General features: G+C 34.7%; 3 protein-coding genes and 1 non-coding gene across 4 annotated transcripts; 3 read left to right on the forward strand and 1 right to left on the reverse strand.

Annotated features, from left to right (window-relative positions):
* Positions 1–2,010: 2,010 nt before the first annotated feature.
* On the forward strand, positions 2,011–2,829 carry LOC124358340. Its single transcript, XM_046810641.1, has one exon. It carries the CDS (start codon positions 2,011–2,013, stop codon positions 2,827–2,829), a length of 819 nt encoding a protein of 272 aa, XP_046666597.1.
* Positions 2,830–8,300: 5,471 nt separating this feature from the next.
* LOC124357477 (transmembrane 7 superfamily member 3-like) lies at positions 8,301–26,635 on the reverse strand. The gene is made up of 8 exons (XM_046809312.1): positions 26,367–26,635; positions 15,594–15,941; positions 14,893–15,164; positions 14,544–14,721; positions 14,299–14,463; positions 13,046–13,198; positions 12,704–12,964; positions 8,301–11,696 (listed from the first exon to the last, which is right to left on the reverse strand). Exons 1-8 carry the CDS (start codon positions 26,464–26,466, stop codon positions 11,494–11,496), a joined length of 1,680 nt encoding a protein of 559 aa, XP_046665268.1. The 5' UTR covers positions 26,467–26,635; the 3' UTR covers positions 8,301–11,493.
* A 78-nt stretch (positions 26,636–26,713) lies between these two features.
* LOC124357475 (ankyrin repeat and sterile alpha motif domain-containing protein 1B) lies at positions 26,714–164,306 on the forward strand. The gene is made up of 20 exons (XM_046809311.1): positions 26,714–26,921; positions 47,638–47,718; positions 54,501–54,657; positions 61,270–61,415; positions 62,101–62,229; positions 88,884–89,110; positions 90,571–90,715; positions 91,844–92,066; positions 92,373–92,534; positions 93,329–93,571; positions 94,837–95,061; positions 112,535–112,736; positions 152,352–152,663; positions 152,763–152,896; positions 157,079–157,489; positions 157,662–157,931; positions 158,016–158,183; positions 158,300–158,437; positions 158,521–158,791; positions 159,932–164,306. The coding sequence occupies exons 1-20, from the start codon at positions 26,818–26,820 to the stop codon at positions 159,940–159,942; spliced, it is 3,759 nt and encodes a 1,252-aa protein (XP_046665267.1). The 5' UTR covers positions 26,714–26,817; the 3' UTR covers positions 159,943–164,306.
* Positions 80,598–80,716, forward strand: LOC124358796. Its single transcript, XR_006922079.1, has one exon. It is a non-coding gene; the product is annotated as a U4atac minor spliceosomal RNA (small nuclear RNA).
* Positions 164,307–288,358: the final 124,052 nt, after the last annotated feature.

Here is a 288,358-nt window from a genome sequence, read left to right on the forward strand (position 1 = left end):
GGCGTCGCCAGTCGATGGTCAGCGGGGGGGGGGGGGAAGCTGATATAGAGTATAAGAAAAGTATGATAGTGGCCGACAGATTCTTTTTTTGATTCGGTTAATTAAAACATAATTTTCGAGGGTTTCTTGTAACTTCTCGACCACTTCAAAGACCAGTCAACTCGAAGACTTAGGACTTTCATTGCTTTATATTTGATAACTTTTTTAGAATCTCTAGCGGGGAGGGACAGCCGCTCGTATCTGCCCCCTTGATCTTAGGTGCACAGTTGAGTTTCTGACACGATCTCTAAGCAACCAAGTTCTATACATGTAACGTGGCTATGGTGGGAAGGGTTGATTCAATTTGAATGTTGTTGAATTTAGCTCCAGTAAGTAACAGCGTCAGATTCCAAATGCTGCACTAAGAGGAAGAAGGTTAACTGGAGCTAAACTCAAAATTCATGGAAGACATTATGATTTCTAGCATAATTACTTATATATCTTTTTTTTAGTGTTTTATTTTAAACCAAAGTCTGAAGCTTTAAAGCAGAGCACGGCGGTGAGTGACTCCAGTAGATCCTAATGCTGTTAAAAAACTTCAATTAATTTACAGTGATTCTGAGTTTGCGCCTGGAAATCGTTACAGAGATCGTTTTAAAGCCAACAGAATTTAAACGTACTGCAGAATTTTATAAGCTGATATGCAAGCAAGGTAACAAAGTATAAAGAGAAACAGAAAAGGCTATTGAAAAGGCCCAGAGAAGAAAATTAAGAGAAATCTGCTTATGTAGTAAACATGATTTTTTTCCGGACATTTGTCATTGTTCAGTGAAACGAATAATCAGTAACACTACGTTTCGAGATCTGCAATCTGATCTCTTCTTCAGGTAAATAACTAACCTAACACATAAATTACAAACTAGGTTAAAATAAACGTAAGTCAGGAATTACAACCACCATAATTATTGTGTGTCAACTTCACTAACTCTAAAACATGCACTTAATAAAACAACTAAACACAACACCAATCATTAACACTAAACTACAGAATACAGGTCACAATACTTCTGCATTCGTTGACCATCCACCTGACTTAGGCGTGTCACAACGCTCTGGTATGATTTGTTTAATTGAACCTAGTTTGTAATTATTATGTGTTAGGTTAGTTATTTAACTCAAGAAGTTATCAGATTGCAGATCTCGAAACGTAATGTTACTGATTATTTGTTTCACTGAACGATGGCAAATGTCCGGCAAAATCCTGTTTCCTTCACTATCCTTCCGTCGTCAAAAATAAACTTCAAACACAAAATCTGGTTAGCTATACTATTAGTGTGGATTTTAAAATGTATGCCGGTGGTGAAAAGTTGGTAAATCTAATGAAACATTTTGAGGGGTGGGTCTTCAGTATTAGATAAGTCTCAGAATACATCTGTAAAAAGTATTTGAAATAGCAATTTAATGAACGTTTTCTCAAAAAAGTTTTATTGCATGAAATAATACATTGTGATCCAAATATTTGTTCTAACACAAAGTAAACAAGTCAAAAACGGCGTAACAGGTGAGCTGTAAACTGTACATGACTGAACCTTTATTCAAAAATTTAAACAACAGCAATGGAGACCGCTGATCTCTGCATCTTTGATGGCACTTGTGAGAAGTCCATGTCTCTGCACCTTGAAAACATAGAGGTTTCAACTAGATAGCCACTTTATATAAAAGGCAATAGTCTTATTTAATTTCACTAAATTTTGATTCGCAAAAGGTAAGTATATACTCAAAAATCCTAAGATACTAATACAACATTGGAGTGGGGAGTGGGGAGTGGGGATGAGTTGCACGTAAGACACGTAAACATCGGTTCCGTGATTTAGTTCGTTTTTAAGTGAGATATAGTGATCCATTGTTTATAATTTTTGTCAAGTGCGTGCACATTGTGTTAGTGATCACTGTGAGAGTAATTAATCAATCTACAATTGACGAACTGATAAGAAATTGCAAGTTTTTAAGTGATAGGAACCGGTCTGTGCAATGTCAGTGAGCGCCATGTCAGCTGACAACAAGGTCACGACGCGTAACTCGGCTAAGTCAGGAAAACCGGAGGCGCCCGAGCCTGCTTCACTACAGTCTATTGATGATAAGTTGAACTCCATAATAAATATTCTACGCAAACATACAGATGACATACAGGACATTAAAAAGGAACAGAAAGATTTAGCTGCTTCTATTGAGCTCTGCCATACTAACATCAGTGATGTGAAACAACTTGTAACCGAACAGGGCTCGAAAATAACTGCTTGTGAGGATGAACTGGTACGTGTAAATGAGGAGAATCAGAGGTTGTGGAAAGAGCTGAAAAGTACTAAGAAAGAACTTAGTGACTTGGAACAATATTCTCATAGAAACAACTTGATTATATATGGAATACCGGAAGATAAAAACGAAAACATTCAACATGTCATGAGAAGATTGGCTGTCACCCTGCAATTTGAAAACTGGTCATCAAGTCTGATGGATGCTGTACATCGGATGGGAAAAGCTACACAGACTCAGCCCAGACCCATCATCGTAAAGTTTGTGAGCCGACTCGATAAAGATGACTTCTGGAACAAGAGGAAGGTCAGACGAAACCTCAGAGCTACCGATCTCGGCTACAGCAGCGAGAACTCTATTTACATAAATGAATCGCTAACACCTGCCAACCGAGAGCTGCTGAAGATGACGAGGGAGGCTGCCAAGCAGAAGGGTTATAACCAAGTGTGGACGACCAACTGCTCCATCTTTGTACGACGAGAGAAGGGATCGCCGGCCATCAAGATCACGTCTTCCACGGATCTCCAACGCATGTAGAGACAATATTTGTAAGTTACCGTATTTCATACCTCTTAAGCGTTATTTATGTGTAATATCTATATATTTTTTTATTTATCTATGTGCTCTCTATATTTATTAATTATTATTTACTATAGTTCATTAATCCATAGTATCTTGTGCAAAAGCCCTAATATACATTTATTAGCTTTAATGGGTTACTTTTTCATATCTATTAAGGATTATTTATGTGTAATCTCTATATTTATTCTTATTTAATTAATGAGTTCTCTATATTAATATTAATTATTTATTATAGTTTATTAATCCATAGTCTCTCATGCATAGGCCCTAGCATATATTTATCAGCTTTAATACGTTACTATACTATTTATAATTTATTATTACTACATATACCCCCAAATAATTTTTTCTTAATTGACTTTTGGAAAACTAATGTTTCAGAATTGACTTTTTTGTTCACTTTCAATTTAAATGGTTAAAGAATCAATAGAATATTCCATTTATTATCAAAATGTAAGAGGGCTCAGAACTAAAACTAATACATTTTTTTGCAATTTATTGACAAGTACTTTCGAAATAATAGCCTTGACAGAAACTAATTTACAATCAAGTTTTAATTCATCAGAGCTCTTTTCTGATAACTTTAATGTATATAGGTGTGATAGAAATTTAGATATTACAGGGAGACAAGGAGGAGGGGGAGTTTTATTAGCTTTGTCTAAAGATCTACTGTCAAGTAAATTAGATAACTTTCAAGTAAATGTAAATGGTTGTGAATGTGTTTGGGTAAAAATCTCAAATAATAAGGGAAAAGTATTGTATATTAGTGTAGTTTATTTTAGACCTAGATCTCCATTAGGGGTTTACCAGGCTTTTTACGATTCTTTGCAGCAAATACAGTTTTCAGTTAATAGTAACGTAGTGATCATAGGTGATTTTAACTTGCCAATATATGGATCAGATTCTAGCTTAATCACTGGTGATAACCTATGCAAGGAATTGTCTCTATTTTTAGATTTACACGGTCTTAAATTAAAAAACAATATTTCCAATTTTCAAAACAAAACATTAGATTAGTTATTTCCAACATGGATAAGATAGAGGTAACCAGGTGTGAGGATCACTTAGTGACGGAGGACCCTTATCACCCGGCTATTGAGGCGAGGATTGTTGTTGATTCTCCGTTATCTTTTAGGTCAAGGTCAACCGGACCAGCGGGTTATTGTTTCAGTAAGGCCAATTTTCTTCAATTGTATCAGGACTTTTCTTCCGCTGACTGGTCTCAATTGTATTCCATCCCAAATGTAAATAGCGCAGTAAATTGCTTTTACAGTCAAGTGTATGAAATAATTGGAAAATCTTGTCCTCTGAAAAGAGAAAAAAGATCGAAGTATCCATTATGGTTCACCCCATCAATTATTTTTAATTTGAAACTAAAGGAAAAGTTGAGGAGAAAATATAAAAAATACAGTTCTTTAGAAAATTATAATAGATTTAAGAATCAAAGGTCTTTTTTGAAGCGTGAAATGAAGGTTGTGTACGATAATTACTTGCATAACATAGAAATTTTAATTAATAGAGACAGTACTAAATTTTGGAGTTTTTTTAAATAATAAGAGATCTGAAAATAGTAAGTTAATGGTTATGGAATATAATGGAGTCAAGCTAGATAGTGGAATAGCAATCGCCACTGCATTTGCAGAATATTTCAGTTCGGTTTATAACAGATATACAGCGGAGCCGAGTGTAGAGTCAGCGACGGCGGCGCCGTGTCTGGCGGGTGTGTCATGCCTTGCTCTCCCGCGCATTAGCGAACATGACGTGCTGGAAGCTATTAAAAGGTTAAAATCTAAAAACACCACTGGGCCTGATTTTCTGCCTCAATATTTATTTAAAGGGTGCGCGGACACTTTAGTAAAACCATTAACATTTTTGTACAATTTAAGTCTGACCTGTAACGTTTTCCCCGACAAATGGAAAATTACAAAAATTACTCCTATATTTAAGAGCGGAAGGAGATCGGAAATAGTTAATCACAGGCCAGTGGCAGTTTTGAATGTATCAGCTAAAATATTTGAAATAATTGTACATAAATCTCTATTTAATCACTTTAAAAAATACATTTCTCCAGCACAACATGGATTTGTTCCGGGGAGGTCGGTTAGCACAAATTTGTTAAATTTTACAGGATATATCTCCTCGGGGCTAGACTCTGGAGCTCAGACTGATTCTTTGTTTCTCGACCTGGCCAAGGCTTTTGATAAAGTCGATCATCAGATTTTATTGCAGAAGCTGCATTTTTATGGCATATCATTAAGTTTTTTAAAATTTTTCAAATCTTACATTGTTGATAGGAAACAATTTGTTTTTTATAATGGTTTCAGCTCATCAACCTTTAATGTTCAATCAGGAGTTCCTCAAGGTTCAAATTTAGGGCCTTGCCTGTTCACTATATTAATAAATGATATAAGTAATTGTATATTCTCTTCTAATACTCTTTTGTTCGCGGACGATTTAAAAATATTTAAGCAAATAAGGTCACATTCGGACGCTGACGAGCTGCAAGCCGATCTTAATAACGTTTTTAGATGGAGTATTGTAAACAAAATGTCTTTTAACGCATCAAAATGTCAGGTAATGACTTTCAGAAGATCTCGTAATTACATAGAAAATGATTATTTTTTGAATGGAGTACTAGTATCTAGAGTGAACGAGAAAATTAAAGATTTAGGTATTTATATAGACTTTACTTTATCTTTTAACTGTCATGTAGATGCGTGTGCTTCAGCAGCTAGTAGAATTATGGGGTTTGTTATTAGACAAAGTTTCAATTTTAAAAATGTTGAAACTCTGATATTGATGTATTGTTCATTGGTCAGGTCGAGGCTAGAAAACAATATCATTATTTGGAATCCTATTCACATTACATATCAAGATATGTTAGAAAAAATTCAAAAACGATTTTTAAGGTTTTTATTTTTCAAATGCTTTAACATTTTTACGTACGCAGTTCCATATGACGAGTTGTTGGGGCTGTTTGGGTTCGGGAGTCTTGAATTGAGGAGGAGGGTGGCTAGCCTGATGTTCCTATATAAGCTGGTGCGAGGCGTGGTAGACGATCCTGCTAGCCTGGCCGTCTTATCTTATCGCGTACCTTCATTCAACAGTAGGAGCAAACTTCTGTTCGCGGTTCCATTCTGCCGCACGACGGCTCACGCTTCCTCGCCGCTCTACCGGGTGATGAGGTTGTACAATTTTATACAGAGCTTAGGGTCTGATGCAGACATTTTTTTTGACTCACAAAATGTATTTAGAATTAAATGCCTCAGAAGTTTAAATTAATTAATCAGCTGTGTACATTGTAATTAATTTTTATTGTATCTATGTTTGTAACTGTTTGATATTCCACCCAATTAATTGTTTGTTCCTATTTATTTCATGTGCATATATTTATTACTCATTTTGTTGTTGTTATCATTGATATATTTATTATTATTGTTATGGATTGTTATAGATTTATTTATTCTCTTTCGTTAACTTATAAGTTAAAAGTTATAGATTATATAAGTTATAGGCAATAGGCTGTAAGTAAAATTTTTTTTATGTTATCACATAATTTAAAACCATATATAAAGTGAAGTGAGTGAAGAACATTCCCACCGTTAATTGTTTATATGTAATAACTGCTTTATTGTAAATGGCTAATACTGTTATAAAGCATGCAAATAAAATAAAATAAAATAAAAACATTAATACATTTAGCTCTGACATTGCTACTTTGCCTGCAATTATACAACGCTACCTGCATAGCACGTAAGTAGTGCTGTTAGCGTTCAACTAACGTAGGCGTTCCTTTTAATCGATCTGCTGTTTAGAATGTTCTGCTTTATAAAATTACAAATTGAGATTTATTTGATCTACTGATAAACTGCTGTATTCATTTACAAAATATTGGCGGTCGACTACTATACTGACATTGATGTTATTTATTACGTTTAAAAGATTGCACACATACATGCGTATTTGGGAGCAGAGGGAATGTTTTTCCCTTGTCGTTTTGTATAATAAAATAAAGTTAGGTATTCCCACCTTAGTAGTTACTTCACCAAACCCGGCATGTGTGTAAAAATATAAATGGGGGCTTGATGTTTGTTCTAGAATTTATAACTCAATAATATGGTGTATCCGTGGGCCAAAAACACAGAGAAAAACTAAATGTTTTTGGCCAATTTCTCTGGCCAAATTTTTGAATACTTGTCCATTATTAGTAAGTAATAATGTCATATTGGTTGATGATTAGAATTTGAAATGGCTTTAGTGTTTTTAAAGTGGTTACAAGGATGAACAAATGCAAATACACGGCCAGGATAAAAAAAAATTAATGACACTTCATTTCTTTCCACTTACTTGATCTCAAATTCACATTGGTTTCAAAAAAGCTAAAATATTATTGGTATTAATTATAACTCAAAAGTTCAACATTTTAAAACAGACACTTAAATAAGTTTGAAAATAAATATATAAATATAGATTTGAATAAAGTTTAGCCCAAGCACGAAAATGGAAAAACGTTTTTAATATTTTGAAAAATCTAATTAGTTTCAAAATATACCTAAATAAGGAATAGTTTCATTATACTATATCAATCCTTACACAATCAACACAATTGTTATAAATACCATCTTCGAGTTTTCAGAGCAAAGAATTTTAGGATTAGAAACCCTATTGAGGTCTTAAATAAACACTCTAGTGTGCTTGTTGACTTATAATAGGAGTCATTTTTAGATTACTGTATGTTATAATCTTTTTTTACATTAAGATCTACATCATTAAAGACTAAAACATTTAAAACCTGGTATATTATCTTCATTTAAATGGCGGAAAAGTAGTGGTTGCAACCCAGGTAGGTACGGATTTCAGTTACAGATAGATCATGAAGTGAAAAATGCCTTTAATTAACAGGCAGAGTTAGGGCTACATTTGTTCTCCAAAAAAACATGTTATTTTGATTAATAAAACCTTTAATTGCGTAACGTATTGTAAAAAAATTACTTTGTAATATAAATCAATGAAATAATTAGTTGGAATTCTGATTACAATAAGTTCTTACTAAAAGTTTCTTGGTAAGAGAAAATAAGATTTTTACCTAATTAGTTTTTAGTTCATAGTAAAACAGCACATTGATATAATGTTACTATTTTGCCTACTTAGATTATGCACAAAAAAAAAATTATTTTGCATGTAACCTAATATATACAAGTTATGAATTATTAATTTCTGCCAATAGCCCAATAACATTTAGTCAAATGTTTTAGATGCTATTTCTTGAAATATATTTAAAATGTTCAGTAAGAATTAGGAACAATTTGAGCGGAAGTAGGGCTGAAGGGAGGACAGTTACCAGAGCTGTAATGATGTGAGGGTACTCCCTCTGCCTCCCCTCGCTCAAGAGGGTGGCAATCATGGAGGGGAATAACAACACTTCATCCACAGAATAACACGTTTAATCCTGTCAAATATACTGAAGAATATCACATTTTGCAATACATTATAGATATATATAACATACACAAACCTAAAACGAACAAAGTATTTAGTAAAGCACAAAATAATATAATCTTACTCAAAACAAATCACCTTTTAATAATTTTTCCCTTGGGTTATGAAGATTGTTTGAAAGTTTAACTATATAAACCTGTTTTTTGTGCAATTCTCTATCAAAATATTTGTGCAAATCACAAGTTAAAAATTTTAAATCAAAATTAAAATTGAAGTTTGTTGAATAGAATATAAACAGCAAAATGAAACTTTTAAAGCCCACTTAAAGTTGATTTTTAATATTGTGATCATTATATCAATATATCACTACAATTAACAAAATGTTTTATGTAAGGGTACCCAAATTCGTATTATTCTAAATTTTAATAATTAAATTTCTGTGTTTAAAAAATTGTTCATATATAATAAGAATATCATTTTATATTCTGGAACTGGCAATTATTTTTTCCACAGGCAGATATATTTTAGTGTGTTATAAAAATAATCCCTAATAATTTGTTTTAAAAGTTACATGATTATATTTAGACACAAATATTGTTTGCAACGCAAAATTAAAAAGATAAATACAAATTGTGTACTTTAAAAAATAGATAAATGTCCAAAACAAGTTTATAGCACATTCCAAGATAATAGAAATTCTATTTAAGAAAAACTGGAATACAAAAAAGTGCTTTAATATATTCAAGGCCATTTTCACACCGGCTTAGACTAGCTTAAGCAACATTGTTGAAAGACTCACAGATACATCTGTTAATATAATCTAACGGTACATTTCGAACCTCTGTACCGTAGCTTCGCACCAACATTTACATATTACATGTCTCTCTTGTAGCATCACTCACACATCATTCAAGCTCAATTTGTGAGTGAGTAAAATGTGGCTAATAAAAGTATAGTTTATGAAAAGTTGTTTTCTGTCTGTACTGTCCGCATCTAGTGTATTAATATCGGGATACTTGCTACGTAATCAATGAATATTGATACGTAGGAAAATAGTTTAAAATATTCTATATTAGAAGTTTTAAAATCTATAAAAATGTCAATTTATAACTTTTTATGTAATTATGAATTTGGGTTTCATAGGAAAAAATTCAATATATTTAAAGGAAAAATACCCAAGAAAAATAAAACATGGTGGTTGTAACGTTTCATGTTTTTCCATAACTAGAAATTTGAGTTTATTTTACAAAACAATCAAAGTTGTAAAATAAGCCTGAAATTTATGAGGAAGTTTTTCTTTATCCAGAGAATGATTATTCTAAAATAAATATATTTAGGTTGAAAATATTTATTAAATTATAATTTTATCTTCATTATTTCTCGGTGAAGATAGCAAACATCATGAAATTAAAAATCCTACACAGGTACTCAAAATTTGACTAAATTATTATTACTGCCTCTTTGGACATTATTCTACTTTTTTATCTACTTTTCACTATTCACTGATGTCTCAAAATGTATACCAAAAATGTTAATGAAGTTATTGTTGCTGCATTTAGCAGTTTAAAATTGTACAAAACATAAAATTTTAATTTTTGTAATAATTTTGAAAAAAAAAAATCTTTCCTATAGCAATATTCACAAATTGTACACGAAAAAGGTTTTCAACAGGACATTTTTCAAATCATATACTAATTTTGCTTTTTAGGAAATTACTTTGTAAAACAGTGATCAGAAATTGTGAATATCTAATGAGAAATAAACAGTAATTATAGAATGTTTATATATGGATATAAAAAATTGGAGCTTAACTTTTCAATTGGCGTATTAGTTTGAAATAAAGCAAAAAATGCAATATACTGCAAGAGTTCATATTAAAACACGGTTTATGCACAATAAATAACTAGCCAAATTGAAAGTTAAGGAGTAGTTAGCAGTGTAAAATATAAAATGCTGAATGTTCCATACAGAGTATTTTGAATTTCTCTGTTCATTTCCAACACTCTTTGGGAAGTAATGAAAAGAACTACTTCGGACATAATGCTGGAGATTTATATACAAGCATTGCAATTGCACATTTTTCACAAAATATTTGAACACATATATAGAGCATAAAACAACTTATAAATTACAAAAACATCACAAACTTAACTAGGAATTGAATATGATGTATATTACTTTACTAGTGGTGAATCTCACTCTGAAGCAACTTGAAACACTATTGTTATTAGAGCCTGTCTTAAATGCACATAACTAATACTAAAAGTATGATATATCTAAAGGAGATGTTATCCTTTACTGTTTTCATTACAAAACAAATCTTGCATGCATACAAATAATACACATATTGTCATCAAAAACAGAAAATAATCATGTTCTAAAATAAAAATAATAATTTCTAAAAATTATTACTAATAATTAGCAAGCAAACAGCCTTAATTATGCTATTATTATATTATTGTGTTCAACATTTCAGTTTGATTAAAAAATGAAATGAGTCTGTAACGATAATCACTTGTACTCAAACCCTGTTTAATCCTTTACCTATCTATATGTGGTACAGTTACCTAAAGGACACAAGAACGCTAACTCTGCTACATCACCAAACACTACTGTTCCTGTCAGTCCAACCACTAGACTAGTATTAGTGGTACTGGTGATAAACTATCTATTGCTATCATCACCCGTAAGTAAAGTCCAAAAATTGCACTAATCATTGCAAATGTTTTTCTTAAAAATGGAGTAGGAGCTGTCAATAATAACGCATTAAACAATGTTACCAGCAGGACTGAGAAAGATTAATGCCAACATTATATAAATTCAAAAGTTTTTCTATGAATTTGGCCAGGAGTTAATATAATAGAACCCATCGACTGCAATTAAATACCTGAAATTTGGCGACAAATTTATGAAGACGATACATTTTCAAGAACTAAATATACATACAACTACAATTTGTTAAATATAATGTTTGACCAAGGATACATTTATGAATATATTTACATTATTTAGAAATACAGTTAAACAAATTTCAAATAGTTGATCAAATTATTTATAAATTTACCAACACTTATAATTGAAATGGTTATTATTATTATAAAAAACCAAAAACATTAAAAATAAAATATTAATTTTAAAACAACAACATTATAAGACTATTTTAATGCTATACTTGGGGAACTACGAGAAGACGTTGTTAGCACCAGGGGAGCCGTACAGCAGAGGGCGCTCCTCGGACACCAGGGAGGGTCGGCGGGGGGTGGGGGGTATTGAGCCCCAATGGTGGGGGGAGCGGGGGAACACTGGCTTGTCTCCGAACCTCTGAGACTGCATGACATAACCCACTACAGCCAGCACCACCCAAATGAGAACCAAAACACCATCTGTACACAAAATAAAGGTTTTTCATTACAGAACATTGGTCTGCCAAGCTAAAAAATCACTGAACTAACAGCTGATGCTTGGTGTCCTCCCTAATACAATTTTTTTGTTTATAGATGATAATTTTAAGTAACAGCTAATTTATTATTATTTTAAGTCATACTGAGATAAAATTGAAATGTGTTACATTTAATTTAAGTAGATTAAAAAATTGCATAACTGAACAAGAAATATATTTACAAAAACACTTGGAAAATTAACTTTTAATCATAGGCATTATTCTCTTAGTTGACTAGACTTGATCCTACTGGGAAAACAATGTTAAGAGAACAAGAATAACATCTGTATAGTTATGTATCTACCCTGTTTGTGCCGGTGTAAGGGTCAACTTATTGAAATTGCATGATATTTTCCATTCAGTTAGAAGCCACAACCCTCTTTTGTGTTCTACTGAGGGTGGTTAGTGGGGTGGGAGTGGGGGGAGGATTCCAGCTAGCTCAAGTATAGCCAGCCTTAGTGGGAGGGGGGACTTGTATGATAGCCTGAATTGTAAATATATATATATATAGCAGTTATCTAAAATTATTTCAGCATTATAAATAACATGCATTCATTGTGAGTTTTAAACTAATATAACAATTTGATTAACATGAAAACGTTTTTTTTTTTTTAATTTAAAACCTCACAATTATTGGGAAGTTAATACTTATTTAAGGAATTTATCTTTCTCAGAGGCTAAATTATAAATATTTCCCTTGATATGGCTTATTTCGTTTAGAAATAGTATTGTGAGCAATGTCTTATAATAAATATAACATTTAAAAATTAATAAAGCATTTTTATTTAAATACCATAATTGATAATATTGTAACATAACAGGCACACTATAAATAAATTCCAAAACTTTCAGTAGCAGTTTATCCTGAGCACAAACAAAAAGAAACTGCAATAAGAATAGTAATATATAGATTAATTTAAATGAATAATAAATAATGGTTGAACTGTTGACCTTTTGCCTGAAATGGGGGGTCAATGATAGCCTGGTTGAAGCCGGAGACAGTTGCTCTGCGCATGGTGTTGATGAAGATGAACTTGAGATTGGCGCCGATATAGTGGTCCACAGGCACGATGGCGGCGTACGAGCCGACAACGCTACAAGCCAGAATGTTCACTCTGTTGGTGTATGGAGCGAACACGACAGCGACGACCAGCATACAGCAGATGAACGCAAGCCAGTAGTTGACGTTGCTCACCATGTAAGGGTTGTCACCTGCAATCGACAACGATCACGGTTAGTAGCAATCCTCCCCATCTCTGGTAACATTAGCCTAGCATCTCAGATAGGACCTACCTAGAGGGGTGTAGAAGACGAGCGATGCACAGAGGAAGCCAAGGGACAGTGTTGCCATTATGAGGGAGAACAGGGGAGACCCAATAATCCACCACAGCAACAGCCAGAAGTTGGCAATCGTGATACCACCCACGGTAGCCAGCACCACATTAGCTGTAACAGTATGTTAATATTAATTATTTGTATAGTAATATAAAAATAACCTATACTTATACTGCTACGATTGTCAAATTTCTAGGTTGCTATTAATAATATGTAGATTTGTGTTAACATGCACATACCGATATGCTTGTTGTGAGCCATTGGTTTAAAAATCTTACTTAATTTATGGAAACATGAATTACTCAACATTCTTTTCTTTAATTTATGAAAGCATTCAGTAAAAGACTGTCTGGACTGACTTCATTTAATGTATGCATAAGTCAAGGTATGTACAGTATTACATTTCAAAATGATAGGAATTGTTTAAGAATCTTCTTTAGAGGAATATGTAAAAATTTGCATCATCATTGATATTTTGTTTTCAACAGATGTTTTTCATCTCCCTTGGTTATCTTTATTCATATGCATCACTGTTCTGTGGGCTCCAATTTTGTGTTACAATCCTGTAATTTTTAATCTTGAATGTGTTCCATATGGCAGTAGCCAATGACTTTCAACCTCTAGAACATTCTCAGTACTAGAAGACTTTAAAACCTGTTAACTCAGTTACAGTGCTACAGTAACTCAACTGCCTAGATAGTTACAGAGTAAATTAAAGAAGTGATAATAATAAGTGACACTATAAAAATATGTGTTCTGAATTATTACCTGATGAAAATCTTCAAAAGATTAATGGTTTTCAATTTTTTAGATAAAAAAAGTAACACCGTACATAAATGACAAAGCCACATGACTGGAAAAAATAAAAGTACTTTCAAAATCAAAATTTTAGTTTATTACTACAATGAAGATTTTAGCCAAGTATGATGATTGATTTGCTGTATTCACCAAGCATTGTAATAGCATAATACAGTACTTATATAAAAATCAATGTATATATTTGTATTATAAGAAATAATCTTCTATAAGTAATATTTTCTAAAAAAAATTATCTTAAAATAAATTTGTAATACCTTCTTTTAATATTTAATTTCATTTCAATAAATAAACAAAAAACAAATATAAATATATATATATATATATATATATATATATATATATATACACATATAATTAGTATAATATTGGAAAAGATTATAATGATAACTGACTTGAGTCTGTCATGCCGAGAGGTGCAACGACAATGTAGGTAATTATGGCTCCCATCAGTGTACTCATCAGGAACAGCTCTGTCTGGAAGAAGGAATGTCCGAAGAGGCAGACAAACAGCCCGATGAAGAGCACCAGCGCACAGAGTGATCTAGAGAAGGTTGATGCTGCAACAACGTGTTACATGTATTCTCTTCAAATCCACATCTAGTTACAGTGTGTCATGACCGAGTTTTAGGATACTTACTGAGCACCTGGCAGGTGTCAGTGTACTGCGCTGGGCTGCAGGTGTACGTGAGTGCAGGTACATACGCTGCATGCTGCTGAACGCTGACAGAACTGGTGGATACAATAGTCGCGTATACTGAACCTGTGCCGTGGTAGGCACTGTACTTGTGCATCATTTCTCCACTGAAGTCTGGTACCTGAGATCATTACAACTGATGATAGCTTCTAATTATTATATTTACAGTAATTTGAACAACCATATAACTGTTTTGACATTGTCATTAATATATATTGCACACAATGTATACAATTGTCATTTATATATACATTAAAAATTAAAAGTTATTGAGAAAAGAAACACTACTGACCAATCTTCCATTCTGTAATATCCTCTTCACTGTGATCATTCTCCGAATGTAGTCAAAATAAGTGTTGACCTGGAAGTCCTTTTCTGGTAAGAAGAGATGGTAGGACTGATAACGCAGAGTGGGCAGATTACATGAGTCCATAGCACCCCACGTGATAGGCCCCTGGGCAGGCTGGCTGCTCACTGATACCATGGCTCCGCTCACGTTCACTCGCAGCCACGGAGCTGTCTCAAACTCCTCAAACTCCATGTTGCATCCTCCTGGTAGTGGCGCTGAAGATAACACACAGTTTTTTTTTATGTTTTAAAATTATAGAATCTGTGTGTTTAATTAAACTGCATTTATTTTTTGTCGATTTTAATTGTAAAAGGGTGAAAACATTGATAAAGAAGTTATTAGTTTATATTTTAAGATCCACTTTTATAATAAATACTTGTAATAGATTAAATCACAAGATCTGCATAAAAATAAGAAACCACATTTTTCGTAATAATTTGTAAGATTATCAAATAAAAAAATAAGAGAAATACAAAAATTGTATTTACAATTTTATTTTTTCAGAGAAAGAATTCAGACCTGTAATGAAGATTTTGAAAGTATCGTAAGCTCAAGTTTCAATTTTATATTAAAGTATCTTATATTAATAAATAAACCAAATATTCATTAAATTAGGAGAAAACTAAAATAAAATGAAATCTTACCATTTTTGTTGTAAGCCACAACAGCAATCAAAACAGTTACATTGAAAGGGTTATCATTTTCCAGGAAAAACTGTGCAGTCCTCGATGAAGTAACATTTGCAGCAAGACCAATATTCTGCCCTGTCACAGACTTGTTGGATAACATCTCCATGCTATATCCCAGAGACACGTTGTGCAGATAAGCGTGGGTTTGTAAAATTATGAACTGTACCCAACTTGGGATGAACTGTACATGCAAATAATAGACGATATTGGGTTGTAGTTCACTTGTTTGTTCCAGAATGTCCTCATCATTTGGGAGAGTGGGTAACATATCTGTTTGTTTGAATGACAGAAATACATCCTGGGCTGAAAAATAATACAACAAATGTTTAAATCAAATATCACATTAAAGTGTTTGTATCACAGTACAAGTAGAAGTCTGGATACAGTAAAAGTGAACATTTAACTAGCCTGACCATGTTAGTAGACATTCGTCTGGCGACAGGTTTACTGTAGTTGATACTAATTAATTTATTTCAACTACTTCATCTTCAAACGCTATGATCTTTGACATATCGATATGGAATTTTATTTTTAGGTAATAATAATAATACATGATGGAAGTTTAAAAAGTCAACTATTCCAAAATAAAGTGCTTCTAGCGAAACAATAATATGGCGGTAATTGATGTTTGAAGAAATGCAAAAAGTACTAGGTTCGAAACTCATAATGTATTCGGCTTTTGAAAAGTCCAGTAATATTAACATAAAATCTGGTACAAGCAATTGCTGATCTGGTAGAGTTCATAGTAGAGAACATAGAGTCCGGCAACACCATCTCCAGCGTATACTTAGACCTGAGTAAGGCATTTGATTGCCTTGGTCACGATCTCATTTTGGTTAAATTAAAAAGCCTAGGCATTATAAAAACAGCCCTAAAATGGTTCGAAAGCTACCTGAAAGGACGGACCCAAGTAGTAGAGGTGAAGAAAAATGAACATGGGCAAACAAGTACTGTGCGATCAGATCCAATACCAACAAGAAGAGGCGTACCACAAGGATCAGTCTTAGGGCCAGTACTATTTATTTTATTTACAAATGACCTACCAAAGTACATGACACCATACAGTGAAACAATTATGTATGCTGATGACACTGTGCTCTTATTAGCCAGTAATAATAACGAACATTTGGAAATTGACACATACATATCTGTCAACATGGCACAACAATACTGCATGAGTAATGACCTTGTTTTTAATCAAAATAAAACTAAACAGATGTATTTTGGAAGAAATAGAAAGGACTCAACAGCACTCCCTGATCTTCAGAATGTAAACATGCTGAAACACCTAGGTGTAACACTTGATAGTGATTTATCATGGAAAAATCATGTAGACAATCTGTGCAAAAAACTAAGCTCTGCCATATTTGCCATAAAAAGAACCTCAGCAGTCAGTTCACCAGAAGCTTCAAAAATAGCATACCATGCCCTTTTCCAAAGCCACTTACAATATGGAATAGTTGTTTGGGGGGGAACTTCAAATGCCAACCTGCAGCGCCTACTGAAATTGCAAAAGAGGGCTCTCAGAATAATGACTGGTCAAGGCCCAAGAGAAAGTTGTAGAAATACATTCAAGGATTTGAAGATTCTTACAGTTATTTCCATTTACATATTGGAAACTGTTCTCTTTTGTGTTACTAGAGACCTAACAAGGCATAGAGATCTGCATGGACACAACACAAGACATGCAGGCAACTTCCACCTTCCGGCACACAGAACAGCCACCTATGCAAAAAAACCATCTTATGCTGGAATCAAGATATATAACACACTGCCTGAAGACTTGAAGACCAACAGCCCACAGAACCTGAAGAAGGAACTCCGGACCTGGCTCCAGGAAAGACCCTTCTACAGCATGGAAGAGTTCTTCAATTGGAGGGACAATGCATGAAGACCCAACTCATGAGGAAGAAGATATTTTTTGTCTTTAAACTTGACATGTATTCTAATCTTGATGATTATGAATAAAGAATTTCTGATTTCTGATTTCTGATTTCTAAAAAACAAATGTTCAAAATTATTCATTTGTTTGTTTAATTCTTATAAACTAAAGAATGGAATCATCAGGCTTTATCTTAAAAGGGATGCTGACATATACTAAACAACAATACTCTTTTTATAATTTGATTCAGATAAGATATTTGGTGAGCTATGTAAATTAGATTTTCGTATTTTTGAGATTACTAAAACTGTAACAAATTTATGGGTAAGAGCTATTAAAGTTGAGGAATATTCACTTGAGAGATTTATGCCAATGTTTTTATATAACTAACCTGTAACCTTTAACAACAGGATACATATAGTTCAATTCATTAGCTAACATTTTTTTTCTTGTAAGAAGAAAATTATGTTGAAAGAGAGAACTTTGTATTGATGGAACTTAACTTAACCTTAACATAACCTCAACCATAATTTGATAAAGCAATAAAAATGAACTGTATTGTGTGTTTAGTACGAGTATTGTATTTAATTTTACTTTGTTACACAATTTGTATACACAATTTTCTTGTACATCACAATTATAGTCATTATATTATACGTAAAGTAAAAATCGAATACTTTGGTGAGCTGGAAAAAGTCTGATTGAAAGTTACCATTGAGGTAAGTTCTTGTGTGCCTAATGTTATATTGTGTGTGTGTGTGTGTGTTTGACAGGTATTTGGTCTTTCAATCATATGTTAGTTTGGTTATTTAAACACATATGTGACAGATACTGCCAAATACAAAATAATTGAATTGTAAAAAGTGAGGGCTCTGTGGTGTAATATTCACGCGGCAAGTGAGAGATCCGGGTTCGAGTTCCGGCGGAGCAAGTACTTTTTGTGATTCAATATTTATTGAAATTATATATATCAAATATTATATTATATATAATAATAATACAACTCTGTGTGTGTGTGTGTGTTATATACATACACCATTATATTATTATTATTAATATTTTTTTACTCTTCTACTTCTTCTACTCTTCTCTACTACTTCTACTCTTTTAAATTATATTATGTGTCAAATGTTTTTAAAAGAGATAATGTTGATTATGTAGTACAGATTTAAATATAAACCTGGCAATTTGTTTGTGGTCACTCTCAGAACAAATACAATACACAGGATCTAGAATGTTTAGAGCTACTGCCAAGCTCTTACATGACCATGTGGTGCAATTTACTTAAGCACAGCTAGTAGAGTATTATAGTATTCTGCAACAAAAGTTGGATAGCTCGAGAACTAGAGTAATTTTTTTGCAAAAGCCTTGATTAATGATTTTGTATTATTCATAAAAGAAAATATTATAGATATACATAATCAAGTAAAGCAAGATGGGATAAAGTTGGACATTGTTCATATTATTAAATAATTTGTTAAAATAAAACTTCTAGTTGGTCCAAGTTTTATTTATAACATTGTATGATGTTCAATGTTATAGATAAGACATCTATTCACTGTTGGTGTCAATAACAGTCTTATTTACAAGGGGTCTGTAACATATCCATTGTAGACAAAGAAACCCTTTGGTGGGAAAAGATATCTACTCACAGGATCAAGCATCATGTATTTGATTCGCAGGCCTCTTCGACCACAGTGACACAGGCCGAGGATTGGCAATGGTAAACACAGCAGAATGCTGACCTTATTCCTCTCTGATCAAATCATAATAAACTGCCAGTGAAATTTTTCACCTTAGAGAGCAAAAAGAATTTAAATTTTATGAAGACATCACAAAGAAGGTAAACTCCATAAGCAATGAAAACAGTGAAACACTAGTAGCGTAACAGTGCCATGCATATCCCACATTAGGAAAAAATGTGTTACAAACAATTATGAAGGTCTTTAAGTCACAGATTTTATGTTTTTCAGTCGATTGTTTTAAACTGGCTCTTGTTTGATATGTACGAGTATGATGAGTATTATGTTGATTTTTTGGGTACACCTTTGGCTGTGTTGTAGACGATTACTAATGCTTTAAAAAAATATTTAAAATTAAATTTCACTGCCTTATTATAAGTGAAAGACACACTCCGTTTGGAGTTACCAATCTTGTCCAGTCAGGACTCAAAACTAGAAATGAAATGTTGTGGATTATTACCTAAATTTTATTTAGTCAAAGGATCACCTGCCTTACAATGTTGATTCATGTGACCACAACAACAAAAACATCTTGATTGAAGATTGTCTATTTTAGCAACAATTATTGGTAGATTCTGAAACTGAACTGGAATCTAAAAAGAGATGAAGGCAAATCAAATTACTTTTGGTATACCCTTGGAATGGATGATCCTGAAATATGATTTGTTCATGTGTGTCACAAATTAGAAGCACCTAAGACTGGCAGATTTCATTAGACCAGATTAAAATAGGCAATTTCTGACTGCAATATTGTGGTCATACACTGCCATATTTTGTAACAGAAATAGTCAAAATTTACAACACATTTTGAAAAGCATTAAAAATATCTTTACCATTGTAGTTCCTGTAACCATTCATTAGGAAGTGGCCAAAAATTATGTTTGACACCGTCTACCCTCTCTGAGAACAGGGTCCTACTGATGGAGAAACCAAGTAACCAGTATGAGCATCACTTTTACTATCTCATTATGGTATTCTCAAATCCTTTTTTCATCCATTGTTGCTAGCAACGAGGAAAAATTGTATGAGACCGGACTTTATGTGGATTTTTCCACTTTCATACAAACTTAAACCATTTTTTTACATTCAACAAAGCTGGGATAACATTTAGACTGATATAGACACATTTTAGACTATAACATTAGAATAAATTGAATTATATAAACATATATTATTGGGAGACCCAAGTAATAATATAATAAGGCTTAAACAAATTTATATTTAATGTTATAAATTAAAAGAATGTTGATTTTTTTATTTTAACCATTTGGACACAGTATTTCAAGGCAAAACAACTTTTGTCATGGTAAATTATAGTACTAATCACATCAGAATAAATTCTACAAGTTAGAGCAGATAAGCAGAATATAATAACTGACCCAAAAATTGACTGTTAAATACATCAAACTATATCAACCAACAAGAAAATTTATATGAAACTTATAAATCCATATCAATAGTCAATATTAATGGTAAATAATAGATAAATTATTTACATGACCTTATTATATTGTTTAATTTACAAATTCAATAATGTATTTAACAGGCTGCAGAATGTTAACAATGATGATAAAAGAAAACTGGCTAAACAAAAATGATATCAATGATTACAATATTGTATCCTCAGTCAAATATGTTGTTTTGATGAATTTGTGTACTTTTTTACAGATACAGGATTGCAGAGTTTAAATATATAATTTTTTATACAAAAAGTTATTTTTAGTGTCTTTAAAAAAATGTTTGTTATCTTTTAGATATTGCCCATTAAGTTATTTTCACTATCAATGTCCGTGTTATCATCACGCAAACGAAGTTTCTATTTGTACATGGTATATTTCCATGGTACAATAAACACTAGAAATAAAACCATAAAATACTCCAAGACGGATGACATGCAGCAACAACACACAGTGCACTGTGCGATTACAGTAAACTCACTTAGTCGCAAACCTTCATGACAAAAAAAAACAACAAAATTTGTAGAGCGATGGGCGGCTGTCATAGAAATGCTTCTTGCAAAATATTACAACAAACAAAACTATAAAACTGGAACAATATAACAATATTAGAACATAATATTACATCAAAAGTCAAGAAGGGTTGGAATATTTACTCGGTGTACAACATTACTGTACATATTAAATTTCAAGGATCCAAAACAAAATGTTGCATTGACTTGAGCCAGATTACAACATCCGGTCAGGCTAGATTTCCTTCTAATTAAAAAAAATTCATTTTAATAAAAAGAACTGATTTAAATATTCTAGTGAATTTTTGGACACCACAGATAATGGTCTGAAATCAATTTACAATATTCAAAACAATACAAATGGAACTTTAATTATACCCACAAGTTATAGGGCAGAATCTAATATAAAGTACCTGGAGGTAACGTATCAAAATTTCTGATGGTTTGATTACATTGGCGTTTGAACGCCTCTGGCCAACAATATGCTGTCCCAAACTGCTGGCGATGAACAAAAACATCCTTAGAGATAGTACCCTCCTTAAGAGGTGAAAATTCTAGAGCTTATGATCATAAATAATTAGGCATGAGAGGCATTTTAATTTTAATTTTAAAGAAAAACATTATAAGGACTATATTCTTCCTCTATTTGGACAATTTAATTTAATTTAGTTCTCATGATGCTGAAATTTGTGATGATAATTACAGTAAATAAAAAAATATATTGTAAATGTGGTTTTAGATCACTATTGGTTTTATCCAAAAACCCAATAAATACGTATATAGGAACAAATACAGTGACAACTTTACAGTGAATTACACTTTCCTGTACTGTACAGTACTATTTACTAGTGTATACATGTTTTAGTGAATAAATTAAAACAAACTGTAAAATTAATATATTGTTATCGATGGACAAGGACAAAATGCACTATGTGGACATAATTATCAATATTTAATACATTGAATACATAAGAGAACTAATATTTATCAATCAATACCAATGTATATTACTAATTTAATATACATTGTAAAATAAATTCATGAAGAATATAATGGAACCAACCAATTAAAGAAAAAAACATGAAACTATACGTTTTTGCTTTTTAGAAGCTGTTTCCTGGTTAACAATGCGCAACTGTTTTTAAAAATTGTCTCCAGACATCTGTACTTCTCTTCTATGATACTAGTTATTTTTTGCGTGATTCCAATATCTTGATGCCAGAAAAAACAGTTTCTTTAAAATAATTGTAGATAAAGATAATTTTTGGAAAAAACTTTTTTTACAGTTTCAAAGCGTATATACAAATTACACATAAGTTGATAGAGATTATATAAGTTGTTTTTACAATCAACCATCTTCAATTGATTATTTTACAAGATCCACTTCACATTTTTTTTAATAGCAATATTAATTAAATAAAAGTGAGAAACGAACTAAATACTAACAAGAATAAACATCTCCCTATGGGGAGAAAATTTTACTTGGGTAGAGTGGTAAGTCTTTAGATAGGGTGGTTAGCTCTTGGGTACAATGGTAAACCCTCATGTAGGGAATTTTTCCTCTTAAATAGGGTGATAGATCCTTGAGTAGAGTGGTAGACTCTTGGGTAAGGTGATTGACCCTCAGGTTGAGTTGTCAGCTCTTGGTTAGGGAAGGTAAGTTAGGTAAATTTTGTTGGTTTCATAAATCCTTTTAATTTCTTTTAATGTTAGTTTCCATATTGTTTCCATAATTTTGTGCTGAAATTTCAGTATATTAAATCTGTGGTAGGAAGTCAAAAAAAAGGTCGAGAGATTTACTCCCAAAAGCAGAATTTTTTTATCTTATCTTTCCTAATGTTTTCTTTAATAACGCTATCATTAACTCTTTATAAGTACTTTCCCCTTAAAAATCAACAAATCATACGAATTTGGACTGGTAAACATTTACCATAATTAAAAAAATATTGTTTGTAAATTTCGCTGTAAATAAACACTAAGTCAGCATTTATTGTAATACACCCATGGCGAGAACCATAAAGTTATTTCTAAGCATATTACAAGATTCAAAATTGGTATAAAAAATAGCTACAGTATATTAAGCGGCCACCACAACAATTGAACCAGTGAACCAAATTATCAATTAGATATAAGTTATGTATTGAATTATAAAAGAAACTAATTATAGCTATTTACAATAAGTTATTGCCTGCCAGCTTTTTTAATGTATTAAATAACATTAATGTTTAAAACTCATAAATAAAACAAAGTAAAATTATTTGTGTGGTATTTAAGGAATGGCCACAAGCACAATGGAGATGAACATGCATTATTTGTGTTTTAAGCTATTAGACATGTTTAAAAACAGTATAAAGAAAAATTTAATACTTATTTGTTTGTTACATTTAATAATACACATTATATAGTTTTTAATTAATCATAGGTTATTACTTTTTTAGGTATAAAAACATAACTGGACTATAATACTATAATAATTTGAAATACTTATAGCATAATTCAGTTTGACATTTGGATTTTTTATTGTTCAGTGGTTTAACGTTTTGGATGCCAGCGCCTGAGAGGCTATGAGTAATATGAGAGGTAATGACACAGAACCGCCAGACCTATTTGTATACTATTACAATGCTTTAAATTAACTCTGTTTTGCCCTTAGTTCTTACGTAAATTGAATGAATTTCTTAGCTACAGTATAATAAGCGGTTGCCACCACAATAAAATCATCAAAATTCAAGATTATATAAACTACAGAAAACCAAATTAAGAACTGAAATACGTTGCAGGTATTCACATTACAGTATAGTTCAACTGATTTTATATGTAAAAAAAGCAATAAATTAATTTAATGATAAATTAAAAACTATCTAGGCTATTTGTATTTATAAAATGGAACAAACATGTCAGTTAGTTATATTTTACTGTTTGAAGAATAAACATGTCTGCAGCTTGTGACACAAATAACACATATGTACGATGATGGACACAAGTCCTATAATTTTACTTTGAATAAAATTTAGGACAATATTGTTATTCAATACATAAAAAAGAGCTAGCAATAATTAATCGTAAATAACTATAGTTAGAACGTTTTCGTACTCAATAGTTTAGGTATTTCTTACTCAATAATTTGGCATTCTGATTCGATTGTGATGGTGGCAGCGGGTAGACTTTAATAAGCGACCTACACTCGTTCGGTTGTTTTTATTCCAAGGAACAATTTGATATAATAATTTATTTAACTTAGCATATGATTTCAACTTATTAGTTATAGTAATTGTAATGTAAACAATAAACAGCAAAAAGTACCTAATATTTTGAGACTGAAAATGGCGATGAATATGAGAAAAATATGTTAGATATTTCTTACAAGTGATGAGATTAGTTTAAGTGGCTTCTACATATGGTTTTGGCTCCTGGTAACCCAAGGGGAGAATTCTTTCCTCCATTTCACAAAAGCTGTTACTGATATCAATCTCGGCAAGTTATAAATATTGTAAGGTTTCTTTGATATTTAAGTCTAGGCAATAGTTGGATTTGTTTGTAATGTTAGTGTTAATTATGTTTTTAAAATTGTAATTTACAAGATTCTTCTTGTTACAGTAATTAATTATAACTCTTAATGTGTACAATTTTTATATATCAAAGTTGGATAATATATCATTCAATAATCGTTCAATAAATACAACCGAAAAACAAGTATAGGTATTTAAGTCTCCCCTTGGCAGCTTATTTCTTTTCATTTCCACAAATTGTAGGCTATCAAGTAGAATTAGTTAAGTGTATCACGAATGTAATTTATTTGGTAATTACATGGTAATTCCTATGGGAAAACTTTCATATAATAATGAATTTAAACCAAAAAATCGCCAAAAGGTAAAAACAAATATATTTTTTATTGATAAAGTGGTTACATCTTATATTTATTATGAAACTAGCTGTTTTCCGCGGCTTCGCACGCTTTTCTTAAACTTTGCCCGTGTAAGCACTACTGGTTCAAGTGAATTATATTTCCAACGCCGATGTAGAGTTTGCCTTGTTGCCACGATCAAGAAAATCTCTCAAAAGTGTATGTTTATAACCGCTGTAAACGTACATGTACTTTATTACAAAGCGGTCTAACACTCAAGCTTTAAGTTCAATCAGAAATTGATTTTAAAGATAAATATACATAATAAATTAGCGCCTTCAAATAGTGTTTGGCTATTTAGTATACGTAATTGTTTTGTAATTGCAGTTTTTTACGTGCAGACGCTTTAAAACTTGTATCTTTTGCAGTGCCGCCTGGTGGTGAGTTAGATCAATGGCCATAATATATAAACCTTCTCCGTGAAAAACTACATATACATACAAATTTTCATAATGATCGGACAAATAGTTTACGATACTATAAAGGACAAACACACAAACATTCATTTTTATATATATAGATTACAGAACATTAAAAAAGATTGACAAGAAATTCTTGAAATAAGTTATAACTGTGAATTATATGTAAAAGGAGAGTAAAATAGGTAACTGAAAACAAACAGCTGTGTCACGGTCTTTACACCAAACAGGTTATACTAATTTGAAAATTGATAAAGGTAGTCCTATTAGTAGAAAACAAAAGCAAACCATGCAAAACAAACTTCAAAAACTCCTAGATAAAGTAAAAAATAGTTTTTTTTCTAAGTGACTGCTCCATTGGACATGTGATTTTAGCCCTAACCTCAGCGGTCTGATCAATCGGACGGTTAAATAAACAGAAATATTGATAATTCGGTTGATGTGATGGTCGGTCCGCTTATTATCCTGCACCCTATCAGTGTCTGAATAATTATGGGTGCACTTAATAGGTTAGCCAATACACATCCCACGGATATTTTATACTTATGTTTACCAGTAAAACTTTAGTAAAGGTAGATATCATACTTAAATTAGCTTCAGATCTATACAGACAACAAGTTAATAATTCGGTATCTGTAAGAAGACAGCAACAACTGTGATAAAAAGAATAAATCTAGGCTAGACCTTACTCAAACAGATTATGTAATATCAATCATGTCCTAAATCATTGCTGTATAAAGGTATAAAATTAGTACGTTGTTATATGAAATTCAAATTAATTTACGAATAATTAGCCTATTTAAGTTACTTACAGATTTTTCTTTTCTTAGATGAAGTTGCATTTTCTCCATAAGTAATTGAGGTTAGGAAACACATAAACAATAAACAGCTGATTCCTAACTTGCACATCATGGTGTCTTTTATTTTACGATAAATTGATAATTAAAAATGGAAAATAACTTTTTATTAAATGCTATGGCAATCCAATATAAAACGAGTAATTCAAAGGCATTATCACTGAAGGCCGACCATACAAAGTACACATCACACCTACTCTCACTATACAGTATACACATACAACTTATTGATTACGACGAATTTAAGTGGGATTTCAGCTGATGAGTTGATTCCATTTCTTACCACTACGAGCGCTCAGTGACAAAAATGGTAGTGTTGGATCAATGAAATTGTGATAGTGTAGTAAAATCTAGAATGGTGATTTTAGTTTTGACATTTTGAATTAAATGTTATTAGTTAGATGCCATGGGGAAAGACCAAGAACTATTAGAAGCCGCTCGAAATGGGAATACACCAGTTGTGGAAAAAATTCTCAGTCAAAGAGCAAAAAGGAGTGGCCCACTTGCAAGGTAGGGCTGAATGTCCACACGTCAAAATAAGATTTATATACTGTATTTACATTATGTTACTGAATAATTTTAAAGAATTAGCAACATATTCTTGCTTTTATATATAGAGAATATTTAAGCAATAATATTTTTGAGCTGTAACCAGTCCAAGGAGTTGGTAAAACATTCTTTTAAATTAAAATGTAACATGATTAAAATAATTTGTGTTTTTATTTATTAATTTTTATGTAAACATTGCTATAAAGAAATTTGGAATTTACTGGAAAGTTTATTAAAGATAATATTTTTTTACATTTTTCATATAGCGTATACATTGTTATGAAAGTACATAGGTAACATATTGAAGGGATAATACTAACTTTATACATAATTTTAAGACAAAGTATTCAAGTTATGAATATGGCCTCATACTAACGATTATTTAATTATTGCAATAAGTTTTGTAATCAATTTAAGTTTGCATACGGTTTTGGCTAATGACAAGGATACACTTTTAATAACTGTACCTGTCTTGTAATTAATTTTCTGTAGCCTACTTTTACAACGATAATTTTTAGACTTTGAGAAACATGGATGAGTTTTTATCCTTATATACCTCAACGGAGTACATTTTATATGACTAAAGAGCCATTAAAGTCATTCCTTATATTGCTATTGTATAGTTACCAAACGCTACCGTTTCTAATGGAATATCTAGAGATCTGGTATATGCTAGACTCTAGATAGTTGATCAGATTATAATTCAGACAAAATACTCTCAGTGATATTTACTATATACTGTAATCAGTAAACTGAATAACATATTGACATAATATTGAATGAAGAAAAATGTTTAGGAAGTTCATAAAGTTGCCTATATAGTGCAGTATTTTCAAAGATTGCCCTATCAATATAAATATGCAGCCTTTCCTTCAGGCCTTAAAATTTATTAACATCATAAATAGGCTAAACGCTGGAGACTAAAATCAGAATTAAAAAATACAACAGCACATACTTTTCTATATATTTTCAGGTGGGCTTATGGTAGAACAATTAGATGTGGCTAATATTATAAATGTGACTGTATCATGTATGGGTTAGGACCTACATGATTTGTTGCCAAGATGAATCTTATCATGATAACTTACTCAGACAATTCACCTAGGTTCCTGTTAATTTAAAGTAAGTGAACTGTCTGTTTCTGTAATGATTGCTGTGCAATTGTGTTTTATCGTTTCCATTAGTCTCCCCTCTTTGTAGTGAACTGAAATGATACAGACACATTGATACATGTGAGATTACACCTTTGTAAAGTAACTTGCATTCTTCAAAAATAAATAAGGTACTGGTATTCCACATTACATGTCGCTTAACAAGCTTTGCTGAGGTTGCATGCAAAATTTAAAATGTATAGCACATTTAATTTTTAAGATTGCCTGTGAACAGGAAGACAGTCATACAGAAAATAAATGTTTACATCTCCTAAACAAACAAAAGAGGAAATTTGCTAGCCAACTGGTAATAGGCTTCAATGACACAACCAAATCCCATGTACAGACTTGCATCTGTGTAGAAATAAGGATTTATGCAAAATTTAAAGTCTATCAAGGTAGTCTTTCTCAAGATATCTGCCACACAATACATTCATGTTTTTTTCATTAATTTGGGTTTTATAGCAATGTTTAAATAATAAAGTTGAACTCACCATGTCACCAAGTGATGATAGTGTATGATTGTACTCAATTTGTTTAAAAAAAATGTATTCTAAGATTTGTCGTTGTCAACATGGTTAACCATAAGACCAATGTAAAAAAGTTTGCTAACGCTCAGCAAACTTAAGCACCTAGGCTAGGGTACTGATGGTCCCATGAGTTTCATGCACCATCATCGAACTCGGTGATGCTTATGTAAAATGAAGTTTCATGCAACATTTCAAGTCTATAGGTCAGTTCGCTCTCAAGATATCGTGTGGACATATAGATAGAAATAAATATTTCTGCATCTTGAGGCATATGCTTCATTGATGCTCAGCCAGTATTGTGAAGTTGTCTAGTGTTTGCTTCTATGATATTGTGTATGAAGGACAAAGGTTTGTTGTATTCAGTACCTAATCAGTAACTTTATTGTCACTAAAAGAACAGGCTGTAATGGACATTGTAAGGAAAATGTTTAATAATCACTTGTGTACATATACACACATAAATATACTACACGTTCATTTACAATTTATTAGTCTCTTGTTAAATCTCAGCGTACATTATATTAAATTTACTTGAAAACACATCAATAATTTAAATATAAAATCTGTCATATTAATGAAAAATATTGTCATATGAATATTATTAAGTTATACACTGTTACTGTTAGGTTTTGTACAGTTAGGCTTATACAATTTTTGTATTGTTAGTATTACTAAAAATACGAACATCTAGGTACAATTTCAAAATATAACTCAGTAATGTTTTTCTATACATACCGTACATTCTCACCTTTAAAAATAAAAATATAGCCTAGTAGTATCTTAAAAGTTCTATACTAAAACTTTACAAAATACCAAAATAACACCTAGGCTACAATAAAAAATTGTATTTTAACCGTAGTTAAGCTGTATACAAGTTAAACATTTATACAAGCCATACATAGTTATTACTTCTATAAGTACATTTAAAGATATAATTTAAAAATGTAAATAAGTCAATTTTTAAAGTAATTATCTATACAATATAAATATTTCACTTCAGCCAACTTTCCTGACTATTAAACTATGTAACACTATCTCTAGCATTTATTGGTAACTTAATAAAGAAATACTGACTAATATTTCTGAAACTATTTTGAGATTTATAGTCGAAGTACCAAGAGAGAGAGAGAGAGAAGTTTAGTTATACTTTCATGGTAAGAGTTATATTTTATTTTAGTGCTTTTAAATTGTGTGCAACAGTTTTATTTATTGTTAGGCACTATTATTTTCAAAGATATCAATAAAACCATATTTAACCTTTAAAAGGCACACATATTTTTGTCCTCCAACAGGCAAATAGAGGTCTGCTGTACCCTATTTGAAAAAATATAAATGAATTGCATTTACATAAGTTTTGTTTATTTCCTTAGACAATTAGTGCTTGCGAACTGCAATATATTAGTTAAAACAATATAACAATTATAAATTTGTTCTAGCAAAATGCTATAATTTTGATGAAAAAATGTAAACTCTTGGAAATAGCTATGTGTACAAGTTTTTTAAAAGTTTAGCATGCAGAACTATGTAGCAGCTAACACATTATTATATGCAGAAACATTGTATGATTTTACGCAAAATCACAAATTAGGCAAAATATGACCATTGAAATATAGAGTATGCAATTCAAAACACTGATTTTATAATATTGTATAATATTTTTGATTGGCTATTGATCAAAAATTATCTTCGGTCAATAAGGAAAATGATGTTATTTCACAAATAACTACAAAAATTAGATGACAACCAATTTAATTAAATATAGACAACGATGAGAAGCCACCTTAAACAGCACACAAGACAAATAAAGTTGTTTATTACTCAGCTGATAGCTGACAACTAAGAAACTAAGGCAGCAGTGGTGGGACTTGAAGCCTAGTGATGGCAAATAAAATTAAATGAGTACCAAAAATTCCCGCAATAAACAAACTGAGAAATATGAAAAAGAAATTTATGTGGGGTCCTTTGGACACCAGCGTACTCTCTGAAGATTAATTCTACAATACTTACCCCTAATTAAGTCAGTTGTCTCGATTTCGACTTAGTTATTTAAAAAAAATGGTTTTTCGATATTATGAAATTAAAATTTTAAAAATTATTCACTGTCAAATTATGTGTTGTAAAATCACGCATATGCCTTAACTAATGATTACAATCTTAGTTTTTAATTAATCATGAGGCTCATTTTTGTTATTGGTACCTATCAGAATACAAGTAGAGTATCTTATTAATCCTCAGTAATCAAGCTTATAGTACTCGTGGTGCGGCAATCAACAGAGAAATGCTATTATTTTATTACACTCACATAATGTGTGACAAGATACCTACGTCAATTATTCAGTTTATACTTTAACTGGTTTAGAGACTCATCCTTGATATGCTGGTCTGCAGTCATATCACATTGTTGTAAACCTCAGGGTAATATATTTTCAAACTATAACATTAAAGTTTCAATGTATAAATATGTAAGATCAGATGTGTATTGAATCAGTGACAACACTGTTAAGTATTTTTTTTCTACAAGTAATTTATAAAATATTGTACAACACATGTTGAACGCTTCAATTGATCTCTTTCTCTAAAGTAGTTTACTATAAACTACATACAAACCAAATTTAAAAAAGTTGTGACTTATTTTAAGGTGAAAGAAAGTAAAGGATGAGTACCTATACACAATTAGTGAGTGAACTTTGCCTTGTTATTACTAATGATTGTTCATTTCTTAATACAAAAATTATTTAATAATTCATATTTTTCCTGGAGATTTTGAGCTATGAAGATTTTGTTCATATGAGTATTTTAAAGCTGTTAGAATTTAGATTTCAGTGTTAATTTCTATCAGATTCATCAACCATGGGGTGACCTAGATTCTTTTGTGGTTAGACCCATATAATATAAAGTTTTTACACCATACAATGCCTTGGTCTGGCCATCATTAACCTAATGAACAGCCACAAACTACAAAATCCAACCTCCATTGTGTATAACCATGCCACAGTTCCAGTCAGAACCAATTAATTATATAACACCACTAAAAAAAAAAAAAAAAAAAAAAAAAAAAAAAACAACAGATGAAACGTTTTGGGACAAAAGAGCATGATATAGTGTATGAATAATCGTATATTCGTAGAAGGGTGATGGCTAACCATTTTTTTTATCTCCTTTAAGCCTCAGCGTAAGCTATGTTGTGCACTGGTTTTTTTTATTAAAGTACAAAGTACATGATGGACCTCCCCGGGATTTGAACCCGTGATCTCTCGGTTAGAGATCCGAGACTATAACCATAAGTCTACGGAGGAGGACGTGGCTATCCATATTCGGGAAACTTATGGTTCCTGTCGGTATGATAAGTATTATTTAATATGAAATAAACACAACCAAGATATATCATATTGACACGAAGACATTGGATTTTAAATAGAATTAAGTTGTAGTTTATTGATTTGATTTATATTTTAATTATCGCGTCTAGATGAAACATGTTTTTGCGATTGTTGATACGATAGTTATGTCAGACACAACTCGATGTCACGTGTTATTCACACCTGTGAAGTATCTAGGTCAGTAGTCAGTTGTGTTGAGCAACAACAATGCGATGTGAAGCGTTTCTTGTATGACCTAATGGACACCAAGGCCGATCGTCTCGTCTCCACCTTGTCTACCGTTTATAATTATTGTTTCCACAACCATTGTCTCTCTTCTATCCATGAAAGCCCATTTTAATAGCATTTTTAACTTTTGTATATACTCAATTTATAGTAGAGGAGGCGACTGCAAATACAATTTGCATTGCATTGCGTTGTATTAAAACATTGTATTCTTACTGTCGTTAAATGTATAGATAAATATACACTAAGAAGTGAATCGATCGATCTAAGTGAAAGGGTAGCAACAAATTTGGTAATGATAGGTTTTTCGTGGTTCACGTTTTTTTAGCGTGACACAAAATGTGTCTGCCACATAAATAACGGTTATATCAACTAAATCTAGTGAGAAAAGAAGAAAACGTCTCTATGAGACTCGGTATAACTTAGTTATGGTGGTGATTCATTGCATTATGTTGAGTTAGCTCTTTTTCATCTTCCGCTTAGTGCACCGTCTAAAATTTGACACAGTCACAGATTTAACTCCTGTAGTCCACATTGTGCACATTATGAGACAATGAGAACACATCTTCATCTAGACTACACTGAACAGCTGCTGGATAAACCAGACAGGCCTCTTTGTAGCCTAGGTGTCTTTGGTGTCAAAACTATGCAAGAATTTCCTTTTGAACGTCTTCGTCGCCGACCTTTCCCGATCTTTTCATACAAACGTGGACTCCAGATACCACGAATCAAGTCTGTGACATTGTCAGATTTACTAAAAGAATGTTTTCTTTTTAATCTGAAGGAGAGACCATAGTCATATGCCTCTAGATTCTACGGCGTATACTACAGGACTTGGAAGTCCATAATGAAATGCATATTCGTGTTAAAAGTAAAGGAAAAGAGAAATTGTGAAATATTCCTCATTTGAAAAATATGAAACTAAAAAATTGACAGAACCAAACAAACGATATCGATTAAAAATGACTTTATTTGCTATTTATGTAACAAACTGAACAAAACTCGACTTTTGTGGCTTGTATTTGCAAACTCATGCTCATTTTCGACGTTGATAATTAATTAATGCACTTCCGATTTTCAGTGCTAAGCCAATATGAATGTTGTTTTTGTGCAGCAATATAAAGGAGATGCTTTACGTTGTAGATTTCCTTTATCATTCCAGAAATTCGATCAGTTTTAAATTTAGATAGAGACTGATCACGGTTTCTTAGTTGGTATGTATGATATAGATTTTATATTAGTTTCGTCTTAAACAAAATATAAACTCACTTGAAAATGCCATTCCAGAAACTGATATTTAGTTTTTGAAAAGCGTAGTCAGAATGTACTGTAGTTTAGCATTCCCACCTTTATATATATATATATATATATATATATATATATATTTATTTATATATAGTATATATTTATATGTAGTATATATTTATTTATAGTGTATATTTTTTGGGTTTTAATCTTCACTTTCCTTTTTCTTTCATGCGTTTTGTAAATATTTATACAGTTTATAGTTTATATTTATCCTAAGAAATGTATACAGTAAATGTTTTAAACCATTATACAGAGATACTGGTACGTTGACTTTTATTTCGGGACGTCATAACCAACATTGTATATTTTGTTTTAATTTTACCAAGGATAACACTATGCTCAGATAACATTTCGACAGCTAAAAGTATTTGTGAACCTTGGTATACAGATTAATTATTCCTCAATATTGTAAAACAAAATAATTTCTAGAAGTGATTGCTCTCTTAAATACCCCCACGAGTGCAATCACGTTATTGTATTTGAACCCATGGTAGATCTTGTGAGGTGTATAATTGTGTGCCAATTCTGATTCCATCTAAAAACAAAATACTGCTTGTCGATGTATTCGTGAAGTGCCTAAGTACGAGATTCTTCTTGCCAAGAATTCACATCAACGAGGAAGGAGTAGGCGTGTAGGCGCACACAATGATGACAGATGATTTAAACTGTTATCTTTGTTATGGCTTGATAACACTTTTCTAGCGATGATGAATGTACAGTACTTCTGCATTACTAAAGTTAGCTTACTACAATCTGCGCATTTATTATTACCAGATACTGTACCACTGTGGAGAATACGGACACCTTTTGATTAAAAAGAAATGCTTTACTGTACTTTTTACTTTTGAATAAATAAATACTTATTTACTTAAAAAAAAAATCATTTAAATTTGTATGGTTTTCTGCCTATAAGTGCTTTGTATGTATTTATTTTTTAAGCGAGGAAAAGATTTACTAACTACAATAATAGGTAGTAACAAAATAAGTATTTGAAATATCAGTAGAGCTGTTCCAATTTTTCATATACTAGATAATAAACTAAGTAAAAGATGTTTGAGTCAAAGTAGTAAGTACTACATAACATTACTAAACATAGCGTAACAACTGTATCATTCCTTAAAATTATACTAATTAATAATATTATAGTTCACAAGTGGGGCTGGATCGAATCTCCCAAATGAGAAGAGTGTGGAGCATCTTAGTAGACAATTGATTATATCCTCAAAGAAAGACCTTTATACCCTTTATAGATACAACTCCGATTTCAGAGACTTAGAGTTTTTAAACAATGAAGTAGTAGGCTTTCTGGCAATTCTATCAAAATATAATTTATCTAAGCGTGCTCGGGCCAGTGCCATGCCATACGGTATGACTTTAAAATTATCGTAAATATTAAATTATTATTGATATATTTAGTTTGATTGGGGGAAGACGATAATATTCAGCACACATTTATAAAACTAAACAACATGTTATACATTTACATCATGATCCAAACATATTCATCAACGTTTTTATACTCCATCGTTCTACTGGTACTCTTGTACAAATTAGATTAAGCATTTTTGTAGGATTTTGGTTTGTTCTTTCCGAAATCCTGAAAACCAATAATTTCAAAGTTAACAAAATATTTAAAATGACTAGTAAGTGATTGAATGAAAATTAAAAAAAATTAAATGGGTTGTCTTGTTAACTTTTGTAAATAAAGAATAAACATATACGTACAATTCTTGTGCGTATTTATTCTACAATAACAAAGTTCTACATTTCACAACCTCACTGTCACAATACAGATTAATAGCCATGTATTACAGCATTTACAATAAAATAAGCAACATTATTTTTATAACTACTTTAATTTAATAAGCGTGTTTATGTTTTGACAAAAACAGCTGTTTAATTAATGAAAAATATACCTAAATAATTCAAAAAATTATATCAGGCATAATAGTGCTGTTAATGGGGGAGCTTTCTAAGCGCCCCCCTCCCCCCAGTAACCCAAAGTTATGCGTAGGCAGTGTCAAGTTCAGGTAGCGCAGCGTTGTCACATGTTTTGGTCCCCTTCACCCAGGTGACTCTGTTACAAGTTTTAAATATTTTACTTGTGTAACCTGTAAGAAAATAGTCCGCGGTGTTGCCATATCACGGTCGATCACCAGCTGTTCCCACTATGACGTGATTATGGTCATATTATACTGTCTGCTTAATTTGCATGTTGTCTGGAAACCAGATGAGTGAAATCAAATGTACGTATATCTGTGTACGGAAACAGTTGATGCTGTTTGTTTATTGCAACATAATGAGACATGCGTAACGCTGGCAAACAGTGTTAGAAGTGGAATGTAGAGGACAGATACAGACGCGTCAGCCATCACCGGACTGTTTTTGTGCGGGTTACTCTAGTATAAGTTCAGTTCTAGTTATACATATACTTATAGCGTTTATTGACACGATATTTTAGTTCGAAGATATTGGAATGGTTGGTTGGGGATCAAAAGCATATTCCTATTCTCCAGAGTCATTAATTTAGCTTGCACTAAGTGTAAAGTGTGGAGTGCGGCTATTTCAAGCGGAGTTACACTACCCATACATCAGTATCAGTAGTACATACGTATCTCTTTGAGGTTATATACCTCGTCACTATCTGTGCTTATACTCCGCCACACCAAATTAGCTTAAGAATTTAATTATACTTGCTTCCTAAGATTGAAGAATATATTTATATTTGTTGTACCTACGGTAGAAGTAGTGTGTCAGAGCACTTCACAATTCGACGGGCGGGGTTTCAACTGTATGTAACTGTATGGGTGATCTTTGCTTCTATTAAATACTGGCGAGATTATGATCAGTTTATCCGCGTTCAATCGAACTCCCCCCTCCCGAGAAGGACGTAGCCTCCACGAGATGATAAGAGGACAGTGACTTTGATGAGCTTGTGTACTAGAGGCTGCCGCTCACGTTTATAGAGTTGCTATCGAACCTACGATACAAATGACACTTGGTTTTGGCACAAGAGCAGTACTACATTAGGAGGGACACTCAGGTGGTAGATATACTCTGTCTGGAGAACCATGGTACCGGACGGACCCTCGCTCTCCTACTTAAGCGTTCTCTCGTACACACTTGCAAACGTCATGGTCAGGCTTTCAGTCTTCCCGATGTGCAATTACCAGTTTTGTTAGTTCGTACTTGGTTTAGTTAATTTTGTTAGAAATGAAATAAATTTAGAAATTTGAAAGAATAGCGTTTACCCATCCCTTGTAAAACACATGTGAAATTCAAATCTTAAAGAATTCAATTTAAGATTTATTATAACAAGATTTGTTATAAATAAAATTAATAGAGTAAAAATTAAATGTTTGGTTTTAGCGTGTCCTTGCGTTGTAACGTCCTTCCTACCTCATCGTAACTTTATTATTTAAACACTGTTATGTAACCTAACTAAATGAACAAAATGTGAATTTATGTTGTGGCAACATCGCCTGTAGATTTGAAATGTTGTATGAATCTGCATTTCTACATAGGCAAGAATGACTTCTGTGATGGTGCATGTCTATTCATGGGATTTAGCTTAGCTTGAGTCTATCACACTCAGTAGACTGTCACGATTTATCTTTTGTCTGTCGAGGGAAAGTAAACAGTTCCCCAGGACATATCGAGATTGATATGAGTGAGCTATAGACACTTGTGCTTGCAACTTCTGCGGAGCCGGTTATGCGACACGTAGGCATTTTTACTCATTGCTAAAAAACCTTCCTATCCGTGTTTATTTTAAAATTTGAACATTCGTACGTTGAATCACGTATAAATCACTTTTCAGATCATGTAAAGAACTCCAGTACTTTCAAACTAGTGCGTCGAAAGTTCACTTAAAACCTATCGGAAGTTGACCTGTTTATTAGATTTCCCTTACATAACGGGGCTGTAAAATTAGGCCAGTTAATCTAAACGAGGTCTCGAAGAAGCAGTATCTCTGTCGGAAACTTGGGCTATCTTATCAGAATGTTTGTCATCGTCCAAGAGTCGAGTACACACGGGCTATGGGTGGTGATGAGTAATCATCCGTCGTTTGCTTTTATCATTACAGTCGATACGTTGTTCTTTGTTTAAAATTTGAATTTTGGACTATTTGAAAGGATAATTGGATTTGGGGCATTTGCCGTCGTTATATGTTAAGACAATAAGCACTAAGTTTCGAGGATTAAAATCTGCACTCTTTTCAGGTATCGAAAAACTCTGGTACTCCACAGAAGACCTGATATTTTGTGTTGATGTGGTGCTCAGCTAGTATGAAACAAATTGAAATTGAAGATAAACTTCACTGAAAAACGAGTTGCACATTTAATTTATAGAATTATATTGGCGATTTTTCGAATTCCTTTTTAAATGGCTAAACTAGTTTTATACTTTAGGTGTTAGTTAAAAATAATTTAAAATTGTTATTTATTTTGTATAATACAAATAAAGTAGTAGTAGTTGATTTGTTCTCTTTTAGCGAACCAACGTTTTGCAGTAACTAGATGTTTTGGCTTGATTGAGCAAGGAACCTGTTGTGACAACCAATTAACAAAACAGCAAAAGTGTAAATGATTATATAGTTGAAGGTTTAGTTTAATTTAATGATTTATTCTTTTAATTTTCCATAAATTTGTGTCTTTTAATTTGTTATTAAATTTCTCTTTTATTCTCGCTATCAACTCCCAGGGCTAATGTAAACAATTGTATGTTTTAAAATTAATATTTTAAAATAGAGCAGAAAAAACAATAGTGTATACTACTGACTACAAACTACAGTTATTTCCTGAATCTTTGTTTACGTGATTCACTGTTTAGTTTTATGGGTTAGACCTTTCTTATTGGCCAAGCTACACTGATATGTAGACGTCGTGGCTGTGACAGGTGACATCATGAGGAAGTTACAATTGTACGCTAAGCCAGCCTTAGTGTCTTTGTGATAAATTCACAACAACGCAGTTCGGCCGAAAGGCGATAAACTCCAACAGAGCCTTAATGGAAACCTTTACTACTCGGCATAAAGCATTGGCGATCATTATGTATGAAACTAGTTTCTCCTTATTTTACCAAATTTGGCTTCGCAACATATTTAAGAAACAACTTTCACTGTGAAGCATGTACACGCTTTAAGAACTAGGGAAGAAATTCATGGCCACCTGATTGGTTACCGTTGGTAAACGTCGCTTTTATGCGGAAATCTACAGTCTAAGTACTCCCAAACTCTTACTACTCACTGATAATAATTCTCATTGCTGCAACCCTCTAGATACATCCAGCCATGTGATTTCCAACAGTGCCGCTACCCTTCCCGTACAGGGGTTCTGTAGGTTATGCATCTAGAGCCTGGTCTAAGATATCCTCAAGAATCCCTGAGTCTGTGATGCTCTTTAAGAAAAGTCGTTATCGTACTCAGTCTCGTAATGCTGCACAGATATAGAGAGGGGGATGATGTCGGGAACACATCACGTTGGTAATAATCGTCATTATGAAAATATCTCACTACTATACATATTAGCTACGTTAAATTCTAGTTTTACTAATAACATTTTGTGAGCGTTGAGCATCTCATTTGTGAGGTGATTGAATGTTACGGAGAAAACCTTTCATAACTGCATTCTTGCATTCAAAACAACGTTACCGCACACCACATAATGTCTTAGTCTCCAACAGGGGTGCTACCGGAGAAAACATTTTATGTGGGGCGAGAGTCTCTATAGAATGACTGCTTTCCTAAAAGTTCCAAAAGGTTAGTGATGAGCACTGTAAAAGTTCCATCAATACATCGCACCCGTTCTAGAACCAGAGCCTGAAGCTTGAAGCTTTTCGATATGACGGTACTTTTTCCCATCTCCGATGTCATTGATTGCAAGCAGAAGCGTTGCTTATCTTCGACTCTATACCTGTATGGTTGAATCGGATCCAGATATTTGAGTCTGGTCGTTATAATAATGTAAACATTGTTATGATTAATAAAATCGTCGAGGGAAGTCGCCTTAAGGTGAATCTCCTTGCATATTTGTACCCGCATTGCAAAATATGGTTCAGAATCCGAGCATTCTTTACAGGATTGTCGCCATCAGAATCTTCTACCTGGACCTCATGACCAAGAATTTGAGAGAAGTCACCATTCCTGGAAAATTTTTCAGGATCTATTGTATCTAAGAGTCTGTAATTATGTCGACATCGGGAATTCCTACTTGTATAACTGAGGTCCACGTGATCGCTGGGAGAAATACTCCTTTCTGCAACCTATTGAGTCTCTTTTTATACACCTTTGAACATCGTGGTTTCCAAAGATCATTTTACCTTAATTTTACTACCACATAGATATGCACAATAGACACGATAGATAGGCAGTAGTCATACTGTACACTTTACAAGAGTGAATATTTCATTCTGGTTGAGCAGTTTAGTGTCAATCTCGGCCCTCTTCCGTTAGTAACAACGCCCAAAGGTACAAGGCACAATTTATAATCAATAAACGGAGGAAAATTACCCATTGAGTCATCTTATTACTTAATGCACATTCGCCCGACCACCGCGTCATTCTTTGGTCGTTCTGCAGTAAACATCAGTACCACAAAAACAAAACTATATTTTATTGCAAGTCATAAAACAAGAGTTTTTGACTCTTGCTGTGTCATCCTGTACAGCACTTTTGTGACAAGATGACATTAATGTTCTTGTAACGGTAGGAAACCCCTTGCTATGATGTTTAATACAATTTTTAAAGTGCACAAAGATTAGCTCCGCTTCTTTTTAAAAATGTTAGAAATTTCCATTATCCAATTAAAATTTCAAGTTCAAGTTCCAGTTCAAAACTATTTATTCAAGTCAACATTTAAGTACCGGTACATAAATCTCACAGATCCCAATCAGGGCGCGAGCGGGAAAAGTAGTTGACAGTCACATGTTTACAAGTTTTGAAACATTTTGCAATCATCCATTTCTATTTTCCACCACCATCAATTTTTCACCCAATAGAAAAAAGAGAAAATTTAATTTCACAAGCATTACACTATTTTCAGCCTGTGCATTGTATACAAAAACTGAGCAGAAAGGTGACATTTTACAACAATAAATAAAAAACTATATGTTAGCAATGCCAAGTAATAACAATTCTAGGACTATGTACAAGTAATGGTTATATATAAAAGTTTGTCATTTTTCAAATTTTGAAGCAGAAAAGGCCAATAACAATAAAATGAACTATAAATAATTAACAATCAAAATAACAATACCATTTAAATAATAATGACAATTTCATTAATTCTATAAACCGTGAAGTGTGAAGTTTGGGTACTAGTAGTGCCATCAAAAGATATAGCAATGTTTGTTTCCTCCTAAATATTGGCGTGGCAACAAAACAATTATAGAAAGGGAAAGCACAATTTATTTTATACATATTAATACATTTTTTGAGTTGATATAGTGGTTTAAAACTGAATTATAGTTAAAAAAATAATGTTCCAGCTTTTCAAAATACGTTTTTGTTTTGAGAGAGCATTTTGTGTTTATTTGGAACCATCCATGTTGTGAAATTTTTACTTTACTCGCTCATGAAACCGTAATCGAAAGATGAGAAGAAATAAATTGTGTTTGGACAGGAAGACTGGGCCGGCTCATGTCAGGGTTTATTATGACGTAACCCCAGTTCCCGGAAACCGCCTGCAGTAGACACACGTCATCCTGTACCGCGAGATACTGCCCCCGTACTGCGACGGTCACGCGCGTCATCGTCTTGGCTGTGCTAACGCTCAGGTTACTGCAGTTACCACTTACACTCAATCGGTTTTAACTAAAAAAAACGTGTTTTCATAAAACCCATATATATATGTATATACATGTATATATATCGCCCACAGATACAAAACTATATTGGAGTAACACCAAGAAAGCATAGTACATATATGTATAAAATTAAAAGAATTAATCGTATTACAATCGTTGTATTAAATATTACACGTTATAATTAGCTCGCGTGAAAGTAGTTAAAAATTTCATTTTAATAACAGGCTAGTGTGACTCAGAGCACAATAAATAATATGTCTTCATTACACTGTCTTATGGATGAGCAGCATCACACTAATCCCAAAACAATAAAAACATTAAGGTGAAAAAAACCATAATAAAAATAGACACCATTAATTTGCGTTGTGGAAATTCCATAAGACACCTAGTTCCCGACACCAACCGCGCAAAACAAATTTGAAATTTAATACTACTTGATTCACCCAGAAACTAGTAATCTTACAGGCTTTTGTTTACTGACAAATTGTTCATTTGTACTCTATACTAAAATTATTTTTATTTATAAATTGAAAACCATATGGTTCACATTTTTTGTGTCATGTTTGTTGTTAAAGCTGCGAGCCTATGTTTTGCTCATGTGTCATGCAATAACAAGCATCAGTTACAAATTATATTGTATGGCAGCTAGTTAGATTGAACTAAATAATTGTAGAATTGGGACGTATGTATTAACCAAAATCAATGAAATTAGAATTTTTATATCAATATACATTGTTGCTCTTGAAATTCGCTCTCTAATTAAATATAAATTGTAAATATGTTTTAAATTAGGTCCAGTAATTTATGAATTTTTACTAATAAAAACAAGTAAACACGTTTCGTTGTGTCCTGCGGTTGGCGAAATAAACACGTTAAGCCCAGGACACTGGCCACTGACGTAACCGAGTGACCGGTGACATTGACAATGAGAGTTAATCAGCTGTTTGTCCTGGCGGCGTACAAATAAACTAACACATCAACTGTTTGCATTTTGCTTCACTAGGTGGAGATTTGTGCATTTGTTTAAAACTCACCATCTAATATAATGCGTACACGTTTTAAGTTCAGATTCATGAAATCGTCCCCACGTGCTGTCTAAAAGGGTGTTTAAATAATAAATAATGTATTTTTGTAACTATTTAATGTATTGTCTGAACAAACCGCGTGCTAAAAATATAAAGACGATAATGTGATTATGTTCAATTTTCACTGTGAGGTTAAGTATAGGTAAAACGATAGGTCGACGTTACATTTATCACAATTCGTCGACGCTTAGTATCAATTCAAGCCCAATTTAAATGTCAGTCTTACTAAACTGAGATTAGTTTCAGTTTGCGACAGTCACACTGTTAGGGTGCGAACAGTAGCGTAGTACATCATACAACATTGTTATATACGAAGATGGACAATACGGGTAAGTTGCGGTGGTGGTGCATCCTCCTCCGCCTTGATGTTTAGGCTATATGAATGCTCATCGCGAGTATAGCAGGCTGCTTCCTTGTGAGGGAAACTCGCTCATTGTACTGACTATTGTCAACTACAATACTGTCGGTGTCGTTTTATCAATGGTAGTTATGAATGTGGAACTCAGTCCTGTGAGATAAGAACCACAAGCTACACCACAACGACTCGTTAAAAAGGTGATGCTATTCTCTTAAACAATATTTTTGTTTTGTTTATTGGATGCACCAGGAGAATCGCCCCATACACCTGAATACCGCTGACATACGTCACTCAGCAGCAGTCTGAGGTTGTCATCCTCACTGTGTGATATCGACGTCGACCGCGACCTAACTAGTGCCATTTGTCCTGTTTGTTCCCTTAATAGGGGTAGGGCCAGGGCTATATGCGACATACTCAAGTAATGTGGGATGGCACGCTCTTTCCCGCAGCACCGCTCCCACACACCTGAACCTATAAGTCCAAGGTCGAATAAACACGGAGTTTGGATGAGGGTGAGTAATTATGAATATTTTGGTTTTACGTCTTCTGTTTATTGACTGTTATGTTACAATCCGGAATCCATTAAACGCTTTTTTGTCCACTAGGTCTACGTAACCGAGAAGTCGATTTATTTGAATTATTCCGAAATGTGATAAAATAATAAAACAGAACACCGAAGGTCAAAATCACGCTAACTTCTAGTCAGCTTGGGAGGCTTAGCGTTCGCCCTACATCGGCCTGAAGAGCGACGACTAATTGACCAATGGTTACCATTTTAAATTTCAATGAAGTTTCACGCCCAATTTTAACATCTAAGTAACTCGTCTAAAATGTTTCGTGTATAAAGTAGTATGTATATAGAAGTATGTCTTGGAACTTTTTTAGTGGATAATTCGTGACCGTGGGGAAGTTGAAGAGATAGTTTTTCCTGTTCAGCCGGAAGAAGTAGGTAGATTTTGTGACAACTGAAATGTTATTAATTTATTCTCACGGAATTTACATAATCTCATTATATCTCTAATAAGGTTCGGGATACAAAAAGATTTGTATAGCAAGAAGGTTATGAAATGTTCTAAGCATTCTTGCACATTTTTTGCTTTTTCTCTAGGTTTATAATTTACGGAGTTTTAAATTTAAAAACGTTTAAACGTCCGAAGATATGACGTATTAAGTTGGACAACGAACTAGTCAAATTATTTATAAGGTAAATATATGTTTACCAAGTTTTAACTTGTTTCAATATTCCTAAGGAAAATTAGTAGTGGAATTGATCTGGAATCGATATCTCGAATCCTGAGGTACCAAATTGCATATTTTTTTAATATTTAATTTTTAAACGACCGCCATATTAAAACGTAATGGCTAACGAACTTAACCGACACATTTATAAGATAAATGTTTGTACCAAGTTTCAGCTTGTTTGAACCTTTTTTGGTACAGTTAATGTTGGGCAGAGGCGCGTTATAGTATAAGAGGTTGGTTTTGGGCTCTGGGGGTCATGTTCATTGAAGTTATGCAGAAATCTTCGCCAAGTGCTACAAAGAGGGTGATTGCGAGAGGCTGATTTTGTACAGCAAATCTACCTAAATCAAGTCTGTCACATTTCGTCTGACTGGAAGAGGAGTATGATGATATACAGTCCACTTATACGCCAACCATGAAAGGAACGTCCTCTGTACGCCCAGCCTTCGCAGTTGGCCTCGGTCCAGTGAGGGACATTTGAGGCATATGGGATGCGTCTGTACGTAAATTCCTTACAAATCCGTAAAATTAATCTGAATTTGACGTAAAACCCTTTTTATATAAATAAATAATTAGAACAATATAAATTACCATTTCAGAGTTGTAATACCGGTTATAATTTTCGGTGCACTAAATCTGTCACCTCTCTATTGGCATCGATAATTAACATAGTGTTTCCAGTGGTGGAAAAATAGCCACAGACAGAAGCTAAAATTAGAAACAAGAGTTCAAACAGAGCAGAGTTTAACTGGGAGTTGCGATCGTGTGTTTATCTCGGCCGCGGCGGCTCTTTTGGCCACCTTTATACTCGTGAATGCTTCTAGTCCTGGCCTGAATGTGTGTTCGGTTTTCATCATAGTTATTTTTAAAGTTGTAATCATAACGATGCCAGTGAATTTACGATCACAGTATGTTAGGAGATATGCAATTGGTGGTTTTATTGCTTGAGCGGTGCCAGAAAGCTGGCTCATGAAAATGTAACACGACCATGAAAGAGAACTGCGTAGTTTTCTGGGTAATGAACCTGGTGATTTCAGTAGACTTACTCATAATTTGTATTGTTAATAATGTACGTGGTTTTTGTTCTTTTATGACAATAAGCTGAGAAACTTCACTTAGTCCTAAAGGACCTTTGCGCTGCTTCCGAAGGGACAGAATATTCTAGATGGGTAATGTTGGGGACATGGGCCGTCTCCTGTCAGGATCCACGAGGAAGGATTTTGGCAATTAATATGAGTAATGTCTCCTTGGAAAAAAGGGAGGCCAGATCTGTACCATCCTCTCCAGTGAAAACAGGCATGTGAAGCGTACCCGTATGTCTAGGCTAGCAACTGTAACATTAGGGAGCCCCACCAACTCGAGCAGTCATCCTCCGCAGTATATAAGACCTATCCCTATATCTCTGATGTGCTCCTCCTGGATATACATAGGGTTGCCCAGATTTAAGTGACACATCGGGTTGAGTTGTAACCCGTGCAGGTTCACCTAGAATGTACAAATCAGCCAGAAGTGAATCCTGCTGGGGGCTGTACATGATTAGCGATTGTAAAAACCATTATTGCGTGAACAAATGTAAAATCCCTTTCTTGGTTACCGACGAGTATAGTAACTTTTATCCTATTTAATGTTAAATGGAAGTTTACACTCGTTCTAGCGATGAAGTGAACAAGTCCCATCAGAACCTCGGCCACAAAAACCTTCCGAGAGGTTGCAACCGGAGGGTTCAAATTCCCCTTTTAAAGACAACCCCTTCACGTGTTTTTTACCTATCGCTGTCGTCTTTTTATCAGTGTTAAATAATTTAAATATTTTTGAGGGTGCAACATTTGGGGGTTCTCATCTATGTAGTTTTTATAGTAGAGAGCAAGTTGGAAAGGATTAATAAATCAAAGTCCTAGAAAAATACAGTTTGTGCTTACTCGCGTAAAGGGATGCAACACTTAAAATTTTGAAATGTTATTAATGTTAGTTAATGGTACTAACTAACCTTAATTTGTATACTTATCGCCACTAATGCCTATATTTATACTGTAGCACTTGTTTATCAGTTCATACAATTCGCTTAAGATTTAGAACCATCTGATTTGAATGATTATTCATTTTAAATTATGCTAAGACTTGTATTTCATGTGCTTTCCATTAATATTATTTATACCTAAAATCTGTAGAATAACATATCCGAATTTCAAGGAAATAAAACCCGCCCTTTCATAGACGTATTATTTCTTTGCTGTATTCCAAGGTAAAGAGGAAGAAACTACTAATTCAATTGTCAAAAAATGTTCATATAAAATCGCAAGATATTAATTAAATAATTATGCCGATTGTCCGCAATATAATTGGATGGTGTCTATCCATTTTGTAAAAAAATTGATTACTTTTACTTATAAATAATTTACTTATAAAAAATCTTTCCTTTACTGCCTAAAACCTTGTTATGTTTGAGAGAAGGTTTGATGGTGAAATGTTCAAATGCGAAATTATACTAAATAGAATTCACTTATTTTCCTTGAATTGAAAGGTTGTAACAGTTGCATAACTATTAGACGATATACTTATTACTCATAATTAGTTCTGTATTCAATACATAGAAGTTGTCAAAGTGGTCTCAGAACGTTTAATAATAATTTTTCACTTTATTTTTTTCAAAGCTACGGAAAAACCTCAGTGGTTCTTCGTGTATCGTTTGAAAGCTTTAAATAACAAAGAGAAACTTTTACTTTGGGCAAGTAAGCAGGCGGAATGTCTTACAAATTGTTGATATTCTTATTCTTATGTTGAAAAAAGTTATTGTTATGCTATATAGAATATTATTTTAGCTGAACTACGCTTGCGAGTTAATGTATGTGGATGTATATGTACATAAACCTATACAACCGAGTCCAGCAGAACGTAAAGAGTCTATACCGAACTAACTCTGACCTTCTCGCGGATTAGTGACTTGTCTGTTGCTATTTGACCTTTTGGCTTAGGATAATTAGTAGAGGTCTTCCTTGGACCCAGAGTAACCTATGTACGAAGCTTCAAGTCTCTAGGATCTGTCAAGAGTTATTACACGGAAGGACATACAGACAGGTAACGACATGATTTACGAAAGAACTGTTGGGCCCTTAATACAGAAATGAATAATTCAAATAACTTGCTTAAATATTTTTAGTAAACAGTTCAAATGTGAAATAGTGAAAATGAGCTAGCCAACCGATTTCACGTATTGGTTTTGTAGGGAAAACGTTATTTTATTGAAATAACCCTTTGAAGAATCATCGTAGTTCCTTCAGTTTTAATAAATCATCAACCAAATCAAATAATTGCAAGCCCTAGTCGGGCTGCCTTAACCAGACAATAATGCAAACAGTCTAAATGTATTGTATTAGGCATCTAATTGTTGTAGTGTCAAAGTTATTTCATGTGCATGCCAAACTGAAATCATCGATTAGATAGGAAAGTTGACTCAAGTTCTTTCTGCACCTGTGTCAAAATTCACTTTTACCGTATTGTTCTGTCGATCTCGCTATATGCAAGACAGCGTCTATCGCTTGTTGTATTGTGGCCTGGTATATACATTGATACATTGATCGTTGTTGTGTTGCAGCTTGCGGAGAGGACCCGGGGCCAATGTGCAGGACAGCAGCGGATACTCGGCACTGCACCATGCCGCTCTCAACGGCCACAAGTAAGGCACATTACACAGACATGCATAGTTGTGTTGTAATCAAGTGGACGATATAATGGCTGCTTTCTAGTCATCTAGTATTTTATCAGTTTATAGAAGTCAATTCTGTAGTGATACAAATAAATCATTGAGGATCACAGAGCAAAAGTGACTGTTTCCTAACTTTTTGGCTTTACTCGTGATAAGTATATTCCGAGAACTAATGAATAGAGGAATCCAGCGTAGCAATTTCCATACAACTGACAATAAATTTTTACCTCTTTTTCTTGTTACAACGTTATGTCGTTTGTGCTGTCAGTACTAAATAATTTCTATTTTAATTAATAGGCCGAAGTCCTTAGGGCTTCCGTAGTGTTGACAACAGAGCTCGCTTGCAACAGAGGTTCATCCTGAACAACATAAGTAAAACTGAATTTAAAAAGTCTCTTTTTCGTGTGCACTTTTCCATACGTAGCATTGATGATCATAGTGATTCTCCTAAGCCGAGAATTAAGTTATGTACATCCAAGAAAACGTGCACAACAGTCACTGGCATCCCTCCAACAGTTTTAAATATGGGTTATCAGCTGTAATTAAAATGTTATAATAATTATAAATTATTCAAGACCAGCAAGCACGATGTGTAGGGTTCGAGTCATGTTTGTTTCACTTACAACGATCCACTTTTTATTTAATTGACAGAAACTAAATTTATGAATATTATACATAAATACCATATATGTTATACTTTCCACGTAGTTTTCATCAAATAATTAATAAAAACCCGGTTTTTGTATGGTTGAGTGAAAGGAATTGTTTTCTACTATTCGGATAATTGGTAGACCTGACTGCACACAGAATTGGAATCAGCTGTTTAGTAAAATATGGAAATTAGCAGACAGGGCCACTCTAAAAATGACTGTTACTGACATTTTTGTAATTTATTAACAAAATTGCACGTTAGTTTCAAATAGTATCATAATTTAAAATTTTATAAAGTATAAAACTCATAATATAAAATAATTAAACAACCCAATTAAATTTCAACACAGCTTATTTTACTATAACAAATAACATTCCGCCTGCCTGCACGTTCACAAAACTTTGAATATTTTTATGTTGCAATAAATCACCAACAAGGTTTATACACGCAGATTAACACGCAGTGTTAAAATTATTGTAGGATGTGACTGTATTTTAGAAATCGGTAAAAAAACTAATTTCTTTTGATTAATTAAAAATGGGTTGTCTGCTTGCTGGTCTTGAACATTATTGACAATTATAATACTTAAAAATTAGAAAAATTTCATGCAGATTTCACATAAAAAACTATTTAAATATAGGTAAGCATATTAATAAGAGAGTTGTGACAGGTTGAAATTTTTGACCAAAATAATTTTTTTTGTGCAGCGAGTGAACGACGCAACTAATAATCATCTTGACCATATTATTTTGTCACACATGTTATTACGCACAACTTTATCCATTTAATATTTACTGTATCTCATATAGTTTCCAAGATCCTTCAGTGTCCATAAAATTTAAAACACACTGTATATCCTTAGTACAAAATTGGTTATTTTAAATAACCAAAAAAACTACAATATTGAAAGTACATTAAAATATTACTCGCTTGCCTACGTTTCTACAAATAAGAGTTATATTTTTGGTGTGAACAAATCTCGATTTTTATTATAGTACTCGTAGTAACAAGAAAGTTGCTACCTTTTTGACACTTTTATAACATGCCACACTACTTTGAAACTGCATTGTAGTAGAGTACATTGCCGCAAACCTGACCAAAAATGGACAGTTTACTTAGTAATTGCAAATTCAAGCAAAGGTTGCCATTTCCGGTTAGGTTGTCCGTTTTAGGTCAAGTTTGCCGCATTTTACTCTATCAATAAAGACCTTTAATATGATCTACATATCTTACATTTTGAAATTTTCTTCTGACTTTGTGGACAGTCCCCAGCGTGATGGAAACATTGATATTTGCTTAACAAAGTAGATTTTTAGTTGTAGTACTTATGTGTAAAGTTTCGATGCTTTATCTGCAACAGTTAAACAAATAAAATGCCGTTCCCGGACTTTTTGTTGACACTGTATCCGAAACCAAATCGGGCAGTGTGTAAAAATTGAATGCGCGGTATTAACCAGACATCATCGGATAAATGTATAGCTCTCGTGACCCATTCTCAAAGTGGAATTACATACAGAGCATTCCACATAGTAGTGACTCAGATAATAAAGCATATATGGCTTTCCTTTGGCAGTGCGTACTCTTTTCAGTGCTTTTCTTTGGTAGTGCATATTCTTGTTAGCGTTTTAGTTGTTAGTGCATACTATTGTTAGCGATTTGCATTAGTAGTGCTTACTGTTGTCAGGCCTTTTCTTTGTTACTGCATACTCATCTTAGCGCTTTAGTTGTTAGTGCTTACTCTTATTAGCGATTTTCTTAAGTAGTGCAAATTCTTGTCAGCGCTTTTCTTTAGTACTGCATCCTCTTGTTAGCGATTTCCTTTAGTAGCGCGTACTCTTGTCAGCGCTTTTCTTTGGTAATGCGTACTATTTGTTGTTAGAAAACCGGAGTTTGAGCTTTTTCATTTGAAGTTTATTGGTAAATCCATACTTGTTCGGCAGAGCCACCTATTTGCCCCGTCTCGTAATCCAACTGGTCAAACTGTAAAGTTGTAAATAAATACACTTTATACGCAGTTCTCCACAACTACAGATCAAAGTATTCTGATCCCCCAACGATGCTTCTCGATCTACTCAGAACCGTTAACTGCAGTTATACACAATTTGATTTGAGTACTGAATAACCAGTCATTATGACTCCATACTTCCACGTTATCAGGAAGGTGTTTAACTGTCGTCCACTATGTGTCAGGATATGTTTACCCTACGTTGATTCTAAGGCTGGTGAAGGTTGGATCCAATGTTCTGGATGCCAAGGATGGGCTCACGAAGCATGTTCTCATGCCGAAGAAGAGGACGACACCTTTTTATGCGACTTTTGTTCTGTTATAGACCTAAATAAATAGATCTTCTTTTCCATTTTGTAAATTAAACATAAAGAACTAATTTTAAGTCTTTGAGTGCTGAAGATATTGTTATTTTTCCAACTGTAAATTTTTAATTTACAGTTTTATGTCAGTTCATTATGCATTCCAGTTTGTTTTTCACATAAATTAAACATTATAATCCCTATCCCGTTTTGCCCAACCCAGGTATGCTAAAACGGGATATGTAAGAGTTTGGTAAATTATTTTTGTACTGTTGTACAGTCCTTAAAAATAGTCAAAAATATGTTTTTGTGTGCTTCAATAAATGTTATAGTTATAAAAAAGTAATATGTTGTTTTCATTAACATATTTTCCGAGGTAAAAAAAAAACAAGAATGGTATCCCGTTTTATCTAACTCTCCCCTACTAGTATGGCCTAACTTTTAAGATATAACATCCCCATTAAAACTTTTTCAAACATGAGGTTCAAAACTGACGTAACTGTATACAACATGCAGAGTGCGGTCGTCGCACTGTTGTGACAGTGGATGAAGAAACGGCGTTAGAACAAGTTGAATGTTCCAAGTATCTTGAGATACATCTTGATAGAGGGCTGACTTGGAATATCCCCTTTAACAGCGTCTACACAAAGGTTGACTTAGGCAACTTGTCAAGATTGATCATTGGATATGCTGAAGAAAAAAAGAGGTGTTAATTATGTCTAATTTCTTCCAAATTTAACTTACGATTTGAGATTATGGGGTAGCTGGTCGACATTTCAAAGAATATTCAAAACACACAAGAGAGTATGAATTCAGTCTAAAACTTTCAGTCTAATACTCTTGATGGCGCCTTGTGTTGTAGATCCGAACATGAGTCGGGTAAGGTGACTATGTGAAAGAAAGAGTAAGGAATAAAATGCAGGTATAACTTCGCTTTGGTAAACAGCTCATAAGTAACGCTTTCCATATGTACACATACGAATGGGTACCTAGTTAAACACAACGCTCTATGAAGAAGGCCGGCAAATATAACCCCAAAAGTTCAAACCTTGATTACGACACTGTCAGATGCCAAAAAACAGTTTATTAATTGAAGGAGGAACTCTTCTTATTGGAAAACAAAATAGTTCCTTTTAGAAAAACGCACAATTCTCCAATAAATTTTCATTGTTTACACATAAACTGTGCTTCTTTTAAAGAAAATAACAGTTTACTCTTTCCACAAGTTTATGAAGGCCCGCGGAGGTAACAATATATCGAAGTCATTAATTGTCAAAGTTTTGAAAAATGTGTGCATAGGAAAATTTAAAAAACAATGTTTTTGAACAAGTACAATTTTAATGTTCACATTTTTAATATTTTAATGATAATGGTGATCGTCTGTTCCGCCTGCTATAGTCGCTATAGTAGAACTTTACTCGTGACTGATCTTACCAGCCGAGAAGTGAGCCCTCTGGGCTCTACAAAGACCGCGCGAAGAGATTGTATATGACGAAAGACAACATAAACACTGTACTGTCGAGCCCGCTTTCATGCCTTGTTGAGACAGTCACTGTTGTGGCGAACATATACACAGAACTACTAATAGAAGAGATGTGTTCATAGGAAAGAGAAAACTTTGGCTGTGTCGTTGTTTTGGATATCGGATGATCCGCGCAGAACTTTGCCGTGGAGTACATATTGTTATAGCCGAGGGATACGTATGTGGCGCAAGAAACACTCGGTCTAGTGCACTAAGTATCAGTATTCCAATACACAGAACCACAACCTGTAACCGATCCTTCGTCACTGCCTGTAGATTATGGAACTCCTTACCCGGCTAACAAATGAGAGCCGGGAACGGTTTGTGGCGGAGCTGAGACAAAGATACCTGGACGCATGATCGTGGCGGGCGGCGGGGCTACTCTTTGAATCGTGGTTGTATAAATAGAATATTGTGTTAGTAAAGTCTAGTTAGGTAATATTATTTGTACTGTTAAGACTATTTTTTGTTTTAAGAGGTTAAATGTAAGAAAGAACCTTGTGGTCCTAATTTCGCATCAATAAATAAGTGTTTCTATTCTATATTCTATTCAATACATACCCAAACAAAAAATACAAATATTGATGATAAACATACATATAGACTTACTATACAGTAGTGCATTTTAACTATTAACCCTTTGATAAATGTAATTCCTTTGATTTGCAATTGTTTTATATGGGTTATATTGACTACAGTGCATGTACCATAAATTTAATACAGTACATATAATACATACATTGTTTTTAATACAATAGTCAATTGTATTGAATACGATTGATCTTTTATAATTATCTAACATTTCCTTACCGAGTCTAAAACTGTGAGAAGATAAGCAACAGTGTAGAGAGGAGCGAAAACCCAAAATAATTTTACTAAATAATGTAAAGCCCGGTGTAAAATACTCAGAATCTCGTATCTGTTGAACAAACACGAATTAATAACAAGCCCATGCGTTGATTTTTTCCGACTCACTTCGCCGGATTTACAGTTCGAATACTCAAACCAATCGAACAGCACACACGAGGGAAGAAGTCGGTTGAAAGATACCTGAGAGTCACATCCAGTGAAATTAGCTCATCTTTCACTGGTTATAAAGACACTGTCAGTTATCAAGCAAGAATATTCAATATCACGCTTTACATAGTTCCTCTCCTCCTGACAGTTTCACTCCTAATCTCATTGTCTGTAATGTTGCAGAAACATTGTCCAACTATTGTTGATACACGAGACCTCTAAGAACATTGTGGACGTGAAGGGCTCCAGTTGCGTTCCTCCCGACATGTTAACTCCTAATCTCATTGTCTGTAATGTTGCAGAAACATTGTCCAACTATTGTTGATACACGAGACCTCTAAGAACATTGTGGACGTGAAGGGCTCCAGTTGCGTTCCTCCCGACATGTTAACTCCTAATCTCATTGTCTGTAATGTTGCAGAAACATTGTCCAACTATTGTTGATACACGAGGCCTCCACGAACATCGTGTACGTGAAGGGCTCCAGTTGCGCTCCTCCCGACATGTTAACTCCTAATCCCATTGTCTGTAATGTTGCAGAAACATTGTCCAACTATTGTTGATACACGAGGCCTCCAAGAACATTGTGGACGTGAAGGGCTCCAGTTGCGCTCCTCCCGACATGTTAACTCCTAATCTCATTGTCTGTAATGTTGCAGAAACATTGTCCAACTATTGTTGATACACGAGGCCTCCAAGAACATTGTGGACGTGAAGGGCTCCAGTTGCGCTCCTCCCGACATGTTAACTCCTAATCTCATTGTTTGTCATGTTGCAGGAACATTGTCCAACTATTGTTGATACACGAGGCCTCCAAGAACATTATGGACGTGAAGGGCTCCAGTTGCGCTCCTCCCGACATGTTAACTCCTAATCTCATTGTCTGTAATGTTGCAGAAACATTGTCCAACTATTGTTGATACACGAGGCCTCCAAGAACATTGTGGACGTGAAGGGCTCCAGTTGCGCTCCTCCCGACATGTTAACTCCTAATCTCATTGTTTGTCATGTTGCAGGAACATTGTCCAACTATTGTTAATACACGAGGCCTCCAAGAACATTATGGACGTGAAGGGCTCCAGTTGCGCTCCTCCCGACATGTTAACTCCTAATCTCATTGTCTGTAATGTTGAAGAAACTTTGTCCAACTTTTACTAACACACGAGGCCTCCACGAACATCGTGGACGTGAAGGGCTCCAGTTGCGCTCCTCCCGACATGTTAACTCCTAATCTCATTGTTTGTCATGTTGCAGGAACATTGTACAACTATTGCTGACACACGAGGCCTCCACGAACATCGTGGACGTGAAGGGCTCCAGTCCTCTACACCTGGCAGCCTGGACCGGCAGTGTGGATATTGTCCGTCTGTTGCTCACCCATGGCCCTTCCGTTCCTAACGTAAATCTCACCGTAAGTACTCTTCCATGTTATTGTTGTTAAATATTCTTCATGCATTCGTGTTTAAAAGTAACCAATGCTACAATTTTGCAAGTAATGAGTTCATGTTTATATTGCGTTAGGATTTGTCAGATCATTTGATATTTGAAATAAAAAGGCAGAAATCCAATTAATTAAATTATTTATCGCAAACAGATAGTCAATTGTATATATGTAATTAGATGCTTTGATAGGTGATTGTGCTCAAATCACTATTAATAGAGTACACTTTTTAATGGACTAGCATTCTCTATATGTATGGTTCATGGTTCATGAAAATAAATTATCTGTAGTAAGTACATGTTGTTATGTAATGATATCAATGTAATTACGGCAGTCTTCATATGATGGATGGCAGGGCAGCTGTTAGCTGTGTTCGTCACAGTCGCATATGGTCCGCGGTTTTATGGAATGTAACAATAACTTGATTGAAAAGGTAAAGGTCTCGTCATAGTAAAAATGTGTTTCCTAAACACCAAAGTAGTCGTAAATTTTTAGTTCTGCAACGTGAACGTATGAAAAACGTAAAATCTATGCAGATTTGGGCTGGATAAAAAATAAGTAAACCAAAATGTTTATTTGTAGTAGTCTAAATGTTAAGTTCACTTTAACGTGCGTTTAGGGCCTCTATGTTAAAAGCCTTATACCCCAATCTCTCATTTATGGTTGGTGAAGTTCTGATAAATTTCAAAAACCCTGATTTTTCGTCTTATAAGGATCACTTCATGTATATGTTATTACACATTCTTCTATGAAGTGTGTATTGCTAGCCATATTGCCTAGAGTAGCGTTGCGACGTACGAAATACGACGGCGAAAATAGTCGTGAAATAAGATAATTCACATCTCATTACATTTTTCACGTTGTATGACCGTCCAAACCCGAGATTATTTATTGTTTTCCTTTTTACCGTGAGGTATTCACTTAGCATCGCTTGTACTACTGCTTTGTTAATCGTAATCTCAGCATTTCGATAGATTCATGTATATTTCTAAATTGACTATTTTTTTACTATACAAACCAGTTAATAAAGTAAAAGTAAAAAAGTAAAGAATGTCTTATTTTACCAGGCGAAGCTCCATGTTAATGGAGTTTCTTTAAGCTCATCAGTAGAAGCTTTCAACTGTTGTGTGAGGTGTTTTTGTTGTCTTCATTTAGCTATGAAATGATGACAAATTCTCGTACGATGCGTTATTATGGCCTCGATGTGTTGCCCATAAAACAATTTGATATGCCTAACTTAATTTTATTAATGTTCTTTTTTTTTTGTAAAACTTGAGTGTTGAGGCCAATGACTGCCGCAGATCTGTTGGCTCGCAGTGTCAGTGTATCTTGTGGCTTGCGGTGTATTCCAATCCTGCTGCTATAATGTGGATCATATAGGGTTACCGAAGAAGTAGGTGCTGCCATATATGATTCCAGCGAAACTATTGTAGTATAGCGTTTAGGCTGGCGATATATGATTTTAGAACAAATCGTGTCTCATTAAATAACTAATGCAACAAATTCAGTATGCTAAAAGTAACTCTCAAAAATAACCCATTAACTAAAAAAACATAAACAAAACAAATGACATGAAAAATGTGGATTTTAATGGCAACGTATTAATATCGCATTTGAATACAATATTCCAACTTAACAGTGAATGGATACTTTAGTTCTTTAAGATATTGTTGGATGCTGTTCTACAACGCCGAACCAAAATAGGAAAATCTTTTTCTTCCGTGTCGTTGTGAGAAAGTGTAACATCCGATCTGTAACATAGTTCTTTTCGGTATATGAGTCTCTCTTTCAAATACTTAAATTCTTTGGAGGATGGAACCCAATGGATCACTTTGTAAGCAACCTGCATACATTTTCCATCGGCAACTTATTGAGAGCATCTGGACCGTCCTGAGTATACTGAGTTCGAAAAGTAGGCTGACGTATGTCTATAAGTGGTTTATTGCTTGGAAAATAGTTGTATTAAAAACAAATATGGTTATAGTAGGAGTGACCAAAACCTATTCATGAGTTTTCTGTGATATTGCATAACAGATGTGGAATATTATGTGCCAGTCATGTGGTATTGTTTATTGTTTTCTTTAAACAATGCATTTATTTTCAAGCGATATTCAGCGTTTTAAAAATAACTTACTACATTGACTAAAATAATACTTAGCAACATGTAATTGAACTATTGGCCTCAACTTTCTTCTAACCAATTGATGAAGTGCATTTCGAAGTAAAAGTGTTTTGAGAAAAAGAAAATACGAATGTATACTGTTAGTTCCTTGATTAATAGTATCTCGACTTCAGATTATAACGAAACATTTGTCATAAATTACTCCACCTCCTTCATTATTTCTGCTAAAATAGAACCTACTTGTTCCTAACTTGGTGAGCCACACGTTCATTTGCTTGACATCCTGTAGTAACCACATCTCCTAACAATGGCATCTTCACACACACTGAAAAAGACACGTGGAGTGAGCTAGGCTTATTTCGTACAGTGATACATCGAACGTGGCTAATAGGCGGCGTACGAGAGTCCGATTGATTTCTTGTCACTCATAACGTACTGTTTCATTTGAGCCTGCCTGAGTGTTATATTAGCTCTCGAGACCGTGGTGAGATGTGGGGCGATTAGCGCCAAGTGACTGGAGTGTAGAGCGGGTCAATATGTCCCCAAATCTGATCTGCCGTGACAATATTAACACTCAGCTGTACCCACTTGGCACCCCGGCACACTCCCTTTGTGTCTCCAACCCTCTCCCTTCCCTTCTTGTGCGTGATTTTGTGCGTGTCATTTTCAGTCCTTCTATTGTAAAAGTTACAATTATTTAGTACAAGTTTTAAATTTACTAAATAATAAAGTACTGTTGACGTACAGTTTACGACAAATACGGGTCCGGTCCATTTTTGGCACCCACAAATAGTCCCTAATATGGACCATCTACGTCGTGTTAACAGTTGACCGAAAACGTCGTCTCTAGCCATAACAACAAATGTACTACTATTCGTCACTCCAATAAACAATATCTTGTCCATTGTTCGTCTCCGAGAAATTATAATCGTTGTCAATGTATTTTATGATAAAAAATCGAAACTTGAGATTTGGTTGTTCAAGAAATCCAACAATGTATGTTTTTATTGGAATAACATTTTAATATTACTCATAATCTTTAAAATTTGCTTCTTTTAGGAAAACTAAAGTGATCTTGTGAAATAGTGTATTATATCGACTGTCTTAAACTCAGTCATTCAATTACAGCATATAGTAGGGGTTTCCCAACTTTTTCGTTCCAGTTCCAAAATGAAAGATTTTAAGAAGCAGGCCTTCTTCTTGCATACTTTCAAATGTATTTTATTGGTTACATAAGTATGCTAATCCAATATCTTTTATAAGACAACTACCAAACAATTCCATACTAAAAAAACTTATTCTCTACAAAAAATTAAGATTCTCTACAGTTGATAAAACTTTTCTATTGAGCCACTCCTCGTCTCTCTTGTGTATGGTGTTGGGTTTGTGCAGTTTTTTTTACCAGCAAAGTCAGTACATCTTGGCTCGAACTTTGATAACTTTATCACCAAATTAGATTTTACGTGTTCATCAGAAAGGCTTGTTATATACACATACATACTTGGATTTGACAAAAGTCATTTTCGAGGTTTTGTTCAAATATTTTGATCAAAAAACTGAAAACATTCCTCTTGCAAAGTTTCTTGTTTTCTAGAAGTTATCACTCAAAGACCTGCAACGAAAAAACTAAAACGTGGATATGTAACAATTTGTTGAACGACCATTAATCAACACAATAATTAATAAACCATGTAGATTTTGTGGCACATTCCTTGTGGTACTATTTCAATATCTAATATTCAGTAATCAGTTAAAGTACAGGAGGCGCTTTTTCAATTTAAAGTTTTAATAAATTTTGAAAAAGCTTTATGTTTTCTGCTGTCAGTGCATCATCTATATATATATATATATATAAATGAAACTGTTCGTGTGTAACAGCATCACTCACAAACGGCTGGACGGATTCGCCTAATTTTTTTTTTAATTTGTTCGTCTTGATCTGTAGAAGGTTATAGGATACTTTTTATCCCTTTCCCGATTCAGGATTCCGCCCCACTGGTTACAGAAATACCCGTAAGAAATGCATTGCAGCAAACATATGTTATTAAGTGAAAGAGTCTTTTCAAATTTTTAATCAGCTGTTCTTTGTAAACATATATAATGCGACAAAAAATTGTTGTTATTTTTGACAGTAACTAAGTAAACATAAATATTTTTGACGTTTCTATGTAAACAAACATTTTTTGACATTTACAACGTGTCACAAATGTCAAATTTTTGATAAACGTGATTTGATATCTTTTTTACAATTTCCAAGAACAGTGTTATTTTCCGCGGAAACCCGAAGAACCTTTATATTTATGCTCCAAATAATACAACTAATAACGTTGTTTACCAAAACGCATTAAAATAAACAAAAAACTTTTATAATAGATTTTATGATATGCTACGATGTATTAGTAGAGCAATAAATTAATTGGAAAAACGTATAATAAAATTAGTATTTCTTTTCGATGCTTGATTGATGTAGCCCTCTCTACTGCCACGCGAGCGGAGCCGCGGGTTTAGGCTAGTTTAAGATAAAAGCAAGATCCCATTATTGAAATCCCGCCCTTTATTTCACAATGGTATCAACTATACTGTATAACGCGACGGGAAAGGCGCAGAAGTTTCATCAGAAAACTTAATGCTAATTTAAACCTGGTCCTATGTTTGCGAAGTCATTTTTCAAATAGCAAGTTTTCTTCTAAAAAATTCTAAATGTTAGGGCAAAATTTTCACAAACTATTTTTTGCTTTGTAGTTGTATATTCACAAAATCAGGTGAGTGGTAAGGAGTACTGCAGATGCACGCTGGCATGAACATGTAAATAGCTAAGCATTAACGTTCCGGTCAGTTATTTGCAGCATTACTTGTATGCTTAGCCATCGTACTTTACCATAACGTGGAACATCTGGATATTAACTCTTGATTTCTGAAAGAAACTTTGTAAACGTGCAGTTCAGATCATGAGATCTAATGTACGAAATGCATTGTCTTAACAACAACCTGCATTACATCACGTTTTTGCAACTTCATGGATTTTACCGCACAAAGCTTGGTTATGCATGGGTTCCTCACCTCCAACATTTTGAACTGAATTGCAAACATATCCAAACGCATTTTAAAGACACACATATTTTTACCTTAATTTGGAACTATCCCCTTGAGTTTTTTGAGGTCATGTTGGTGTTTAGAAATAATTTCATTTGGAAATTATTTTTACCTCGGTAAGGTTGCTTCTATGAATCAACATGACTTCTAAATCACAAATCACTCTAGCTGAATCGGACACATCCGTTGACCCATCAAAGGCAATAGAATACCATTCAAATTTACTGCAAGCATATTCAAACTGGTAACTAATGTCAGTGCGTACTAATTTACCACCTTAAGAATAATTGCAAACATTAACTATATCTACATATTTTTAAACATGACCAAACAGCAGTCTCGTTCTCATGTATATTATTAGCAAAATGATCACATTAAGATTGCATATATTTATTCAGAAATTACACATTTTCTTCTTGGAACTGATCTAAAAATTGAGTTTATTTGATTTAGCAATGTTATGTTAAATAATGTCTACGGATATTGTAATCTTTAGACACAAGTGTTTTAGTTGCAAATAAAAACACTTAAGGCGGTGTTGTTTTCAAGCACAAAGTAAGCCATATTCCACTTATCATTAAACACACTCACTATCATCTTTCCTCCTTATGGACTAAGCTGTACCTGAACTAAATGTTACAAACCACACGCTGAAGACTGCAGATGCAGCGTTTAGTCACAGTGAAAAAGTAAAGCTGGCTATTGGAGTTTGTGTTGCGCATTCTTGTAATAGACCTGCACTCTCGCCGAAACTTTCGGATGAGAGTCTCGTTGTCAAAGATGTCCGAGACAGCTCTGCGGACTGACCGAATCATTCTCGCCTCGTCTCGGTCCCTCGCCATTGGACCACTTAATAGTGTTGGGAATGGAGGCGGATTTAGCGGTTTCTGCTGTTGCTTGTTTTAAATATTTTTGTATTACTTTGAGTATGTCCATACCTTCTAAAATATAAAAATCCAAATTCCTGGGAACAAAAGAAGGTCGTAAAGATCATAATTCGGTGATCTATCGTAATGAAACCAGGTAAATACAATTGTAAACATTTCTTTATTAGATATTTGGATTCTCGGAGTTCCTCATTTCTGGATTTGGAAATATTTTAACATATGTGTATTGCGATCACTTTTAAATGTCCTATCTAGACTTCTCCTTGTAGACGTACCGATGTTCATAAATTAATTTCTCCTCGATCACTCTCCAATGCGGCATAAACTCTTGACTCCGATCGCGCGTGTCTTTTAGCCAATTCTTCTGCATTGCATTTGTATAGAAGTCTACGACGTTCTCGGCTTCTACGACGTATAAAGGGCTGAAGCGCTTCGGCCAAATCTTGCAGCTGCCCAACTGTAGGATATGTTGTGTTGCAGACGAAGGACCGAGAGACAGCACTACACTGTGCTGCCCAATATGGCCACACGGCCGTGGTGAGTCAGCTGCTGGAGCACTCCTGTGACCCTACCATCCGCAACAGTCGCCAGGAGACTGCTCTTGACCTCGCCGCTCAGTATGGCAGGTAACAATGTACAAATATCTCACATTTCCTAGCGATCAAGGGATAAGAACAAGGCTCATATTCCATGGGAACTGACCAGTCCTGGAGACTGGTTGCTACTTTTTACGGGGAGGACAGAAATTATTTTAATATAGGCTTTAAGAGTATTGAAAAATGTCAAATTCAGAAATTATCTGAATGATTTATTTATGAATTCTTGAATATTTAATGTATGTTTATACTGGAGTTTGTTTAGCTTATTGAAATTTTAAAATGTGTTTGTGGGGTAACCCTCGTATAAACTTTATTAGATGTGTGGAATCGATGCGAAAAGTAATCTACAAAATTTTAAAAATAAGTGTTTGTATCAATGATAAAATTAATTTAATATGGCTCGGAGATGGAGTGAATAGAACATTTAATTTAATAAATTGTTTATGTTCGATCCATTTAGTTTGCAAGACGAGATTCTGTAGTATTAGTTTTAACTATCCATAAATTGTTTTGGTGTTTTGTTAACACACTTTACAGTTTTGAGATATTTTAAAAGAATTCTTGTTAAATTCTGGTTTAGACACAAAATTTGTGATTTGGTAAAGGTTTGCAGGGTAAGAGCGTCTTAGGTTCATAGAAAGACGAAAAGACTTATGACTCATACTTTGGTATTGTTTTATGAAGTGTCACAGGAAAGTTGTCGATGTTGCAGGTTGGAGACTGTGGAGCTGCTCGTCAGGACACATCCAGAGCTGCTGCAGCCTTACCTCAACCAGGGGTCTAGTCCCCCCTTCACCTTCCCTCACACCCCCCTCCACCTCGCCTCCAGGAACGGGCACAAGTATGTATCATGGCCATCATTCAGCTCTTTCTCGTACAATTTAATTGACATCACTTTTCGGCGTGGTTTGTTTGTTTCCTTTGTACGAAGCACAAAATACATTGTTAAAGGTGGTCATGCACAAATGGTAAGTACAACCACTAGTCCGCATCGCTCTTGGTCTAAGATGACGAGCTATTACTACACATAACATAGGTATGGTTGGACGGGGTAATTCAATGCGATTGGTGAGTACCATTCCACCTTCCGCTTAGTGCAGCGTCTGTCTCCTGACATCCTTGACTCCTGTGATCCAGTGTAATCTGGTTGAAGTAGTCTGGTTGTTTCATCAGGTTCACAATTGAGTGCACTACGCCGTTTTAGACTCCATCCCAAAGCATGTTGGAGTACTAATGTTGTGTTTAGCTCCATTTATGAGCTATTATTTTGCTAAGAATTGTTAGCGGGTGGAACTAATGTTAATTATGTATTGAACAGATATGTTTTCTTCCTTTTCTTTAGTGGATAGAACCATTTCAGCGGATATGTCACGATAATAATATTTGTGAGCGTTCCTAATTGATAGAAATCGGAGTTGGTATCGTGCGTGTTGTGAAATTTGTATATCCTCTCAACGATGCAAATTTAACATTTGGTATTGCGTTCGAGATTATCAATAATAGCAATAAAGGACGGCTCGTGTACAACACTCACATTATGTTAAGTAGCTTTTAGACAAAGTGTTTAAGCTGATTGATTAATTAATACAAATTGAATACTAGATACGGTAGAGTGGAGCTAATAGTTATAATCGCCGGTCTGGCGGATCATCTCCTCTCATCGGCCGTCTATTGCGAACCGGCCAGTAAACGGTTCACCAGATGAACGGCTTATTGATAGCGGCTCGCCATGCAGCGTGCCCGTACATTTGTAGGCATCAAAGGGTAGGTAATAACCGCTCCCCACTAAATATCAGAGAAACAAACTCAATTCTCCACTTTCCTTCTTTTATTTAATACGTGTGCACGTAACGAACGCGTGTTTAGTGTTATGGTCTCGTAATTGTCCGGTCTCAAAGGCCTATTCAACTACTAGTCACTTTTGAAATTGTGCGATTTGATTGAGATTGCTTCAGTACCGTAATAAAAAAAACATGATATACTAAAATGACTACTATCGTTTTGGAAACATAAAACACACAATTTCAATACCTTTAGAAACTGTATACAGTTTCAATTAAATCAAATTTGATTTACTTTTGAGTAGGTGATTATTAATAACTTGTAAATGTGGACTCAGATTATATCGTTGTTAAGATGTCTCCAAACTTGTCAGTCAGGTCCTGCCTTGTCCTGGCGGGAGTCAAGTGAACTCAGTGTTTTATTACGTTTATAATTGTCATGCCCACAAGCAGAAACGTCACATTAAATATTTTAGTGGCAAAAAACACTTATTATTATGACGGTTCAAATTAAATTTTCATGTCATATAGCATAAGGATCTTATTGACGTGTGTACCATTAAAATAAATAATATCCCGTTTTTTAAATGTTCCAATTCGACCATACATTTTATGAACTTATAGCAAATTAATGTAGGAAATTAAATTTCTTTGCAACTTTGATTAGTTTTTTTAAACAAATAGATTAAACTGAGCTGCGCAGTAAAATTGAATGAAGACAGAACACTATTGTGGATTTGTATATACACAGTTGGTCTGTAGAAATCTTTGATGTATGTTTCGTTCGCAAGTTACCCGGGCGTTGACCGCCGACCTTTTCTTCTTGGATTAAACCTCATGTTATTTTATTGCTCCATCAAATGAAACAGTGTTAAAAATCTCTTGACTAGCTATGATACCACAAACTGTAGTGAACATGATATTTTCTACACCTCTGACAAATACTAGACTGACGAAAAACCAATGTATTAGCTTTACAGAATTCAAGTGCCTGCCTTCACAATGGAAGCTAGATATAAAAACCTGTCTAAAAAATGCAGGTCTGATGAATACAGAACGACATTAGTATAGTGTTCTGATCAAAATTCAGGCATCTGAGTTCACGATGGAAGCAAGAGAACACCTAACTGTATGGAATAGTATCAAAAGAGGACATAGCCAAACGCTCGCTACAACAAATGACACACCGCTTATTCATTGTGTCACTGACGTCACATGAGCCACAGCAGAGTGGCAGATTGTTGTGTGACTTTCAGGCTTTGTCGCTTGTTACACGTATTATCCTACTTCGCTTCAAACAGTGTTAATGCGGTTCTTAACATCCTTTAATACTCACTATATTAAGCCGTATTGCATTGTCGTGTGTAGTAAGTTTGTTTAATGTGTTCAGCAAACCTTTAAATATGGAGTTAAAACTTATAATTGTGTTTTAGTCTCGTGTTACGTTTAGGCTAACACGTTCTTTTTTGTGTAGGACATTTTTCTGACTTCGCTACGTTGTTTGGATGTGGTCTCGAAATAGGAGACAACTGTCAAATGATACAAGAAACTGCCAATATTCTCATCATGCAATTGATGTTCATAATGAGATTTGTGTAAAACGGGAAGAATTCGCGTTAAATTTCGACGTACTTGTATTTGTTGTCTAGCGAGTTACTTAGAGCGAGTTCACGTAAAGCTCGATAAAACTCGTTTAACTAGTTACTACGTGTTCCAGCATACTTTTTAAAGCCGTCTTAGCTCACTTTATAACCATCAAGAAATAATCCAAACGGACCATTACAGTGTAAAAGTAAATGTGACGCTATGATTATCTTGTATTGCTGCAAATTATTATTGAAATAAATTATAAACTCAACATTTTGTGACGATTTATGTCAAAGTAAAACATAAATGTGGCGAGGCAAATGTAAAAAAGGACTCACTCTGTGTTAGTATCAACCTTTCTTTCACTGACAAATAAACCATTCCGAAATTAATAAAAAGTCATGTTCAATAGCACTTGCTTTTAGGGGAAATTTTGCAACTCTCTTACGTGGAAAAAATCAGTTATAATTGTGTAGTCATATTTTAGAATTTGAGTTCGTGAACACTTTTACACACCTTCTTCACATCTCGTCTCAATTATTTCTCTTGAAATTTCACAAAAATATACAGTCAATTGTGAATTATATAATAATTTTTAATTTCTGTAGAAGTGTTTGTTTTGTGTTGACAACTCTGTTCCATCACAGCACCCTGTTAGCATAATTTAAAACTGAAATATGTCGTTCGATGTTAAGAAATATAAAAAATCCAATTGTAAAAAGTCGGTAAATGTTGACCCCAAGAGCGCGGATTTCCACCATAGTAGCCTACTTTGCAAGGGAACAACTGTGATCTGCGCAGTGGCGGTGCTAACAGTAGTTATGTTCCCAAACTTTTGTACAATGATGAAATGTTTAGTATCTAAATAAATATTTTTTAAAGGCAAGAATGTTAAAAATATTTTATACAACTCAGGAAAGAGTGTACTAGTTCAATTTAAATTAATATGAAGAAGAAAAATGGAGAAACTTAATTCGTTATTTGGCAATAACTAATTAGAATTGTAATTGTTGTATATAGTCTTTTATAATTTTATTATTTGTGTTAATTGTAATTTTGAGAATTAATATTTTATATGTTATGACTATGTTCGCAATATTGTAACATGTCAATAGACAATAAATGATTCTATTCAATTTTATTGTATAATGTCATAATTGTTTTTTTTTTTCGAAATTCCATAAAAAGAACCTAAGAGTTTGAATTTAATCAAGCCAAGAATTCGATCTGTGTGTACCATCCAGCATGTTTTGTAATAGATAACTTAGTCTTGCGTGGGAACCGGGTAGGAAACGTGAAATTAAAAGAATGTAGTAGAGGTCGGAGTTGTGGGTACCGCACAGCATGTTTTGTAATAGATAACTTTAGTCTTGCGTGGGAACCTGGTAGGAAACGTGAAGTTAAAAGAATGTAGTAAAGGTCGGAGTTGTGGGTACCGCACAGCATGTTTTATAATAGATAACTTTAGTCTTGCGTGGGAACCTGGTAGGAAACGTGAAATTAAAAGAATGTAGTAGAGGTCGGAGTTGTGGGTACCGCACAGCATGTTTTATAATAGATAACTTTAGTCTTGCGTGGGAACCTGGTAGGAAACGTGAAATTAAAAGAATGTAGTAGAGGTCGGAGTTGTGGGTACCGCACAGCATGTTTTATAATAGATAACTTTAGTCTTGCGTGGGAACCTGGTAGGAAACGTGAAATTAAAAGAATGTAGTAGAGGTCGGAGTTGTGGGTACCGCACAGGAAATGTTTACGCGAAGTTATAATGAAAACTGTCAGCAGTGTGGCGAGTGTCGGTGGTGGGTGGGGGGAGGGGGTGACAGGATATTGAAACTAACACTGAGCACAAAAACAGCAAGTGAAGTGAGTGAGCGCCAGTGTGAGTGCGGGTGATGTGCATAAATTACTGGGCCGGGGGCGACTCGGATATTAAACTCAAATATTGGAGGCCCGCGATGCGCATTACGCGATAGTGTTTTCGGCCGGTGATTTCAATCATCATAGCGGCCACTATCAAACATACATGACCTGGGCAGGTACGGTCCACCGGACACGACTACACCGCACAGAGTTGGACTTTTACATCGGGCAGTCCACATCAAGGACAGGATAGAACAAAAAATTGCCAACTGTACTTTGTTTCTTTAACTTTTTTTAATGTTTTAAATGTGTGGTTTAGGCAATTGAGCATTTATAAATAGCAATTCCAATATTAATTCCAATATAATAGACTAAAGTTATCTATTATAAAACGCGCTATAAACACAGATGGAATTCTTGGCATGATCAAATTCAGCGACCTCAAAAAAGCGACATTAAAAAAAATAATTATGACATTGTAAAATAAAATTAAATAGAATACTTTATTGTTAATTAACATCTTACAATGTTTCAAACATAGCCATAACGTATAAAAATACTAATCCTTAAATTACAATTAACACAAATATTAAAATTGGTACCTTTACTATTGGTACCAGGTCGGCCAACAAGTTTATAGTTTTACATTTTTGGTTGAACAATACAAACGTATTTTACAAACCATTATTATTGAAATGTAAAAGAAATACTTCTTGAAGTGGTTACCACTCAACGTAATTTGATATTAAAATATTCATAAAGGGTTGTAAACCTTTCTTAGGTGGGCCTTTTATTTTTTTAATTCAAAATTAAAATTTGTTTTAGGACAGTAAAGATATTTCCGTACAACATGTTGCATTCTGTTTCATTACATGATAATTTGTGTTACCCCTAACCTTACCCCCCCCCCTCTAACCATTTTAGGTGGAGGGACAAACGTATTTTAATAACTCTCAAATAATTTCGTGAGCATCTTCCAAACATTTTATTATTTTGTTGTCATTTAAATAGTTTGGCTCAGGTATGATTGGCCCAGAAGTAAGTTTTTTCAAAAATCTAATTCTAATTTCAGTATTGCTAAACAGTTATAAAATTCTAGGCCCCATTGAGAAAGATCACATCTTCTAATACAACTTACGTAAATTATGCTTGCTTCGCAGTACTTTATAATTTAGTATGAAATCAATTAGAAATATTACAAATTTGCACAGTGTAATCTAGTGATGCGTAGACTACGGCTTCTCACGTGATACCGGACGCAAAAACGTACAAGCCAATATAGTACTTAAAATAAAAAGGAATTTTCGGAAGCATTGGTAAAGGAAGAATAGCCTTCTATAATTATGGCAAGGGAGGAGGGGTTGGTGTTGTTGAAGCGACAAAAGAAGCTGGAGATCATTCTATTAACATTTCTCTCTGATATAAATATTTTAAGCTAAATGTTGTACAGATTCTAAAGCGTATTCAACTTTCAATAACATGTTCACTTCGATGAAAAGGTCGGGCTGGGTAAGACAAACATGTGGAATGGATTCTCTTCTAATTTCGTCATCGTAATGTGTTGGTTACGATGATTAGTACATACGGGGTGATCTTTCCCTAACAGTTTTGATGAAATTGTGGGAAATCGACAAACCCCAATTAGATGAAATTTGAAAGGACAAAGATGAGTGTGACCAAAATGAAAATTATAATTGGCAATGATTGTGTGGCCTTGCATTGTGCAGCGTGGCAATCATGTGGCCACTAATAAATAACAAAGTCGGTACTAACTGAAACTGATGCAATCAGAATAGAAACTGATGTCAACTAGTAGTAGTCATCGGCCACAATAAAACTACCCCAACCCTCTCACCCCCCCCCCACACCCCCGAGCCACCGCGGGCACGACCGCGTGCTTTATGTGCCTTTACTATTCAGAATTTTGTTTTTACTAAATCTACTTTGATTTTTACTTTCTCCTTTGATATAAACATGTTTTTAGAAGAAATGTTATGATACCGAATTTTAATTTTTAACTTAAAAATGGATAGGTGAAAAATTAATGACGTAAAATAGCTTTTGGAGTTTAAAGATCTAATTTTTATATGTTTATATGTTATTTTACGTGTTTGGATAAATGTTTTTTTTTAATTTGGACTCTAAATAAATTTTAGACAAAGAACTGACGCACGTTTTGTTACAAATGGCTTAGTTAAATATTTGACATTTATAACATATTAGATATAGAGGCTGTTTACACGAATTACACACTTCCCTGAATTAAAATGGAGAAATTATTTCGACCTAAATATATTTCTTTATTTTATTATAGCGTTACAATGTGACTTTAAAAGTTAAAAAGACTTCAAGTTTAAAAGTCCTCTCCTTGGCTCTCTAAATTAAAAACCACGTGGTCTGATTTGTTTGTTAAACACGTGGTTTTATTTTTGTTTAATTTTAACTAGCTGTGTTACTCTCTAATTAATCTAAAACAATGAAACCCGTGAGTATCGGTTTTACAAAGTACTCATTAATTATGTGAATCTTATGGATATATTTTTGAAGTCGGTCTAGAATGTCTAAAAAATTTACACGAACTCCATAAAGGTAAACCACTCGATTTAGAATATATAAAAAAAATTTACATTATTCTTCTTAATGAAACAAACATGACATTCATTCGAGAATTGTTATCTAGAACAAGGAATGAGTTTGAAACTTCTTTCTATCTTTTGCATTTGGTTAGAACTCATAAATGAAAGATTGTATAGATTTTAATTCTAATATGAGAATTCTAGCTAGCGTGAAGTTAAACAAACAAACTGTAAATGCCTTAAAATATTTGATGAACATTGTATAGCATCACACATTTACAAAAAACTTAAATTTAACAAACAAATATATTGGTTTATAAGTTTTTATATATAATTAATTAATTAATGTTATCCATATTTGAACCTTTGTTACAAAGGCAGTTAGTTTGTTGAAAATAAACATGATCCATATGAAATTATAAAAGAAAATGTAGGTGCGCGTGAGTATCAAAAATCATGTATCAGCAGTAAACATAAGAAAGTTATAGGAAAGTTCAAAGACGAATTGAATAGTGTTATTTTAACAAATTCTTGTGGATTGAGATCTAAAATGTATTCTTAACAAATTTTCAAGATACACCTTCTTGTATTTCCACACGTGCTTTGTATAACACATGGAATTGTATTTTTTGGATAATAAAGTTTTTGTGATCTGTGAACATGTGGATAATTCTAAGAGATGTTTATTTGAAGGTTAAAAAGAATATCTAAATGTGACTTCTATTAAAAGTTATAATTACCAACAGTAAAAATAAGTATGAAAAAATTAGCATTGTGTTAAAAAAAGACGATACAGGAATTATCTTAGAAAATAAAATTTAAACATTTTCATATTAATATAAAGAGTTAAATAAAATCTAATATTTTAGAAGATTCAATTCAAGTAGGTAGCTTTGATACGATTCAAAATAAGGAAAATTCTTATATTTTAGATTATTTAAATAAAATCGGTCGATTTGAATAATAAATTTAAATAATGCTGATATATATACACGATTTAATAAAACATTAACAAATTATTAAATAATAAATAGAAGATAATTAAGATAATACATTGTTACAATCTAGAGATATCTTTATAATTTATAGAATTAATAATACATAACTTGTAACTTAAAATATTTGAATAATGAGAAAATAACCGGACATTTATATAAATATGAGTTGAAAAACAAAACTTTTAAGATTGAATTCCATATATAGAGTAGAAAACATCATTTATATCTTATTGTAAAGTTTATTAAAATAAATATAAAAGAGAATTGTATGATGTTACATGTATAAAGAATATAGTTATTTCATAATTTTATTGCTAATATTATTATATTTATTGAGTTAATGTAGTTAATTAATTTAGTCTTGATAGTTCATAAATTATTTGAGATTCAAGCATTTTTATTTTAAAATGATACATATTATGTTTATTTGAAGATTCTTTAATTTAATTATAAACATGTATACTGTTTGGATCACAAAATCTTTAAAAATTCAAATTTGGGATAATCTGTTCTAAGTTCTCTTAATATTTTTCGTATTTCTCTTGTATGCTAAAATAACACAATATAGATATTCCTGCATGTGTTTCCTGTTTAATAAATTCATGTTGTTTTTCTTCGCCAAAGGCTTTACAAACCACATTTGATTTCATTAAACAATTATTCAATTTTAAAATTGTTTTAGTTTATAAAGTTTTTCTGCCATCTTGTAATTGTTTGTTTTCATTCTTGATCTTAAATTCTCCAAATTTCTTAATTGAGCGTAACACTTGTTTTATTACCCAGTTTTTAAGCTTTTAAATGTCGATATGACACAGTTCTGTTCTTTTTGTAGTAGTTGTATAATTTGGAACATTTTGTCCATAATGTTTCATTGTTTACAATAACAAAACTGCATGACCTCGAGAGCCTCAGTGGAGAGCGAGAGGCACTATCACACACCAGTATACAGTATTGTTGTACAGTACGAGCAGTAAACTGTTGTTCTGCGTTGCCGAGAGAGAACTTCTCAGAGTAGCGAAGGACAACCTGTAAAAATATTTCTTTACTTGTTCTTCAGGTAATAAATCTATGCATTGTAGTTTAATTTCCAACCCAAAACCACTTCCGGATGAACTGATTTACACGTTCGAAATTTTCGCAGTCACACTTCAAAGCCTCCGGCAAGAAACAGTAGTGGATTTTCAAAGTTCGATCAAATTGACCAAAATCGTCTCTAAAATATTGGCTAATATTTATTTTTACAAATATTTACCGTTAATGTATTGTGATCGAACCAGGATTTAATGTTTGTGAGATTGTAGGAAACTTGCCGGCATGCTTCGTCACACTTGCAGCCGGTGGATACCAAGGCCGTGCCGTCTGCAAACAGAAATAATTTCGTACCTTTAATGTTGACGTTTAAATTTGAGTTGCATAACGTTACTAGTTTCTTAAATATAAAATAAAAACTAAAAAAGGCATACACACAGGCAGGTGGTTAACGAAAAGAGATAGACCATTGGCTGCATTTAACTTTTAGCCTGTTGGTCCATGGAACAGTATGCTACAGTTTGTGTAGAGAGTTTTGTTACACTCTATATATTAAAAAATAGGATTGGTCGTAGCGTGCTTCCTTGTACAACTCCGTAAGTAACAGGTAATCGGTCACTGTCAACACCATTTATAGATATAGTCTGTTGGCTGTTTTCAAAGCAAGTTCCTTTCCCCTTATTACCATTTATTATTAATTATAAATCCATCTGGAATTGATATTTTCCTAATACGGTGAGCTAAAAGTAGAGTATATTATTTATAAATACAATTGTCTGTGAAAAATAGGCTAGGTTCTACCAGTCAGTCCAGGAAAAGTATGATAAAACTGTTACTTGTATACATTTTTACAATTTTACCGGATGTAACTGCTCCGAACGTGGGACGCGGGAGTCCAAAGTCAGTGTAAACAGCGTACTCGCCGGAATTGTTGCCAACGACAGAGAAAACCATTACATTTTAAGCGACTTTTGTGAACATTCTTGCGCATAGTTTTCCTAATCTGGGACACGCAACTCCCGGAGATCATTTCTATTAACACCAAGGTTGTGTCAGTAGGAATTTGTTTTACTCTTGAGGGAGTATTTTTTTACGTTGAGGTAGTTAGCTGTTTTACTTGATAAATGTCTTTGCACCGTATAATATACGCTATTCTAGATTTCATATTAAGGTATTTGCTGTCAAAAACAGTAAAATACCGTTAATTGCGCTTGGTTGGTATTACTTTTTTGCCACTTTGGACAACAGCTGCCGATCACATTATGAGTGGTGTTGGCCGCGACCACGAATTTGCTTGATTTTATAATACGCTTGCAAGAAATTAAGTGTTAATCATTCAATGTGACGACTTTGAACACGAGTGTTGTCTACAGAAATATAAAACTCGATTACTATTTATTGATTTCTTAGTTTTTTTTTATTTTCTAAAAACAGTGCGGGTAGCGTGAATAGTCATTTATTAGTTTTAAGCGCACACAAAGATTAGTGTGTTATTATTCAGGATATTAATTATTTCTTTATTTCATATTCTTTGGCAGTTTTAAGTAAGTTACGTTAGTATCTGTTAGGTTCAATTACAGAGTCACCTTTACATTAGTACCTACTCTTCAAAGGTTTAACTGTACAATAACCCAACAGAGTAACCCACTATAAGTAACTACATGATTAATGCAAGCAGACCAGCGCTATTTTAATATCCTGTCACTGATAAGGACTTTTGTGTCCATTTGCGGCAGGAAATGCAGAGTGTGATCGATTCTGGTGGTGGATTGAGTTTTTGTGTAGCGGCCCGTGCCATGACATGTTACAGCTGCCTTGACACCGTCATAGTCACGTGGTCAGTCCAGCTTTTACAGGAAATTCAACAATCTACATTTGTGATAAACTGATAAACACGTGGCACTGTCTTATCAATTATGAAACACATTGTGTTAGCATTCAAAGGTGTAAACTATTTACTAAACAAAGACAAAAAATCATAACTAAGATACGGGTACTGAATTCAAAACGAAATGCACTTTTCAGCGAAGTAGAATAAAGAGATACATACAATATATATATATATATATATATATATATATATATATATATATATATATATGTATAAGTTTTGAAGTCTAATATAAATCGTAAGAGATATTATTTTTATTATGTACTAGTTCTTTATTCGCATTCAATATCGCAAGCTTTGCTTGTTATGAGCACTTATGGATCGAGTTAATTATACTTTTGACACCTATGTTGGTTTGCTTTGTGTCCACGATCAAAATCATATTTTTAAAAAGTGTATATTTATGGGCATTGTGGCCTTTGTAAATTACTCAGATCTTAATATTTTTGTGCCATAGTTGATCTATCATTGTTTCCCGATCTTATGGATCGTTGTACTGAATCAGACATAACAAACAATCTTTTGATGTGAAAGTTTTGATGAAGAAGTTGTACATTTTGCCCAGGTAAACTAAAAGAAAATCACTAGCTAGGTAAAGCAAATGACATTTTTTTTCAATTCAGAGACTTGTGAAATCCAACAAGTTATTTATACCGTACTGTAAGTCTTGTTATGGTTGTATGTAATCTTATGGATATCGTGCAAGTTAGCGACATCGTTGTAGCGACCATGTTAAAACACTTATTAATAAATATTTTCAAAAGCAATATTCCTCAGATCAAGAAAACTTATTCATACATGAATTAACATGGATCTCCGGTGCTTAGTTTACCCTCTGTAGTGTTTTATATTAAACAGTTTGTATCTTAAAAACTAATAAATTAAATCCTACCAAATCTTTGTACAATGATTCCGGAGTGATGGCCAGTTGCAAAAAAATTTATAATATTATCTTTAATACATTGAAAATAGCGGCCATTAAAGTATTTTAACTATGAATTATCTTTAAAACCTGGAGTTTTACTAATGTGTTACAAGAATTACATTTTTAATAGAATTCTTCACAAATATAACGACACCAAAATTATGTAAAATTACATACACATAGATTTACTGTAACAAAACAGGCACGACATTGAGGTTCTCAGCGAGTAGCTCACAATATAAAATTGAATAAACTTTAGCTCCGGAGTATCTTATGCTAATGGTGCTCAGATCCGAGTTCTTTAGTTCAAAGTACATGAACTAGATTAAGATATGTTGCCAAGTAACGATTTTCTCTAATAAATTAAAAATTGATTGAAGAGGCATTGTAAAATAGTTATAAACAATTAACATCTTTAAAAACAATGACAGACAAAAACAAACTTCTTAACTAACAACAATAAGCTGTTTTATTTACCATAAGGCTTAAATTATTCACAACATCTGTAAGAAACTAAATAAAAGTGACTATAGATTAACTGTTCACTATATTAAGAATATTAAACAAGCACAATCGTACAGTAAAATTCTGGCTACAATGCTTTTACGGATGACAACGTCATGAGTATAAAAGATATGCTATCCTTAGGTAGGCCTTAAACATATTGCACGTATAATTCACAAAACACCCTCGAAATCAAATTTTGTTAAAATCCAGAAAATAAGCAAACACTACGGTACTTTTAACTCAAATTCAAACTATCACATGAATCCTATTATCATTGAATTTGTAAGTGCTTTAAGGTAAGTTACTGGGGGTTAAAAGAACATGTTCCTTGAGGGAGTTGAATCTATTATAGGACCAGGCGGATTGGTTCATCAAAGGTTGTGTCTATACCGAATGGTTAACTTAACCGACGGTATAATCCGGAGGAATAATTATGATAAAGGTAAAATTGTCAAAAGTCAACCAAATATTTTTATTGGATGTGGACTAGTTAAGAAGAAACCTTTGCGGATAATATATTCCACCCATGGCTACAGATGTCTTGTCTGTCATTTTTTGACCACAGGTTTAAAATCATAAACTAATAATGCATCTTCAAGTTAACAATATCATGTGAAATCTACCTTTCTCCCGATGAAGCCAGAAGGGATATTTTGAATGTCATGTTTCTATATCTTTCGCCTTCTGAAGAATAGTTAGGCATGACTCTATAGAGGGTATGTTACATGTAAGCAATAGTAATACTTATGGGCGTAACCTTAAGATATTTTCAGAGTGCCATTCTACGGGTTTTTGGGTAGTGTAGAGCCAATGGAGTTGTTCCATTGTGCAGATGATCCACACTACACGTAATAGTGAATGTTTAAAAAATTATAATCTAGTGTTTTACTGTAAATAGTTATGAGTGATTTTCTAAGGGGAGACGTATTGAAAAATTATTTCTAACATTTCAAAATAACAGTTAAACCGCTGTAATTTATATGTTATTATTAAGTTAAATTTAAAACAATAGATTTATTTGGTTTCGATACACATTTAAATGTCAATTTAATTAAAAGGATACCCTAATTTTAATCTTACATGAAATATTTGCCAAGTATAAACATAATTTGTACCAAACTATTTATATTTTGACGCAGAGTTGTATCCCTTCGCCAAGTTCTGGACCATCCGTTTAAACAAAATTAAATAAGTTTTTAAATTTCAGATAATTAAAAGTAGAAAAGGAACACTCCATTTTCGTGAAGCTATCCAATAAATAATTTAATTATGGCTTCATATACAAATAGCATTGTGGTTTCACGATTGAATTAAACTTGCATTGATAATGATCAGTGAAAACCCTTAACTAGACTATCAGTAGACTTTCCATTGGTGGGGACACCCAATAAACAATCCCAAAACAATAAAAATAACACAGCACAGATACTTGACGAACTGTGTAAAACAATCATAATTACATTTTACTTTCCATAATATTTACAAAATCTACTTTCGTTCTGTTAAAATGCCAACAGTCGCAGCATTTATTTTGTAACTGGCTGTTACCCGCGGCTCCGCACGCAATGTTTAGTACCGAATTCCTTATATTACTTAGTAAAAGCAATTATGATGTAATTTGATGGGAGTCCTATAAAAATTTTAAAACGTAGGTAGGCATACATCAGATAGATATTATTTAAGTTCATGCTAAATAGTATCAGAGTTTAACCTTATTATTATATCATGTTTGGAACGCGTAGGAGCATTTCTGGTTCTAATTAATTATATACATAACGTTACAGCTGAATCTGCCTTGTCATCCCGATGAAGAAAACACAAATCTCGGATCACACAGGTCTCGGAAACTTACTTCGGTCAAAAAGCGTATATATTAAATACTTACGTAGGACCGACATGCCTACTTCGGTTAAAAAGTGCTTACTTAAGACCGTTTAAATTACCTACTACGTCACAGTTTAGCTTGCCTCGAACAAAATACTATATACGTTCGATTATCTAGTTCTCGGAAATCTATTTTGGTCAAAATCGTGTGGACATATTTAAGTTGCCTTGTCCTGATGAAGAAAATACACACATAAGTAGGACCGAAAAGCCTATTACGACCTAGGGAGAAGTCCTACCTACTTACTAGGTACTTTCGGTATAAGAGGGAAATCCTTATTAAGGTTTTGAAACATTTCAAAATAATTGTTATTAAAGTTTTGCGTTACACTTGTTTTTTGGACTGTAGTCAGGGAAAGAATGAATCGTTGAGGTATGTTAGTATTCATTTCTCTGTTTATCCATAGACCATTATTAAATAGTAATATCATAATGTCAAGGAAGTCCACCAGTTTAAAGTAACTTATGTGATAACATTCATACCTTTGTTCATTAAGGTTAGTTTTATAACAGTATTTAATGCATTAGATGATTTTAATTCGTCACTGGCGCAATCTGGAGTAAAATTGATATATTAGTGTCTTATTTACTGTCTGCATTACACTACCGATCAAGCACTGTGTACTTATTATAGATACAATTTAAATGTATACAGATGTTTTAGAAAGTTTGTCGAACTATAGCTGTCAACATCTGTTTAGTGCCAGTTTAATTTGAATTATGCAACGTAAAATCTACAATTTTTCCTGAATTTCAAAATATTCCAGGTAACTTTTCTTAACTTTTTCTTCATAAAAACCTTCCTCGGATTTCAATGGAACCAATCCTGACATTTTACAAATAGAATTAACCGAATTGGTCCAGCCGTTACCAAGATTTGCGCTTAGCAACACATTTTGCGAATTATTGTTATTTATAAGATTTTCTAAAATTTAAATGTAAACATATGATTCTGCCACTGATGAACTTCAGCTTAAAGCGCCAACAGCTGTTTAGGGTCAGTTAACTTTGGATTATACGTCATAAATATTATAATTATCTTATCATAACATTCGAATGTAAACAAACTAATTTTTCAATTTGAATTCGACTTTATTTAGTGAAATGAATGTGTTATGGGTGATAAAAAGCACTCTAAGTGTTAATTCAGACCAAAAGCTATACCTGTTCCAAATTTCAGCACAATCCGTATAGCAGTTTCAGCGTGATTCGAGGACAAACCTCCAAATATCCAAACATTCAAACTTTCGCATTTATAATATTAGTAGGATATTAAGTCTTAGGATGATTTTGAAACAAAATTAGGCATATTTGAGCAACATATTATTTCATCGTTTATCTGAAATGTCAACACAATCGTAGATAGTAGCTTATAAGTGACAACAGTATCACAGCTATTATATTTACGATTAAATTAAGTCTCTAAAATACAAATCTGCTTGTATTGCGGCCACCCGAACTCTCAGATTTAGTTTTTTCCTTAGTTTTCATTCTTGAAAAGTAAAAAGCATCTGAAAACCTGATACAGTGCACTGATCAAGTCCTAGCTTTCTTATTTCTGTAAGCTATATCGTCTTATGTCTTTGGCTAAATCTACTTGATTAATATAAACTTTTATAACCTAATCTGTGTTTTCACAAAAACAGATTCTTTGTAGACGCTTCCTAATCTCTACAAAATCGAACTTTGTTTATTTTTTTAGTAGTGTATTAATAATATCAAGAATACACTAAATGGTTTGAACTCTTCACTGCTACCATCTATGGTATAGCAAGTTACATAATACTATTTTCATTGGTATTTGCAGTACATTAATACCTCGCAAAATGCTTGGAATGTACTAGTTCCTTTGGAACTTTGGGGGGGGGGGATATATGTATAAAACTAATAAGGACTATTAAAAAAAAGACAAAAATGCCAAATGGGTATAACAGTTCTTACTCACGACACACATTTTATTTTCTTTGCGTGGATATAAGTATTTACTGACAATAGTAAGTTAGACTGACGGAAGTTGTATGTGGTTTATTTCAATGTGACATTTCACAGTATATTACAGCGTGAAACATGAAACAATTCAACACAGTTAATTATGTTATCCCTCTCACATATTTGCAAACATTATTTAACAAAAACCTAATTCGACATGTTATTTATTACAATTCTTATAATAGAAAAACAGTGTTCTATTTTTATAACATTAACGATGAAAAACTTCCGAAAACCTGTAACCTTTTGGTTGAATGCTTGGGGGTGCTAATTCAGTGTCGGTCCGTGTCCATGTGCTGAATTAGCCCCCCCTGGCGTGACGTCAAAGCCCGATGGAGTGCTAAGGCAGCGTCCTCGACACAGGACAATGGTTTATGAACTCTTGCCTTCAAATGCATTTTATAACGTAAACGGGTTTCTGGCGTATGACTGGGAGACCACACAATAACAAGACCGACTCCCGAACATTAGTGATGAATTAATTTGGAATCAGTGGTCAAATGTATGTCTAAATGATAGCTCGATGTGGTATGTATCTCCAAATTGTAGCATGTTGTGACGTTTGCTATACAAATGTATTTTGCCTCCGCAATAAGTAATTGACTATGTGTCTAAATACGGTCCTGATCTTATATGATAACTGTTGTGTTAGTTTGACTGCCGCAAGTCTCATGAACATCTACATCTAAGAAACGAAGGCTTAAAAATGGCTCAATATTTTCCGTCTAAATTGTAGACTTTTCTCAGACTTGTGTGTAGGCTTTAACAACAGTGAGGAAAAAATATACTGATTATATATAATCAATAAAAAGAGTCCCGGCGGAGCAAGTACTTTTTGTGATTCAATGTTTATTGAAAAATTTAAATTAGGCTATTGCCCTTTATAAAAATTTGATTAATGCAAATAAAAGTCGTTTGACAAGTATTTGGTCTTCCGATCATATTTTAGTTTGGTTATTTAAAGACATATGTGACAGATACGGCCAAATACCAAATAATTGAATCGCAAAAAGTAAGGGCTCTGTGGTGTAATGGTAGCACATTCACCCGTCAAGTGATAGATCCGGGTTCGACTCCCGGCGAAGCAAGTACTTTTTGTGATTCAATGTTTATCGAAAAAATTTATATATATACAAAACAGTAATAAAATATTAATAAAATCTGTTTACCAAAGTTGTTCGAATTTTGTATTTGATGTAATGTATTTAAACTAAAACTTATAAGTTATCCAACCACGATAACCTTATTCTTACATTTTAGGAGAATTAGTTCTAGATAATTTTATAGAAGATTTATATATTCGCTAGATTTTAATTTTTGGAAACAAGATTACACAAATTTCAATGATTATTAAATTCGTTTTAAAATTCTAATCATGTTCTACTAAATCTGAAAATATCTCAACTCTTAAAGTTAAAATTATTCGCAATACGTTTTTATAATTACATCAAATTAACATATGTTGTTCGTTAGTAAAAATGTATTATTCAACGATATACAATAATACAGTAGTCTAGCGTGTAAGTTAAAATATAAATTACCTCCTGTAGACGCATATGATTCAAACCCAATGTTAAGGCGGTAAAACGATGAAAATATACGTAACTGACTTGTTTAAACGACTAGCTGCGATTGGATTGCAACTGCTTGCCAATTTAATCAAAATAATTGTAGTATATATTTTATAAGAACAGAAATTCCCCATCATTAGAGTCAAAGAGACAAGGCATACATACAGTGCAATAGCTATGCAAGGATCCCTTTCCTGATGCTAACAGAAAGGATCCTTTGTGTAGTAGCATGAATGGCAGTCTGATGCTGGAGTACAAGGCGGAGTACGAGCGTTGTAGTAGTACTCGTCAATCGATTCTTCAGAGCGAGCCACTCTTCGTAGTCTAACTTGCTCTGCCGACATAGTTCCTCCGATGTCTGCTAGGTCGCGCGGCATGCGTCACCCAATTTAGCTGGGTACAATCTTTATTAATTGATTATATTAATTTTTTAGCTTTTTCTTGCATTATAATCGTTAAAAATTATAGTAAACATCCTATTGTAATTAATGTTACTTAGTTTTGGAAATAGACCGTTATAGATTGATTGTAACTTTAATTTTGTTAGTTCGTTCTCGCAGTTCAAACGTGTTTTGCGTTTATAGACCTTCCGTTGCCAACTTGTAATCTTCACCATCCTTGTCTGGGGAGCGAACTGCCCGAGGATCGTCTAGTGAGGGTACGTTTGCTGAAACTAGACAATTTGAAAACTCGCATCCCGTCTTCGGGCGGAGGTGCAATTTTTAGAACTCCCTTACTTTACAGGGGGTCATTGATCTTTGAGAATTATGATTGAGACGGAAATGTTGTCTTTGTGTAGCGGCAACGCGTTGCGACGTTATTCTACCAACTGCAGTAACGTCTTATTTCAGCAACTGACTGATAGTTGCGATTCTGTCTTTTAATTGCGCAACGTTGTTTTAACGTTTTCCAGTGGGTGTTGCTTATAAAACATTACTAAAACAATATACTATTAATAACTGTTGTACTTTGTTAGTATTACAGTGTATTCAGACTGTATAATGAAATCTGCTCAATCTCATTACTTTAATTTATTTTGAGACAATTAAACGTATCATTTGGTATAATGTTTCTTCTTAAACTTAGAATTAATGTCACATTATTCATCAAATTTCTTTCTCATTATGGTAATTTATAATAAATTAAAATTTAAAACACAATTTAATGGAGCAATAAAGCACTGCAAAAACGTTTTAAAAACTATTAATATGGTATTGCAGCACGTATAGAATAATTAAATAGTTATGTGGTAAAAATAAAACATAACTAGTTTCAGTTTCTTAATTTAACTAGCTGTTTCCCGCGGCTTCGCACGCGTCTCTTAAGCTTTGCCCGTATATTTCTTTGCCTTCAAATAGTGTTTGGATATTTTAATATACGTAACTACTGTGTTGTAATTGCAGTTTATAATGTGCAGGCGCTTTGATAACTTTTATATCTTGCAGTACAGCCTGGTGGTTAGTTACATCAATGGGCATTGCGTATAAACCTTCTACATAGAAAAATACAAATTTTCATAGTGATCGGTCCAATAGTTTCTGAGTCTATAAAGGACAAACACACAAACATTCATTTTTATATATTATGATTGCAGAAACAGTTTAAACAAAATTTGTCGTTTCTCTTAAGCTTACTCTATGCTTTAAAACTATAAGTGTAAAGAAATTTATATATAAATATATTTTTTGTCGCATTATATATGTTTACAAATAACAGCTGATTACAAATTTGAAAAGACTCTTTCACTTAATAACATATGTTTGCTGCAATGCATTTCTTACGGGTATTTCTGTAACCAGTGGGGCGGAATCCTGAATCGGGAAAGGGATAAAAAGTATCCTATAACCTTCTACAGATCAAGACGAACAAATTAAAAAAAAAAATTAGGCGAATCCGTCCAGCCGTTTGTGAGTGATGCTGTTACACACGAACAGTTTCATTTTTATATATATAAAAGATAAGTATAAACATTGCACGCATATTAACTTTACACAACATGGACATAGTCAAAGTGAACTATTTATTTTGTGTATTAAACAGAATATACATTACTCTAGGGCTTTATAAAATTTATAAATAAGCTGCCATAATCGAGCTGTAGATACATTTTCGGCAGTTAAAATAAATATTAATGGTCACACCAACACCAAACGTGTTACCGAGTGTTAACGTATTACGTGTCTGTTATTCGATTATAAGTCCCGTTGCTCACATAACAGCTGAAGGGTTTCGAGTCTGCCGCTTTTGACTGTTACCAGCACAAGCTTACCGTTGCCGGCAACGAAACGAATAACTAATAATAATGCCTGCGGGAGACTCGTCACTCATTGTTCGTTGTCATCCTGTTGCTGATATAACAGGTAGTTTCTCGCAACCCGTTTCGGGTACAACGTTACCGTGCGGCAACACTGTTGTTTATCCTGTTACGTTAAATAACGACCATCACTAAATTATGTGCACAAGTTAATAATTTATGTTAATAAATAAACAATAATGATGTTTCAGTGATGATAATGTTCACAATTCAATTTGTGAAAATCGCGCTTACTCTGTAAATGAAGGTTTTGTTACATTAGCTAATGTGTGGTTAAGATGTTGAATAGGCACTTATGAAAAACAAATCTGAAATCAAGCTTGCTGGCGTAAATGTATCCACTATTTGTCAATAGGATTCTATTACATAATTCCCATTTCGGTTACAAAAATAAATCTCAACTTCTCTTTTACTATTAATAGATAAGGCTTAAATTAAATATGAACCCTGGAATTCAAGAAGACAGGCCTTTAAGACATGTATTAGTCTATATTAGTCAAAAAGGTTTAATATATAGATTTCCTTTGATCGAAAAGTATCTGGGTCCTTTCAAACGACAGTTTTAGCGTAGTTGCTTGACTGTTGCATAACACTGAAGAGAAAACTAATTTTAGCCCAAACCCATTTTAACGTGTAGTATAACAATTCAAAATAATAAAAGTGTTCAGTTAAGGTTGTACATTGTATTAATTTTTCCTGGGATAATAATATGCAAAATATATTATGTAATGTCTACCGGTTCAAAATACTTATTTTATATTCTAATAGGTTTGTTCCCCAAACTTGGAAACCCCTTGAAGTTTAATAACACTACAGGAATAATCAAGTGAAATAATTAAAGCAATATATTGTTGGAGTGGCATTGTCTCCTCTTACTTTATTCAATCAACACGCACGCACGACAGACCAGTGCGTGAATAACGGAAAAAATTAAAAATGCAGTATCTTATAATTTAGAATGTTATATCGGTAAATAGAATACAATACACCACTAAACAATAGATATTTACTAGTTTTCCTTGTTTGTGACCGGTAGTCCTCGGTCAACTGTTCACAGTTCAGGGTTTATAGATGAAGGTTCGCGAGCCTCTTGAACGGAAGACGCTATCTCAAATTAATGCATTATCCTAAGTAAATGTCTCAGGATTTTTTCAAATTACAGCAATGTATTTTGAAGATTAAGTGTTATGAGTTACAAATATCTCACAAATAAAAATAAATCACTACATGTATTGCTAAGCGTTAATCTCGAGAACGGCTGGACCATTTTGGATATTTTTTTTAAATATGTGTTGAAATCCAAGGGTGGTTTGTAGGAAGAGAAAGAACGGAGAATTTTCCCGGAACACATTAAAATTTGGAAAATTAAGAATATTTGTGTTTCAAAATACAAATTTAAGTAATATTAAAACCTGTTGACTTTTAAACTGCCTTTGATGTTTGAACTGAATTTCATCAATGAGGCATTTGTTTATATTTTAATTTTATGAAAATTCTGGAGAATCAAAAACAAAGTTACCCTATGGTTACCGAATTTCTGTGCAACATTCCATGATATTTGAGGGAATTGCCCCAGTGACTTCATTAACACTTGCAATATTGTAGACATCTCTTGACTCACTGCGCTCTTTTGTTTCCTCAAATTCTAGTTACGATTTTTTGAGCTCTGTACGTCTACTTTAGTTCTTCCAGGTAGTGTAAATATTGTTAAAGAAAAATAATTTTGAGTATCCAAAATAAACTAAATAGTTTAAATTCGTCATTGCTACTGACGGTCGGCCTGCTGAACGTGAACGTGCGGACAGCTGCGGGCTCCGCTCTCCACGAAGCGGCTCTCTGCGGCAAGACTGAGGTGGTCCGCTGTCTTCTGGAGCACGAGGTTGACCAACTTAAGATTGTGTATCGTGTGCAGGGCCGTAGTGGAGGTTTTACTGACTGCCGGCCTGGACGTGAACGTGCGGACAGCTGCGGGCTCCGCTCTCCACGAAGCGGCTCTCTGCGGCAAGACTGAGGTGGTCCGCTGTCTTCTGGAGCACGAGGTTGACCAACTTAAGATTGTGTATCGTGTGCAGGGCCGTAGTGGAGGTTTTACTGACTGCCGGCCTGGACGTGAACGTGCGGACAGCTGCGGGCTCCGCTCTCCACGAAGCGGCTCTCTGCGGCAAGACTGAGGTGGTCCGCTGTCTTCTGGAGCACGAGGTTGACCAACTTAAGATTGTGTATCGTGTGCAGGGCCGTAGTGGAGGTTTTAGTGACTGCCGGCCTGGACGTGAACGTGCGGACAGCTGCGGGCTCCGCTCTCCACGAAGCGGCTCTCTGCGGCAAGACTGAGGTGGTCCGCTGTCTTCTGGAGCACGAGGTTGACCAACTTAAGATTGTGTATCGTGTGCAGGGCCGTAGTGGAGGTTTTACTGACTGCCGGCCTGGACGTGAACGTGCGGACAGCTGCGGGCTCCGCTCTCCACGAAGCGGCTCTCTGCGGCAAGACTGAGGTGGTCCGCTGTCTTCTGGAGCACGAGGTTGACCAACTTAAGATTGTGTATCGTGTGCAGGGCCGTAGTGGAGGTTTTACTGACTGCCGGCCTGGACGTGAACGTGCGGACAGCTGCGGGCTCCGCTCTCCACGAAGCGGCTCTCTGCGGCAAGACTGAGGTGGTCCGCTGTCTTCTGGAGCACGAGGTTGACCAACTTAAGATTGTGTATCGTGTGCAGGGCCGTAGTGGAGGTTTTACTGACTGCCGGCCTGGACGTGAACGTGCGGACAGCTGCGGGCTCCGCTCTCCACGAAGCGGCTCTCTGCGGCAAGACTGAGGTGGTCCGCTGTCTTCTGGAGCACGAGGTTGACCAACTTAAGATTGTGTATCGTGTGCAGGGCCGTAGTGGAGGTTTTACTGACTGCCGGCCTGGACGTGAACGTGCGGACAGCTGCGGGCTCCGCTCTCCACGAAGCGGCTCTCTGCGGCAAGACTGAGGTGGTCCGCTGTCTTCTGGAGCACGAGGTTGACCAACTTAAGATTGTGTATCGTGTGCAGGGCCGTAGTGGAGGTTTTACTGACTGCCGGCCTGGACGTGAACGTGCGGACAGCTGCGGGCTCCGCTCTCCACGAAGCGGCTCTCTGCGGCAAGACTGAGGTGGTCCGCTGTCTGCTGGAGCACGAGGTTGACCAACTTAAGATTGTGTATCGTGTGCAGGGCCGTAGTGGAGGTTTTACTGACTGCCGGCCTGGACGTGAACGTGCGGACAGCTGCGGGCTCCGCTCTCCACGAAGCGGCTCTCTGCGGCAAGACTGAGGTGGTCCGCTGTCTGCTGGAGCACGAGGTTGACCAACTTAAGATTGTGTATCGTGTGCAGGGCCGTAGTGGAGGTTTTACTGACTGCCGGCCTGGACGTGAACGTGCGGACAGCTGCGGGCTCCGCTCTCCACGAAGCGGCTCTCTGCGGCAAGACTGAGGTGGTCCGCTGTCTTCTGGAGCACGAGGTTGACCAACTTAAGATTGTGTATCGTGTGCAGGGCCGTAGTGGAGGTTTTACTGACTGCCGGCCTGGACGTGAACGTGCGGACAGCTGCGGGCTCCGCTCTCCACGAAGCGGCTCTCTGCGGCAAGACTGAGGTGGTCCGCTGTCTGCTGGAGCACGAGGTTGACCAACTTAAGATTGTGTATCGTGTGCAGGGCCGTAGTGGAGGTTTTACTGACTGCCGGCCTGGACGTGAACGTGCGGACAGCTGCGGGCTCCGCTCTCCACGAAGCGGCTCTCTGCGGCAAGACTGTCAATAGTCAATAGTCAATAGTCAATTTTTTATTGCGGAGACAAAATACATTTGTATAGCAAACGTCAAATAGGTTAAAAACATACATACCACATCGAGCTCTCATTCAGACATACATTTGATCACTCATTCCACGTTCATCCATCGCCAATAATTCCCACTTCGTTCTAGAGTCAGTCTTGTTATTGTGTGGTCTCCCAGTCATACGCCAGAAACTCTTTTATATTGTAAAATGCATTTGACGCTAAACAGCGTTTTAAACGAGTTTTAACGCCTTGAGCGTCGAGGCTTTTCTTAATTCATTAGGCAATCTGTTAATAAAATGAACCCCCTGCCTGTGAAGGCAAGCGTTCATAAACCACCGTCCTGTGTCTCCCAGTTCGGTAGTTGTCTCTGCCTCTAGTCCCGTACGAGTGAATGTCTCGGCCCGTAATCAAGGCACATTTAGACATACAATACAACGTTGTTTGTAAAATGTAGAGGCTAGGCAGAGTTAACAGTTGCAACCTTTTGAAAGTTGACCTGCACGACTCTCTAAACTTTAATTTTGCAATGGTGCGGATCGCTCGCTTCTGTAATTTAAACACTCTTGAAAATTGGTTCCTTGCACAGGCACCCCATAGTAACCAATCCGTAAGTGAGGTGTGGATAAATCAAGCCATAATACGCCGTTATCAGAACTTGACTTGGGCAGTATTTGGCTAGAGACCTCAGAACATAAATGCCTGAGGCTAATTTTGAGCAAAAACGTGATCGATGTTGAACATTCCATGTCAAACCTTGATCAAGGTAAATTCCAAGGAATTTTGAGGAATAGACTTCTTCTAGTATTGTATCCGCTAACATAACGCTAGGTCCATACTCAAAGTCTACTGGGTTTAAAGTGAAATTTTAAAACGTTAGATTTAGATGAATTTGTATTTAGATTGAGGCTATGAAAAATGTTGGACACAATTGTTCATTCCAACAAATGCGTTTTGTTCCAAATCTGATTTCGAAGATTCGTTAAAAACAAAAGAGTCGTATCATCAGCATACTGCACGATTTTTCCCGTGTGGTAGTGATGATTTTATGTCATTAACATAAAGCAGGAAGAGAATTGGACTGAGAATGGATCCTTGAGGAACTCCATAACTCATATTTACAGAATTTGAAATATGATTAGAAATTTTGGACAACTTGAGTTCTATGGCTTAGGAATGAACTAAGCCATGTGAGAGGCACGCCTCGAATGCCATGCGATTCCAGTCTGTCAAGCAGTGTATTATGGTCAAACACAATCGAAAGCTTTAGATAAATCGAGAAAACACACTTAGAGTGTGATTTCGACTTTCCAATCCCTCTACAATCATATCGACAAGACCCACAATTGCATCTATTGTCGATTTGCCCTTTCTGAAGCCAAATTGGTCATTTGAGAGCTGATTGTGTTTATTCAGAAACTGAAGCATTCGCACTAAAAACAACTTTTCAAATAGTTTGCTCAAAATAGGCAAAATAGAGACGGGCCGATAGTTATTCATGAGTGTAGGGTCGTCTTTTTTAAAGATAGGGGTTACTTTTGACATCTTCAGGAGTGAGGGAAAAACTCCCAAATGAAATGAGGAATTTATCAAGGCGGTCAGAGGCCTCACAATATGCTTCGAGCATTTTTTAATGAGCCACATTGAGTTTGAATTAAGATCATTCGATTTTTTGGCTGGGAGCTGCTGAATAATACTGACGAGTTCTTTCTCGTCGACCGGTGCCAAGCACATAGAGGCTGATGGAATTTGTCTTCTCGTGGAGTTTGCTACAGGAGCCGATGGCCGAGGGCCTTGGTCACAAGCCACAGTTGCAAAAAACTTGTTAAAACTCGTTAGCCACCTCAGTTTCATCATCCAAAAGCCGATCCCCAATTTTGATCTGTGCTATTTTTGAAGGATTTTGATTTATTGTTAATGATGCCCCAAATAGTTTTAGAAATGTTTTTTGAAGATATAATCGCTTTTGAGACATCATATGCTTTTGCTGCATGGATCACCTTTCTATAAATTGTTTTATATTTCCGGAAAAATGTTTTAAAATTGTCATCTTGTGTTTGTTTATAAATTTCAGAGTAAAACTTAAGTTTTTCTCTCGAGATGAGAATTCCTTTAGTGATCCATTTATTGTTTGTCATTTTTTGACCAATTTTGATGGTTCTTTTTGGACAACATAGATCTAAATAAAAGTTTAAATAACTATTAAAAGTTTCAAACTGTTGCTCAACTGGTTTGGATAAATTTAGAAAGTCCCACTTTTCTTTCGAAAGGAAAGAGTTGAGGAGAGCGATATTTTCTGGCCTTGTGTCTCTTACGGTTTTTGGAAATTTTGGGCTCCCTAATGAATTTTGTTCCACTAATTACGGCCTCTTGGCCATAGTGGTCAGAAATCGCTGTATTCACCACAGACACTGCGACATTAGGAAGGTTGGAGATAACATTGTCAATAGCAGATTTTGTCGTTGCTGTCACTCTTGTTGGGGTCTTGACAAGCCACTCGAGATCAAATGAACCTTAATAAATCTGCTAATCGTTTTGTGGTTTGCTGGTTGTTGTCCAAGACGTTTATATTAAAATCACCCATCAGGATGTAGTCAAGGTGATGATTCGTCAGGTCCGTTAGTAAGGATTCTAATTTTGTAAAAAACATGTTTTCGTTGCCACTGGGAGAACCTGTAGATGCCAATGACAATTAATTTTGAATTTTGGGTTTTAAGTTTAATTCCTGAGGTGGTCCGCTGTCTTCTGGAGCACGAGGTTGACCAACTTAAGATTGTGTATCGTGTGCAGGGCCGTAGTGGAGGTTTTACTGACTGCCGGCCTGGACGTGAACGTGCGGACAGCTGCGGGCTCCGCTCTCCACGAAGCGGCTCTCTGCGGCAAGACTGAGGTGGTCCGCTGTCTGCTGGAGCACGGGGTCGACCTCGGTATCCGAGACGAACAACGAAACACAGTCACAGACTTGCTCAAACAGTTCCCCACCCACGTGGTGCAGGACATAATCTCCATCATATCCAGTAAGTGTACATCCATCCCTTATCGTTCTTAGTGTATAAAGTAATGATCATGATGTTAGCCAACCCACCCATTGCTTTGCAATTCAGTATTTACTGAAATGTGTTTTTTCATTCACCTTATATGTGATTTTGAACCAAAGAAGACATCTAAAATTAACAAGAAGATTCAGTTTGATGCTTGAAAGATGCTTTGCTGGACAGTAGTATTGACGATAATGTCCGATGAGGAATTCCTCTAAACTCATCTCAGCTCGTACTATGGAAGCAAAGACTCCCTGTAAAATGCTTAACTTAGGTGGTTGTAGTTACTTTCACAATACGATATTTGTTTGTCTCTGAAGTCACAAAACTTACCAAGTTTTTTCTTAGCGTATTCAGTCCTAATGCACGGGAGATCTTATATGTGGTTTCAGGTTTTCGAATTATCCGAAAATGAGAACTTTTAACAGCGAGCTAATTTTTATGACCAGTTTATTGTATAATGTCGTGAAAACTATGTTTATTTTGATAGCAATTTAAAATTCCTTTAGTTATATGCACTGCTTTATACTTGTATTCTGTGTACGTAATCGTTTTGTCAATTATGAATTTAAAAAGAAAATATACGCTACTTTACAGTTGCCTTTTTTGTATTACATGTAACTTAACATTTATATATATATATATATATATATATATATATATATATATATATATATATATATATGTATATATACTGGTTAAGTACAATGTATTTTTATTATAAGCACTGTTCGCTCTCCTTTTAACCTTTTTTATATACGCCCATAAAAGCTAAAACCTCTGGAAGCATCATATGTAAGAGAAAATCAGTGCAATATGTATTGGTCGATATCCTTACTGCCGTAATAATTCTGAAAATTTTGTAATATTTTATTTGCAATTCTATGAGGTGTTACTTGTTAAATTACTTTGTATGTATTTTTCCACGTAGAAGGTTTATATGCTATGCCCATTGATGTAACTCACCACCAGGCGGCGCTGCAAAATATTAACGTTATCAAGGCGCCTGCACATTTAAACTGCAATTACGAGAAAGTTGCATACGTTGAATAGCCAAACACTACATGAAGGCGCTAAGTTTTGAAGTATATTTGTCTTTCAAATAAATTTCTGGTTGATCTTAAAACTTGAGTGTTAGACCACTTTATAATAAAGTACAAGTACGTGTAAAGTGGCTATAACATACACTTCTGACAGGTTATTTTGATCGTTGCAACAAGGTAAACTATACATCGGCGTTGTAAATATAATTCACTTCACTGAAGTGCTCACACACGGTCAAAGCTTACGAAAAGCGTACGAAGCCGCAGTATACAGCTAGTAGTCACCACAATTAAAAAAAAGTATAGTGTTATGCATGTCAATTTAAAAAGCGTGTCTTAAAAGAACATTTGGAAAGCCCCCACCATTATTGTGGCTACAGAGGTGTTTGTCGCCAGGGTTCAGAGCGGTACACGGGGACCAGAGTCTACCTCCCATCCCTGTGCCGTCACTGGGCAGCCCCTACGAGAACGTGAGGGTGCCGTCCACCCACTCGCCTACGCAGTGGGACCGACGCGTCTCTGCCTCATCCGCCATCTCAATGTGAGTTCAGCTGTAAGCAGTTTCACTAGTTTCCGACTATCCGGGTCGATTATAATGTCTGTGTGCACATGTATTGAGTACATTCACCACCGAGCTTCCCAGTTAATTTTACGATGGATGAAATATTGTGACAGTTTAGGTTAGGTATCAACATTGCTTGAGATTGGAGCGATATTTAAAACTGTTAAAGTAATATTCCTCATTCACGTGTAATACAACAAGCGAATTCTTCACATCCTAATTAAATTGTCCTTATGTAAATTTATAATATATACTGTTAATCATGTATTAATTAAGCCAAGATTTTCACCAAAACCATCGGCACCGGTTTGTAAAACAAGCGTGGCGTACTCGTTCAAAATTTCATTCCCGCGGTTCGTTAGGAGCCGCATTAATTTTCAGTGGAACAGAGAGGTAAATGTTGTCTTTGGTCGGGTCGGGGGTAAATTCAAAGAATACATTATTAGCGACAGCCGGCATAGCGGGCCGCTTCGGCGCTCGCAAAGTTTGCGCAAAAACCAAACAAACGGTTGAGGAGGGCAACTTTTGATTAGCCCCGCGCCCCCGAGGTCTTCCGCGGAGCGTAACTAAAACTAAAAATCTACACCAAGTTTTCTGACGGTTTTAATAAAATGTGAAATATATATCCGCGAGTAGCGGTGGAGTGTGTCGAGGGCAAATGTTTGTCGGGAGGAAATGAGAAAGTCAGGCACCGGAAAAACTCGCTCATTACATCAGCGTTCTGTTCCGAGTTCTTAGCGGAGACTTTGAAACTCCATAGTCTGCCGATATTACCTGCTACCTGTCTTGGCACTCTGTGGTCTTAATTATGCCCACGTCTTTCAGACCGGCGCAAATACCCTCTCCGTTCTGTCTGTGTGCGTTCTTGATTACTTCCTCTGTTCCCGTTGTGTTTGCTTATTTTGGTCGAGTTTTATTGCTGTGCAATTGACTTTCTTTTGTATTCAACAACTCGGTTTTGAATAATCAAGTGTCGTCGGTGCTCCACCATAGTTATAGTTCTGGCGCCATCGTATATAAGATCTCTACTAGAATAAGTATAATGAGGTGTCGTTGTTGACTCTTGACAATTTCTGTAAACACCATGTTTTTTGTACGACACGACAGAGGGAGTGACGGGCCGAGGCACTACAGCGGGCTCTCCAAATCTCTGATGGATTCGAGTTTCCTGTCAGACGACATGTCACTGTCAGTGTCGGGCCGGTCACGTGACCTGGACCAGATGAGTGTGTCCAGTACGGCGTCCAGCACCGGAGGTCCCTCACCGCGGGACATCTACCTGCCGATGGCGCCTCACCCTCACTCGCCCACCACAAACAACAAGGTCTCGGTGAGTGCGAGTTTGCGAAATCAGTATCTCACATTGTAAAGAGAGAGGTTTCCTTTACTACTTCATGGGGACCGAAGTTAAAGTAGAAAGTTTCAACTGGGCATGAAATTCCTGTAAGATTGGTATAATAAAGCAAGATGTTATGGAAATAAGTTTTAGCAAAGTCAAAGAATGTTTCCGATATTAGGCATTGTAAATGCTCAACCTTTCAACTGATCTTTGTAATCCTTTATCGCAGAATTCTACTTCATCTTTTTTTTAATAAAGTCTGAAAGAGAGATTATGGAGTGTCGTGTTACATTGCAGCCAACGCCACCGAAGAAGCCGCCCCGCAGAAACTTGTCAGTGTCACCCACACACCTGCTGCCTCTGATGTCGGTGTCCGCGGACTGTAACCCCTCCAGCAACGCTTACGAGTACCTGTTCCTGGCCCGCAGCGGTGTCCGCAGTCACGGCGACCTGGACGATGTGAGTACGGTACCTCGTCATACATCTCATCCTATATTACTATTGGAGCCCAACTAATTTGAGTTGCTACAAAATATTTCAATACGTACTACATTAAGCCTTTTCATCACAAATAAAAGTAAGTTTTACTAGTATGTATAACACAAATATCGTGTCTATCAGGTTTTCTCAAACAAAAAGTAGGCTTTAAAAAATTAAAAGTAGTACTAGTAAAGTTGATTTATGTGATGGTATTTATTAAGCTACCATTATATCTTCCTCCTTCGGATTTTTCTATCAATGCCTTTTTCTTCTAAGTTTCATTTCAATATGACAGTAAATAAAAAAAATATATAAAATCTGTACACAAATATTAGTGGTGACCATAAAGCGATCACGATTGAAAAAATTTATAACAAATTCCACAAAATATTCAAAAACATTCCATTTGTAAAATTTGTTTTTCAGTTAAATAACATTGTATATGACAACATGAGTTAAGCGTAGGTATATAACATAGTTTTAATTTATAGAAAAAATAAACTATTAAAACTGAATTTAAATTTTAATCACTGAGTAGTTTATAAACACATCTGTAATATACAAACAGGTATTTTATGAAGTATTCTTCTTCTTTTTATCATATACCTGTTTGTATATTACAGATGTATTTATGAACAATAATAAATATTGATAATGTTATCAGGGAAGTTTTATCAACACTCCAGGCTTTAGAAAGATGTATTCAAATTTTAAGATGTTCGATTTGAAGTGATCAATGTATGACTGATCACCTGCTGACTTTTATGTTGTAGATGATGGCGTGTGCCAAGCTGCGGAGAGGTGTATCTGCAGACCAGTATGTGGACATGAAGCTTCGCCGCAGCATGGCAGAGTCGGACGACAAGTACCAGCCTGTCGCCATCACCTCACTGTATGAGAACATCCCCGTGAGAACCACCAACCCCAGGCGCAAGCTGAGGCGGCTGCACGACAAGAACTATGAGAACTGTGATCCCTCCATCATCCTCAGCAGAGGAGACCTGCCTTTCCGCAAGGTAGGGCTTCAAAGACTTTTCTGTAGTGTTTGAACTGTATTTGTTGTCTTGAAATATGCTAGCAATCAATTATTTCTTCCTTTTCAACTCAAAAAACTGTTTGACACTCTATAGCCCAGAGTTGGACACAAATTTCTCAATTAGATAAAAACGTTCATAGTCGGTATTTAATTTCCAAATAAATAGACTACATGTGTGGTATTACACCTTTATATCATTACAATACATCATCCTAACTTCAAGGTCCAATGTTTAAACATAAATAGTTTATGAAAGTGGTTGCTACCTCTACTGGGTGAACTAATTAATGTCATCATTACACTCTACCTAGCCATTGTACATGAAGGTTACTTCAATATGTACAGCTGTCATAGAAATGTCTACTCATGAAGTATCACGTGTACTTTTGACATGGTAAAGACTGTTGGACTATTTGGTGTAAAAACAAGTCTGTTTGACTAATACAAATAATTTTGAAAAAAAACTTATACTTTACAAATTGAAGTGCAGTGATAGATTTACTAATTAAGAATATTTACACATTAATGTAATCTTCTAAATAAAGCTTTTGAATGCATTCTTACTAATGTATTACAATAGAGGGGGAGACCACCCTGTTACAGTAGGGGAGATCATCCCTAATTCACTTTCAACATTACAACTTGATTTTTTGTGATGTTTATTTACTGTTCTTAACTGTATTTGTTTGTTTATTTCTACATGGCAAGTCTAAATATGTAGCACATACACCTTATCATTGACAGATAGACTACAACAACTATTGTTTTATAATGAATTCAGTTTTATAATACATAACATATTATTTCTTTTTAATTATTTTATGAAGTTAATAAAGTTATTTGGAATTTTTATTTTACAGGAAAGAGCAGATCTCCTATGTTGACTGCAACAGATTGTTTCGTTTATAAAATATTAGAGAACAGAAATATTTATACAACAATAATGAAAACTATACAATTATCTAGAAAATTATAACAAACTATCATTAACATTGCTTGGTTTATACGTGAGGCTACGAAGGAGAGTACATTTGGAAGATAGTCTAGATTGTTATTATAACTTTTTAACTCATTTGAATTTCTTGGAAGGTTTTTCCAGAATAAAAAAAAAAACAAATGTCAATGTTCTATGAATGTTTTATATTTTTATAATATTGTCATGTAGATTCTCCCTAAACTGAATGTTAAGGGTCTCAACATTTGTACTAAAATAAGATTTTGACAGACACTGAATGCCACTTACAGGTTGATGCGTACTCGCCAGCCGCATCAGACTCACCTGTGTTTGTGTCCAATGCCTACATCACGCTGAAGTCGTCACAGGAAAGTTTGCTGAACGGCGACATCAGGAGACAGAACTGTCCACTGAGTCCTACTCACTACCAGCAGCCCCCCACTCCTGATCACCCTCCACCCTCAGCGCTGCAGGCAGAACGCAGCATACATGAGCGGATACGACCTCTCAGTCAGGTCAGTACCTAAAATTGTCTTATGTGCACTGTGCTCGCAGGAAGTATTCTTTATGATCAACTTTTATATTATTTAAAACAAAAGTGTATCTTTTAAAAAGAGGGAGGTGTGAACATATTAATTTAAATTGTTACTAAACAAAATAAAATTTTAATCAGAAATTTTTTAATGTTATACTTTACCTATCAATAACTTTATGTATTGTTCTAAAAACAGACTATATCTTTTTCTGAAGGTGGGTGTTACCACGGTTACATTTATCCCCTCCATTTAGCCTGTGGTAAGGCTGGGTTGGCTCAAGTTGTGTTTTGTTCTTACGTTTGGGTTTTGTAGTAGTTTAGTACCTCAGTATTGATTTTGCTTTTGCAATTTAATATTTTTTTTCTTTGTGAGGGAGAAGGATTTTAATTGATCTAATTTTCTGTAACAATAGCTTACATTTATTCATTATCTAAATTGAATACAAGTTTTTTTTAATTACAATCCTTTATATTGCAAATATACTATGCTTCTTCTACCTCTGATGTCAACAAAATTTACTTGTTCTAATTTCAAGAATAATTTTGGTTTCAGAAAACTATATTTTTAGTTTGGTACTATATTAGAACCACTTTTAAAACATTTACTTTTTATTTAGTTTCATTTTATCTTTTTGGGCTCTGCTGCTTATTCTGGAATAGAAGCATTTTGTTTGACTCCCCAATAAAACAAGTCTAGGAATTACAATTCTTCTGCAAATTGCAAATATAAATTTTATTTTTAGGACACTGGTCCTATGAATTTTGATTTTTTTTTGGACTACATCAGGTACAGTAAGAGGTTATTTTAAATTTGCAATCCTACTATCCTACTAATAATAATTTTTCTTCTTTTTTTCGGGTTCAGTTGCATACATAATTTTGAAAATACGGGTTTAATGTAGGGCCTAAGTGTTTGTTGGAAGGCAGAGGTACCAAGCATAATTTTGTGTGAGTTTAATAAAAATTATAAATTGTATGTGTGTATAATATTTTTAGAAAAAAAGTTGTTACTACTCGTATTTAATTTAGTTTCTTTTAGTTTTCTATGGATTTTAAAAATCATTGCAATTGAAAAAGTTCAAATTAAAAAATACCCTCTTAAAAGTATTTGAAAGAGTTCTCAGTCAATTAAGATAATGTTTTATTTTTTAAGAATTTTATTAGTAAACTCTAATAAAAATACTACCTACTGCTTTGGTTTGTTGGTATAAATAACAGCTATTTTGCCAAAAATCAACTTTATTTTTAGGGGGATGTTTGGTTGAGGCAATTTTATTTTAAAACTATATTGTATTTTTAGTTTTATTTTATTTTTATAATTGAATAACTCAAAAAAATATATGAAGAAAATTTGAGACAGGTGCACCAGTTAATATCAAAATCTAAAGTACTCTTTTGCTTAAACAAAAGATAAAAGTATTCATTATAAATTATGTTTTAAGATTATATTTTAAAATATTTATCAGATTGAAATCTTGTTGGAAAAATTGAAATTATCTTTATTGATTATACAATTATGAAAACAAAATAATACTATGTTAAATGAATTACTCTCTCTTTGTTCATAAATACTTATAGCTTTTAATTGTATGTTTTAAAAAAATGTATTCATATTTCTTTATCGTTTATTTGGTTAATACATTTTTGGTTTTTATACTTTTGAATCCTTTTTGATAACAACACATACCGTAATGTCAAAGGACTATTAAAAAAGGAGTCTATCTCCTTGTTTATATGTTGAAAGCATTAATGGTGTTTTCTTTTTATTAATTTTCTAAACACTTTTGGAGGCTAAATAATTATTGATACATTTTTCTTTCATGGGTCCAGATGTCACAAATATGGAAATTTTGAATATTCAACATAAAATTCGGTTCAGTAATATTATACTTTTTATTTCATGCCAATTTCTAGCCAAATAACTTTCACATAATTATTTTTACAAGTGTACTTTATACTATTTTATTTTGTTGTATAGATTTTGAATTTTAGTAATGCAAAGTGTGCATTTTTATTTGAGAGAAGAAACACTCATTACCTCCTTTAAGTATGTTTAAAAGCAATTTATTTTGCACTAATTTTTAATATAATGTTTTTTGTTTGGGTCCTTGTATTCACTTAACTTGGCAGTTTGTGCCCTTTGGCTCCATCACTTTCAGAAAAAGAAACTTTTTATTTCGTTTATTTCCTTCAGGTAGGCTGCATGGTACTTTTCAATAAAATTTTAGATGTCACTTTTACTTTGTCTTATGAGAGTATTTTCAAAAGTATTGTGATGGTGTAGAAAATCTCTTTTCTTGAAAGTTCTTGAGTCGTTTTCTTATACATGATTTGAAAAAAAAATTGTTTTATGGAAATGTTGTTCTTATATGTGTTGCCTAATTTTTTAATGTATATATTAATTCATTAAGTGGTAACTTTATTTTTACGAATTTATATTGTTTTTATAAATAATTAGTCAGTTACTTTTAACTGTCATGATGCTTGTGTATAAATTATGTATTCATAAATAGCTTCTTAAAGAACTTTAATTCGGCGAGTTTAAAATGTTGATTCTTTATTGGAATAGAAGAATGATAATACAATAGATATTGTATCTTTTTAACAGTATACATTAAATTCCTAATAAAAAAAGTCAGGTAAAAGTCATCAAAGGCTTAACTGTGGATAAGAAATTTCTCAATAAAGAAATCAAAGTGTAAGGTAATTATGAAAAAACTAGTTCCATTACTTGTTTCAAAATTTGATATTTACAATATATAGTTAAATGTAAATTTACATTTTTGTGTTGTCACAAAGAGAGTATGAGAACATAAGTAAGCTGACCTTTTCAAACAAACAAAACCTAATTACATGTTAAAAACACATCTTTTACAACATAATCTGGATATACCTTGTACTAAACAATGCTCTGACTTCTTCATTTGGGTTCTTGCAGAAACATCTCATGATCTCACCCTTATGCTTACTATATGGAACGTAAATTTGTAAGCAACACCTATAAGAGTTTAAAATATTTTTAGGGATTTGTTTTTCGAGCTTGAACGTATGGGCTAAAAAATATTATCACCATAAACGTTATTTACTCATATTTACATGATTTGTCATCAAAAGTACTTCTAAAGATGGACAACATGGAAGACAACAAAACATTATATTTAAATGAAAATATTGTTGCTAAATGTTTTTACAATTTTATTCTATATTTTTAAATAAAGAACTGGATTTTGTTGAAAAACTATTAAAATGTAAAATATCAATACTAACACTCTTAGCCCCACGTAAATATAAGAGATCACGATAATTACACTCGCTGCAGATTAACATGGACTGTTCGGGCGGAAAGTCAGATGGAATAGAATTTGAAACCAAATATAGTTATTTAATGACCTATTTAATGATTCTTAATTTTAATTAACTAATTAATGAGGAAGGTACACGAATCTTATACTGAAATTGTAACCATGTAATGAACTGCGACAACGTAAGAGTGTGTAATGTTGTTTGTCAGTCAATACACTTAAATCATTCTGTAGCTCTCTCATGCCCGTTTAAATATGAGTGGATCCGTCATGGTGGCAGATGAAGGTGCGCGGGGGATGGTTGATTTGAGGAGCTTGCTGTGTTTGTTTGACATGTTTGTGTTTGTTGGCACACACCTCCACCTCTGCCAGTCTCCTTAGACAAGTGTTTGCCGAACCCTAACAGGAATAAGCAGCCTGTGATGCTGCAAGTGTGAGATCCTGTGTGATTTTGTCGACAGTAAGTCACTCATCACATTACTGCAGCAGCCATATCAGATTATCTGTCATTAAGTCAGCAGCAGTATTAGATTGAATTTGCAAGTAAGAATTGAAAGAATCACAAAGCTGTTAATAAAGTCGGTTTAGTTTTTACGGATATTTTGTATTCCATTTTGGACTCTTAATTTATTATTGTCCCACTATATGTGATTGCACAATTAACTCTGGCTTTGCCTGCAAATTCTTATTGAATCACATTTGCGTCATATGCTTATCCTTTTCAATGGATTGGATTTTAAATTTAAAGAGCGATGTTTTGGGGCTCTGAAGTCAGGGAGTGAAACATTGTCTATGAATACCAATGAAATAAACAAATATTTTACAACATTCCATAATATTTGAATGTACAGCTCCAAAAATGTTAGTAACACTTCAACTATTTTAGGGCAGAGTGGAGGCATGCAAGTCCATAGAAATATCATTCATGCATTTACAACCAATTATAACTTTGAATTGGAAGTAGACAGGTTTAAGGTACATATAATATAACGGGTCATTGTTAAAAGGTTCAAAAGTAAATCAGAATTGCCACTGGCTCTTATTTCAGCTTTAGGGTGTGAAAAACATTTATAGTTCACATCAATTATATTTCACATGCCATAGTAGAATTTGGATTGTTCCCATAATCAAAAATAAATTTATGTACCTTGCTGTTTATACAGTTTAGTAAATGTAAAAAGTCGTTTGACAGGCATTTGGTTTTCCGATCATATGTTAGTTTGGTTATTTAAATATGACAGAAGTGGTGAAATCCAAATAATTGAATCATAAAAAGTAAGGGATTGGATTCCAACAGAGTAAGTACTTTTTGTGGTTCAATCTTTATTGAAATTTAATCAGTATATTGCCATTCATACAACTAAAAAATTATATATAAATATATATATATATATATAAATATAAATTATATATATATATATATAAATTATATATATATATATAAATTATATATATATTATATATAATTTTTTAGTTGTATGAATGGAAATATACTGATTAAATTTCAATAAAGATTGAACCACAAAAAGTACTTACTCTGTCTTACTATGTGTGTTATATATATATATATATATATATATATATATATATATATATATATACATAGGCTACATAATAAAGAAAACAAGACATGATTTTTCACTAATTGTTTAATATTTTGTAACTTTTCATTAACATTTTTAAAAGCTCATAACATAATATAAAAAAAAATAAAGTAATAAAAAATAAGGTTAAAAACACGTTAAAGACCAGTAACATTGGTGTCGTAAAATTGTCCATGGGCGAGAGCATAGTAATATTAAATTAAAAATAGGTAAAGTGTCTTTTGGTCTTTTCTTTTATCTAAAAATGTTTCAATTGCTTCGATGCCTCGTGGGGAATATTAGTGTAGAGTGATTTAACATTAACTGTACCCAATATTACGTCATCACATAGTGGTTGAGGAATTCCCGATGCCATTTTCGCCATATATGTATGTGGTGTCATTACACGTTTCGAGGGAGGTAAAGTATTTGGAAACGTGTATCAACTTAAGATAAAACGGAACATAAGACATAATTTAACTAACAAATAACAAATAAAAATCTAAGATGTAAAATGTTATGAATAAAAACAAACAAAAAGATATGGCAAAGCTACAACATACACATAACCAAGTGTGTGAAAGTGGTTTGATCACATTATCATAATTATATATTATCATAATTTTGTGGCTATAAAAATTATAACTTATATCTCTTTGTTCTCGGACGAAACTAAAATAGAACATTAAGGTGATTTGAAATTACTAGTCCTCATCGGTAACGAAATAAGGATCTTTATTGTTGAAAAATGAGAGTTCGATCTCCTTTCAGCCTTATTCTACCAATTCTTTCTAAAATGTAAATTTACGCGGATTTCTTAGCAAGTAGAGTAAACGGATGTTTTTAAATTATAAGGTTGGCGATAGGCTCTTGATAAGAAGTGTGCCGGTCCGGGCAGAATTGAAACCCACACTACGTCAGACTTTATACCTTGCGGCCACCGACTCTAACTTACAAGTGTTTATTTGAGCTGTAATGGAAATTTAAGTGGGTGGTGTTCCAGGAAACCAGATCCACAGAGTGGAGTAGGCTATGTTTAGGTAATATTGGAATCTTTCCTCTTTCAATCTTTCGGTTATAACTGGGAAATTACGTGATATATGTAGGGAAGATATTTTAGGCCTGATATTGGCATCTAAGAGCTGGTACTAACTGACAATGACTTATCTCTTTGACTTTACAAAGGACTTGCCAAATCATTCTCGAACACCCTTTTTTGTCTCAATCGCCATTGAAGTCCAACCCAATTCAAATGCTGTTTTTGTTTGCGTTTGGGCAATTTAAACACATTTTTAATTCCATATCGCAATGCTAAGTACGAGGCCGTACTCGTATTATAATTTGTTTCAAAATTATAGTGTATTTCTGTTTTTACTCGAGTTGGTTAATTGTAAATGTGGGTTCACAGGGAAAATCCCGTCAGTACCCCGCTCGTGTATTATAATCGGGTTAAAACAACTTAGTATTTTCGACCTCCAAATCATACAGTTTTCGAATTATGAATTTTCAAACTTAACTATACTGCGGTTAAACAAACTTAACTAGTTCATGAATATTCTAGTCAAATAAAGTTTAGTATCCTTGAACACTATCACTATTAATGGGTATTTTCCTATTTTTTTATTTATTATTATTTTTTTTTCTTTTTGCAAAACCTCTGCACTTACAATTTAAAAACAGCAACCTTTAAAATAATTTGGTTCTAAAGAAAGGTTCTTAACTTTTTATTCTTGCCTTATTGAGCTAGGAATAGGCCTACCAATTATACAACAGCGCAACTAACTAACGAATTATGTCGTCTGTTCTTAGTTACTCACGACAACCTTAGTTCTTAGTTAGTCTGTTCTAAACCTCAGTGACACGGCTAGGTTTAGATCGCCGTTGGTCTCACCATTGGGCGTTGAAAGGCTTGAAAACGTTTCCTATGATTAACTGCCAACACATAATACAGAAATAACTTTTTTTAAATTCAATAATGCAACGGGAATACGATAATTTTACAGATATTTTACATCTTAACCATAAATAATAACTGTAAGGAATTGTAGGGCCTATATCTAACGACAATTGAAAGAAATATATTTTGACGTGTTTTAGTTATAGGGGTTAGATAACCTCTAACGTGTTTAATTTATCCCTGAAATGTGGTTATTGGTCGTGTTACTATAGCCAAGGTCCCAGCGTGGCGTCACGGGGAAATCAGCATTAAACAAAACCTCGATTGCACGCGGTTTGCGCTTTTTGCATTATCAAAATAATTAGATTTATTAGAATTTCTTAAGTTATTTTAAATTGAAAACTTTAAGTCAAAGTACTAGTGTGAAACATACTTACACTCAGTCATTTTTAAAATAGTAGCAAGGTTTTTGTCGTGCTTCAATAGTTTTATTTAGCCAGTCATCACTGTATTTTCTCAAAATATTTCCAAGTAAACTATGATTATTAATGCCTAACCTAGTAAAGTGAATGCAATAAAATGAGATTCTTAGACATTGTTTACAATACGTACTTAGAATATTATACCTTAAAACGAAAACATAGAAAGATTCTCTGTGTCTTTGACATGAAAGGTATCATATATGTACAAGATACAATATAATTATTTTAATTACAAACACATAGCAGAAAACACATGTTAAATTGATAGCGTTTAGATATACAGTTAGCCGATATAATAATGTCGTTTTAGTTTGTCATGATTTTAAAATGAAAACAAGAAAATTGAAGAATATTGTGACGTGACATATAACATTACTGAATATTGTATTCGGTCCGTTATACGTGCGTAAAACTATAAAAATATATATTGGTATTATAAACCAATTAACCATCTATTTTGGCTATTATAATTATTGTTAACATATTTACTACTAAGTAAATAAACAAAAGTTGTGTTAAATCAAATGTGTTTAATCACACAAAAGTAGCTAGTTGACTGCTGAGCACAATTTTATTATTGCCTGTTTCCGTCTTGTATGTGCCACATGTTATTAATTAGAGCCGTATAACATTGTAACAGAAGGATGTGTCGTGCGCGAGCGCCACGTACCAGTGGAGATGTATAGCACAAAGCTACCAGGCCACCAGAGGTAATATGATCTAATTAATACAATATTGTGTACCAGACTCAGCGGCTCAGCTCAGTGCACTGCCACGCCAAGCCACCAGGGATGTTCTCAATTATGCCATCAAGTGAGCAGCTGTTCGCTAATCAATTGTCTTTGCTACGTCACGTTACAATATCTCATTAAATGTGCCAACACAGCGAATAATCCCGTTGAAAGAAACACTCGAGCACAAGCTTATAAAGCTCTCACTCTTGTGCTTGTTACACGCGTCTCTCTCACTCCTTTCAGCGTTGCTCTTTTCTAATTAGATACAAACCAAGTAATCGCGATCTTCCTCCCTCTCCCCTCCTCGCATTCCTCTTTCTGTGGTGTCCTCTTGTTCGCGAACTATTCTACTAAAGTAAAATAATTAACCCAACAACAACGATTCTTATATTATATACGAGATTTAAATATATAGTACCATAGTATAACGCAATCGTCCTTCTGTCGATTCAAAGTTAGAAAGTAGGTTTTATGCTTAAACCAGCCAGTTACTAAGCACGCAGTTATTCTCTATTCACTGACCGGTGTGATATCGGCTGATTGGTTGTAACTGAAATTCACGTGAAAAGGAGAAGGACGACTACTCCGTAGAGTTAAGTAGTGCAAGCTTACCGCCTTTAACGTGGTGTTTGTTTTTTTTTACTGTGCTTGAACACATTTAACGAGGTTTGGGTGGGTTTGACTAGTGTTGAACAGGTTCAGCTTAGTTCACGAAGCGTTTTTAATGGGTGGTCTAGTAACTTATTCACTGTTATACAGATAAACGAACCCGTATTTCCCAAACGGTTTCCGGGAATCTTTTGTAGTTTTCACAACAGTAATCAGTGTGAAAATTGATGACAGTTGCTATTGTGAAAGGAAAAATACTTTTGTTACTTATCATTTATTTACAACCCGTCCTGGGACGGACCCCCAGTGGTAATTTGTATAGTACTACGTTAAGAAACTCTCAGCCAAATGAGTCAAATGTTAATTTCATGTCCCATTTTATGTACTAGTCATTGTTACGTTTATAATTACTTACCTCAGATTTTACGTACATTTGTATGATATTTTGACATGAATGTTTTTGTTTTTTGTAGTACTCTTTAAATAAAGTTAAAATGTGCTTTGAAAATAACCAAAATTTAAAACATCTAAACCTAATTTGTTTTCTTCAATAATTAATCATTATAACGTATGACATTCTTTTTATTTCATTCTTCTGTAAACCTATTTCATTATCATAAACTATTATTAATTCGAACTGTTAGACGTTTACAGATATTTTTAAATTTAACTGTTTTATTCGTTGTTTGTTTTGTGACGTTTCGTTTTCCGAAGAGATTGGTATATAATATTGTAATTCGTATAAGGTTTCCTCGTGTTGGCCTCCACCTGCCTTGTCTAGTGTTCGGATAACCAGTTCCAGCTCCTCGTAATACAGTCCTATTACAGTCTCAGTACATCGCAGCCTTTGCACCTCTACTTGTAGTGGCTGCCAATAAACCAGCTGGGGGCGGCCCGGCCTGCCCCGATCACTCAAGGCCCGTAGCCACAGGGGGGATGTCGCCCAATTATCTACCCCCCGCCGCGCCGCCCTCGCCCTTCATCTAATTAACACTGGTCGCGATTTGTTCGTTAGACGCCACTTGGCCGTAACAAGACTCTAAGGGCTTGTTCACATGAGCGCGACGTGTCGCGCGACACGCCGCGCGACAGAAAAATGGCTCCGTACACATTCGGCGGCCGAATGAGCGGCAGAACGGGCGGCCGACAACTAGTGCACTGCCGGTATGGAAGTGGAAGATGCAACATGTCTCTATATTTTGTACCGTCGGTACAAAATTCGCAAACAACGACAAAGGCAGTGGTGGGTGCATCCAATTTTATTTTTTGATGCTTTGTAAGTTACTTGTTTTTAAAATTCTTCATTTCTATACCTCTGGCTTTTCTAAACACATTATACTTGGTATAGTTAATCCAAAGGCTATATAATGAAACATTTATCAAAATTACTGTATTGCTCTAAATATAAAACTAGCACTTATCCAACTGCTTTTTCTCTTCAACTGTGCTTTCAATTTTAGAAAATATATCTACAACTTCCTCCCACGCAGATCTCTTTAAAACCCTGTTCTTGTAATCTGGACTTTCAAGATCCCACAATGCTCTTCTCTTTTCAATTTCATCAATAAAACGTTCGGTGCCAAATTGGTCTTGCTCCATCTCCATATTCACTCACCAATATCACTACTGGACTCGGCGTGTGTACGCTCCAATACAAAACAAGCAACTGAAGCAGCGCTAAAGTCGCGCGGTTGACGCGTATACTACGAGTCGCGCGACACAACTAGCGGCAGGTTCAGCGGCGCGGCGCCATGTGTATGCTGCCATAGTTATATGTTGTCTTTTAGTCGCGCGACGTGTCGCGCGGCACAAGTCGCGCGACACGTCGCGCTCATGTGAACAAGCCCTAACTGCTTTGTCCCCAGCAGTGGTAGTAGTAGTAGTACCTGACCTGCCCTGTTGTCCCGGTAGTGGGTGGAGTGTAAGGGCGCAGGATACGGGTTTTGTGCAGTCTTACTCATGCCAATCTCTCCCTGCACGTTTAGATTTCAGTTTGTGGTACGCATAATAGAAGATTCTCTGAATGTGTACACTTGGACAAACTGGGAGTGATGTAAATAGTTGTATTATAAGAAGCGAGATATCAATACAGAAGACTGTGCCACTCTACAGCCATGACGTTTTTAGTTGTGGTGTTACCTTTCAATTGAATTGGTTTTAGTTATATACGTATACACTTTACGTCAGGACGAACTATTAACATGTGTTCTAAGCATTGTTTATAATGATTCAAAAATGAACATGTCATTTTGTAATGTGATCATGCGCGATGTGGGATCACAAAGATTTACTCACTTCTGTTGTGCCTGATAGAGCGCATGCTTGCAGCTACTGTCTAGCGTGACTTCATTCACTTCTGCCTGAGTCTAAAACACAGAGCCATTCAAATATGAAGGTTTCAACATTTTGATTTTTCCTCAAATTTACCACATTTTGCGCTGAAAACCCAGTCAAAATAACTGTGTAGAAATTATAGCAACAGCAATTCTAGACAACGTTCTTTTTATACGGTGTTAGGTTGTGAGGACAGCTACTGACTTGCTGTGTACCAATGACTGTAACATCATTTTGCGTATGTGATGGTGAGATATGGACACCTACAATTTTAATATATTTTATAATTATACGTTTTTTAAATGCCACGGGATGATATATTATAGAGAGAAGTGAAGGCATCATTTCACTTTCAGATATTAAAGTTGCATCTATTCATTCCATTTGTTCAAAACGTTTTCCAGTGGTAAACAGTAAACATTTCGGAAGTTCAGTTAAACTGGACTGGAAATGGATGTCGAGTCGGAAATTGGTCGTCAACAGCTTGCTTCTGAGTTGCATGTTCGGTTATATCGACACATTGAATATTTATTTTTGGCGTAAGTTAGGCCTATTACTCGAGGGGTTGGGAAAGCCTCAGCTCTGCCTTTGTCTTTCTGTCGGCAAAATATCTCGATAACAAATATGACCTACAGACTCGAAATTTTGCATGTGCTTTTTTTACATATTGGCAACATCGAGTTCGATAATGGTGGCTGAGTGTGTTAAAGCCTATAACACGGGTTAGTATCGCGAGAATGCATTACGCTATAAACTTGAAATGTTGTATATTTTGCTAAGCTATCACTAAGGGCTCTGGCAAAATTCCTGTTTTGTGTGTCTATCTGTCTGTGTGTCTGTTTTGATCTGAATATTTCAATAACGAATTGAGCTATAAACTTGAAATTTTGCGTAGAATTTTATATCTTTATAGACAACGCCGTTTTTGATTATGGGCAGGATTTGGCTGAGCGTTTACGTAGTCTAACTATCCGTAGGATATATTGAGAAAGATTTCATCTGACTTGATCTAATTGAAGTTTTGTAACAAGAATGTGTTCGATAATGGTTCAAGTCTAACCACAAGAGTTTGCTGTGCGTAACTGAAGCGCCATCATTTAGTAGCCTGGAACAAAATATTTTCTACTTGATTATCTGTCTAACGTAGGGCATCTCAAGAATTAAATGAATTTTTACATGCAAAACGTGTTACGCGAAATGTGTCCTCCTACACCTATACCTACGAACAAGAGCAATGGAAAAAGTTGGTGTAAAGCATCCGATGATGTAAATTGTATTATAGCAAACCAGATATTCTACTGCTATATACCTGTGAGTAACGAGTTTGTTACTTCTGATCAACTTGTTAAATATTATAAAACCCCTCCGATGATAAAGTCTACCTAATTTTCCTATTTTGATCAGCCCTCCTGCACACCTCAGGTAAACATTTACCCCCCGTGACGTCAGTAGGATCGATGTCTCCCCCGACCCAGGTTTACGGCTGTATGCGGCGCCGAAGACCTTTAAATGTCAGCCCCAGGCGCGGCGCCCTGCGTCAGTTTGTCCTCAGCCGGACTGGGCTGGACGTGTACCTCTCAGTGTCAGTCAGTGCAAGTGGCCTTTCTCTGTGAATGTAATGATAAATGGTTCCAAGGAACTGAGTCAACACTATAATGCGTAACCTTTGAGGTTCCTTATTGCATTTAGTGTCTTAAAGTTTCAGACTGTGCGTGGTATAGACGCGCGGTGTATTCTAACTTTAACACAGATTAGAATAAAATCTCATACATGTTAATGTTAAACATTACAAAAAATGTGTTTTGTGTCTCAATTGCTATCAAATCTTTTAATATCGAGCTTTACATTTCATGAGGAATGTTTGTAAGTTTACTTAATTATTGAATCTTCTACTTCCGTAAGTTTCTGAATCACGCAACGAAAATGTCGATGATATACTCGCTGAAGAATTACATATTCGACGCGGACATGTCCTTGTGCACGGAGATCTTCTACACCTTGGCATGCCTGAGGGGTGGCACCGGCAGTGGGGGCGGCGTCACGACGTCCTCTAGACAAGCGGAGCGTTGCTCCTTCTCGGACACGAGCGACACGGACGGTGAAGACGCGACTTGGGTGGACGACGCGGTGTGGTACGACTCTCTCTGGATGGACGATGACCACGAACAGTCCTTGGAGCTCTCTTACTGCTCTCAGGTAACAGAGGTTGAAAGTGGGCTCAAGGCTCTCACAGAGGGTAAGGGATAAGCAAGAAATAGTTTCACGTCACGCACCCGCAGTTTTACTTATTCTGAACTAGAAGGTTCGCGAAATTCAGCCTGGTTGGGGCGATTTTTGGTTATCTGTGATCACTCATCTGACCTCCATAGAGAAATCTCCGTAAGGGTTATCCTAGCCAAGCATGTGCAGTTAAGTAGAGTACGTTTTAGGTCAGGAGCGTAGAGCCAATTTGCATTTTATAAGCACAAACCCTAGTTTTTCTGTGAAGTCTATGGAGATATTTTCCCTCTAACATAAATCCATCATCAACCGCAATAGTTTTAGTGAGGGTCGCAATGAGAGATTGTTGTGATTTTATACTATAATTATTTTCTCAGATCACATTTTTCTTATCTTGGGACACTTGAAACTAATCGTCAGACACGAAAATTACAGTTAAATCAATGCCGGCCAACTATATATAGACCGACCATTTGGTTGAAAGTGGCGACTTTTTATTTGTCGTCTGGCACTGAGGTGTTATTTGTGTAACGGGCGGGTGGTATTAAGCCTGCCAAGCTAAGAAAATGTAGTCTGATAAAAAAATATTGTTTGGTATTTTAACCCTCTCGACCCCTCACCAAAAGTAACGTGGCTCACGATCCATTTCTGTAGGGAAAATTCCTCAATTGATTTCACGAAAAACTAGTTTGTGTCTATGCAATTTAAATTGGCTTTAGGCTCTTCAACTTTTAGGCAAATACACCACGTACGGAACTAGGATAGCGTGTAAAACACATTGTCTACGTCACATGGATCCTTTCTGATTAGGGCGTTCTATTGCAGATCCTCCTTCTTCTCTATACTACCCTGGATACCCTATGTGACAAGACATGACAGTTGATGTTAAATTGTAAAACATACAGGAGCAGCCAAATGTTGAGAGCATACAGAGTGAAGTGCACCACACAGTAAATTGCATCATGAAATTTGAATAAAACAAATAACATCAAGCCACATCTCCATAAAAATTCTTTTTTAAAGTAATTCACATTCAATTTTTGTTTTAGCGGAGAAATATAATGATTAATAACTTATGAGGCCATTCTTAAAATCTCACAGCTGCTGATCTGTCCCTCCGTGCGATAACGCTTGAAAGATAGAAAATTGAAACTGTACGAAAGATCCTCTTGGTCCAAGAAGAACCTATTGTTTTGGGGTCAAAATGGTAGCTCAGTTACACTCCGTGAAAGTTAGGGGTTGCCGGTTCCAACGTTACTCCGTTGAATCAGTTTATTCATATATAATACTTATACTTTTACTCATATATATATATATATATATATATATATATATATATATATATATACACTAATACTGTATGTACCAATGATTCAATTTGGCATGTAGGTCTAACTTATGATTACTATTGCATTGTTCCAGGTTTTACTTTGCACTCTTACGCTTTTGATTAAATGTGCACCATATGTATAGAATTTAAATTCAAACTATAAAATATCACACATTAATCAAAAAGGTTCTGATTAAAAAATTATAAAATATAAGTAGTCGATGATTAATAATAGTTATTGTAACCTTAAATGAGTTTCACACCATTGTTTATATTAAGTTAAAAAAATAATTTATAGTTTAATTTTTAGAAATGTTGTTCCAATCTGTTTTAAAATAGAACGTTCTTAGTAAACACCTTAATTATTTTACTACCCACAGCAATCTCTTTGGTGCTGCTGCTAGCAAACGTTCTAGGGCTATATAGTGCACGCGTGCCTAAGCTGATCGGCAAGGTAGACAAATAAAAACTATTTGTTTATAACCTATAAAAGCATTTATTGTTGTTCACATTTAACTAAAAAAAAAAAAAAACAATGAACATTTATATTTTTTTCTTTATATTACGAGGCTATTACAAGAAAAAGTGGACTTGACTTGACAAAAGGTTCAGACATTCTTATTAATTCCTATTTTAAGTCTTACCTATACGTGTTGTGAAAATTTCACTTTATTTGAAGTCACAATGATATATTTTGTTCTGAGCTTTAAGGTACTAGTGTATAACGTTTTTGCACCTAGTGTACAAATGAAAACAGTCGAGATTGAAGGTATAATTAGTCTTCAAATATTATGTGGTAATATACCTATACATTTAGGAAATATATAGGAAGGTTAGATATAACTGTAGAAACTGTCAAGATTTAGGAGGGCAATAGGGTTCTTGATTAGTCTAATCAGACGGACTAGATTGTGTATATGCCGCATCGTTGCTATATTCCTAATGCTGTGAGACACGTAGAATATAACATCAGGCGGACGGGATTGTTGGCATCGAAGTGGAGTGAAGCCGTTACATTCTCAATCTAGACATTTGTCTAACAACATACGGTTGTCGATAAAACTCCTGTAGTTCCAGATTCTGACACGAGGCTTAGGAGATCGGTTACCGATGAAGACGACATATTATTTCTAATCTACCTGCTTGGAGAAGCTAATTGATATGATAGGCGGTTGATGGCTTGTCTACATGCCGCTATGAGGCTGATGAGGTAGGGTTGCTTGTCAATAGATTATATTTCTAACCTAAACTGTATTTTCAACAGCAAGTCCTTATTATTGGATCATGGATACTGGAAAATCTTGACCGTGTTGTTTGCAATTGGTATGTCTTTATATGTAGGTATTGTATGGAACTGCATCATTTTATGCATTTATTTTATCGTGCAATAATTAGATTGGATTGGATTTTGGCATATTTTTGTTCGATTTCTAGTTTCTGCTCGTTTAAATAGACATTTATTTGCTGCTGAGAATCTTCATACGAATGGGAGAATAAGGAGGAGAAGAAAAAGGAAGTCACTTTTACTAAATTACAGCACATTAATTTTTAATTTCAAGACTTCAAAAATATAAATAGTCTACAATTACTTCAATAAATCACTAATATTAATAGCAAACTTTTTCGCTGTCCATGTACCAACGAGATAGTGTAGAATACAGAAATTATAAATTTTAAAATCGCTGATAGACTTTGATGGTAGTAGGAGTTATCTCTCCGTTCACGTCACAGCCACAAATAGAAATTGGGTCTCCCTAATGGAAACATCATAGCACTAGTGGACAACCGGTATAGAGCATTATGCAGAGATCCGTCCTTTTATCTCCATATAACTACAACCTAACACAAAGGTAGTACTAAGATAAATTTTACTTTATTTAAATGTGTATGAAAGTATTGTTTACATTACGTCCTCAATATTCAACTTAGTTTAGTGTATTAATTAAATAAAGCAAATACAATTTTCACTTTCGAACTAGAGATCAGTTAGTGCTGCGTAGTAGCTGAAGTTGTCTAGTCTCTCATTAAACTTTCTTTTTTAATAAAATAAGGACTAGATTGTGGCGATAGATCCGACATGGTTTAAAAACTCTGATAAGTTTTGTCATCAGGGAATTTTTAGTTAACATTGTGAGAAGACTATCTAGCCAAGCTGTGTAAGACACTCTACAGGCCTTGTGGGGACTTGTAAGTGGGGACCTGTGTGCGTTCTACTTTTAATAAACCTTAAAGTTTGTAGGTATGTTACGTAGTGAGGTAGGCCTACGTAGGCTTAAGTTGTGTCAAATTTGTATATTTTAATTGAAAATTGTATGTTTTTACTAAACATTAAGCAATTCAAAGAATACGTTGGATCTGCTTACCCCCATAAAGCTCTTTAAGCAGGTCACAATGGCAATGATAACGACTAATAACTGTCACCTGTAGCCAGAAAACGCAGAGTTGTTTCAAGCTTTTGTCTGGGGGTCAATGCTTTACGCATTGGAGTACTTTGTTTACGAATTATGGGTTCTAACATATGTAGCAGTTCCTCAAACTTTTCGACACTCATACGTAAATGTCTTTTAAAATCCAGAGGATCTTTCATTACGAGTTCGCGAAAAAGAGTTGCAGATGCACCAAATTCATGTCTCCTGTCGACCCACTTCTTCACCCAAACTCTTTTCCTATTCCAAACAGATTGCAATTCTTCGCTTAAAAGTACAACACAATCTTGAATTGCTTCATTAAAAGCTTCGCAATATTCTTCATCACAATCCGACATGATTTCACAACAGACTGGCCTACGGGCCGACAGTACAACCGATATACTTGCTGCCAATAACTTTCCTTGTGTAAATGGAAATTGGTGGAAAGTGACCTATTGTCAAGTACTGGCCGCCAGTAACTTGCTGTTTCTACTTTCCCCGTCTATAAGCCGCTTTTTGATCGGTTATTATAATCTCTGTCTATATGTTTGCAGGAGTATTGCAATATGATGAAGAGGCGGTCGCGGGACATGGAGACGGAGACAGACGAGGAACTTTTGCTGCTCGTGTTCCCTGCCAATACTCCAGCCGACCACTCCAGCGGCAGTCTCTCCAGCAGTGTCAGTCTTAGTGATAAGAGCGTCTCTACCGACAACAACCAGGTCGAAGAGTACATCGGTGACGTGCCATTTGCGGGTGAGTCAATTTTAAATCTTAGTGATAAAAGTGTCTTTACCGATAACAATCAGACCAAAGAGTTCATAGTTGACGTATTTTCTAGTAAGATAACTCTCAGTCTTAGTGATAAGAGCGTCTCTATCGACAACAACCAGGTCGAAGAGTACATCGGTGACGTGTCGTTTGCGGGTGAGTCAGTTTTCAGTCTTAGTGATGAGAGCGTTTCTACTGATAACAACTATGTCGAAGAGTATATCGATGACGTATTTGTCAGTGAGTTAGCTATATATATAAGGTCTCCACACCTACGTAAATATATCTGTTTCATAACTTATAATATAATAGAGGTAGGAACTCTGTCTAAAAATAAGAAACCAAAATCCAACACAGTGTCATTTCAGTTTATTTTTTTTATTCACATGGGATTTAAAGAATGGAAACATTCCTCATGATATGCTTTTAATTTCACATTGTTTTTATTCACCCACTACAACTTACTTGGTTTCGAATGCTTTTATTTAACTGTGAGGAAATGGAATCAATTGAAATTAATGTATATTTTGAGTAAAACATGATGTTTCCCTATTGTAATGTAAACCTTGGTTTCTCACCTTCCCTCCCAGTATTTTTTGACCCGTTTAATATGGATTTCCAGTGTAAGTTTTCTCACTTTTTCTTAAAAGTCTTTCACTTTTGGGTATAAATGTCACTTCCTCTGGACGTTGTTCATATTGGAGGCATTTGTTTATATCAAAATACTGGAAAATAGAACTTTCTCATCCAAGACTTTGGTTATAATTCTTTCTCATAATATATTCTTTCATACCTCAGAGTGAGCATTTCATTTGTTAGCATTTTGTCTAGTTAAATATTTGAGGAAAATTGTATAATTTTTAAAGCGATTGGATTTTGGAGGAATGTTTGGCACGTCCTCGATACAGGAAACTCGAAGTCTAAGAACGACATAGTTGAACAGTGAATATCCAAGTTTACGACGTCCCGTGGAGATTTGACTTGTAAAGTACGCAGTGGTGTCACGGAGATTCCACAATTAAGCAGGGCGTGACTGGTTTATAGTTAACGAGCGGCGATTTGTCCGAGGTATGTTGCAGGTGTGTGTGTGTGATGGTGACGATCGCTAATGCTAATTTATGCTGGACAGCCGCCACGCCGGATGTGGGGCCGCCCACCGGAAGCTCGGTCCTGCTCCTCTTTGGGTCAACTGTCAGTATGTCTGTCCACCCGGTTATTGTTATTTCACGCTATTATCGAATTACAATCACAACTCATTGTACGGATTCCCTTGAGTCTTTGATCGGCTTCGCACCGAAATTCGTTTTAGATACTTCACTGGGAATCTTTTTTGATTACAGAATTTAAAAAATTGAGATTCATCCAAAATCTCTTTGTCGAAACAAAATGTCAAGAGTTATGGTACAGATTCCAACGCTCACATTTCCTAATGATTTATGTCCAATATATTATAAAGCCCATTTATGAAATATTAACGAATCGGCTGATGAGTGCTTCAAGGTTTATGTCTTGTAACGAACTTGCCGACCAACCCATCCTAGCGCCCTGACATTGAACGCGGACCAGTTTTTCTTCTCTCCCATCTCCCAGTTCCAGATCCAGATGTGAATGGGTCGTGGGGAGCCCCAAGGGTGGGAGTGGGAGCTACAACGGCACTGCTCACCGCACTTCTTGTGTGTTTTTGCATCTCTGCAAGCACAGGCAGTCCCTTGTGTGTCAACCGCAATTCTCCGGCATGTGGTAGGGATCTGTACTCACTTACGTGACGTTCTTCACCAACTGCGGTTTTGTACTGTAATATAGTCCCACTGTCAGAAAATGTAAAATTTAGTAATACACAATCTAAGGCGGTGGCATTGACTAAATATTCAAAATAAAGTGATAAAAAATATCAGTGTTATCTCAGTAGTAATTGTGATAAATGTGCGTCGTCTTCAAAGTACATTTCGTTAGTCTGGCTCAAGTGAACTAATGCACTGTGTTATGTATGATATAGGCTCATCACGAAACGTTGCGTGACGTGCGACACGCTATTATACTTATACGCGTGACCGCTGCGATGTGTACAACCATCATACACAATGTTGTCACAAAACACAACAGTCCCTGTGTAAATGTTACAGATTTGTAAATGTCTGTTTGAAAAGTCAATCTCCGTTAAAACGCCAAAACGGTTTATAAATTATTAACAAAATTAACTTTTTTTTCCAAACATGCTTGTATAAATACAAATAACTCTTCTCGAGATATGAAAAGTTAAATTCAACTAATATCAAAATGTAAGGTATAATATTAATGTATAAGATGAATTTCAATTTAATAAATAATTGTCCTGTATGTAAGTAATCATTTGCCTTCAGGAAGATGTTTTATTGAATTGGTTGCTTCCACGTGACTGGATACTGTGATAACTCACGAAATTAATTAACGCTTCATTTGAAACAAGGAATTTTTTATTTATTTGGAAGCCACGATAAAGTCACTCCGGTCTAAGACAAATGTTTCCTACCGTACAGATACTTATAGTCTAAAACCAGTTTTAAACACTGTTTTTAAAATATAGAGTTGCTTATTTCTAGACAATATCAAATTTTTATTTCAGAGCAATTATTTAGAAAGATGGTGGTTAACAAAACCATATTTAATTAACGAACTGCATACAGGTATTCTCTATCTGTCCAAAAGCTTTAACAACATTCACTGTTACACCATGAGTCTTTGTTAAATGAATTAGCGAAATACGACGTTCAAGGTAACCCGTTCTTCGGCTCTTTTTACCTCAACACTCGAAATCATTGCTTGAAGATGTCGAGCTGTTTTAGCATAATGACCTATGGTGTCCCTCTATCTATACAGGGGGTTTCCCTCCTGCTATGTACGATTTATGAGAATAGATTACACCCACTGATCTAGCATCCAACTGCTTCAATAACTGCTGACACGACTCTTTACTAGATGAAAAATGACTTACAATCTATACTGATAATGCATGGGTGTGTATTGGTGCATCCAATATTTTACTAGGATTTTCTGAAAACAAATAAATTAAAATCGTATATTTTGAATTTTATCTGCGTTGCCATGAGCATGCATTGAAACCTGCAGTCTATGTGGATGATGTTCTTTTAGAGGAAACTAACTTCACTTGTCTATGTGATTTGTCATGATGGAGGGCTGACCTGAGATCATGTCAGCATATGCTAAAGTTAATGTAGGAATATATATATATATATATATATATATGGCTTGCTCCATATAACAAAATTTGTTGTTCAAACATATCAAATATGCATTCTGAGACCTAATTTATCAACATTTAAGGTACATTTTACTACTAGAAATAAAATGCTGCTACTTTTAGTTATGTACAGCTTTTTATATATGATTATGTAGGAAGGTTTCAAGACGTTCGTTTTAGAATGTTTGTATTCTTTAAAATTAGTATTTTGGATCTTTATAATATTATTTATAGCGTTTCTCTTGGCTGTTTTACAGTACACAATGTTTAGTGAAATTAGCTAAACTCTTGGATTTTTACATTTTATATACTTATCTAGTTTACGATCGCATCAAGTGTTAAATATTTACAAACTGACTGTTCTATTTGCTTATCACTACGAAATATTTGGAACACTTCAAAATGGTGGGATTGCCATGCTTTTAAAAACAATATTTTAATATGCCATCTACTATGGATCTATCCTATACATAACCAAATTAATCTTCTAAACTATGGATGAATTTAAACTGATATTTCAGAAAACTGCCTATTTAAATACAGGGGACCTTTGATAGGGTTAAAATACTTGCAAGAAATTTCTCGATTGTGTACTACAATCTTTTTTCCAGAAATGCACTCTCTTCCATCAATTAATTCCCTGAGCGTTAACTCGAAAGGCTGGAAAATTGTATTTATGTCTGTCAATCTGTCCGGATGATGTTTCGAATTATGTGGCCAGCTTTATTTTTACTCGTATGTAGGCAACATTGAGTTAGATAATCCCGCTTGTCATTTCATAGGATTTAGCTGAGCTTTAGAAAATATTTTTACGTTGGTCCTGCAGGTAATCATACTAACAACGGGTTAGATGTTTAACGAGGCTGTTAAGCGACACGTGGTGTGGCTTATCTACAAACATTTTTTTTCTAATTAGGAGTTAGCTTATCTCTACTAGGAGTTGCAACACTTTTTCAACAGGAGACTCAACACAAAAGAAATCTCCAACAGTAGCATCTAATACCGAATTTGTGTATATGCTTCTTGGAGCTGCAACGCATTCTCTAAAGGACACAAAAGTACTCTTCATTTCCATCAATAGTGCCTAATAAGTGATTTGGGTATCCTTTACTTAGAAGTACAACGTAGCCTCAACAGGAGACTCAGCACAAGCGTACTCTTCATTTCTATCAATAGAGTCTGATAAGTGATGATGGTATCTCTTATTTGGAGCAGCAACGTAGCCTCAACAGGAGACTCAGCAAAAGCGTACTCTCCATTTCTATCAATAGAGTCTGATAAGTGATGATGGTATCTCTTATTTGGAGCAGCAACGTAGCCTCAACAGGAGACTCAGCACAAGCGTACTCTTCATTTCTATCAATAGAGTCTGATAAGTGATGATGGTATCTCTTATTTGGAGCAGCAACGTAGCCTCAACAGGAGACTCAGCAAAAGCGTACTCTCCATTTCTATCAATAGAGTCTGATAAGTGATGATGGTATCTCTTATTTGGAGCAGCAACGTAGCCTCAACAGGAGACTCAGCAAAAGCGTACTCTCCATTTCTATCAATAGAGTCTGATAAGTGATGATGGTATCTCTTATTTGGAGCAGCAACGTAGCCTCAACAGGAGACTCAGCACAAGCGTACTCTTCATTTCTATCAATAGAGTCTGATAAGTGATGATGGTATCTCTTATTTGGAGCAGCAACGTAGCCTCAACAGGAGACTCAGCAAAAGCGTACTCTCCATTTCTATCAATAGAGTCTGATAAGTGATGATGGTATCTCTTATTTGGAGCAGCAACGTAGCCTCAACAGGAGACTCAGCACAAGCGTACTCTTCATTTCTATCAATAGAGTCTGATAAGTGATGATGGTATCTCTTATTTGGAGCAGTAACGTAGCCTCAACAGGAGACTCAGCACAAGCGTACTCTTCATTTCTATCAATAGAGTCTGATAGTGATGATGGTATCTCTTATTTGGAGCAGCAACGTAGCCTCAACAGGAGACTCAGCAAAAGCGTACTCTCCATTTCTATCAATAGAGTCTGATAAGTGATTTGGGTATCTCTTACTTAGACGTACAACGTAGCCTCAACAGGTCTCTTACTTAGACGTACAACGTAACCCCAACAGGAGACTCGACACAAACGTACCTACTCTATCTCCATCTAATCGGGGGTTTACGGATATATCTCGAGATTTGTACCACTGTGTAACTGTATCCAGATTAACATGTTACATCGTAGACTCTTGCCGCATTACATACTGTATAATTTTAATTTCTAAAAATTGATTGACTAAATAAACTTAGGTGCATTGCAATTGAATCGAGGGGGGGTTGGTTTAGCTGTGGAATATGTCCGGGATTAGTGATCAGGTCTGACAGAAAGGCACTGTATAAATAGCCATTGGCTCTATCGCCATCCCTCACGAGTGTGAACCCCTTGGACACACGCCTATTCTGTTGTTCTCCTTCTCGCTAACACACTTTCATCTGTATGTAATGTATTTAAACAATCTTCTCACTTGCCCAAAGTTTAAAATGGGCTTTTGTTTGATCTTTAATCTGGATTTAACAGATAAAATAAGACAATATATTGTAAACTCTTGGAAACTCAAAAGTTAAATATCTAATAAAATTAAACTACCGAAAAATATTCGATATACAGCGACAATTTCGAAAAATGTGTGTGAGTCACAGATTTTATTATTGCATTCGTACTGTGACTCACTTGGTCATCGAAAGCATGTCCGGCCACAGTACCTTATCACTTGTCCTTGAGCTGATAACAAACTAAACCAAATACGAAGTCTTCAAGCTTTCGAAAGAAATAATGATATTTCACAATCTCTGTTCTGATTCACTGAACTTTTACAACTTTCGTAAATTAAAGAAACATGCACACTATGTTCATAATATTACCAACTTACTATTTTATAAAATGCATTGCTGTTCTTAGTTTTATTAGTTTGAACATTGGGTAAATATGAAACAATTATTTTACAGCTAAATGTGTATGTTACAATCAAAAATAAAAAATTTAGTAAAAGCTTCTTTTTCTAAAGAACGTGATCAAGCATATATTTAAGTATTAATGACTAATAAAAAACAGTTTAAATAAAGCCAGGGATTCAAAATTAGTGTTGTCTAATACGTAATTGCTCTGTAGACTGAGTAGTTTAAAGGACAGATGGATGTTCGTTGTTGACAGATGTAAATAGTATTGCGAACTGGGAAATTAGTTATGTTCTGAAATTATAATACCTTATCTCCTCTTATTTGAATACATTATCTTTTATTATCTTTCCCCTCATATTCTCTCTTCAGCCTTATTTTTTCTACTTCTAATACGTGGCATGTTCTTGTTTGGTTGTCATCAAAGAAGACTTTGACTTCTCGACATAGTACTTAGTTCGTCATAAAAGTGGTGTCAAAATGCCCAAGAAGATGTTGGATCCCTAGATGTCCTACACTGAATTCTCAGAATTAATTATTTATCGAAAAGGAATGCCATGTTTGTTAGTTTCTCGAAGACAATACACATAGAGAACTTTTGAGTAGTGGGGAGTTATTTTATATCTGAATTTTTGTTACAAAATGTTATTTATCCTCACTTAGTCTGTGTGCCAACATTCAATTTTTCTTTGATATTTTCTTTATACGTGTCTAGTACAGTAACAGTAACGTTTTATTTGTCGGATATTAAGAGTTAGACTGTATCATCTTTTCCAAGAATCGATAGAGCACTGTGTTCCTTCTTAGTAAAAGTGGGTTTTGGGAGAGAAATTGTGTTTAGATTAAGAGACCAGCCTCACAACGAAACCTGTCACCCTGCTCGTCGGATAGCTGCGAAACGATTCCAGTCACGGAGTCTAGAGCTTTCACTGATGTATTGGCTACGACAAATGTAACCCTTATGATCATTGATGGCAGATCTTCGTATTATTTGCATCCGAACTTTTATTACTGAGAGGTAAATTTTGTTGCTCTAATTATTCATGATTAAGTATTTTAAATTTTTCATGTCTGAAATTTGTAACATTTATGTTCTAAACGATATTGAAATCGATGTCAATCAAATATGTGAGTACATTTACTTTAATTTTAATGTTAGTTTGGAGGTTGTGATATGCAAGCAAAGATTTAGAGCACAAGAAACAATTTTATTGGCTTTTTAAAGATGCAAAACTGAGAGGAAACCTCTAGATATCTAAATACCTTTTAGACCTTCATCCCTACATCTGAGTAAAAACACCAGATGGTTAAAATGCTTCTTGAACTAAAGTTGGTAGTTTAAATTACGTTTATTTGTTTACTGGTTCCGGGTACGTACAGCGTCAATTTATTGCCCAGTGTTTATTATTGCCGATGGACAATTTGAGAGGATATGAGGTTTTCGGACATTTGCCATCGTTAAGTTACTAAATAGAACACTAATTGGAATTGACTAACAGAAGATTGGAATCTATGCTTTTCTTCATTTTTCAAAAATACCCGAGGCATAAGGTTAAGTACACAGAAAAATTAAAAACTAACCAGTATGTGACGATGATCTCGTCCTTATTCTGTTCAACGTCAGAATATGCTGTTGGTCTAAAAACTCTTTTATTGGAGCAACTTTAATAACTTCTATAACGCAACAAGTTGAGACTTTAATTTGGCAATGGTCACACTCAATAAAATTGATATTGTTATTTTAATTATTTAATTGTTAATGATTAAACTCGAACTGTTAATTGCGCATTTAAAAAATGTTTTCTACTTTGTGATTTGTTCGATAGTTGGTGCGGCCTTCGCTCGCTGAAGCTGTTTGCGGATTGTTCATCATTCTATATTTTCACCTCGTGGTTCTGACAAGAGTCGTGACTGAAGTCCGGATTACGAAGTTAAACGTGATCCGGTTGTATCATGCCGGCGTCTATCCCGTTCTGAGCAACAGTCAGTGTTGGGTGGGTGAAAATATATATTACGTCTCGGTACATCTAATTTCACGCTTCAGAATGGAGTAGCGCGGGAATTGCGTGATGCATTGTAGAAGCTGATGTTTCAGTGACATTTGGCTTACTTTACTCAACGTTTTATCTATGCTCGATGTAACTACCTCGGAAAACGGTGACCGTCAAGATTGTACCGAGAACTAGGACGATGAGAGCGACACCTCATCACAGTAGACAACGGTCAGCTGAGTGTGCTGTGTGTGGCGGTCAGACCCATGACCCTGAGACCAGCTGTTTGTGGCTGGCTAGCTGCTGGCTTGTGGCAACATGATAACAGTCAGTCGCTCAGTTGTGAGTGAGAGGTGGTACGCTGTGTTGCTACTTGGCTTGTGCCTCGCGGATATAATACACATGTTCTGGTATGTACATCCGCCCCATTGTTGTTTATACCGTATTCAGCTAATTACATGTTGTAATCATGGCAGAACTTTAAAAGGCTTTTCAATGAATATTTAAAATTTAGTTTTGTTACTGATTATGTCGTATTTGTTGTTTACTTGGTCATAAAGTGTTAGAAAGTTAGGTTAGGATTGTGGATTTTAACATTAGGTTATAGCCGCTGACTGATTTGCGCGCTTCTGTTATTTTACGATGTTCTTTATTTGCGCTTTTCGCCAATAATGTTTTCGAATTAACATAGTAGACTTTACTTTGTAGTTTTACAGCAGTATTTTATAACAGCATATATGTGATAAATCTCAAAAATATTTAACAAGTCATTTAATGTATACTCATTAAAACCAAAATCTTGAATCAAAACGTGGGAAAAATCTACTTTAAAACATGAATCGGTAGAATGCTCAGCATGTGCAACAGTATACATTCAATGTTAAGACAATAACGCATAGGCTACCAATTAATTATATTCTTTGATTCACTATCTATAATATTGTCGTCATTCTCTCATTAATCTATGCTCAATAATAAATATTTTAATCGAAACTAAATAAAAAATAATTTGGTAATTATTTAAACTGGATTAAAAGTTATCTCCGGAACAGTAGCAATAAATGATGTCATTTTTCCTAATGGATATTATCTCTAAATATCAGACTAAAGATACTTAATTGCAATAGAAATAGTTGTGTCCGTGGCTAATTTACATTTCTCAAAACCACTGTCACTAGTATGAGTCATGAAGTTCGTGCCGAGACAAATAACGAAGTGACACTAAACTCTCACTCTCATTATTACTGAGATGGTATTGACAATAACAGTGACTCGCCCGCGTTTCCTCTTAACAACAGTCAATGTTTCAATCACATTACAATATTGAATGTTGTAGGTTTTTATGGTGGAATACCACAATTTTGACATAAATCACCTTCAGTATTGTGATAATACTATGGTAACGTTTGGAAAATAATAAAAATTGGTAATATTGCCAATATTTTTCTATTCTGACAATAATGTAACGTAAATTGATGGACAGTAGTATACTCGAAACCTCTTCGTGTGGTCCTGTGGGAATGAACTGGAACACAATTTCTATCCTAGAAGTATAAAACAGGATTATAGAAATTTGTACCACATTACCATTTGAGAACAATCTATTTTGTAATTAATGGTAAGAATTTAGTATCTTGTTTAAAGTTTGTCATTGGCGATGGATGATTTCAAAGGATAACAGGTGTTTGGACATTTGAATTGTACACAGTTCTAAGATTCTAAATTTCTATTCTTCTTCAAGTGTAAAAACTCATAATACATCAATGTAGCAAACAGTGCGGCAAATGGGCTGCCAACGAAATATATAAATTATATACCTGGCAGACCAACATCATGAAGTCCAGACTGGACCGAATGAAAAATGCTTTATTTAATTCTCTAAAGTGGCAATAATGGTTTTTAAGCCAAATGTCCGAAATTATACTGTCTATTTATTAGTTAGTATAAATGTTTAATTACATATAATATTTTGTTGTACACGATTCCAGTCACCATATTACTGAGTAATAGTGCGATTTTATATTATAGCTGGGTAATAATATTTTTCTTGTCATATTTGTTTCACCCCATCGTGTATTATTCATTGTTTGGGATAAAAACTGATAGATATTTGGATTAAAGTGGAGAGAAATATAAAAGCTCAGAACAGGAGAACCTTTACAGTGAATAAACTAACGATCCCATCACTTTACAGTTTGCACAAAACAATGTTTTTTTGCTTTATTCTCCAATATTGCTTTATTTGCTGCAGTTTTAGATGAGTTTTATTGTCCTGTTTGAAAATTAGCTCTCAAAAGACTTGAAAATCGTTTAACATAGTGTATACTTTAGACATAAATATACGGTTTTACTATTAAAAATTTAAGGATTTATTTTGGTCAATTCTGACAGCCAACAATTTAAAAATGCAGTATTAATTTCAAAAGGTAAACACTTGGATAAGTTAAAACTGGTGAGAACACACATAGCTAAATAAATCTAAAAAATATAACGAAATGAAATGGAAAGCACATTCTGATTTAAAGATTTGTACGTGTGGATTGCCTAGAGACTTGCGTTACGCAACTCGGAGTTGGGGACAGAGAGTTGACATTTACGACGGATATAAATGTGAATGAGAAAATATTTGAGAAAGTGTGACCATAAAACTGATTGATGACCCCGATATTATTTCGGCGTATATTTTAAAATTGTGCCAAATTGAACAGACCCGAGAAGTGGGACTGGACATGTGATGGTATTACCATAAGCGGACTGTGTTTTCCCGCCAGAGCGGGCAGGTGTCGTCAGTGAATCCTGCAGTCACGTCATCGGTGTAGTCTTCACTACGCTCGGACCTGCAGTCTGACAATTATTACTCATGTGCAGTCATAATATCCCAAGCCGTCATTGATTGAATATATTCTAGCAATGTTATCGTTCATCTAACAAAGTTATAAAAGTGTTCAACACATTGCGATTGTCCTGAACTGTCGTAGTGTTCAGTCTATCTGGGGGTCTTAGGCAAATCTCACTTATTGTAGCGATTCTACTCATAATAACGGACAAACAACTCACTCGCTGACATTTACATGATGTAGAAATTAAAGTGGGTAGACATTGTATAAATTGCCAGACTGACATTCACACATAGCGTTTTTATAATAACACAATGATGTGGATTATAACACATTTTAATATCCGTGTAATTCTCAGTTCTGTATACAATATCAGTTCAAAGTGTTTTTACATTTGTGGTTTTAGTGTAGCAAATTGTGTAGTGTTTTTATTAGCTTTATCGAAGCCTATCAGACGAGGTACAGGAACAATTCTACCTGTCCATCCACACGATATCCTCGACAACGAACTGATACAGTATAGTATACTTGTCGCTACTATTGGAATAAGCTAGCTTTCTTTGTCTGCCAGGTTGGCTTCTGAAGTGTGCATTATAATTTAACCAATTTACATGAAGTTCTGATATGTTTCGTTAAGACTTTCATGGAAACTATACCGGATGTAATCAATGTATACGACAACAATATATTTTTGTAGATACGGGTTATCAATATTATTGGGCCTCTTAGAAGATACCACTGCTGCGAGCTTCATTATCGGGGAACCTGCTTTATCTTACTTTATGTTTCTGGAACAGACAAGTTCAATTTCTTAGATAAAACATATTTTTTATCGCAGCCTACGTCACTTAATAATAATTACTCGGACATCACTGTATCTATTAACGCGTTTGATTTAATTTTCTATATTGTATCCGTATGTAAGATTTTGTAGGTGATAGATTATTTTATATCATTAATGTTTTTCAAAATTAATTGAATGAGCAAAAAATGATGTCGTCTAAATAATATTGTGTCTTTATGTATGAAATTATCGTGTCACGATGGTCGTTTACGCTAATCTCCGAAATCACTGAACCGATTTAAATGAAATTATATATAAAGCCCTTTTATAAATAACCCTTTATCTATAAAAGAACTTAAAACAGTACCAATATTTGGTTCAGCTCAAAAGATTGAATGGTTTTTATCTAAGATTAATAAACTTCGATTTTTTACAGCGTGTGTTAAGTTTTTTCATAGATAAAGAGTTAAATTCACTTCTAGAACCTGTTAAATGTAGTTAATTGTTCTGTGTAAACTTAGTTTTATGCTACTTGATTAATATCATACTTGATTGATAAAATGTAATTATAATTATATAATTAGTATGTTTAGATTACTTCGTACAGGTAAAACACACAAGTGTGAACTTAAATGTAGCAACAATGTCACATGGGTTTGGAAAAATAGGTCAGTGACAACTACACAAGTACGTATTCCGAATTAAAAACAGAAAATCTGTAACTAATACCAAAATGAAACTATTACAGACCTATAAAATGTACATTATTCGTTATGTACTATGTAACTTTTAATACATTTCTAATAACACTTAAAACATACCGTACTAGTTAACTTATTAAAAGAAAAACAAAGTTTCAGGGACGGTGCACTGCAGAGTTATTGTTGAACAGTTCCTTTCCGCTGGCTTACTTCACCATTACTCACATGTGTAGGAAACACACAGTAAACAATGAACTAGATTAGCTGCTGTCCACTCATCGCACAACGTAATACATTCCTTGCCAAAGTCAACATGATTGAAAAAAGATGTAAGATTCTCGATATAAATTAAGCCACATTAACATGAGGATCGATGTTATATTACACGTTTTCATTATATAACAATAGCATTGATATATAAAATTATTAACAACACTGAGCAGAGATGTTTTGTCAATATATTTGATGAGTTTGTTATTTTTAATTTAATTTGTGTAATATATCCAGAATGTTTTAATACTGTCAAACTAATTGTAAGTATTGGGAATAAATTGACATATCTTTTAAAATTATTTAAAAATTCTGTAACCGTCCTTAATTTGTTTGTAGTGTAAAAAAATAATGCAGTAAAAGTCCTTTAGTAGGTTGTTAACAACGTAAAAACAACGACACAACCCTCATTGATGTGTATGTAAAAGTAATAAAGTAAAGCCACAACAGTCTTTGGTTTACCACAAAAATAGTGCCTATGGGTGTCTGCACAGTATAAGCACAATTTAACAATATTACATAATGTGACCATAACAACCAAACAATAGCTTACCCGTTCTCTGGATGTCTGTAACGGAAAAACTATGCCGTAACCGTCCTTGGCGTGTACGTAACACGATATAAAACAATTTTGATGTGTTTGTAACACCATAAAAATAACAGAGTGACCGTCCTTGGCGTGTACGTAACACGATATAAAACAATTTTGATGTGTTTGTAACACCATAAAAATAACGGCGTGACCGTCCTTGGCGTGTACGTAACACGATATAAAACAATTTTGATGTGTTTGTAACACCATAAAAATAACGGCGTGACCGTGTAACACGATATAAAACAATTTTGATGTTTTGTATCATAAAAATAACGGCGTAACCGTCCTTGGCGTGTACGTAACACGATATAAAACAATTTTGATGTGTTTGTAACACCATAAAAATAACGGCGTGACCGTCCTTGGCGTGTACGTAACACGATATAAAACAATTTTGATGTGTTTGTAACACCATAAAAATAACGGCGTGACCGTCCTTGGCGTGTACGTAACACGATATAAAACAATTTTGATGTGTTTGTAACACCATAAAAATAACAGAGTGACCGTCTTTGGTGGTACACAATCAAGAAAACAGATGTTTTGTTTGTATAAAGTCAATGAATATAGGCATGCAGGACAACCGATAGCCGCACGTCCTGACACAGGACTTGGCTATTGCGCAGGCTCTGTAACTGTTGTACTCGTACGTTATATTAGTACTGTGCAGAATCTCTGTATTAGGTTGGCTGTGATCCTCACTCGTAGGCAACTGTTACATGACAAACAGAATATACAACTGTATTGCTCTAAGCATCTAGAAGACGCATATGAGTATAGTGATCAGTTACTTGATCTACTTTTGCGTTCAAAGTTGATTTAAAACGTCCAATACGTCTTGAATGACACGTATGAATTAAAATTGTTAATACTATTTTGGTGTACTAAAACCATTATTGATATTTTATGATTTTCTCTTTTTAGTACTACAAAATATTAACTGAACCTCAACTGATTTCTATAGCACATCAATAAAATTTTAAATTGGCAGCTTTTGTGCCGAAAGTCAAGGTGAAATCTTACCAAAAGATATTACAAACTGGTTTCTGTAAATGGTTTCACTACCCTCTACTTATATGGGGAATATTCCACACTTCACCTTAACACTTAGTTGGTGGACGCATCGCTGCTCAGAACGACGAAATTAAGTGTGCCCACAACTACTGCTTATTTTACCGATGCTAATTTAATTATAAAGTGATACTGTCTATATAGGCCTAGACGTGGCATTGCCTATTCAGACGTGTACTGTGCAATGTTAGACGCGTCATATGATCAGCCTCCTGTATAGAATCACTGGAACAGTAGGCTAGTGTGTTAGTGCCAGCGATGTATTCTTCATTTCTGTTACGTCACTAAGTACATACCATACTGTAGATGTACTCTAACCGGTGATAACAAGAATATGTGGAAAAGAGCTGATTGAACGCAGTAGTAAAATGCAATGTTGCGAAATTGCAATATATAACAGTACAATAGGAGCACTATCAAAGCAGTGTCGGTTGTATGGGACACTTGCGGTGAGGGAAGCCACACTATACCACACCAGAGCAGCCATTGTGCAGGGTGTGAGTCACTGCTTACCGTGGCAGGAGGTAAGGTGACCGCAGGCCATCGTACAACTACCAGCGTTCACGTACATTGTGTTGTACCTTCTCAGTGTGAGAGCAGACAGTGCCGGTTGTCAGGGACACTTGCGGTGAGGGAAAGCCTCACTAGACCACACGGAGCCAGCGTGCAGGGTGTGAGTCACTGCTTACCGTGGCAGGAGGTAAGGTGACCGCAGGCCATCGTACAACTACCAGCGTTCACGTACATCGTGTTGTACCTTCTCAGTGTGAGAGCAGACAGTGCCGGTTGTGAGGGACACTTGCGGTGAGGGAAGCCACACTAGACCACACTGGAGCAGCCAGCGTGCAGGGTGTGAGTCACTGCTTACCGTGGCAGGAGGTAAGGTGACCGCAGGCCATCGTACAACTACCAGCGTTCACGTACATCGTGTTGTACCTTCTCAGTGTGAGAGCAGACAGTGCCGGTTGTGAGGGACACTTGCGGTGAGGGAAGCCACACTAGACCACACCGGAGCCAGCGTGTAGGGTGTGAGTCACTGCTTACCGTGGTAGGAGGTAAGGTGACCGCAGGCCATCACACAACTACCAGCGTTCACGTACATCGTGTTGAACCTTCTCAGTGTGAGAGCAGACAGTGCCGGTTGTCAGGGATACTTGCGGTGAGGGAAGCCACACTAGACCACACTGGAGCAGCCAGCGTGCAGGGTGTGAGTCACTGCTTACCGTGGCAGGAGGTAAGGTGACCGCAGGCCATCACACAACTACCAGCGTGCACGTACATCGTGTTGTACCTTCTCAGTGTGAGAGCAGACAGTGCCGGTTGTCAGGGATACTTGCGGTGAGGGAAGCCACACTAGACCACACCGAAGCAGCCAGCGTGCAGGGTGTGAGTCACTGCTTACCGTGGCAGGAGGTAAGGTGACCGCAGGCCATCGTACAACTACCAGCGTGCACGTACATTGTGTTGTACCTTCTCAGTAAGAGAGCAGACATTGCCGGTTGACAGGGATACTTGCGGTGAGGGAAGCCACACTAGACCACACCGAAGCAGCCAGCGTGCAGGGTGTGAGTCACTGCTTACCGTGGCAGGAGGTAAGGTGGCCGCAGGCCATCGTACAACTACCAGCGTGCACGTACATTGTGTTGTACCTTCTCAGTAAGAGAGCAGACATTGCCGGTTGTCAGGGATACTTGCGGTGAGGGAAGCCACACTAGACCACACCGAAGCAGCCAGCGTGCAGGGTGTGAGTCACTGCTTACCGTGGCAGGAGGTAAGGTGGCCGCAGGCCATCGTACAACTACCAGCGTGCACGTACATTGTGTTGTACCTTCTCAGTAAGAGAGCAGACATTGCCGGTTGTCAGGGACACTTGCGGTGAGGGAAGCCACACTAGACCACACTGGAGCAGCCAGCGTGCAGGGTGTGAGTCACTGCTTACCGTGGCAGGAGGTAAGGTGACCGCAGGCCATCGTACAACTACCAGCGTGCACGTACATCGTGTTGTACCTTCTCAGTGTGAGAGCAGACAGTGCCGGTTGTCAGGGATATTTGCGGTGAGGGAAACCACACTAGACCACACCGGAGCCAGCGTGCAGGGTGTGAGTCACTGCTTACCGTGGCAGGAGGTAAGGTGACCGCAGGCCATCGTACAACTACCAGCGTTCACGTACATCGTGTTGTACCTTCTCAGTGTGAGAGCAGACAGTGCCGGTTGTGAGGGACACTTGCGGTGAGGGAAGCCACACTAGACCACACTGGAGCAGCCAGCGTGCAGGGTGTGAGTCACTGCTTACCGTGGCAGGAGGTAAGGTGACCGCAGGCCATCGTACAACTACCAGCGTTCACGTACATCGTGTTGTACCTTCTCAGTGTGAGAGCAGACAGTGCCGGTTGTCAGGGACACTTGCGGTGAGGGAAGCCTCACTAGACCACACCGGAGCCAGCGTGTAGGGTGTGAGTCACTGCTTACCGTGGTAGGAGGTAAGGTGACAGCAGGCCATCACACAACTACCAGCGTTCACGTACATCGTGTTGAACCTTCTCAGTGTGAGAGCAGACAGTGCCGGTTGTCAGGGATACTTGCGGTGAGGGAAGCCACACTAGACCACACCGAAGCAGCCAGCGTGCAGGGTGTGAGTCACTGCTTACCGTGGCAGGAGGTAAGGTGACCGCAGGCCATCGTACAACTACCAGCGTGCACGTACATTGTGTTGTACCTTCTCAGTAAGAGAGCAGACATTGCCGGTTGTCAGGGATACTTGCGGTGAGGGAAGCCACACTAGACCACACCGGAACCAGCGTGTAGGGTGCTAGTCACTGCACTGGTAAGGTGGCCCCAAGCCATCGTACAACTACCAGCGTGCACGTACATTGTGTTGTACCTTCTCAATAAGAGAGCAGACAGTGCCGGTTGTCAGGGATACTTGCGGTGAGGGAAGCCACACTAGACCACACCGAAGCAGCCAGCGTGCAGGGTGTGAGTCACTGCTTACCGTGGCAGGAGGTAAGGTGACCGCAGGCCATCGTACAACTACCAGCGTGCACGTACATTGTGTTGTACCTTCTCAGTAAGAGAGCAGACATTGCCGGTTGTCAGGGATACTTGCGGTAAGGGAAGCCACACTAGACCACACCGGACCTAGCGTGTAGGGTGTGAGTCACTGCACTGGTAAGGTGACCGCAGGCCATCACACAACTACCAGCGTGCACGTAGTACATCGTGTTGAAATTTACAAAATGTTTTTCTAGTGCTACACATTTTCCAGATCTACCAACTCAGATAAAGAACGGTTTCCGAATTAAAACGTAATTATTAGTGACCATCATTATAAGGTCCTTAATCTAGTACATAACCTAAGATGTTAAAAATGTGCATGAACGTGTTGGCTTAGAGCGTCAGGCTGCACGAGGAAAGCGCGGTTGTTACGTTGATAGCTGTGGCGGGTGTGAAGGTGTGATGGTGCGAGACCAGGAAGTAGTGGCTGGCGCTACAGCCATAGCGGCGGCGTTGACCATGCATATTCATGAGTGGGGCGTTGACACCGACACCAAGCTGTGAAGTGACGATGACAGCTCCCTGGTCGAGGTGTGAGGTCTAGTCAGGCAGTGACAAGAAAACACTTTCCAGTTGCTATTTCTGTCCTTCGAAGTGAGAAGTTCTACCCGAGAAACTCGCTTTTAAGTTTAGATGATGATTTTTGTCCATTTGTTGATGGATTAATATTTACCTGACGTTGGGCGTTTAGTAACATTATAAACAATTTTGTTACTCACAATAAAGTAATGAAAATCTTTTTACTGTACGTTGTAATCTAACTAGATTATTTTATTATTATAACCAATTCCGTTATTACGAAGTTGTTCGTACCTGTATACAACACAACTGGGCACTTTAGGTTGCGACACTACTTACAATTATGAGACAGCCTAGAATGAGTAAATGATTTGAGTTTATAGTCATTCTTTTTATCATTGATTTCAGGGCCTATTGTATCAGACAATATAAACCGGCAAATAATACAATCTAACATTAGCAACCTTTTATAATTTAAAGTCTTCAGCCCTTCGAAGCAAACCCTCACCTTGTTGGTAGATAATTGTAGGAGACATGGTATCTGCACACGTCAATCAACACTGATCTCGGTATCCGTCCACTCGAGGTTGTCGTCTCGTCGTGTCCTTCTCACTTCTCGTATCACTTCTCTTTCTGCAGGATGTAGGGTGTGAAGCGATGTTTAGTGTCTCTGCCCTTTAAAGCAAACCCTCACCTTGTTGGTAGATGATTGTGGGAGACATGGTATCTGCACACGTCAGTCAACACTGATCTCGGTATCCGTCCACTCGAGGTTGTCGTCTCGTCGTGTCCTTCTCACTTCTCGTATCACTTCTCTTTCTGCAGGATGTAGGGTGTGAAGCGATGTTTAGTGTCTCTGCCCTTTAAAGCAAACCCTCACCTTGTTGGTAGATGATTGTGGGAGACATGGTATCTGCACACGTCAGTCAACACTGATCTCGGTATGGTGTCGTGTTCTGCAGGATGCAGGCTTACAATATTAAATCTGAGTAGACTTTATTTAGTAAGTTATACAAACCAATTTTAATTATTGATTCAACATCTAGCAAACAATGATAGAACGTGCAAGTTCTTGTTTTATTTTCAACGAGATGTAATAGTGGAGTGGCTTCTCGTTGCTGTATCTGTGGGGACGACATAATTAGCAGTGGCGTGCTTTTAACTGTTATAATTGATGTTAGTTATCAATGAGCGAGATAAGCCTTATTGGTGATGACGGGCCAGTGCACTTGTATCACTAATTGTATCACTAGTATATCGCTCATTATCACTGATCGCTGGGATTATAGGAGGTGCCCGTAATTTGGCAGTGCACTAGGCCGGAATCGAAGTTTCCACGCTAATTATCTCAATTCAAGATTAATTTGTATTACTTAAGTAAGGGTTGTAATACAATACAATATATTATAGACTACTATACAGCTATATTTCCTATTGAAAAGTACGTCATAAAGGGTTTACAATCTGTGTTTTATAAGTCAATTAATTTCTTCTTCATGATTAGAAGTCGGAACCTGGTTACCCTGTGTGTGGTAACTGTCAGATTACAGCAATCGTTGCGTTAGTCACATATCTGGCTTCTGTTTACTTATCTCAGAGATAACTGACGATTTAGCTATGCCTGATTGTGTGTAGATGCGCCTGCGCTATGACATACAGGCTCTTAGTGGTGTAAGTGTACCAGTACTATTCTCATCGTATAGACTGTTCGTGAGTGGTCAGTGCTACCAGAGTAAATATTAGATATGAAACCAACGCGAGGAAAAATGAATGAGACCGAATCAGGTAAGTCGTATTTGAACATCAAGTAAAAATTTTGAATTGTCAGTTTCTATTCGACAGCTACGCGTTATATGTCAGTAGAATGTGTGCAACTTACTGTATCTTATCGTTTATGCCATGCACTCACTTCCTCTTCCGTCTAATTTTGCTGCTTCTACTCCGCTACTTGAATATTACAAGAATAAGTGACATCAGTAGTGTTGTGGAACAATCCAGGAACCATAGGGAATATTGATGAAATAATAGTTACTTGATAAAGTTGATTATGTCCTAAGAGAACAGGTTTTGTAACTTGCTCTTTATACTTTTCACGCGTAACTTGGTAGTTTTTCACAAATAAAAGACGTACTCAAATATCTGAAGTTCCTGTGTATAGAAAGGGCGATCTTTTTTAGTTATTCTTAGAGTTTCATAAAAAAGACAAAAAGTAAAATTTATTTATTCCAAAAAATTTAAACTTGCTGTTTTGATATACGAGCATCTGCGTCGCAATATTAGTATGGATTAATGTTAATTACATTAGTCGTTGTACACTCAGTCACAGTAAGCAGTATACACAGTTCAGTTGAATATGTACTTTACTAACAGTTACCCGCGGCTTCGCACTCAATTTCTTGTCGTATAGCGATAATAAGCGATATAGCGATATAAAATAATAAGGTATCCAATAATAATAAATTATCATACAATCATTAAGAACAAATTTCCTATCAGCTGTTAGGTAGACTGTTTTTTAAGTTTCTGGTTTTAAATAATACATTTTTTTCTAGATTTGAGCAATTTTCGAGATGAATTTTGTTATGTTAGCTTGGTGGTCTGTCAGAATGTTAATACAAATCTGTCAATGATCTAACTGATGATTAGTCATGATTACTTTAAAAGAGTGATTGTTTTGGCTTTGGGACAAAGTTTACAGGTATATACATAGACACGTTGGACAGAGAAGCTTACTTAAGTGAAACAGTTGTCTATTCTCGGCGCTTATATTCACTTTGGAGTATAAGCGGTGGAATGAAAAATCCTAAATTTCGGCTGCCCGTTAATCTTCATTACATTGGTGCTCAATTTCTACACTGTACGTCACACGTTTTACGAGATAATGTGTCGACAAACCTACGCAGGCATTTGCACGAATCATTCAAGGCATGAATTTTTCAAACTGTCCTGATTCACTGATAATATTTATGACTAATTTAATTTCCTAATAGGAAATTTATGTCTACTTTACTGGCCACCCGGCTAGCTGCCTTTGTTTGTATCTTCGATATTATTCTTCAGAAATATGAATATATATTCTATAAACCTGATACAGTACAGTATATGCCGTGCTTCCCAATACCTGTTTGCTATATTATCCTATTTCCAATTTTTGGTCTAGGAATTATATCAATATGTATTTACCTAATCAGTATCATATCCCTCATCAGTGAAAAACGGACGCAATGTCCCGTGACGAATCTCACTGTAGTACTTTGTACCATGTGCTTCGTGTAGCCATAAAATGAACACTGTTTAATTATATTATTTATTTACTGGATTTCTATGTCAAACAGCGGAACAGTTCGGTTTTCCTAACCCATTAAGGATGTTGTTGTTATCATAGCGGTTTAATTTATCTGATTTGTTTGGATTAATTATAAGAAGATAAGAGTACTACAGTTATCTTAAGTGCGACCACAAGTGCGAGATGCCGCTAAAGCAATTGCTATAGTAATGCTGTCGGACATATATGGTATACTGGAAGTGAGAATGACAAATACCTAATTAGCTAACATGCGATCTTTGTTCCTGGAAATGGGGATGGTTCGGTAGCGGTTGGAGATTAAGCATTAAGAATATTCTCAGGTCCATTGCAGGAGGTGTGATGAGTTGGTGCCTCACTCTTGTGCCACAAACCGACTTAGCACCTGAATGTAATCCGGAATGGGGTGTTTGGGCAATAACCATGTATATTGTATTGGATAGGCTATGTGGTACAGCGATGATAACATTTCGTTTAATACTACTTTAGCTCGGTAGAAAATCACGGCCAAAGGAGAGCTACGTGCAGAAAGATGACTCCCAGGGCGTGCAGTTTAGGCACGGTAACATTGGAACCAATTGACCATTCGAGACTGTGCATGATGCCCACGGACCGTCACGACAGCTAGGGGTCTATGGTTTGAATATCTGTGATAAGCCAATGAGCATGAAGTCTCTGTCTCTGTCATGTATACCTCACGCTCATGGTTGTCTCCCGCCCTCTATTCAGACGATCTTCAGGTTAGTCTAATTCTGGTTTTTTTCACTCTTTCGAATCTTACCGTTTTATATTTCTTCTAGTACACCTCGCCAGACTTGTAGATATTACTATAGAATTTATTGTAGTGGCACCTCTGTTGGTGCGTTTCAGATGTCTGTAGTACCGGTCTCCTGGTCTTAGAATTATGCAAGTAGCAACACGTGCCCTACGGTTCGCCGCACGATGGCGTGGTTCGGTCTTGTTACGGTCCATATCCCGGACTTTATGGCTCGTGTCAAGTAAGTTAGGTAAATATTTAAACTATTGCGTGTACGGCTACACTTTATGATTAGATATGGAGATGGGTGCTCGGCTGAAAATTGGGGAATAGCTTTTATAATTTACCCGTGTATGTGCCGTAAATAATAGAGTTCTGTAACGAACACATGAAATCACTTAATTAATTTCTAGGTGTAAACCAATTTGAATCTTTACGTTTAGGTAGGTGTATTTAATTTTGTTTAAATTAGTGCTAGAACTATAGCAAGGATGTCATATGCTGTGTCTGTGCCCGACTGCAAGTGCAGCAAGCCTGCCATATAAGGTTAGATAGTGCACGGCGCAGCGCATGCATTATGATTATACCGGTACCATGGCGTGCCATTGACTTTGGCCCACTTGCTTTTACAGAGCTCGCCAAGTCACCTTATATGGCTAGTCAATCTTTTCAGCGTTGCGCTCTCTTGCGATTTTCTCCAAAAACTGGAAATTTACTCAACTGTATAATGTGATGATTCATTCAGAGAATACATATTAATGTGACGTTCCCTTTTACCTGATTGGTTCCCGAAGAGCTATGTATGTCGTCAGTGTTAGTTTTCAAAGAATTGTATGAGCTATACGATTGGCTGTTTATTTAACAAAATGGCTTCCTTAAAAGAGCATTAGCGGTAATCTACTAATGGGGCTGATAGGGGTATCCGAACGAGGGCTGAGAACAGATTCCAGCTAGCATAAAAAAATCAGAGGAAAGCGGCTTGAGATGTGATTAAACTATACATGAGTTATTTACTACGAGGGGGGGGGGGCACGTAAACGTGTTTATAGATAATTATACGAACTGTTTCGTGGGTTCGCAAAATAAAACTAAGCTAGCCTTGGCAGAACGATTAACGACCTGTCTGCGAATTTTTAAGTTCGGACGTCCTTGTTATTTTTAATAATTAGTACTTATAACGCTACGTGACGCCGAGCTTGACTGCTGCTTGGATGGGTGACCGCTGAGCGATCCTGTCCTTGTAAGCGGCCAGCCTGCCCGGCCATTGGTGATTCGGAGGTCAACTTTAAGATGTTGTTCCCGCGGCTGTCTTATAGAGGGCTTCCCTAACTTCGCCTGGTGAACTAATACATGGTTTACATTTTCCCCGCAATTAACATGTTGTAATAGAATAATGAAAGGAGGAGATGAAGGGAAAGAAATAATCAAGAATATCCCGTGCAGTCGGTTGCGATACATACGTTGAAGTGACAAGCAAGAATACACTTTCTATAATTCTCTAACCCGCTTGAGATGGGTAGCTATAGTTCTAGTGCTGCCTACGAACTGGATCTGTTAGTATTATAGAGAATCAGAATGAATCCAAATAAAAAAAAGAATAATTCTCTATATTTTTTATTTGTTAGCAAGTTATGTACTCCGTAAAGTGCATTTCCAATTACCGTCACCGTATAGAAAACTTAACTCTCGGATTGAGAGGAAGGATTGCTGTTATCACTAGGAGAGAAGGTGCATAGTTGTATTATAAGAAAATAGCGTTGCTATTGATTACATTGCGTTGACTATTATGAATGCACTTAGAAAATTCGTTAGTGTAGTTCATTGAGGTCAACTATTGAAAGGTTCTTTGTAATTTCTAATAATTTACAAATTAAAAGGTGAAAAACCATAAAATTCAGTACAGTTCCTGTAAAGTATGTTCAAATATTGATGGAGCTCTTCTTTAAAATATCTGTTAACCTCTCCGCCATTTCACATGGTCTTAGTTTTTTGAAAGCCTGCCTTTATGAAATTCATAAATAGGCAACATTATATGCTCTCTAATTAGCTTTCAATAACAATTTATGGTTATGGATTCCATCCACGTTTTAATTGATTTATTCTGATCAGATTTGAAATTTTGAAATATTAACTTTATTCTTCATTAATATTGTTATACCTCCCTTCATATCTGCGTCCGTAAACCTGTCTTATTAAGGAGATATATTGGTTCAGTTTCGATGACGGAATCTATCTAAGTGTAGACCTTGAGTAGCTCGTGACCTCCTCATCCTCATGCCCCAGCAGGCAGTCGCCACTCGCCAGTTGATCACAGAACGCTCAAGGTTAATGGGTGTCTTCCGTCCCTAGCCAATTAACTCGTTTTCTCTCCAGATCCAGTCAAGTAGAGCTCTCGCCAACTGAGCATGCTTCCGTGAGTGTGAATTTACTGTATTATATAAGGCACTAACAGATCCTTGTTCGTGAAATAGACAAATTTCCAGAAAGATTGTGTTTTCAAATCGATTGGCCTTTTTTACAACAAAGGGAATGAGGATAAGGATTCTAGAATTACCTTAAGGATGACATCCACTCACGTACAAGACATCAATTATATATTTTTATTATAAATTATTCGTTATTGTTTTTGGGTGGCGGTTAAGAATGCTTAGTTGGAATTGTGTTAAAATAAGGATAAGGTTATATAGGATATAAGGATATATAGGCCATCGATATTATTTAATATTCACTTTATAAAAAAACTACAATTGTATCATAAACATTAGTACTTTTCTTTATTAAGGGATATAAATATATCCTATTCATTGATAAAAACTACCTAAAAATAAACTATCATCTACCTTATGTTGCTTTGTTATTTTCTCGTCTGTATCTTTGCCAATTCTATCTAACAATCGATATTCGACCGCTCATATGCATCTTTAACTGAGCTGGGTACAAATGCTCAGCACATTCGTATGTATACTTGCTAACTAGAGGTTTCATCTGACTAGCGTCACATTAGAACGTATTTTTAAATTTCATCCATGAACACTCACTCGAGATAATATCTTGGTAAAAATGTAATAAATCAATTTCAGGCCAAAAACACAGCTAATGTATATGTTCCCATAAACTACAAGGGTTCCCTACACAATCTTACACAAATCTCTGTAGGACTGGAAGAGTTGACCATTTAAACCCCTTATTCGAAATTTGTATACGTATTTGCTGAACTAAATGTAAAAAAGTAGCATAATAAATCATTTTAAAGATCTTAAATAGTATAGTTTTAAATACACTTAGACATACCGAGAGAACAAATAAATATACTGTGAGAATAAACCAGATAGATTTAAACTTCTTTCCCGACGGGGCCGATTTCTTCACGTGTAATCTTGCACTCATTTTAAGAGGGCCCTTAAATACAAGTAGGAAAGTCTTTTAACCCCAAGAGTGGGAACAGTATGTGAGGACTTCCACTCTTAAGGATAGTTAGGGTTCAAAATACTTGTGGCGTACTTCATTTTTAGGTTTTTGCCAGCTATTGAGTAGTTTTGCCACTCTGTATAGCGCTGCGCTATGACGTTTAACATCCATTACGTCAGAGAGCCAGTCACAGCAACATTTAGAGCTTTGAATCACACTGACGAATTCCTCGCTTCCAAGAGACCCTGATGCGGCCACTTTCTCTGGCTGCTGTGAGACATGCAAATGTGCAGACCGATGACCGGCAGGATACTGTTGAGTCAGCTAGTCAGTAACACAGCTGTAATAATGGTGTTAAACGGTTACACCATGCACACACTTCTACGCCGCCCGCACTCGCTAAGCCTCCGCTTACTTGGTCGTTTCAGTGCCCCCTTGCCTTCAGGTCAAATGTATTAATAATATTTTTGATCAACTTAACGCCAAACCTTCTATTTTATTTTCTTCTGTTCATAATTTTCCTTCCGGAATACAGCCCTGTAAATCATTCCTATATATATATATATATATATATATATATATATATATATATATATATATATATATATATATATATATATAGTTTTTATATAAAAGCATAATATTATTTGTTATATTGTGATTACTTTCATAAAATACTAAAATTATAGTCGTGGTCTTTTGTTCAGGAATTGTGTAAATACTATCTTGTCTGTGTGTTTTGAGCGTAAGATATTATTAAGTTCATGATAGGTGAGGAATGCGTCAGTGTTTGTAGGTCTGCTTAATGTGGTCAAACAAAGATGCAAATGATGTATTTATAGCATATTGCAATCATGCTATATATATGGTTTAACCACTTAGACAACGTTAGATCCTTTACAAAATCTGAATAGTTATCATCTCGTCTTCTAATTTAAAGTGATAGATTACTCAATAGCGATAGAGATACTCCATTTAGTTGTCGGAAATTAAAATTTAATTTTGTTTACAAAACACTATAAATCATTGGTTATCGGCGTTTGAATGGTTGAGATTGCCACAGAGTTTGGATTGTGCTTGAATTAAATCTCGTTTTGATCATCTATCACAATTAAGTCCGACACCACGTTCTGTTCTAGACGACTTGACGGAGTCGATGTGACCTCTGTAGTCACCCTCGTGCTGACGCTGAACTGTGTAGGCTCTCCTCAGCAGGTTCTGACCTGACTTCACACTTATCTTGTCTTGTACACTGCTGACTTGCTGGTGTCGACGCTGTAGTTTATCGTTCAGAACTCTTTTTATTTGTTGTAAAGTGGTACTTCATTTCAAACGCAAGAACGTAATTATTAACGGGCTTTGCTCAGACGATGCAATTCGTCTTATCACATACGATACGAACAGAAACTCAGTTCGGGCAGCGGAAACGTTAAAACACAGTTGTGTCGAGGCCAGTCATTCTATATTTCTTTTAAAGGAAGTTTTGAACATCATTCAGAATTTCCGATACAATTTGCATAATTGTTTTGTGGTATCTGTAATTTATGTTCTCTATTTTATAAAGCGTTTGTTTAAAAGACCAGTGTTTATCAGTACGTTTAATTTATTAAGATAAACTATTTGAAATAATTTTCTTATTTCTCTCTAACTTTCAAATAAAACAATATATCGTTTTTTAAATATTTTTCTTTTAGTTTTACTTTTTACATGCTTTCAATTAATTATGATTTCTCCATGTTGAGTTGTTGGACTCGGTTTTATCGGAACTATTCTCTGTTGCAGATGAGCTTGCACTAGCTCTAGATGGAATGGCGCCAATATAGCCTATCTGAGCGCGTGTTCATCGTTGAGCATTACTTTAGGTCGTACGCCGTCAACAACGACGGCTTCCCCTGTCTGGGCCATGTGCGCGACCTGTTCTCTACTCGCTTTAGTCGTCCTCCGCCGCCCCTCTCGCACATCGTCAGGCTGGTCGACACCTTCCGCCAGACCGGCTCTGTCCTGTCCTCCGCGGGTATGTTATGCATGTCTCTGGTGGTATAGCGGTGGGGCTTCTTCTACTGTCCTCCTCTCTTCCAGGGTATCTTCAGCGCCCCAGAAGTCAATTCTGTACGATTTTCAGTCAGTGACGTCCCGCACTGTCCTGTCCTCCTGATGGCATAGCGAAGGGCTTCTACTGTCCTCCTCTCTTCCAGGGTATCTTCAGCGCCCCAGAAGTCAATTCTGTACGATTTTCAGTCAGTGACGTCCCGCACTGTCCTGTCCTCCTGATGGCATAGCGAAGGGCTTCTACTGTCCTCCTCTCTTCCAGGGTATCTTCAGCGCCCCAGAAGTCAATTCTGTACGATTTTCAGTCAATGATTTCTTGTCTAGTGTTTTGCTACTTATCATAGTACAAGATATTTTCATATGACATGTAGATATGGATATATATTCAGATTTCACTCTTACATTGCACGAATGTTTCCTACGCCTGATGTTTAGGATTTTCCTAATATGTTCCTATATGTCCTCTACGTTTGTTGTTGTGTGTTAGAAGAATAATTTGTAAAACTATTTTCATTATTACATTGATGGTCCCTGACCGCCGACTAAATACTGGGACTGATTATTATTTTATATCGATCGATTGTTATTTTGTCAATATTAATATTTATTCACGAAACTCTTAGTGCTTTCTGCCCGTTGACATATTCTCGTATAGAACCAGTATAAATGCATTGCATTAGAATTCCCCCTGTGGTTGGTTATAGCGTATAACTTTAATCACAATATATCTTCTACTGAAATCGGCAATAGGTGATTGTGTGCTCGCGTTTATCGACGTCTTCAAACTTTTACTTCATTCATTATTATTTCCATTACTTTTAGTTGGTATGTTAGAATTTACTAATTACTAAATGTAACTTTATATATAATTCCTAGACTGATAATACAAATGTAACACTGAAGATTATTTATTAGTGTGTATGTATGTATGGGTATATTTATAATATAACACTATTAATATAAGAAACTTAAATAAAAATTGTTAAAAATAAAACTTGATTTTTCGTATTATGTGAAAATAAACTATGTAATACATGTCATATCAAAATAAAATACCCGTACTTCATTTTATTGCATTTAATTCATTTATTATCCACGTTATCCGATGTGAATTATTTTCTTTTTATTAAAAATAGACTATCTTTTTCATCTTCTCGATCATTTCTATCGTAAATATTTCCTAGAGAATTTGTTTATATGGTTTATCCTACCTTTTAATGTTGAAACTTCAAGTTGTAATCGTCTTCTTTAATCATGAAGGTCTAATCGTGGGTCTTTTTCGTTTAAGGGCCAGCACCTTACAAACATACTATACCTGACTGACAGTGCATTTAACCGTTTTTTTTTTTTGTTTTTTTTTTGTTATTAGTTTGTAGGGTTTTTGGTTTTGTATTAGTTAGTATAAACTCGTCTTATCTTATCGGTGATAAACGCGCGCCGCTTATCTTTTGCCTGTAATGAACCTGCGTTAGTTCTGTCTGACGTTGATTTGTGTGATGCCATTTGGAGGGATATCAGTTTGTATTGGCCTCCAGAACAATAACTTTGCTCTTAATTACTTCCATTTTCTCATGAGTGAGTTATACTTAGTTTTTCTTGTTCAATAAAGCGTGGTGAGTTGATCTGGGCTTGGACTTTGCAAGTTCGAGTTAATTTTTTTTCTAAATGAGCAAACAGCGCAAAGCGCTGCGCAGCGGGCAAGCGTCGCGTGATCTGAGTTTTGAATAGGCAATCTGGGGTCTTTTGTGCTGGCCCTCAAACGAAAAAGACCCGTTGTCTCTATATCCGGTGTATCTTAGATGACTGAAAAAACAGTCCACGGATGACAACCTGTGTTCTAATCAAAGTTCTCACATAAAAGCACACGAGGAAGAATGTTGCGTCACTATATGATATAATGTGTTTAAAAATTATCTTCAAGATTAGAAGTAAATAGTACGGATGATTATTTGAAGAGAAGCTCTTTGTTTTGGGAACCTTGACACTATTGCGTCAAGGACACTATTGTGATAAATTGTGGAATAAGCGTATTGTGATTATAAAACAAAACTACAAATTACTAACTACTAGTTCCAAATTATTAAAATAGCAGTGGCTTTGTTGTTCCCAGATCTCTGGTAGATACAAGTATCTGTCCTTGGCAGAACTGTCGAAGGTCACTAAACTATGACTCTCGACCGTTCTTATTGTATAATAATCTCGTGGTCAAGTGGAATGTCAATTCGGTAATAAAGTTGTTTTATGGATCATTGAAACGTATTTTTCCCTCTTATTATTGTTTCTTAGCGCAAAATGGATATAATAATAAAATAACGTAAGTAAATGCATTTGGTAAAATATAAAACATTGTTTATCAATGAATGTACACGTAAAAAGTTTTAGTGTTTATTTCTTGTAAGGAAATATGCATATTTTTAATATTAAAAAGTATAAAAATGTTCCAGAGTGAAACATAAGTAAATGTATAAGGTCCAAAAATTACTTGTATACTATGTAAAAAATGCACATTAAAAAATTGCTACATATATTTGCATGTAAAATTATTTATATATTTAGACAATGTGTAGAAGTAGAAGGACCACTTATTTATAATAATCTTTCTGTGGAAATAAAACATTACAGTAAGCTTGAAAAAATTTGATTTCGTCTGTAAGATTTACAGTTGTCTCTTATATTTAATAAATAGTATCTCTACTGACTATGTATTGATGGCTAAGATATGCATCATGTATGTATTGTTTAGGTTTGAGAGATGTGTAGAAATGTTGCTTAACATTGTTTAAAGTTTCTTAAAAAATCACCTTTGGTGTATGCTATAACGTACTTGAAACTTAGCGCAGACATAAGCGGCGTCTTGTTTATTTTTTTATTTGTTGGGGCGGCTAACGAACTGATCCTAGCCATGTGCAAATACTGTCTCTGTAGCCAGTTTAGTCTGAATATATTAAAAATTACGGCAGTTCACAAGTTCAGATTGTATTGCATAAGCCCCCCTCTCACACTCACATCTTTTAAAATAGACCTATATACTGTATGGTTTTTTTTTTGGATTATCGTAGTTTTGTGTTCTAGGGATGATAATCGGTGAAAACGAAAACATTAAGTGACATTCTGTTATGAATTTATTACAATAGCCGTGAAGCACCAAACATATGTGATTTAATTGTGTACTGGCAGTAATATAATTGTAGAAACAAGGAATAATGAGTTTTCCTCCAACTGCTATGCTTATATTTGCATTTGGAGCGGTGTTTTACAATGGAATCTTAATTTGTGTAAAGCCTTGAGCAAATGCAATCGAATTAATATTCGGCCGTCGAACATTCTCAAATAATCTATAAAAAGAGAAAATCTTATTTCTTCTTTATCGTTATATAATAAACAAATACTACTATTACCACTAGTAAATTCTTTAAATGAATATTAAATATAAATAGCTTTTGTGTATGATTATAAAATAATAAAAGGATTGTGTTCGGGTATTTATTATCTTTATGTTTTACATCAGAAGCACTACTTTTTTGGCAGTTGGTATCTGCTCCCTTTGTCAAATAGAAAAATACAGTATAAGCAACGGACTAACGGAAGCAAAGTTGTAATCCACTCCAATTCATGAATGTGGACACAACAAATGAAAAGTTTATGAAAAAAAGTGTACGTTAAAATCACAAACACCTCAAATTTAGTACCAGGCCAGAAGAAGGTAATGGTTTATATTCTTGATATTATGTTAGTTATTTAACACCTGAGAGCATATATACCAGTTTTGTAACACGAAGCTGTAACACATGTCTGTTCAAATCACCCATCTTCGGCAAGAATAATTGTCCTTAATTGACCAGGAAGCAATTGAATATAATTTAGAACCTAAATACGTCAGTCATGCAGTTATTTTAACAACAACTAATGGAAGTCACCATAAAAATTATTGTCTCGTTGTGATAGCGTCTTATCGTCAGAACGCTTCAGTAATCGCGTCGTAAACACGACCCTAGTGACGTATTAAGACAATAATTGTATAAACAAAAGCATTGATCAAGAGAATCAGTCGTTGACCCTTCCCTTCCCTCACACTCGCAGGAGATAATAGGTTGGCAGTTACTGAATTATTTGCTGCTAAACATATTAATGGTAATCCGATTAATTTTGTTTATTGATGTGTGATATAACTGAACTTACCGTGCTTGTCTTATTTGGGTAATGAAGTACATTGAATACTCTACGTCAGGGGAGCTCTTATCTGTGGTTTTACATGAAGCAGTTGTTTATAAGGTAATTAATATATAATATATATATATATGTGTGTGTGTGTGTGTGTGTGTGTGTGTGTGTGTGTGTGTGTGTGTGTGTGTGTGTGTGTGTGTGTGTTTGTGTGTGTGTGTGCGTGTGCGTGCGTGCGTGCGTGTGTGTGTGTATTATATATTATATAATATATAATGAGGGTGCCCCATAACTCTCTGGACAAAGGTATACCACGTCATTGCTCAGGTTAAGACAAACAAATTTTACAATATGAACGTGGGTCTCTCCGATGCTAAGTTTCCCATCTGTATGTGTTTTTTTATAAAAAAATTATATCTTAAAACTAATTCTTACATTTTAACAAATATAACTCAAATGTTTGTGATAAGAAGGCCAGTCACTGAAAAAATATGTAATAAGAGTTAAGATGACAGTTTTTAGAGGATTTTATCACAAATCTAATGACACAAAAAAATATTTAAATCTAATAATAAATAGCTGATTTAGAGCAGATTTACTGTAACAAGACATGGCCCATATTGAGAGCTGTCGTTTACTCATTGTTTGTATTGTTGGCCATTCAATGAGAACCTCAGTTCTCAACCTGTTTTTTTGTAATTCTTGAGTAAAATTGCAGGTTCTTAAGATATTCAAAGTTTAAAAGTTTTATTAGTTGCCATCTTGAAAATGCTTAAGATAATTTGATTATATATTTTTTAGTAACTGGCTTTGTTATCATAAACATTTGAGCCAAATTTGTATAATTTAACTTTTTAGTTTTTAAGATAATAATTCTTGTATAGGATTTTAAGATAATAATTCTTGTACTAGGCAGATGGAAAACTAAGCATCGGATACTCATGTTCATATGTTGAAATATGTTTGTGTTGACCTGAGCAATAACGTGGTATACCTTTGTCCAGAGAGTTACGGGACACCCTGTTTAATATAAGTTAAGAGTACTCCACATCACGTGACGCGTTGCAGGCTTCGCTGAGGTTATGTGCTAGCTGAAGTCTATAGCTACGTCATGTGTTGAAACCTCATTGTACTGTGTGTGTGTGTGTGTGTACAATTTTACTTATTCTGCAATTTCCTCGTTGCCATAGCTCATAGCTATTTATAGGACCAATGTAAATAATTTCACGAACGCTCTGGCAAATCCCCGCGCACATCAGTGAACTCATTGTTTCCTTTATTGAAGTGTAGCTTCATGCAAAATTTCAAGTCTGTAGGTTAGTTCGTTCTTGAAATATCGTGTCAATAGATAGACAAACGGACAGGAATCAAATGTCTTCAGCCCGTCAAGTGATACGCTTTGCTAACGCTCAGCCAGCAATAAATACTTGTTATTCAACTGAGATTGAGGCACCGCCGCTAACACTGACATTCCAGCGCATCGGACAGCTGCCTCAAGCCGCCCATCGCATGATAAAGACAAGTCCGTCATGTTGTCTGGGTGACGTCACTGGTGCTAGATTATAGACATTTAGCCGCCAGGGCAGTTACGGTCACTAGGGGACGGCGCGGGACTTCGTGACTCCAGGAGAGAGTGGTTCCTAATCGTAATCAGTCCTCAGTCCTTTGTTACGAATATCATCTTACGTAGCCTATTGCAGGTCCTTAATTGCATTAATTTATTTTTTAATTCGTGTATATAAATATGGTTTATACTTGTGGATTTGTTTGTATTTGATTGAGCTCAGTTGAATACAAAACTTATTATGGTTGAGTTGGGTGAGACCTACATTAAATATTGTTATTTGCAAATTAACAACTCCTCCCTGTGTTATGGTCAGAAATTTTGCTTTCCATTAGTTTACTAGAGTGTAATTAATATCAGGAATTAGTGCGTATCCAAACATTTGATTTTATAAACTATAATTAAATATTCTCAGTACTTGTAATACAACCTAGAAGACATAAAAATATTGTAAACCGGTAGTTGGTTATGAAATATATTATTTTGGGCTCACTCCTATATGCCAGATTCGACACTCCTATTAGTTAGTTAGTCCCTCCTTAGCGATTAGATAAGTAACTCCAGTAAAACAATGTTAAATAGTTTCGTTTTATATAGTCTTCAACGGAAGTGATGTTTTATATTTAATAAAAGTTATTTTGTAGCACACTGAATGACGAACTTAATGGCAACGGGGAAAATGTATTTTGTGTTGTGTCAAAAGCATTATGTTATTTATTTTCTTAAAATTATTACAAAAGTGTAAGATTAAATTTCTTCCGACTCAAGTTTTTGTCATGGCTTATAAATAATTTTAACTGTATTATTTATTATAAATAACGTATTATAAAATATTTATAACCGTGTTTTAATTACAATTTAAAATTCTGTGTTACAGCTGTTGTTTCCAACCACAGTGTCCTGTAATTCTTTTATACTTTTTATAATTACTCTTTAGAGATTCATACTAACCAGCTGATAATCATTGTGTACTAACAGATTTAAATTGTAATTTAATTTGATAAATTTGGCCTGTATGAACCAGAGCTTACCACCGGTTGCGGTTACAAATGATCCGTACCGTACAGTTAAATTTAGTCTCAGCCTTATTTCTAACGGAATGTGCAGGGTTGGCTACAAATTCGCGAGATTTGGGATGGTATCAATTTCCATAGCCTAAGGAACTCGGCAATTAGCCGTGACTCATGGACAGGGAAGGGCAAGGGAAAGTGTCACTGCCGCGCGGCAATTGTGTGTCGTAACCGACAGCTGTTGTCTGCTATCGAGTGTTTATAGTAACATGCATTGGGTAGAATAAATGTAGCTTTCCTAATCATTTGCTCGCTGAAGACGAAACTCCTGAAATTTGCCTGATAGTGAGTGGTTTCGTTTCCACTGCTTCTGGTTAAATGTTCAATCTGGCCATTTGTTCGCCGGAGGCAAATACTGAGGTTCGCCCAGCAGAGAGTGGTTTCGTCTCAGTAAAATACTTCTTAGTGTTAAATATTCAATTTCGTAGATTGTTTGTTAAAGACAATACCTGCGATTTACTTGACAGTGGGTGGTCTTGTCCGTAATACTTCTTGGCGATACATGTTAAGTCTGATCGTTTGTTTGTTAAAGACAATACCTGAGATTTGCTTGACAGTGGGTGGTCTTGTCCGTAATACTTCTTGGCGATACGTGTTAAGTCTGATCGTTTGTTTGTTAAAGACAATACCTGAGATTTGCTTGACAGTGGGTGGTCTTGTCCGTAATACTTCTTGGCGATACGTGTTAAGTCTGATCGTTTGTTTGTTAAAGACAATACCTGAGATTTGCTTGACAGTGGGTGGTCTTGTCCGTAATACTTCTCGGCGTTACATGTTAAATCTGGTCGTTTGTTTGTTAAAGACAATACCTGAGATTTGCTTGACAGTGGGTGGTCTTGTCCGTAATACTTCTCGGCGTTACATGTTAAATCTGGTCGTTTGTTTGTTAAAGACAATACCTGAGATTTGCTTGACAGTGGGTGGTCTTGTCCGTAATACTTCTCGGCGTTACATGTTAAATCTGGTCGTTTGTTTGTTAAAGACAATACCTGAGATTTGCTTGACAGTGGGTGGTCTTGTCCGTAATACTTCTTGGCGATACATGTTAAGTCTGATCGTTTGTTTGTTAAAGACAATACCTGAGATTTGCTTGACAGTGGGTGGTCTTGTCCGTAATACTTCTTGGCGATACATGTTAAGTCTGATCGTTTGTTTGTTAAAGACAATACCTGAGATTTGCTTGACAATGGGTGGTCTTGTCCGTAATACTTCTCGGCGTTACATGTTAAATCTGGTCGTTTGTTTGTTAAAGACAATACCTGAGATTTGCTTGACAGTGGGTGGTCTTGTCCGTAATACTTCTTGGCGATACATGTTAAGTCTGATCGTTTGTTTGTTAAAGACAATACCTGAGATTTGCTTGACAGTGGGTGGTCTTGTCCGTAATACTTCTCGGCGTTACATGTTAAATCTGGTCGTTTGTTTGTTAAAGACAATACCTGAGATTTACTTGACAGTGGGTGGTCTTGTCCGTAATACTTCTCGGCGTTACATGTTAAATCTGGTCGTTTGTTTGTTAAAGACAATACCTGAGATTTGCTTGACAGTGGGTGGTCTTGTCCGTAATACTTCTTGGCGATACATGTTAAGTCTGATCGTTTGTTTGTTAAAGACAATACCTGAGATTTGCTTGACAGTGGGTGGTCTTGTCCGTAATACTTCTCGGCGATACATGTTAAGTCTGATCGTTTGTTTGTTAAAGACAATACCTGAGATTTGCTTGACAGTGGGTGGTCTTGTCCGTAATACTTCTCGGCGATACATGTTAAGTCTGATCGTTTGTTTGTTAAAGACAATACCTGAGATTTGCTTGACAGTGGGTGGTCTTGTCCGTAATACTTCTCGGCGATACATGTTAAGTCTGATCGTTTGTTTGTTAAAGACAATACCTGAGATTTGCTTGACAGTGGGTGGTCTTGTCCGTAATACTTCTCGGCGATACATGTTAAGTCTGATCGTTTGTTTGTTAAAGACAATACCTGAGATTTGCTTGACAGTGGGTGGTCTTGTCCGTAATACTTCTCGGCGTTACATGTTAAATCTGGTCGTTTGTTTGTTAAAGACAATACCTGAGATTTGCTTGACAGTGGGTGGTCTTGTCCGTAATACTTCTTGGCGATACGTGTTAAATCTGGTCGTTTGTTTGTTAAAGACAATACCTGAGATTTGCTTGACAGTGGGTGGTCTTGTCCGTAATACTTCTTGGCGATACATGTTAAGTCTGATCGTTTGTTTGTTAAAGACAATACCTGAGATTTGCTTGACAGTGGGTGGTCTTGTCCGTAATACTTCTCGGCGTTACATGTTAAATCTGGTCGTTTGTTTGTTAAAGACAATACCTGAGATTTGCTTGACAGTGGGTGGTCTTGTCCGTAATACTTCTTGGCGATACATGTTAAGTCTGATCGTTTGTTTGTTAAAGACAATACCTGAGATTTGCTTGACAGTGGGTGGTCTTGTCCGTAATACTTCTCGGCGTTACATGTTAAATCTGGTCGTTTGTTTGTTAAAGACAATACCTGAGATTTGCTTGACAGTGGGTGGTCTTGTCCGTAATACTTCTTGGCGATACATGTTAAGTCTGATCGTTTGTTTGTTAAAGACAATACCTGAGATTTGCTTGACAGTGGGTGGTCTTGTCCGTAATACTTCTTGGCGATACGTGTTAAGTCTGGTCGTTTGTTTGTTAAAGACAATACCTGAGATTTGCTTGACAGTGGGTGGTCTTGTCCGTAATACTTCTCGGCGTTACATGTTAAATCTGGTCGTTTGTTTGCTGAAGACAGAACCTTAGATTTGTTTAACTGTTCTTAGCCTTTCTTCACTACTTCTGGGAATAAAATACTCATTCTGGGCCTGAGGTGGTGTACGTACAACTTTAAATCAATCGAGTTTTAGTTTAACATCAAAATATCATTAACTAGACCATAAATTTAAAATAGGACACTTGTTACAGTGTTAGCATTAGCGCAACTGCCATGAGCAGTTAAAAGATACGTCTTTGCAAATGTTAAATTTCCTCACTGTATTTCAACATTGATGACATAATGGGTTAAAAAAGTTCCGGTGTTATGTTATGTAATTACATTGATTATGCACAGCTAAACTAATCGATTCCTGAAAATACCATTCGACGCTCAGTTTCGTTGCCATAGAAACCAGATGACCCATATTTTCGACATTTGTTCGACAACTTAAACACACAGGCTCTTATTTGCGTTATGAGGTCAGCGATAAACTGTACTAAATTGTAACAAATTTTAAAGTGATCAATTCAGTATGTCGCCTCTTGTGAGCTTTACATAAGCAGATTGTTAATTACAAAAAGTGCACATCTGTTGTTTTTTTTTAAATTTGTCATTTCAGTTATTGGATGACTGTCCCGGTCTGACCGTGCCCTATAAAGGTCACTCTAAATGTCGTCCGTCACCTGGCGGATTGCTGCGATACGCTGCCAACAAGCTGGAGTATTCCATATATTGTTAACCCTTCATGTTTGTGTTGTTTCGCATTAAATATGCAACTGTGTTGTCTGTAATTTACTTTATAAAACGTAAACTTCAAGTAATTAAAATTCATATATAGTTCAATGCCAAATGATATGTAAACCATTAAAGACAACTACATATCAATTAATTATTGTTATCAAAACATTACTAGTTTGTATGTCTGCATTTGTACATTGCGAATCATTGGGTTGTCAATAAATATGAAACTATTATAGCAGGACATGTTGAAAGCAATGAAAATACTGTTGGGATATTTAGATTTTCCAATGTTCTTCATAAAAAAAGTATTATACAGGGCGAATAAAAAGTTCGGATACCCCATATTAATTTTTTTAAGGCCGCACCTAGAAAAACCTAACTCAGTATTAATCTGTAGGGTTAAAAACTGCGCTTTTCGGTTAGTATCATAAGATTGCCTTTCCCCAAAATTACAAATTTCGGCCTAACTTAAAAATTTTAAAAAGTAAACCCCTTCAAAATACACATTGTTTTAAAGGCCTTTATGGAAGAAAGTTAATAGTGAAACTTAGAGCTATCTGAAGCCAAGTACAATATGTAGTAGTTGAACTTATGGTTAAACTCTGTGGAGAATATGTCCAAGACAACACAATTCAAATTTGCACGGTATAAATGTCAGTGGTAAATAACACATATACTTTTATTCTGTATAACCTAGATGAATCTTTAACGTTTCCCTTAATTGGGTTTACTTAGATTGGGAATACTAATTAATCCTGCTTCTACAGCCGTGGACATTATTTGCGCCAAAGTTGACGCCGTTACATCTTGTGAACGTGTTGACCGATTGATTGAAGTGAACAGCTAGTGATATGTTCCCGTTTCATGGGATGTTCACAGAAATTTAAGTGATTTCATTGTTGCGTATAAAAACTATTTCAATCTCCGATTCCAGTCCAATTATTCTAAAACGAATTGAAGATTGGAATCTCTTCCAATGACCATCACTTATCTTAGAAAATATTACAGTTAAAATGGTCGTCCCTATGATGTCCATTTTTTCAGCAGAAATTTGCTTGCGGAGCAGCGAGCAACTTGAAGCAACGAAATATAGTTGAAGAAGCGTAAAGTGGGAAACCCAATTTAATCTTTGTATAGCTCTTCCCATGTTTTGCATCATGTATGAAGATATATCTATTTAATACCCATTCTTTCAATTATAAGTCTCAATGAATTGTCTTTGGCTCAAAGGAACGTAATACTGGGACCGGAAGAATACGTTCAAAAACCCATCACCATATCTGTTGCCACCAAATTCTCCACTCAGGGTCAGTTCTGCGAAGAGTCTGTTATCAGTTCCAGGAGAGATAAGTGCTACTGATTGCGATAACGCGTGGCAGCCAACAAAGGAATGTGTGGGGAGAGCGGCCCACGTGACTGTGGAGCAAACGCCAACAGACGTGACCGCCAATACTGACCGGCCCTATCACTGCAGACATACCAAACAGTCTCATACAAAAGAGATCGGTAATTCCTACAAGATTTCATATCTAGCCTTCATCCTCCTCAAGCTCGTGATAGAATCACCTGTTTCAAGTTTACTAGTCTAATAGAAATTGAGAATTTCCTTTTATGTTGTACAAGAAGGTGGTTCATTAATCGAATGAAAGGATATTTCCAAGGTTATAAAAGAATCAACCTAAGGTTCCAAAAGGTATATCTTTATATTTGCGTGAAGTAATGTTGGTAGATTTGTTACTTGAACATCGTATTTAAACCGTAAATTTATTTTGTAAATACGTTTGGACTGTGCAGGATTGCTGAAAGGCTCGACAACAGTGGAGGCTGGAGGCCGGGCCGAGAGACCCAAGACGCTGCGGAGGCTGAGGAACGTGTACGAGCAGATGACCGGTGGCAGCAGCAGTGGCAGCAACTCCACCTCAGAAATGAAGAGACCTCCGGAGGATCCTACCCCCGCCTCCGACAAGACACTCAGCATTCTCAGCCCCTTTGATGAGCAGGAGGAATGGGCCAAGATATCGGAAATCATGGCGAGTTTCGGCACAGGTCTCGTCCGGGAGTCTGTGTTCGTCACCGAACTCGAGAAGGAGTTCCAGGCAAGGCTGGGTGAGTTTATCTCTTTCCATGTCGTACACAATGGTTCTAGTTTTACCTAGAGTAACACTGCTGTGTTCAAGTATTAGCTACAGGTCTGCTGTGTTGCAGGACTGAACCGGTCAGACAGTGGTACTTCCATAGTAAGTACGACTTCCACAGTGGGACAGTGGTTGGCAGGCCTCAACTTTGCGGACTACGAGTCCCTCTTTGTAAACTACGGATACGACGATCTCGACTTCATTGTAAGTACCACCATAGTACATTGTAAACATTTGTGCATGTGTGTGGTTTAAATAGTAGTTTTGCACAGGGCATTCATAGACTCCATTAAATTAGTTTTGCACACTCTTAATCATTTTTCATATGAAGCTCATATAAAATTGTACTTATTTATATAATACTGTGATGTAAAATTAACAGTGTAATAATTAGTTTGTAATACACACCGACAGTAGAATTATGCTATTTACACAAATGTAAATGGGCATACAGATTAAATATGATGTGTACATATTAAGTATATACCTTGTCCATATCAGTTAGCACTGTCACAATAATAATAGTTTTACACACTGAACGAATCCACATTTGCAAGTCTTAACACCATTCTTACATTTACTGATTGATTATGTAAGTCACTGAGTTCATCCAAATTTGTATTAAAATATTTGGAAATATCCTACCAATTTATTCCATGAAATAATATAAGTAATTACATCTCAAAGTTTGACAATCCAAGACATAGGTCTGTTAAAGGCAGGGCAAGTTAAGAGCATATAACAAACTGCAAACATTGGGTAAGAGTGGGAGGGGGAGTGTATATGCCCTGATATCAGTTTAACTTTTGACCTGTGGCACACTGTGTCAACCCAATATCTCTCTATTGTTCTGGCATTGCCCATTTGACACTTAAAAGTGGAAATTTTTTTTGGCAAAATCTTCTAAAACTGAAAAATTTATTTCTCTCTACAATCAGAGTTTTTTTGTCTAACTCCAATGTTGTTATGCTTTAATCCGCCATTTTGAAACAGTTAATTAATTCTTTTTTTTAAACAAACATCACTTAAATGTTTCTGTCAATTACAGCTTGTAAGCACTGTGCCATATATGACAGGTTTGCATTGCACAGTTTCCAATTCGATGGAATTTTGAATAGATTTCCTATATGTGATTTAGGGGAGTTGCATTATATTTCGTTGTTAATATTTTAGTCTTTCTCTAAATATAGGACACCTTAGTATATTCACCTTGTAACTATACTAAAGAGGATATAACTATTTTATATTTTTTTCTAACAGGCCTAGTAAAATGTTCAAATGTTATAATTTTTTATTTACACTTATGCTGATAACAGTGGTGTTATTAGGACTCAGGTTTGGGGGGAGTGGAATGAATCTTATTGAAAAGTACACCACATCAGGGGGAATAAACCTACATTTGAATCAATTAGATATAAAGTAATAAAATAATTCAAAGGAAAACATTTAGCTGCTGTTTAAACAAGTTAGATTGTTTTTATCAAAATATTTTAATAGCTCTTGGTGGGAATTCTATTCCCCTCATCCCCTCTCTATGGGCATATCACTGACATAATTTGTCAACATTTGTACCAAATTACTTAATTCGTGATCAGAAACCATATTCTGATCGCAATAAGAAATTTCAATGGAGAAAAAGAAGGATAAAATAAATTTAAACACCACACTACCCTTGATGACAGATAAATATCTTATCTTTCTACTTATTCCCAGAGAGATGAATTATAAATAAATTTTAAATCAATTTCTTATTTACTGAATAATGGGTTTTCATTGTTGATAAGTTGTGCCTGATAAATTATGCTTTTCTGTCATATCCAGACTAATACATTTAGTTTCTTTTTTATCGCAATGGAGAAGTCAGAACCCTCCCAAGTTACCTACCCCTCAGTGATATAGCACAGCCTATGTCAGAGCAGGCAAAAGAACAGACCTAATATCTGTAAAGATGAAATATTTAGAAATTTTAAAGGCTTTCTATAAAGTATGTTTTAAATATTCTATACAATTTGTTAACTTATATTGAACAAAATAATTTAATCATTTATTACAAAATAATATTTTTAACAATTTATTGTAATATATAGTTAGATAAGGTGATTTTTAAATTATATCAATGGGTAAAATGGTGTTCTATAAACAGTGAAAGCAAGAAACTGTGAGCCAAATGTTGCATGATGTGAGTGTGAGTGTGTGTGTACCTGGCAATGTCAGGTATGTCTTGTTTGATCAGTTATACTCACAGCAAGGTTGAGCAAACTTCTGCTTATGATCACTCCCTCTCTAACTGATCCCTGATCAAATCATTCTAATTTGTCATTCCTCCTGTCACAACATTTATAGCTTTTTGTAGGCAATGTACAATAATTTATATGTTAAATCTTTCTTTGCTCTTTCAGTGTTTGTTCTTTTACATCTTTTTATCTTTAAGAACTCATTATATTTACTTTCAATTCAGAAAAGTATTTACGGTTTCAGTTTACAAACTTTTTCCTAAAGCCTGTATGTATTTCTAATTTACATTTAAAATTAACTTAAAAAACAACAGAATTTCAAAATATATTATCTAAAAAATTAGCCCTCTTTATTCCCTCTCATTTCAATAAATCCATTCTAAAAAAATAATGTTTTATAATGTACTCAGTGGTTTGATATATTAAAGGTATTTTCTTATTACATGAAAATGCAGATACGTTGTTTAATCCTTATTAGGTTGTAAAAACAGTTTTCTAATTTTGGGAGAAAACATACTTTTAGTTTTTAAGTTTAAAAATTTATAAATTATGTCCATTGTTTATAATAGGAACAAACTTTCTCAATAATACTTAAGAATGGAATCTTAAATTAAAAGTACTTTTTTCTGAAACCACAAATTTACCTGTTGTTTTTAAAAAAAACTGGTATATGTTTTAAAACATAATTTAAAAACCACTAAAACAACTAAAACATAGTTTGTAAGTTATATATTAGTATCATTGTTGCGTAGTATCATGTCTGCAGAAACTACCAATATAAAAAATTCAATTTCAAACAAAAAACCAATAAAACTAAATCTGACTGTGAAGTGGATTTGGATGATGATTAAACCAATTAATAGACACTGTGACTACTAACATACATAATCATTAGTTAAGCTAGTGGAGCCCCAAGACTGTATCATATATGCTAAGAAATAGATGGTAAGCCTAGAAGAAACAGAACTTTTCACTCGTTCCTTTCATAGAACAGATTCAAAGTATTTTGCTCAAAAATATTTTATTTTATTTTTTGCAGATGAAAAAAATGATCTAATGACCAAAACTCAAAACTACATTAAGCAGTTAATGGCAAACCCATATTCAATGAACTATATAAATGTAATAATTTAAACAGTTAAGATCCTTAACTAGAGCAGTGAAGATAATATAGCAAATCACTGTACTGTATTACTCATACTACAGGTACTGGTACTGTGAGACATGGCCCATTGTCCGATGAGCCATTGTCGATGCTCCTTGTATCTGTTCCATTGTCATACTAGGCCACTGTGTCTGAGCCGGACCTATTGTACTCTCCTGGCTTACCTGTTCCTACAGCGGTTGTAGTTGTGTTCTTGTTTGTGTAGCTATTGTCTAAAGATTACTGACTGTGGTCACTCAGTTTGCTCGGTGAGGCCTGGTCGTAGAGATTAAACAGGATTAAGTCGCATGCATTTTTTTGTTTTTTGGTTATATAAATTGATGTTTTATTCTTTGTTTTTATCCCTCTAATGTATTATGATAAGTGAATTCATTTTATGATATAATTGTTAAAAAAGCATAATATGGATAAGTATTGACAGCAAATGTGATACAATGACAGTAACATTAACAATTGGAAGAACAATGTTCTAGTTCTCTTTCATAGAAATTTCTTGTATAGTTGACAAATAATGTGCAAATCTTTGATGACATTTTTAACTTTGTGTAAAGATTTGTTGTAAACAAACTCTGGATTCTTGAATGATCCTAACTACTCTATCTCTTGTGAATTCTAATATTAATACTCTAACTTCAGTTGAAAATTGTGTAATAACTAGAGAAATATGTATATTTAATATTATTTATTTTTAATTTTATTATAATTTTTTTATATACCAGGAAGATAAAATGTATCATTCTATTTAATGGAAACGACAGGAATATGCAAATATGTAGGGAAGGACATGATTGATGTGATACAGCACCTGCACTGGAATAGGTGTACTGACCGTGGCGCCACAGAACACAGGAGTCTGGCTGGCCTCATGGGCCAAAATCTGTATTATAACTGTTATTACAAAGTAATTCACAAGGCATTTAGTGCAGTAAATTATTTATTTGTTCAAACAAGTGAGCATTTCTATACATAGTGTTGTGTACTTTTTAGAATGGAGTACTGGAAGAAGGTGATCTGGTAGAGATGGGTGTCAGTAACGAGAAAGACAGAGAACAGATCCTGGAGGCAGCCAAGAGTCTGGCAGCGAAGGTGGTGACAGCATACCTTCCCCCACCTCAACCCCCGGCCTCACCCCCACACAACAACAACAACAATGATGATGATGACAAGGGCCAAACGGTGGATGACTGGCTGACTCGCCTACATCTGCCGCAGTACCAAGAGACATTCGCCCGCCACCTGTATACTGACATGGACAGGGTCCGTCGTGTGTGGGAGGTGGAGCTAACAGCAGTGCTGGAAATAAGCCGGCCAGGTCATCGTCGCCGCATATTGGCCAGCCTGCCCGCTACACGCCAACCACCTTCCATGGACGACATCACACAGGATCTGTCTCAGCTGGTCAGTGGTTGTACAACAATATTGTAAAATTCCTGAACCTGTATAAATTAATTGAAAAATTAAAGAATCTTAAAAAGCATTACTATTTAGTTATTGGTGTCTTAAGATAAAATTAATCTTATTTTGAAATAGAATCTTTTTATTAAAACTGACCGTTTTCCATGTTGTCCAGAAGAACAACATTCAGCAACTGAAAGAAGAGATTAAGACAAAGCTTCCATCGAACCAGAGCACACCAGGGAGTACAGGCACATTGCGACACAGTCACAAGAAGTCCCGTCCTGCACCCCCGCCACCACCTCTTGCCCTGTCCAACGGTGGGGCGGAGCTGGAAATCCGGGAGCCCAGTCAGTTGTTAGTGGGGGTGCCCGCCACTCTCACCACTCAGTGGCGCCACCGTCCCCATAGCCTTGTCACGGGACATGTCACCTACGTAGCCTCGGTTAGTAGACTTTTGTGTACACTTGGACATCATAGCTTCATAAGTCATTGTTCAAGTGATATAACAAAACTTTTGTTTATACAGTATTTAGGTTCTACATTGGTGAAAGAACTGAGAGGCACGGAGTCAACGAAGAAGTCGATACAAAAGTTAAAGAAGTCATCTTCCACCGAAGACAAGGACAAAGTCATCCCAGAGATCATTCTTACCATTTCATTTCGCGGTGTTAAGTTCCTCAACCCAACCAACCAAGTAAGTGTCTTTTGTAATGCTAAAGTTATTTTTGAACAATTTTTGATTGTTTTGCATTAAACTTGTTACTTTTTAAGTTCAAAATACACTATCTACAAGAGTGTTTAATAACGCAGGAACTGATCTGTGAGCACGAGATCCGCAACATTCACTGTGCCTGTCAGGACGCAGAGGACCTCACACACTTCGCCTACATAACCAAGGACCACGCCAGCAAGAGCCACTACTGCCATGTTTTCTGTGTCAACACTATGGTGAGTACTTACTTATATGTATATTTTACATCATCCATCGAGTTGAAAATATAAATTTTAATAACGTACAACTGGGATTACAGGACCAAGCTACAGAAGTGATACTGACCCTCGGCCAAGCGTTCGAGGTCGCCTACCAGATGGCGCTGAGGGAGGGTTGCTCATTGACAAATCGGGGAACCAACGGTCACACAAGGTCCCGTTCTGTCAACCAGATCAGCAGCCAGCCATTAGCACCTCCTGTCACCACCCAGCCACAGACCAACCATTCACACTCGAGGTCACATTCTGTCAATGAGATCAAGGTCAACGGTAACGCTTCACCACAGCACTCCGAGGAACTGCTGACCAATGGTGCGTCTACCCCGGGCAGGGCCCCTATAGTCACCAGTGATGATGTGTAGATACACGATATATAATGTATTTGTTCTAAGGTGCTCTTTTTGTACATTGTAGATTTTACATGGGCAGCTGGATTTTTCTCATTCAAACTGAAGCTCTGAACTTTCAAATGTTTCAATTGGCTTGTTGACTTGATAAAGTTGTAGACATGCGCAACGATTCTGCTAATATCTCTGTGTGGAGTAGGTATTTCAATAAAAACCATTAGACAGGTTTGTTTATAATTTAAGTACTAAAAACTGCTTAGTTAAGAAAAATCACCAAAGATGTAGCACACGATTACAAAGTTATACCTAACAACATTGTATGTATAAACCATTAGTAACATACAAAAAAAATTAAATGACTTTTTTAGTTGAGATATGGGAATCAGCCATGTTGAAGATTGGCAGACATTGTTCACTTAACAGCAAAAACGTTGTGATTTACTGGGTGAACAGGAGGTTGTATAAGTAAATCAATCATCACCAGGTGGAGTATTTTATTAGGTGACAAACTAAGTCATAGCTAGTAATCCAAAGATAGTGAAACTATTATTTCAGCTACTGGTAACCATTTTAGTGTAGTTACCGACGTAAATAACACCATAATATTGTTTCTTGTATTATTTTATTATTTCAAACAAGTATTATCAAAGGATGTTAAAATTCGTCAACTAAATTCTTGCACCATTTATCTGACCAAAGTACCAAATCTATTGTAAATACGGAAAACAGATCAAAAATTCCATTTTAAAATTATTATTTCTGTGTTTTTTATATAAAATATACAAGAAAATGCATTTAATTTTATAAATAAAAATTATGAATTATTCAACTCAAGTTATATTATAAAGCAATCCCCTCAAGAGTTAGCATTTTGCAGAAAAATGGTGTTAGATATTAGTCAATGAATTTTTGTATGCAACTTATCTTAATATTATTTTTTTTATTTTAAGTATTGATTTAATTAATACAGTTAATTACTATATAATTTGAACTTGGTAGCATTATAAGTATTTTTTTATGTTCCTGTAATTACTCTGTTCAGTATGTTTGACCATTATTATAATACTACAGTTTTATCTGATGATATTGTAACTTTTTTTATAAGGAGGTAATTGAACGAGCTTCATATCTCAATAGTACAACAACAACAACAGGTATCACTCGCTGCTCTTCGCTTACATGTGCTGGTCAGGGCTTCTCACCGCCCGGATACAAGCAATAAAGCCCATTGGTCCGCCCTCCCCTGCAGTCGCCCTCAGGCGGGGATGGCCCACACAATTGAACTCCAAGGCTGGGTGCTCTGTGCACACTACCATCCCTCTATTGGTCTCATTATACTGAATTTAAAGGTTCGTTTCAAGCAAATCTCTTAAAACCAATTACGGGGAATTATGTTCATAAACAACTGATATTGAAAGATATTATGTATCAAAGAAAGAAGGCATTATGAGATTTTGAGCTAAGTGAGAGTTATTGTACCCAATTTATAGGGTTTAAAATACCACATTTTGATGAGCATTAAATTCTGAGATGAATCTTAATACGAGGTTTTTTTAAAACATTTAGAATATAATGTAAAGTTGTAAAAGTTGATTTCTAGTCTTAATTTTGATACTTGTTGATCTTGACTTTGTCATCCACTTTATTTCACAAATTGACCACTTTCTCCTTCTCCAGTCCATTCCACGCAGGGTAACAATAGACGTAGTTGCTGCTCACTCCAAGTCCTATCGAGAAGCTGTGATTTGTATATACACGTATATTATTTTTGTGCAATAATTTGTCTTGTTTCATATTATCTTCCTTGCTGTACAAATATTTTCCTGGCAATATTTTTTCAGATTTGTGCATTTTGTATCTTTTCTTCATAACACATAAACGATTGTTGAGTAGTTCTATACATATTTGTAATTTACTTACTGTCATTTATTGTAATGTCCTCAGATACAACTCGCTTTTTAAATAATTGTAACTGGGCTCTTAAAAATTGTATGTTTTTGACCTACTATGAAAAAATTGTTTTTTAATTAATTTTTTTATGTATACTAATTGAAAAATGTAAGTAACCCGATAGATGAGGTTTTTATATGTTCAAAAGGAAATATAAGCTACCAAAACACCAAATAAATACCACAAGTGGTCATTTTTCCGTATTTTTGTGTCAATGTTTGTCCCATGTGTATTTCCTATGACGTTTGTGAGCAATGAGAATCCGTTATTAATTTATTTTGACTGACTACATAAACTGACATTAATGTGATTAAGTTACGTGTATGATATTGATATTTTATTCACTGTACTTGTTATGTATATTGTAAGAGATAGTGTAAGGTAGCCCTTATTACAGAAATTTTATCATTAGAGTTTAATTGAATTTGTTGCCTTTGCAATTGCAGCTTAGCTATGCATTTATTACAAAGTAAATGTTAATTATATGTGTTATGTAATTCGTATGTAATGCTTAAGTGTTCATGCTATTAGATCGCCAAATTTTATAAAATGTGTTATATCCAGAATTTGCATAATCTATCTTAACATTGCTTCAGTGCTGCAGTTATTTTATTTTTATCATGATAATCGAATTTATTTGTAAATATGTAAATAACGTATGTTTAAAACTATTTACATTGTAATTTCAAAATCAATTGCTTGAACGTCTTTCATTCTTTGTACATTATTCTACCAACAATTACTGATATTAAATAAATAAAATTTTTGTGAAATTTTATTTCTTTCTTGTTAATAGACAAAGTCTGATTTTTATCATGTTTATTAAAGTTACTTTTAGTTAATAATTATTGTGTGTTTACCGTGAACGCGCCATCAAGCTAAAGTGTTTTGTATAGCACTATTGGACTTATTGAAGCAATAGTTCTATTGTTGTGATCAATGAGAAAATACTAACATAATTGTGACTTTGAGAGTCCTCAAGGATTTAGTTTGTTTAATACACTATTAAAAGTCCAACAAATTTTTAATTAACAATTATTATTGATGGTCATATTGGATTGCATTTATGGATTTTAATATTTGTGCATTATTAGCATGTGGATCGTTTAGAAAACCATAATAATAATAGGCTAAATTATCTCAAATTGTCGTATAAATCTTAAAAGTAATTAAGATTAGTGGTTTTAGCTCATACAAGATTATATGGAGTATTGAGACTATTACCAGTAGTAGGCTTGGTTTTGTTGTTGCTCGTGTTACCTTCGGGGAACACTTACTGAATTTATTACATTTTAATATTTTTTATTAACTTTGACAATCCCATCATATTATAAAACTTATTAATCGACCCCTGCATATTAGTCCAAAATGATTCCATGATGATCCAAGATAGTTTTATGTATCAATATTATAGTTTTAGTACTTCAAATTATAAGTAAAAAATATTTTAAAACTATTAAGATACTCAATATAATTTATAATTTGCTATTTTGTGTAATTCCTCGTGATAAATAGTAAGCAGTCATATTAGTTACATAATATATAACATTGCCCTGAGAAGTACTGTTAATGAAAATATTTCATTATGAATTGAAATTTCATTTATTTGTTTTACAAATGCACTGTTAGTTTTTATTAAAATCTTCCTAATTATATTTTTAATACAATATTTTTAATAATTACAATATTAATAACAGATATTTTCTCCCATAAAATATGTATCAGTAAAGAGTGCAAATAATAATAAATTATGCTTTTTATATTGAGCAGAGTCTCACTGTTTAATAATTTAATCAAATATATTACTCTACTTTATATCATGCAAAACACGACTAAACCTCCCAACATCAAGAGCATTCACACAAAGTATTGATTGTGTTTCTATGTGCAGTTTTACAGAACATCCTTTATTTGTTGATTTTACATATTTGTAGGTGCTGTGTTACTCATGTTGAATCGACCTATTAAATTGACTAATGCATTTTTGTTTTGCTAGTTTAATTTTTGTTCTGAAGTGTTTCAATTGTCTCCATTTTATATTGCTAATAACGTTGACGTAAGTAAACTAATGTGAAAGACTGTAATATATGTACTGTGTGCACACCAGGACGTAAGGTGTGATGTGACGTGTGCCCCGTTCCCTCACTAAGATCTGATCTTCCACATTGTTGTAACATATCCTCTATGCTGTATTTGTCCCCTGTCCTGTGTGTTGTGCTGCTATCAGCTGAGTTTATGTTTGTGCTGCTGCTACTGACCATCACAATCGTCCACTACAATAACGTTACCTCTTATAATTAAGAGTAAAATCAAAACAGTAGTGGTCCTACGAGACATATTAGATGTTTGGTTCTTATTTTACAAACTATAGTTCTTTAATGATTTTGTTAACCCGACTGTACAGACAGTCATCTTGATTTTATAAAATAACAGTGTTATTAATTTAAGAAGATAAATAAAATGTACTACCTTATTTTGTGTGTAGAGTTTGCACGTCATTTATTTTTGATAATGAACAATCAACAAACAATTTCAAAATGTTTTCATTAGTTACCAAAAATTTGCTCATACAGTACTACAGAAGATATTCCAACACAGTTATTGTGCATACAAATTATGCCTTTAAAACTGTCATCTACACCCAAAATAATAAAATGAACCAGTTTTAGATTTAACATTGTTATTATTAGAAAAGGGTTGTCTCAGTTTAGTCTAATGTTTTACCAGTACAACCTATTTTATTGTTAGTTTTTAAAATAAATTCATTTGCAGAAGTGGCAAACTGTTAAAAGATTTAAAATTTTATTTGCTAGTTTGTCATTATACTACTGTTAAGTATAATACATTTTGAGGTTGATAAAAAATACAGTTTCTTTTTAATGACTTTCGTAAATAATTATTTAAACTAATTAATTTAAGTGCTTTTATGCTGTTATCACGCACATAGCTAATATTTACCCTTTACAGTATGATATTTCTCAGTTTAAAATTGTATTTTAAAGCAGATATAAATCAGGTTTAATGACCATCAGTAGAGTGACAGACACCAACAATAACCAAGTTATATTGCACAGTCTCACGTGTGATGTAATCAAGGCTTTCAGTTCCTTTTAAATTATAACGTATCGCATTGTAAATATGCTGTTAGTGTTGATAAAATATGCAATCCTTTGATCCGTGTGTGCTTTTAAAGAAGGTCTATTGAAATGTATATTTAGGTATTTAAGGAGTGACGGTTTCAAAAACCGGTTCGGCCGCCGAGTGCTCAGTCCTGAACCCAATACAAATATATCAGTAGTCTTAGCGATTTATTACTGTACACTGTACGTCATCTAATTACAATACAATAATTATCGACATGTTTCTTCTATGTATGTACCTCAAAGTGACAAATAGATAGACAAAGTCCTAACGGTTTATATATTAAAACGTTTATTGAAAATATTTTGTTTTTGTTGAATTATTTTTAAAGTGTTTGAGTCGACGAGCTAAGGCTGTGACGTCAACTATTAAACAATTGCTAAGCAAAACTCTGTGTCTTTGTTCACCTCCTCCTTCTTTGTTAAGTTTGTTGTACAATTTGAACAATTAATTTCCATTACTAAACAAAATAATAACATGACAATAAACCATAAATATTCACGTAATCCTTTTCACTCTTTAATAATTACTAATGAAGAAAAAGTAAAAACTACTGTATAAAAATTTAATAATGAAAAATTACTAATTTCTATAATAGTAGTACTGATTCGTCAAACAATAAATTTACATAATTGTGTCAGTAATTGTTATTTACAATAAATGTATGGTTTATTAATCATGTATTATAAGAAAATATTATTAGTTCAGTTGTTCCGATATGTTAATTTAATGTTGCTACATGACGTTATAAATCAGAGTAATTGGTTATTTATTAATTTCTTTAGTGGACGTTATAAATCAGAGTAATTGGTTATTTATTAATTTCTTTAGTGGTACTTTAGAAAATCATAGAGAGATAAGAAATATTTGAACAGTTTAAAGATAATGAAAATGCTTAAGGTATTGTCATTTCCATTTTATGAAAGATAGAACTATATGCAGGGTGTTCACAGAAGGGTGTCACACTAACTTCTGTGGATGATAGTATTCATCATTTCAAACACAAAATTTCATATAAACATAGGTCAGGAAAAGCCACTAGCCGTCATGTCGTATTTTTTATAAAAAAATTATCTCTAAAACTAGTTAAGCTAAAGAAAGTTTGGCACACAGATTTTGGAATAGATAAGAGGAAAATTTAAAAAAATAATTGTGTAAATAATTTTCTGTAATATTAACAAAATGACAACTGTTGAAAGTCTTTAAAGTCAAATAGCAAAAAAACTAGTATAATTATAAAACATGTACTAGGTTCCAAATATTTTAACATTTTTATTGCAATTCTAAAAGTCCTTGTTTCAATGAAATCCGTCAATGCATAAGTGAGCAGGACTACTTTAAAAGTATGTATGCACAAGCCGGGAGCACTGAACATGTCACAGTTGAGAGGTATCAGTTGTTCGTTGCTCCCGGCTTGTGCAAGCGTATCTTTAAAGTGATCACGTTCGCTTAAACGTTGATGGATTAATCAGTTTGGACTACTTAACAAAAAAATTTTAATACCTAAGTTTTACTTTAGATTAAATTTTTTATAGAAACACGTGTATAAACTGTTAAACTAGGTCACCTCTCAGAATATTTTACATTTTAGACATTTTGTTTTGCACCAATACTAAGAACTTGTCAACTAATAATCAATTGTACCTTACATTAATACCTAAGTTTTACTTTAGATTAAATTTTTTATAGAAACACGTGTATAAACTGTTAAACTAGGTCACCTCTCAGAATATTTTACATTTAAGAACATTTTGTTTTGCACCAATACTAAGAACTTGTCAACTAATAATCAATTGTACCTTACATTAATACCTAAGTTTTACTTTAGATTAAATTTTTTTTATAGAAACAACGTGTATAAACTGTTAAACTAGGTCACCTCTCAGAATATTTTACATTTTAGACATTTTGTTTTGCACCAATACTAAGAACTTGTTCACTAATAATCAATTGTACCTTACATTAAATACCTAAGTTTTTACTTTAGATTAAATTTTTTATAGAAAACACGTGTAATAAACCTGTTAAATAACTAGGTCACCTCTCAGAATATTTTACATTTTAGACATTTTGTTTTGCACCAATACTAAGAAACTTGTCAACTAATAATCAATTTACCTTACATTAATAACCTAAGTTTTAACTTTAGATTAAATTTTTTATAGAAACACGTGTATAAACTGTTAAACTAGGTCACCTCTCAGAATATTTTACATTTTTAGACATATTGTTTTTGCACCAATACTAAGAACTTGTCAACTAATAATCAAATTGTACCTTACATTAATACCTAAGTTTTTACTTTAGATTAAATTTTTTATAGAAACACGTGTAGTAAACTGTTAAACTAGGTCACCTCTCAGAATATTTTACATTTTTAGACATTTTGTTTTGCACCAATACTAAGAACTTGTCAACTAAATAATCAATTGTACCTTACATTAATACCTAAAGTTTTACTTTAGATTAAATTTTTTATAGAAACACGTGTATAAACTGTTAAACTAGGTCACCTCTCAGAATATTTTACATTTTAGACATTTTGTTTTGCACCAATACAAAAGAACTTGTCAACTAATAATCAATTGTACCTTACATTAATACCTAAGTTTTTACTTTAGATTAAATTTTTTATAGAAACACGTGTATAAACTGTTAAACTAGGTCACCTCTCAGAATATTTTACATTTTAGACATTTTGTTTTGCACCAATACTAAGAACTTGTCAACTAATAATCAATTGTACCTTACATTAATACCTAAGTTTTACTTTAGATTAAATTTTTTATAGAAACACGTGTATAAACTGTTAAACTAGGTCACCTCTCAGAATATTTTACATTTTAGACATTTTGTTTTGCACCAATACTAAGAACTTGTCAACTAATAATCAATTGTACCTTACATTAATACCTAAGTTTTACTTTAGATTAAATTTTTTATAGAAACACGTTGTATAAACTGTTAAACTAGTCACCTCTCAGAATATTTTACATTTTAGACATTTGTTTTGCACCAATACTAAGAACTTGTCAACTAATAATCAATTGTACCTTACATTAATACCTAAGTTTTACTTTAGATTAAATTTTTTATAGAAACACGTGTATTATACATAAAACTGTTAAACTAGGTCCACCTCTCAGAATATTTTACATTTTAGACATTTTGTTTTGCACCAATACTAAGAAACTTGTCAACTAATAATCAATTGTACCTTACATTAATACCTAAGTTTTACTTTAGATTAAATTTTTATAGAAAACACGTGTAATAAACTGTTAAACTAGGTCACCTCTCAGAATATTTTACATTTTAGATAGACATTTTTTGTTTTGCCCACCAATACTAAGAACTTGTCAACTAATAAACAATTGTACCTTACATTAATACCCTAAGTTTTACTTTAGATAAATTTTTTATAGAAACACGTGTATAAACTGTTAAACTAGGTCACCTCTCAGAATATTTTACATTTTAGACATTTTGTTTTGCACCAATACTAAGAACTTGTCAACTAATAATCAATTGTACCTTACATTAATACCTAAGTTTTACTTTTAGATTAAATTTTTTATAGAAACACGTGTATTATACATAAACTGTTAAACTAGGTCACCTCTCAGAATATTTTACATTTTAGACATTTTGTTTTGCACCAATACTAAGAACTTGTCAACTAATAATCAAATTGTACCTTACATTAATACCTAAGTTTTTACTTTAGATTAAATTTTTTATAGAAACACGTGTATTATACATATAAACTGTTTAAACTAGGTCACCTCTCAGAATATTTTTACATTTTAGACATTTTGTTTTGCACCAATACTAAGAAACTTGTCAACTAATAATCAATTGTACCTTACATTAATACCTAAGTTTTACTTTAGATTAAATTTTTTTATAGAAACACGTGTATAAACTGTTAAAAACTAGGTCACCTCTCAGAATATTTTTACATTTTAGAGAACATTTTGTTTTGCACCAATACTAAGAACTTGTCAACTAATAATCAATTGTACCTTACATTAATACCTAAGTTTTACTTTAGATTAAATTTTTTATAGAAACACGTGTATAAAACTGTTAAACTAGGTCACCTCTCAGAATATTTTACATTTTAGACATTTTGTTTTGCACCAATACTAAGAACTTGTCAACTAATAATCAATTGTTACCATTACATTAATACCTAAGTTTTACTTTAGATTAAATTTTTTATAGAAACACGTGTATAAACTGTTAAACACAAGTCACCTCTCAGAATATTTTACATTTTAGACATTTTGTTTTGCACCAATACTAAGAACTTGTCAACTAATAATCAATTGTACCTTACATTAAATACCTAAGTTTTACTTTAGATTAAATTTTTTTTATAGAAACACGTGTATATAAACTGTTAAACTAGTCACCTCTCAGAATATTTTACATTTTAGACATTTTGTTTTGCACCAATACTAAGAACTTGTCAACTAATAATCAATTGTACCTTACATTAATACCTAAGTTTTACTTTAAGATTAAATTTTTTATAGAAACCACGTGTATAAAACTGTTTAAACTAGGTCACCTCTCAGAATATTTTACATTTTAGACATTTTGTTTTGCACCAATACTAAGAACTTGTCAACTAATAATCAATTGTACCTTACATTAATACCTAAGTTTTACTTTAGATTAAAATTTTTTATAGAAACACGTGTATAAACTGTTAAACTATGGTCACCTCTCAGAATATTTTACATTTTAGACATTTTGTTTTGCACCAATACTAAGAACTTGTCAACTAATAATCAATTGTACCCTTACATTAATACCTAAGTTTTACTTTAGATTAAATTTTTATAGAAACAGACGTGTATAAACTGTTAAACTAGGTCACCTCTCCAGAATATTTTACATTTTAGACATTTTGTTTTGCACCAATACTAAGAACTTGTCAACTAATAATCAATTGTAACCTTACATTAATACCTAAGTTTTACTTTAGATTAAATTTTTTATAGAAACACGTGTATAAACTGTTAAACTAGGTCACCTCTCAGAATATTTTACATTTTAGACATTTTGTTTTTGCACCATACTAAGAACTTGTCAACTAATAATCAATTGTACCTTACATTAATACCTAAGATGTTTTACTTTAGATTAAATTTTTTATAGAAACACGTGTATAAACTGTTAAACTAGGTCACCTCTCAGAATATTTTAACATTTTAGACATTTTTGTTTTTGCACCAATACTAAGAACTTGTCAACTAATAATCAATTGTACCTTACATTAATACCTAAGTTTTACTTTAGATTAAATTTTTTATAGAAACACGTGTATAAACTGTTAAACTAGGTCACCTCTCAGAATATTTTACATTTTAGACATTTTGTGTTTTGCACCAATACTAAGAACTTGTCAACTAATAATCAATTGTACCTTACATTAATACCTAAGTTTTACTTTAGATTAAATTTTTTTATAGAAACACGTGTATAAACTGTTAAACTAAACCTAGGTCACCTCTCAGAATATTTTACATTTTAACATTTTGTTTTGCACCAATACTAAGAACTTGTCAACTAATAATCAATTGTACCTTACATTAATACCTAAGTGTTTTACTTTAGATTAAATTTTTTATAGAAACACGTGTATAAACGTTAAACTAGGTCACCTCTCAGAATATTTTACATTTTAAGACATTTTGTTTTGCACCAATACTAAGAACTTGTCAACTAATAATCAATTGTACCTTACATTAATACCTAATTTTTACTTTAGATTAAATATTTTTTATAGAAACACGTGTATTATACATAAACTGTTAAACAAGGTCACCTCTCAGAATATTTTTACATTTTAGACATTTTGTTTTGCACCAATACTAAGAACTTGTCAACTAATAATAAATCAATTGTACCTTACATTAATACCTAAGTTTTACTTTAGATTAAATTTTTTATAGAAACACGTGTATAAACTGTTAAACTAGGTCACCTCTCAGAATATTTTACATTTTAGACATTTTGTTTTGCACCAATACTAAGAACTTGTCAACTAATAATCAATTGTAACCTTACATTAATACCTAAGTTTTACTTTTAGATTAAATTTTTTATAGAAACACGTGTATAAACTGTTAAACTAGGTCACCACCTCTCAGAATATTTTACATTTTAGACATTTTGTTTTGCACCAATACTAAGAACTTGTCAACTAATAATCAATTGTACCTTACATTAATACCTAAGTTTTACTTTAGATTAAATTTTTTATAGAAACACGTGTATTATACATAAACTGTTAAACTAGGTCACCTCTCAGAATATTTTACATTTTAGACATTTTTGTTTTGCACCAATACTAAGAAACTTGTCCAACTAATAATCAATTGTACCTTACATTAATACCTAAGTTTTACTTTAGATTAAATTTTTTATAGAAACACGTGAATTATTAAACATAAACTGTTAAACTAGGTCACCTCTCAGAATATTTTACATTTTAGACATTTTGTTTTGCACCAATACTAAAGAACTTGTCAACTAATAATCAATTGTACCTTACATTAATACCTAAGTTTTACTTTAGATTAAATTTTTTATAGAAACACGTGTATAAACTGTTAAACTAGGTCACCTCTCAGAATATTTTACATTTTAGACATTTTGTTTTGCACCAATACTAAAACTCTTGTCAACTAATAATCAATTGTACCTTACATTAATACCTAAGTTTTTACTTTAGATTAAATTTTTTATAGAAACACGTGTATAAACTGTTAAACTAGGTCACCTCTCAGAATATTTTTACATATTTAGACATCATTTTGTTTTGCACCAATACTAAGAACTTGTCAACTAATAATCAATTGTACCTTACATTAATACCTAAGTTTTAACTTTAGATTAAAATTTTTTTATAGAAACACGTGTATAAACTGTTACAACTAGGTTCACCTCTCAGAATATTTTACATTTTAGACATATTGTGTTTTGCACCAATACTAAGAACTTGTCAACTAATAATCAATTGTACCTTACATTAATACCTAAGTTTATTACTTTAGATTAAATTTTTTATAGAAACACGTGTATAAACTGTTAAACTAGTCACCTCTCCAGAATATATTTACATTTTAGACATTTTTGTTTGCACCAATACTAAGAACTTGTCAACTAATAATCAATTGTACCTTACATTAATACCTAAGTATTTACTTTAGATTAAATTTTTTATAGAAACACGTGTATTATACATAAACTGTTAAACTAGGTCACCTCTCAGAATATTTACATTTTAGACATTTTGTTTTGCACCAATACTAAGAACTTGTCAACTAATAATCAATTGTACCTTACATTAATCAATCCGACTACAGTATGGCATTTTGTGTTGGTTAGGTCCTTATAAAACATTAATTAGGCAATTAAGATAAACAAATTTTTTCCTTCATATTATGTTAAAAAAGAGGAAAAGAATAAGTTCTCTCTATTTATTTCAAGAATTCAACATTATTTTACAAATACAACATAAATTTATCAGCAGAATCAAACAATGTGTAGAATACAAGCAATGTACTTGGTGAACATTGGACATTTGTTTCAATATTTATTACTTAAGTAATGTAATCAATGGAGTGAAAACAAATATACACTTCAGAAGCAAAGACATAATTGTTTTGTATCTCTTCTAAAGTTTTTGTTATTTTATTTTGCATATTTTTTTTAATTTTAATTATTACATTATTTCATTTTTATTTACTGAAAAATATTGTTTATCAGGTGTGTATAAACTAGATTTATAAAAATTCCAAAACCACAAGGGCTTGTTAAATAGCTTTCTGGGTGTTTATTTCTTTAAGCAGCAACTGCATTATGGGTGTTTTTCTACTGGTACAAAGGACCAGGATGTAGCCTATTTTTTAAAGGTTCTGATTACTATCAGTCAAATATATTTAATTTAATTGAAAACGTGTAGTTTTTGAACAATTACTTATTCACTTATATCACTCATTTTATAGCTGTAAGTCATTTCATTTTTTAGGAGTAAAATTATATTTTTTCCAACCGATTTTTCTAGGTTTATTTAAAACATAATACGATTTCTGAAAAATCGTAGTTTGGTGAATATTAATTATGATCTAGTGAAAGTTGGCGGTGCACAGTTCGCGTTTGTAGGCCGAGGTTTACTGTGATGGCCGCGGCGACGGTCTGGAGCCGACAAATAACGCATGATAATTAAAGGGGTTGGCAGCAATTAACGAGTCCACGCAATTATGGGCTGAATGGTTGGAGGCACTGGCAGTAGCGCTGCACGCGAGTAATGACCAAACCACTCGAAACACTCAATTACCGGTTCAATTTTTACAAGGGCTCGAACCCTGTGATGTTTTTATTCTGGCTAAACGTCATTAAATGGCAAGGAGAGGGGAAGGGCGCGTGTGGTGGCGTGGGGCCAGACAATGGACTGGACTTGACTTCACGCGTGCGGTTCAGCTCTACGAGTATTTGCTTTTCAATTCATTGGCTAAGATTTTCTCTTTTCAGATTTTCCCACGCGTGCAACGGTCGACTATTTCATTCATTCCCAGTATCCATTGACCCAAGTAATTTCGTGTTTAATTTCTAGTACGTCTAGTACAGATGTGATCGTTTTTCTGATCACTACTTAATACAAATTTATAACTTTAATATGACTGGGTGATTCTTCAGCAGAGTTTTCCGAATTACAAAACCGAAATCCATGAATGGCCATGACATCCTAGGTCTTTATGATTTTCCAATGAAATTCAAACGGTTAAAATGTCTGCTAAAATATCCCTTTAATTGTATACTGAATGAAAAACAGAATTTAATTACATTTAGTTTGTCATTATTGTTGTACACAGAGTCGAACAAAATAAAAAGTTTGAGGTCAAGAGCTAAATCTAATTTGATTGTTCCTCTGACGAAATATGAAGTATGTTACTGGGGTAGAAAGTGACTACAAAGAGTAATGCCTAATTTGCTTTCTTTTAAAGTTGTTATATTCTAAATTGTTTGAAATCTTTGTTTAAAATTAAAACCCACGATACCATGTGCAGTTATGTACGGGTGTACTCTATTTGTACAGAATGATACTGCAAAGCTACCAATACTATAATATATTTATAGTTATTTTGTAGGAGGAAATGGAATTTTAACCAACTGCGCTGCAAAATTGTCTGTATCGAGAAAAGTGTGTTATAACAACTCACAACTGCATACTGAGAATGTTTAATTGTGCATGGAAGATCACGTCTGAGTAAGCTACGTGCACGATGAATCGTAAAAGCACAGAAAATACACCTCTGTGCGAGTAATTGTTAACAGTATTCTTCAGAAGTTCGAGTGAAATTTCATGTGGTACGTATTTTTGTGACAGCTTTATTATTGGCCGATTCTTCCTGACGAAGATTAGGTCTCATTCCCTATACGTTTTCCGACCTCAGCTCATTCTTCATTTTGTTACAGCGCATTCTGCGTTAATCATAGAACTCTTTTAAGCAGTATCTTATAAATAGCAACGCATCGTGTTCTTAAGCGCTAAATTCGAGAACGGTTAGACCAATTCGGCAAACTCATTTTTAATATTTGTTGGAGTCCAAATAAGGTTTTTATGAAGAGAAAATTAGAAAATGTTACTGGGATATTTTAGAATTTGAAAACAATTATGATAATATTTACGAAACTTAAGCAAAATTTAATTGGTAATAAACAATTGTTTACACTTTCAGCTAACGTTTGCAAAAGAGCCAGAAACATTGGTGTACATTTAAATTTGACAAAATTTGAAATATACATCGTTTGATTAGTATTGTAATGGGAATCGCGAAGTTACTATCTAATTTTACTACATATTGTACAAATGGCGATTTAAAACCACTATAGCTTTGGAAACACTATTTAAATGCTGTTATGAAACCCACACAATACTGTTGTTTGCAGGGTACACTAAGTTGTCTCCCTTGACATGCGAATGACATTTTTACTATGGCTTAAGGAAAAGAGGGGGATGGACACAAATATGCCTCAACAAGCCATCTTTTTCCAGACTGCAGTCCAGAAAACAACAAGACTTTAACACGCAACACACATTATACTCGTAAATGATTATTTTGAAACGTTAAACGAACGTAGTTTCAAAGATTTTTCACTCTTCGTCTTATACAGGAAGCATAACACCAACAACTGAAGTAGATGTTTGTTGACCTTATGCACAGAAACAAAAAATATCGTAGATTGTAAATAGTTGATTTCCAATATATATATTCTTGGTTGTTGCAAACACGCAAACTCAAATGTGGAATTGTTATAGACACTATTTTACCACAATAATGTTTTAAGAACTTGTGGCACTGGAGATAATTTAGACCGGAAGTAGATTACAAGTGCTGATAGTAAAAGGTTTGATCTGCCCATAAAAAGGCAAATTACTTTTGGCACCATAAATATTTTAAACCGGAGGTGGATTAAACTACAGGAATAAATAATTTTATACCGTTTGTTGGTTAAAAAAGGCCATAGATTAAGAACTTTCCAGTCCTACATAGCCTATATTTTAATGTGGACAAGGCAAACTCAATTTATATAACTGGCAATGTCATAGACTGGAAGTAAATTACCGAAGCTGGTGCTCTTGGTTTCTGTTGATACATATATAAACAAACGATACTTGATCAAGACAAACTCAACTATAGAACTGGAAATAACTTAGCCACGTAATGAATTAAAATACCAGACGTTGACGCTGTGTGGCCAAAGTATGTTTTGAAGACCTCTCTATATTTATATATTTTCTTGATCAAGAAAAATTCAACTATGGGACTGAAAATACTTTAGCTTCGAAGTAAATTTAAAAGGCCGGAAATTGATGCTCTTACACCAGGGTAGGTTTCCAAGATGTCTTTATACGTATATATTTTCTTGATCATGACAAACTCAACTTCCACTGGAAATACCTTAGCCTGAAAGTGAATTTAAAACGCCGAAAGCTGATGCTCTTTGACCAAAGTAGGTTTCCAAGATCTCTCTATACGTATATATTTTCTTGATCGAGACAACCTTTACTATGGCGCTGGAAATAACTTAGCTTCGAAGTAAATTTAAAAGGCCGGAAATTGATGCTCTTTCAGCAAAATTGGTTTCCAAGAACTCTCTCTTTATGTATATATTTACGTCATCGGACATCACAGCATCATCCTATGCCATTTAACACTGGCGGCTCAGCGAAGCTAAAGCGACGCTTTTAAAAAACATCGCGGACGTATATCCAAATGTAATCTAAAGGGCACATTTCAAGGCACGCTGTGCCGTAGCGCCCGTCACCGATGTTTCATAATAAGGTTCTTTCTTGCCACCTTGTCTACAGTTCAATTTGTGAGTATATAAACGAAACTAATAACGTACCGCATAAGACGTCGCTATCTATGTAAACTGTCATACAAACTAGTCTAACGTAGCCTACTAATACTCGGTATAAGTGTTGCCGGTATCGCGTCGCATCGTTTTCGAAACATCGTCACCCGAGCTCACCGGTGTAAACTGGCCTAAAGAACAAATCTTCAAGGGAATAGTTTTATCTTTGAAATATTATTACACAATGTTTATTATAACTTTAATCACTCACAGATAAGTTTTATTCCGTAATTTAAACTTTAATAAAATACTGCAGTTCTTGTATCAACTTGCACAAGCTACATTTACTATCGTGTTCTTTACTTTTACTCTTCTTATTGTTTTCGCCATTTGTAAAAGAAGAATCGTGGAAAGGCAATCAAGTGAATACTTTTTCGTCAATAATATGAGGTATAAAATTATTACTACGGTAATAACGTTATAGATGCATAATAGAATTTGGGTATTGTTTGTTGCACTCTAAAAGTAGAATTACATCTGATGAACGTCATGGTCTACATGTTACATGGTGTTCAATAATGCCCTCATCAATACAGTGAATTGTAATTAACTCATATAATTACCTGTATTTATACGCACAAGCTCAAATTAAGGATCCGACAGAACATTCTTAAAATCGTGTCATCTTTGCGTAACTCTATATAAAAAAGGTCCTAGTGAATTAAAACTCGGTGCATAGGTTCCTCTTGTTCAAGGAAGAACTCTATTGATTTTGGAGCCAAAGATCTGACTGTCAATTTGTGACAAACTTTACATACGATAATCATACAGACTTGAAACTTGGTGTACAGATCTTTCTTGGTCCAAGAAGGTATTGACTTCGGAGTCAAAAGGCCAAAGGCACTTTGTCTGTACAGTAATTCTTTCGTTGCGTTATGTCGGGCCCTTCGATATTCCTTTGTATCAGTTTATTACCACACATATTCCTATACCTCGTGTTACGGTTACGTTGTCCCTATTCCAAGTATTATACACAATTGAGAACTAGGTGCACAATCAATGTGTTTTACATAAAGAAAATTTGTATAGAAAAGCCTAAAATTGGTTAAAAGCTTTACCCCTCTATGTTTGTTAACAAGATTGCTTGTAACCCCTCCATGCCTTTTTACCTCAAGTACTGATGGACTGTTGTTACCTCCCCCCCTCCCCCACGGTGTTCTCGTAGCAGATTGAGTTTCGAGTAGGCCTCCGACCTCCGCCCCGCTGCGCCCATCTCCGACCCTGCTGATCCTGTTAGAGCTCCGCGTTCTCGCTCTTCCACGCTTATAAACTTCCAATCATTTCGCTCTCTATTAAGACACAGATTACCATGTATTCCAGGCTGTAATATCTTCCACGGATTTAGTCTCCTCAGACTAGCTTTGTATCGGATTACACCGGGTTAAACTCCATCATTCGGCATGTTACGATTCAGTTTGTAAGGTGACATTCGTGTAAGTCAATGTCTGAGCAAGATAATTTTGAGCTTTGTCAATGTTTGGTTATTTTTAAAGCATTGCTATTATCGAGTTTCAAATCTATTAAGACTTGCAGGATCTGATATTTGTTAGTGGCTTGGAGATATTTGTGAATAGCAAGTAACCCATCTAGTTAATACAAAATACAAACATTAACTACTGGTATATGGTGCCGGTTTTAGTTCTTTTGTAAAACTTACTAGACGATAATGTTACTGGATCGTAGAATGGCTTGTGAAAACCACACGGCTTATCCAGTTGCGGTATACCACTGCCAATGATATTGTGGTTTAGTATTCAGCTACAAATAGCTGGTTGCTGTTTGGTGAACACAGTATAATTTTGTAACCTAATGTAATTTTAGTGTTAAAATGTTGATACAAATGTTTAGGCCTTGTCAAACAACAGTCATGACGGTAGTAATGAGGATTTTCTTTACTCTTTAAGGCGTATACTGACGTGTAAAATTTGAGATCCTCCCTAAACGGACAGATTTTTTATCCATTTAATATTTACTTACAAAATAGTGTAACACAAATTTAGGAGTTTTAAGTTATTGTTGGTCCGAAGTATTAATTAAAAAATAGACCAATTAGCTGATTACAACTGCACAATATTTAATTAGGTTGTTTTGAAATATAACATATTATCTCAGTAAATTTAATCTGACTCTGAAATTTGAGCGGTCATTTACTTATGTTACAGTCCCAATTTGTTTCTTAAACTATATTAGCAATCAAGGCTAATGGGTGGTTTTAAAAATGACTACTTGCAGATTCGAGAATTATTACTTGAGTTTAATATTTTGTTCATATTATACGCTTATTTCCTAGACTTAAAATTTAAACAAATAACTGCATTTTAAATTGTTATTTTTCAAGGCAACCAAAAAAGACTAACTATCAATATTTAAACAGCTGTGGGTGTAGTTGTAATATATCAACTATCAACGGTAGCGATGTTTTTGATAGCAATACAATTTGTAGTTGTTTTATTCCATTTATATAAAACTATTGGATTAGGTTTTTACGTAAGTAGTATTTTCATGGAAAGTTGCCGATTCGATCAACTATCCTGATATATATTGATCGCTGTGTTTGTTAATTAGCGGCCAAATGGAACTATGGTGTTTCTTTCATCACTACATTTAACCGATTCGAGAACGTCTTGCTGAACAGTTCTATACATTTGGTCAGTTAGACTGATTCTTATTTTATTGAATTATCAGATCGTTGATATGTATTTTATCAAAGATTTTAACACTTTTAGTAGTAATGTGGACACATTTTCTATTTTGTAATTCCAAAATATAAAATAAAAATTTTTTAAGAATAACAGTTTGTGTAAGTTTTTCCTACTACAGTTTTCAGATGTTATATATAATTAAAGTTACATAGAAAGAATTGGCACTTCATAAACAAAGAAGTTTAGTGTATCTGTCAGTTTATAAAACTCTTCTAATCCAAAGTTTCTGAAAATTAAACAAAACTAGGTATGACACATATTCTCTATATGGATTAAAAATAACATTCACATGTTATTGACTAGTATTTTAATACTTTTTAATATTCTATTTTAACATTAAATAGATAAGGTGACTACAGTGACTGATTTAGTTTTACTTTCTGATAAAGAGGCAAAATCCATATAATGTTTGCATTAGTGTACTATTTATGCAAAAAAGGTGTCATCCCAAGACTAAGCATTGGATATATAAAATAGTATTCTCTGACAAATAAATGGAAATTAAACCAAATGTTTCCACTTTTATAAATCTATTCTGTTTGATATAATGCAATGATAGTAAATGTCCTAGATCATGTTATAATTGTGAATAACCATCGCTAATAGTAAACATAAAACCTGCAGTTTTCTTTAGCTACTTACTTTTTGTACTTGAAGTCATATCCAGTTGACCAATGTTGGCGTTGGACGAGTCACAGTGCCTCTTGTAGTAAAGGGTCACTTTGGTTTGGGGGGAGAGGGGCGTATTTAGGATATATCCTGCTTATATCGATATATATATAGCTTATATTACAATAATGAGCGGAAAAAAGTTAATTATTAATCATGACGTTTTACAGGTAATGATAATACTATATTATTAGTTCTACACTTACATTGTAAAAATAGTCTTATTAAACGAAACTGCGACGATCGAATACACTTCATCGCATGTAAGTAATGCAAACATCTAATTGTATGACGTATTGAACAAGTAGTTGCGTAGATAGGGCTGGAAACATTTAATTTCTGTCTACCTATCTGTTCGCATGATATCTCGAAAAGGAACTGATTTGTTTTGTTTTGTTTTTTTTTTTTTGCATGAAACTTCATTTTGTATAGCCTATCCCTTGGCTGTGAGTTAGGGAATATTTTTGCATTCGTCTTATGGCTAACCATGATTTCAACGAGAAAATAATTATTTTATTCTAAAATTAAAAAAAAAAAAAAAAAAAATAGGGTGAAAAGTCATAGTTAAAAGTTGGTTCAAGATTAGATTTCAGCGAACCCTTGCATTGTAGTACACTTTCTGGCTCACCGAACGCTTTATTATTTGAATATTCAATGGACTTATAAAATATCTCGAAAAAGGATTACCTTCCGTGTAATTTAAGTTTGGCACGAACTGATAGACAAGAATGAGTTCTATGATGGTGCATGTCCCCATGGAATTTTACTGAGCATCATTGCAGCCTATCACTAAGTAGGCTGACACAATTTCTCTTTCATCTACTGGGGGGGGGGGGGGAATGTAAATATTTCTTTTGTGTATCGTCGGTCTGTTCGACATCTAAAAAACGAAATTAGCTTTAAGTTTGAAATTTTGTTTGCAACCCAGAAGATGTACGCTACGCGACACGTGGTGTGGCGTACTCTTACCTTGTTAAAATAATAAACAAATATTGGATGTATATTAAATTATTGAAATGCTCTCCCCACCCAGTTTGGCACAGTGCCTTTCAGGTAAATGTTGAAATAGCAAAGGGTCTTGGTGGTTACTCAATTGTGATCCTACTACCTTTCCACCATTCCCAAAAAATGTGCAACATTTCTCAACAGCGTCCCAAAATGAGAAGGAGCACCATATTGATGGAACCATAATTAATTATATTCACATTATGGGAATACAGCAAAGTACTTACATTTAGTATTAATATAGTTTCTAATAATTTCTGCATGTAGTTGCATTCAGCTCCTTTCTAAAAATACGGAGCTAAAACAAGCAGGACAAATCAACCAAGTCTTAAGATTTTGAGGATATTGAGAGTTCACTACACACAACTAACATGGAATGTGTTTTTTACTGTACTTACCATTCATGATTACACTTTCGTCAGAGGATGTAACACGTTTGTTCGTGATGAGAAAAGAGAGCGAGTTTTGTTATAAACGAGATAACTTTTGTTTGTATTCCTGAGTATTGAAGCCTATGATGTGGATCCCCTACATTTAGTTCTTGGTGAAGTTGTATCTTGATACGAGTAAGAACTGCGGTAGACGGTTTAGCTAAGGAACGTTACTCAACACCACTCAGTATAGACGAGGGGTTTAATACGTATACTCCGGCTTGACAGCTATTGTACAGTAGTTAAACAGCATAATATTTTACGTATACTTTAACTAAATAGTAACTTTACATTGAAGACTCTTGGAGCAATTGCAAATCTTTTTTAAATATTACTAAATGTTAATAAAAACAATACTTTTCCAAATTGCAGACGCCAGATGATGAAACATTTGGTTTTGAAAGGCCTCGTCCAAAAAATGAACAATTTGGAAAAGTATTGTTTTTATTAACATTTAGTAAGTTTATAGTTGTTGAAATGTTTTAAATGTATTTTATACCAGTATATAATTGTCGGAATCTTTAGTACTAACAATATATTGCATATGTTTTATAATGGGCTGTGAGGATTACCCTCAAAACGATGGAGGTGTTTCAAGGAAATTTACTTAATTGGGTGCTGATTTTCAATTGAAAATATTTTCTTACGAACGGTGATATATTCTAATCAAACATTTTACCGATTTTTACTAACAGTTTGACTAAAAACGTAAAGGTTCCTGTCAAATCTACAGTTGGACAGCAATTGGGAAAGCCACGAAGAGCCTCTAGTTGTATATAATAATATAAAAGAGAACAATGAATCCATTGTTATCAGAATTTGAAATTTCAATATTTCACCAGATTGCTTCAAAAATTAAACAATATAGCAATATCTGTTTACCATTAGCTCAGACGCAGCGAATGCCTGGCCAGGATGAACTTGGTGAGGAGAGGCAGCAGCCACACTGTTGTCTGTTGTATAGACACAAGCTCGTCACCTGGGCCGTGTTTTCAATCAGGGATCACATGTTCATGCGCTGCTTGCCATGGCCAAATTTACTGATATCGGTGCCGGTATATCCATTGTTACACCCAAGTCGGAATCTGTGGTCTCTACCCGCCGCGCCGCGTCGTTACTATGCAGTTGCTGTTAAATAATGAATATACTTAACTTATACGAAATTCTATCACGTTGTACACAGAAATCACAATTTAGCAATTTTTCTTTAATAGATGCACCTTTTATTTTGTTGCTTATATATATATGATGTATTTTACTAAATGTTATTGAAAGATTTTTATATATATATATATGTATAAATAAAATTTGTATAAATGGCAATAGCCGAATTTAATTTCAGTAAACATTGAATCACAAAAAGTATATATATATATATATATATATATATATATATATATATATACTTTTTGAATCATATTATATATAATACATATAAAACATATTATATATATATATACATATATATAAAACGTAATTGAATCGTAAAAAGTGAGGGCTCTGTGGTGTAATGGTAGCACATTCACCCGGCAAGTGAGAGATCCGGGTTCGAGTCCCGGCGGAGCAAGTACTTTTTGTGATTCAATGTTTATTGAAATTAAATTAGGCTATTGCCACTTATACAAATTTAATAAATAAATAATATATATATATATATATATATATATATATATATATAGGTATAAGTAGATTTTTCAAAGTAAAAATAGCAAGACTATACCATGTAAACAAAATCTAAATTATTACCATCCTAGTATTGAACTTAATTAAACAAAACATATGTAAAGAAAAGTAACTACTTTATTTGGTACAGGTGTACGTACCATAGATAACATGTATTTCAATTGTCTCATATCCACGTTGTAGGCAGTGAAATCCTCAATGTTATAAAAAGCAATATTATAGCAGCTTATCTTGGTCGAAAATATCATTCTAGACTTGTAATTACTTAATTTTGTATTAAAATTAATTTGTATATTACAATTCTTGTGATGGCAATAAGTTCTGTAATTATATATCGCGATTTGAGAGTCAATAACTAATTTGGAGGACTGGCATTTCCTTATTCTGAGAACTAATAAACATACATCGCTAGCATCATTTCTTCTGCTCCAACAATTCCAACCACAATCGCCAACAGCAAAACTTGTTTTAAAGTAATTTGTCGATATAACTAAATTTAAAAATTCAAGTACAGTTAATGAGTTAATAGGTCATACGGTTCATAATTAGCAGTAAATTGCACTCTGTTCAATCCTATTCAGTAAGCAGACTAATTTGTTATTATTAACATACACTGTATATATACTGAGGAAATTATTTGATTTTGAAATAAAGATGGGTGGAAGAGTGCTGGTAAATTGTCATACTAGGAACTAAGTGAAGTGAAATTGGTAAGAGATACTGATCCCTTTCATTTCACTTTACTCCCACAGTTCCGATGAGACGATTCCGCATAGAAAATGCAGCCCTTGTGGTAATTTAATACCACTTATTCTTTGATTTGGTTCCAAGGCCGAACCGGATTGTGGTATGACTTGGCTCAGCTCTCACACTGAGTGATAACTGCCGTTGTGACTGCAATTGAACTGTTTGTGTTTGACAAGACGAATCAACTCGAAAGTGATCAGCGCCGTAATACCGACATGTGTGACAGAGAGTGTAGTGAACAAACATCAACAGATAACCGTTGCCGATTCCTTGGAAGGGTTTACTTCTCCCTTGTATGTACCTTCCGGTTGAACCTACACTGGGTCCATAAAAAACCGGTTTGTCACTTACGTCTTGCCAACCCCATTCATTAGAAGACCAGACGTCCGGGAGCTAATTACAAATGATGCAAGAAATGAGAAATGAAATCGAGATATGGGGGTAAAGGGGTTGATCAATAGGTCTAGTTTACTGCGTATGGCGACTGTTGGGCAAGTAAGGGCCAAGTAGGGGTGTTAAAGATTTGGCAAGATTAAATATAGGGAAATACCCGCTTTGACTGTAAGAGACTACAATAGAGTTAGCCTCTTCTTCCTAAGGTAACATGACTGAGGTACAGCGGTCACTACCCCTCTTTGTGGGGTATTTAACATGTGATCTCGACAGGAGCTCCCTATCCCCAGCCTTACCTGAATATCCTGTCACTCTGAAAGCAGCGCAAAGATCCTTTTAGGGCTAAGTGCAATGAGAGGTTCCCTCACCGTATTGTCCTAAACGAACAAAACCGAAAACAATCGAACTGACAATTTCAGAAGTACAATGCTAAGGTTATCTTTCGTCGGTTGTTTTGACTCTGACAATATTGTAGCACATCTATAATGATGTGGTGGATATTTGAAGGAAGAGGAACTGCTGTACAGGTGGTATATTCAGCAGCTACGCCACCAAATGAAGGCGAGTGCGGGTGCTGTGTGCGGAGCGGAATCAAGAGCGTGCAGTTCCGCAAGACTGAACCGACCATCGATGTGCTCCGCCTCCACTCGATATCTTTGTCACAGAATGTTCAATGTGCAGCACTCGTTCAGCGCTCAATGGCGGTCTAGAGCACTCCACTCCCCGCGGCCCCGATCGCTCCGCTATCGACGAGCACAAGGAATAATTCCGGATGTCGCGGAGTTAATCGGGCGAACCACTCCAAACCCATTTCCAGATTTATAAATTGACTAGATTGACTTGTACCGCCTGTTGACTCAGTCAATATTAATTCACTGGTTCGCGTTTTATCGAATGGCTTTTAATTCGAGGGGAACCTCTTTGGTGGTGTGCTTTTAAAGAAGCGTACTCCTACGAATGTTTATTGTGATTGGTCAAAAGAGCTTTTATTTAATGGGGTACACACGAGCTCATACGAGCTTTCCGATAGCGAGTACATCCGTCCACTTTCTGTTTCTCTCGCTTTATAAGGATATAGCCTGGCGTAAAGTAGGATTGCATACATTGGTTCAAGTTTTATTCTTATAACTCTTATAAACCCAACTTTGGCGGCTTGTTATGTGACACACTATGGAGACTCTTAGTGATTAAATACATTGTATTATATTATTATATATATATCATCGCTGTGCAGTAGTGTTTAGTTGAGTACATAATTTAAATATCTCCATGTCATATCAATTTAATGAAAATAAGTTTAATGGCAAGCTATTTCTATAAGCTTTTTGAAAATAATAAAAACGCTATCAAAAACTATATTGTTCAGAAAATAAAATATAAATATAAAGTTAAATTATACATTATAACTCTATTTTTAATGTTATTTTTTCATTTTGCTCGTTTTATCGTAAAAATCAAAGAGGAAGCCAATCCCCGAACGAAGAAGATATTTAGTGAGCCGAATCCAATAAATATCAAGGAGAGTCGGCATTATTAAGGTTCTCGGACAACAAAGTCCATACAAACGTTATATTGTTCGTGCTCCTTCAATCTATAACGCACACGTTTTATTGATCTCTTAAATTATTTTAGGAGAATTCTCAATAACACTTATAAACTTTTTAATTTTATAAAGCATTCGTGCGGTATCTAATATTATAAATTTTGTAAACAAATTGTAAATATTGCAAGTAAAACATCAATCATCGTGTTTATAATTTTTAATTTAAAACAATAATTTGGACTATACTATGACTCAGTTTTACAATAAAATTACCGATTATAGATTTATGGTTAGGTGTAAGAAAGGACAGTAGGCCTACTCCTAACCTCGCCAATTGAATGTCTTTCTTTGTATTCAAGAAAGACACACACACACACACACACACACACGCGCGCGCGCGCGCGCGCGCGCGCGTGTGTGTGTGTGTGTGTGTGTGTGTGTGTGTGTGTGTGTGTGTGTGTGTTCCAAAAACTATAATTCAAACCAAAAAACTCAACTCATTTTTCGAAATAACCAAGTATATATGCGATAACTTTAGTTATTTTTAAGTACCAAAACCCCGTTGAGAAGAAAGTAACGAGTGGGCTATGTTTTTTAAATAAACAAACGTTTAATTTATAACGATCTTCTAATCTATAAATTTCAAACATAGAACGCGAACTTATATAATATTTTAATGTTTCCTGTTGGAGATTGGAAATGTAAGACATGAAATATTGTTTTTTCTGGGGTACAGGCAATAAAATAATTATTTTCTGTTAATAATTTTTTCCTCAGAGTCCAGAAATAATTACAGATTGTTAATACTGATTATACTTGTAAGTCTAAAACACATATGTAGTCTAAAGTATGTTAGAACTGCGAGTTTATAAATAAACATTCTTAACAAGTTATTTTAGTAACATTTATGTAACAAGTTATGTTTTCTTACAGCGTAAACAGTTACAAAACAAAATTTGAATAAAACGATTCAACTAAATGAACGTTGTGTTCCATTTTTGTATTGTTTTGTTACCGTAACCAATTTATAAAACATTGGTCCACCCGTTATGGCTCACTCTGCATATGATAAACATGACAGAGATTAAGCAATATGAAATTGTAAAGTGAATATTGCATTGTTTTACTAAATATACCGAAAGTAATCTCAGAAAAACAAACCAGCCGCATTCAGATATATCATGCACTACTTTAACGCCGACTTTCTTCAGGCGGCTTATCGTCATGAATGTTATGGCTTAAAGTGCATGCTGTTTCCCCAGTCCTATAAAAACTCTGAAAACCGATCAGTTCTTCCTGAGACATTCTGTCAGCCAGACCTAAACTCCAAACATTACAAAACTATGTTTAGTGAAGAGAGGTGATTTTAAAAGGAAATTATCTGCATTTTCGTCTTTTTACAGTCTTACAGAATGGATTAACTCTAGAGGTAGGCCTACTCACTCTGCATAAATATTTCCTCTCATATATCCCAATATTTCAGAATTATCATCTGGTGATTAGATGCCACCCTACGAAATCCTGGAATATTGTAGGGTAGGATCAAGTTTTCCTAAGAAAGTTTTGAGCCACTTTGAACAAGGCGAGAAGGAAAGATACGACCTCGAAGGCTGTTATGATTATTTTATCTATGTGTAAGGATGAAAATGATAGCCCTGATATGGTTCCTAAGGTTTGAGCTACTTTTCAACAAGACAAGAAAGAAAGATAAGGCTTTGAAGGCAGTTATGATTATCTTATATCTGTGTAAGGATGTAAAAGACAGTCCTAATATGGTTCGCACGGTTTGAGCCAATTTTAAACAAAGTAAAAAGGAAAGATAAGGCTTTGAAGGCAGTTATGATTATTTTATCTATTACAGCTAATCAATCATACATGACAGCAATTACAAGATATTCACCCGAGGAAAAACGACGGATGGTTACTATGGAGATTAAAACAAAAAGATATTTAAATGTATCATTTTTATTAATATTGTATGTTAACACTTTCACTAATAAATGGTTTGCTGTTTCCAATGAAGTACTTTGCATAATATAAAATACAAAGTAAAGACCATTTATTTATTTATTTACCAAACTATACTACTTTGATTAATACAGATATAAAAACACAATTTCATGTTGCCAAGCCCAATATAGTCTGCTACTTTAAATAGAAGTAGTCAATTTGCAAAGATGTGGTATTTTTGTAACAGCTTTGTTATGATCTGAAGAAACGACGAAAGAGGCTCTTCACATTCGAGCTGCTACGCGTCCATCGGCTCTGAATTAGATGTCTTAGTATGTTAATTAATTAAGATTTCCCTGCCACACCGGTGCTGATACAAGAGCCAAGACGCAGGCAACGTCTTCCTCCGCGAGTAAAATTACAATATCAGAAAGGTAAGTGCACTTGCAGTAGACGCAAGAGAGGGCAAGGATATTACTGAAGATGGCGATATGAGGGGCACGTTTACAAGAGCGTTACCGAGTATCATTGTTGGCTTTTTACTGGCACGTATTTCTCGAAGGCACGTATGAAAGAAGTCGCCTCCCGTGTTCTTTTCATTCCTACTAATTCGACATTCATGGATTTTTGATTTTAAATAAATATGATGGCTGGAATGAAAAGACATTGTGGACCGGGACTGCGGCGACGGCGATACAGCTCCACGGTAATGAGAGCACTTAAGACCCATCAATGTGCCTCCTCCCCCACCTCACCCCACCCACTACTCGAGCTTACCCTATTAAATACCCAGTCGGATATGACGGCAGGGCAGGTTCCTACATTGTGCTCATGGCGATTAACGATACGACCTCACTAATACTAATGGCTATCGGTCTCGCAGTCATTAAATATTCTGATTGAATATTTCATTGACTTTTATCTGTAGAAAATTACAGATTTAGAATAGCGTATTTTCATAAAAAATAGTTTTAGTTCTGTGTGTGATTTCATGGACATGGATTATCTCTAGTATGATAAGGATTCCTTCAAGAACAACGGCCACAATTAGATCAAACTAGTTTATGCATACAACGTCTTTTCTAAACATGAAAATCTCTCTCCTACTCTTCAACTGTTGCCATTGCTTCATACTATTTGATATGAAGGTATGTCGATCTTACAAAATAAAAATATTTGGATGAATTTATGCTGGAATATTAAGAAACGCCAACAGAAAGTAACAAGAATTATCGCACATGCAGAGGGATAAATGCTTTTGTACCTTTTAACCCCATAATCTATGGGGTTCTTCCTTGTACCAAGAGAAACAAATATACTGAGTCTCTAGGACCTTTCTGTCAAGAGTTATCGCTTAGATCTGTCACACGAACGGACACACAAACGTACAAACGGACTGCCCTTTGATATCTTGATCTCAAAATGAATAAAGTTATCACTGTACCAAGAGGAATCTTTGCATTTCTAAGGCTCTAGGTCTTTTGTATCAATAATTATCGCACAGATGGACAGACGACCGAAACTTGATGCTTTTACGAAATGAAGACTATTAGGAGGTGAATTCATTTTTGACTTTTATGTTACTTGTTATTCATATTGCACTTCGTATAAATATTTACAAAATATAGGAATAAATAAAGGTTCGATTTGAAAGAATGACGCGAATGCTGTATGTAAAGATGAACAATAAAGTGACAAAAGAAAGGAGCTGAAAACTTGAGATTCCGAGAGAGTAGAGCGGATAAGGGAGGCGAGTGGCAATCTACAGTGACTGACCCCCCGGCTAACTTGCCTCTTCATGCAGCACACGTTTGTAGCGAGGAGGGAACCTTACATTTTATATTGTGTGAATGGTTAGGCACCGTCACTTTGTTTCAGTCGGTACAATCGATTTTTGGTTTGGAAAATATGTTTAGTGTTAAATTTATGTCCCACTAGAATACAAAAAAAAAATAAAACAATTGAGTGATAATCCACGTAAAATTACAGATATTGAACGTTGGAATAAGGCCATTTCGTAATCTGGTTAGAATAAAAAAGGCTGAAGATAAAAACACATTGTTACAGCATGTATATGAATTATAGCACTAGGAAGTGAAGTGTTTTTATTCATTTATCACTCAAGAAAAATGTATTTTGAAATTCAATAAAATCTAAGAAAGTAACGGGTTTAAAATGTGTTTACTCAATGAAATTAAGAATTGAAGTTATTAAAGTTCACATTTTAATCCTCAGTCTTTTTTTCTATATTACCTACTTTAAATGTGTGTTATTTCACAGGAGTGACAAAACATCTTCTACTTTACCTGTAACTTTAAGGGAAGTTGTATTATAATGTTACGAATTCAACATAAAAGTATCTAAAGATCGACTGCAGCACCACCTAAAGTATCGGGAAATGGTGTGTTAGTGATGTCCAACAGCTCATTTGTTCCTTATGAACGAATATAATGTTTTGTGTTATATCCTGAGTAGTCTCCAGGTACAGTCATAGACAAGACTAACCACAACTACCCACTCACTATACAGACAACGGAAGAAACTACAATCACTTGCTAGTTTTACTCTAGGTGGCAATGACGAGGATGTTTGAGCTATGTTATTACTACAACCGTGTAACGGTGACCAAGCTTGGGAGAAGGTGCGCTCATTCCCTCGGTATTCTTCTGGGTATTAGGGCACCTCGAAGTGGACTTAAAGTAAGTTCGAGGCGAAAATGAAGTGGCTGATTTTTTTATGAATTTGTTTGTATTTTCATAGGAAAACGAAAGCTCCTTTGAAACGGTGTATTATATATTGAAAATTATAAACCACATAATGAAGTTGTTAGTAACGAATCCTCTATTTACTTTTAATACAGAACATCAGAATTAATTTTGACTTCTGTAATAATACAGTATGGAAGAAAGTCTTTACCGAACTGATCGAAACTTTCACCTCTATTATTATTGGATCTTTACAGTCCGTTGACCTTTTTGAAAATTCTATCTTTGACAAAAAGGAGTTGCTTCTCTAGCTACCTAGAGGAGCATGTGCCAAGTTAACAGGACCCTTCTATTAACCCTCCAACTGGCAGTCATTTTTTTCCTGTAGTGGCGGCATGTTTTCGAGCCTCGTGCAAGGGTTTTTTAAAAAAATTATTAAAAATATAAATTAAAAGTAATATATATAGAAGTATATATTTTTGTGTTCAGAATTAAACATATAATAATATTAGTATTTAAATTTGGCCTTAAAAAAATGTTTACTAAAATTTTTTTTCCATGAAATTCAAAATTTACATTTTTTTTTTTTTATTTGGGGGGGACCATACCTAGCAAACCAAGTTATTACTAATACAGTTTTACTTCTATACATGTTATGTTGCATATTTTATTACTCAGAATGAAGTAAACTATACAGCTGTAGTAAAATAAATTCCATAACTTTTTTTTGAAGAGTCGAAAAAAGTTTCATTTTGTCATTACTCAAAAATTTTGCGAAAAATTTTCGAGAAATTTATTTATTCTAAAATATATTTATTTGCACTACTGCAATATTTAACAATTCACCACACACTAAACACAACACTAAAACACAAATAAACCTACTAAAACTTACTAATAAACACGACTCGTCACATCAACAACTCAGACGGCATCGACAACATGGCGGTCACATCTTTTACGTTCCAAACTACGAACTTGGAACGTTGCAACTACAATATAAAGAGGAATAAAACTATAGTATTCCTTAGGCTTTTTTTTCCCGAATCCAATGGTGCATGAATCGAATCGATACGTTGCCGGAATATACTGTTATGAGTGATTATGCAAGGGAATGTTTGTTTATCAAAATTTTGACGAACAACAATCCGCTAAGGGTTATGTTTATCAAAATTTTGATAAACAACAGTTGGAGGGTTAAGAGGTACTTCGCAGACGGACAGACAGACAAAGACACTATTTTAAGAAGTACCTCCCGGCTCTTTCACTTTGAAAACTTGACATATTGTATTACTTTCTATTTAGATAAACAAACTGTTTTGAAAGTGATCCTAGTTACTTCTCCTCTCCATTAAGGGTGAGGCAACCCTGGGAGGAAAGCCTCAAACCCCACAAAGCAAATATTTCTGGGCGGTTTCTAGTCCGATTGTCATGTAGCTCATATCCAATGTCCTAAATGTATACTTTACTGAAAAGATACTGTTTTCTCTTAAACGTAATATATATACATGCGGATGCTGTATAGTTTAAATGGTGAGCATAGCACATATTTCTACCATATGTATCAAAATTACAAAAAAAATTATACAGCGTGTGTTACATAAGGTGTCTCATATTGGTTGTGAGAGGTCATATTATCATAGATTAGTGAAATATACACCCCGTTTTTCCATACAGCGTCCCCTGAGATTTAAAAATATTCTCCTGAGTTTTCAAGTTCAGTGTTTACGAAAATAATCATAAAAAGAACACATTTATAAAAACAAACAAGGGCTCTATACTGCTTATTTATAAACCTTTTTTTAATTAATTTTGTATGGGTACTCTCCAAATGTGCATGCAAACATTAATTACTCGTTTTAATAATGTAACCTTTTCCTTTATTTTGAACATTTTTTGCTAATATTAGTAATAAAGCTATAAAAAATGTTCTAATATAACAGTTTTTTGGTTAAGAAGGATTAAAAGATTGCACATAGTGCCTTATTTTGTATTATATTATTATTTCGCAATGTATTAGTTATAAGAGTCTATCCTTATCAGAATTTTCTAGAATATGCGCAAGGAGATTGTTGTTAGAAAATTGTAATGTTACATAACCAAATATCACTGATTTTAGAGTGGATAGCAAAAAGAAAACTATTATTTATTATTAAATCATTAATACTCGTGGCATGGCATATGAAAATGATTGTCTATCATGTTCGTACGTTTACTATAATTTCATCCTGTTATTTGAATTATTGTCAAAACTAATAAACTGGATTTTGCACTCCAAATATTTTATAAAATAGGCTAGTTTATTTAGCTGATTCCTACACTTTTCTCCAAAACTGCTGGAAATAATAAAAAAAAAAATATTTTTACCAAACAGGTAACCTACTTTCATGGCATCCTTGACTCAAAAATTATGAACAAAGAGCGCTGCACAGATTTTCAATATAATAACATTCACGTATCTTTCTAAAAGACATTATCTGAGGTAACAATAAGGTACTCAATATGTATAACATTAAAGAAAATATCCCTCAAAATGTGAATATAGATATTGAAATTCAAAAGCTTGAAAATACGTTTTCCATGCTCATAAACTGTCTTTTGTGATGGATTTGTATGTTTCGTGCTTAATGAGGCCATGAAGATCTATATTTTTCAACTTTTAACTAATCAGAATATTAAAATGTATAGTATTGTGTGTTGATAGTATTGTTTATAACTTTTCTTCAGATTATTCTTTGTCTCATAAATTCAAATCCATGGAATTATTGTAACGTTATGATAATTAATTGGAATGTCCAAACTTTTACTAAGTCTTGTTTTTCCGTCTTGTTTACTTCCAGTCGTGTTTACGTACGTCCGTCTTGATATTCTAGTCATAAGTATTTGTTTCAAAAAGCCTTTAACAATAATCATATTTTCAAACAAACGTCATCATATTAGTCTCGATAATAGTATGTCGCAAATGCTTTGTTTATTATATTTTGTCCCAAATTGTATTTCAATAAAAGACATAAAATCGACTTATGATATTATTATTCACGTTCTAAATTTGATAATTGTATTTAATAATATTTGTTGATGTTAATAAGTTAATTAATGTATGATTGATTATTGCAATAATACGATGTTGTATGGACTGATTCGTCAACATGAAAACAATTAATGGGTGATACGAGAAGCACTTTTTTCTATATTACAATTTTCTTCAAATTTAATATTACGTATAACCATTATGCGTTTGTGATAAAATTATTCCCTATCATTTGGATGCCTCTCATTAATTTTCACGTACATTCACACAGTTATCTATAAAATTTCACAGATTCACATATTTGGGTCAGTGGACGTTTGGAGCAAAAAACCAGTTATTAACCAATTCCTCTTCATTACTTTGAACTTTCTATTGATATCCTCTTAATTCAACCCGCAAATTTACAACAATCCATATAAAAATGTTCTCTCTTAAGTATTATTGCTTACTTGAAATAATCACGCACTTCGTTAATGTCATGTACCTGAGGTACACATTTTATTCCAACCATGAATTAACCGAGTACTCTTTCATTTCAACATATTACCGAGCAGATGAATAAATATCTTACAACAATTTAGAAGTTCTTTACGTTCCGTAATTAAGGCAGAAGAATTGCTGGTTCTTCAGGAACGTTTCTCGGTGCTCTTTAACTCGCATAAAGAACGGTAAGAATCATTAAAATGTGACTGGGAAGTATAAAGTTATTTGTATAATCGCGGCTTTAGAAACCTGGAGAGCGGGGCTGGCTGAATTCCCACTCTCACAACTGTATCTTAGGTCATTAATGGCAAAGGTATTCCATCTCTTAGGTCATTACTGGGCAAAGGTATTCCATCTTTTTTAATTATTGTGGAAAGCCCGAGCCCGAGCCGGGGCCTAATGGATTGCGCCGTAATGCGCCATTGGGGCCCAGCGGAGCGCGAGCTCCCTCCTTGCTTTGCTTCCCTTTTTAAATGTTTCCCTCCTCTAATTACTAGACCTGTACCAAGGAGCCAGATTATTAAAATACTCGCAAAGAGTGAGCCACAACACACTCCGCCTGCGCGGCTGCTAAACGATCTTCAACGTATTTTCAAAAAACGTTGCCCTTTGATATGATTCAGTTTGTGCCTTTGTCGCGAATGTTGCCGGGTGAAGCTTCCTTTACCATTCCCTTTCCGCAGCCGTGGTCTGTCAAATTTGGTTTTTATGTAAATGAACACGCCTCAAGAACTCGCTTCTTTGGAGTCTAAAGATTCCTCTCCCTTTCGCTCGCGCTCTGTATGCAAATAAGTAGTCTTTACAGCGCAGCAGCTAGTGTTACATACGCTACAGATCAAACGTTATTGGGCTAGAGACATATAGCGTTATATTACAGTACTACTTTACCATTTAGTAAAAGTAGTGGTTACAGCGCAGCAGCTAGTGTTACATACGCTACAGATCAAACGTTATTGGGCTAGAGACATATAGCGTTATATTACAGTACTACTTTACCAGTTTAGTAAAAGTAGTGGTTACAGCGCAGCAGCTAGTGTTACATACGCTACAGATCAAACGTTATTGGGCTAGAGACATATAGAGTTATATTACAGTACTACATTACCATTCAGCAGAGGTAGTGGTTACAGCGCAGCAGCTAGTGTTACATACGCTACAGATCAAACGTTATTGGGCTAGAGACATATAGAGTTATATTACAGTACTACATTACCATTCAGTAAAAGTAGTGGTTACAGCGCAGCAGCTAGTGTTACATACGCTACAGATCAAACGTTATTGGGCTAGAGACATATAGCGTTATATTACAGTACTACTTTACCATTCAGTAAAAGTAGTGGTTACAGCGCAGCAGCTAGTGTTACATACGCTACAGATCAAACGTTATTGGGCTAGAGACATATAGCGTTATATTACAGTACTACATTACCATTCATTTCAGTAAAAGTAGTGGTTACAGCGCAGCAGCTAGTGTTACATACGCTACAGATCAAACGTTATTGGGCTAGAGATATAGCGTTATATTACAGTACTACATTACCGTTCAGTTTCAGTAAAAGTAGTGGTTACAGCGCAGCAAGCTAGTGTTACATACGCTACAGATCAAACGTTATTGGGCTAGAGATATAGCGTTATATTACAGTACTACATTACCGTTCAGTTTCAGTAAAAGTAGTGGTTACAGCGCAGCAAGTAGTGTTACATACGCTACAGATCAAACGTTATTGGGCTAGAGATATAGCGTTATATTACAGTACTACATTACCGTTCAGTTTCAGTAAAAGTAGTGGTTACAGCGCAGCAAGTAGTGTTACATACGCTACAGATCAAACGTTATTGGGCTAGAGATATAGCGTTATATTACAGTACTACATTACCGTTCAGTTTCAGTAAAAGTAGTGGTTACAGCGCAGCAAGTAGTGTTACATACGCTACAGATCAAACGTTATTGGGCTAGAGATATAGCGTTATATTACAGTACTACATTACCGTTCAGTTTCAGTAAAAGTAGTGGTTACAGCGCAGCAAGTAGTGTTACATACGCTACAGATCAAACGTTATTGGGCTAGAGATATAGCGTTATATTACAGTACTACATTACCGTTCAGTTTCAGTAAAAGTAGTGGTTACAGCGCAGCAAGTAGTGTTACATACGCTACAGATCAAACGTTATTGGGCTAGAGATATAGCGTTATATTACAGTACTACATTACCGTTCAGTTTCAGTAAAAGTAGTGGTTACAGCGCAGCAAGTAGTGTTACATACGCTACAGATCAAACGTTATTGGGCTAGAGATATAGCGTTATATTACAGTACTACATTACCGTTCAGTTTCAGTAAAAGTAGTGGTTACAGCGCAGCAAGTAGTGTTACATACGCTACAGATCAAACGTTATTGGGCTAGAGATATAGCGTTATATTACAGTACTACATTACCGTTCAGTTTCAGTAAAAGTAGTGGTTACAGCGCAGCAAGTAGTGTTACATACGCTACAGATCAAACGTAATTGGGGTAGAAAGATAAAGCGTTATATTACAGTACTACATTACCGTTCAGTTTCAGTAAAAGTAGTGGTTACAGCGCAGCAAATAGTGTTACCATTCAATAAAACTAATATTCTCGCTGCACTATATCAAATTAAAAAAGTAGATTTAAGAAATCAGCATAGTGTTTTTATTAGAATGATTTAATCTCATTACATCTCGAATGGTTGAGAACGCATAGGTATATTTTGTTTTTACCTTAAAATCCGGAAAAAATCACTTTAAAACAATGATTCTGTGTTACTTGGAGTAAATTGTTTTTCTGAAGTCTCAAAACTACCGTTAATGTGACCATTCTCAGTTTACACCTGTAAAACGTACTTAACACTCGGAACCTGAAATGAAGTGAATGATAACACGGTTCTAGGCCATGGATATTATTTACTGAACTAAACAATGGGTAGCAACAGATTGAGGGAGGCTCAAATGTAAGCCATGCCAAGAATGCGTTAATTTGGTGAGGTCTCTTATGTACGTATTGTAAACACACGTTGGTTAGTTTAACCTCCTTGCTTTGTCACTTATGACTAAATTTACATGATGAGTATAACGTTTTGTTCCAAAAAGCAGTGACCATATCAACCAATGATTAGTTGTTAATTTATGATCAATAATTGCGTAAAAAGCAAGTAAATATGCATACTTGCAGGTAGTCTATTCATAACGATCGCCTGGTAAAATTTATATTTTATTTATTAATGAAAAAAACGTTAGTTTGAGTTACTGTTAAGTTCTTATACGCCTTTCGTTTTGTGCTAGTTTTAAATTTTACGGCCCAAGAAGAAATGTGAATGAGAAATTAATTTTACAAATACTTTTTTGATCTTAAGTTTAGAAGCAAATAGCCTATTTAGAAACATAGATTTTTCAGAGGCCTATTTTGGTCAAAAGTATACTTATGGCCGTCCTCCGACGAAAAAAATTTATACATATTCAGGTCTCAAAAACTTATTACAAAAACAATTAAGGTGGGAATTTAACAGGCATTAAATCAGTCAGTAAAAAAAAGAATGATGACGTCATTGATATCCGCTTAACACTATAAATTAAACACTGCGTACGTAATATTTGCTCAAGTGTACAGTTAAAAGTACGTTTTCAGATTCTAATTTTCTTATTTAGATAAACTCTGTACTCAACAACGATTAAAAGGTTAGAGCAGAATAGTTGAAATTAGAAGTGTTGTTACTATCAAGCTTACTCTATTATTTAAGAGTATAATTAATGTAAACAAACTAAAAATGGTAGTTAATAATTATTAAAATGTATATCATTCTGCCATTTGGAGATAGTTTTATGTACAGAAGTTGATTACATTTGACAGGATCTTTCCATTTAAAACATGTATTTGCAGAAATGCTTTCCTTATGGGAATTTTCACAACTTTAGAGGAAAAAATCCTACATAGTTCGTCAAAGAACACTAGATAAAGGTAGGTTCCAGGTTTTATCTTTCTATCTTTTATGATTTTTGCTGGGCGTTAATAAATCAGCCAGTCAGTCAGTGAGGGCATCTCATTATATATATGGGCATATTCTTTTTCAATGACAACTCATTCAAACTCATCTGAGATAAGCAGCATAAAGTTTTCTAATTTATTTAGGTTTAAGTTGTATTAGGGCCCTGAAGTCGGAGTGTGAAATAGATTTTGTAAATACCCGCTAAATAACTCATTGTCCTATCCTACATTTCATGGCATTTGATTATATAGCCCCAAGGACATCAGTAACAGTTGAACTATTTTAGACCAGTGTGGAGGAATTCTCAAGTCGATATTCTTAGCTTTCCAGTTAACACACTTATGATGTAACAAATGACAAAAAGCTCTATGTCATTTGAAACGGAAGTTGTCTTTTTTATAAATATTATTTAATTGTTCATTTTAAGAGCTTTTCGTGTTAAGGAAAGTTGTGAATGGCTTTTATTTTAGGCTTTTGCGAATATGAATACTTCTGGTCCGAATGAATTACATTTCTGGTGTTTTTGTTGTGTTTGCCTTGTTTGTCTAAAAAATATATTAAAACATATTCATACATACATATTACATATGCTTTGTGAGCACATAAGTCTACATCGGTCAAATTCAATCCAAGGGAACATCCGAGTTCTCAGAAAATCCAAGAGAAGAGTTTCTGTGCGCCAGGAAATGTTTAATCTCACATCTGGAATATTAAATGTTCGCTGGACTCGAGATGATCCCGGTATTTGGAATTTAGTTACTGGCAACATTTTTCGTCTAAAAGTTCTGACTTTTAGAACCTTCTAGAAGCTACTCTCCAGCCTGCAGGAGCCCTCGGCCACATATAATTTCCCAATTTTGATAAGCCGCCATCATTATGAATTTCCTTTCTCTGAGCTCTCCAAACCATCGAATACTCCCCGGCCTCGGAGAATGGAAACGTTTACCCTCTGGAAAAAGCGCAACCTCAGGGAGATTTCAACCTCTAGAAATTTCCAGTGTTTGGCATATCATGCCATCTGGGAGCTTAAGACTTTTGGAAATGACTTGTATGCTGGAGCTACCTGTGTACAGAAGCTCCTGATCTAAGCCTTTCTGAAATTTTCCTATTGCAAATCCATATTTCACTTTAGTGTTTTTTTGTATATACTACACAGTATATTAAAAAATCCTTAGATTATTAATAAGACTTTTAGGATAGTTGGTTGTTGCGTTGAAAATTGGGGTTTCCTGAAGCTCCGCTCCTAAAACTCAAAATGAGTTCAATAACTGTTCTCAGTTTACATATTCAAAATATAGACATACATTGTGTTTAAATTGGAAACATTCAGGTCTTGTTATATGGGCTCTCTTGTCTTCATTAAGATTTTTAGAACTCCCTTTGTAATGGTAAATTCCATTGAATACAACGTAATAATTTGCAAATTACGATCTAAATATATACATCTACAAGATGAAAAGGGTAGTGAAGATAAACGTGTTCATCCCTTCGGCTCCTAAACTATTCTTGGTCAGCGTTTGTTTTATTGAACGTCCATGCCAGTTTTAATTAAAAACAATTCATTTATAAATTATATATTGTAGTTTGTGCTGAAAGCGGTTACGTCTCAAGGTGGTGAAATAGTCCTTTTAAATTTTTAAGCAATATTTTGGTTTTAGCGACAATTCCCCAAAGTAAAGCTGTTCAAGATAAGTGTACGAGCTTTTTATTCCTACGAAGAAAATTTTATTCATAAACATGTCATTTCCTTAAATAAATTTTCATTCCCTGGAGGTATAATTCATTTACATACTGTAAAAAACTATTTTATGTACAGCCATTTTTACCTAAAAATTGCTTAAACTTTCCACCTTAAATTCTCGAAATTTTTGTGCAGCAACAAAAAAGGTTTTTCTTCTATTGAATGTATCTTTAGAGAATTTATCATAAACGATTATTACTTTTAAAAAATCCAATTCAAACTCTTTGTACCACTTAATGACTGAATAAAATTCATGCAAATTTTTATAAAATCCTTAGGTTCCACGTGGTTTACAACTGGTATGTAGGAGATAATTTCGGTAATTGGGCAGTTGATTTTTCTTATATCCAAAGTCACTCACGAACTAGGGTAGGTTATTATCTATTCTGAAGAACGTTTATACCACTTAAAATCCATCTAACCATGCAACGTATAAAAAGGTTGTGTAGAAAACGTTTTTTTTCTTTAGTTCTCCCTCCCCTCGGTCCATTTCGCCCCAATGACTCTTAACCTTGCCATTTACTTTTATAGAAACTGCATTCCAATTTCGGTAAAGAGCCGCTTACAATTACGGGGAATTGACTAAAATCTCCGAAACTTCGAATTATGGTAATATTATGGTGAGCTCGAACTTTATATTCTAAATATACGTTAAATACTGCTACTTTAAGCTTAGGTGGGATTTGCTTATTCCAAAATTGTACCTTAAATCAGTGACGCGTGTCGAATTCCAGCACCGATATATTGAATTAGTTAAAGATTATATCAAATGATAGATATGTAAAATCAATTTCTTCTAACAAATACCGTAGAATATGTGTAGCGATCTGGATTTTGTATGCTAACTTTTATTAATACGACATTGTATGTATCAATCGTTTAGGCGTAGGCGGAGGACACCAGTTAGGGTAACTTTTACATGAAATCGTCGCTCCAATCACTAATCACGTGTTTTTTCCGACAGCGCCCCCACCGGCGCCACATTTCTTGCGCCACATTTCTTGACTTTGAGGGTTCTTAACCACGCCATGACATTCATCGTTTTGGAAGTGGTTCTGGTGATGGAAATATTTCAATAATTGCTTCCAACTACTGTCAAAAATTGTTGAGTTACAAATTAAAATAAGTTATTTTTATGACTCACCTGTCGAAACATGGAAAATTCGTATAAAGCCGGGTTCAGCAGCTACTATAAATATGTAGCCTATGCCTGAGCGTGTCAGCTACAATAATATAAAATTCAAATCATATTTGAACCGCTGCCACTTCCGGTTCGGTTATCCGTTTAAGGTCAGGTTTGCGGCATTGTAATCTACTAATAAAGATCTTTAATATGATTGTGCATACAAATCTATGCTTACAATTTTCTTCTGAATGCTTGAGTATCGTACCTCTCAGGAAGTGACGGGTCACTGGATATGTGTTAAATTTGATTTTTTTGTCCAGTAAGTCTGTACCAAGTTTTGTAGCTCTCTCTTAAATCGTTTCAAAAATATCTAACGTCCCGAATATTTTTGGTCACCTTGTATTCTGAAAGTACACGGAGTACTATTTGCCTTTTAATAACAGTTATGGTGTGTGTCTTTTCACCATATGAATGTAGTGTGATGGAATTCAATTATCCGTTTTCCCTTACAACTATTTATAGGTTTCAATCAATCTTGAAATTACAGGTATAAATGATATTCGAGTGTAAAATACATTTGTAAGCGAGAATGCTAGGTAGTTGTTTTTTTTAGTTGGGTTGTGAGCCGATACAAATAATAATTGGCTAAGCGTTAGTCAAGCCTATTATCTGTGAGGGTAGAAGAATTTCATTTAAATCCGTCTGTTTGTCCACACGATATATAGTATGATGGTGCATGTTACTTTATGGAAATTTTCACGGGTAGTCAGGATAGCAACGAGGAACTAGCAGAACAAATAAATTTGTAAACTAATTGAGTACAAGCATTTGAGATTGAGATTTGATATTTTTATTCCTAGAGTAAAAGAAAAAAATATAATGTGGAATAAGAGTGGAAAGTTTAATGTCCGAAAACCGTGAGAGATTTTACACCAGATCTCTCTTGTGTTGTTGTACCCTCCCTAGCTCACGAAACTTTTATTTTAACACTACTACGAAACCTATCTTAATGAACAAAAATCTTGTATCATGTGGCAATACATTTCGAGAAAGATTTCATATATAGACTTTAAATTTGGCATGAGATTTCATTACCACATAGACAAGAATGAGTTTTTGGTGGTACTTGTCCAGCAATGGAACTGTTGAAACGGACATCTTTCCTTGTCTACCCGGGGATGTAAGAATTATTTTCTAAATTAATTGAATTGAAAGGTCTCTCGTATTCCTCTGAATGTTAATAAGCGATTGTTGTTTACATAAACTATCTCCTCTCCTCGAATTACGAACCCACGAAAACCGAATAATTTCCGAATTATTAATGAATTCAAATTAAGCTTTGTTTCGTGAAGAAAATCATGATTCTTGTGTTCTGGTCACTTATGATATTTAATGAAAACCTTTTAAAATGTTCTCGAGTACAGTGTATAAGAAGTAAAAATATTTTAACTTGAATAAATTGAAAATTTATTTTTGGGAATTTTCTTAATTCCTTTATTACGAAAAGGAAACATAAATTTAAAACTGATAATCAGTCGACGCTCCCGGCCCAGAAAAAAGCTCTGCAAATAGATCTCATCCTTCCTGTGCTAAAATCTCCAAAGATATATTAGTACATTTATGAAACAAAACTTAATTTTGTTAACTGATTTAAAAATCTGTTATCTAGTTTGAAGAAGTAAAAGGATAGTGTCATTGTTAGTTTTTCTATCCTTGAGTGCCAACCTCTCACGCTACATGATACTATCTAGATGTTCCTCACAACCTACTCGAGTCTCTGGCCCCGTAAGGGTTAACAACACGTAGTATAGTTATTTGACTATCGCTGTGTAATATATCGGGGACGATATGCGCTATTTCTGTTCACGTAACTAAATTCACAAGCTTATATCTCATGGTACCGTACCATGTTACGCCATATATTATTCAGTTATCAATTCTAAAATTAGCTGATTCAAGATTGATTTGAATTTTGTCATTGTTGTACGGTACTCTATTATTAATACAGATTCACCAAAATATTTATCTGAAAACTTTCAGTTTTTGGCGGGGAGTGGTGCAAGAAAAACTCGGTCTGGTGCACTAAGTCTCAGAATTCCAATACACAGAACGACAACCTATAACCGATCCTTCACTGTTACCACCTGTAGATTATGGAACTCCTTACCAGATCCTGTCAAACAAATTGAGAGCCGGGAACGATTTGTGGCGGAGCTGAGACGAAGATACCTATACGGATGGTCGTGGCGGGCGGCGGGGCTACTCTTTGAATCGTGACCGTGTGAATGGAAGAGTGAATGGAATACCATATTGTGTTATTAAGTTTTAATTTATAAACCTTATTTTGCACTGTTAAGATTAATTTTGTTTAAGAGGTTAAATGTAAGAAAGGACCACATGGTCCTAATGTCGCCTCAATAAAGAAGTGTTTCTTTCTTTCTTTTACCAGCAAATTTAATTTACAAAAAACTATCCATAAAGAAATCGGTACTCGAAAAGGTCGTATAAATTTGAATCTTTGCAGCTAGAAAATTTGATTCGGTAAAAACGTATTGGTGGAACCTCTGGTCGAGTGGCGAGTGCAATGGGTGGAAACTTGTGACAACATCGCAATGTGACTGCCACGTGGTACAAGTCGCGTCACATTCACGCAAGCCACGCCACGGACAGTGACGTCAGCTGCGGCTCTACTGGGGGCGTCACTGAACCAGAAAACTGTCAACTGCCCCCTCCCCCCCCCTCGTTCCTGCCGACAGACAGTTCTATATCACTCACTCGTTACTCATCGTGCTTTATTGTAGGGCAATACATAACATGTAGTTAGAGGACAATATACACTCAGTATCATAGCAACATTTATACTATTGATTCAGCTTTAGCGAACCCTGTCACTCGAGAGGCTACAAACATTTTATTTCTATCTGCACGATATCTCGAACACTGTAAAATTTATAGCCTTGAAATTTTGCATGCAGCTTCAATTCTATATAAGCAACACTGAGTTTGATTAGGATACATGAAAATTCATGGGATTTGGCTGAGCGTAACTATTGTGTCAATTTTCTTTCTGTTCGATTGTCTGTATGTCTGCCTGCAGGACATCTCGAGGATGAAACTAATTATAGATTGAGTTATATGAAAGTTTCCATGAAACATCAGCGAATCCTCTAACGCGATACGTGGCGTGGCGTACTCCTAACTTGTTTGTATTGATTATGGTTTCAGTACGTTTCAATCGATGGGGAAAATAATGGGAAGTTTAGAATAACATGGCACGTGGAAGCTTTTGTGAACCTTTGCCGGCAGCCATCTTGATTGTACTTTTTCTTCTTCTTTAGAACAACTATACGTTTCTGTAGACCCAGCTAAAAGCCACCCCGGGGGAGAGAGCAGATGAGGAAGGTGGTGAATGGTGGAAGAGGTGACAGCTGGCCACGCGTCTTCTGCAACGGTGGATGCAGACAAGAGACATGAGGGCAGCATCTGATCTCGGCTGGGGACTGGGTTATCGCAGAAGACACAAAAGAGGACAAAAAGTACCTCAGCATTAGGCGTGTGCGCCTTGTTGCTCAACTTAGAAACTTGGTTGAAATATGACAATTTGAATTTAACTATCGTCATGGATATTTGAATATTTGTCGAAATTGAGATTACAGAAACACAGCAATAACAAAGTAATTCAGTGATAACCCCTGGTGTCCGAGGTTCATGTGGAAACAGTCGACTGAATGGCCAGAGATTACTAGATAGCTGATTTTGCTTATCTGTTGGGTGATTACGTGAAATATTTCAAATCCCAATTATATTCCACGCTTCAGAAAGACGAGTGTACAAGTGGTAGGGTGTAAACGGTTTTTGGAAATTTAGAAAAGTTTTCAAAGATTCCTTAATTTCAATATTGCTACGGATTATATAAAACCGACATATTTACGTTTAAAACTAGGGAAGACTAGAGCAGAAACATTGTGCAGAATAAACTGTTATTTTACACGCAAATGTTTAAATATATACACACATCAAAGTCAAATACTGATGACTGACTGGCTAATAAAATGTTCTCAAAAACTACTTATAAGGCATTCGACCATGAAACTTTATGGCAAAAATATTCTTTATAGGATCTAGATGAGTACCATATAGCCCGTAAATATGTTAAATGCTAAATACTTCTTCCAGCTCAGTCAGTATGTATATTTTGTGACAACTGAAATATTATTAATTTATTCTCATGGAATTTACATAAACTCGTAAACAGTTCGGGATACAAAAAATATTTATAACAAAAAGGATAGTTATTGTTATAAGCATTACAGAGCAGTTTTTTCTAGGTTCATAAATAACAGAGTTGTAAATTTAAAACAGATCAAACGGCTGACATCTTGGGAAGAGATGATGTTGATCAATGAACTTAGTCCAATTATTTATAAAGTAAATACATCTTTTACCAAGTTTCAACTTGTTTCAATATTCCTAAGAAAAATGTATTGTGGAATTTATTTGGAATCTATATCTCGAAACCCGATCGAGGTATAACAAAATTGCATATTACAAATGTTTAGCACAAAAGCCTTCTTAATGAAAGTTTTAACGGCCGCCATATTGAAACGAAATTGCGTACCAAAGCTGGCCTAAAACACTTACTGATTCATTTATAAGATCAATTTTCGTACCAAGTTTGAACTAGTTTGGGCTTTTTCGAGAATTTAGTTTTTCCACCTTATAGTTCAAAATATGATTATAACAGACGGATTACGATACCTGATTTTCTTTATTATTGAAAAGCCGAACGGTTGGATTTGTAATTATGTTCTCAATTATTAAATATGCATAAATGAGCATACAAGAATACAAGAATGCATTAATTAATATGCATTTGAATATTAATTAATCTCTCATTTACTTTGTTTGATAAAATTGTTATGAAATTCTTATTAAGTAAATATAATTTCTATTCTATCAGTCAAGATCTTAAAACTGTATGGTCTATGTCAGGACTTTGAAGAGTTTTACTCACTATGCAATTTTTATAGCTTCTGAATAGCTAGTAAACATGAATAAGAATTTTGAGTCATTGGTTTGTTTGAAAATACTCTCAAAATATAGAATTTGTTTTGGTCTATGATACAGGTACGTTCCTGTTAAATGCCGGCTGTACTGTTTGGAAAACGACAAAGATGATTTAATTTCTTGGGACTCGTATATGTATTTATGAAGGAAATGTGGATATAATGTACATATCAGGATTGATTGGCCTGTACTTTAGTGAATTTAAATTCACCGATCATTGGCAATGCTCTTAAAAAATCAGACGCAAAATAGGGAGACCTTTTCTTACTTTATTTTTGGTAAATAGTGAAACACGATTGATAAAATCTTACACGTCAGATGTGTTATCACTATAATAATTGCTAAAGTCTATCTCTTACTTTTATTACTTGCCATGTTTATGGCAATTGGTCCAAATTGACCAAATTTCAACAGACATTACCTACTAAAAGACAATATATTATAAATTCCATGTTTATATGTAATGTATTATGAACCATTACTAAACTCAGTCCAAAGAACCGTTACCTCGAAAAATAATTGCAGACCCTTTACCACGGTACGCGCACACACCAGTAAGACTGGCCGCCTCAACAGGAGTCTGTCTGCTGCTCTATCAACTGCGTGCATGGCGTACAAAATCTAATGTTCCTATTTATTTATGAGCTGAAACAATATTATGAGATATCTAATGCCCATGGAAAACAAAAAGAGAATAAATCTTAAACTGCATACGTGCAATCTGGTATAATGACGATTTTAATGAAGCTCCAGACTTTTAGCTTTATTATTTCAAAAATACACCCTATTTGGATTCATATTTGATTTATTTTTCTATTTTCATATGTAATGGAACTACCCGAATCAAATAACAATAAAACATCAATGCCAAATGGGGGACAAAGGTCGACACAGGGTCCACGGTTATTTTGATAGAATATAATATGTCTTTTTTAGATAGATATGATAGACTTTTAGATAGACTTTTTTAGATTTAGATGGGATTTGAAAAGTGAAGTCACGTCAGAAAATACTTAGTATCTTGGCGTTATCAAAGTTAGACTTGACTGTGGTCAAAGAACACCGATGTCACAACCCAATCTTTTTTTAGGATTTTAAATGTTCTTCAATCTTATTCACCGATTGAAGTTAGATATATTCCTAGCATTCACTAACTTGGCCCAGTATTCGCAAAACATCGCATAATATGCAGGTCTCCTCTAAGGTGCATGTTATTATTATCTCATACTAACAAACAGTGAGGTATACGATACGACTTTAATTTAACAGCCCGACGTATTTTTCCTAGCAAGAGAATCTTCTTCCATTACAAAATATTCTAAAATTAAGTACTTTTTTACCAAATTTAAAACCCTAATTCGTAACAAACCCTCGCAGCTTCATGTAACATAATTCGTCACGTAAGCTAATAGGATTCCTGGGGTGTCAGAATGTCAAACGTTGTATCAATTTTGGTGACAATGTACAGATGGCTAAGTTGATTGTACTGAAACAGTTACTGTGCCGCTTTTAGTTTAGGTCACTGCGCCACGTTCACCCCACGCACTGCCCTTGGTTAAAGCCCTTAACAGGATTACAAATTGAAAAGGTTTAAAACAATCCTTCCCCCCAGATCCGACCCCCCACCCCCGATGTAAGCCTGCTTTTGAAACTGCCCCTGACATGTCAGTCTGTCTCCTGCAACTCCTCGCATCCTTCCGCACGGTTACTCATGTACTTTATTCACCCTCCCCCCCCCCCTTTATCCTAAAATGTTAATTTGTTCCTTAGAATAAAATATCCAATATTAAAAAGCTGTTAAACTCAAAAATAACACAGACCGAAAATAACAAAATATGGGTAAGACATGTTTAGTAATTTTATATAAATGTTTAAACGAACAAAAACCAATACACAAAAATAGAATTAACTCTACTTTTGTATTTTCTATTTTGGCTTATTTAAAAAATAGTATGTAATTTTGAAGTATCTATGTGTTATCATACAAATTCATCAAGTATTATGCTTTTTTTAGACTTGAAATGAAAGAAACCCTAACAATTATTTTGTGTCTATCTTCAACTGATAGGGATATTTAGCTAAAGGAGAGAATACATAAATTGGGTCTTTTTCGTTTAAGGGCCAGCACAAAAGACCCTAGCTTGCCTATTCAAAACTCAGATCACGCGATGCTTGCCCGCTGCGCAGCGCTTTGCGCTGCTTGCTCTTTTAGAAAAAAAAATTAACTCGAGCTTGCAAAGTCCAAGCCCAAATCAACTCATCACGCTTTATTGAACAAGAAAAACTAAGTAGGTTTCATTACAGGCAAAAGATAAGCGGCGCGCGTTTATCACTGATAAGATAAGACGAGTTTATACTAGAAGTAGTACCTGGACTACTGCTCTACGAACTAATAACACAAACAAAAAAAAAAAAAAAAAAAAAAAAAAAAAAAAAAAACGATTAAATGCACTGTCAGTCAGGTATAGTATGTTTGTAAGGTGCTGGCCCTTAAACGAAAAAGACCCCATAAATTTAGCAAACAGGGTGCATGGTTATGGTTATGTTTATGAGAGTTTGAAGGTAGGTTTGAAGTAATGCATCTAATATGTTGAAACATAATGAAAATTCCTCGTGCAACTTTTCTTGTATGGAGGAATTACTGGTGGAGGGGGAGGGTGGTAAGTTGTGACGAGACGAGAGGAGTAAGAAGGATGATCACGTGACATGTGTGGTGAGGTGAGGGTGGAGGTGTACACTTGGCCGCCGCGCTAGCTGTGTGTGGGGGAGGGGGGTGATGGTACCATTGTTACGGCAGGAGCTGAAAGGATCTAGCGAACCGTACACACGCCTCCGCCTCAGCCGGCCTCGCGAGGAATTGGAAATAACAGCTCCGGCAAGATATCATCTCCAGACTATTCATTTGTTTTGTGAAACATAATTGGTCATGCCTCGAGGTCAGTACGTTGCATTAGGTTTTGGCCTAGCGTTGCTTACTTCTCATTCAATTGCAAAGTTCCGGTCAACTCTCAACTGCCTACATTTCGTTCTGTTCAGTAGCAAATAATTACAATTCAGTATTCAATCAAATTATGTACATAAATACTAATGGATTGCTGACACCATGACGATCGTGGTTAAAGAGGTTACCATCACGCATGAAAGGAGGAAGCGTCGATGCACTGGCCCGCCAGGACACAGGAGTCAGTTGTTATTCCTCCAGACAGGCCTGACACTGATGTCTGGATTCTATATTAGATTTTCGCAGGGCCCCGGACCTCATCCCAGGTCTAGTCTTAGGTGGCTGAAATCTAGTTGAGTATCTGTCGGGTCCTTGGGTGCATCAATCCTTCGGGTGTTACAGTTATTGTTAACTGTAACAAGGACAGCTTCATTAAATTCAAAACACGTTAATGTTATACATTTTGACAAAACTAATATAATTAAAAAAATTATGTTTATGAAATTTATCTCTTTCCAATTCTCGATCCTCATTTATAAGAAGAAAAACTGTATTTTAACATCCATAATACATTCCTTAGGGATTTTCACGGGGCTAAAAGCAGTTGTTTGTGGTAGCTTCAATTAAATACTCACTGTATGTACTAATTTTTGACCACTTTTGTTCATTCTATTAATACAACTTTTGTTCTGGTTCTATAGAACTTTAAAAGTATCTCGTATCAATCGATTTCTATTAACATTGCTGCTTTTCAATAATAGCAAAAAGATGGCTCTCAAAATAAAAAGTGGACCGTCAATAAAAACAACTACTTTGCAAATAAAGTAAGTTCTTGAACCGTAAGCCGTAAAGGGATCTAAATCTTCATGTTTAATTACATACCCTAACAACCCACCCAATAATATAATAAAGTGGCATATTCACAACAAAAATTGATTTGAAACAAAAAAAAGAAATTAAACAACAGAGTATAAAGTTGCTAGGTCAATAGATGTTCAAGCATAATATATCATGTATGTATTGTTTGCTGCAAAAAAGTATATATGAGAATGATATTTATATATAAAAGGTAATGCAGTGTCACTAATACATATTTATACAATAAAAGTAAAAATCCTTTGATGTAATAGTGTCTCCCGATTACATTGTAAAACCTAAATCTGGCCTGGCTGTTATTTCCAGCCGTGACGTGTGTGTCAAAAGCAGTCAAATTCAAACAACAAAAAACAGTGGGCACAATTTTGGTACTTAACAGTTATTACCAACTTTTGGAACCCAAAAGAGAAATTCTTGAGCATAGTGTAATAGTCACAATTAAACACCAGGCTTCGTTTTATTATATTTAGTCTATGTATTTGGATTTCTGTTATTATACACTAAGCGTTTTAAACAGCGCAGCGGTCTTCCGTTTAGTGCTGAAATCTGACGCTATAACAGACTCGACTCCTGGAATCTGGAGTCCACGGTACTCGAAATGGGTTTCTTTGACACTCTGGCTTGGAATATCTACATAACCTAAAGGAATTAAACAAAACAAACATGCACTAAGATAACTTAAGGATCAATTCCTTCTATGAATACAATTTAAGGAATCAAGCGAACCCAGCAATCTCGTGTTCATAGCACATGGAACACACACATGAACAAATATGCACTAAGATAACTTAAGGATCAATTCCTTCTATGAATACAATTTAAGGAATCAAGCGAACCCAGCAATCTCGTGTTCATAGCACATGGAACACACACATGAACAAATATGCACTAAGATAACTTAAGGATCAATTCCTTCTATGAATACAATTTAAGGAATCAAGCGAACCCAGCAATCTCGTGTTCATAGCACATGGAACACACACATGAACAAATATGCACTAAGATAACTTAAGGATCAATTCCTTCTATGAATACAATTTAAGGAATCAAGCGAACCCAGCAATCTCGTGTTCACAGCACATGGAACACACACATGAACAAATATGCACTAAGATAACTTAAGGATCAATTCCTTCTATGAATACAATTTAAGGAATCAAACGAACCCAGCAATCTCGTGTTCATACCACATGGAACACACACATGAACAAATATGCACTAAGATAACTTAAGGATCAATTCCTTCTATGAATACAATTTAAGGAATCAAGCGAACCCAGCAATCTCGTGTTCATAGCACATGGAACACACACATGAACAAACATGCACTAAGATAACATAAGGATCAATTCCTTCTATGAATACAATTTAAGGAATCAAGCGAACCCAGCAATCTCGTGTTCATAGCACATGGAACACACACATGAACAAATATGCACTAAGATAACTTAAGGATCAATTCCTTCTATGAATACAATTTAAGGAATCAAGCGAACCCAGCAATCTCGTGTTCATAGCACATGGAACACACACATGAACAAACATGCACTAAGATAACTTAAGGATCAATTCCTTCTATGAATACAATTTAAGGAATCAAGCGAACCCAGCAATCTCGTGTTCATAGCACATGGAACACACACATGAACAAATATGCACTAAGATAACTTAAGGATCAATTCCTTCTACGAATACAATTTAAGGAATCAAGCGAACCAAGCAATCTCGTGTTCATAGCACATGGAACACACACATGAACAAAGCACTAGAATCAAAGTGAAATTGTTTGAGAGCCAAGATAACCATTGAGAGAGGGAAGCGGATTCGTTTTGCACTAATGCGGAATAAAATACTGATTAGATATGTAAAATAGACATCATTCTTAGATTGAACAAGAGAAGTAATATAGTAAACAGTAACCGAAAAACAGAACATACACTATACATATTCTATCAGGTTTACATATATTCATAGCCGCTGAGAATGAAACCCGAATCGGACGTGTACACATAAAGCAGTCCCATTTTAGGGATTTAACCTAATCGTAAATATTATGGATGTCATAGTTTGGACCTTTGTGCTCCTGCCACACAAACGCAACTAACTACGTACACTACAATAATATATACCTTAAATATGCTTTCTTTCGTTTCGTCTCCACCATATTACGTATAAGTGCTCTCACTAAGAAAGCTCCAGACCCCGACTTGTAATTTCTCCCCACTTGTAGTTCAAGTGTTATTGACACCATAAATCGAATATCTTTGTATTTAGCATAAAATCTGAATTATTTCATTGGTGCTTTAAAAGCTGTTTCAGGGCCTCGAAATAAACCTATATTCCAATATATTAGAGTAAATCAAGAGGTGGGAGTATCTCCCAATGGTCATCACTTATCTCAGGAGTGCTTGTTATGCTATATAAAAAAGTTACGCATATGTCGTCCCTTTGAGCTGGAAATAGCGTTCCAAGCTGGACAGTTGGTAGTATTAATAATCATTTTAGAACTTGGTATACATAGTTTAAACTTAACTTCAACTAAGATTGCTTAAAACGTACTAGCTTCAATATTCCTAATTTATACATAAACAATTCAAATTTTTAAAAGAGCCATCGTATTAACAATGTAATAGATATGAACAGTTTCCAGCGAATCTACAGTTGTGATAGAGTTACAGTAATTTCGTTACGTCTTGAAGTAGGTCGTTGATGAAAAACTTTATTTATACCGAGACCAGATCGACCAGAGATAGAAAATGTTATTGAATAAAATACTCGGAGAAAAGATTGACAATACTTCCAAGAAGTGAATTTATTCGTTTCTTTAGCGAAATATGATTCGCCAGCATTTTCTTTATTCCGTTTACGGTCCAGCGGGTCGCCTTGGATCGGCTGATAATAATGTCCCTGGGCCCGTCTCGCAAAGAAAACATTCCGCCTTCATAGAAATGAGAAATAATGGGCAATATCAATTTATGGCATTCAGGTTATACTCAACCACATTATTATTGTTGCAGTGTTCACGCTAAATTAATAAACCAAGATGTCTGGCGCTTTATAAAAGTAATAAGGTAATTGATGGCGTAATAATTTAAATAGAAATTCATAAATCTATTCACTTGTCAAATGTAGCGTGTAAATCTACCAGATGAGAAAATCACGCATAACTTGTTACTTATTATTCTTATAAGAGTAATCACTGTAGTAATCGAACCTTAATTAGAATAATTCTTTGACAAATTATACGAACTGTGCATTCTTCATTACTTTTAAGATTTGTATGATGTTACTGCATCGGAAACTTCCATTCTCTGACGATTTGTGTTCTTCTCATTTCCAAATGAATTATTGAATTGAATTTAAATACTCTTTTCCTTGTTTTGAGTGATTTATTCAGCCAAACGTAACACGAATTTACACAAATCATATCTCATTTCCTCCCATACTACACAAGCGTTACCCCATTAAACCTTAGTTTCTTATATGCTAAACCCTTAACCAAGAGACAAAAATGTCAGCACTGGTTACATATGGTTACACAGCAAAATCTAGTTTCCTTCCCATTTAGAATTGTGTTCACCGTATACACGTGAGTCAGTCATTTAGAGATGCACAATACGTGGTTTTGGCGCTGTAGTGCTTTTTAACTCGAAAATCTTACGCGTAAAAGGAGAGCAACTAAATCTGAAGCCCTCGTACCTCGACATTGTCGAAATTTTCTTAATGAAAGGATAACACTGTCCGTTACGTGTCAGTTTTAAACACAAAACGAACGGAACATTGCCTTGAAACAAATTAATAAAACATTGCCCTAATGTATAGATGCAATAAATATTTTTTCCAAGTCTCATAGTCAGTTCTAATATGATATGATTTTTTTTATTTACTATTTACCGTCCTGCAGGTGAGCGAGGAATATCATTTCAGTTTTGAAGTGTGCCACTATAAACAATTTTGTGACTGAGTCACTTTAATGATAAATATTGACCGTTATTTCCCTTGAAAGAAAGGACATGTCTAGGATTCTGTTCAGGTCATCATCAGCAATTTATAAAAGTTAATACATTTAAATATTTCAGTGGGATTTAATAAATATTTTATTTAAATCATAAATTGCTGCCACAAAGAAAATTAGATATGCCTTAAGTAATATGAAAAATATATAAAGTGAACTACAATTTATATACCGGTACCATGTTCATTCAGTATTCACTTACCCTCCCTAGCATTCACTATCAAACAATTTACATTTTCAATTGAATTTATTTTAAACTACCCCTATCTATAAATTCTTGAAATAGCTGAGTGTACACAGTAAGCTCTAAAAGTTATCTTCCCAAATAGGAACGTGTCAACAAAAAAAGTTACATCTTAAATAAGACCCCTGAGATCTTAACTTGGCATTCATATGAAGATATAGATTGTGTTTTCAAAATTACGTGTTATAGATTATGTGTATTGCTGCATATTGCAATATCAACCTTTTCCATCGACTATGGCGGTGAGGGAGAGTAGGAGAGATGAGTGATATAATGATAGTATCGCCAGGAGAACCCCTGTAGTCGGCCACGTGTCTTTTGTCACACGTCCTGTTACAGATATTACACCGACAATGGGGTCCTTAAAAAAGTCACCCCACAGATCGGAACTGATCGGAGAGCTTCTTGATGAAAATAGCGCATAATAATGACGCGAAGAGACGTTTCCGGATCCGCGACCAACTGGCCATGAAGGCGCTGTTCCGGCGGCCTGGGGGAGGCGCATTGTTGACCTTTGAGGGCAGGAGGGGGCCATTGTTGACCCATCATTGTTGCACTCTCTGTATCCGGTCGATTATATGCTCCGGTCTTTGTTGCATAGGCAGACGTTCAATGCGACATCATAATTTAAGAGTGTTTCGACGTTATGATTGGTGGTACTTATATTTCTACGCCGTTATAGTAGATTGGATGCCTCGTGTGTGTAAAAACACTATATTTGTGATAAGACAACTTCAAGGGGTACTCATGAGGTGACGTCAATTAGTAGTAATGATTGTTTATACATTAAAACAGGATATCTGTTTTTCATAAAAATATTCTTTGAGATAGAAGTACTTTTATAGTATTATTCAAATAATACTATAAATATTTGGTCCAGCCAAATATTGGTTGGTCCTTTTATGAAGTAAATCTACATGGAAGTTAGTGAGTACGGATTTCAAAGGATGTTAAAGTAGAATAAAATTTTGTTGTTCTGAAAATTATTTCGTTGCCTATTTTGACTGCCAGTAAACTGTTGAGTTTACTGTGTTGGTAGACCACGGGATAGTCTGTATGCAGATTCTCCGATCCAGATTCCCGGATGACGTGGATAGGCACCCAGTGAGTCATCGCGGGGGCGGTGGAGGTGGGGAGCGATTTCACAGTGACTTGCGGCGCCTTGGAGCAGAAGCTCCCTCCTCTCCCTCTCCAATTACCCGCAACATGTCGTGCAGTACTGCCACTGCCAGGCGTAATTGGACTTGCAGTCTCGGAGCGTGCCAGTAAAGAAGCAGTATTGACATCCGTAACCTTCCAACATGTCGTGCTATAATGCCACTGCAAGGCGTAATTGGACTTGCAGTCTCGGAGCGTGCCAGTAAAGAAGCAGTATTGACATCCGTAACCTTCCAACATGTCGTGCTATAATACCACTGCAAGGCGTAATTGGACTTGCAGTCTCGGAGCGTGCCAGTAAAGAAGCAGTAGTGACGTCCGTAACCTTCCAACATGTCGTGCTGTACTGCCACTTCCAGGCGTAGTTGGACTTGCAGTCTGTCTCGGAGCGTGCCAGTACAGAAGCACTAGTGACGTCCGTGACCTTACAACATGTCGTACTGTACTGCCACTGCGAGGCGTAATTGGACTTGGAGTCTCGGAGCGTGCCAGTAAAGAAGCAGTAGTGACGTCCGTAACCTTCCAACATGTCGTGCTATAATGCCACTGCAAGGCGTAATTGGACTTGCAGTCTCGGAGCGTGCCAGTAAAGAAGCAGTAGTGACGTCCGTAACCTTCCAACATGTCGTGCTATAATGCCACTTCCAGGCGTAGTTGGACTTGCAGTCTGTCTCGGTGCGTGCCAGTACAGAAGCAGTAGTGACGTCGTCCGTAACCTTACAACATGTCGTGCTGTACTGCCACTTCCAGGCGTAGTTGGACTTGCAGTCTGTCTCGGAGCGTGCCAGTACAGAAGCAGTCGTGACGTCCGTAACCTTCCACCATGTCGTGCTGTACTGCCACTGCCAGGCGTAATTGGCCTTACAGTCTGTCTCGGAGCGTGCCAGTACAGAAGCAGTAGTGACGTCCGTAACCTTCCACCATGTCATGCTGTACTGCCACTGCGAGGCGTATTTGGAATTGCAGTCTGTCTCGGAGCGTGCCAGTACAGAAGCAGTAGTACCGTCGTCGGTAACCTTCCACCATGTCGTGCTGTACTGCCACTTCCAGACATAATTTGACTTGCAGTCTGTCTCGGAGCGTGCCAGTACAGAAGCAGTAGTGACGTCCGTGACCTTACAACATGTCGTGCTGTACTGCCACTGCCAGACGTAATTGTGCTTTCAATTTGTTTTGCAGTACAGACGCAGTAGTGTGTACGTAAACCTTCCACCATGTCATGCTGTACTGCCACTGCGAGGCGTATTTGGAATTGCAGTCTGTCTCGGAGCGTGCCAGTACAGAAGCAGTAGTGACGTCCGTGACCTTACAACTTTTCGTGCATACTGCCCCTGCTAGACGTAACTGGGCTTGCAATATGTCTTGCAGTACAGACGCAGTAGTGTGTACGTAACCTTGCAACTTCTCGTGCATACTGCCCCTGCCAGACGTAACTGGGCTTGCAATATGTCTTGCAGTACAGAAACAGCAGTTAGTGTATTTCATGTGTATTATCCATGAAAGGTTTATATTCAAAATTAGAGTACTTGGGGCACGATTCCCCATATCACCAAAATGTTTTCTTCCAGGAACGAAAACATAAAAACTATAAAATCACCGTTGTAACATAAACTCTTTATATGTACACCAAACATGCTTAAGTAATTTATGAGATCAGATTATTTGAATGAAAGTTCTGGTGTGAATATTACCCACTTATACTAGTGAGTTCAGAACCATTAGATAACTATGATTTCCTACATTTTAAACTATTTTACGTAACACGTAATACAAAATGTGTCAATCAGAGAAAAAAAATATACCTACATAAATTAAAATAAACCTGTTTTATCAATCTGTAGAGTGATTGTGTACCAGTTCCTTCTTAATATGACTATTTAAGGAATTAAACAAACGAAGAGCATTCGAGTCGCTATGGTAGTGTTTCTATGACTCTCAAAAAACTTTGTTGTGTTTAAGAATATAATACACTGGTTTATTATTACATTTTGACGTAAATTATACTCATTAAATTGCACTTATTTAATAATGTAAGAACAACCCATATCTAATTTTCGTTGAAAACTCAATAAAAGTATACCTGCTTTAAATTTCTACATAATAGGCTACGCTAGAGATGTATTACTATTTATGTATGTTAGTATGTATTTGTGTATATACCTTGATTACATCGATGTAACCGTTATTATATTTTCATTGATTCCAAATAATTATTGAACATGATAATATTCTCTTTCCAAAGATGAAACTTAAATATTTTTTCAAAAGATTTGTATTTTTGATCTATACAATTTGTGGTATAGTTAAACTTGTATTCTACTATCTACAAATACTGTATGATTTTGGTTATTTTATAGTGTTTTGTGTTTACAAATTTAGGGTCAAAAACTCAATTTTTTGTCATTGGCCTGTTCACACGATATCTGGACAACAAACTGACATATAGACGAAAATTTGCATGAAGCTTCTTTTGTATATGGTGGACACTGAGTTTTATGATGGTGATTGTCACTCCATGGGCTTTTGGTTGAGCGCTAGTGAAAATTTTTACATTTGTGTTACGGAATAATTACTCAATTAAAACGAAAATTAACAGAATGGAAAGTCAACGTTAAAAAACGGTGACAAGATTTGATTTCAGAGCACTCTTGCGCTGTAGCACCCCTGCTCACCGAAACTTTTATATTTTGAAGACTTGCTGTACAATCTCGTGTAATAAACAAAGATGTGAATGTTTTGTTTGGAAAAATATATCGAGAAAGGCTGCATTCGTAGACAAGGATGATTGCATGTTGTTCATGTCCAACCATGGCATTTGGCTGAGCGTAATTTTTATACTGTACGATTGTGACTGCTATGACACTTACCGTTACGCTACACTTACTAGTATTTTTTACAAACATTAATTTAAGCTCACTATTTCATATATATTATTTTCATTATTTTTATTAGATTTAATACAATATATGCTATAATCTATTCAACGTAATTTAATTACCATTGAGTGAAATATTTTAAAATCATTAAGCGAAACATCAAATATTTTGTATAATCTACGTGATAAGACCTTATTAACATTGTGATTTTTGTCTTATAGTCAAGCTAAAAATCGCGCACAATCACAGACAATATTTTTATTATGTTTTGGTTACATTTAACTAAGAAACTGAAATAAGACAATTTACTTAAGTCATGCGATGCCTTTATAACAACTACTATAAAACCCCCAAAACAGCGATGTGACATGTTAAGACTCTCAAATAACATTTTGAAAGTTTCTAAAGTCCCCTTTCTCGGCAGCTGGGCGCGGCGAACCGCGGCGTAAAGAATCCAACGACGGCGCATCTGCATATCGGAAGTCATGCGTTTTGGCGCGACCATTCATCGGCGACAAGTATTAAAATTCATAGCTGGGTCCCCGGCGTGGCCCTATCTTGGGCTAACAGGCGCGCGCTATAAAGGGTTCTGTGAGGGGTCGTGTTATGATGTATGAGTCGGGGTGGGGGTGGCTAGGGGTGAGAATATGTTGTCATTAGTCTTCTGAACAGGATCGTTATAGCTTTATAATAACGCGGTGTTAGGCAACAAATCGTTAGCGACTATTGTTGACGTTAAGGGTTGTGACTACGACACGATAGCGACAGTAGCTTTATTAGCGGGGTGCGGCACGGTCCCGGGAGAGGGAAGGGTTCTGTTATGAGGTCATTGTTAGTCGTTTCCACAAACTATTGGCAATAACCGTGACCATTGAGTAGTAATAAGAGAAATATATTGTGCTATGTTTTAATGAAGAAAAATAAGCCTTCGTTTCGCTTTTACCATAAAAAACGAATTCTAATTATTGCGATCTTAAAAGGAAATATGATTAAATATGAAAATATATATATATATATATATATATATATATATATATATATATATATATATATATATATATATATATATATATATATAATTTAAATTGACTCAAACTATGTGAATAAAATCTTTGTTGTAGCTTTATTCCGCTTTAATCGTATCAGGAGGACAATATGGGGAACGCTAGTGAGTCACGAGAAATTCCCATTGGCCGTTGAAGTCGTTGCAGCTAACGTATTTGACATTTACAACTACAATACATATTCTTATCTGCAACTCTATGTCGGTATAAAATGGTTATCCACCCTACATTAACATAAACCTAAAAACAAACAATTCAAAATTTTATAGATATATATTGCTAAAACTGATTTTTGTTTAACAATATACACAGATAAACTGTTATCTAGCAATAAAAACCATAATACATTTTTACCAAAAAATATAAATTAAAGTAAATGTGCATTATATGAATTACTGTAGGTCAAGTGATTAATAACTAATTGAAATCGCTAGTGCGAAGCGAGGACAATAAACGCCTTCTATTCGCTAGATGCCGCATGGTGTTCACGCTAGATGCCGCATGGTGTTCACGCTAGATGCCGCATGGTGTTCACGCTAGATGCCGCATGGTGTTCGGTGTATTCGGTCGTAGACCAAGGACATCTGCTCGCCGAAAGTGATCGGCTAAATGTAAACTCAACATGAGACTACAAAAGACTCATGTTATACATAACAATATTGCCATGTTGATTATTAGGACCATTTTAATGTAAAAAAACAAGTTGACATAAAATAACATCTAACTTATGATAAATATTCATTGATAAGCATATACAATTCTGAACATTCAGAAATGTATATTCTTCTTACAAACACAACCGTATGGGTAGATTTATACCAAGCTATACAAAAAGATTTATAGATTTTTTAAGTTGGATATATTTAAAGTAAATAAAAACCTTTAATTGTGCACAACGTAGTTTTCTATTCATACACTTTAAACAAACGAAAATGCTCATTACGCGAATACACCTCCATTTATCAACATCTTAAAAACAAAGGGATATGTCCAAAGTAATATATTATATTTACAATTTAGAATATGCAAATTGAAGCTTATTTAAAAATGTCTTTTCTCATTATTAAATACTATAAGGAATCCCAACACTTTGAACTCGCATAACTCCATCATACAAAATACATATAAAGTACCAATAATTAGATAGTTTTAAATGTATTTCTCCTTTCAATATCAATAAAATACAGGATGTCCGAAAAACAAATTTGGCCACCATATTAGAAAATAGCTTCAGTAATTTAATATTTGAAATACATATTTTGACATAAAGCTTGCTGTAAGATTTCTAGTTTTCAAGATCACGATGATGACCTTTTAAAAATACACCATGTAGGCTTTACACACGTATATACTTAAATGAACATCTGCTCATGTGTTGGGTTACACCCTAACACAGATGGAGTACCTTCTGCTGCTTAAAAAATAACTATTTTTGTCTCTAGCTAGTTTTTGTGTGCAGGGTTTCGTTGTGAACTAATATAACACGTGGGGACATGATTGGTTTAATCGTGCATTAATTATTCATCTAATACGCTCCAATTTGTATGTTTGTTTACAAGTATTTTCATATCCATATTAATGTTTACTATTATTATTGTTTATTAATATGTGCATGGGATAATGAATCTGTGTGAATGTAAGAGAAATTAGTTTATTTTTTCTGTCCGCTTTAGAAATGTTTAAACAGTCAAAAGTGTTTTATTAATTTCACACATAGAATGTCAAATTTACATTGATTTCATAAACGTTACATTGTAGTTACAATCGGCTGAGGGCAGGCCCCTCTTCTAATCGTCATACTTGATCATAATACAGAGAAATTGTAGTTTTTAATTATAATGGCTTTATCGTTGGAATAAAATTGAAAATGTATACTTATTCACACATTAATTAGGATAGTGTTGCATAATACAGTGCAGTGATAAATTAAACAGTCGCTACCAACATTCAAGTTAACATTTCAATTAACGCAACATTTATAACCGCTCACTTAAATTAAAAGTAAAATAATGTGTAATGTAATATGTTGGCACAACACAATGTAATGTATTTATAATTAATGTTACTTCTGTTTGCCACTGTATTATAAGCAGCGGTAACATTCAAGAGCGACCACATATTTCAGGATTAGACGTCATATTTTCTCATATTGCACTATTATTGTAGTAAATACTGTCTAAAGAAAGCGTTATTAAAGAAATAAGGAGGATATAATGCTAGAAGAAACCTTTCTGTTCAATATAACACATTTAACCACTCCTCGCTTAGGTCAATATCGCGCATTTTTCAAATACAGTGCACCTCTAATAATAACAAGGTAGAGGAGGAGTACACTACACTAGATGTCGTGTAACGGGCTTCACTAAGTTGCGTGCAAAGTTACAAGTATATAACGCATTTCATTCACGAGTTATACTGAGTATATCACACAGAAAATGAATCTGCAAATTTATTGTCAGACAAAATAGAAATTGTGCCAGTCTACTGAGTGATAGGCTACAATGACGTTTAGCTAATTGCTTGGTTGGAGGTGCACCGTTATAGACTCATTCTTGTCTACGTAGAAGTGAAGTTTCATGCAACAGTCTACAAATGAAATCTTCCTCGAGCTGTCTTGCTACATAATTTGCATTTCAATTTTTGTTGATTAAGTTTGGTTTCAGAACAGTATTTAAATAATAAACGTTCACTGAGTGCCGTGAAATCGTATCTTCTCGCCAATTTCTAACATTGATTTTCCACTGCATTATCTTATATTAAGTTAAGAATAAAACTGTCACATATTAAAATCATATGATTGTACTCAGTATGTTTATCCATTTTTTTATTCTACCATTTTCTCGTTTCTACCATGGTTACACAAACACCATTGTAATAATATACGCTAACGCTCAGCCAGTTCATTTTCGAGATATCGTGCGGAAAGACAAATGTAATTTTTTCATCCCCTTGACCTCGCTAAAGCCCAGCCAATTTGAATTTTAAAAAACGCCCTACAATTGTAAAAATTTAACATTGTGCAATTACAGCTCAATACTATCGCTGTTTAAAAATCAGCTCCTTAACATTTATAAACAAAATTATACACTATTTGGGTGTGCAACAAACCGTTGCCTATGTAGAAATGAAGCTTCAAACCAAATTTCTGAGTCTATAGGAATTTCAAGTGTATAGGTCTATAGTTTGTTTTCGTGGTATCGTTTGGGCAGATATACAATTATACAGATAGGCAGACATGAAATTTTACCAGCCGCTCGAGCGATAGAATTCGCTAATAGCCAGCAAACACAAACATCTTCTATATGAATTGTCTGAGCGTTAGCGAAGCCTATCACTCGAGAGGTTGTAAAAATGTCATTTTTGTCTGTAGGTGCTTCTGCCTGTCTGCACGATATCTCGAAAACTAACTAATCTGTAGACTTAAAATATGAAGAACACCGAGTTCGATTATGGTGCATGTTACTCCATGGATTTGGGCCGAGCGTTAGTAAATATTGTTTCATTGTTCTTAAAAGTAACCATGAAAGCAGCGAGAAAACAGAAGAATAAATCAATTGTGTAAGCAAACTTAGTACAAGCATTTGAGATTTGAACATGTAACATTTTTATTCATAGTGGTAAAACAAAAAAACAATAAAGAGGAATTTCGATGTTATTAACTAGTAACTATATTTTATTTCAGCGCACTCTTGCGTTGTAGTACCCTACCAAGTTCACCGAAACTGTTATTATTTGAACACTCCTATATCACGTAACTTAATTAACAAACATGTGAATGTACTTCGTGGTAAGATATCTCGAGAAAGATGTCATCTGTACACTTTCAATTCTCAACGAAACCTGATTTCTATATAGACAAGAGTAAGTTCTATGACGGTACATATCCTAACACTCAGGAGACAAAATTTATCTTTTGTCTGCCAGAGGATGTAAACATTTATTCTGTATAATTATCTGCATCCTTACATATCTGTCCGCAGGACATCTTAACTAGTACGGGATTAAAATATGAGATGCTCCGTCTGAGCCTCCTTCTCAAAATTAACTCTCAACTAATCAACTGCTTCATATTAAACAATTACATAAGAAAGCATACTAAATTCAACACAACGTATTTGCAAGATGACCATGTTTGAAACTATTGTCATTAAACAACTATAAAACGCGTTTAAAAGTGTTACTGAGATATTCAGATGAAGTAACGGTTAAGTGTTACACGATATAGCCGGTAATACAGTTGTGAGTATAATCTTTGAATATGATTTTGAAGGAACGGCGGCGCTCGACTCCCTATGGCAGAACAGCAGAACAGACGGCAGATGGCACCTACAGTAATAGTTTAATTGTGTGTGAAGTCTGGCACATTGTTACAGTAATCCTAGCGACCGCAACCCTTTGAGAGATTCCCACAGAGACCGGTGGCGCTACCTGGCGGCTGTTCTGTAACCCTCATGCTCCACTGGAGTCATGAGCAGATATGGGAGGACACGGGCACCGGTAGATATGTCAGGACCTACAGCAGACACTTGGGGACCTCCAACAAAGGAACTTGGCGACACCAGCGTCGAAATCGAAAATTGAACAGTTTGGTTTGTTATACGGTACATCTGAGAATTTGAAAAAGTTCGTGTCAAGATTCTATTGCAATTGAATGTTGAGTTTAGCACATTCACATTCATCTTAGTGCAGCGTCTGGAATCTGGTTCTGTAACAGTCTTCACTCCTGAAGAGATCCAAACAAATGACGACGAGGAAGCTCAAAATGCATTTTCTATATAGTTTCTATATGAGAGACACCTAGACAACAAAGTATAGTGTAATCTAGGTGATGAGGTATTCTCACTGTCTCGTTAGCTGCACAATGCACTGAGAGGAATGTGAATTTGGAGCTAAACTCAACACTTACATTGTGTCAACCCTTCCCACCATAGCTAGGTTGTGTGTAGAAACCTACATTGTAAGTTAAGTCTGTTTTATCGACTTAACTTTGGATGCTTACATTTTATAAAACACTTTACAAGAAGGAAATATGGTAGAAATTAATAGGAAATAATAATTAATCTCCATTTTGATAGTATACCATTTTGCTGTGAAGATATCTTAACCAAAGGATGAGATCTTGAAAAAGTACAGGTGATCAGTTTTTACAAACGTACCGTACTGTTGTATATCTCCTAATAAGGAGGCTACATAGTTTACTTGGTTTTGTGTCCATATCGTCTAAAAATGGGGCAATAGGAATAAGAAAGCGACTAACTAAAATAATGTATAGCTCTTTAATATGAATTACTCTAAAGTAATAAATTACAAAAAGAAACTGTTTTCTTGATTTCAAATCTCCCTTCCCTGGTTTATAAGGTCTATCTATACTTTTGATCTTCCCAAGCAAAAAAGAAAAAAAATACAGCAGTATAAAAATTTGAGTAATATGTATCTGAAGGGAATTTTTTCTAATGGCTGCGAAAATAAGATAACAGCTAAGTAACAAAACTAGAAAGGCTAAAGTTGTAAATCTAAGAATGCAAATTGCATGATGGTAAATTTAAATCTGCTAAAAACTAATACAATAGTCTATGATATTGGATACTCAGTTAAGGAGATCTGTAATGCCAATGTTACGTTAGATAAACAATAAACATCAAGTAATTTCTATGTGTATATTTGTTTAACAAATAAGAAACATGAATGTTGGGTTTAGCTGCAGTTCCTTCCTCTTAAGGCAGCGAGCGTCTGGCATCTGATGCTGTATCAGACTTGACTCCTGAAGTCTGGAGCCATGTTTGTCTGAAGAGATCGAAAAATATCTCTTCACCTAGAATACTCTATATTTTGTATTATAGGTGTCTCTGATGTTCAAACGATGTGTAAGTTGTTCGTTTTGAGCTTCTTCGGCGTCGACTGTTTTTCGATCTCTTTGGTTATATTAATTTTTGAAATCGATATGTCCAAAAATCAACATTAAAATAATTTTGTTTAGCCAATAGAGGTCTTTGTTAAATTTAATATTATTATTTAACAGTGAGATTCTCTGCAATATTTGAGTAGTTGTTCTCCAAATTGAATAAGAAAATAAAAATAATTTAGTCAAAAATCGATGGTACATTTAATGACAACTATAAGTCCTGTCCAGGTTTTGGCATGATTTCGCTTTATAATCATTTAAATTGTTGTCTTCTGCTCAGTAACAATCAAAAATTAGTTTTAATTGAAACTCCAAAATAATTTGATAGAATAAATATATGTTACTGGGTTGTTTCATACGCCTTTTCATATTCAATTTTCAGTCTCTTTTTTATCCTCCCTTCGTGGTCGGTGGTAATCCTGTCGTGATTAAGTTATTTGTCTTCAGTTTTTCGATGTCGATCCAGCGACAGTTAAACAATACAAATTGATCAAACCGCTGTATTGGCATATCACCAAAGAACGAGTAGAGCAGAGCAGTGAAGTATGGTAGTACTGTAGCTGTCCAGCATCCAGCACCGGTCTCCTGGAGTGATACATGCCGTGACTACGGCGGAGGAGAGTAGGAAATGGACGGCGCTAAACGGCCCGATCCATCATTGGCAGGATAATAGCTTCGGTTGATTAGTGGGGTCGGGTGCTCCTGCTCCTCACACTTCCCGCCATCTTGTATCCGGCCGGAAGAGCCATTGTGGTCAGAGACGAAATTGTGTGTGACGAGTGGTATGGTTCCGGTGTGGTGACAGAAGAGCCTCCGCTCTCGAGCTGATACTCAACCCGTGACAAACGGTGCTGTGTGAGGAGAGTCACGTGTCTTGTGACCTAAACTTTTTGTAAAACTAGCACTGGATGTAAATCCTGAAAATCGTATGGAACAAATTTTCATTGCTACACCTTATTTAAATTTCCAATATATCGTATAGCAGTCCTGGATTCAAGCTCAGGAAGGTATATCGTCTCTGCTCGAATTCCCTAGATTATTCACTAAAAAGTGTTTTGGTAAATGGTTTGCGTTTTTGGTTTTACAAAATACTGGATAGAGTTAACCCCTATTTATTTAGTAATTTTTCTTCTTTTATTTAGGATCTAACCATCATCATAAATCAACAGAATCAAAGCATTATCAAATCACCAAAATTCAATGTGTGAAATCACAACATATCCATTTGCATTGCACCACATTGGGCCTTATCCCAAAAATAATGAAGAAATTGTTATTATGTTTACTTAGAGTGTGATGAAGACGGAATAACCCAACATTGTACTGAGTCCTAAAAGGATATCTGCGCTGCTTCCGGAGTGACGGAATATTCAGGATGGGTAAGGTTAGGGGTACAGGCTGCCATGAGAAGGGATACCAGGCACTATCTCGGTTATGTCACCTTAGAAGAAAGGGAGGTGAGCTCTGTTCCAGCCCCTTCCAGTCAAAAAGAGTAGAGGAAACAATACTCCCTAATGATTTAGCTTTAAAAGCCTGTAGCATTGTAGTTACCCACTCCAACAATTATCCTGCTCAGTAAATTAGATCAGTATTTTTACCCCCCTCCCCTCCCCCCCATATCTCGACATTCGCTGTTTATGAAGTGCTGCTCCTAAACATCATTGGTTTGCACAGATATGATGCATGAGTATAGGTTCTGTAAATCAGCCAGAATGACCCTCCTGGGAAAGTAATGGGGATGATCTATATATACTTTCTTTTACATATAGTCTGACAGTTAATTAATTGTTGTTTCAACAGCACCCGGATACATTTACCCATGTCTATACGTGTTTACCCATGTGCCTTCAAATGATTAATATGAGTACCAACACATTTGATTGGAGCAAAAACCTTACTAAAAAGAACTAGTTAATTTTGTATAAATATTAGATCCGTCACAAAGTTGGCAGTGCTGCTTTGGAACAGCCTAAAAGTGGAACACACAAACAGAATTTTTAGAGAAGCTAGTACAGTATAGTGTTCAGAAGGATAGAACAAGTTCAGGAGACACAAGTTTCGCCAGAAACGAGCAATTGTTGGGCTTATAAAGATAGTGAAAGGTTAGGAAATATATTACAAATTCACATAGTATTTTAGTCCGACTGGTTAAAAAAACTCGGCTTTTATTGAAAAACTGTCTAAATATTTTGAATACGGGCTATATACATAGTACCAAAACATTATCCACTACAAGTTATAACACTTCAAGGCTGCACAAATAGGAAATAAATATGACAAATAACAACTTTTATTGGAATAATTAGAAATAAATATCACTTATAAAGGTTTTGAATAGTGTGTGCTAATTGTACTAGGTCTTTTCATCAATTATATAGAACTCGTTAATCAACGGCTTCCCTTAACTCTATCGATCGTTATGTCTTCTCTCCCTCACTCCACATTACCTCGTGTAGGTCAATTGTTCAATTAAAACCATAAAGAGGAAGGGATCAAGTGCAGACACTTGCAGCCCCCCAGACTGACTGCCTAGTCATCTCAGGTCAGCCTAATCAACGACCTCTATCGGTACCTTTTGTCCCCGGTATTGGCGACAGCCCTCCCTTTCTCTTTGTGTGCAACTACTCCCCCTCCACCGTGGTATCATGCGCTTTTAATGTGTCAATGCCGATCAGCTCCGATAACGCTCTGGTCTACCCTAAATAAAAGTATAGAATTAATCTGCTGGGGTGGAGTAGGGGGTGTGTTGTAACTGTAATAGAGCCTCGTCACTGCAGACAGCCGCTCTCACGTAGGGGTGAACACCCCTTCTCACCACACCGTCTCCACCAGTGTCCACTCGGGGTGTACGAGACTTGTCAAGTCATATTATCATTTTAAAACACTCTAGAATACTTCCCTCTTACTCTATAATAGTGTAGTTAGATAATATTAAAATACTTCTTTTACTGAGTTTAAGCAAAGTTTTCCCAAAAAGTTTTAAAAGTCGTTTACTGTTTGCTTGTACTGAAAACTGTTGGGTGGGCAGAGCTCAAATCTAGAAAAGTTGCACAAATTAGTGTTGCTCATCACATTAAAAGGATTAAATTAGCTTTAGGTAATTTTTGTAGAGAAAAGTATATTTCAGGACAGTTGTACATCTAAAACGAACATACTACTAAGAATTTATAATATATTGGTTTGAGCTAAAAAGTAATTGCATTCATTAGTTTCATCTATTTCATAAATAACGTTGTGTGCAGTGTCAATCTAAATAAATATTTAGGGTTTACTCAAAAATACAATTTTAGAATTTATTTATACCACAAAAGGCGCCAGCGCAGAATTAAAAAACACTTTAGTTAGAAGAAGTCAGAAGTCCAAGTGAGAATTGATACTCACATATTTCTTTATGAAGTTAAGATCATATTTTTTGGTCCTTTGTCTCGAAATGTTTATAACATGCAGCGTAAAAAGTGCCAATTTGTTTTATTTTACTAAGAAAAATTCAAATTATATTTTTATAATAATAAGGAATGGGTCAAACATTTACGAGATAACATGGGGAAAACACTTATATTACATATTGAAGACCTGAATTAGTTCATATTAGTTTTTGTGAAGTCTGAAATATATACACTGTGCAACTCGGAAACACTTGCTTCACGACCGGTAAAAAACTATAAATAGAAACAAACGTATATCTTGCATCATTTTGGCATCGATATCCAGCAGAAGCGTGCAAGCAGATACGTTGAGAACAAGTGAGAAGGCAATCAAACACGAAACCCCCATATTGTTCTCAGTCAGGTCTGTCCAACCTCTGTTACATATCTGCCAACTATCAATACTCGCAAACAGACAAACACTTGCTTCACGACAAGAGAAACAAACGAGTCTCTTGCATCACTTAAGCATCGATATCCAGCAGAAGCGTGCAAGCAGATACGTTGAGAACAAGTGGGAAGGCAATCAAACACGAAACCCCCATATTGTTCTCAGTCAGGTCTGTCCAACCTTTGTTACATATCTGCCAACTATCAATACTCGCAAACAGACAAACACTTGCTTCACGACAAGAGAAACAAACGAGTCTCTTGCATCACTTAAGCATCGATATCCAGCAGAAGCGTGCAAGCAGATACGTTGAGAACAAGTGGGAAGGCAATCAAACACGAAACCCCCATATTGTTCTCAGTCAGGTCTGTCCAACCTTTGTTACATATCTGCCAACTATCAATACTCGCAAACAGACAAACACTTGCTTCACGACAAGAGAAACAAACGAGTCTCTTGCATCACTTAAGCATCGATATCCAGCAGAAGCGTGCAAGCAGATACGTTGAGAACAAGTGGGAAGGCAATCAAACACGAAACCCCCATATTGTTCTCAGTCAGGTCTGTCCAACCTCTGTTACATATCTGCCAACTATCAATACTCGCAAACAGACAAACACTTGCTTCACGACAAGAGAAACAAACAAGCCTCTTGCATCACTTAAGCATCAATATTCAGCAGAAGCGTGCAAGCAGAGACAATGAGAACAAGGGGATATTTTTCTCTTACCTCTCATAAATACTAAATGTTATCTCCATGGTTGCTATCCTCTAGTTCTAAATCCATTTATTACTAATATAGTACAGCAGTAATATGTTACAGTACAATCTCCTAACAATCCATACCCTACAATCTGATTGATCAAATAATACAAGCGTACGCTCAGACTCCTGCTTGTCCATCCATATACTCACTGTAGTAGAAGACTGTGTTCGGTAAGAAAGACACAGAGGCAGAGAGGGAGGTTAAAATGGCTCTTTTCATGTCCAGATAGTTATTAAATTACATTATGACTAGAAATTCGATTTACAAAAATATACAAACAATGCAAAAACACGTTTCCTACATAGTATTTACTTGATTACGTTTCTTTATTCAAACGTTTTGATTGATATCTATATAAAACCAGATAGATTTCAGGTTATGATGTTTTCGGTTTTTTGGCATTAATATCTACATGTTTTAGGGCCAAAACATTAAAAACCCGATAAAGTTCAATAATTTAAATAGTGTGAAAAGTAGGTAGGGATTGGTTGCAAACCCAAATTGGGTACATATATCAGTTTCAAAAGCTGATCATGGTAGTTAGTGTCTCTGCAGAAATGTTATTCATTGGACAGTAGCACCATAAGTGATTGTAATTTACATGGAACCATAATTGTACTGTCAGAAAAGAACTATAATTGGAGGAAGGGTTTCGAGCATTGTTTGTCCTTCGGAACAGTGACATTTCAAATTCAATTCTAGCAGGAGTCTCAAATTTAAAACATGGCCGAAAGACACGATATTGTGACAAACAACTTTTATCGTGTAACTCATTAAACATGAATTGCTTCATAATCTGAATCAATGGTATAATTTGTTTTCATTTTTATAATAAATGCTACGATTTATTTAGAACATATACTTTTTTACCTGATTAATATTTAGTCCCTAGTATAATCTAACTACCTCTTTATTAGTAGTATTTTATTTCACATTGGTTATGTAAAAGCTTTTTTTTTTCAAACATATAAAAGCACAATATATTTCAAAATGAAATACATTCGGCTTTGTTGAAAAACCCAACAGATAAAAAGGCTTTGTTACAAAACCAAGAATGTTCATGAGGATTTGTTATAAAACAAGAATGATCATTAGGATATGTTACAAAACCCGAATGACCCTGAGGTTCTGTTACAAACCAGAATGAGCCTGAGAATCTGTTACAAACCAGAATGACCCTAAGGATCTGTTAAAAACAGAATGAATATGAGGATCTGTTACAAAAAAAAATCATTGTGGTTTGTTACAAAAGTAGATAGTACGAAACTGTGTTGCAAAACCAGATAGACCTATAGTAAAACAACACATATTTTAAAGTGTTACACATAAACAGTTGAAACCCATGTGTATATTCTATATGATCTGAATAAATGAATTATATTTTTGTTACAAGAAATATTGAATATTAAACGTTGTTTGTTTTAAGTGAAATATTTATAATAAATTATGATTATGGTTTTGAAAATAAACCGCTCATATGTAATCTTCTGAAATTGGTTTTTTTATTTTCCCAGTATAATGATGTAAAACGCCAGTTACCATCGAGTATGTGTCCGTATCGTGATAGTAGTATATTAGTGGCTTAACTCGAACCTACAAGAAACACTAAACAGTCTGGAGTAGGTTTCATAAGAATCGTTTTGACTTAAAAGTAAGTAAGTCGGAAATATGGTCTGCTTAGGTATTTATTAGGTACCTAATTAACTTATTTATTTCCCAATGTTAATTTATAGGCAAAATATTGACACTGTTATATGTCTCTAAAAAGAAATAAATACATAGATATTTATCAATTAATTGTCAATAGATTACTTTAACCACATAAAACAGTCCCCTAAAGGGAAGGAATCCTTGGTTGAGTTGCCTTGTTTGACACCTAGAAGCATACATCCATACTTCTAGGAAGAATTGTGAAAACAATCTAAAAGCTTTTGAAAAAACCTTTAAGGGTCTTATAGTGAAAGGTAAACTGAGTAAATACCGGTCAATACGATTGTGTAATTGTGGATTTTAAAACCATCAAAAGTATACACTCGGACATGCCTTTGCAAAAGAAGATAAAAGAAAATACCATGAACTGAATCAAATAAGGCAATCCTCTTAACCAATCCAAAAGAACAAAAACTTAGCTCCAACTTAAGTAAAATGTTCAAGTAAAGTCACTAGTATGATTGTGAAATTGATCGAAAAATAAAGTGGAAACTTTACCCTGCAACTTCTAATGGAATTACAGTTGTTGCATGTACAATTGTTGTTACTCATTCTACTGTAAAATTTTGATTACTTTTGGCTAGTAAAAATCGTTTATCATTACAGGATTATTTAATGTATAAATAAAACATATCCTATTAAAACTATATATTGAATATCACTATTAAAAATATATTCTATTAAACCTACAGCTTTATAACCAACAATTAATTGCAGTTCATTGCTAAGAAATAACGTAAATTTTGATACCAGTTATGCACGTATGTCCAAGAATGTCATTAAGTGAATTTTCTAAGTAAATCATTTTATTTGCAAAATATGAACAACCTTTCAGTTTTGTGCTTTAATTGCAAAATTAGTGATTAAAAGATTTATTTATAAACATTTATTGCATGTATGTAGCATTTAATGTAGGCTGAAAGTGTTAATTTTGAACAACTGAGTTTTCAGACAGCGTGAAAATTCCTCGAGCCACCTCGTACAGTAGGCAAATAATAAATGATAATATAGTAAATAATACAATAAAACTGTTATAATACAGTAAGTTATTTTGTTCTTCTTTAAAAAATTAATAAGTTATTTCTTTGTTCGCTACACTAGCGCCCTTGAATCACAAAAGTTGACAGTTGCATTCAGTTCCAATTAGAAATTATGAATGTAATCGGTGGCTATCATCAATTATGGTCAGTAACTTTTGAAAAGCAAATCTAATTTAAAGATAAAAAATTTCAAAATTTTTTTAAAAGTTTAAATTTTTCGAATGCATACAATGAATTTACTATACATATAAACTAAATAAACGGTTATACTAAAAGACCATTTAAACTTACATACAGATTTAAATGAATATAACAGCTCATTTTGTTTAATGTTTACCTAATATCTATAATTAGCATTTTAATATGATTAAATAATAATACCGTTACATAACACAATCATGTGATAACAGTAATGCATTGATATCCCTGTGTTATAAAGTATACAAATATTATTTTAGAATTACAGAACAATGTAGTAGATATAGGAAAACAATATCGAAGAACTACATGCTGTGTTGTAAATTAAAACATTAGTATATAAAATGTAAACTGAAATTTACGTCTCAGTTTATTCACGAAACAATTTAATATTTTGATTGAATAATTTCCATAATTTATGATTAAAAACTTCTTAAAAATGTCAAAGCATCGATGTGTTAAATGTAAAAATAACACTTTCTTAAGTTTTTGAAAATGTAAAAAATTAATTTTAAATACCGCAACTAGTGAGTGATACACGTTGAATTTCTCTAGGCGGACATAGAAGATATCTTTAAAGATGATGTTCATTGTTTATGATTTTGATAGTAAGTAACATATTCAAGTATAATTATACCATCAGGCATATTTTCCACCATCGATGGAAATAATCATTCGCATATCCAAAAACCAGAAAATCTCTTTTTCATTTTAGATTATAAATAGTTTGAGATTATATCATGTATTCTCATACTAGCAACATAAGTTTTGATCATAGGACCAATGAAGGACAATATCAATGTATCCGTTTTGCTCGCTTATGTATATATATATATATATATATATATATATATATATATATATATATATATATTATAAGTTCTAGTCCTAGTTCTAGTTTACATTCCTAACAAAACTTTGTTACTGTATTCATTTTATAGCTTTGTCTTTGCAACTAATTGAATTTGATTTGTCTGTATATTTTAAACCTATATCAACTTTAATTTTTGAATAAAATAAATATTTAACGTGATTTACTAATTGAGAAAATTTACGACTATATACTTATCTCCGGCTATAAATGATTTATTGCCTAGTGTTTAAATCTAGCTGTTTGAAATAAAATTAGAATTAATCTTGAATCCTTGTTATCTATATGGCATTAGTAGTTACCCTACATCAATTGACAATACACACTGTGTGTACATAGTCGTGCCCATCACATCCACCGGCTAATTTAATTAAGCACATCGATAGTAGAAAATTGTTATTTCCTGCCAATTATTGTTCATTTATAATATTAGAGTTAATCGTCTGAATAAATTGATTCTACTGACTTTTGTTAACTTTTTGTTCGTTCAATCTACCTTTCCGTATTTTTAAATGAATGAATTCATTGAGAAAACATATTTCCTAGAAAATGAATATTTAGAGCCTCTATTAATATCTATTTTATTTATCTAGATTTCCTAAATAATTTAATTTGTTCTCATATACAATTACAGTTAATAGAAATTTAATGGTATGCAAAATTCAAAAGAATTATCTATTTCTATAGTGTGATAATAAACCAAAAACGGCATTTAAGATAGGAATATAACATATTTACCGTTGTTTTACGGTGAGATTGTTGTTTTATTCAGATTTTCACATTTAAAAATAATTGTACAATATACGTATAATAGTCGAAGACTTTATAAGTTTTTTGTTTTCACAGAATAATTCTTACTAATATGCCTGGTTACTAGCATTATAGCTAAAATCTTTCCGATAATACAATAAGGTATTACTTGAGTAATACAATTTTGAAATGTTGTAGTAAATCTGGTTTATATTATAAATAAAACATTTAACTTGTTTACAATCAAACAAAATAGCATTAAACACAAAACCACTTGCACAGGTTTCATCTTACCACAATCATAAATAGCGGACAATTGACATTGTACATTATATATATGTTTGGAAGAATAAGCAACGATCACTTTGTAGTCAGGGAATCATCAACAGTTTTGTAAAAAAGTTCCCCAGCTCACTGTTTTTAGAAAGTGAGTTGTTATAATTTACAGACAGCATTTAATTCAAATGTAAGGTTATGGTTTTAGAAAATATATGATTCATTTTTCTTATTAATCACGAGAGCTTTGTAATGGGGCAAGATCAAAATATTGTTCATAAACAGGGTTGTATCACGTTTGAATGTTCTATTATTTATAGATTAAAAACATTGCGTAGCTGTTCGAAAATGTCAATTTGCTTCCTATTAATAAGAAATAAAAATCTTTAATGTAACGGGTTTTCTGTAATGCTTTAAATTATATTTTCATGACGAGGCTCTCCTCTCTGTAGAAAATTGTTAAGCAGATTATTATTGTAATTCAATTTATATTATCCTGAGGTAGTTCTTCAGCCTTACAATAGTTCTTGAAAATAAAAGATCGTATTTCGGTGATCAGATAAACATTTTTGGTTGCAACATATCCTTCAGTGTTGGAATAATAAACAAGGGAATAGGGCAATCCTTCTAGGAAGCAAGATAGCCCAGAGAATGGCCGGACAAGAAATACGGGATGGTTATAGACAAAAGTTCGTTTATCTTCTCACGTACCTCTCGTACTATAGGTAGATGGGTTTCACCTTTAAACCAAACATCTGTATCTAGTTATATATTTGTCACTGAACTCAATGTTGGTAATAGGAAAATAAATTTCTGGACTCCTTCGTACGTTATTTCAGCATGGTCATGAACACAATAGTCTCTATACATGCATATCTTGCATCTTGAATTTGGAAGGCTTCTAAACCCCCGTATGGCCAGGTGCAACAAATGGGAAAAAGCCATCTCGTCATATTCATTGAACGTACATGATTTTCAACACAGCTGTCTTCTCGCATTCACATGGACGAGAGGTCAGGTGATCTTGAGATTGTTATGATTACTGTAGGGAGTCCTATATCAATACGTCATTCTTTCTAGCTGTGCCAGTTGTACTAGAAAGCTGATCCTTCCAGTGACGCCATGATTCTTGGGGTAATGTTGGGAAATTTGGTTTATATAAAGAGTACGCCTCTACTCTGATCCAATTGCCTGTAAACGATATTAATGATGTTTTGTTTTTTGTCAGACTGTCAATACCATCTAAGTTACTGATTGTGAACATCTTAATATAGCAATAAATAGGTATGAATGTAACACATTTACTTTCAAATCATTTATTAAAACGTGTTGAAACGCTATTCGCTGTGTTAGAAGTAATTGTGAATGATCTGACAGCATCACATTCAATTAATATAAAAACTTCTTTTTGCAAACTCTGCTAACCCTACCTCGCTGAGACTGGGTATTTTCCTTCGCTCTGGAAGTCTGCTGTTGTCCGTCCCTGGACACGTCCTCAGTCTCAACATCCTTTCAACACTTTGGAACCAGAAGTCGCAATAGTTTACTTCTAGTTTATTGATTATCTATTCTTAACCTATTTTTAATCATGCCTTTAAACAGGACGAAGCACTGAAACTACTTTTCTGATAGTCGCTGATAACATTCAAGTTGCAATAGACCGAAAGGAAATCACAATTTGACCTCTCTAAAGCATGTCACTGGGTAAATACAGACTGTTACTGGAAACACTTGAGAGTCGATGACTTTGCAGGAAATGTCCTGAATATATGTCCTGGAGTCTTATACGTCTTCTTAAGCTGTGTTTAAAAGAAACAAACACCACCTGAGGCAAATGGTTGAGGTAAGGTCGACAGGATTTTAGCCTCAGTAGCAGAGAAATGGCCTAGTATATTAGAATACACTGATTCTAACATTAGTATGCACCATATTACTATATTTTACATTAAAACTTGTATGTGCGTGTCTTATCATTAAATTTACTTTGTTTTATCATTACAGAATTTATTTGGATTATATTCCGTAAAGTTATCATTCTTTGTTGAATTTTAAAATTTTACTGGAGTTAATATTGTATTATTGTCATATAAACAAGATGTCAGTCTTAACTTCCAAAAGAGTCTAAATTTAAAAAGGAGTCACATCACCCCAGATCGAAAACTCCAGTAGGCACCTATCGACAATGTTCTTAATTGGATGCCTAGATTTGTCTATGAGTATTTTCGTTACAAATTTATTATCCTACGTTCTGTCAGGATGATAAAAACACAATAATAAACATTATTTTTGTAGTATTTCTCTGAAATATTTCTAGTGAATATGAGGTTTAAAATACAAATTTATAGAATTTTGATAAATCTATGCCTAAAGAATATTTAGTAGGCACACTTTTATATAACGCTTTCTATAATCAAGTTACTTAGTTACGATCTAGTTATGATATCCTAATCGGATATGGATATCATTAGTATATAAAATGAGGACTTCGTATTTTACTGCATGCCATATATTTCAGCTCTTATAACATCGCCAACGGATTGGGGTTTAGCACACATTGTGCGATATAAAAATATCGGATTATTGTACATGGTGTCGCTGCGAGCAGAGCGAGTAAAGACGCTTAACCAGTGTTACCAATAACGTTTTCCATCGAGCGGCTTTGCTGGCGAAACAAATCCCTGGTATTTTATTGTTTTTGAGTTGGCAATAGTGAGTGATGATGCCGTTAACCGGTTGACTGGAGTAATTGCATACAGCCATAGAAGATAAAAATAGAAGAGGGCGAGGAGGAGTGGGGAGGGGCGCTCCAATATGATTACGGCACACGCATCACCAGGCAAACAAATTGTTTTATAAAGTGATTATAAGTTATCGCTGACGACGAGAGCAAGGCGCCCCGGGGGTGGGGGGGAGTTGGAGGGGGTAAATTGTGTTCACTTGTCATCTGGCAGAGTGACGAGAGTCTTGACTTATCACTTGTCAGAACACTCCGAGAGCGCGCAGCCCTCTGATAACAGATGGTTACGACTTGAATGTCAATGTGAGGGGAGGCGCTGCCGCCATACGTTTATGTTGGGGCTTCTTATCAATAGTTAGTTGTTTATGATCTTTTATACCAATATCTACTTTTTCAAGAAAACTTTGGGAAATTTAGTAATGTTTAATCAAATTAAAGCGTAGGCATGAATTTATACCCGATTTACCATAGCGTTATCGCTATTTTTATCTTCTCAGTTTTCAACATTTAACTCTTTTTAGCAGTATATATTCTGGAAGACACATTAATGAGAGTAGACACAGTGGGGATGATGTGTCTAATTGTTTACATGCTATGTACAGGGTTAACCAGTAGTAGTGCTAGTTTGTTTAACTGAGGAATGTATTTTAAATATAATTAGTATATTAACTAATATCCCCAATTAAAGAAATCGACATATCCTAGGCTGTACTTGATTTTAAGTCTAATATGAGTGCCAAATTGAAATCTTTCACTACCAAGGATAAATTCGACAACTTTTCGAGGTGGGATGTTATCGAATGGGCTAATAGAGGACTGCTTGTGACTCAGAAGCCGATTCCAAAGGCTCTAGTTTCTTCAAACAATGTTTAAAATTTAACCTCCAATGCGCCCCTTTAGAGAGTCCAACTCCATGAAGGGAAGTAATTTTATTAATGGATAAAATTGTTAGTCAAAGACTTTTTTGATCTTTTAAAAGTGGGGTTTTCTGACATAAATGCATTCCTCTAACGCGGAGCACGAAGGCGATGGCAGGATTCCTGAGGTGAAATTAAAGTTAACGTGTTTAGAAATTTAGTCGAATAGCAGTAAAAAGAGCACCGAAAGTTAACGACCCGACTAAAGTAAGTTGTTCCTCTCAAATTCAGCAGATGTTGAAGTCTACTCCTTCAATAAGCTTGCTCAAATCAAATTGTCAGGAACAAATGTGAGCGCAGGTACCACGGTTAATGCAGCCTGCGCCGCAATTTGATTTGGTTTTGATTCCTCTTACCCTCCCCCACCCTCCCATCATCCCCCACCCTAAACTCAATCAGCATTAGGCTAACTCGATTCCAGATTGCTCGTGTAACAGGCGGCCCCATAATGTGATTGTTTTACCCGAAAACCTATTTCTGCGTCCTCTCTATGCTTGCATCCCGGACCATCTGTCCTTTGAAGTCCCCCTCCCCCCCGCTACCCAGATCGTGATAAGACAGGCCGGTGGTCTTTGTGGGCTAGTCAATTTGTTTCCCTATATCACGTATTGATATGTATCGCTTGTAGGGGGGGGGGGGCAGATTTGGCGGAACTTCTGTTGTTCACTTTAATACTTTGGAAGAAAGAGCCTATTCCGGCATGATTTTCATCTGAATGGCCCCTTCATTTGCCGCGCTTGTTTTATGCGCCCCTGTTTTATTCTTTTCCCATGAAGGAAAGTATATTTTCATATAGATTTTAATGGCGACAAATAGTAAAAAAATGCAGAAGAGATTTTTACCATAACACTAGGGTATCAAAGGATTTGTCGTCATGTAAATAATAACAAAACCGACACATTAAAAAAATAAATAAAATAATACATTTTTTTAAATTTATTCTTGGAAATGCTACAGTTGTAGAGATATTACTCGAACACATATTGGTAGTTAAAGGAGTATTTAATATTTGATCAATTTTATTTGCAATAAGCCTAAGTTTAACCGTTCAACATGAAAATGTCAGACGTAGCGTTACGTGTCTGTAATGATTTGGGCCACGTCCAGAAAGGGATAAACAAGCACTTCCATTAGGGCTACTCTGTCCACATGTCAGCCTCATCCTCTCCCTCTTATAGTTGACCTTTTCGTAGCCGTGCTTTTTGCTTGTCTGGGTAGTGCCAAGATTCATCAGTAGCTGCTTTTAGCAAAAACCGAACACGATTAATTGAATGCTCATTCACACGAGATTCGCCTCAGAGATGACCCTCGCAGCACAAACACAGACATGACTTCCAAACATATTTTTGGCTGTTCTCGAGAACATTACGTTGAACTTTGACACTGAAGGGACAGATTGCAAGATTTTATTGGACTCCAAAAAGCCTTATGGTGTGATAACGTGACATTTAGCCGTAAGGAGAAATAGAAGTTCCAATGAACTATATAGTGGCTTGGTTCCTAACTATACAAAGGTAAGATCATGGAAAATTTAAATTTACATTAAAAGAAATCATTTAACATTGGAGAAATTTAAAACTGATTGCCAAAACACTGATAAATGCATTTTTATCATCCTTTCCGACCTAGTCGTTATTAATTCACAGCAGCATTCTTCCTAACTACAGAAGAAGAGTTTCACTTACTACAAAATATAATCACCGGAATATCACAAATCTGTTATTTGCAGTATTCAAAAACTCCTTTTAAAAGAAAGAAAAAGTTGGAAAAGTATTTGACTCTCAATGTATTATTTTACAAGCCTTGGTGTAACGAACTTAGCAGTGCCGAAGACCGGAAACTAGAGAAACCGATATTGGAGTTTTGTTATTGAGTGTTAGATACTGTGAGACATAAAAGATTTTAAAATAAAACTCTACGTTATGATAGCCCTAAATAAGATGAGTACGGTCCAGGATGGTCAGCCATTGTTTCGGTTACTGCCGTCAAGTACTCGACGTTAAAACATTCAGTCGCCGACAGCCATGGAGGGAGGATTCCCTTGTTTGTTTTGCAGAATAATTAATGCTCAAAGTTACAAAACTCCTTTAGCAGAGCTCACATTGTGTGTGTGACTTATTTGATCATGAAATTTGCCCTAAAACTCTATTATGTTAATGATTACCCTTTACGTTGGCATCAAACCTCTGATAATCGTGTAACGAGCACATTTACATACCTGACTTACGCATTACTGAACGTGTAATTTGTGTTTTGGAAATCGCCATGTGTTCATCGCTTTAGCTAGCTGGACTTGAAGCTGAATTATAATATATTACCATAGCAAAGTAGCTGGTGCAGAATATAACACGTTACAATCGGATTTTTGTTTCGTAAAAAAGTTTTCCTATTAGAATGTTATAATACTTTATTATAACACTAATATGTTACGTTATAAACTTTTGTTGAGAAACGGGCATCAATCAATAATAACTATTAGACCTACAGGAATCACTTGCAGTTATAAATAATTCAATTCACGCATCTAATCCTAGAAAATAGATTTTGGAGAATACAATACATTCTGTTTCTCTGGATCTCTATGATGTTATAAGAATTTTGATAGCAAATATTTCTAGTCAGAGTAAAATAATACAACATGTATTACATTCATGTATATGTTGCTTCGGACTTCGTGTTGTAATCAAGTCATAAGTATTGTTGATTATTTTAAACTGATTTCAGTATTAGTTTAAAAATAGCGAATTCTGTACACTTGTTAAATGACGAGGAATATTTGCAAGTTTCTTACAACAGAGGATATAACGAGCGCTCACGTGATCTGAGCTTTAATTTATGTACTATCTCAATATACATGGGACAAGGTTCTGTAGCAACTATCTCAATATACACGGGACAAGGTTCTGTAGCAACTATCTCAATATACACGGGACAAGGTTCTGTAGCAACTATCTCAATATACACGGGACAAGGTTCTGTAGCAGCACGAAATGTATAAGACTTTGGAAAGTCCAGTGTTTTACACTGATTGGTACAAGCAAAATGTCACTTTACACCCGTGGTAGAAACCAAACTAACGCATACAACCAATAATACGCTAATTCACTTCATAACGCTGAGTTCAAATCTTTTATTCAAGTGATTAGCAACTCGATTTCTCTGAGCCTCTGACTGGATTCCATTTTTACGTGCTTTCACAGCACTACAGTTAAACATTCATCTTGTTTTATGTTTGTGTCTGAACTTGGAATGCATTATCTTATCCAGTAACATAATACTTGGTCTTCACCGTTTTATTAATTCACATTGCCTTTGCAGTTTACCAAGTTGCCACCTCTAGTTTATTTCATTCTTTTGTATATTTTGCTTAAAAGTACCTAATATAAAATAGCAGATATAAATAGGCATTAGCAAATAAAGGAACTTGTATACAAGCCAGTGAAAACTCTATATGTACAAACAAGTACGGTTGCGAATAAGTACAGCTATTTGAAAGTAAATGAACTTATAGGCTCTAGTAAGTACAGACATATATAATCGCTAGCAGGTATAAATACAAATCCTAGCGAGTTTTTAATAAGTTCAAAAATAATCGTATTACTGTTCGCCGAAATAAAACAAACTTTTCTACACTTTTAACAGCAGCCTACTGTGTAATAGTAAAGATTTAAACAGAATTGACTTCATCTGATAATGTATACATCTAATGTAACACTTAATATAATTACTACATATAATGAATCAGTGGTGTCATTGAATACACAAAAACATACTAGTAAATTAAAATAAGTTTTATATCAACCATTGTTAATTATTATTGTTCACTCAAGTACTAACATATTTTAATTTAATTAAAAGGAATCTTATAGTTTTATACATTAACATTTTATAAGTAAATACTAACACGCTTTATTGTCATGTAGACACTTTCATTCAATTAGAAGTTAAATTGTTGGAGAATGCCTTAAAATTCAAATTGCTTACAAAAACACTGATAAAAATGAATATGATAACACTGCAATATGGGGAAGTAGGGACAGGACGTGGACGTCTGTCAGTCCCAACACCGACAGTTGGCGCGAAGCTAATCCAAGCCGCGCTCCGCTGATGCAGCTCAATCCGCCGTTTTGCGTAATACACCGTGTTGAATGAGAATGATAATGTAGCGAGCTGTCGACTGCTAGACACACTCCTGACGCACGACTCTGTAGCGGCCGCGTGGCGACACAATAGTCGCCCGACTCCCGTGTCACAAGTTAATTTGATATCAACAAGCGATCGTGTTTTACCGTGCACGTGCACGTCTGGTGCTTTATTGAGATATCACTGCGCCTGTTTATAATTATGCGCCGATTAATAATTTCCCAGCGCCCGCGTCTGCCCCCCCCCCGCCTTCCCGCGCCAAATGGCCAGTGACATTATCGCCCTCCATAAACAAACAGTAATAAAGTGATCTTGTTTTTTGCTCCAGCTTTGAATTACCCCCCCCCACCCACCCACCCACCGCTACCCATGGATCTCTTGCAGAATGGTATCAGCTGCAGCACGTGTCAAAAGCAACAATTCACGGGTTCTACAATGAGGCGGCACGGGCGGGGCAGTATAAACATAAATTATTTGCTTTGTTAATTTGTAGCAATTCAGCAATTAGTCTGAAAAAACTATTTGAATAGCAACTATTTGAACATAAAAAGGCAAGAACGTAGCGAAGAAAACATTTCGGGGGGTCTAGACAACTGATATTTTCCCGTGTTGGACAGAGAGTAAGTTCTTTTGTTTTGTTTCTTAAAAAGTTTTTGACCCGTTTATTTATTGAGAACGACCTTTCAACAGAACATGTTAGTAGTATTGAAATATTTAAATAATAATAATCTGTTACTAAAAAAGTTGAAAAAATTTAAAATTTGAGGGGGTCCGGACCTCTTGGACCCTCTCGCTGGCTACGTCCTTATAAAGAGGCTACTGTCATACAATACTCCAATATTACCAATATGCCTAACAACTCATAAGAATTTATTTTGAACCGCCATCACCAAATGCTATTTCTTGCAATAAATGTTATGTATTGCTATTTATTCATCTTCAACAAGAGGATACTCAGTTTTCATTCGAAAATGTACTTGAAAATAGTGCAGTAAATATTAGATTTTGCAATTTCAACGCTTTGTATAAAATAACAAAATGTATATAAGGTTTTACTGGAATTCATGTATTACTGTTGCTTATTTCTCGTTCTATCACAACTCAAAAGTATAGACGGAATATTACACTTCACATGATCAAAATAGTTTACCGTATTGTATTTTGTATTGACAATGGTGCAAATACATAATAGTAATAGAACTAATTATGTATGTAGTTCTATTACCTCGCATTTAATTCTTTTAAATCAATTATAAATAGACTAATTGTACTGTGTTGTGCTCTATGCACATTACTGTAATGGTTTCGTTGATGATAATTTTAATTCATTAACATATATACTACGTCTCCTTATTACGTCGTTAGACTGTACATTATCAAAACAAGTTATGGTAATATACGAGAACCATGACTAATAAAGTTCGCATGTATTCTCTAAACAAAGTATTGATGTTCTGAAACCTAGTTTTGTGTAATTACAGTTGAAGGTTGTTATTAAATCCGATTCGACTATATCGCATCGTAAAAAAAAATTTGAACATTTGTTTTTTTATAATTAATTATTTTGGTTAACCTGTAAAATGGTTCCGACTATAACTATTATTACTGGATTAGGTCTGTTTCTATGCAGATAATAAAAACTACGTACAGAATTTGAATTTCACAAAATCCAAGTGTCTCAGTTTTTTTTATAAACACAGTAATATCTCTCTTATTTGTACAGGAATAAATTTGAATTTCTATAACTTTATAACTAATTTTAGGTAAGCAAATAGATGAACTTAGTATGTCTAATATTTTAATATAACAAGTTATTAGCCCCACAATTTAATTTATATGCGGTTTTTAAGAATTCGTTGTAACATTTACCTTTGTATGGTGAAAACTAAAATCCAGGAGAAGAAACATAATGGTAGGTTAGTTCGGGGAGCTGCCGCACCTAGAGAGCGCAGCACTGTACAGATGCTCTCTCACATATCCGTTTCCGTCTAATTACCGCCTCCACTAAATCAAGACATCAATCGTCTCCACGGGATAACCTAACTCGATTAATCTCCGGACTAATTGCAATCTTGTCCTCAAGTTGTGCACGAGTAAATCAACGTGTGAAGATAAGACGTGTTGGTCCATCTGAAGTCCATTTAATCGTACTTATATAACAAATATCCCCTCATGCATTACTAATTATTATTTTTGTATTCGTATATTAATTTGTTGTTATTCTTATTTTAATATTAAACAATAAAATTAAAACTCGAATAAAAATATGTTTGCGACTGCATATTAAAAGACTTGATTATTTGTAAACTCGTCTCGAAGTGATATAAAATAAATAAATAAACTTCCAAATTATATAAGAGAATGGCATTGATTAACTAACATAAGAGAATTTAGTTATGTGATACTAGAGATAATTTAAAATTGGCCCAAACGATTTAAGAAGATAATAACAACATAATAATTTTCAAATCATTATTATTTTTAATACAATATTTTCGACTAAATATATTTCTAACTGGATGGTGAAATCCAATTTCCAAATAACCAAACAACTAAAGAAACCATAAGATTTTTTGTGGTGAATTCATTTCATGCTTTGCCATTTTTAGGATATCCAGGAGAAGCATGTATTAAGTACGTGTGACTGTTTCTGAATGAAAATATAACCTTTTTATTACTGAGGTCGTAACTAATAAATACGATTTTACACAGTTGAAAACTTGTGTTAGGTAGATTTCATAGACATCTGTCTATTGCAATTGCCCTCTTGATGGAAGTTCCGAGAGATTATGTATGGCTTATGCAATATAACGCGAGCTTGTGAAGACGATACTGTCGTAGTAGTTTTTAATATCCAGACTTAACTTAGTAACAAGGCAGAACGTACATTTAGCTTGGAGTCAATCTTAACTCATGAACATTTTTAAGATGGCGGCCATAGGCTACACATAAGAACAAAAATTTTAACTCAACTGATTTCCAACATAGCTCCAAACCAATACATTTTTATGTATAATAATCAATTTTTTACAATATGTTTTTTAACTTTTCCAATATCTCGTCCAATAAGGTCTTAAAATGGTGGCCATTGAAAGTTTGGAAATGATTATATATAATTGTAAGGAAATTTATAATAATGTTCCTAAATGTTTTATGATATCACGTATGGTTTGCAGATAACATTTTAACTGATATACAACGTTGCGGTAACAATTGTGAACACGATAAAAACCGTAGTTCTTAATTGATTGAGGCCCAACTTGGTACAGTATTTGTCCACAGCTTGGATAATTACGTCAAACTGTTTTAATCAATAGTATATTATCTCGAGTATTTTCAAGATTAATAAAAGTTAACTATGTTAATAAGCTGTTTTCAAGTCATTCCAAGCAACATTTATTCATAGCTATTTTCGCTTCATATGACAAGATGGTAGATTTTTACAGTTATGAAGCATACAATGGAATAGTTATAAGTTAATATGTTTACAAACATAATTTAAGATTAATTGAAACTAAAAAAAAGTCCAGGTTAGTACATAGAAATTTATATGATAATGCCAATTTTTGTCAAGTAGGATTTCAAGACTATGGACTTTCTAAGTGCTTAAAAATGTTATGATTCTATTAACATGTCACATTGGGCGTTATGCGAATCAAACATATAAACTAATATTGCAATTTCAGGTCGAGATGACAGCCTTAGTGAAATCTAACTTTCTTCCGACTGAGCCAGAAAGAGATATATTCATTACAATAAGCCTAAATGTAAGATTATGGTTAGACATAACTAATTAAAATAAATTCTATATAGTCTAATGAAGTCATTTTAACTGCAGGAAGTATGTGAAGAACCCTTTAATTCTATCATAAAACGTAACAGTCCCATACTAAGTTACTAGAAGAGTAGTGCCAGATGAGAGTATATACAGCAAGTTAAAAAAAAAATAAGACCTGAAAAGTTTGGCAAGGGAGTATCTAAATCTTTACATATAATCCGATTCCGACACAATTGATCCAAGAATATATAATCTCAGTTGAAAAATATTGTTCTAAGTTAAAATTAGATTTACACAAAAACTTTTAAAAATTGGTAATATTAAGTAAAAGCCATTGTAATAATACCAGATTCGGCATGTTTTACAACCATTGTTCTATATAAAACATAAGAAGAATTTTATTTTACTCTAATTAGTAAACCGTAAAAGAAAACTGAGACTCAAAAGGGAAGTTAAATAACAGCAGGTTTGGCCGTAGGTCAATTTGGTAAGTCAATTGGCTGTGAATTGTAATTGTAAAAGTAAATTGTAATATCTGAAATAAATGTAATATAGTGTAATATGTTTCCAGTTTCAGATTGCGTATAATTTTTACACGATTGTTAAATTTCATTTTATCTGTTAAGTATCTCAATTTTTATAGCAGCTTTCTTTGTCCGTGTAATAGGGAGTTTGGGATAAGATAAGCTGATTTTACGTTAGGTGTTTTTTGTATGGCAGGCCAGGACATGCTTATGTGTAATCTATAACTTAAAGTCTATAATTATGGCATTAAAGCTAGTGTTATTTTTTAGTTATGACAACATTGTTGACCTAAAAATGTAATCTAAACAATTTAACGTTTTAGAAACTCGAGTTTATTGAAAGAGCTTCTATAAAGTACTACAATTAATACTATATATTGAGTATAATTGTAGTATAATACAAATGTAGTTTAAATTTATGTTTTTATCAAACTTGTTACAGACAGCGCACCTTTAGAAAAAGAAGCAATCGCATTCATACTTTTAATATTTCTTACAATAATGTGAGGGTTAAAAAAGAGATTCTGCTTGAGAAAAGTTTTCGCCGTCATCCCATCCCACATCTGGTCCAATTCCAATATGCGGTATTAAAAAGTACACTCGACAGACAGATGAAAGCGGGAACGTCTTACAGGAGTGTGATTACGAGATGGCGAGGGAAGAAAATATGAGGAGTGACGGCGCGGGGAGGGTGAGTTGTCGAAGGGGAGTAACGACAGGGAGGGTGGGAGCCAAGCCACAATACTATGGAGGGCGGCGATATCGAGCGATCCTATTGGAGCGTGTAAGATGTGAGAGAAGGGGGTTTATCAGCTGGCCTGGGCCATACAGTAACCTCTGGCTAAATATATTACTCCGTCGACAAGGTTGTAGCAGAAAACTGTATCAATGGCGGTCTAAAAACCAAATTCCTCAAAATATCTGAAAAGTCATTAGAGGGGGGGACTTGAGCTACACAATTTAAAACATGTCCTTCCTCGTGGCTGCCTATTAATTGTTGTAAAAAACGTTTCCTCAGAAAAGTTTAAATATGTATGTAGCACTACTTACTGTTTCCTGCGAACTTCAGTAAAACTTTTGACATTTATTTATATTTCGTAATTTCTTTTGTAATCACCACACACGCATTATAAATAGGCTGTAGTCCGTCATGTAAGCTGTAAAAGTGCGCGCGCGGGAATTACTCACCTGAATCACACATTGAAGATAACTTTGGTTTACATTTTACCGTATATAAATCTGCTGACGTGGACAAGTTTTCGACTTGTCAAACTTCTTTTACAAAACCTGAAAGGCTTAAAAGCAGAAAGAGGAGTGTCAATACAGTACAAGGTCGATGGTACTTATCAAAAGTGCTACTGTCACAGCCAGACAGTATGTTCAGTATGTGGTATATATATTTATTTATTCCTTTTATTTAATCCTTGTATTTCTTAGCAAATACAATGAAACTTTTAGTTGAGTGTTGGATTAGTTTTTTACCTGTGTTGTCTGTAATCTAATGTTTAAATGAACTAATATCACTTAGCATTTAACTACAATTTAAACTTCAAACAGCATAAAAGTGTATCTTTAATTTGAATTCCAAGATAAACGGATTTTTTATAATCATTGGATTCTTTTGTAGCCCTTCGAGGTCGCGCACAAGGTACAAATGCAAATTAAAATCCATTAAGTGTTACTTATACTAAAAATCATTTCTTTCCATATATTATTAAAAAATAAAAGTAATACTGGGTCACACTATGGCATTGCCTGTAAAAAGAGCTTTAAAAGTCGGCTCACAGGTGTACGTTTTAAAAATAAACTTTGTCGTAAATTACGATAAACTATACCATATTTTTGTACCAATTTGTATCACTAACTTTTATTTTTGTTCCAGCCAAATAACAGCTTATGAAAATACAAGATTTGCTTACTGTACATGATGGAAGAGAACTAGACGTCCCGTTGCCCATGCACTCTAGATTGCAGCTGATTAGTTGCAGGCGCGTGGCGGACTTACCGCACTATCACTTGCTAGCCGTGGCTAATGTTTTTTATGTTTATTGTTACTGGTGTTATATGATTTTTCAGTTTAAAGTGATTTAGTTTAATTTTTGTGCACGTGAATAATACTCTACCATAACGCGTTGTTTAATACAGTGAGGCTCTTAATTTGACTATTATATTAATTGGAAATCGGCTACGATTTATTATGAACATTTTACAGAATACTGCTTTATATTTTTTTTTAACACTCCCTTATGGATTACACCCCATAATCTTACAGAAACCGAAATGTTATTTTGGTGATATTCCATATCACTGTGTCGTGATGATATAGGGGACACCCTAGTGAGTGATGCTTCTAGGGTTGCCGACGAGTTTAACGGATTTTTTTTGCGGTCCGTTGCTTGTGGACGGGGCCCTCGTCCATCGCTGCCAACAGGGGAATCCCACGCGCAGACAGAGTCCAACAGCCTCAATGGCTCTGACTCCTGTAGTTGAGGAAGAGCTCGATAAAATCATTCAACAATTACCAGCTAAAAAATCAAATGATCTAGAATCGAGATCCATGTGGTTAGTAAAACAATGCTCAAGGCATATCGTGAAACCACTGACTCAATTGGTCAATTTGTCTTTTAAACTCAGGAGTTTTTCCCTCTCTCCTAAAAATTGCAAAAGTGCATCCAATTTTCAAGAAAGAAAACCCCTGTTCAATAAATAACTATCGGCCCGTCTCAATTTTGCCTGTATTGAGCAAAATATTTGAAAAACTTTTTCTAACGAGAATGCTTTATTTCTTAAATAAAAAACAACCAGCTTTCTGAACACCAATTTGGATTCAGGAAAAAATAAATCTACGATAGACGCAGTGGTGAGTCTGGTTGATATGGTTGTGTAGAGGGACTAGAACGTCAGGATCACACATTAAGTGTGTTCCTAGACCTGTCTAAAGCGTTCGACTGCGTTGACCATGAAAAATACTGCTTGATACACTACATTCTCATGGCATCCGAGGTGTGCCGCTCTTATGGCTTAAATCATTTTTAAGTCAGAGAACTCAAGTGGTTCAGATATCAAACCAACTTTCTAAACCAATCCAACTGAGTTATGGAGTCCCTCAGGGCTCTATACTCAGCCCAATCCTTTTCCTGTTGTACGTCAATGACGTACATTCATCGCTGCTGCATGGCAAAATTGTGCAGTATGCTGATGACACGACTCTCGGTTTCAGAGATAACACACACAGAAGGTTTGGAGCTACAAACCTTTGTCGATATCAACAATTGTGTGCAATATTTCAATAGCCTCAACCTTCAAAACGAATTCTTCGAAATCCAACGTGCTAAATTTCGCACTGCGTCCAATGGACTCCCAATGTGGGTCAGCCGTCATGTTGGCAGATTCCATATTGGAAGAAGTCTATTCCGCAAAAATTCCTTGGAATACTCCTCGACCGAGGGTTGACATGGAATAATCACATTGACCATGTGTGTGTGCCAAACTGTCCTCAGGAATATATGTTTTGAGGTCCTTGGCCCGGGCCCGGTACTGCCCCAGTCAGGTATTGATTGCGGCATATTATGGGCTAATTCACTCTCACCTTTCCTATGGAGTGGTGTTGTGGGGGGCCTGTACAGGCAATAATTTTCCTGAGGGTGTTCAAATTGCAAAAAAAAAAAGCAATTTCGTATCATCGCAAAGTTGAATTTCAGAGAGTCGTGCAGGACAGCATTCAAAACTTTGCAACTGTTGACTCTGCCCAGTCTCTACATTTTAGAAACATCTTTGTTCTGTTTGTCTAAATGTGCCCTAACCAGGGGGACGTGACATACACGGGTATGAGACTAGAGGCAGAGATAACTACCGTACTGGAAGACACAGAACGGTGGTTTATGAGCACTTGCCTTCGCAGGCAGGTGTTCATTTTATCAACAGTTTGCCAAATTCTATTACAAACGCCCAAACGCCCAAGGCGTCAAAAGCTCGTCTTAAGCGCTTCCTCGTGTCAAATGCATTTTTACAGCGTTGACGAGTTTCTGGCGTTTAACTGGAGACCGCCCAATTCGATGACTGACTCCAGCGCTGGAAGTGGGTTGAGATTTGCGATGGATGAATGAGACTGGAATGCATGAACATTATGTAAGTTTGGACGTGGTGGTAATGTGGAATGCGAGTCTTAAATTTATAATTAATTCTGACGTTTGCCATACAATGTGTAATTGTGACGAGCAATTAAAGATTTGATTTGATTTGATTTGATTTGACTGTACTGAAAGTGATAATTATTTTGAGGACTTCAATTCGAAACGGATGACCTTGGAAGAATGAACGGCTTATATAAGAGATCAAAGGATATAATTAGCACGAAAGAGAAACACGTAATATCCTGCGATCTTACTTTTCCTATTACACTGGAACATGGAACATTGTTATGCGATGTTCGAGACGAGCAGGTTATAGTTTGTAATATACCGTAGGCTACACGCTTCGTTTAAACAACTTGAACTGTCATATCGAGTAATACTGTACGAGGTATGCTAAGACCGGATACAGTAATAGCTTGTAACTTTCCCAATTATTTCAGCAATAAGTTCTAACATTGGTCTGGACATTATACTTACACTACCGGACACTAGATTCGCTAAGTTGACATTCCTTCGTAGTCTGTTACAGTACATACCTCACTATGCAACTATCTCGTAGGCCTATACTGATAAAACCAGGAGTGTCCCTTTAAAGTAACTGATATCATCCCTGGTTTCAGGGCGCATTTAAGAATTATTACCACCAGCAGTAACTTAAGAGGCTTATTATATGAGACAGGCGGACGTGAGAGAATGAGATAGTTTAGCTGTGCTCGTTATGATCTGTTACAATTAGGCTACTTTTATTGGCTGAGTAGAGGTGAAACCTATTATTTGAGGTGCTGCGATAGTTTCATTTCTGTCTCCCTGTCTATCCGCACGATATCTAGAAAACAAACTAACCTATAAACTAGAATTTTTGCATTATAATAGCTCCATTTAGACCTATACACGGGCAACACTGAGTTGGTGAATGTTATTCCATGGGATTTGACTAAGCGTTAGCGAATATGTTTTACATAGGACTTATGGGTACCGTGATGGCAACGAGAAAGAGCAGTATAAAACATTTATAAACAAACTGAGTTCAATCATATAAGATTTCAACATAGCCTAAAATTAACACACACACACACACACACACACACACACACACACACACACACACACACACCATAATCTTTTGGTGATATTGTGTGTAGACTATTATTCATAAAGTAAAAAATAAATAAATTTAAAAAAACAAGGCGAAAAGTAAACATTTAAATTCGTCCGCGGGACATCTCGAAAATGAAATGATTTATAAATGTTAATACAATCTCGGAGAAGCCTGTTACGCGACACGTGGTGTGGTGTACTCTTTCCTTGTTTGTATGTTATACTTAGTTTATATTGTAAAATGTACTTTTACTATCAATTAAATTATATATACAACAATTTTTACATTCAGATTTATTTGTACTAAAACTTAATATCGGCTAACTTGGGCCATTTTTGTCTATGTCTACTAATTTTTGCATTTAATACTTGAAGTTAAAGATATGAGTACGCATGTGAAAGCCTTACTTTAGGTCCGTGAATTTGAAGAGTGCCAGATGAAGATAAAATATTAGGCTTTATAAATTAATAATAACAATAAAGAGATAAAAGCACACCGACAGGCCGTGGCAGGTGGCTGGAGGTTATGTTGGTTTAGCTAGAGGTGGGAGCGGGGGCGGTGGGTCTGAGGCCCCGACAAAGAGGCGGGGGTGCCACAAGGATCGGATCTATACGCTCGCACAATACAAGATACATTTTTTACAAGTCCTTTCAATTCGGCACCTTACTTCTCGCTCTTTACTAGGCTAATCCCGTTCTTACCCACAATATTGGGTGATTATTCCCCCACGAAGCCGTTAGGTCGGTGTGTTTCCCAGGCGCCGACAAAGATGCCGCCTCAGTACCTTCTTGCCTGGGGAGGGGGAGTTAAGTTCTCTATACAACTCCGAAAAGCGGCAAGATTTATACAAATATTAACAAAACAGTGGCGAGTACAATGTATCCGGCCAGCATCAGTCAGCTGAGCCGAAAATAGGCTCTTTTTTACTGCTAGGAATTAGTAATAAAAAAATTACTACAAAAAACTCTGTTACAATTAATAAACTTAATTAATATTTTCAATTCAGTATATAATTAAACTGGATCTGTACGAATGATAACACCTCAGAGGTACCCCAGTAAAAGAATAGTTGCACCTGTGAGGCTTTTAAAAATAAAAATAGATCCCTCAACTCAATGCGGTTGCTAATGACCCGCTGAAGCTGGGTTTGCTGTTCACAGCAGAAAAAGCAAGAAGTTCTACTCAGCTCTAAACTATGAGCCATCTGACGATGCTAAAGTAGAGACTCATGTTCAATCTGACAAACATGCTCGAACAAGAATTTTACTATCTACGACAGCTGTCGCTAAAAGGTTTTGTTATACACAACAATAAAGCTACACTAGCAATCAGTATTCATATCTAGAAGGAATGCCTAAAAAGAACCCAATGTGGTTCGATCAAAGTTGTACAAGTATTTAAATGCAGCAATTGAAGGAAATTATACAGAATTGAGGCTTTCCTGTGACAACTGCATTGGCCACAATAAAAATCAGGTCTTACCTAGACGTTACCTTTTTCTAACTGATTCTGGAAAATTCAAAAAAGTGACAATACTTCCCCGTACGGGGACACAGCTTCATGCTGTGCGGTCGAGACTTTGGTACTATATCAGTGTCATACGGCACATGACTGCATAGACACACTAAACAAGTATCCATAGCTCAATAATCCAGTAATAAAAAATAATAAGTTTAAAATGTGTGAGATTTTGTCCTCTGACATTCTGGACTTAAAAACTGGGAAGAAAAGTACTACGAAAACCATGCATTCCCATGAGACAAAGAGTAAAAACGTCCCAAAGAAAGATTAGGTCTACTTCCAAATAAGTAGTTTGTTCCAATTCGTCTATAAAACAGAAAAGAAAGGTTATATGTAAGCATTTTATGTAATAAACAGTTTGATTTCTTTTTCCACACCAAAGCCGCAGGAAGCTGTTCAATCACCAATAGTTTTGGTCTATCCATAAGGAAAAGTAGCCATAACAAATATTAAAATACTTACTGGATGTTGAGAATATCAGTGAATATTTCTGTGATCAGTGCAAAAAGTACTAAGAAGTAATATAAGAAACTGGCCAACAACAGATGCTGAATTTACGGACAGTGACATTAATCCTGAGTACAGCGATGATGGAATTCATGATTCTGCTATTGGCGTTTCATGGGTTTCTCGCTAAGGTGTTTTCTTTACATTGTTACATGTATATCTTGATCAAAATGTATTAAATATTGTTTTATAATTCATTAAAAGTACATTTTACCTGAACAAGTTTTTTACATTTTTAACTGCATTTCCACACCACATTTTAGATTTTTATTAAAAGGGCGTCCTTTTACAAACTTTATGATTTGATTGTTTAAAAACAGCTCTGCCAATTATACAAAAATTGTAACATATATTAATTTCATAGGTTTGCTTTCAATAAAAAGTGTTTTGGATGATATTTTTATTTTTTTAAATTGAATATAATTTTCTATTTATTTTCATAAGTTCCACTTTGTTGATTTACACCCTTCTTAATAAAAACCGATTCTGAAAAATTGTTTTCAACAAACTAAACATTATATGGTGACCAAAAATCAATAATACTACGTAGTACGGTATAGCAAAACTTTAGTGTGAAAGGTTTCGTAACCAATTGTAGTCCCTGTTGATAGTACAGTTTGACTGTACATCTTCGAAAATGTCTTCGACTATATTCAATATAATATAATGCAGAGGTCTTTAACAAGTGACAGCGTCAATGTTCGAATATGATGTTACATTATTGTAATGGAAGTAATCGTCTAAGTTGATTAAGGAAGTCCAACATGTCTTGTACTCATAGAACACAATACAAGAGGAAGAATACTCGGAGCTCTGATAGAGAAGATGGATCCGTGTGATTTGTTCAGTCTACTGTCACGCTAAACAAATTGAGTCACAAATACTTGGTGGGATCCAAACTTAACTTTATCAGAACAAGGTCATAATTAAATTCTATTAAAAATATTATAACTTTACACGATAAATAGATGTGATATAATGGTAAATACCGATGGATATATAACTTAAAGTACGATTAGGTTTTGTTGATTGACTGCAAAGGAAAGGTCAAACGTGTTTTTGCCATTAGAGAAAAATGTATTACTAATTCTAAGTTATGAATAAAAACAAGCAGTATTTTGTAAAAAAGATAATCGGGAAACTGCTAGTATGTAAATGAGACTCTGTCAATAATTAATTGACATTGATAATACAATAATATTTTATATAACGTGACGTGATTTAAAATTATTTAATGATGCCAAATGATCTTCTTCTCAGTTAACCCAAAATACTCATGTACATTCTTCTGTTATTGCGTACTTAAAATAAAATTACTAAGTTGTCTTCCATTGCAATTTTCTAATACTTTAAATAATTGTATCGTTACTGGTACAATTTTGGGACGGATTAATTTTATATTTTTATGTTCAAAAACTAAACGAAAGCTAGCTGCCAGCAAATTTGTAAATGGCTACCTACTCATATTTACAACCCCTTTTTACAATATGACAAGAGTATTGTTAGGTGCATTCTCAAGCCATTAAAGACTCATCAAAAACATACAAAACAATCTTAAAACTCAAGAGTTTTCAAAATTACATCTGTAAATCAGGACATAGCCGAGAGAACAACAGGTGACCTTAAACTCAATCTTGCGTTAATCCTTTATTTTAATCGTGGAATTTAATTAAAAAAAAACACCATTGTTCAATTTTACTTGAACGTTTTCAATGCGTTTTCTTAATGTTAACTTCACGACGCACGGAGACATATCGGTGTCGGCTACAGTCGACCACCCACGGCATGAGAAGTTGGTAACGGCTGATTTATGTGCAGGGAGATCGCGATTATCGTATAAACTGTAGTAAAATATTTTACAACATCTACCGAGGAGAGACGAGTTAGGCCGGGGATGGAGGGATGTAAATATCCTGTGGGGAAATTGTGATCTTGTCCAAGACTCCTTCCTTCACCCATGCTTTACATTACTGGATGTTGCAGCTTCACCCTCCTGGTGTTGTTTGTCAGATAGCATGTGTTATTATTTTATAATACATTTAATATATGGTATCCATAAAGGAATCCACCTATTTAATAAACATTTTGAAATTTTTACGAATAAAAATCAATTACAACTAGAATGAAAACAATAATGAGTAATACATACGTTTAACATTATTGCAGTGTTAGGTACATTTCTTAGTATCAATCATTATTAATAACGACAATAGGCTATACCTGAGATATCTCTCAGACGATATATATTTGAGAGTTGTAGATTTTAGCCGATAGTATACCTTGGAGGTGAATATTTCAGACGATATTATACCTTGATGGCGAATCTTTCAGACGATAGTATTTCAGGAAGTTGCATCTTTCAGACGACAATATTTCTGGGAATTAAATCTCTCAGACGACAGTACTTGTGGGAGTGGAATCTTTCAGACGGTAGTATACCAGGGAATTGGATCTTTCAGGCCATAGTATAGGTGGAGTTTCATTTTAGACAACTATTTATTGTATAAAATATTGTCATAGCGTAGGAAATCGTATATTTTAGATTATTGTAGGAATATTAATTTCTAATCTATACGCTGCTATTCAGACAGCTGCACAGTCCTAATCAAGCTAATCTATCTTTCAGAAATAATAAAATTTGATCACTAAACTTGTATAAAATCCACTTATTTACTGATTTTATCGTGTTTCAGGAGAAAATAGTGCTCTATTAATGTTTGGAAGTATATTATGTGTATATAAATGTGTTTGATGTGACAATTTATTTTCCATGCATTTAAAAACCTGTGATGTATCCTAATTTTAAAATATTGTTATTATATAACATATTACTTTTCCATGTTGATTATCTCCAACCCATTCATTTTGCATAATTCATGTTTAGGTAATATGTGAATTTGGTACAGGGAGTTCTTGTAAGTGTGGAGATGCGAAAGAGAGCTTCTGAAGCAATATTTTGTAATTGTACTGGTATAGTTTTAAACACTTGCACTCTTGTACTGAATGTGAATGAAAAAAGTTAAAAATTCCAAGGACTGATGATAAGTAGATGTACTGTTTGCAATATATCAAGGGGAAAGTGGCGGATCATTTTGAATCGTGCAATAAAGACGTATGAAAGGAGAAACAAGGAATAGTTCAACCAGAACTGATGAACAAAAGCTTGTACTCATTGTCTGCAGTTTTCTATTCATTGCCATAAGTGGATCATGACTCTGTAGAAACATGAGGATGTAGATGCTACATCACCAGATTCTATATTAGTAGGTGAACTATACTGATCCGTCATATAGCGCGAATATTATTCGCTTTTTTAATTGTTCATATTTTGTTATAATGTTGTTTATTTTTTTAATTAGAAACAATATCTAATACTTAGGTTAGTTTACTTGACTCAGAAATTACTAGTCTATATCATTCAATATTTTAACTAAGCAAGATATGATTGTCTCTTAAAACAAACTTATGAATGCAATTTTTAATTTCCTAAGTAGCGAGTTCCTAAGTGCCTAATGAAAGGTTATAGAACAAAATTAGAATACAATTTTTGGTCAAAATAAATAACAGAAACCCATATATGCCCATCGGGTCATTAACGACCCAACTGCCATCGATAATGATACATCTTTACTAAAGTATGGTAATTATGTCCCTAGACTTGTTGTTAGATGGAATCACTGATGATAATTTCCTAAAACCTATTTTGACAGTTGGGATTATTTTATATTTTAGGTTATGTCACTTCTGTTTGTGCAGCTGCATAACAGAGCCTTGCGAATATGTAAGTAGCCTACATATATTACAGTTTAGTATTCTAAAACTAACTATGCATATACATACTGTCCATAAGATGTAGTTTATATACATATACTTGTATTTTATGATACTAGGCTTATGGACCCTACCTAGGTTGTGAAATATTGAGTGGGTCGTTTTCGACCCAATGGGCACATGAGACATCAAGTATACATATTTACATTCCTTACATAAATTTTGGGTAGGACTATACTATGCCAAGATCTGCTAAGATATAATAGTATAATGTAAACAGTTCATCAGAAACAAGCCAGTAAGGTTTGGATTCAAGACTTGGGTACTATCAACTAAGCTAGGCTACTGTATTCATGCTGACACATATATCTTGGCAGAGATGAGCACTATGATGTGACTGTAGGACTAGAAGGGAGCGTAGTCATGAAATTGATAAATGTGCTTAGGAAATGCTATCCAGATACACCATTTTCAGTTTACTGTGATAATTTTTTCACATCTCGAGCTTTACTAAGAAAGCTCAAACAGTCTGGAATTTCGGCTACTGGGACTGTTAGAGTTGACAGGACAGATAATGCCCCACTTCTTGACAAACAATCTCTAAATACAAAGCCAAGGGGTACTTATGACTCGTGTGTAGACAAAGAAAAGAAAATATGTGTTGTCCGCTGGAGTGACAACGCTATTGTAACACTAATGTCAACAGAGTACGGAGTCGCTCATTTGAAAGTTGCACAGCGCTACTCAAGGAGTGAACACAAGAAGATCGACATTCCACAGCCTAATGTCATCCATAATTATAATAAGTATATTGGTGGCGTAGATCAGTTGAGCGCGAATGTTGCATCCTATCAGATCGGAATGAGAGGCAAAAAGTGGTATATGCCCATAATCATGTGGCTTTTTGACGTAGTGCTAAATAATTCTTTCTTTTGGCTAGAAATTACAATAGCAAATACGGTACCAAGATTGACTTGTTGCATTTTCAACGCTCTGTGGCTACAACTCTACTGATGCAATACGGGGAAGCGAAAAACACTCCTAGCCCCAGAAGATTCGCAGTGCCGAGACACGTGCCAGACTTTGTACGTCAGAAAAATAATAAGCACATAATCCTTACTCAGCAGAGCCGCAGAAGGTGCCATGTGTGCAAGACTAAGACAACAACAACTTGCAAAAAATGTGGAGTTCCACTTCACCACAAGTGCTTTCAAGAGTTTCACTCCTAAGGAAAACAAGAAAAGTGTCAAAGTCCTATATAGTAATGAATAAACTGTATTCAAAAATACTTATTGCAGTATGATAGTATTTTTTAAAGAAGCACGAGGTGTATTTTAAATGTAAGAACTATGTGGTAGTTTTAAAAACTATGGTATTGTCACATTAAAAAATATTCAAATGCATTGTTTTTTTTTTCCTTATTTGACATCCCAAGTGTCCATCGGGTCGAAAACGACCCATGCAAAAATATATAAGTAAGGAGTTTTAAAAATTAGTTTATAATATGTTCATTGGTATATAAATAATAATATCTTAAATTGGTACATTTCTGAGGAAAAAAAAGTTTTGGGCATATATGAATTCACATACTTGGCTACACGAGAAAAGTGTATCTCAATAAACCACACGTGCCCCAATATACGTTTACATATTCAAGTGTAAATCTTTAGTGAATATGACAATCGTGATTACTCTTTGGCCCCATGTTTTAAACTCACGCTTGAGGAATACCCAGAAGTTGTGTCTATTTTACATCATTCTTTGCTTAAACAAGACAGAAATACGCCACACTACGTGACATAACAAGTTTCGCTGAGGTTGCATTCAAAATTACAAATCTAAGGCTCACTTCATTCTCGATAACAGAAAGACAATCGTAAAAAAATCGACACGGAATGACGCATCATAGAATTCAGAATAGTTTACATCCGAAATCATTCTGGACATATCTTGCCACCTTGATACATTAAGATTTCTTTTATTAAATTGGATTTCATATCAGTGTTCAAATAATAAAAGTCTGCACACCAAGTCCCTATAAAATGACGTTGTACATATTTGGGTAGTTGGCTACATGTGTTAAAATTACACATGTTTGTGTCTCTTAGGTATCTATATTGAGATTCTTCACAAATGTTTTTATTCTGCTATTTTCTCGTTGACATCATGGTTAACCATAAAATCAATGTAAAAATATTCGTTAACGCTCAGCCAAATTCCATGTAGTGACATCCACTATCATTTAACTAGGTTTGCTTCATATTATAAAAGAAGCTTCGTTAGTTCGTTTTCGAGATATCGTGGGGATAGACAGAAATTAAGTTATTAAATTATGATCCTTGTCTGACTATTGCAAGCCAATGTTAATTCTTATTCTGGATAGTATAATTTAATAGTGGATATGGTATCATCGTATTGTCGAGGTTAGGATACACATCTACAGTTACGAAAAGATTCTATCAGAAATGAGTTTTATATAAAATAAAAGTACAGTAACTATTAACAATCCTGCATGTTATAAATGAGTGCTATACAATTCATCTGTTTTTCGTTAAGAGAGTTTCCAAATATCGGATTTCTTTTGTAACCGTTCACAACAAAGGCCACCAGTGAACAGAAACAGAACAGTACAGAAGGGAGTAATCCAAGAGTATTGTGGCGAGAGAGACAAAGAGCGACGTCATAATCACAACAGATGAAGCAGGACAAAGGAAACAATAACCTGAAACAGAATGTCTGACACAAAGACAACGGCTGATTGATTGTTGTAATGTAAAGGGTGCAATCAGCGTTGGTACCGTAGACGTCCAATATCCTGAGGCGAGGCGAAGCGACATGGAGCTGCGATCTGTTGGAGTTTCTCTCAACTAAGTCGGATGACTGACTCTTTTTGTCCTTGTTCAGTACGTTGTGTTTGCGTGAGTTTAATGATGTGGGTTGTAATACCGTGTAGCGTTTGCCAGTCGAGGCAGATATAAACTGTATTATAATGGCGACTTTATTACAGCTTGAGGGAAGAAAAGGTTGTAATTAAACGTTCACATTCAAAAAGCAGTGAACTAAAATATATCTTCTTGTTTTTTTTTTTTATTTAATTGAAATATACTTCGGTAGAAAGTAGGTGTAATATATATATATATATATATATATATATATATATATATATATATATATATATATTTACCATGTGTACAAATAGTGTCTTACAACGGATCCTTACTTTTCAAATTTACAGTAATAAGGTATTCCGAGTATATTCTGACATCATAATAAAATCCGTACAAGCGTAAAACGAAACAATTCAACAATAAATCAAAGATTATCATAACATGTCCCTTCTCCCTCATTTAATTATTGTAACAATATGTTGAACTAAATACTCGTAGTTAGTTATTTTAGTTTTCACATTTTTTTTTACCGGTTATCATATTTTAGCTGACATGCTGTGGCCTATGTATGATGAGTGGGAACGCATTCACGAGATTGTTACCAGATTGGTATATAGTGGTAACAGACCCCGGACTAACTGAATAGTAGCACTCAGCGTGTCACGCGTTCAAAATAATCTTAAAACGTGCAACAATCATATGAACTGAGATTGAAAATGCAATATAAATGTAAAGGAAATTCAATTACAGATTAATGTTCATAACGTGAAAGATATTGTACAATTTAAGGAATAGGCCACTCTAAAAGCTAAAGAAAGACCAAACAATCAGATCACTCAACCTCAAATCAAATTCGTCCTTACTCATTAGATGAGTATGACACCAATGGACACTGGCTGTACAGCAATATTTAAAACAAATATATTTAAAGTTATTCTACTACAGTTATTAACTTTAACTATTATTCTTCTTTATTAATTATTCTAAATTTGTCGGCTCGCACAGCGTTAAAATATAACTCAATATATTCATATGATAAAACACATATGCTGCATAAGATAACTGCACCTCCTTAACAAGACCAAAATATCTCAAGATTATAATTGTGTAAACAACGCTTTGACGCTGCTTTGATAGGAAAAGTTGGAAGATAATAACATCGACCGGCTAAATTTACAAACTAATAATGAAATTCACAAACATTGGAAACATCTAGATCTTCCAGAAGTGGACATTCTTTCACAACACCTCGAATGGTCTGTGTTCTAAAAGATTACCGCCCTTAACGGTATCATATACAATTACAGCTTGTAGTCCAGAGCAGATTTATGACTATCGGTTGATAAATAATGAGATAAACCAAAATGGTACAACTAAAATTTGTTTCGTTAAAAACCCAAGTGGTTGTAGTACATTTTCTTTCTCAAAAGTGTAATATTTATTGCAGAAGGTAACAATTAGTGCCAAAACATAGGACAATTTTCTCCCTTTGCACACTACCCTAGTTATGACTTGTGAGAATTAAAAAAATTGTCTGGTTTGTTATTTATAGAACATGATACAGTATGATATATTTGTCTTGTACACACCGTTTATTGCATAATAATATTATACAAATTACAAAATGTCAAAAATCCAAAAGTTCTCTGAAAATATTTATTTATTGGCCTTTCATTTCATTTCAAACGGTAACCCATTTTTACAAAATTGATTATATTATGGTAGAGATAGCATGCTTGAACAAAATATAATAATATAAAAGTAATAATTAACAATGTTTTCATAAATAACAAAGATACTAATAATAACATGAGTAGGGTAATAGTATAAACTATAGACAGTAACAAGTAACAGATAATAAAGTATGAAGTAAGATAACAATAGATCAACAGTGCAATTACGATATGAGAACTGAACATATTAAAGAAAAATCAAACAGTCGAGCTTCACAACAGTAGTAATAAACAAAAATAGTAAGTACAACCCAGAGAACAACGCAGAACAACAAGATCTATTAAATAAAGCTATAGGAGTATTCACATTATGTCTGTGGTGGAAAGATCATTTGTCTTAGGCACTTCTTGAAGGCAGCCGGAGTGGTGCTGAAGAAGTCCACCTCACCGGAGACTTCGTTACCCTCCCTCCCCAGACGAGGAATACAACTGTGATGACTGTAGAGTGTGGGCATGGCTCTCCTAGAGAAGATGTCCTGAGAGCGAGTGTTTCCTGGAAGCCGAAATTCCAGTAGTGCAAGTAGCTGAGGACAGTCAATTACCCCGTTCACCAGTTTGTGCAGCAACGAGAGGTCAGCCAATTTTCTTCTCGCCCGCAAGGAAGGAAGGCCAAAATCCTTTCTCAAGCTCTCAACCGGAACGTCCAGATATGAGTAGCCAAGCCGCAATTCCATCAATCTTATGAATTTAGCCTTTACAATTTAAATTAGATTTTCATCAAAATTAGATTATTCATTTGGTCATCATCATCGCCGTTTCCATTTTTTTTATCCTGCGTTAAAATTAAATCTTTCAGAACAAAAAACCGTTATTTGTCGAATTATATTTACTGTCTTTGAGTTTTCACCAAGCAAATAATCAACTGTAAATAGTGACAAATATACAGGGTGAGTGGCTCTTGGTGTGACAAAATTTTTTGTGTTATAACGCAATGTAAATGTGATACAATGGCGGTTATAAAAAAGTGTAACTCCAAAAATTAGGTCTGAAATGAATTATTTTCAGTTTTTGTAAAAACCTGTGTTTTTGTACGTAAATCTGATATTTCTCAGCAACGTATATAGACATATGTGAGCAAACTACATAATTTTTAGATTCTCCGTTAAATTTTCAAGTTGAAAAGTTATCGCGTTAAAACGGTAAGAAAAGAATACTAAGTTTCAGGTCGATTCAAATGGCAAAGTTGCTAAGTTTCAGAAAAACTGAAACATCATTGAGCTCCATCTTTTTTACCACACCCTGTACACAAGAATGTGTCAAGTGATATTAAAAACTTTGCCATTTAATAGGCTTTAAAATGGTATGCCATATGACCATAGTTAAGTATTCGGTTACATACTTTTATCGGTGTTTGAATATTAAAAAACATGCAAGCTACAAAAAGATTAAAACAATTTAATAACAACTGTACTTAATTTTTATGTTTTATGAAACTGCCTCATAAAACAAGGAATTGAAGATTACAAAAAAGTAAAGCAGTTTTAAATAATTTGTGGATGCTACATGTGTAAGTTACGGATTAATGGTCACATCCTTTATCAATGTTTTAATTTCTTATCTTATCACTTTCACCAGTATTATTGTACATTCATTCCTTATCTTCTTTTATAAGACCAGTGTCCACATGAATTACTTCTACCTCCAATAAACTATTTTTCTGTTCAATTTAGTCAATTGTAGGCTGCCATGGAGTTCAATACTCGAGAATACGCTGATATGCACTTTATTTACGGGTTTTGTGATGGAAATTGCGCGTGCTGCCCAAAGAGAGTATCAAGTTCGCTACCCTGATCGCCGACTTCCCAGTCATTCTGTGTTCTCAAGACTCCTCATCAACGTCTTGTGGAGGGAGGTACAGTTCACAAAAGACCTAACGAAGTAGGACACATTGTTCATGATGTAGGATTAGATGAAGTAGTTCTAAAATTCAGTTCGGAATGATAGTAGTAGACAACTTCCTAGAGACGTAGGTGTATCACAATGGAAGGTTTTGGACATTTTGCATAAGAATAAGTTCCATCCATACCATTGTACGCCTGTTCAAGGTCTGAAAACAACTGATTATGCTCCTAGAGTACAAATCACCCACACCGGACAAGGGAACAATCCTTTCAAACGCGTTTTTTAGTATTAATGTTTGGTGTCGAGTCTTAGGCGACCAATTGATTGGCCCTCACATATTTGATGGAACTGTAAATGGAACGAACTACTTAGATTTTTTGCAATACGACCTACCTAACCTTCTAGATGGTTTGAACAATGTTGAAAGAGACGAGCTTATATTCCAGCAGGATGGAGCCCCTCCACATTTTAATGCAACAGTACGTCAATGGCTGACTGAAAACTATCCCGAGTGGATTGGACGTGGGGGGAACTGTCGCATGGCCTGCCCGATCTCTCCGACCTTATACCTATGAAATTTTTGTGTGGGGTTTTTTAAGCAGGAAGTTTATTCCACCCCAGTGAACTCAGAATAAGAATTACGAGGCAGAATTGGTCTGCATGCTCAAAGGCTTCGGGAAAACTGTCTTTTAAAATGACCGTAGGAGCAATGAGAAAGCGAGCAAGAGCTTGTGTGAGAAAAGAATGTCGCCATTTTGAAAATGAACTGCAATGATTTTACTTTTAATATTTTGTGTTCATGATGTATTCTAATTTTCATTTACCTTATTGATAATTGATTAAAGTTCCATTATTAAATATCTTTACTAATGCTCAATAATTAATTATGTTTATTATACCGTCCTATGACTACTCAGTGTTAACCTTTAAACCTACACTGATTTTTTTTTTAATGGCAAAACACCTAAATAGTTGGTATGGCATAACCTTATTTTATGAGGCAGTTTCATAAAACATAAAATTAAGTACAGGTGTTATTAAATTGTTTTAATCTTTTGTAGCTTGAAGGTTTTTTAATATTCAAACCGATAAAAGAATGTAACCGAATACTTAACTATGGTCACATGGCATACCATTTTAAAGCCTATTAAATGGCAAAGTTTTTTAATGGTCACTTGACACATTCTTGTGTACAGGTGTGGTAAAAAGATGGGGTCAATGATGTTTCAGTTTTTCTGGAAACTTAGCAACTTTGCCCATTTGAATCGACCTGAAGCTTAATATTCTTTTCTTACCGTTTTAACCGATATCTTTTTTCAAATTCACAATTTAACGGAGAACCTAAAAAATTATGTAGTTTGCTCACATATGTCTATACGTTGCTGAGAAATATCAGATTTATGTACAAAAACATGGGTTTTTTAGAAAAACAGAAAATAATTCATTTCAGACCTACACTTTTTGGAGTTAGAATTTTTTATAACCGCCAGTGTATCATATTTACATTGCATTATAACCCAAAAAAATTTTGTCACACCAAGAGCCACTCACCCTGTATTATTAACAATTACAATTTATCTTGGACTTTCACGGTCATGTGTAGCCTAAGTCTCATGTTTGAAAGATCTCTTCATCAAGAGTTATCGCATGGCATAAAAACACGGATTGGCAGAAGGCCTTGTAAGGTTATTACGTTGATTGGATCAAACGTCGTAGTAGCCCACACACTGAGTAGGGTACTATCACCAAGTATAGAGTCGCAGTGAAGGTGTTAATAATGATAGCTTGAATGTTTAACCATTCCACTTAACTCGTAAACGCTCTTATAGATATTATTTTTTCTAAACCAAACGGGCTTTGGTAAAAATAGGTTATTGAACATCTTGTCTCTAAGTTAAAAACTTTTAGTAGGCAAATTATTGTTTAGTTATTGTTATTATTGTTGCCTCCAAAAATATTAAAGAATCTGACGAAAGTATACGATCACAACAATACTTACATAATAGTGTTGCGCGTAATAATAGTTGCTTCCTCATTATTAATGATTTTGCTCTAAAGTTTTAAGACCCACTATTGTTTAGGCTTGACTATGTTTGACATAAATACATGGTTTTAACAATAGCAACTCATTGGTAGTATTCAGCTACAGTAGTACTTTTGGACCTAGTGAAGGAAATGTGATACTTGCTGGCTCTAGCGAGGCTATTGAACTAAGAGACCCGCCATGTCATTGACAAGAGTTCTTAATCATTGACAGTTTTCCGCCTAGATGACGTCTGCTGGCTGTGCCGCGCCGGTCTGTCGGTAGCTATCAAACTGTTTACGAGCGGAGCTGCATAGAGAAGAGAATGCTCAGCAGGCGCGTTTAACAGCCCTTAATATCTCGGAGCCCTTTACGGCACCAGACGTGACTCTCGCAACATTAATCAGACATAACAACAACAAAAGTCTGGCCTTTCAATAGCGAACTGACGCCCTCAACTTCGGTGTCCACAAACTTGTGAATCCAAGTACGTGAATGATCAATAAATATTGAATCAGATTGATCATATGTCATTCTCCCACATACAAATTTACATATACACATAGTAAGCAATCCACATCCTCTGTCTTTCAGCCGGATAATAAGGTACTCCTAAGTACCAACCTAAGAGCCAGCTGTACTGGTAGTCAATGGTTTCAGCCCCGTAAAATCTCACACTTGAACCCTTATTGTTCGTGGTAGGATTGTGTGGAAGATATACATTTTCACATATATAATACGCATCTATGTGCTGTGTAGATTTGCCTATATTTTTACTGGTTCTCCAGAAAGACGTTTCATACTTCGTTAACGTACTCAAAGGGCATACTTTACAAGGAAGACGACAATTTGAATGGATGTGTATTAAAGTAAAGTCAAGTAAAAATTGTCTTATTGTACCAGACGAAATTTAGCTAGGAAGTCCTCTCTAACACGTACAGTAACCTGGAGACCAACGACTTAAAGGTGACTACCGAACCACAACCAACGGCCAGTAAGATGGGCTCTGCGATCACTCATCCAAGTAGCAGCCACGCTCAACGTTGCGTGTTATTCATATATTTAAAATAACACTCTCATATCATATTCTAATAACACAAATAAGGGTTTACAAGTGTTTGAGACTTTTCATTGTTCTTATAGGACAAATGCAAAGTAGTTTTAATAAAGATGAGCTTCGGCTGTAAGGTTACTATCAAGGACCATGAATTTGTCACACGTGTTTACAACTCTTGTGTGTCATAAGTCTGTTGATTGGTCGGTGGTTAACGGTTAAAATTGGGAACAACGATATAATACGATAATATGTTTGTTTATTACTAATTAATTGCTTTTTCAACATTCATTTATATAAAAATATGACTTCCCTTGCTATATGAAAGTAATTTGTTATGAATCACATAGATCTCAATAGGATTCGTGGATTTTCAATGTACAATGTATTGTTAATGACCAAATCAGTTACATAGATTCTCAAGGAGTTTCTACACGTTTAACATAAGTTATACAGCCATTTTGTATAACAAATTTAATTTTAAGTTAGTTAATACTAATATTGCATTGGAGTAATCGTCCAGTTATTACAGTTACTAAAGTGTAATTTGATTTTTGCGCTCTGAGTTCCAGATCAGTTCCAACGCATTGCTCATTGACCACTTTACTATGATTACCGTACAAACAAATCTTTGAACTCATTGTCCCTTCTGTATCAGTGTCAAATGCTCTACCACCTTTTCTTAATGTTGCCAGAAATGTCCCTTCTTAGATGCTTGGCTTTGTGACAAACAAAACATTTGTAAAATTACCAACAACGTAGCCAGGAAAATATGTGGGGGGGGGGATCAAGAGAACTGACGTTTTCCCAAAGTGGACAAAAAGTAAGTCCCCATTTCCTTTCTTAAAAAGTCCTTGTTCCACATCTGTGTTGAGAATGATCTTTCAGCAGTACGTGTCAGTAATACTGAATTATTTAAATAGCAGTAATCGTTTACTAAAGAAGTAATTGAAAAACTGAAAATTTGGAGGTGGGGGTCCGGACCCCTTGGATCCCCTCAGTGGCTACGTCCTTGAAAATAGCCTAATATGCCTTGATATATGTTTTTGTGGAACTCGTGTTGTTCCTTACAAGCCACAGATCCCCTTCCACGAATCAATGAAACCCGACCGAACTATCAAAAAAAGTGAAGTGTCCAAAATAGCTTTGAAGCCCAAATCCTAAAAGATATTACATTTACAATATCTCTGGATCTAACTATCGTGTTATAAAATCAAAAGTAGGGACAAACGAACAGACGTCAGATGAAAAGTACACTCTAGAATTCGTATAAAAGCATAAAGATATTCTCTGCGTATAAACTTGGATATGCCGAACTTGTAAACAAATCTACCACAGTACGACAAACTGAAATAAGAGTAAACCAAGCTAGAGTTGTCCTCTCCAGCCGCCTCCGGAAATTTCAAACCATCCTCTATTAATTTCATCACCTCAGTCTTGTTGCTGAAGAAGGTGACATACTCAGTGTGGCTTCGAACTAGTATCTCATATCATCAGACAAGAATCTTCGTAGTTGCAAGTCTGACCTTATTCGAAACAGGATAATATCAATTCAATATTTGAAAGAATACCAAGCTGGAATTAGTACAAACACTAAACTTCCTGTACCTGTACACTGTGCCTCTTTTTATACAACCCTATTCCCATAAGAGGAAAGATCGGCCAGTTTTGTGGATAAACGTTCTTAACACCGTTTAGTCTTAGGATTGAATTCAGCAAAATTATAAAGATGGTGCAAACGGGTTTTGGTCGGGGTTTCTTTGATATCAGAGCATTATTTCTTGAAAGCAACTTCCCTTTAAGAAAGAAATAAAATTAGCATTTTTGATCATTCCACGGGGATTTATATGCATTTAAAATAAGAATGATTTTTGGTAGGCAATTGTGTTACTAGAAACAAGGACAAGTTGCGGAAGATGTATGAAACCATGTTGTCATGTTAAGTACAATATTACTTAAGATAATTCGATTTTTTTTAAGAACATAATTTTTTGTCTTTTGTAATTTTTCATTATACGTAGTGAAACATTCTCACATCCAATTTTAATCGCGCTTAACTTAAGTGCTCTCGATAACATAATATTCCAAAATGCTAGTTCAAATCTCACATCCAATTTTTCGTTGAATCATCAAAGATTATTTACTATTTTTTCTTCATGAAAAGTATCATTATGAGATTTAAATATAATGTTACAAAAACATAACTTAACAGAGCGCTGATTGCATCACCTTAGGCCTACTGGTATGCAATCAGGCGCATTGTGAAAATGCCTTAATATTATATTTACAAAACTCATATAGCATATTAAAAAACAAATTAAAGTAAAAAATAGTATTCTGGAATAAATTCTGAAGTAGCAAAACTCTCAGAACTATACACCAACCGATTGTAATCTAGTCGTACATAACTCTCTAAAACTTTAATCCAGCAAATGAAGCCAGTCGTCAATAAATAAAAAAAAAAAACAGATTTTCCAAACAGAGTTGACGGAGTATTTATTAATGCCTATATAATTAGTATATCGAGATCTTGTACCGAATATAGGGGATGTTTGTTTTACAAAATAAATAAATAAAATATATTTAGTTCTTTCTTCTATTCGTTTTATTCATTCTTTTCTTTTTTGTTGCAAATTTAACAAGTGTCGAACAGAGAACATATTAATTACCACGTTCTTGCAAAATGTTATTATTGTACTCAGTTTCGAGTAGCTCCTACGAACTTGTAGATAGACGAAACAAAACCATGAGGTTGTTTTCTGTCCAGCTTAGTACTTTCCCTTATACGAATAGTGCTTGGGAAAGTATATTGGTTACTATTGCATTTATATTCAAGTATAGTAACATTTGAAACAAGTATGAAGCTAGAATTATAGTTGCTGTTTCAACCATGCGTGATGTCTAATGTACAACTCATAAAATTCTAATTAATTGATTGATTACCAGAACGTAGTACGTATACTACTAAATATCATAGCGTTAACAGTAATTTAGTTTTAAACATGAATACTTCAAATAAGAGGAAGTATTTAAAGGTATGGAATCCATGTAAGAATATGCAAAACAACGTTGTGTGGTGCTTACAAGTAATTGAGAGAAAATAAATGGGAGTAATATTCGTATTATAAAAATGTTTATTTAGTTAAGTACAGCCGCTTTGTTACACAATGAAAAAAAATATTGTTTTATGCCACTGAGCACGTTAGGTGAGATATTCTAAAATATCAGATGCGAAAGAGAGACTGGAACATATTACCATTTCTATGTAATAAAGTTATGTTTTCAAATATTAAAATCCCTCGTTCATTCATAATGATACCGCATTTCATCATAGCGTCAACTTTGCTTTGACCCTAGGATGGAGGAAATAAATAAGTCTACCTGAAATTCCCCTACAGGGTTAACAGATCCACATTATGGAGCAAAACTCGAAATCCCTCCATGTAAAGTTATTTAACACTAGCTCTTACCCGTGCCTTCACATACAATAATAAAAATCGAAGGCCTACTTAATAAAAAGTACTTATAATGTAATATGATGGAGCCGTACGATATTTTTCAAACGTAAATAGGCATACACCAGGTAAACATTAGTTCGTTGTTCGTTGTTAGATGGGAGGGGCGGGTTAGAGGTTATAAGGAAATTGCACCTGCATCGTGTAGGCCTCGTCTAGGGTTTGTACGTCTAAGTGTATTTCTGGTACGAACAAATCATATTTCTAACGCTACATCTGAGTGGCTTTGTTTTCCTGATAAAAAAATACATAGGTCTCGGAACCCATTCCAGTCAAAAAGTGTCGACATCCGGTCTAACATATTTCCAGTGCAACAGTAGAGTTTGCCTTGCTGACTCGATAGAGAAAATATATGTAAACACACAGGGCTCAGAAGCCTACTTCGATCAAAAAGCGTATACTTCCGGCTTTTGTAATCTGTTTTCGATCTAAGATATTTCTAATGGCACGGTTAAGTTTGCTTTGTCCCGATGAAGACAATATACTACATAATAAGTTTGAGAAACCTACAGCGGTTAAGCATATCCTACGATAAGTAATCCATTACTAAATTTGAGCAACATTTAAAAATAATTGTTTACAGCAGGATTTACGTTACTGAAGTGGTTTTTGGAACTGTAGTCTGTAGAACAATGATTCGTTGAGGCATGTTAATGTTCATTTTTCTGTCTTCCTTAAGCTAAACCGACAATCCTTTCTTTAAGTAATGCCATATCACAATGTCAAGAATAGTTAAATTGATTTAGTTCTTCTCGAGATTAGCACATAGCAACACATTCAGCGATTGACTTGTATTTATAACAATATGACTGTTTGATAAACAAAGGTAATAACGGGTACATAACCATTAACCGTTCAGCCTGCATGATGAGTCCGTCCAATCCAAGGAGCATGAAAGTTGTGGACTGAAGGTCGAAACCAAAGGCTTCTCATAAAGATGAGAAAAGCTGGTGGTAAATGTTACAATATCTAGTTGATGCAGACCACAAGTGGCATTATTCCTTGAAACCAGTACGAATATACTTATATTAGACTAATTAATTATTGTTTCTTACAGTAATTAAATTTATAACTTTACATTACCCGACAACTACATAGATAAGTAGAAAAAGGTGTATGACCTCACTCAAGAAAAACTAAAAAAAAATTAAAATATTTAAATAAAAATTAATGTGAAAATCGACACGGAAAACAGTGACCTGATTTGGATTTTTTTTGTCAATCGGTTTAGTAAAAAAATCATAATACGAATTCTGGTGTACATAATTTCTGCGCAGACACATTATTGTACTTTTGTACTTGCCGGAGTCAAAAGAAGAGACCATACTGGCCCCGGATGTATTGTTTTATCTCAAATATTGTAGGCGCTAGCTACGCCTTGTTCATGAAAACCTATTCTTAGAATTTAAAAAATTATGGTTGCCTGTAAAGTCGGTTTTACGGGCGAAGATTTTACGTGACAACGTCTTTTTTGTCGGTAGAATATGTATTGATATGAATATTATTAAATTGCACAATAGGAACAAGGAATTGAATGAAAATAAGAAATGCACAAATTTTAACTATAGAAATATATTTTGTTTACTAAAACATTGTACATAATTTGAAATTAATTAAAATTTGTTATTGTAAATGGTAAAGTTGAATAAAACATTTACTAAAATTGGAATTTGAAATTCTTGCTAAACACAGTTATATTCTAACTCCGCGCGTGGTGATTGGTCGGTTTAGTTCGTTTGTTTGGTCGCACTGTTATGACAGGTTAGAGGTTATAATTTGTTATTTTAAATGTTTGACTAGCAATACGCGCTGTTTCTTCTCAATCGACTGAATTACGATTGATTGCAGAGTGATTTAAACTAATAATTTACTTAACACTATCAACATTTGTCAATAGTATGACATAACCTATAAACTCAGTTTCTCAACTTTTGTGTCAATCTAACAATTAATCAATCAATCATAGTTTACGATAATGAAATATCAGTGTACAATTATTTACCTTTATTGTTGTAGTTGTTGTAAATGACGAATCTAAGCACTCCACATTTTCACGAATAAACATAGTTATCTGCTTTATCCCGTACGGCGGACCCACAGTTATCTGCTTTATCCCGTGCGGATCCCGTGCGGCGGACCCACTGGACGGACATCGTAACGTTACCGGGCGTTACACTTTTTCATGAGTGACTCCGAGTCGCAACCTAATTTAAGACGTTGTCACGTCAAAAAAAACCAATACAATTATTGTAAAAACATTTGAGAAATCCAACAGGTAAACGTGCCTATTATGTATATAATATTAGAGATAAATAACGGAAGGGAATTTTTGTATGTTTTGCCGTTTAAGAATCAAAATGATTAAAAATACATTTTTTTGAGAATATTTGTTCATAGACCGCTCTAAGGCTGGGCGTTTAGGTCTGTTTTGTATAAATATATAATAATTAAAGCGTTTATTAATTTAGGTTATTCAATGCTGTTGTAAAGATCTCCGCATCGGTTCTCACTCAAATCTTGTTTGTTCATTTTAATAATATTATTTATGTTTTTCTAAATAATCCCCCAAGACCAAAATCGACTGTCAGCCACGATAGTTTTGCTAAGGTCATATAACATTATAGTAGTTAATTATAAAATTATAAAAAAAATTATCAAATAGTAATTTCTTTTTGTCTGAAGTCAAAATGAGTTAAAATGAAGAGTTTAAAAAGGGCGAATAAATAATACAACAAATTTCTATCAAACCTTTTAGGTTCACAGGCTTACAACTTTCAGTAAATGTTAACCAATGTGCATAAATTTTAAATAATAGTTATCTAACCATAATCAACCAATTACGCTTTAAAGAGGAATTGTCAGTCTCTTTATTTAGTTGTTTGATGTTGATATAAGCAATATAACTATTTATTGATGCGACGGTTAGTTTTGTGTTTGAAATTAAAAACGTCAATGATCTGAGACAAACGTTTTTAACCCTTTCGATACCCGTGTATTTCGTCTGCACTCAAACTAACGTGACTGACGATGTATTTCTTAGGAGAAATTACTCAATCGATCTCAAGAAAAACAGAAGTTGTGTGCTTATGCAAGGCAAACTTGCTCTCGCCCCCTCAAACCTCGGAAGGATCCATTTTAATAATGTATAAACAGTATTACAAATTGCTTTTCATAAATTACATAACGCTAATCTCACTATATTAATTTTTAGTTGTTTCAGTGAAGAATTAAATACAGATTGTACTTGCATTGTGTCATGTATTTCTATATATAAATACGGTATTGTCAAAATACAAAATTCGTCAAGTATGAAATGAAATAATGTGCGTAATATTTCTGCTGCCATTGTTTAATTGTTTTAATTAGTGTGGGATCATTATTGCGGAATTAAAATAATGGAAATAAACTAAACTAAATGAATAAATGTGGATAACATTTTGTCCATGCGTTGATACGACAGTAGAGCTTGTTACACTAATACTCGGAAATTAAACTGCTTAATTAATGAGTACAAAATACACGTGTGCGGTATAAAATTTACGGTGATGCGAGTTTAGTCACAATATTTTATACAGACTTTTTATTCACGAATCGGACTTAATGTAGTGATTAATTATGTCGACAAGAAATCAAACACATTAACGGTTCGCGGTTAATTGTTGAGTGACTCCATGTCCGAAGTCCACACGGGCGTAACATTTTATAGCAATTTGTGTAAGGGCCAATGAATGGGTAAACAAGAGTACTCGAACAGCTCATGTGTGAAGTGCCACTGGACCGTGTCGAGCGACAGATCGCGGTACAAACACACCGCCCCGGGCCTCACATATTGGACACCGTCATTACCATTACCAGTGATTGCCTTGCCATTGCATTCCTTTGTTTTACATCTTCGGTTCCACTCCCCTCCTCCCTTCCTTTTTGTCCCGGAATTTCCATCAAGCACGGTTTTGGCGGCAGCAATCAACAGTCGGCTGATTGGCAGGCTTTGAAAGAACTGTTTCTCTGCTGCATAACACCTCCAGGGGCGTTACAGTTGTCACTGGAGCGAGCATACTCGCTGTTCGAACCATGATTTAAAAGTGTTACCTCGCTGTTGTGATGTTGCTTCTCGGTTAAGTGCGATAGCAATCATGCGTAGCAGTTTGGTACAGATTGTTTGAGATGTCGCCATCAGAATAAATAACTTGTTTAAGAATTCAAATATTTTTCCTTCGTTCCAGTTATAAAAATAGTAGAACGTTACATAAATATAACTCAGATAGAATGACGTAGCCAGCGAGGGAGTCCAAAGGGTCCGACCTTTCCCAAATTTTCAATTTTTTCAATTACTTTTTTAGTAAACGATTATTATTATTTAAATAATTCAGTATTACTGAAATGTATTGCTGAAGGATCGTTCTCAACAAAGAAACGGGTCAAAAACTTTTTAAGAAACAAAATAGGGCTTACTCTCTGTCCACTATGAGAAAATAGGCCTATTAGTTATCTGGACCTCCCTCCCCCCCCCCCACGACAAAAAATATTCCTGCCTATGTTATAGCCGAGATGAGGGGTTTTCATAAAATGAGCCATACCTCGATTTTGATGCTAGGATCCTGGTCTTACCCAAATTATGACGAGCAATTATTGGCTAATTAAAGGCCATCAAGTATACAACTACATTTATTGTTTGAATATCAATATAACACTAGGATTATGGAAAAAGAATAAGATAGGCTAAATATAAAAACAATCAATATTTTATCATTCAATATTTTTTATAAGCTTCACAGAGTACCTTAATTTTCTAAATTGACAGTATGTTACTTACAGAAGTAAGTGTACATTTCTGTGATCTAAAAATCTTGTTTCTTTAAAACCTTATGTAGTTTTTAGAAACTATTCTAAATATCTAGGCCTACAGTATTCTTAGTAACTGAGACTCAAGCCTTAGACAATTGTTCAAAGAACTAAAAAGGATGAATTGTTCGATTTCTATTTAAAAGGAGAACTTATGGTTGATTTACCAAAATAATAAGTTCCAATGCAGTTCATACAAGACTTTAAAACCAGAAGAAGAAAGCTTTATACATGTTGAACCATTTAACTGCTGTTACCGTATCTTAAAACAAGCATATTAATCTTCTCTATCAAAGACCTTCAACATCATAGTCGAATATCAGTATCGTTCAACCTAACCCTAGGAATTACCGCTTACAAATAATTTTAGACTCTAGAGCAACAAAATATCTTTATAGAGCTATGTCTTTATCTAGGTTGTACAAGATGTCTAAGCACAATCTGATCTTTAAACATTCTTTTGCCCCTGGGAACCTTCACTTTTTGTAATCATCTTCTATCCATAGTTGATTTACGTCTATCTTTGAGTATCATCTAATCTCTAAGAGCGCCTGGTTTTTTTTATAAATTCTAGTAGTTAGTGCCTGACCTCATGGCTGCCATCTGTGCCAATGTACCCATCTGAACCCTAAGAATCTTGGGTAGCTAGGAGCTCTCTTTCTTTGAAACTAACTTCTAGCATATCTTTGACATTTTACTCCACCTCGAATCTACAAGAATTATTATCCAGTATTTTGTATCACCTGGCTTTTTGAAAAGACCAGAATTGTCCTTTAGGGAGTTGGCATTGTTAGGAAGCAACCGGAAGCCCGAGGATTCTGAAAGTGCCAAGCTTCCCCGACCAGTGGAAATTCCTGTGGGAACACAGGTCGCATTCTTCTTTAGAATGCGGGAACTCCCTGGTCATTTTTTATTTCTTGCTTTTGGCAGTTTCCGCCTATTGGAAGCTCCGGACTCTCTTATATGCTATCTGAGATACCGTTCTATGGGATCACCCTTGAGTAACCAGTTTCTGATCCTCCAGAGTTTTTTGGACCCGAGTTTACATGTATTCCATGGTACATAATAAACTTTTGGTATAATCCATACATATATCCATAAACCATATTTTATGATATTGTATAAAATGATCGGTTCAGTTTTATACGTCATTTATAAATACTCTCTACGCACCACATGTATGCAATAACTATCCTGAGCTTGCATTTTTGCATTGGACGTGTAAATCCATCCATAGATTTTTGAAAATTTGGATTCGTTCAAAATTAATACATCTACAAGATGCCAGATTTGTAATGTAGTATAGGGATGTAGTAAGGATTTTAACATCCATACCTTCAAAAGAGTAATTTCCTTCCGTTATAATTTCTTCCGCCGAAAATTGTTGCCAAATCCAATTAAAATTAATTAATCTATATATTTTTATTTTTATATTTCAGGATTTCATAACTCAAGTGTTTAGTTGAAGCTATTAAAATAAATAGCTGCACAGCCTCAAAGTTACTGTTTTAAAATTGATATTGTCTTAACTTACAGGGTATGATCTCAATGGAATAAAATTTAAAGAACATCTAGTGAAGTATTAAAAATAATCAACTACCACTTAGAAATTTATCTTAGAAATTGTAAGTTTATTAGCAGATGACATCTTCCAATGATCTTCATGATATTCTTCTTATAACAAGAGGGCTTTAGAATACCATTTAAATATGTTACCTATGGCGCTCTAGACACATCGCGGGAAGATGCGTGCCTACTGTGTATGTTTGAGTTGCCACACCACTTCCAGTTGCGAATGTGTCTTTAAATATGTTACCTATGGCGCTCTAGACACATCGCGGGAAGACGCGTGCCTACTGTGTATGTTTGAGTTGCCACACCACTTCCAGTTGCGAATGTGTCTTTAAATATGTTACCTATGGCGCTCTAGACACATCGCGGGAAGACGCGTGCCTACTGTGTATGTTTGAGTTGCCACACCACTTCCAGTTGCGAATGTGTCTTTAAATATGTTACCTATGGCGCTCTAGACACATCGCGGGAAGACGCGTGCCTACTGTGTATGTTTGAGTTGCCACACCACTTCCAGTTGCGAATGTGTCTTTAAATATGTTACCTATGGCGCTCTAGACACATCGCGGGAAGACGCGTGCCTACTGTGTATGTTTGAGTTGCCACACCACTTCCAGTTGCGAATGTGTCTTTAAATATGTTACCTATGGCGCTCTAGACACATCGCGGGAAGACGCGTGCCTACTGTGTATGTTTGAGTTGCCACACCACTTCCAGTTGCGAATGTGTCTTTAAATATGTTACCTATGGCGCTCTAGACACATCGCGGGAAGATGCGTGCCTACTGTGTATGTTTGAGTTGCCACACCACTTCCAGTTGCGAATGTGTCTTTAAATATGTTACCTATGGCGCTCTAGACACATCGCGGGAAGATGCGTGCCTACTGTGTATGTTTGAGTTGCCACACCACTTCCAGTTGCGAATGTGTCTTTAAATATGTTACCTATGGCGCTCTAGACACATCGCGGGAAGATGCGTGCCTACTGTGTATGTTTGAGTTGCCACACCACTTCCAGTTGCGAATGTGTCTTTAAATCAATGCATTTTTTTACAAGAGCTATAAATATCTTCCCAGTCAATTTCAGATACGTCACTAATATAGAAACTTAATTAATTTACATGATCAGTGCTTAGGGTGACACTCTCTTAAAAACATCCGTTACCTACAGCACACAGATAGATTTTTGTACTAACACTATTATGACTTGAGTGAGATGGCTGTGACACCTGGTGTAATATAGAAACTTAATTAATTTACATGATCAGTGCTTAGGGTGACACTCTCTTAAAAACATCCGTTACCTACAGCACACAGATAGATTTTTGTACTAACACTATTATGACTTGAGTGAGATGGCTGTGACACCTGGTGTGTTCCGGTAATGAGTAATCAGCATTCTTCTATACTCATTTAATAGCTTCCCTGCGGTTCTACACTAAGTTATCTTAACTAGTCGCATTATAGCACACACTGCCGTAGACAACGTGTTAAACTACTGTACTAATTGTTTAACTATAGTATATGTAACTAAACGTTTCATATTTTACCATAAAATGTAATTTATATAATCACTCCTTGTTTTTTTAATAGCAAGTATGTTTTTAAACTTTTAAAAGCACGATTGTAGCTTACGAACTTACTCAAGTTATCTTAACGCCAAATAAAATTCATCCGAATCGGCTAATTATTCTGGACATTATTTCGCTCATCAAAAGAAGCGCACCCACACACGCTCACGATCATATTTCCGAATAAACAAAACATTTACTTTGAAAAGCTATAAGATTTACAATAAATAACAATTAAAGATATGTGCGCAAACTTTTGTACGAATTGAAAGGAGTTGAAATCTCCAGACTTTTTGTAAAAATGAATTATGTAACAAATTTGACCAACCCATATTGTATAACTACTTGTTCGTTAAGAATTACGGAACCTTTGGTTATCATGTTTGATCGTTATCCATAAATTTATACAGTCGTAAATCTTACAACCTTATAAATATTGAAAGAGTCGAATATCGTATCTCAGTCGACTTGAAATATTGACAGTAAAAACAGTTTTTGGAAGAACAAAAATGTTTTTGAATATAACTAAAGTTTTCAAAATACTTTAATTTTTTCCTCTTTTTGTGTTTTAAAAAGGATTCCACACAGGATACCGAAAGCTACTAGTAATCGTCATTTTAAAAGTATTTAAGGTATGTAAAAACTTATTCAATATGTTCCGTCTACAAAGTTCCATCATACTCATTATTACTTCGAGAATTATTATGTTTAGAAAAGATCTGACTACCCAAAGGTGTCGTTAAGAGCCGTGTATAATGGTGGCCATCTTTTCATCCTTTCATCATAAGAACCATGTTAATCTTCAAACACTTTTCCATCATTATTTATGTTTACTCATAAGATGTTTCGACGCTAGGACTAACATGCCTCATTTGTCGAACTGCCTCACCTTATAGATGTAATAAAAACTAATCGAAACCCTTTTTGGTTTTTTTCAATATTTATCTGAATATTTGTAGGTTGTTCAAAACAAACATATTCGAGCTTTTTACATCATCGTTTGAATATTGAAAAAGTACGCACTTTACCAGAAAGATCATATAGCGTTTCAATCGTATTATATTTTTAAGGAGAGGCCGATCCCATTTTAAACCTTATCCTGCCCTTCCTAATGGGCCATTGGGCTGTTCGAGGATCTTATCAAACAGAACAAGGGGTTAGATACGGTATAAGGTCGATGGTATTGATAAAAAGTGTAACGGCCACAGACAGAACTTGAATCCGTGCTACATCTAGATCCAAAGGCCAACGTCCTAGACCGCTCGTCCACCGGCACTCCCAAAAAGGATCTTAAAAATGAATCAACTCCTTAAATTCTACGAGCAAAATTAAGGGCGTAAAAGATACAAGTTTAACATTGTTTTTATGTAGTAGCTATCAAGATCAATACATAAGGCAGATCGTAATAAGCACAAGAATAGAAATCCACCTAATAGACTTCATCGCTAGGGATCCCGTATAGCTGACAAGTGAGGGTTCGTTACCCAAACAAGTAGACTGAGGGTTGCAGCCAATTTGTGTGGTGAGGGTGGGTGTCGATGGTGACAGATATGGCCTATCGTTACTGTCGACCTCGTGATGAATGGACAGCGGGGACTACCCTTGCTCTCATATACATCATCTCTCGGCCTGAGGCCAGTGTGACATCTAGCATCTTTATTGCATCCAGCCCTTCAGGCGTGCACAACGGGTATACACTTCTGTCATTGATAATCCCGTCCTTCACATACATATTTGTTCAGTATAACACACATAGATAGTTAACCGACTTCAGATTTTAAAAGGAATTAGATTCGCTAACTGCCATCAAGAAAACAATCCGTGCTATTTTAGTGTAAACACGTTTAGTTCTTAGTCACTGGCGTATTTGTCATTAATACATTTGTTGAATTGAATTTTAAAAAATAACAGAAATAGAACATCACATTGAGAGCCGGCTGAAGTAAAACGACCTTGAGTTAACCCAATAGGGTCAATGTTAAATATCACACGTTTACGCCCTTATTTTGGCCGTTACAAATTTTTGTAGGCTACGCATCCAAACAATTTTTTTGTAAAGTGTAAGTTTTTTTATTATATAAACCGATAAGGAGCTAATAAGGCTGAGATAACTTTCTGAAAACCAATACAATTTTCGAAAGATGTAAAGCGTTAGGATGCGTGGTAATTATATTTTTTAAATTAGACATGTTCTATAATTGTATGAAACATATGTGTGCTGTGATTCAGATTACAATTATTTTAGTAATAATCAAATAAGGTCATCATTAAATGCTACTTGGCTTGCCTAACATACTGCTGCGGCATGACTAGTATTGTTGTTCGGAATACAAAGTGCCCATGCGCGAGATATAGAGACACAAGCTGAATAGGGCATATCTTTTCAAGGCCATTTTAACCTTGGAGGGAATCGTACTGATGATAAAAGATGTTTTTGGAAAAAATATGGGGGTTCTTTTTAATGAGTTAAGTATTAAGTTCAACTTGAAGTATGTAAATATTACTCAGGGGAGTGAGGATATTCGGTTCCTGAAAAAGGCTTACAGTGAGCACGATGATACAGTGAGCACGATGATACAGTGAGCACGATGATACAGTGAGCACGATGATACAGTGAGCACGATGACCAGCTCCTGACACAATACGAACAACCTTCTTTTTAAATCTAAATACTCTTAACGTTTCACTAGACGACCCCCTGAACCCAATAACGTATTTCAACCTACTGTACACATAATCATAGTAAATTTGAATAATAGTATTTTTCCAACTACGAGCTTTAATACTCGAAGAGCGAATAAAATTGAAGACAGCGTTGTGAATAAGGTATTAATATGTTTAGTTCAGTTGAGTTTCTTCCAAGATGAGGGCCTGACCGTGATGGGCTGATACCATTTACGCTGAAACTCGCTAACCCATTTTCTCAAACCCCTTTGAAATTAATTGTCCTTTATTTGTTACATAAGCTATGGCCTCCTTTCAGAAAGATATAAAGAAAAAAGTGAGAGAGCTACACCGCTCAAGCCACATCTTTCCAGTTTGCCCAGAAGAACAGGATGTTGGACACAATCACCGACCCATCCAAACTTCCATTAACAGCCCTCAAGTATTGTGTATTATATGCAATCACACAAGTATTGTGTTATTCTACTAAAGAATTTCAAATATTAAAATTTCGAACTAAATAGTTTCCGGATTATGGTTTAAAATCGTAAACAAATGTTATAGAGCAACCAGAAACGATACTATATTTTTATAATCCACCGTTTTGTTTTAATTTTGGTCAGCTTACAAAGAGAGACTTTTTAAATTCAATTTTTGTTTTTAGCTTTATAGTTATTATAAATAATGAATGGATATACATTTTTCTAAACAATCTCTCTACTGAAAAATACTGTAGCTGTAAAATATGATATAAGACAATATAACATAATATTATCAGGTTCATAATATTATTAGGTTGTGTATATATATATATATATATATATATATATATAATATATATATATATATATATATATATATAAATACATACATATATATATATATATATATATATATATATATATATATATATATACATATATATATATATATATATGTATATAAGAACAGATTGTCCATACATTTATATTATAAGTTTTACTGTCGAAGCTCATATTATAAATATATGTAATGATAATTATGGAAAGTTACTGATCAGCCCAGCCAGCACTGTGTTGCAGACTTGCTCCTCAGTTGTCACGGCGCGAGACACCAGCCACAGCCTCCCCGACCCCACAAAGCCGCGCAATATGAGCGCCCACTTTCATGTCGCTCGTGTGGAACTGACAAGGTGGATTTTATAAAATCTCATTTCTTGCGTTTCATATGTTGACAATTTTCTCGCCCCGACTCTAGGGAACGCCCGGTCAAAACATGTACAGACGTTCTCTGCCCCATACCACACTTTCTACACAGACTACATGCTACAGTAGTAAGACACTTTCAGACTACAGACTTGACTCACGATAAACATGCTGCACATGAACACTGATTCTCACGCGACAATAATCCTTTAAATCCTCTATAAAAATGTTTATAATTTAATTAAACTTTTATCCTTATCGTTGTCGTGTGGTTGAAGCAAACATTAATTTTATTCCCTTTCTTTCTGATTGCTAAGCCAACAAGACTTGTCTTGAAGAGAGAATGTTTAAGAGTATTCAAAAAATTAAAAAGATACGCTATGTTACTGTGCGCGTGGTACGCCTTGAGTACTGGAATTATGATTAGTTTTGAAATGAAACACTTTGGTAACTTTTAAGTTAAACTGTGTGTTGTAACTATGATTAATAAACAAATAATATAAAAAACCAAGATTGAGTCGTAACACAGTACAACTATATGCCAGTTATTGGGACATGAGGACATCTCTCAATTATCTAACTGTAATTTCTACACTTGGAGTAGACAAAGAAGCACGATAAATAAATCGTGATTTTAATCATCTGTAGATGGGTAGTGAACGCAATGTAAGAAATTGACCATGTGTGTGTGGAGTAATTGTTCAGGGTATTAAATACCCTCAAAAGTATATGATTAAAAAATGTACTAGTTGTGCGTGTGCATGTGGTATGGAATCCTCCGTACCTATAACACATATAGGCTACTTGTAAGTATAAGTTTGCGTCTTCCCTCAAATCTTGCAACAGTGACGAATGCATATAAATACGAGAGCTCCACAAAACAAGGGAAATGTAAATTTGTCTTTTCAAACTCACGGGCTCAGTTGTCCCGGCCAGCGGTTATGCAAAATGCGCCAATTTGGACGCCAGAAGCCTTGAATTATTCAAAGCTTTGCTGCTGATTTTAAAACCCTTGTGTTTTACAGCTTTTGTGAACCCCAATCACAACGGAGAACGAAAAACATATTTTGTGTTCCAAATTAAGTATATTTTAGTAGAGATAACAAAGCGTTATTGTCCCAATCTCATCATTGCGCGTGTTGGGATATAAGTATTATTATGCGAAAAATAATAATTTAAGCCTAATCAACCAAACAACAGAAACGTCGCAAATAGTATACATTATTTGCCTTTTGGTGCGATCCTCAATAAACGTACAATATTTTACTTGAAACAAAAAAATAAAAAAAGCAATACTTGGAAAAATAAAATTAAACAATCTTAATTATTGGCAAAACTTCGTAAGTTATTCCGAGTCCACACATAAATAGTTGATTTTCATTCCCAGATTATTAGCCTTTAAATTTATGAAAATATATCAAACCTATATAAATTATATAATTATCATATTATTATTAACTTATATACTTTATGTGAATGTAGGTCTTCATTGTTTAAAGAGGGACCAACAAGCCGTTTTAAAATGTTATCGTTGTCTATCTTTCCATCTGTGGGATTATTATAAATCTCTAGTTAACTTACTTTCTAATTCAAATGCATTCATATTAAAACACGATGGGAAAAGGTGAATAAAAGCCGCTTCTGAGGTGTAGGTGTGTCATTTAATGAATTATAAGATTACGTATCAGTGAATTATCAAAGATTACTTGAACCGAATCTACTACAACTAATACTGAATGAACAATTATATTTATAAGTAAAGATTTGCATACCGGGATAGATGAAATCAACACCCGTATTAGAAACAAAACTGTTATCACTTTATAATATACAAAATAAAATGCTTAATTTCATACAATGCAAACCGTTAACAAAAACGATTGCTGGATGGTGCAAAAGGTGAACAAATTCCGCTTCTGAGGTGTAGGTTGTGTCAAGTTAATGACTTATAACATCGATTATTACCAATTAATTACTTGAACCTTATCAAAGAACCCCCTTATTAAGGGGAGGGAATCCCTGTTTGAGTTGCCTCGTTTGACACCTAGAAGCATCGGTCCACCCATTGTTGGATGGATGCACCGCTGTATATATCCTGAAGCCGTAATACTGCACGTCACTGAGAACTACATTTTAATATATCACTTTTTATTGAATACTATTTATATTTTTTGTACTGTCCTTAAAAAAGTTAATAATAACATTGATTTTCTTGTATTTTTCATCAATTTCTGATAGTTTTGTTTTGGTTTAGTTTATTATCTCTTTTGAACACGTCAGGTTCTAAACTGTCTTATCGACATCATAGTTCAGCTATGCGCCGCTAGACAGCAGTACTGTAGCATGACAGCGCATTCAGCCAGCGAGCTAGTGGATCAGCAACAGCTTTGTAATGGAAAATAGCTTTGATCAGTTTTTCAACCGAACATTGTCTGCTTCCCTATCGTCAATCTTGTGAAGTTATTTCTCTGGTAACAGAAACATTATTCTAACAGTGATTTGTAAAATTGTACGTGACATGTAGGCTAATGAAAATGTCTATTTTCTTAAGTGGAAATTGTTTATCATTGCTTACTCTATCCCGTATCATATTATTGTGTTATATGTTTTATATATATATACATTTATATATATATATATATATATATATATATATATATATATATATATATATATATATATATATATATATATATATATAAATTTATATATTTTCTTTTTTCTTGATCAAGGGAAACTCATGTATGGCACCAGATATACTTATAGACCAGAGTAAATTACAATAGCCTTAAGTATACCTACACATTTTGGCATATTTTCTTGGTTTGGACAGCAAAGCAAACTCAACCTCGGTGTCGTAAATACAATGCTTTCAATACAAAATTGTTCATACAGGTACAAATACTAAAATAAGAACCATAAACTATTTTTCTTAACATATGAAGTTGTTAACCATGAATACTGACATAATATGTACCTAAAACATGCGTGTTTCTGTTTCTAAACTACATAGAACACCATCATTTTTTATTGTACAGCAAAGGACTCTGACATTAAAATTCCTCCACAATGGCCTCAAATAATTATATTTTTACTAAAATCACTGGAACTATTCAATAAAATGTGGAATATTGGAGAGGAATTCCAGTTTTTCACGGGATCTTATAAAATTTGTTTCACTTTCCGATTTCAGGGTTCTAAAACACTTTTCATAAAACCAAAATCTAAAATGGCCCAGAAGATTGAAATATCTTTTTGTAACTTTAATTTGCCTCAGGAATGTTTAGAATGTCATTTAAAAAGAATATGCCCATGGTGTCCCTGGTTCCAACAGGAGATTGCATGCGAAGCCGCTGGCATTTGCTGGTATTCTTATAATTATGAATTTTTTAATTAAATATTTATTTACACAAAGCAATTCCGAAATTAGTTAATAAAGGTGAAATTGAAATATTGAACAGATAACACTAAACGTTTAATTTGAGAAATTAAACTTATATTTGCCATGCGCTAAATTTAGTATTAATCTTAACCTTAAGAGAAATATGTTGGCGTAATAGATAATTTCATCGCATAGAAACAACTCATGTGAATTATCCGTAAACCAGAATATGTTTATTCAACATTAAAAGTATACCACACCCATATCAGCATCAATGGATTCTTTCCATTGCCTCTTATGAGGATAGTTTATTTGAGAAAATTAAAATATACCCCAACCTTTTCTTAAATATATATGGGTGTACTGTTGTTGCGATGCGCAGAGCAACATGAAGGAATGTAGCTGTAACAATCCATCTCGACCAAAGAAAATTTTACCACAAACCTTGTATTTAATTTATTTTTCAACAAATTAATATTGTTCTTACTATGAATTGATTCCGTGTTCAAGACTCATGTTTTGTACAACCAAAGCACAGCCAATAATGCTGAAATGGTTTATTGATAATATTTTATTTTGTTGCGTACATGGGATAAATAATTTGTAAGTTTTTTTTTAAATGCATGAGTTATATTTACTTATTATTTATTTCTTCCAACGCTAAAAACCAATGCATAGTTACAAATCAATAGGAAGTTCAAGATTTTAAATTAGACTAATACCTACATAACAAACAAGTGAAAAGCTATTACGACAAATATTTCAAAATAAATATATATACACATACAGTAATTTAAAGCAATGGTGTAGAGTAGTGCCAGGAGAACAGCAACTAGGGGTAAATATAGTCAATAGTGATCTATCAATAATGCTATTATAATAACAATGTGATGTAAAGGAAACAGGATTTTCCGGACATTTTCCATCGTTTCGTGATAATAAAAATTTGTAACACTACGTTTCGAGATCTGCAATATACTCTCTTCTTCAGGTAAATAACTAACTTAACACATAATTACAAAATAGATTAAAATAAACAAATCATATCAGAGCGTTGTGATACGCGTAAGTCAACTTCACTAACTTTAAAAACATGCACATAATAAAAAAACAAAACACAATACTAATTGTTAAAAGTGAACTACAGAATACAGGTCACAATAGGTCTGCAGTCGCCGACAACCAAATACGACTGAACGATGGCAAAAATCCTGTTTTCTTCACAATCCTTTCATCATCAAAAACAAACTTCAAACAAAGAATGTGATGTAGTGACACTAAAAAACATCTACGAGAAAAACGAAGAACTACAATAATAGAAGGAAAGACTAATAATTAGTGAAACGACCGGTCTTTAAATCAAAACCGGCTGAAAGTCTTCTCTTGAAGATAACACATCTCATACTGAAGAAGTCCACATAACTGGGCAAGTTGTTGGCCAGACGTTGAAGGCGCTGTGGTGCGTGCACTGACTGGGTTGTGTACTGCCGTTTTGCAAAAATCTAGGAGTGGCGACTGGCGAAGATGACGTGATGTCCGGAAATCTAGATTCTTGAGCAGTTCAGAAGCATCATTGGTGGAGCAGGAAACATTTTTTATGAACATGAGGTCATTAAGTTTCCTTCGTATATAGAGCGGTCTTAAGTTGAACTGAAGTTACAGCGGATGTCCATCAATCTGTTCAACATGGTGACGACTCGAAGAATACTCAAGTATGGGTCTAACGAGATAAACGTAGAGGATATTCAGGGAATGAATGGAAAAAGTGTCACGATTGGTTCTGAAAATATTGATGGAAAAATGGTATTTACAGTTTTAAATGAGTATAAAAAATTAATACAATGCAATTTAAGTTGCGATAGCTTCATGAGAGCATATTAAATAAAAACAGAGTTGTCCGGAAAATAAACTACAACTACAAGATAGAAGTACGTCACACAAAGTGCCACGTAACAGGCTTTGCTAAGGATGCCTGAAGTCTACAGCTCATTTAATTACAATACAATTCTTAAGACACAAGTTGATACTGTATGATACTGTATACATGATAATATTGTATGACTCACGAAATTGCGTGAAGTAGCTGTTTGATTGAACAACAAAACTATTTCGTCAACTAGTGGTGATAAGATAACCACCAGCACCGAATTATCGCTGAAGCAGTCGGCTCATGGCGGGTTCGTGTCTGTACATATACAGGTGTATATATAAACGAACCGAGCACATTGGTCTTTACGTGTGTATTGTTACTCACTTATCCTAAGAAATCATAAAGTTAGATTTATTATTAAAAGAGCTTTTAAATGTTTGCATAACAACACTCATCCTAAGTTAGCAACATTCTCGGCCAAATACTATAAAGTTTGAATAAAAAGGTTATCAGCATTTAAACTTTCCTTCCTATTGATTGGAAACTAATGGTAAAGGTTGTAAAATCTAAAGACTGCCTTGATATTTGTCTTACTAGCAGTTCAGGTATTGCATCAATCAGTGTTTTATTAATAGAGAGGCCTATCTCCTTTAAGCCTCAATCTACCCATCCTCTTGCGAGAGTCTTATCAAACAGAATAAGAGTTGATAAAGTACTAGGTCGATAGTACTGTTAAAAAGTGCTATGGTCACAAACGGGATTTTAACCTGCGCTGGAATTTGTAATATATGTTTTTATATTATTATTACATTTTTTTATTCCCGTTAGGCATGAAAATATATTGTAAGGTAGGAGTAAACCACATCACGTGTCGCGTAACAGGTATCACTCACGTCAAATACTTTCAAACGTTTAGCACATTTCATTTTCGAGAGGTCCTGATAGAAAAGCGGAAAATCAGTAAGAATTGTGTACATTCCCACGGCAGTCAAATTAGAAACTGTGTATGATTTCTCACTCATAGCCTTCAATGACGCTCAGCCAAGGAAGGCTAGAACTCATAGAAACCATTTGACAAAATTTACAATCAACAGATGAATTCTTTCGAAGTCTTTCTCGAGATATTTTGCCACATGATGCATTCCCATCGTTTCATTGAATTAAGTTTATAACAGAATTCAAATAATAAATAGCCCTCCCCCCGTGAGCTTGGGAAGGCTACTACAACGCAAGAGTACGCTGGAATAAAATATTTTAACCGAGTTGTAACTTTGATTTTCCACACTTTTTTAAATTTATGATTGAAACTCACGTGTCGAAATTTCAAATTACATTTTTTACTAATTTATTTATTCTGGTAATTTTTGTTGCCCATAAGATCAATGTAAAAATATTTGCAAAAGCTCAACAAAGCAAAAGCTCAGCAAAATCACATAACATGACATGCACCATCCTTTAACTCAGTGTTGCTAATATATAGATGGAGCTTAAGTGCGAAATTTCAAGTGTGTAGTTCAGTAGTTCAGTTCCTTTTCGATATATGGTGCGGTCAGACAGAGAGATAGACGGACAGACAGACAGACAGAAAAGAATTTCGACCAGTCTCACGAGTGCTTCGCTGAATCTCAGCCAATAAAGTAAATTGCAAGTATAAGATGTTATGAGTGTGATAAAATATCACAAACTTATAATTATGGTGGTTCTGGATTCCGGTAGTCATGGTCGGGGGAACAATCCAACAAATTACCTTGAAATTTCTTAGGCTATAAATTTATATAGGCAGCATCTATTAAATATATCTAAAATCTATGAATAATCAAAACAGAATTTTGTTTATTTAATTTAATATGTAAATAATATTTACAAAATCTGCTATTCAAGCGGCCATTCATTGCGGTTGAAATATGACAATTACATCATCTGTCATTCTACAAGAAATATTTTTTTTC

This window comes from Homalodisca vitripennis, chromosome 3 (assembly GCF_021130785.1).
Source record: "Homalodisca vitripennis isolate AUS2020 chromosome 3, UT_GWSS_2.1, whole genome shotgun sequence".
NCBI lineage: Eukaryota > Metazoa > Arthropoda > Insecta > Hemiptera > Cicadellidae > Homalodisca > Homalodisca vitripennis.

What these genes read in the sequence shown, in the direction of transcription:
- LOC124358340 (XM_046810641.1), top strand. Translation starts at nt 2,011, where the DNA reads ATGTCAGTGAGCGCCATGTCAGCTGACAACAAGGTCACGACGCGTAAC.
- LOC124357477 (XM_046809312.1), bottom strand. Translation starts at nt 26,466, where the DNA reads ATGATGTGCAAGTTAGGAATCAGCTGTTTATTGTTTATGTGTTTCCTA. An exon ending in TGACACCTGCCAGGTGCTCA is followed by an intron (nt 14,464 to 14,543) that starts GTAAGTATCCTA and finishes ACGTTGTTGCAG; the next exon opens with CATCAACCTTCTCTAGATCA. An exon ending in TCTCGGCATGACAGACTCAA is followed by an intron (nt 13,199 to 14,298) that starts GTCAGTTATCAT and finishes ATACTGTTACAG; the next exon opens with CTAATGTGGTGCTGGCTACC.
- LOC124357475 (XM_046809311.1), top strand. Translation starts at nt 26,818, where the DNA reads ATGGGGAAAGACCAAGAACTATTAGAAGCCGCTCGAAATGGGAATACA. An exon ending in GAGACCTGCCTTTCCGCAAG is followed by an intron (nt 93,572 to 94,836) that starts GTAGGGCTTCAA and finishes TGCCACTTACAG; the next exon opens with GTTGATGCGTACTCGCCAGC. An exon ending in ATGTCACCTACGTAGCCTCG is followed by an intron (nt 157,932 to 158,015) that starts GTTAGTAGACTT and finishes TTGTTTATACAG; the next exon opens with TATTTAGGTTCTACATTGGT.